General features: G+C 39.4%; 11 protein-coding genes and 1 long non-coding RNA gene across 28 annotated transcripts; 7 read left to right on the top strand and 5 right to left on the bottom strand.

Moving 5' to 3' along the window:
* Positions 1-10,466: 10,466 nt before the first annotated feature.
* On the bottom strand, positions 10,467-26,289 carry LOC103457732 (triadin). 5 transcript variants are annotated; one of them, XM_081602401.1, is made up of 7 exons: positions 25,673-26,289; positions 19,047-19,256; positions 16,632-16,673; positions 12,813-12,836; positions 12,472-12,519; positions 11,230-11,361; positions 10,467-10,644 (listed from the first exon to the last, which is right to left on the bottom strand). In XM_081602401.1, the coding sequence occupies exons 2-7, from the start codon at positions 19,231-19,233 to the stop codon at positions 10,622-10,624; spliced, it is 456 nt and encodes a 151-aa protein (XP_081458527.1). In that variant the 5' UTR covers positions 19,234-19,256; positions 25,673-26,289; the 3' UTR covers positions 10,467-10,621. The 5 variants fall into 5 exon arrangements, with proteins under 5 accessions (XP_081458527.1, XP_017157544.1, XP_081458528.1 ...); XM_017302055.2 differs by having other exon boundaries at positions 11,200-11,361; positions 25,673-26,236; XM_081602402.1 differs by lacking the exon at positions 16,632-16,673 and having other exon boundaries at positions 11,200-11,361; positions 25,673-26,242.
* Positions 26,290-37,533: 11,244 nt separating this feature from the next.
* On the top strand, positions 37,534-132,366 carry nkain2 (sodium/potassium transporting ATPase interacting 2). Of its 2 annotated transcripts, none has more exons than XM_008398094.3 (8): positions 37,534-38,945; positions 40,710-40,998; positions 82,117-82,254; positions 82,832-82,912; positions 99,776-99,976; positions 114,927-114,987; positions 122,570-122,651; positions 127,268-132,366. In XM_008398094.3, the coding sequence occupies exons 2-8, from the start codon at positions 40,945-40,947 to the stop codon at positions 127,275-127,277; spliced, it is 627 nt and encodes a 208-aa protein (XP_008396316.1). In that variant the 5' UTR covers positions 37,534-38,945; positions 40,710-40,944; the 3' UTR covers positions 127,278-132,366. The 2 variants fall into 2 exon arrangements, with proteins under 2 accessions (XP_008396316.1, XP_081458590.1); XM_081602464.1 differs by lacking the exon at positions 37,534-38,945 and adding an exon at positions 39,233-40,452.
* On the top strand, positions 64,255-68,737 carry LOC145549757 (uncharacterized). The gene is made up of 2 exons (XR_014085605.1): positions 64,255-66,954; positions 67,342-68,737. It is a non-coding gene; the product is annotated as an uncharacterized LOC145549757 (long non-coding RNA).
* A 2,586-nt stretch (positions 132,367-134,952) lies between the features above and the next one.
* Positions 134,953-153,835, top strand: rnf217 (ring finger protein 217). The gene is made up of 7 exons (XM_008398091.3): positions 134,953-136,071; positions 143,972-144,193; positions 144,973-145,137; positions 145,498-145,595; positions 145,684-145,787; positions 147,544-147,615; positions 149,421-153,835. Exons 1-7 carry the CDS (start codon positions 135,064-135,066, stop codon positions 149,507-149,509), a joined length of 1,758 nt encoding a protein of 585 aa, XP_008396313.2. The 5' UTR covers positions 134,953-135,063; the 3' UTR covers positions 149,510-153,835.
* A 1,551-nt stretch (positions 153,836-155,386) lies between these two features.
* Positions 155,387-170,063, top strand: tpd52l1 (tpd52 like 1). 9 transcript variants are annotated; one of them, XM_081602459.1, is made up of 12 exons: positions 155,387-155,540; positions 157,192-157,290; positions 159,105-159,317; positions 160,655-160,675; positions 162,386-162,504; positions 162,591-162,739; positions 163,840-163,941; positions 165,884-165,916; positions 166,909-166,923; positions 167,377-167,415; positions 167,731-167,791; positions 168,675-170,063. In XM_081602459.1, the coding sequence occupies exons 1-12, from the start codon at positions 155,522-155,524 to the stop codon at positions 168,795-168,797; spliced, it is 993 nt and encodes a 330-aa protein (XP_081458585.1). In that variant the 5' UTR covers positions 155,387-155,521; the 3' UTR covers positions 168,798-170,063. The 9 variants fall into 9 exon arrangements, with proteins under 9 accessions (XP_081458585.1, XP_081458589.1, XP_008396311.1 ...); XM_008398081.3 differs by lacking the exon at positions 165,884-165,916 and having other exon boundaries at positions 155,395-155,540; XM_081602460.1 differs by lacking the exon at positions 157,192-157,290 and having other exon boundaries at positions 155,402-155,540.
* On the bottom strand, positions 169,620-172,616 carry hddc2 (HD domain containing 2). Its single transcript, XM_081602465.1, has 6 exons — positions 172,525-172,616; positions 171,852-171,973; positions 171,625-171,731; positions 171,491-171,555; positions 170,751-170,889; positions 169,620-170,613 (listed from the first exon to the last, which is right to left on the bottom strand). Exons 1-6 carry the CDS (start codon positions 172,597-172,599, stop codon positions 170,498-170,500), a joined length of 624 nt encoding a protein of 207 aa, XP_081458591.1. The 5' UTR covers positions 172,600-172,616; the 3' UTR covers positions 169,620-170,497.
* Positions 172,617-172,897: 281 nt separating this feature from the next.
* On the top strand, positions 172,898-175,811 carry cenpw (centromere protein W). Its single transcript, XM_008398080.3, has 3 exons — positions 172,898-173,112; positions 173,220-173,333; positions 175,020-175,811. Exons 1-3 carry the CDS (start codon positions 173,026-173,028, stop codon positions 175,044-175,046), a joined length of 228 nt encoding a protein of 75 aa, XP_008396302.1. The 5' UTR covers positions 172,898-173,025; the 3' UTR covers positions 175,047-175,811.
* Positions 175,812-179,071: 3,260 nt separating this feature from the next.
* On the top strand, positions 179,072-182,818 carry LOC103457725 (R-spondin-3-like). Its single transcript, XM_008398079.3, has 5 exons — positions 179,072-179,892; positions 180,281-180,472; positions 181,580-181,720; positions 181,802-181,948; positions 182,038-182,818. The coding sequence occupies exons 1-5, from the start codon at positions 179,808-179,810 to the stop codon at positions 182,232-182,234; spliced, it is 762 nt and encodes a 253-aa protein (XP_008396301.1). The 5' UTR covers positions 179,072-179,807; the 3' UTR covers positions 182,235-182,818.
* A 367-nt stretch (positions 182,819-183,185) lies between these two features.
* LOC103457724 (E3 ubiquitin-protein ligase rnf146-like) lies at positions 183,186-187,028 on the top strand. Of its 3 annotated transcripts, none has more exons than XM_008398078.3 (3): positions 183,186-183,413; positions 184,292-184,363; positions 184,442-187,028. In XM_008398078.3, exon 3 carries the CDS (start codon positions 184,443-184,445, stop codon positions 185,529-185,531), a length of 1,089 nt encoding a protein of 362 aa, XP_008396300.1. In that variant the 5' UTR covers positions 183,186-183,413; positions 184,292-184,363; position 184,442; the 3' UTR covers positions 185,532-187,028. The 3 variants fall into 3 exon arrangements, with proteins under 3 accessions (XP_008396300.1, XP_008396299.1, XP_008396298.1); XM_008398077.3 differs by having other exon boundaries at positions 183,187-183,413; positions 184,292-184,344; XM_008398076.3 differs by having other exon boundaries at positions 183,189-183,413; positions 184,292-184,348.
* A 10,976-nt stretch (positions 187,029-198,004) lies between these two features.
* On the bottom strand, positions 198,005-204,217 carry LOC145547564 (uncharacterized). Of its 2 annotated transcripts, XM_081602373.1 has the most exons (6): positions 203,469-204,217; positions 202,316-202,598; positions 200,778-201,047; positions 199,803-199,882; positions 198,826-199,693; positions 198,005-198,747 (listed from the first exon to the last, which is right to left on the bottom strand). In XM_081602373.1, the coding sequence occupies exons 2-6, from the start codon at positions 202,457-202,459 to the stop codon at positions 198,511-198,513; spliced, it is 1,599 nt and encodes a 532-aa protein (XP_081458499.1). In that variant the 5' UTR covers positions 202,460-202,598; positions 203,469-204,217; the 3' UTR covers positions 198,005-198,510. The 2 variants fall into 2 exon arrangements, with proteins under 2 accessions (XP_081458499.1, XP_081458498.1); XM_081602372.1 differs by having other exon boundaries at positions 198,005-199,693; positions 203,469-204,215.
* Positions 204,218-205,561: 1,344 nt separating this feature from the next.
* LOC103457722 (microtubule cross-linking factor 3-like) lies at positions 205,562-212,061 on the bottom strand. The gene is made up of 8 exons (XM_081602371.1): positions 211,003-212,061; positions 209,936-210,160; positions 209,680-209,838; positions 209,314-209,382; positions 208,779-209,048; positions 208,314-208,694; positions 205,995-206,657; positions 205,562-205,894 (listed from the first exon to the last, which is right to left on the bottom strand). Exons 1-8 carry the CDS (start codon positions 211,639-211,641, stop codon positions 205,784-205,786), a joined length of 2,517 nt encoding a protein of 838 aa, XP_081458497.1. The 5' UTR covers positions 211,642-212,061; the 3' UTR covers positions 205,562-205,783.
* Positions 212,062-214,349: 2,288 nt separating this feature from the next.
* Positions 214,350-224,341, bottom strand: LOC103457721 (very long chain fatty acid elongase 4-like). The gene is made up of 7 exons (XM_008398073.3): positions 224,036-224,341; positions 221,657-221,748; positions 220,661-220,848; positions 220,181-220,261; positions 218,180-218,351; positions 217,930-218,057; positions 214,350-216,513 (listed from the first exon to the last, which is right to left on the bottom strand). Exons 2-7 carry the CDS (start codon positions 221,721-221,723, stop codon positions 216,235-216,237), a joined length of 915 nt encoding a protein of 304 aa, XP_008396295.1. The 5' UTR covers positions 221,724-221,748; positions 224,036-224,341; the 3' UTR covers positions 214,350-216,234.
* Between the last annotated feature and the right edge of the window lie 4,978 nt (positions 224,342-229,319).

Genomic DNA, 229,319 nt, shown 5'->3' with positions numbered 1-229,319 from the left:
TCTTTTAGTTTACAGTTTTCTGAATGTTATGTTTATAGGTAACAACTCTTTTGAGCAAAAATATTGCTTTCCCTTTTTCAAACTGCCATCTTTGGCATTTAGGAATGTGCTGGAAATGTCTTTTTTTTTTTCTTCCTTGTTCGCCTCAATAATTTATAGGTGAGACTTAATACACTTTAGAAAACAAACAAACAAAAAAAACGAATCCTCTGAAAATAGTTGTTGGTGGAGTGATAAAAAATAAATAAATAAAAGAAAGTTGAAAGTAACTTTGAAAACTTTCAGAAACTTGAAGGAACTCTCCATCAGGGTCACTTCTAAAGAAACCCTGGCCTTTTTGAGCAGATTCAGGACCTTCTCAGTGCTGGAGTTTGAGCTGGGGAACGTAAAGAGCACAACGCTACATTGATCGTTATGATGAAATCTATTTAAAGGAGGATTTAATAAGGAGGATGTGGGAAAACCTGCATGACTGTGGGTGTTATTTATAGTCCGTTTTGTTGTTGTTTTTATCCGGAGAACTGCATCCAAATTTCGCCGCATGATGTCTCATTGTTGCAACGTCAGTAAAGAGTCCTAAACTTGACTTCAGCATAAGACACCCGCTGGTCCTCCAGGAAAATTCATGAGATGTGTTCAACCTTACAAGCGCTTTGTGAACAAGCACTGAAAGTTCAGCTTCCATTACGCTGACAGAGATTTGTGTTGTTGCCTCTGACCTTCATCGTAGAAACCTCCTTCATATACTAACTGTAGTAGTCGGTGACAGGGTACAGCGTGCTCACATAGAAAAGCCAGCAGGGTGCAGTACTGTACAGCGCTACCTGCTGTTCCTCTGGTGTCAGTCTCACAAAGTCATCTGCGTATGGTTTTCTCTCTCAAAGTTTCTAAAAACTCCAATAATTATGACTATAAACAGTTAAAAGTCAAAATAACAGAGACCAATTCAATGAAGACGTGCACATAGATAGTCGCTGGTGTGTTCAGTTTATCTCTGATTCCAGCCCTTTTGCAACTCTGCAACCCAAACAGGCTTTATTTCTCATTTTGCATCCTTGCACAGAGCAGGAAAAATAAAGAGCAACAAAGAGCGAAAAGCATCAGTAGATTTTTTTCTTTTTTTCCTCTCCTCCCCCATTGACTTCCAAGTCACTCAGCACAAACGAGATCCTCTAGCAGGCCTGACAGCCGACAGTGAAACTTCTCTCCTGTGTCAGACTTTCTGCAGGAGGTGGGGCTGAGACGGCTCCTTCCAGCTCCGCTCGGATTCCCTCAAGGAGCCTTTGAAGGAAGAATAAAGCAAGGTTTTGCGCATATCTGACTGTAGCTGAACACTGCAGTGACATTCAAAGGCTCCCACTACACCAGCTTAACATCAGCTGTTGTTTCTTTGATTTAGATCTTCCTCCAGTGTCTTCAGTTTCACGCAACTTTTTGAAGAAAGAGAGAAAAAACACATCAGAAGGAGGGATTAAACTGCAGTCCAGTCTTTTGTGGAAGTAGTGGCCAATTCTGCCCAGAAGATGGTAATCTGGCACCAGCAGTTGGCCTCTTTTGATTTAAAGAAATAAAATAAAATAAAAAAAATCTGGGAACTTCACAGAAAGTAATACGAGCCTATTTGGCTCCTGGCCACTTTTAGGTGATGCAAAGTCCACAGTCCCTTCAGAAGATCTTAGAAGGAGCCAAAAGCTGATCCAAGGTGACATCTCAGTCTTACCCGCTGCTCTTATTCACAACTAACAAGGTGATATCAAAGATACTCCTCTGAAATGAGTAAGGGAAGATTTATTTCACAGATGGAATCATGATCTGGGTTTCACTCAAAGTGAAACAATGAAGGCAATCGCAACTTAAACTCTTGATTTTTATTTTTTTTTTCAAATGAAGCAGGAGATGGATGGACAGATTGAGCGTTTGCCGTAATGTAAGCATCTTAATTTGACTTCTGACCTTTGGTAGTTAGATGTAGATCATAACTAAAATAATGGGGTCATGGGTAAAAGGGGATGAAATGAGCTTACTCTATGAGGTAAGTGAGCTCAGCCATTGACATGAAGTAAGAAACTGTTTCATCCAATAAAGGAGTACAGCAACAGCATCCTCCTATGTGAAGAACCTTGATTAATATGAGTTACAACAACAATAATTTTTTAACCTTGGGATCAATAAACTATGTTTATAATTGAATTTAGCGTCATTGTACATCTTGTTTTGTATTGCAGACTTCATTTATCTGTGTTTTTGTCATTTTTTATTCCTTTGTTGCAATTTTATCTGTAATGTCTTTTCATATCTTTGCTTAACACCCTTTAAAAAAATAGCTTTCCAAAAAACAAAACAAAACCAAAAATAATAGTCTTGTAGGAGGTTAGAACTGCCCTTTGGAAATCATATACTTGTAAAAGTCATGAAGGATTATGTGGTTAATACACCATGGCTCCTACACCAGATTAGATGCTGGAACATTTCCTCATCTCGCTCGCCCTTGGATTTTGGAAAACGACTGGAAGAAAAACATTGTAATTCTGGTGTAACAACAGGAAAAACAGAAGACAGCAAAATGACTAACCTTGAATGTTTTTTTTTTCTGTGTTGCTTTTACTGAAGGAAAAAAAGCAAGAGAAAAACAACAGCTGCAGAAAAAAGCTCTCTTTCTCTCCCTCTCTCTCTCTCTCTCTCTCTCTCTCTCTCTCTCTCTCTCTCTCTCTCTCTCTTTTGTGTGCACACTGGAAAGAGCAGACGATGACCTTTGGGTTTTACCACTGAAAGGATGAATATGGAAAGACAATGTCAAGTGGGAACAGATTCTCATGCACGGCCCATCGGCAGGAATGGAAATGAGATAAGCATGAGATTAACAGTTGGTCTGAAAAAAGAAACCAATGATTCAACTTCTGCGTCGGATAGCTCCTCTCATTGTTATCAGCGATCAAATCTTGTGATTTTCAGAGATTAAAAAGTGAAGCTTTGCAGATGCCAATTTACTTACACACACACACACACACACACACACACACACACACACACACACACACACACACACACACACACACACACACACACACACACACACACACACACACACACACACACACACACACATGCTCACAGCGACAGACGCCCCATTAAAATTATTCATTCATAAATCAAAAGGTTGTGACTGGAATTAATCTCAAGACACGGGTGAGTGTAAGTCACCGGATGCAAATATGACAGCTTTATTAGAAAACTAGATTGCTTAGATTTGTCTGAATTAATGTGACACTTTCTTTGATTAAATACCATTCCTTTCTCTTCACTTACTGTGGACTGGGGCTGAAGGGGGGAAAAGCGAAGAACGCAGAAGAATATGGACATCTCAATCTCAGAATAATTTGCTTATATTGCTTTTGACTGACAACCTAGTGCAACGACGCCACGTTGGCTTTCAATTAGGTTTTCTTTTGTTTATGGAGCATCTGAACCAAACAGCTACATTTGATTCATATCATGTGCAATGACACAAAATCTCCCCCGCAGGGTCACTACAGAGCATCCACCTTTCTGGACGCAGCATCGATTGGAGTATCGATCAGTCTGCTGAAGGATTGGCTGGAAATAAGTACACGCAGCAATTTTGTCAATCAATTAATTGCTTTAACTGAACTGCATTCCAGCAATTCAAAGACAGGTGATACTAATGATTGTTTCGAGGAGCTCCTGATACGCTGAGGCGCTTTCTGTCAGGAAAGCAACGTCGTGCGGATGTTTGGCTTAGAGTGACCTATGACACAACTTTGGAGTTGTTCGGTTTGGTGTTTGCTTGGTAAGATAAATGTGGCAGGTTCGGGTTGGTGACAGTTCAGACAGGCCGATGCTGTGGGTTTCTAGCAGCGTTAGGATTGGATTAAAAACAACCCAAACACATCATCCTTGTGGATCCAGCGGTGATACCGTGAGACACGCTGGGTGGAGTAAGAGGAGGAGGACAGTTCTAAATGCGAGTGTTTCGGAAACTGAGCCAGGAGGGACATTGCCGCAGCCCAGGCAGGATGACTAAAGCATGAAAGGAGGGTTGGGCAGATTCCCTGGAGAGAGATGGGAAGAGGGGGCTGGCATAGTGAAGGTGTAGCAGCAAAAGCTGCTGCAGCACTTCCACGAACTGATGGCTGAGTTCATGGGATGCAAGAAGCAGGCAGAGAGAACACGAAGACGATCACTGACACATTTCGTTTTCCACAATGTAGCCGTGAGATGTCGCTCCACGGGACGAATGAGCTGTCTTTAAGTGGAAATCCAGCACTGAAACGATGAACAAAACACATTCGAGTCAAAATATCTCAACCTCGTTTTCATTTAGCTCGTCACGAAGAAGTTAAAAGCGATCAGAACCGCACAAGTTCTTATGCAAAACCGTAAGAAAGAAAATACTACGACGATTCCAAAAATAATATTGTTTTCTCTCTTTTAAATGCTGTTTGAGCTCCAGCTGGTGCTTCGCTCTCATGTGGGATTGGGCTTTGCAGCTTTTCTGTGTTCATCAGTGTGTGTTTGTGTCCATTCCTTCACTGCTGTGCTCACAGCAGGAGCCAAGCTTCTTAAGGGAAGCACACAACATCAAGCGGAGGCAAGATTTGTGTGTAAATGTAAGTCGCAGGGCTTGCGCGAGTCAGGGTTTGAGTGTGTGTTTGTGTTTATGCTTGCGTGCGCGCGTGTGTGTGTGCTGAATGTGCCGGGGTGTATCTAGGGGCGTCATTGTGCCGTGTTTTCCATGTGGGCCTTGGTGCGTGGTAGACATGGGAGTGGGATCCCTTTGATCGTGACAGCTGCATGGAGAAACAGATTACCTTTCACTGCTGCAGTGACAGAAAGCCACACTCTGTTTGACAAACCTCACCAGCAAATTTAATATCCTGCTCGTTTCCTCTGACAAACACTGTCATACAGGGAGCTGGATGAGGAGTCAGATGAAATATCCCTGTAAATAATCTGACAATAGGTGTCCTTCAATAAAAGAAAACTGGGAGGGGGGGACTAAGATTTGATGCACTCTTTTAAAATTAGCATTTTTTTTTTGCTTAATATCACGAGCCAACTCCATTTTTTAAAAATGAGCAGCATCAGTCATTGACTAAACTCATACCTGTTGCTGATGTACAGTCTGTGACTTTAGGTTAGCAACCTACATGGACCACTACGGCTAGTTTTTCAGTCCTCTGCCTACCCATATGGGCACAGAGCAGCAAATAAATCATCTGAACGGCTAGTTATTAAACTTTACGTTGTAAACACATTTAATATGCCAGTAACAACATTTGGTTCACACCCCAAAATACATTTTTAGACAAATAATCCGAATGGGAAAAAACCCAAAAAAAACATGAGTACACATGCTAGCATTAGCCTAACCTAGCTAAGCACAAAAACAGGTATTGTAGGAGCAAAACTTATCCTTTTATAGAAGTTGTTTGGGTCTTGTCAGCTTTAATTTTAAAGAAAGGATGTACAAATTATGAAGCCACGAATGTTTTACCTGTTGGATTTTCAAGTGTATGCTTTAATTGTAATGACATATTTTGAATTTAGACACACAGTGGCCCAGTTGGTAGCACTGTTGACCCAGCCAGAAGGTGATGTGTTTGAGTCCTAGCCTGGGGTCTTTCTGCATGGAGCTTACATGCCTATTGAAACCTAAATGATAGAAAAACAAGTTAAATAAGTTCCTTAAAAAGTCACATATCATCTAACTCAAAGGATTTAGCACATCTGCGTTTGTTTACTTAAACTAATCCAGGTGGCATAAATAGTCATTCCTGCTGCTCATTTAATGTATTTAAGTTTTTAAACTAAAGCATCTCTTAAAGGAGCTGCACAAAGAATAATAGATCCACTTACTTGAAAACTAGACTTAATGGGTTGTTTCTCAACCTGAATGAGGCCATAACCAATTCCAATAATGAGGGATTCAGTAACCTAATCAGGAATTTGCACAGGTTTTCCACTGAAACGGAGCTGATGTGTGTGGGTTGAAAATCAGATCAAATGATGACTTTTCTGCTTTATGTTCGATTTAAGCGTAAAGCCTTTATTCTGTCTCTGATGTGATGTAGCTTTTCCAAACAAAGGTTCCACAGTTCAACACCCACATCAAAAGAAACTATACTCTCCTCCCGAACTCTCACCATTCTCAGTCCTGTCTTCGTCTTTTTTCTTTTTCTTTTTTTCCCCCCCTTTCCTTAACATCGCCAGGATCAAACAGATTTGCAGAACAAAGTGGCGGATAGTTTCCCTTCCTCCAAATAAGGTCGGAGAGGCAGCCTCACATTGTGTTTATTTGATCTGTCAAATTACCAATCACAGCAGCCTAAACCTTACAGGAGTGAGCTTTTGAAAAGGGAAGAGGACAAATTGAGCTCTTCAGAGTGAATTTGGCAGTGGAGGGTGGGAGCAGTGAGAGCAGAAAAATAAATAAATTCTGCCAAAAGAAGTGCTCAGATATTGCTTCCTTTATTGATGTCTGCATTGTTCGGAAAAGACAGTAATTTAATTGAAGTTAACTACAGGTTTTATACCAACAATTAGCACAGCTCTAATTATTAAATAAAACTACATTAGCCCTTTTGATCCCATTTAGCTGAAATAACTTCTTGTAACTCTCTACCAATTTTCTGACATCATTCCGAGGAAAGTTTGTCCCAGTCCTGTCTTTGAGCCGTGAGAAGCTTTTGGAGGTCTGTTCAAATCTGGGCACGGCTCTTTCCGTTTCCGTTTTGTAATGGCATTTTAAAGCTTTTTGAAGACTTCTTTCTGCTTGCAACAGTCTGCTTTCAGAGTGAACTTGCATAGACAGACCTTGGCCTGGTAAGGACTGTTTTGAAAGTCCTCCGCTCTTTTATTATTCTCCATGCAGGAAAAAAAAAAGCTGATTTCAAACTCTTTCGAGATCTTCTAAAATCCCTCACAAACCTCCTTGATGTGAAACTCTGTGTGTCGTTTTAAATATGGAGAGGTTTCCTTGTTTACTTCTCACCTAAACTTGTATCTTTAAAATAATTTTGTTCTCTCCTTTGGTTTTTGTTATTTATAATATTCAAATATTAACAGATGAGCAGAGAAAAAGAGAATGAATCCAGTATGAGAGAAGAGAGCCTCTCTGTCTGGTGTCTGTCAGAGGCAGACTGATGCAGGGACATTATCCCAGGTGGAAACAGGATAAGCTGACCAGAAATACAGAGCAGGCAGTAGCAGGGGCAGCTGGAGCAAGGGCGGTAGAGGACGAGTAGGGTATGACGAGAATCACAAGAACAACCTCAAGTTGTAACCAGCTAAAAAAAATGACAAAGAAACAAACACAAAAAATAATCGTTAAAGAGATAAAAACATAATATGTGTACTCCTAAACCTGCAGATATATTGACAATTTAGAATTGACATTTTGAGTGCACACAACAAATTTTCCAAATCGCAATCATGGCAAATGGTTGTCTACAGATCGCCGCTTTCGCGATGTGATAATTTGCACTTGAACTTTTGCATTTGAGCCCGTCTTTAGCAGTGAACGTGAAGCTCAATGTCGTGCGACATTTTTAATAAAGCTCTGGTAAAACAGTTACTCCAAGACCTGTTGGGTGAGAGCTGTGATTAGAAGTGAAAACTGAGAACTTCTGGCGATAAATGCTGCCAACCGGGGAATAATGAGTCATTATCACTTCATTTCTCATCAAGGTTTTTTCTTCCAAAACGTGTGAAAATAAGTTGCCTCTGAAACCCAACGAAGGTACAGGAAGTTCAGGGTCATGCCTCATACCTGGCACAGATGGGTGTGTGTCACATCCGCCATGTCATAAGTGTGTGTGTGTATGTGTGTGTGTGGTTTCGTCCTGGTGTGGCTCAGTTTTGTATAATGCTCCCAGCCCGAGGGCTGATGTTGCCAGGTTGTGTAAATAAATTAAAGCAACAAATTACGTTTAAAAGCTTCTCCCTCAGGCCAGGAAAAACTAAGATCCATTATTCATAGCTTTTACTGCCGGGAATCCAAACCAGGTGTGTGTGTGTGTGTGTGTGTGTGTGTGTGTGTGTGTGTCGGTGTGTGTCAGTACTTTTTTGTCAATTATTTAGAGATTAACCGCCTTTACCTCATCACATTATCTCGCTGATGAGATTAACTGTCATCTACATTTTGATGGCAGCGATGAAACTACAACAGGGGCTGTTGGACCTCTTTTTCCATCTTGACACTTGTAATGTTGGCGTTTCCATGGGCATCAGTTTCAGGTAAACAGACTCCTATATGTATACATATATGTATATTAGTGTGGTTTGAAGTGCCACGTTTGATTTGAACTAATGAAAAACGTGAGATTTTGTTCAAAATTACACATTAGGATTTCTTTAAAAGTTCAATGGTTTGACTTTTCTACTTTTCGTAACTAACTTAACTCTTACTTCCGTTGCAGGTCTTAATAATTTCAGGCTATGGCATTAAACCATGGGTGGAATGAAGCAATAAACAACATTAATACATAAAAAAAAAATCAAGAGTTGGATGCCTGCATTTCAATTCTATGTGGGGTTTTTCTTCTGGCCTATACTTTGCGGGGCGGGAATGTATATACGACCCCTTCACAAATATTGTCCGTCAGCATAAACAAGCTTCTGTCATGATTCTAGCTGGATATATGACCTGTCTTCTTGGTGGAGCTCCTTTAAAGCGGTTGTTTTATTGGCACAGACCCAGCTCTTAAGCATGGTTCATAAATTTTCAAGTGTTGTAGTTGAGGCTTTGGGGAGGTCGTCCCAGTAGTTTAACATTAGCCTCCTTTATCCATTCTAAAACCAATTTTTATATGCGATTGGGGTCATTGTGCGATTGAAACACTATTGAATAAATTTCCAGCCTCGACTAAAAAGAAGATTGATTAGAAGTGCAATAAAACACAAAGTTTTACATATTTAACCTAAATACTTGATAGAAAAAAAAACATAATCACAATGAAAAGAGGAAAATTAACCTAAGATTACAGTGCAAACTGTTGATCATGGTAGTAGAGGCATCATAATGATGGTACCTTTGCATTAATATCTCAAAGATCCTTTGACTCACCTCGGATCCACTGCTAGCAGGTTGAAACATGAGCCCAGTTTGGTGTAAAACAGAACAATGACTCCAATCATTCATCAAAACTGGCTGTGGGAAGCTCAGTGCTGCCAACATTAAGCTGCATCCTGGCCTCAACCAGGCCAGGAAACAATCAATTTAAATGATCTCTTTCCATTTCTGGTAAGAAGAGTGATAAAATATCCTATCAGAAGTTTGTTGATGGCTGCACAAACAACAAAGTTTCTCTGCAATCTGCTAAAGGACATTTATGCAAATGTCAGCGTTAATAATTAATTTAAAATTTATTTTTAAAAAAAAGTCACAATGGATTAAAACTTGCACACTCAGTTTCTGAAAACATTTTAAGACGACCTTCATAACAAGGGCAAGACACGTTGCTACTTTATAATTGGGAGGAAAAAAAGGTTTACAACTCCTAAAATACAAAAACAAAATAAGAAAGATGGAATGGGCAAAAGTGACTAATTAGAAAAGAAATAAAACTCTACACATGACAAGTGACAGAAAAATTAATTAGGGTGAAACCATCAGGCACAGTGTACCACAAAGACGCAATAAAAAATTAAACAGGAATAAAGTGGCATTTTTAACCTTCAGTGCTTTTTGACTTCATATTTTTGTATTTACAGAGCGCTCCGTGCCATTTTCCTAGCATTTTTATGTTTCTGAGTCTGCAGGGATCCGCTGTGAAGGACTGGCTCCTTTCCATGCAGGCTTCCTCCTGTTACTGTTTCTTTCTTCTTTTTTTTTCTGTTGCCTCATAATTTGACTAAAGTTGACATGGGAACAGTTTAGCCATAGGTCACATTCTCCTCAAACCACCTGCTGCGAGGATAAATGGAAAGTCTGGAGAGTGAAAGGGAAGAAGGGTGAGGGAGGAAAATATAGGTTACTGTTTGTTAATGCCACGGTGGCTAACAGCATGCTTCTGTATTTCTACAACAAAAAGCCCTGAAGGGCCGTAAATTATGTCCAAGTGTTTAAGTAGCAACACAAAAACTTTGCAACTGCAGTTTCAAGAGAATATATTTTTGTTGACAAGTTAAGACTTAGGAATTTGGTTTTTAGCTACATAAACGTGACTTGAATCTAATTAAGAAGCTCTTGTACTGTTCAAAACACTTATTTATTCTGTGTATATTTGCAAATGGAGATGGCGTGGACTAAAAGTAAAAAAAAAAAAATTAAACTGTCTAAACTTAGCAAAAGCCATTTTGAATAAATTACAAACCAGTTTGCCACGAACCTTACTGTAAAAAGAACAAACTCTTCTATATCTTCATTTTTTTTTAGCAAGAATGCTGAACCAAAACTACTACTAACATCGTGCTAGTCTCTTCCAGAAAAGAAATCGAAGACAACATTTTAAAGTAATATTCTTTTAATGATCAGATGACAGCTAAGGATAGACAGAGAATACAATTTATGATGCAATGATGTGTATGATTCTCCTCCGCCTCCTTCCAGTTCCTCCCCTTTTCTGGACGCTTATCGTTGCTCAGTCCCACCTCCTCTCCCTCAGAGTTCTTCTGAACCGAAAGCTGCAAAACAGTGAGAGAAAAACCATAAATAATGCATGTAATGAAATCCGTCCAGCGGTTTTAATTTTCACAAATATTGTTCTTTAAATGCAAATAAATAAAAGAATAAATAAATAAATACAACTAGGAATAGCTCAAAAGCTGAATGCATAAATTGACTATTACTCATGTTCTTTTTTTCTGTTTTGCTCGTTGGCCTTGAACATATCCACCTTTAAATAAAATTTTTCTTCTGCCTGTTATAATTAACCAGTAATTCTGCTACATGCAAGCAGTTAATTACTATAATTTTTTTTTGAAGAATTAAACCTGATAGTTTAATGTTAATCTTGAATCAGAATGTTTACAGAGTATTTTCTCTGTGTCATAATGAGCTATAACCTTTAAATTTATCTTCATTCCAACTCCAGACATGTAATTATGAGGGTGAAAATGTATGAGCATAATAAATTATCAGATGGGATGATAAAAAACAGACTATTAATTATTAGTAAATCTTATTGTTATTATAATTTTTTTTTTGGTGGTGAATTAGTGTGAGGGATGTTTTCTTACGTGTGAAGGTTTCATTAAGCTGATGAATACCTTCCTCTTCCTCATCAGGAGCTACCAAACTCGCTGCAAAGGACCATATCATCTCCAGCCAATCGTCGCTCTCCTGAGGCGTGATGTCACCGTGAACTCCAGCAGGGCTTGGCTTTAGTGAACGAAGCGCAGCTGAAATAAAATACAATTTAAGAGAAAGGGGTTGGATAATTTTGAATGACTGAAGGTGAACTTTGACCTTTAGCTAATTGTACAATGAGGGTACTTTTTTCTGAAGTGGATTTTTTTTAAAAGCCTTTGTGTGAACCTTATGTGTGATTCACATCGACTGGTGCTCATCAGCAACACAAAGTGAGTTTTCTAACAGGCAGCCTTTGCACAGTATGTTAACAATTCTTTTTTTTTTTTTACATCTGCTCATTTTTCCATCACCTCTATTCCTCATTACATTCAGGGACCTTTAAGACTTTTCAAACATCACTAGTTTGCAGCCAACTTTATGTCCAACTTCCTATCACAGTGCTACCAGTACCAATATCCTGTCCTGCGTTTGGATATTTTGTCACTCTTGGAAAAAATTCCCAGTTAAATGTGGGAGGATTTTGCATCTGTACCATCAGTTTTGGCCTTGCGGTGAAGAAGGAAGCACATTTGAGAGGGAAATTCTTCCCTATAGCGAGGCATAAATATAATGGGCCTCCTCTTTGACAGTAAAACACACTTTTTGCATTTGAGCTGCAGTTAGAAAATTTCACAACTTCCTTCAATCTCTAAGCAACCACCCAATTTGGAGTTGTGTGCACTTTGTGCTGCATACTGATTGTGCGTTTCAGGTGCTTTGTGAGACACTCTTTGGTTTCATCCAGTGCAGTGGTAGAGCAGGATGGAATATAAATCCCTTGACGCGCTACAAACCACCGTGCGTGTTGTGAAGTTGTAATCTTCTTGTCATGAGAACAGTCTACTTCTCCTCCTTAAAGTCCTTCTCTCCTTACGTTCTTGACGTATCCCAGCAGAGAACATCCATGTTTAATGTCACAGTGAAGGAAGGAATACTTAAGCATCCTCACAACTTAGTTCATGTTAAATTAAAATAATTTATTTGGATTTTTAAAAATATAATGATATATTCTGTAGACTCAACAATTTTTACGCCACAATGTGACTGGGATCGTGATAATTTTTTAATTTTTTTCAGTCAGATGTGTGAGATTGACTTGTACTCTGTAATGTTACATAAGTCGAGTGTGGCACTAACAAATGAAGCGTGTTTCACCTCACCTCGAGCCCTCAAGCCTCTCTTTGCGATGGCAGGAGGAGGAGGGAGCCCTGAGCGGGAGACACGAGTTAAAGACAATCAAAACAGCGGCCTGGTGTGGAGAGAGAAAGCAAGAAACAAGTAGGCAGAAAAAAGAGAGAGAAAATGTACAGAAACATACAATATGCACACAGCATGTTTTATCAAAATGAAAAATGAAAGTTTTTTTTTTTTTCGAGAGTTGGAAAACAATAAAAAGTCACACAAATCTTTTCAAACACACAATTGCTGATTGCATGCAGAATAATACCACGGCAAGAAAAAGCAACAACACACATGCCAAAAATAACGTAAAGCGTTTTACCTGGTCTTCTGTCTCTGACATTGTCTGTACAGATATAAGGCAATCTCTCACTGACATTTTCCATTACAGTTCAACAAGCAACCAAAAAAGAAAATCCAACCACAAAATGATTGGTACACATGATGAATGATGACACAGTCTTGTCTCATTTTAGTCTTCTGACATACTATGCTGCTTTGAACAAATATTTTATTGAAAAAAAACTGTCAATCAGAAAAACAATCGGTCTGTATAAAGGATAAAGGAAACCTATTAAACATTGGTGTAATCTGTCTTTTATTCTGAGCATGCAAGATTCTCTACTACTGTCAGAATCAGAAAACAAGATTAGAAAATGTGTTCAATAATTAGTATTTCACCAGTTTCAATCAAGAATTAGCATTTATAGGCAAATTGAACGTGCACAGCAAGAGATAAGCAAATGTCATGGGGAAAATGCTTCAAAAAACATAATTCAGGTTACATTTATGGTGTTGACTAAAGGTTTTAAATGTGTCACTCCAAATGATTTTAGAGTTGTTTTTTTTTAGATGTATCCAGATGACAGTAATTATATGATTTTCAGTTTTATTGGTTTAGGCTGGTCAGGAAATTTTTTTTTTTTTTTTCGAATCAGCAAGCACGATAAGCACCACCAAGTGGACACAAAGCAATCTAAGAAGCCACCTGAACAGAAACATGTTCATTAAGACTCTGAGAGAGTGAGAGAAAGCAAGACTTCAATCGGGGGGAAAAAAGCAGCGTATATGTCCAAATCCATGAGCCACCTGGACCTAGAAATACACAGTTTTCACTACAGCAAAAGAAAAAGGACAAATATTGATGCATTTTTACAGGGAGACTGTAATGTTCTCCCTCAGAGATAAATCAAACAGAAAATTTCTTCTCAATTTCTTTTTTCAGACAAACTTTGGATGGCATCAAACAAGGTAATATATATATTTATATTGTACTTATATTTTCTTAAAGAGTAATCTGAATCAGCTCTCATCAGTTGGTCAAAGTTTTTGAAAGGCCTTCTGTACTGCACTTGGTGCATTTTGTAATATTTCCAAATGCAACTGTGAGAATATGAATTGTTACCTGCGTTAATTTAAGAGGCTGCATAGCGTGTGGCTGTCAGCACAATTTCTCCAGAGCAACAGGTGTTCCTCGTTTAAATCTTCCCATGCAGAGTACTCTTCTCCTCATAACACCAGAATTTGATTGGCTCAATTTAATGTTTTCCTGTGTGTAACCAGTAGAAATGTTACGCCTAATGTATTTTCTAGGCTTGCTCCCTGGTAATGATAATATTAATAAAAAACAAAATCCAATTTGTGGTATGTGGAAGGTAAATCCTTTCAATAATTACAGTCAAAAGCATTATTTTTACGTGTGAAAATAAATTGTTGCATTATTTAAGGATGAAATGTTTCCTGCAGAAAATTACAGTTGTCATTAGTAACCATGGCTGGGTCCTAAAATGCTATAATCCGTAAGTTAAAGGCACGAATATTTTCCCACTTGGTGCTGATATGTAAAAATAACCGTTTTTAAGCCGCTGACAGCTTAAAAAGCTGTAATCATGTAGCATTTCTGCAGTGCAGTTCTTTTCCATCTTTCTCTCAGGGACTGGTGAATTGGCAGATTCATCACTTGTGTCTGCGTGTTGTGATAAGTGTCGCCTCCAAAGTGCTAAATGCATTGTTTTAATTATCTCCGTGGATCTCTTTAATTTTCCCTGTGGCAGATGGAAGTTGCTTTCTGCCTGTTTCTCTCTCGGTGTGGGGGAGCTGCAAAGGCTAATGGAGCCTCATAAACAACTGATTAATGCTCTAACATTTCTTTGATTGGCACTCAACCCACAGGCAGAAAGTCCTAAAGTGGACAGACTTTCCGTTTGATAATTACCTTTTCTATGATATCATTTGATCTCCGTTGCTTCCTTAAAGCGTGGGCACTTTCCTCTATTATCTTTTGAAATCTATTTCATTTCGCTTTGAAGTCGATTTCCTCTGCGTTTTTTTCTCTCTCTTTTATTCTTCCTGCTCTGCGAAACCTCTTTCAGATTTTTGAAGTTTGCCAAGAATCTTGAGATCAGTGAAGTATCAACAAAAGAAAAGAAAAATTCTACATTTTGCTCCGGCAGCTAAAAACTGCAAGCAAACCAGAAGACAATGGAAATAAATGAAAACAACTGGTTCAAAAAAGGCATACGATATTAATTACGACATAATTCAGTCTGTCCGTTTCCTCTAAATTACTTTCTTTTTGACGTAGTTTGTCAGTTTGTGTTTTTATCTTCTCCATCTGCTGCTTTTATGCTCAAATACATTTTATTAATCTCTTTATTATTTATTTATCTTATTTTTTTGCATTAATCGGGACCAGCTATTGACACCTTTACCCACGCCTGAAGGTTTCAGATAAGGATTAAGGTTCGGTATAAGCAGATTTACGTTCATGCCTCATTTTGCATGAGGCTCCAACAATTTTTCTGCAATTCATTCATTCATCTTAGCTTTCGTATGAAGACGTCTCTCTATGTTGTCATATGTGCCCAATGATGTTTTTACTGCCATGTTTTTTGTGTTTTTATTTTGCAAACAGGGGGCTGCACAGTGGCGCAGTTGGTAGAGCTGTTGCCCTGCAGTAAGAAGGTTCTGGGTTCGATTCCCAGCCCCAGTCTTTCTGCATGGAGTTTGCATGTTCTTCCTGTGTGTGCATGTGTTTTCTCCAGGTACTCCAGGTACTCCAGTTTCCTCCCACAGTCCAAAAAACATGACTGTCAGGTTAACTGGCTTATCCAAATTCCCCCTAGGTGTGAGTGTGTGTGCATGGTTGTTTGTCCTGTGTGTCTCTGTGTTGCCCTGCTGGCAACCTGTCCAGGGTGACCCCGCCCCTCGCCCGGAACATTAGCTGGAGAGGCACCAGCAACCCTCCCGACCTCACCAAGGGACAAGGGTGTAAAGAAAATGGGTGGATGGATTTTGCAAACAGAGGCCAGGTTATTGTAAAAGTATCACAGCACTTGCAAATATTTGCCTCAAAAATAAAGGACAGGAAACAACACTGCTTATTTGACCTAAAATGTTAATGAGCAAGGCACTGTGACAAATGATAACTTGATTATACAATTAATATTTTTTTAAAAAGTGCTCTATAAATAAACTTTACTTACTTATGCTATTATAAAAAACATATTCAATATACTTTATGGAACTGTAGCGTATCTATTTTTTTCCCATCTGCTTCAGAAAATTGATCAGTCAGCATCTTTAATCAATAACATAAGCAAATCAGGGACATGCCCGGCACTGTCTATAGTTGACTTTACTAGACCTTTGTGTTATTATTATTTTTTTACTTTTAAAGCTAGTCTTCTAACTTTAGAGTTTATAGAAAAACAGAGGAACTCCTCCTCCTCTCAAGGATGTAATCCAGGGTAAATAAATACTTCACACTGAGCTTGGAAAACGTTTAAGTTGAAACATGTTCGTAAGATGTAGTATCCAACTATTCAAATGAATTTTAGGTCCTTTTTTTACAAATATTTTGCTGATTTCATCTACATTTCTGCAATGCACGATTTTCAGAGGGTTTGTGGTTGACAAACCCTCTGAAAGGAGGAAGTTAAGGCAAAGTAACATAAAACATCTCACAGTGTAAAAAAAAAAAAGTCTCCAACTTACCGTGAATCAGAGCTGTTTTTTTTTTTTTTTTACAGTGCAGAAGGAGATCACTGCATCCGACTTTTAAACTTTTGCATCCATGCACGCATGCGGCACTCTGCGGGCAGTTAGTGCAGTCAAAACTGTGGCTTAGTTGTTGGTTTACCAGGTGATAAACACACGGGGTCGTCACAGTATGACGTGTAGTCTTGGTGTGATGGGATGGCATGAGGATGAGGAGGGAGTGATTGGGTGGAGGGTCGAAGAAAGAGGAAAGTGAAGACAAGAGTTAAAGATGGGTTTGTTGAATGTGCGGGACAGGAGCATCCTTCCACTGAAGGATTGTCCAGGTACATGAACAGGTGCAGTGGTGGGACGGAGAAATCTATGCAGCAGAAGATTCGCCGCATCCTTACTAGAATCGAGGGGATTCTAGTAAGGATGCTCTTTAAATACTATATGCAGCAATTTTTTTTCTTTTTGGGGCGGAGGGAAGAAAAAAACCATAGATTGTTGTTGCCATAGGAACATAGATCAGCTAGATAACTTCGCAAAGCTTATTAATATTTTGCAAATACTTGGGAGATAGACTGCAGGGAACATCGTGGAGATAAAAACACAGACAGAACACTTTGTATCATTAATGTGTTTTTTTTTTTTTTTTTTACAAATGAAAAGGGAAAACTAAAGTGCGCCGTGATTACTGATAAAACGTAGTATGGCTATATGGTGGTAAAGTGCAATAAAGGAGTGCGGCCGTGTATTTTTCAAAACGTTAATGTTATCGTGTTTCTAATTAAAACAGCCTCATTGTGTATCATCTTCTGATGTTTAGCACCCCTGAGGCATTATAAATATAGCCAGAAGGATCCACTGACTGTGTAAAAATAGCCACACTGTGGGTTTTCACATAAATTCATATGCACAATTTTTTGGTGAAAAATTGTCTGGACTGAATAAGAAATTTCTCATCATGAATAGCAAACTACAGTTAAGTGACATAAAGCAAAAAAAATATAAAAATAAATTACTGACCTATCTACATATAAGTGCCTTTGAGCATGATCTTAAAGTGGTGCTTAAAGTGTCTTTTTAACAATTTAAAGTCCTTTATAAACTTATTAACCTCTTCAACTTGTTCACATTATGGAAGCTCACAATCACAGACACCATTATATGGATTTTATGTCATGGCCAAACGCAAAAGTTGCACACAATTATGAAATGGAAGGCAAATTCAGAGCCCTGTAGTGAATTATTTCTAGATCGGATTCATGCTACACCTATACAGCCAAAACATTTTGAGGTTATCTCTCTGCGAGCTTTGCACATCTAGAGACCGAGGAGTTTTGCCCATTTTTAATTTGTTAAATAGTTCAAACCTATTCGGTTTCATTAGAGAGCGTCTGTAAAGATTCTTTTTCAAATATTGCTGCAGAAATCTGAGACATCTTCACTAAAACTCTGACCTGCCATTTTTCTCCAATGTAAAAATATATATATATTATTTTCCTTCCCGTCACAACTACGGACTGCTTTGTCTTGGTCAATCACATAAAAATCCAACAAAATGTGCAATTATGGAAAAGGGCGGTTTATTTATTTGATTTTTTACTCGTCAGTGGAGCCTCATCATGGAGCCAATGGGCGGACGATCTCATAAGAAAAGAGGACGTAAAAAGAAGAGATGCTAATTGTTACATTCGCTTCAATCTTTCACCAACATAGCTGCAAGCTCGATGAAATTCATTTACCCATTATCTCCTGGCAATGAAGTAATTAAAGCGTGATCACAGAAAACCAAATGTGATCACTCGGTACAATTAAGTTGTAAAATGAAGACAAGATAAAAAAAATAAAAAAAACACTCCTAGTTTCTGCACCAGAAAATTGTGTCGACTGTGTTATTAAACAAATCGCATTACTTTAAGCTCTTTGCCCTAATCGTAAAGTGTGGTTATGGTTTTAAAACACGTCTTAGCAGCGGGTGGTACCCTTTGAATCACTTCTACAAGTGTGTGTGAGTCAGCTTTTTAAAAGGGGTGGGGTGTGGAAAGAGCTACTGCGCTGCTGTGTTAATTGCAAAAAAGAAGAAGCTAATTAAAGCTAACGTGGAGCTGAAGGTGTGAGTGAGAGGGGGGAAAAAAACCCTGGGAAAAAAGGGTCATTTTCAAAGTATCTCCTTGAAATGAGGGGGGAGGGCACGCCTTTCATTCTGCTGCTTTAACCAGCTACAGGTGAAGCAGTGCGGACGTTACAGTTGATGAGTTTAATAAAAATAGGAGGGTGAAAATGACGACGGTCGCGACAGCACGTCCACTTTTGAAGTCGTCTTCAAAAATGTCTCACGGGTTTATCGGTGAAGAATGAATGTATGACTGCAATGCAAAAAAGATAATAAAAAAAAAAATACATCGAGGGTGAGAAGATGAAAGTTGTCATTAGGCCCAAAAAAAAGAAAAATCTTAAAACCACATTATAATCCCATTTAGATGGCATTATAACAATTATTAAAAAAAGAATTGGAACATAAAGCTTCTCGTATGAGATTCCTGGGTGTTTGAAAATAGGTAATTGTTACCTGCTAGGGTCTTATAGTCAAGCAGATCGAACAGCACGATGGCCACACCGGACCATGTGAGGACCAGGGCCACAACCAGCAGCCAGGCCATGGGCGAACTGAAGGTTAAAACAACGTCGTCCAAAAACGTCCTCTGATTGGACCGGGACGGCGGGCCAGCCTCTCCACCGCTGGTCTGACCGCTCATCGTTGAAGGAAGTTGGAGACAAACTGAGGACAACCCCCCCCACAAAAAAGTCATTTTACACAAAGTCATAATGTTTATATACAGCTGAAACCAGATATTAAGGCGATGATGTCAGCAACACCTGAGTTAAATTAGGAATCAAAGGTCCTTTAGTTTGATGATCACCCAAAACGATCAGAAAAAAAAAAACATATTTTGGTATTGCTGAATCATAAGCAGACTGTATCATGTAGCGCTGGAGTCGTCCCACACAATAAATTCACGTCGGCGAAGCCAAAACTGTGCAACTTCAGTCTGTGCAAACTGAAATATATGATTAACAAGCCAACGTGCAGGAGGTGTTTATTCACGCAGATGATGGTGACTCATTACAATATGTTCGGTTTATCCACGCAAGTGCGCGCGATATGAGGAGGCACAATGAATCAGAGTGAGGAAAAAATAATGAGAGAGGAGACAGATTACATCAACAGCGCGAGATGAATTACTTCTCCAAAGAAACTTCTCATCATCCTGCGGCAGAGGGGACGGGCTCTGATAACACGATTTACGTGCAGCAAGTGTCGAGCTGCTTCACTTCATTTGTTTTTCTGTTTCCTTGTTTGACTCCCATAGTGTACATCCGTCGTTACAAGGAGATAATTACTTTTTTGTCACACGCGCGAGGGCTTCTGTCTGGAGGTCCAGCTGAAGTGTCCATTATACCTGTCTCATTTTGGAGAATCAGGAGACGATTCTGTGTGAGCGGAGAAAACGTTCCTGAGGATAGACGTACATTAACGGAAAGTTCAAGCCAATTTATGCCTGCAGTCTGAGTCTGACTGGGCAAATGAGTCAAATTAGCATATTCTGTAGCTTCCACCTTTGATTGCAAAGAAAAGATTAGCTTAGCTGCTCTTACTACGATGAGTTCACGCACAAGAAAGATGATAAAAACACTGTTCTGGTGACATCTAGCAGAAAATTCTCTATGTAATACATAATTATTGAGAGATAATAGCCAGTGATGCATTTCCTAAATTTCCCCCTCAATAAGGGTTTTCTCTTCTCTATTCTTTTTCAAGAGCCGCTCAATAATAAGCACATTACACAAGAAAAAAAAATGAAAAAAATAATAATAATAATAAAAAAAAATTAAAAAAAAATTGAAATATTTTTTTCTTTTCTGCTGACCAAAGTTAACATATACTATATATATATACATCTCAGTAAAATGTCAGTAAATATATATATATAAATATATAAATATATATATATATATATATATATATATATATATATATATATATATATATATATATATATATATATATTAAAAATTCCCTTCTCACCCTCCGCGGGTGGTCTGTTTCATCCTCTGAGCTCGGGTCCTCTACCAGAGGCCTGGGAGCTTGAGGGTTCTGCGCAGTATCTTGGCTGTGCCTAGAACTGCACATTTCTGGACTGAGATGTCTGATGTTGTTCCTGGGATCTGTTTGAGCCACTGCTCCAGTTTGGGGGTGACTGCCCCGAGGGCCCCGATGACCACAGGCACCACTGTGGTCTTCACCTTCCAGGTCTTTTCCAGTTCCTCCCTGAGGCCCTGGTATTTCTCCAATTTCTCATGCTCCTTTTTCCTGATGTTGTAGTCACTTGGTATTGCTACATCCACCACAACGGCTTTCCTCTGTTCTTTATCCACCACCACAATGTCCGGTTGGTTCGCCATTACGATCTTGTCTGTCTGGATCTGGAAGTCCCACAGGATCTTAGCTCGGTCTTTCTCCACCACTTTTGGGGGTATTCCCCACTTTGATCTCGGGGCTTCCAGTCCATATTCTGCACAGATGTTCCTGTACACTATGCCCGCCACTTGGTTATGTCGTTCCATGTAAGCTTTCCCTGCCAGCATCTTGCACCCTGCTGTTATGTGCTGGACTGTCTCAGGGGCCTCCTTGCACAACCTACACCTTGGGTCTTGTCTGGTGTGGTAGATCTGAGCCTCTATTGCTCTGGTGTTTAGGGCCTGTTCCTGGGCGGTCAGGATGAGTGCCTCTGTGCTGTCCTTGAGTCCAGCTTTCTCCAGCCATTGGTAGGTTTTCCTGACATCAGCCACTTCAGTTATTTGTCGGTGGTACATCCCATGTAGGGGCTTGTCCTCCCATGATGATACTTCCAGCACCTTGTCTTCTGTTCCCCATTGCCTGAGACATTCGCTGAGCACATCGTCCGTTGAGGCTTTGTCCTTGATGTATTTATGGATCTTGGATGTTTCATCCTGGACAGTGGCTCTCACACTCACTAGTCCTCTGCCTCCTTCCTTACGGCTTGTGTACAGTCTCAGTGTGCTGGATTTGGGGTGGAATCCTCCATGCATGGTTAGTAGCTTCCTAGTCTTAACATCCGTGGCCTTCATCTCTTCCATTGGCCAGCTAATTATTCAGCAGGGTATCTGATTAGGCATAGCTGTTTATGGCACGGATCTTGTTCTTGCCATTGAGCTGGCTTCTCAGAACTTGCCTTATTCATTGGAGGTATTTGGCTGTGGCTCCTTTCCTTGTGACCTCATTGAGGTTGCCATTTGCTTGTGGTATTCCCAGGTACTTGTAGCTGTGCTCTAGGTCCGCTATTGTTCCTTCTGGGAGTGAGACCCCTTCTGTGTGGGCGACCTTCCCTCTCTTTGTAACCATCCGACCACACTTCTCTAGTCCGAATGACATCCCAATGTCAGTGCTGTATATATATATATATATATATGTTAACTTTGGTCAGCAGAAAAGAAAAAAATATTTCAATTTTTTTTTTCTTTCCCTTCCCCCTGGGCATTATTTCTGCGATGTGGTCGACTCTAATGATTACCTCTTGGAAACTCTTTAGTTTTTACTGACATTTGGTGAACTTTTCTTTTAGAAATCATGTTTGGGTGGGAAGTTTAGTTGGGGTTTTCTGTTTTTCTTTTCACATCTTTTTTTTCCCCCTCTGTTTTGTGGCCAAACAGGGAGCTCAGAAATAGAAATTTAGTTTTTTTATTCAGATAGGACTTGATTTCGTTTTCAAGCCAGAAGGAGTTCTTTCCTTTGTTGTTTTGGCCTTGGGGATCTTGACGTTTTCTTCTTTATTTGCATTTCCCTTCTGTTTGTAAAGCTTCGAGCCAGTACTAAAATAAATAACTGAGATGCTAAGTTGAGTTTTTTTTTTTTTAAGTTATTGGCTTCACTTATGTTACCCTGGACTCTATCTATAGGTTGTAAGTTAAATGGGGGCTCATTTGAGGTATTTTTGTTGAACAAGGCAAGATTGAGTTTTGGGTTTGTTTCATTATCTTTAATGAAAACTGTGCTGGATAAGTAGCTGCTAACAGATTGTGACTTGCTTTCTGAAGCATTTTGATCCGGTCTGACTTTATTCCTCAGGAATGAAATTCTGCTGTATAGGAATCACCATAGATCAGACAAAGAGGATGCAGCAGCTGAAAGGGGATTCAACCTTATAGATCTGTGCCAGAATGACTCTAAAGTTCAACAAAACACGATCCGCACCCAGGTGACTGCAGAGGCTGGAGCAAATCCTTGATAGTATTGAGGTTTTTATTTGATTGGTTTCCTCACCTGTCTTTGCCTCATAAACATTTTTTATTCTACAGTTACTCCCTTAATTAGTTATGCCATTCTTGGATCATGTTCACTGCTTGAAATCAGACTTATACATTTCATGGATACATTTATAGTTACAGCCTACTTCCATGCCCTTTTTTGCCAAAGTATCTCACTCGTGGCTCACTGGTTCTCCCACAGTCATACAGAACACAAGTTAAATACCACTAAAGATCAAATGTCAACACACACACACACACACACACACACACACACAAGAAAAAAAGGATGAAAGCACAAACACTTGTATTTTCAGCTCATTAGCAATTCTTAGCAACACTCTGCCACGTATATTAATGTTCTGTGCGATAAAGGAAGCTGTTTGGTTGAGCGCGCTATTCTAAGTGATTTGGTTTTGTAGCAGAGTCTGGCCAGTAGTTTTAAGATATATCTGTTGCTAACAATGTGGAGAACTGATGTGCTTTGATTTTGCGGTTGACCTTTCCATTGCTCCATTCATTTAACGAACTGCTAAATCAATTTAGCGTAGCTTCACTCCCACACGCTGATGTACATTTCTGCATGCGTCTGAACGAAGAGGGCCAAACACTGGTGTGTAAAAAAACCCCAAAAAAACACTGAGATGAGAAAGATATTGCTGAAAGTAACTGTGGATGTGATCAAAAGATCTCCATCGATCAAAGGAAGCGCTGACCCGTTGAGCATTATTACCAATGATTGAAGTGTCATCAACGTGTCTCGCAGCAGACTGGACACAATGCTGCATTGTGCGAGTCTCCTCGCGCGCGATGTATCATTTTTTTTCCCTTTTCGGATCAAAATCCATGCCAAAGTCTGCAGCTATTTTCTCTTTCAAATGCGTCTGTCCTCTTCGCAAATGACCCGGCCCACCTGTTGTTTCTGCTACATGCTGGGCTGATCTTCACACACGCTCATGGACACCAACTGTTGTTGCCTTGCTCGCGCCACGGGAAGGAACAGAATTAGAACAATGTGGGTGCAGTCTAGTTTCTGGCATTTGAGGGCAAATGAAAGGCAAGAGAAACTCTTGACAATGCGACTGACTGGGCAACGTGAGAGTGTGTAGAGCAAAATCCACACACTATCTGTTCCTCTTTTAAAGAAGTAAAAAAAAAAGTGTCTTGGAATAATAAACTTGTTGTTCGCCGTTGCAGCTTAGTCACCTAAAAATGCAAAACAAATTATAATTTGAGTGAATTTATTCATTATTCATACATTCAGTAATTATTTTGTTGTTCCTCTACAAAATCACCTGTGCTGGCATCCCTAACAATCCTTACAAAACAGGTGCAAGTGAGGTTATTTTACTTTTTTTTTCCTTTTAGAAGGACCTCTGATTTTCTCAGAGTACATGATTGTGATGACTGCTAAATAAATCTATTCCATTTAAAGATCAGATTTTTTTTTAATCTGTAGTTTTTTTTAGTTCTGAAGGAGAACAGGGGAATCATTATCATCTTTGCACAGAACCTGTGTGCAATGATCACTACAGCCTGCTAACACAGCCTTTTCTCCTGTGACACATAAAGCCGTTAAAGGAAGAGTGCACATATACTCCTAACATTGTACAGCAGATGCAGTCAATATTCACAAATAATTAAAGATGCCGTTTTGAAACTACATTTTAAAATCACTTAATGTTGCAGGGAGATAAGTTAAAAAGGAAAAGAAGACAATAAAAAAACAGTTGATTAATGATTTAACATCAAAGTAGGATATTTATATGAAAAACTGTAATTTCCAGCCTGGATTTCACAGTCCCCTGTGAATACCAAGACACTTCCAAGAGATCTCAAGTTGCTTAAAGGAAAGAGGAGGAAATGTGCTACATAGATATCTACTGTTTGAAGTTCTTTAGAAATACGAAATACTTTGAACTCCTCAAGCTGTAGAAATAGAACATGTTGTTTCCATTTTTTTTTTATGGGGTCATGAGCTAAAAGAGTTGGAAAGCACTGGCTGTGAAGAAGCAAAACAGAATAAAAGCTGAATATGGTCCGGTATTGAATTATAGAAATGGGTGAAATTTATCAGAGACTGTCATCACCTCAGTGAAAAAGAAGACTGACAGAAAAATCCAGCGATAAAAGGATCCGAAATGTGAGTCAGCGCCCGTCTGACTTGAAATTTCATCTCAGAGAAGTCAGTGCATTTTAATCTATCTTCCTTTCTACTGTCACCAGTACACAAAACGCCAAACTCTGGCTTTGAACGTTTTTTTTCACGATGTGTATTTATCAAAATCAAAATAGCAGTAAATGAAATAGGGGAAGGTAGAGGCAGAGGACTGAACAATCCAAATGGAGCAGATAAAAAACAAATAAGCTTGGTAATCAGGTCAAGAGTCATACACAAGTTAGTGTTAGCTAACTCCAGGTCTGTTAGCTTTTCTTCACTACTAAATTAAATATTAGTATGTATTCAAATTATCCTAATCTAATATTGTAAACATAAAAACAGAAGAAATGTTTGAGTGGGCAAACACTTGTTTAAAGCATTATAGTAGTGTAAATAAATACATTTTTTATGAAATTAAAAGAAACTACATCTATTTCATTATGATTTTAATATAAAATACTTAATGACAAGTGATAGATGAGAAAAGTGTAGAAGTATTTTTGTGGTCATATTCTTGAAGCCCTGAGAAAAGGTCAAACTTGACTCATAACACTTTGTGAAAACAATAACATTCGGATTTTCCTTCATGCATACTTTAAAACAAAATTATTGCACAGAATAACTTAGAATGGCATCAAGCTTCACACATATCAATGTGATTACAGCAAATATCAGGCAGGGCCTAAATCATTTTATAAGTATCTTACCTTTTGAGTTTGACGAACGTTCGCAGACAACTTTTGGTCCTCGGAAATCCCGGAAAAGGCTGCGTTGCCAGGGAAACCAGCATGTAACTCCTTCCTAAAATCCCTTTTCTGTCTCACTTGATTGAAAGAAAGGCAACGTTCAAATCCGGCAGCAATGAGCCCGCAACAGTTGTGCTGAGCTGGATCACAGCAGGTCTAATAATACACCGAAAAGGCCCCTCAGCAGGAGGAAATGAAAGATCCCTTAAAATAATGTTGCTTTACTCCCCCCGTTGTGGTGCGCATCTCTTGACTCTTGCGGCTTATATCCAAGAAATCAAGTCAACGGTTCAGAAATTTAATGGAATCCCGAGGACAGGCAGAAGTTTGGGACGAGTAGAAAGGAGCAGAAAGAGGGAGATGAACCCTCTGAGAGGCACCCCGCCCCTCTGAGGGTCCAAAATAGAGGTAGAGAGAAAACGAGACAGGAGAGGAGCAGGGCTGATAAGGAAAACAGTCTAGTTTATTAGCTTCAAATCCTATTAAAGCAATTAGTTTACATCTTGAATTCATTTATTTTATTCATGTAACTGCATGTTTTACATAATTTAGCAACATCACTCTTTTAACTGTCTTTTGACCTCCAAAGTAACAAATTGATTAGTTGTCTCTTCCTGCTCTCTGGGTTGTTATGATCTAAACGGTGGCGATACTTTACTCTATGCTGCTCTGACTACAACAAAGTACTTTAAGCCATGAAATATCTCCTATGTTTTATCCAGGGAAGGTCTCTTAAAAACTCAGGCTGGTCAAGCAGAGGTCAAATTTGAGGACTAAATAAGTGAATAAATATTCTGCCAAGCCCCGCGTGAGTTTCTAAGCCTTGTCGGAAGCTGTTTCCGAGGCCCATTTGAAATTACGCTGTGTGTGTGTCCATGTGTGAGAGCTGTGGGAGGGAGTAACCTGACCCCCAGCCTTGCCCTGGGAGCCCGCACTGCCGAGGCTATAATTAGAGACGCAGACAGCAGCTGGTGTTAACATTGGGCTGCACTGCTTTAGATGTAGGGCGCATGGAGGCACAGGAACGCTTGCCAGCACCGAACCAACACAACCCGTGTTTGCTCTGAGATGAAACCGCACACACCTTTAAAAGACGGAGAGGGACGCCGCGCAGAAAATTCTGCTTAGATGATTGGCTGAACTTTGAACTGCAGAGAACCAAGAACAGGTTTAAGCTAGAAAACATGCAAAAAAGTTACTGTGTATCATAAAAAGAGACATTTTATTATTTGTTTTTCTGTGTGTTTTTTTTGCATTACAGAACATGACAGAGAAATATGAATAAGACTGTCATGACACTTTCATAAATATGACATAACACTTGTCATGAACATGAATAAGCCTTCATGAATATTCATGACTTGTCATAAAGCGTCATTTGGTAAATTATGACACTTTTAATACAAAGTTGACATTATTCAAAATGTCTTTATGACAACTTGACATTAACCAAGAAATCATTACTCTTTAAACTTTACCTTTAATAACATAAAGTCACCTAATTTTTGAAGTACAATCAGAATCAGTAATACTTTTATAACAAATTTATATCAGTAATTGGCATACATGTATCTACTTCTTGCTTGTTGCTCCTTGGTCAGTGTTCATAGTTGAGCGTCAGGGCATTGGCTCAATTGCTATGTTTAATGGTGCAGACGGTGGTTTCTGACATGAGCAACATGGGTAAACACCCAGTGCGTTACCTTTTTAGGGATGGCACGAGACCACTACAGATCGTAGCACAGAGATGGAAGCAAAGCAGAACAAAGAGTTTGTTCAATTTAACATTGGTTAAATTTATGAAGTATTTAATATCTATGTGTTCTTATGGAAATATGGATCTTTCAGATCAATTTGAGAAATTTTATCATATTTCACATTTTATCATATCATGTAGAGCACGGCGCTGGTCTTGGTCTTGACTCGGTCTCGGACCCTAAAAGTCTTGGTCTTGTCTCGGTCTCGATACACTCTGGTCTTGGTCTGTCTTGGTCTCGGGTTAGGTGGTCTTGACCACAACACTGGTACTTTCTAAACAACTATAATCACATAAAAGGAGCAGGTACAGTATACGCAGATAATTTAAGACTGCTGCTTTTTCTCCGTATGAATCAGGATTTTGAAGAGATCTGACATGAAACTCCTAGGTGTTTATTTATATATACAGTATATATTTTTTCAGTCAGTCCAGACAATCGCATTCAAATACGACAGATGATCCAGTTTCAAAGGAGAGAGTTTTATCGCTTCTCCGTGCCTGGTGCAGGTCAGAAGACCGATGTTTTATTCAGCCACTTCTCTGCACCTCGGCTGGTAAGCAAGGACAATTTCACACCTCAGGCACCTACAAGATGCAGCTGGATATGATGTGACCGAGAAGTTGCTACAGCGCCTCCAGGTGAACTTTCGATGCTCGTGTTTGGAAATTCAGACCTTTTGATGTTTGCCAGACAGGCAGATAATCCATCTTGTTCTACATAAATGATGTGTGGATGACGCCCCGAGGACGATGAGACTTTGGATTTGACTTCGCAGGGCGGATAGTGTGCACACTTTTTAAGACATGGAGGCAGCCTCCAGATTTCTGGGTTCAAAAAAAAAAAAAACAGAAAGAAAATAACGAGACAAATATAACCGAGTAGAGGAAGAAGGAAGAACATGTGAACATATCATCATGATAACCTTTTTTGTTAAAGAAGAAGAAAAAATCTATTTTTTTTAAATTGTCTATTCCTCATAATGATACATAAAACTGCTAGAAGGGGTTTTAAACTTTATTCAGACTCTGAAAGGCAACAAATCAGAGTGCCGTAACCTTTGAGTGAACTTTCTACAATTCTTTCCATTTCTAACAAACTCGTGCCTCAGGCTTTTTGGACTGCTGAATGGCCAAATTCAGGGCAAAAATGAGCGTGTTTGTGTTTAAAGAAATCAGATATTTTGCTTTGCTTACATGTCTGGAGCTTCAAAGTTACCTTTAAAGGTCAAAATAAAGCAGGACTCTACGGAACATCAGCACAGGACTCAACAAAAGTGTCAAATCTGAATGTTGCCTTTACATTAAAAATGTTTCTAAAGCGGCCTAGAAAGTGAAAATGTTAGACTTGAAAGTGGAAACATCTAAAGAAAATGTGAATATCACGAAAAAGCTCGGAATGTTTCGTCGCCCACATCGGAAAGTGAAACTTATTATATACAGCCGACACACACAGTTATTGTAATTTTGATGATTGTTGCTTACATATATTTTAAAAAAAGCCCACAATTTAATGTCTCAGAGTCTACAAATTGCTTTATCTGACATGAAAGTACTTACAGGATTAAAATGCTTGTATCTTCACCGCACAGCGCGTTAAGAGGTCTTAACCCAAAAAGCACATGGTGAACATGAGGGTGTTATTGGAGCAGATGTGAGGAACACTGAAGTCATTCATCATGTGTCTGGTTCTCCATAACTCTCTCTGCTCCCTCATTACTGCCTGACTTCTTCACCCTCCGACTTTCTTTCCTTTCTGGTCTTCGTTTCCCTCCACACTTTCTTCAGCTGCTAACTTTCTGTTCTCCCTTCACCTTTTGGTCCCTTCCGCCTTCGCCTTTCTATTTGTGTTTTGTTCTTTTCTTAAAAAAAAAAAAAAAACTTGTTCTCTTTACTTGTGTAATCCTTTACTGATTACTTTCATCTCTCTGCATACTTTGCTCATCTGTCTTTGTCACTATTTATCTACACTTTGCCTTGCCAGTCCAGTCTTCTCACTCTCCGGGAAAGAAAACACACACGCCCAACACTTCTTATTAAATTAGTAATAATGTCACCATGCTTCCTCCCAGGAGGCTACTGTTATTGACTTCATTATGCAAATGCAAACCAGCCCAAAGCTATACCACTGATGGGGAAGGACACACATACACAAACTGTTTGTAGGGCAAGTGAGCTGGCCAGGAATAATTTCTTGCTGCTTTTGATAATTATGTCAACCAGTGAAGTTGATGCGTGTATTAACATGAAAATCTGCTAAGCCCAGAAAGTCCTGCGGCTTGTGTTGTCTCTCTTTTCATGCGGCATTGAGTCAGAATAGAATGGAATCAAAGAGAGAAGTCAATAAAACCACTTAATTGTGTTTATATATCAAATGTGACATTGATATAATAAAATAGCATCAGTTGTCATTCTTTAATGTGAAGATTAAAGCCATAAGTTTACATACACTGAATCAAAAGACTTTCTCTCAAAGTTCTCTTGTCTTAGGTCAGTTAGAATCAACAAAATTATTTATATTTGCAAAATCCCACAACTAGAACAAGATTAAGAGATTCATAGGTTAAGCCGAGACTTGATCGTTTTCAACAGTGAAACGTGTCCTGCACCGACATCAGCTGAAATGCTGCTCAGAGATGAGGAAGCCGTTACTTCAAAAGAAAAATTAAATGAAAATAAATAAATAAAACAAAAACAGATTACAGCTTTCAAATACACACATGAAGAAAGATCTTCATTTTTTGGAAATAAATCCACTGATCTGATGGCTGTAATGACCTTTATAGCCAAGAAAAAACAAATACTTGTACCATCTTAATTGTGAAGTATGGGGCTGGCAGCTTCATCACAGGCTGTTCTCAGTCGGCACGCTTCATATAATAGATGCCATCATAAGGAAAGAACACAATGTGGCAAAATATCAGCCATTAAACCTTGTGTACAAACGAGTCTTCAAAATGACCCCAACGCATACGGCTTGACTAGCTACGAATTGGCTCGGACAACAAAGTCGGTGTTTTGCTGTGACCAACACAAAGTTCTCATTTTCATTCTATGACGAAGTTGTGGGCAGATTTGAAAAGGTGGCGCGTGAACAAGACGGCCCAAAAAATCTGACTCATTCTATTCTGTTCTGAGTTTTTGATCCACTGCGGAGTCACATTTTTGAGCCGTGTAAGGCCGTTGGTCGCTGCCATTACTAAAATACCCAGGGATTTTCTAACACCCCAGGGGGATTAAAAAATAAATAAAAATAAAAAAAATCAACGGATGTAAAAGCCAAAATGGACGTGTCCAACAAGCACCGGTTTTGCCAGAGAGCTTCCACGTCTTTTATAGTTTGGCCAGGAAGTTGAAACTCTCTCATCTCTGAGCGGGATCAGACAGACACGCAGCTCTGGCACCGGCTGCAAAGAGTTGAGCCACTAAATGCTGTGCTTTGACACAAATTCACAGACCTTCAAACATCCCCGCGGTGCGTACAATACATGCACAGGCCTGAGTATGCGAGCACACAGTTTCTGCCACGCTATTGGCAGTGGCAAGGAGGACAGATGGACAGACAGCAGAGAGCGGAGACAAGACGGAAATTAAGGTCACAGTAGAGTAATTAGAGTTTGACGTCTGACTTTATATGGCGTTTATGTAGACCGACTGAATAACATTCAGGAGATGTCGTGTTCTTGAGCTTTATCTGTGTAGATATGATATATTTATATTGTAAAATAACATATTGTTAAAAAAGTATATGTAGTTTGGAGTAAGTGTTCTTGAGTCAAATAGTTTATTCAACTAATGTATTGCAGCTCAAGGAAGACTAGAAGTTATTTCTGTACTAAAACACCTCAGAATTCATTAAAAAAAAAACAAAAGGTCAAAGGAATTAAATATATTTTTGGCAGAATTTCTTATAAAGTATTAAAGCTGGAATGAACTAAAACTGAAACTCAGCCGGATCTTTCACTTAATTAAAAAGGTATATTTCTTTGATTTTGAGTAGGGGCTGTGCAGAGTTTTAAAAATGATTTTATTTAAATCTACTCATCAGCAAGCAAAACTGTTTGGGGAGATCCAGTGTTGTCTAGATTGTGTGGAAAAACAGCAACAAATAAAGAAAACAGTCTTTCTCTGTAAAAATGCTTAGCATAGTCACAGCAAGATGCATATTATTGTCAAAATTTGGAATAATTTTAGTTTAAGCCGTACACACAGAAGACAAAGATGATGATGTTTTGTGATTAATGCTCACATTTTCTAACATCTGGAAATGTTATTCCTAAATGTTTGCTGAAATCCTGAAATTTTCATGAAAGGCATTTTTTTTATTATTATTTTGAGACAATTCGAAAATGTCTTCTGAGCATTACAGCGTGATATAGATATGTTTTACTGTTTTATTGTTCAAAAATCATTAAAAAAGTCATAAAATGTTTAAATCAATATGAAGGACTAATCTGTTTCCTTTGAGCAATCGTCATCAAGTACATTATAAGAAAAAAAAGGAAATATATGAAATATGTAAATGACTGTTATAGACTTAAGGAGACCAAAAATATAAAATATAATACTGTAGGTATACTGCTATAGAGGCTGTTTCCTCAAAATATTTACATTCCACTAAATAATAATGATTAATCATGTTTTTTGCCTGGTCAACTGGTGCGTGCTAACTTTGAATTTTACTAGTTGGATGTTTGGTACACACTGCTTGACAACCAGGTAAAGACCCAGTGGTATCACAGGAGAAAACATGCCATCAACACCCCTGTTACTAAATGTATTTATTACTTTCAGTGTTCAAAGATTTGATCCTGATTTAAATCTCTGCCTATCCGAAGTTTTCCTACTTTTCACATTTTATTAAAAAAACATAAAATGAAACATCCCAGGCACAAAGCTAATGTTTTACCTCCAGGCTGTCTCCTCAAAGAGCATTAAAAATGAAGAGCTGTACTCCAAAGAAACCAATCAATATCCTCTTGTCTACATTTTTGTTTCACGTTATTTTTTGTGTCTTGTTTCATCTCTCTCAATCTGTTAGCTTTTGGGCTGTAGTTTCACAGAACTTCTTCCATAAATCTATTTTCAGTGGCTTTAAAAAGAAAAGTCTGTCGAACAGTGTACTCTTCAAGTAACATCTTGTCTTTTGATTACACTTCTCCCCTTTCTTCGCGCTACGACCTCATATAAAAACTGTCGACAATGAGGTTCTGTTGGAAGGTCATTTGAGGTTAATATCGCTCTGTATCACTACAGTACATAAAAACTGTCAAATGAATTGCTTATTTGTTGAATGCTTCATTGTGTTTTTATTTTATTGTTTCAGTGGCCATGAACGGATTACTGCCACAACTGCACTCAAGACCACTGGAGGCAAATTTCTGCAGTGACAACTGCTGCCTCTGTTTGAAACAAATGAGTCTTGGTTTTTAACACACCCTGCTTTGGTTGTCATAAAAGGCGCTATGTTACCTGTAAGTGTTGGCACATGAGTATTTTAAAGGAAGATACAATATGTTTACCACAGCAATTGAGGCTAGAACGCACAAATCAGGGTTAAGAAAGGATTAACTGATTTCAGCTGTCTGCATTTCTGTTGTAAATACTATCCCCAGCCGATATAAAAGCACATAATAGAGAAGATCATGTCTAAATACAACCTTATTGAATTCAGGCGGAAAGTTCCAGAGTCTTCAGGAATCAACTTACACTTTTATAGATTTAGGGACAGTTTAGTTGTTCGGCATTACGGTGCTTTATATAACAGAAACTGATTCAAAATTCGGAGACGAGGTTTCCATGCGGACATTTTGGTTAAGTTCTAAAGTAGAGATATGATCATCTAAGTAAAGTGGATGTAAATGGCATCATTGGAAGAAAATGGGCTTTTAGAGCCAAATGCGTTCAACAGAAAGCGATCTGGGAGTGGATTTAATAAGGTGACATATAAAGCTCCCTGTGATTTTCATTATACTTTTTGTTTAAGATGAAAATGACAAGCGCACTGAGTTGCATTCAGCTCGGGTGAGCCACTGCAGCAATATCCAGGCCTAATAGCACTTAAAGTTCTGCCTACAGGCACGCACACACACGCGCACGCACACACACGACTGAGTGAGTGCTGCTGTGCAAGCCCTTGAACATCGACGCTTTTTAGGCCAGCCTGTTACGAAGGCGAAAGGCTTCCTCAGACAGGGCGCACAAATAAAACCGAATTAGCGTGTGAATCATGGAATAAATGACTGCGCCCACAAAGCAGAGGTAAAAGATAGACACGGACTGACACTAACACACACAGCCTGTCTTTGTTGTGCTGCACACAGTACACTTTCTGAAAACCAGTCTGCTTTTAAAGGATGAGGTTTGGGACTTTGTCCAGTGCCGTTTTGTCAGGTTATGTCGTCCTTGTCAGAGGTGGACAAAATATCAGAATTATCCTCTTGCAGGACTAAAGTTTTCCTTACTACTATGCAATTCAACATGGCAGAGATGTAAAAATAACCCCTAAGACTCCGGAGGGGGAATAAAGTAACAGCCGTTCACCTCTCAGTTTTTCTTACAACATTTACTGAAAGCACAGTCGGTTGTAATAAAATTACAGGGACACCTGCAGTGCTGTAATTAATTACCTGACTAATGATCGTAGTTGCAAAGAGACCTTGGCTGTTAGGAGAAAATAACATAATTCTTAAAGGGAAATAAATGCTGGTGTTAGAGAAACCCTGTCAATTCTCTAGCTTCTTTTGGAATTTAATAACGCATAATTCATTATTCCGCTATTTGATATAACTTCATCTCATCATCTTTACACCTGCAGTGGCAAAGATGTTCAGAATTTTCTGAGCTTTCAGATTTCAAGGATTGAAACTTCATCAAACAAATTCCAAAACCATTGCCACGTTTCCTGATTGTCATTCAACCAGCAACACCTTTTCATCCAGCTACTACTTCCTGTTGTCTTGCAGGTCAGGTAGGAACCACGCAGATCCCTCAGATTATCAGAGACCTGGAGGTTTAGTATTATCTAACCGGCAGCGTTTGGTTTCTTTGTTTTCTTACAAATGAGGTGCAGAAACATTTGGCTTTTTCCCCATAACATTCACAGATAAATAATTGTACCTATGAACTGTCTCTTCATGTTTCTACAGTTTACATGTATAGGTGCAGCCAGTGCCAAGCCACTGTCAAGAACAAATTCCCCACCATCTTGAGAACTGGGAGTGTTTCTGAACAAAGAGAATGATGCTGAGTAAGGCGAAAGCTGTTTTCTTGCTAGACAAGCACATCAAGAGATTAGAGGCTATCTTTTAACGTGTTGCTGAGTCTGGACCTCTGTGAGCCCCTCCTAAATATTAGAGCAGAAATGTATTCGTCAGATTAAGCTCCCTAACAACAACAGCACATTGAGCCCCTCCCACCTTGAGAGGGATTTCCGCATTCTGACTTTGCTATGCGAACAAGAAAATTAGATAGAAAGCTTTTGCTAACAATTCCTGCTTTTGCTTTTACTCGATCTTTTTCAGGGTTGTCGCACTTGAGCTAGTTGTTTTTGCTCTGTACTGTTCACACTTTACTCCTGCTTGTTGATGAGATCTCTCTTTGTTGGAGCAAACTTAAATAGTTGAATATTTTTGATTTACATTGAGTGGAGTTTGTTGTTGTTGTTTTTTGTATAACTGCTTAGGTGCAATGTAACCATAGATGGCATCAGCTTGAATTTATGCCTATCTGTACAATATTTGACTGAAACGTTAAAATTGGTTTGGGAATGAATAAAGTGACCTAATTCTAAGATTCTGGAATCGACCCGACCTGAGCTTAATTCAAAATGCATGACCTAACCCCAGTCTGTGCCAGAAAACTATTTAGTTCAAATAAGATCCAATATTTCTTATCAGAGGTCTAATGTCAGTCAATATAATATCCGATATATTATTGACGATTCCAAATGTGTGTAGTTCCTCTGCTACTTATCTATCTTAATGATATTGTGAGTTGATGTATTTACAGTTTTGACAATTTGTGTGCCCAGTGCTTGATTTTTGTTGCATGTAAATAAACTCAGTTGCATTGAACTGAATTTATGCCAAATTCATTTTGTATTTTCATCTTTTTAATGCCGTCTGCGACTTTAATCTGATGTTAAATTAAAATAAAATATGCTTTTGTTCTCGTGCAATTCCCTGCTTGCGACCCTCACGAGCTTCACTCCCTCTACGTTCCCCTTTATTGTGAACTTTTTTTTCCCCTCTTTATTTCATACTCTCTCTCCTCTGGTTTCATCTGTGCTCTGTGCCTTTTGGATTCAATCCGTTCATTTTAATTTTATCCATTTCAGTTGTCATCATGAAAGGACAAAAGTAATAAGTTTCCAGCTGCCTAGTCACTGAAAAGGACACACTTTGACATATTTCAAAGGATCTACATACAGATTATTTTTAGACAAGCAAATGTGAGGGAATGGAAGGGGGTCTGTGTTTTTCTTGAGTGTGTACGCGTGGGCTGAGAGGCTGACAGGAGCAGCAATCCTCTGACATCTGGCTCAGAGAGATAAAGTTATGAACACATACTATCTAGGTATCTCTGGGATGCTGTTTTCTATCTTTCCCTGTGTTTTTCATTTTGCTGTTTCTTTCCGGCTCTTTCTATTACATTTTATCGGTGTCAAACTCCAACGTGTATTTGCTGATGACAAGAATGGCGGATATGTTGGCGACGGCGCAGACTTTCAAGCAGATGGTAATCTGAAAATGACAAGATAATTTAGATCCTATTCGGTGTTTATTGGCCAAATGTGTAGAGTCTAACACAGACATATCTGCGCTTTTTTTTTTCCTTTTCCATTTTACGTCGCACAAAATATGTACTGGATCCTATCACTAAATGTTCCCGTTCAAGCTGTTTTATTGATTTTTTTTTTCCTTATTATAGAAATACAAATCAATATTTGTGTATATGTCAATGTTAGTTGGTTCTGTTAATTCTGAAAATGTGACAAACAAAATAATTAACTTTTTTCCCCCCGCCCCTTAATCCTAAAAGAAGCAGAACAAATAAACATTATTGCCGTTTGGATGAAACTATAGGCCGTAATAGATTGATGCATTTCCAAACTATAATCATAATAAAAAGATTCTGCATTAATTATTCATTTGGGTTGTTCCTTTTTCACATGGATGATTATAAAACAAATAACCCTGAATGATTTTTAAAACCAGAATTGGATGTATTAGTTTCTTTAATCCACATAGGGTCAAAAATATGCATACAGGCTCAAATGTTTGACTCGTAGCAGTTTGCCACAAATACACAAGGCAAAACGGACCCCTAGCATGACGCTACCACTGCCATGCTCAACATGCTGAACATTCCTTCTGTCATAGTGACCTACAGTAGCAAAATCATTGACTTGTCTGACATTAAAACATTTTGTCCTTGTGGCATTTGAATAGTCAGTTTAGCTAACTCACATTTAACACATTTAAAGTTGGCTTGAGCTTGCAGGCTCCTGGTTTGTTTCATTTTTTGAGGAAATAGTTTTTGGTCAAGTGGTTGACAGAACAGATTGTTGATACAATAACCCAAAATAGGGGTTGGCAATGTGGCCAAATATATATATATATATATATATATATATATATATATATATATATATATATATATATATATATATATATTGATACGGCAAGGAATTGAGCTTTTGGAACTGAGTTGATGAAAAGATAGACCAATAAAATCAGATCTGAAACCAAAAGAACATACGTAAAAGTCCCAAATCGATATTAAACTTTTGCCAACATTGGATGTATGTATGACCACTGTAAATTTATTTTAAAAAATATATCTGTGATAATTATTAAAGATAGATGGAAAAAAACCCAACATTTTTTAAATATGATTACATCCATTTGGAATTTATGTTTACTCTAAAATCAACCAGTAATTATGATCTTCAGAGCACCTACTTCATGTTGTGGCATTATCTTCGGGAGGCACAACCCCAATTAGCCTGGTCAGTGACCTTAATAAAGAGTAGATGATGATGTGTGGCAGGGAAATAAAATTGAACAAGTGAAATTGCTGAGCAACGGAGAGGAAGACGGCGAAACAGAAAAGGGGGGGAAGAGCAGGGAATAGCTGAAAGAAGGCTGACAATGTATATATATACATAAAAAAAAAGAAGTTTAGAGGGAAACGTGGATTTGATGGATTGATGACTAAGTAAGACGATAAATAGAAGAAGAGGCTGAAGGATGAATGGGTGGATGCCTCGACACATGGCCCCAGGGAATCAGTCATTATACATGCAACTGTCACTCAAGATTAGAGGCATAATTAAACTCCTGTCGCACGGCGTGGGGCTCCGGAGTGTGCTGCGCGTGAACGTGTATTTGTTTGCGCACGCATCCATCCTTATACCTGGGAGTTGTTTTTCCGTGTGCGTGCGTGAGCGTGTGTGTGTGTGTGTGTGTGTGTGTGTGTGTGTGTGTGTGTGCATGCGTGGGAGGAACACACTGTGACAGAGATTGATGGTGAGGGGAAAGCAGGCCATTATGTTGTGTAGCTAAAGCACTGATACCCTCTCCACCTCAGTGTCTGTTTAAACTACTGGCCATATTATAGGCGTGGCACAATTGACCCCTGAAGCGCGCAGACTTTCACTGACTCCTCTACTTTTAAATTGGAAACAAAGTGGTCGATTTTATATGAATCTGGGCTTAATCCATAACTGGAGTGCCTGCTGCAGAAAAACACAGGACTGTAGAGTGAAATTAGGTGTCATTTACAGACGAGACACTCTAAAACGCTAGGCCAAGACAATTTCTAATTTAGAGGCAATCCTGGGCAAATTTTTGACAAGCCAAAAAACTGTTCTTTATAGCTTTAATAGTGAAGCCTTGAGGTTTTTTTTCTTTTCTTTTAACATTGTTGGATAAATGTAAAATGGGGATGGATACGCAGTCTTTACAGTTCAAAGAGGACCCTCTCCAGTCCCCAGTGAATCAGGGAGGCGACACACTTGATTCACCAGTTTATCATCAAGGTTCAGAGGGCCGTGCTCAGCAGCAGCTGCAAACCGAGCAAAAGAAGCATCTTTGCCCTGTCAATGTTTGTGTTTTGGAGAGTAAAAGAAGCCCACTGCTCCCCCGCAGAGCCGAGCATCAGCCTCAGCAAGTCAGCCAGCAGCAGCTACAACAGGGGAGAACCTCTTTAGGTTGCCCTTCAAAGTAAAAGCTTCACTTATTGGCTGTGGCACACGAGGAGGAAGAAAGGCGTCACCCTATTAGCTGAAGTTACCTACGTCAATTAAACAAGGGTAAAATTAGCATCGACAGCTACCAGGCAGCATTTGTCTGCTCGTTTGTTTTTCCACATCTTGAAGAAGGCGGCAGAAACCACCTGAACGTCAGGAAATAGCTCAAACCTCAATTTGAACAAATATAAATTAGTACTGACTCTGTCTCTGAGGTTACGAAGGTGAGTTTTTAGTTTCTAATTAATGTGGGTTGAACAAATTGCGGCTAATGACGCTCAAGGTTTTTTTTGTTGGTGTTTTTTTTGTGTGTTTGTAATTTTGGAGGTTAACACACACAGTACATAAACCACATTTTGACCTTAATGTGAAAACTTTGGGTACTACAGTGTTTTGTTTTTGCAATTCGATTAATAACTGTACTCATTTTCATCTGTTTTCATTTTCATCTGTACTCATTTTAAAATTCATCTGTCGACATTTACCTTGCAGATTATTTAAATATGTATATTTTAAAGCAACTCGTGCTGCATTATATTGACTAAAAACTCGGAGTAGCTTTAGGACTTTCAGGTCAGCCATCCAGCAGATTCTTCCAAGGTGGATGTTGAAATGTCCTACTTCAGGTAAATCGCACAAAATACGCACCACTATTAAAGACAACCCCTTCAAGAAAAAAAAACTGAACCACGTCAAAGCAGCGAAAGGACAAGTTACTCGTTCTAATGTCTGGAAAAAAAAAAAGAAAAGAAAAAAAAGAATAATAACGCTGTCACATTCTGCACCTTTATTTTGTAAATCCGCACCAGAACAGCAGCATGGAGGCGTGCGGTTTGACTTGACAGATGGCAGGCGGGAGACGCTCCTCACGGCTGTCTCTCTCGGTCCGTTGGTCCATCCCGGTTCCCATTGTCTCCCCCTCCCCAGTTCTTCAAGACAAATCCTGAGACAAGAAACTGAACCCGGACGTCATTTGGCTCGAATCCGCTTTTGCGCGTCACGTCTGGAGACTTACTTTCGACCTGGAATTTAACAACGCGAAATTCTGCGCGTAATTCGGACACCAGTGTGTTTTTTTTCTTGTTGTTGCTTTTGTGTTTATTATTGTGGAAGTGTTTTTTTATTTTTATCAGAAAGAAGAAGGCTGGGGATAATCGGATGACGGTTCTCACCAAGAGAGAGAGAGAGAGAGAGAGAGAGAGAGAGAAAGCTGGTTGTGGACCTGAAGGGGAGATGATCCTAAGGAAGGGGACTCATTAGACAGAGGAGCCACAGAAAACATCTTCCAGGAGGCTGACATATATCAGGAGACCCTATCAACGCTTCCACGCTATACTGTCTGTCTGGATAAAGTCAGGACATTTAGTGGGAAAACTCGTGTGGAAAGAAGACAGCAGTGTTTAGGAGAGGATGTTGCCGCTACGTGCCCGTCCCCTGAGATAAGAAGAGGAGAGGAGCCCGTCTGTGCGTTGGGGAGGATTTTAAAAAAAAAGAAAAAAAAGACAGATGCATGCCTGAACCACTTTCACTTGTTTCCTCCACCTGGAAACATATTACCCTTACCAAAGCAGGCAATCGGGGCTTTTAATCGGATTATTGAGCGAAAGATCTGAGAGATCAGTGGGAATATATCCAGCCAGTTCCACCATCTGTCTGGTGCTGTCCAGGATTGTGCCAATTCAGCAGGGATAACGATGAGATGAGCCCTGAACGGATTACCAGTCCAACTAGGTGAAGTCTGGAGGAGCCGAATGGACACAGCTGGAACATTTTCTCGTCAATGCAGTGGAGTTTTCATTTAGTTTACAATAGGAGAAGACCTGTTTGATTTTTCTCTCCACCTCCCCTGCTAAAGATGCTCATTGCCTGCCTCTTATTCAAGATAAATATTAACTTGTTGTCTTGAATTGTGCTAAACTGTCCTGAAGGGCCTCTTTCCACACTTGATCCCTGACCTGTGTGTTTTTTTTTTGTTTTTTTTTTTAAAGGAGACCACTTATCAGGTTTTCATCTGGATGAAGTAGTCAGCCCTGATTGCTGTGAGCACCAGGGAGCACAGGGGCTGCGCTTTTCTCTCCGAGGCCCCCAGGCAGTGCCTCCACCCGGGGCTGCCAGTCAGCCAGACAGCCCCTCGCTGGAGGGGCGGGTGGAGGTGAAGGAGAGACTTTGGGAATTATCTAGAGTTTCTGGACCTCTGCATAGAAGAAGGAGGAGGAGGGGATCATGGGGTGTTGCAGCGGCAGGTGCACCTTGGCCTTCATCTGTGGCATGCAGCTGGTAAGTGCCGAGATTACCATTGATCCTGTAACGGAGATGATCGATCAGGAGGGAGAAAAGCGTTTTTTTTTTTTTTTTTTCTTTTATATCTTGAAAGAGCTTGACAAACAATCTGTCATGGGGAATAAGTGGCAGGAGGATCCTAGATGTGGCGGGGAAGTGGGTGCATGGATTAATCAAAGGTTACAAATTCAGAAGGTAACAGGAGTGTAAAAGGTCACAATATAGGAGGTGAAATATGCTTTGCTGAGTTGCGAATGGGGGCCCGGGGAGGGAAAGGGGGACAGGAGTGAAGCAGGAAAATATCCAACGCAAAGCATCACCAGCTGCTTATCTGCTCCTTGGTGTACCGCTCTTTCTCCTTTCACCATCTGGGTCGTCTGGAAGTGGTACCAGGGTGGGATGAAGGGGCAGGGCTGTTTGCATGCATCCCCACCCGAAAACTCTGGAAATGATAACAAAGAGCTCCTTCGTGGTTTGGCAGGGACCTGCTGCTGTAATGCAGAGCACTTCATCAGTTTATGGGATCTTTCTCCTTTTTCTTGACAAATAAGATCAGATACAGAGACATGGCTGTAAAAATATTTAACTTGAGTGAATTTTTTTCATTTAAGGAAAATAATCCAGTGTTTATCAATAAGTTTATTTTTTTTACAAGTTTCCTTTAAAATAAAGGTTTATTTGAAGCTCCAATTAGTATAACTTTTTTTTTTTTGTTCCACCGGAGTATAAATCTGACACGGCACAGCAGCCTGTTTGTTTAAGCCATTGGTCACCGGACTGGGCAAGGATCCCTATTTATCTAGTCAACACGTGCAGCAAAGTAGGACGGTGATGGCAGGAAACAAGGACAAAAACCATGAGAACAGCAGCCAAGTTTGGCATCTGGGGGAAAACCAAGTCTAAATAACAACCATTTGACACTAACCAGGTGCACCAGATGCCAACTGGTTGTTTGTGAGTGATAGCAGAACAAAGCTTTTCCTCCATCATTACAACCTTAAACGTGTGGAGTTTGCTGAATCTTACTGGGACTTTCACTGGATGTGTGGGGCTTTGGTTGAATGTGACTAAGATTAAGACAAAGATTGTTAGATTTGAATCTCTTGTAAGGTTTGGTTAACTATAAACAGAAGAGCCTCATGCCCTGTAAAGTAGTGTTGCTGAATTGTTATGCTGTCGGTCTCCTTCAAATACCAAAACCTTATTGGAGTGCGTGACGTCAGGGAGTCTTCGAAACATCAGGAGATTTGAAATGAAAATGTGTAGTGGTTTGTGGCAAAAGTAAAACAGAAAATGGAAAAAGGTGATAATGGTACATGTAGCCAAATCAACAAAGACATACTTAATCTGACACAAAATCAACCTTTTCAATGGCCGCCACATTCCCCAGAGCTAAATCCCATAGAACAGAGAGGAGCCAGTTCTCAGGATGATCGATGGAGATTCTGCAAAGAGGAATGTTTAAGAATACATCTCCCTCTTCAGAAGATGTCCTGCTGGCAAAATTATTGACAATAGGTTTGCCAAATTGTATCACTGATTTTGTTAAAAATTCTTCTGCAATAAACTGTGACTTTATTTTTTTTCATTGCACATCTTTACGACAATAAACGTGAACCTGCGTCTAAAAATTCAGTTGCTTTTCGATTTAAGAAAGACACACACTCCCTTCTGCTCCGTGTCGGCTCGCCCTGCCTGCCAGTCTCAGAAAGCAACCTGCCAATCATCCAGCGTCGCCTCCCCGTTAAAGTTTGGAGCGGACCCACTTTCGGCCTGACCTCGGTTATAAAACGCGATCTTGCAAACAGTTTCATGTCGAACTTTGACCACAGGTCTGTCGTTGGGTCTCTGCAGGTGGGTCAGCAAACTGCTGCGTTTCGCACGTCTCCAGTTTGAACCGATGAACCGTGAAGTCAGACCCAGGCTCCTCATGGGAAGGGTTAGATCTCACTAAGTGGACGCCCGGGACAGATGAGCTAATAGAGCGATAGTGTTTGCAGCAGCATTCGGATGGGTGCTTTAACTGAAGCGCCTGCTGTTTGTGCATTCATTCATTCATTCACCCATTCCCTTTCTTTCCTTAAACCACTGCTGGAGGGATGCAGAAGTGGGAGCGTGCTAAATATGTTGTAGCACAAGTGGTGCTGGAAGCAGAGATTGCCCCACTTCGGGCCTATAAATAGTGTTATCAATTATTATTATTAGATGGCTCGGTTTCTAACGGATCTGAAATCAGCTCAGAGGCTCTCATGGAAAATCTTGAAAGTGATCACTAACTCTAACGCGGCCTCTAAATACCAGTGGAGCTCAAATCCATCACTATCATTAAACAACAGACTTGGAGAAAATGCAGTAGTGCTCAGTCAAGTGCACTCCCTCGCCTGAGAGCACGTCTCGAACAGGAAAACATCCGTGACAATGTTAAAAAAAAAAAATCTCTGTAAAATGTGTTTTAAGAGTGCGAGTTTCTTCTTTAAAATGGATAGCTTGTCCTGCTATTGTACAACAGATGCTAGTCGTTTCACATTCCTAAATAACAACCTAAGTATTTCTGAGTGTGAGTATTTTGAAAATGTGTTGCTTTTTTGTTTTGCCAAGGTTATGGCAGAAAGCAAGTATCTCTACAGTGCATTGTGTGTCTCTGTGTGTGTGTGTGTGTTTTTTTTCCACAGTTTCTTTCAAATAACATCTGAAAAGTGGGATGTGTTATGCATTTGAATCGAGCTCTCCTGAGTAAATAATTTGCAGAAGCACCTTTAGCTGCAAATACAGCTGCAATCCTTTGGAGTGTGTCTCCACTGTAAAATATCTTGTTTTTTTTGTATGTAAAATAACTCAACCTGAGTCAGAGTGGATGGAGAGCATCTGTGAGCAGCGATTTTCAAATTGTATAGCATACTACCAATTGAAATTAGGCTTGGACATTGACTAGGCCATTCTAGTCCCTTGGTTTTCAGGGCTTGCCGTCTGCCATGTTTTAGATGTGTCACATCTCCAGCACATTTGAGTCAAAGGAAGGTTTTGAAGAGCATGCAACAGTTTCATTCCTTTTCAAGTGTTTCTTTTATTGGTAAAAAATAAAAGCTATTTTAAGTATGGACTAGCTGTAGCTGTTTTCAGTTGGAGAGATTCTATAAGTGCCATCTTGCCCACTGTAAGAAAGATACTGGAACATCACCTAATTTACTCTAAGCGTTTATGTGCATGACCCATATTGTGAGAAAAGACACAACGCTGGGCACATTGTGACTTGAAAGACCACGACACAGCTGTGTCAGGGAACTTGTTTACATCAGAATGCTAATGATATCGCCTCATGCGGCGCACATACATGAAACACACCACTGTGCTGTAAATGGGGGTGCAGCGTGTTTCCATCGGGGATATAATGGCAGCGCTCGCGCGTGTGCGTCCGTGCTTGTGAATGAGATTCTGTCACAGAGATAGTCATTGTGTCTAATGCAGTGGAACTAATGCTGTGCCACAGTCAACAACATGTTTTGCTCTGTTAACTGTTGTAATAGCTAAGCCGGCTGATACAACCGCTAGCTGAGCTCGAGGTCCAACGCTGCTGTATGTTTACAGCCAGGTGCGCGGTTAGCGTCGTCGCGGCTTTCCGCGGCTCCTCTTCAACACGTTTGTCCAAAAACCACAGTCCACTCTGTCCTTTGTCGAGAGCCACTGTGCTTTCAGTGGGTGAGGGACTTCTGAATAGGTGACCCAGCTGAGGAAAACAGAACAGTTCTGGTCAGAGTGTCTGAAGTAGTAGAACTGATGACCTATATAGCTAAACAGCACTTTTTCAACCCACCTCATTACCCAGGTTAATTGCTAAGACGCCATGTCACTACAGCTGAACAGGGATCAATGATCTGCGTTTGGGCATACATCTTCATGTGCAAGACGTTTGTAGTCTAACCAGCTGTCTTTCTGCTTGGTTCAGATTTATATGCAGTAAGCTTATCAATTATTTCTAACATTACGAAGGGATTTAATAGAGTTGCAGTTTGCTTTTCTGCAACATGCAACTGTTAAGTCTTAATAATTGGTTGAAAAACCTACAGAAACATACTTTGTCTTTATTTGTCTCAACATTTGCATTTGAAACACTGTAAGCATCTAAAACTAGAGCCTGGAATCATAACAGGTGTCATCAATTACTCTGTTAAAGTTATTTTCAGTTACACTTTAGTAAATAGTTTGAGGTAAACCTTTTGTCCTACACTATTATTGCCACTTTTGTAGCAATGGAGTTGCAACATTTTTTATTTTATGTCCTTTATTTATTTATTTATTTATTTATTTTTTGCCCTTCATTGTGTAACTTTTGTTACCCGCCCTCAAATACACATGAACTACTGAATGCATTTAAATAAAACTGCTGATATTCTGTCTTGGCATGATACCAAAATTATTAGTCTCTCACTTGAACACCCCTTGTATGATGCTCTGGAACACCTTTAGTTGCAGTTTTCTAACCGTGAATAAGCCCCGTCTCTTTCCTTGTACTGGATTCATCGACGGTGGCTCTTGCCAATTATAGAGTGACTCATTCACACATGTGGAAATCGTCAATCATTTCTAATTGTGGATACCAACTTGTACATGATCCCCTGTGAGTCACTTTATTTGACTGTCAGGTGTTTATTTTGTACCAATATTAAAACCAATGGAAACACGGCTCATGTAATGAAAAATCAACCTTTTAATCCACCATCAGAGCAAACGGCTAATAATGTGTTGGCCTCACCGAATGGTCTTTGGTCTGCTGCCATCGCCTGACAGGTTGTCATTCTGCAAGGTGACTGCATTGGTTTGTTTGATCCGGTTAACCGTGGCTGTCTGAGATTTTAGTTTCATTCATTTCAGTCACAAGGTGAGAGCTCTCCAAAAGGAAAAAAATATACTGTCAGAAAAGGATTGCAAAGAGTGTAATTTAATAACGACAATAATAAAACAATTCTCTAAAACACCCCAGTTTGGACGAGGAATCCAACCAGAGGACTGCCAATCAAACAATAATTATTGTTCAAGGTCTGTTTGCAAGAATCATAAAACCCTGAGGTCAATATTTTTAGTGTTGTATCTTATATTAGCAGCTTTTGCTTATTTTTGTAATTAAAAAGAAAGAACTTAATTTAAAAGTTTTTCCCAGGTAACTGTTGCTGCTGTCACTTTTGCCAGCGCACACAAAAATATGGGCTGCGTGTAGATATTGACAGAGACACAAATGACAAAATGTATGTCATTCTGGTTCTGAAGCTGAGAAGATAGTAAGGCGGACAGCAAAGCTGACTTGAAGATAAAACCTTGTTCTGTGGAGGTAAATGAAAGAATCTGTACCATTGATCCTAAATCCACTAAGTTTTGAATCTGCTTCACATAAAAGTTTGAAACAGCAAAGCGAATCGTCCAAAGGCTTCAAATCAAACCTCTAACTTCTATCTGTACAGTATTTCATATCTTGGATTTTTTTTGTTCCCTGAAGACAGTTTCCAGTATCGAACAATGTCCTCCTACCTAGTAAGAAAAGATAAGGGAAAACTCGCTGCTCCCGCAGGCAAAAGCATGTTCATTTTTTAACTTTGTTGCAAATCCTTGGACCTTTGATCAAGAAGTTGCACCCAGGAATTGTTTTGTTCAATTCAAAGTTAAACATTGTAAAAACCCAACAAACAGAGCATAAAAATATACCACGAGGACAACTTTGGGGGAAAAAAAATCAACTGTCGGTAAAGGAGATCTGTTAAAAATAAATTGCGATTTAAAAACTATTGGCTTAGGTTCCTTAAGTTCAAAATTTGAGTTTAGCCGATTCGAGTGAAACCATGTTGCATATTATTGGATTGAACAGAAAGTAAGTTCTCCTTCTGCACAACTCGCATCTCTGTCATATAAGCTGGTAGCAGTACACTGATGGTAATATTACAAAGGGCCCACCAATCCCTGTACTGATGGGGTCCATTTGTCTACTTGGCAACAGCAGAGAATGGATTCTGATTGGATGCTTTCAAATGAAGGTGGAAATTCCAGCACTTACCGAAAAGCCTGTTTCAGTTGCATCATTCCTTTAGAAACTAAGTATATTTTACTTTTAAAAAGTCGTATTTTTGTAATATTCTATTTCTTTTTGGTTAAATGAAGAAAAAAATCTTTATCGGGTCTAAATTCTACTCTAATAATAAAGGAACGAGACACATGTGAGCCCTTTAAGTGCTCGTACATTAATGCTGTCAAGAACAAAACCACAGAGTTATAAAACTGTGTAATCCGATAATTAACCCAAACCGTCCAGTGGCCAAACCAAAACCAAAGACAAAATCATAAAGATTAATGGAACTGAACAGAACGAACAGACTGTAGCAGATCAGATGGTGTTTACACCGACACCTTTCCTCTCTCTCACACACACACACACACACACACACACACGCAAGCAGAGACATTCCTCAGCACTGGTGACTCACCGTCTGTGTCCGTGGTGGAGGTCCTCTTGGCTATATCGGTCCACATCTCCCACCAGCAGCTGTCACAAAAGCGATGACTCAATTGTCCAGCGGCTCAGCAGGGGGGAGTAATAATGTCATCAGACGTCTCACGGGTGCATAACGTTGACACAGCTATAATTGTGCTGCGTGCGTGCATGCGTGTTAATGAAATGGTGTAAATAAAACGAAATTACAAGCTTGTAGCTCCGTGTCTGGAGCATTTATAGTGGTATGATAAATTATAATGCAGTGTCAAAAGAGACAATTAATGTTCAGCATACAAAACTATGTATGTCACATGCTTGTTTGAGACAGTCATACCCGAATTTGCCCGATAATTAATTTTTACGTATGTGCATAATGTACAGCGTGATTATTGGACACGGGAAACTTAAATCCAGACGCGCAGAGTGGGCCACAGGCTATCTCAGTCGCAGTGTTTGTCTGTCAGTGGAAGTACATTCCTGTGACATTTCCACCACTGAGGGACATAATGAATAATTTACATCTTGGAAGTGACATGAATGCAGAAATGGCATCTCTCTGGCAGTGCTGATTGTAGAAACAGTGACTGTGCAAGTCCTTCTAGAACCCAGAAATTGATCTAACGAAAGAGAAAACAGAGAAAAATTATTTCTCCCTTTTTGTCTTTTTAAACAATACAGGGAAACATCATTTTGCATCAGTTAGGAAAGGAAATAAGACTTCCCGCTGAATTTGCTTTATTACCTCAGAAGTGATTTGGTACAAATTGACAGTTTAACTTTGTTATTGCAGCTTTTTACAAAAGGTCCCTCCACCCGGCCGAATTCGAACTCTACTCCCAGATAATTTGTTTTTATCGGAGATACTCGGTCGCCTGTTATTTTGCAATCAGCATTCCTCTTGTGCTGTTCACATTATAAAGCGTATCCACTTTAAGTGTGCTTGAGTCAAAAGCAAACGCGGCCCCCATCTCTGTGGAGACTAGCATAATCTTTACTCTTCCCTCCTCATTGCAGCAATGTAAGGAGATAAAGAGGCTTTCCTATCTTTTATGTACGACACCGCATTCAACAAGGCCCCCGCACAATCTCAGCTCTGACTCTATAGATTTCCTGTCGCGTTCTCCTTTTCACAGCTCTAATTTGTCAGCCTCTCTCCCCCCAGGTCTCAATCTCTTTATACGTGCCCACCTTTCATGCCGACGCCTTCCTGGCCGTTTTTATGTCTTTATTTATCTCCACCTCATCTACTTTTCTTCACGAGGAATGCAGCCGCCGCTCCTCGACCAGTGACTTGACTGGCGGCTCGTTCAAATGTGCTCGAAAAGAGTCTGTGCACAAAACAAGTTTCCTCTTGCCGGTGCTGATGAGGTGCATGTAGCTGGAGCGCCAGAGCGCAAACCTTTTAGATCCCTGACAGCTCCATTCCTATTCTCAAGGTTGCTGCTTCTGACAAAGGAATGTCGCGCTTTCCTGGCTTCCAGTCGTCAACAAAGAACCAGATTCCTGCTTTTATTTAAAATAGGACGCTTTTTTTTTTTGTTTATTCCTGAGTTTTAGGTTTTCCTCTTCCTCACTGGAAAACGTACGTAACCAATGAGAGTTTAGCTCTAAACTGTGCGGTGATATATTAGTATATGTTAAAATTTTGTACATGTATAGAATATCCAAGGAAAATATAAGCAAGTATTTCTGTCTTTCTTACGCCTCTTATAGTTATCTCACACCAGCAACACAGAAAGTGCTCAATAGTATGTTACACACATGCTGCCTGCTTGGCTAAAATAGGCTTTGACCCCCTGTGTTGAGTTTGGACCAACACATATGGCACAGATGGATAATGACGGCACAAAAAGCCTGGGCTGAATGGGTCATATGAAAAGAGGTCTGAGTCATCTGCATCATATTGCAGCATTTCAACATTCAAAGTGCACCCGAGTACTTGGTTTATGTAGTAATTTAAAGCTTTTCAAGCCTTAATGGAGCCTGTCTATACATTGCATTCTTAGCAACCGCATGCAAGGCTCTGAGAGACCGCTATTAGAGTCTTATATTTGTTTTTTTTACCTGTTTTGTAGCTAGCAAGTGACCATTTCCAACATGATTTAGTATTTCTTCCCCCCCCACGTTCATTATCATTTGTCTAAAGGTTTTATTTAGACATGTCACGACTCCTGCAAGCTTTCGTTGCTCAGCTCGTTTGCAGGTTTTTCAGAATACAGAGACGAACACAAAAGGTTTCAACTAGCCTGCCTCATTCGTCATTACAACGCAGAGGTAATGTTGTTGCTGCACTAATTATTCCCACAGATTTACATCTGCAGTGGCTAATCTCTCCCCAGATGGTAACTCTTCTATTGACTGTCAGCTTCTCTGAGATATTTCAGGGCACAGTGCACGGCCACCGTCAGCTCAGACAATGCATCACCTCTGCTCCAGCTATCGGATACTTTTAATTACTTAGCTGGAACATCTGCTTCCCATACTTAAAAAAAAAAATGCTTGCAGTCAATGAAACTAATTCTCCTTTTCTTAGTTGGCAGTATTGATTTTGCTCTGTTGTGCTTCTTGCACCCACATGTGCCTATTTATTTTATAGTTGCATACTTCACACAAATCAATGGCTAAATTGACAGTTTTATATATCTGGAGCATTGGTGGACAAGCTCTACACTGCAACTTAGTCGAAACTGGTTAGTATCAGTAAAGATCTCTGCAATTGTAAAGTTTCTTGATGATCTCAAAAGACCCAATATATCTTTCTGCCCTATACCATATGGGGTTACTTTAGATGGATTTCCCTACTGTGCTGCACAATAACTGACCCGTGTGATTGTTAAATATGACTCGCTTATTGATCCCCAAACAGCTAGTTAAGTTCTCAATTTCAATTAGTTCAAAAAACCTGCTGTTGGAACAAAATGCAGTCAGATATAATATTTCTACCTTTATTTCTACCATCTGAAGACTAACCGTGTTCTAAAAATGACCTCTCTCATGATCCGTCCTTGGAGGCCTTGTGGCTGTATGCACTCATAACCATGTTATCATCGGAGCGCCGAGACGCCGTCTCGGCTTGTTGTATCATATTTAGATTCATTAATCACTGTGACAACGACAGAATGTTACACCAAGCAATGCTCGTGTTCCAGTGGCATTTATTGATTTTCAGGCACGTCTTCTTTCTGAAAAGTCTTAAAAGAACTTTTAATTGCATCTCTGTGCATTATAACAATCAGAAGCTAACAGATGAACCGAAGAATATTTTATTATGAGATGGATCAAATGTGATGCTCATGTAAATGAATGGAATATCGTGGTTTGTTTTATTTGCACTCAGACTTGGTTTGCCTGGTCATTTCTGTCTGCTTTTGGTTAGATTGACAGAGAAATCAGCAGCCTTATTAAGGACATACTAAACGGCAGCATTATGCGAAATTAGCACACTGCAACGTGCTAAGTTTAACAAGGAGCGAACTCGGTTGATTTATCCAGTTAATATTGGAACTTAGCATCCAAATAATTGGAAGGACTACGAGCAGCTGATAAGAATGCCAATTTTGTTGCTGGTATGCAAGTATTTAAGTCTTTTCATTTTAACGTTTCTATTTAGATGTGATTCAGAGGAACCAACAGGAAAACTAGAGTCCACAGACTGAAACGAGACCATCCCATTTTCTGTTTCCGTACAGTGAGCAACAACTTTGAGTAGAGGCTGATTGATGGTGTTTTTTATTGCCCACTTCTGATGCTGATGTTTAAAGACTCATGCAGCTAATAGTTGATGTTCCAAGAAGACTTTTTTTTTTTTTTTTACATCCACCTTCATTTGGCCACTTTTTAGCAAAGACACGTGTGCAGTTCAATCATCTTTATCGCAGCTCATTCAACTGAACCGCCAACACTTTGAAACCAGAAAGTTTTATTTATTTATTTTTCATTTAACAGATTAACTGACAGATCTTGACTTATGTAGACTGCAAAAAAGGGTCCCCATTCAATTTGTAAGAGTGTAGCTCAATCAAAGACATTTGTTCTGTTGAGATGGATTATTATATGAAAGATCTGACTTTGTGTTTATCTTGATGCAGATTTTATTACAAAGTGAATGAACACCCTTGAGCTATGTTGCTTCTAAAGGACTTGCACCAGCTACTGTGCAGAGCTTCACTTTTCCTTTTTTTTTTTGTTGGGGAGGCATACATATAAAATACCCCCTTCCATACGTTTTAAAAATAACATGTTACTCTCAGGGGACACGGTTGCAACTCTTGTAAATTCATATAAAGCCTTCCAGAAATGTTATAAATGTATGATTATGTATCAGAGCTGGCACTGTCATTTCAGAGCCGCCTGTAAAACCGTGGAAGAGTGGAGTCGGTAGAAAGGAAAACCTTTTTGTTCCACACTGAAAAGCTGACTCAATCTATATTCTTCTGCAGCTCAATGAAGGCTTTAAATGTGATCCCTTACTACACAGTTGAATTGTTTGTTTTATAGAGTCGGTGATCCTGACATGCATATTGTCAAATCACTTTCACAGCATAGACTATTGTCGTGCTTGTAGAGCAATCCATTATGTCATTTTATGAATGTAAATGATTCTATGACTTTGAGGACATATTTTCAGGCAGTTATCTGCTTAAAAAAAGAGTGCATCTTCACTCTTTACACATTTTAGATTTAAGATATAGTCTCCCATGACTTGTTTCGATAATGACAAATCGAAACAAGTTTTTAGCCATTTTTGCAAAATAGTTGAAAATGTCAGCATTTAACTTACCAGATATTTTAGTAAAAAATCCCTTTGCTATGACGCTTAAAAATTTGTTCATTTGCGTCTGATTTCCACTTATCCCGAAGAACCTTCTGCACCTCGATTGAAGCCAGCCTGTTGTAAATTTATGATTTAGAATGGATTAAGCTTATCTATACAGCTTCTCACTTTAAGCAGAGCATATCAGAGAAGATACTATGCAATGAATTCAAAAGAGATGCCTGTAGGCCTTTGAGGCCGGATTGTGTGTCAAAGGGAAAGATGCAAAAAAAAAAAAAAAAGATTTCACAGCACTGAGGATCCCCAAAATCACTGTGGTTTCGTTTGTATGGAAACAGAAAGAGTTGGACTCTCCCTAGACTACTCTGAATAATCATGGGTAACGAGCCTGGTCACAAAGGTGACCAAGAACCTAACGGGGCTTTAGGGAAACTATCCATGAGGTCACCCATGGCAACTGCCTTCCAGCAATTAGACCTTTATGATAGTGTCTGGTCTGACATGGCATCTTGCTTAAATTTTGCCAAGACAGAAGGTTATCAGAGAATGAGAAATGACATACTGTGAACTGATGGGAGAAAAAAAAAAATAGAACTTTTTGTTCCTAAATCCAAGCATCATTGCCTGGCTAACAGGAGTGAGCTGGAGAGAATGTGCAAAAAGGAATGGGAGGAAAAGTTAAAACTTTCTGGATCCAGTGTAACCTCAAATTGTGAAGTGAGTTTTTTAAATTCATTATTTATTTCCTAAATTACTTTGTCAAATACAAAAATTAATGACAAAAAATAGCATTTTCTGAGGTTGTACAGTCATATTCGATGCATTGTAATATGCATTCCAATGAGGCTCATTAGTCAGACTAAAAGTAACCTTTTGAAGGCAGGTGTTTTCATTAAGCCCCACATTTCTGAATGAAAACGTTTTGAATTGGTCTGATGAAATATTCTAATCTGAACTGTTGTGTTTTCATCAGCTGTTGGCGTAAAATTGTACCTAAGAAATACGGGCTTGGAAATATCCGTATGCGTGTATTCATCTACAGTTAACTTCTAAAATGACCTTCAGAAATAAATGTCTCGATAAAACGCATGTGCATTGAGCATGACTGGCTTTCTGTATTTGTTTTATGTAAAGTGATTTACTGAGCTGAAATTAAACACATCTGACTGATTAAAGGAATTCATTTTTCACCTTCCATTTGAAAAAACAAGCCGCTTTAACCGAGGTTGTAAATGAATAGTTCTAATGAATCCTTATCACCCTTCAAATCCTGTTAAAAAGATTAAAACCTCATGCAGAAAATGTTTTTTGTTGGTCCAGAAATTACTATTCTAAAATAAAAAAAAATATTAAAATGATGATTAGAAGCATGCAAACAGAAGCATTTTTGCAAACATCTCTTGACAGATTCAGAGCAAAACACTACATCTCCATCTCAGTGTTAAAAGCTGAGGAGTACCAAATAATTAAGAGTGTGAATCCTGTTCTTATTTTTATACTTCAAACGTACTGGATGGAGTAGCTAGTGCATGATACAGTGGGCGGTAGTGTAAAAACGGCCAAATGCCTACAGCGTACATGTAAAACCTGACAAAATTGATTTTAGAATTTGTAAATGTGTTTTTCAGAGATTTAATCATATATCCAGTTCATTAAATAGGACTATGTCAGGTGTCTGGGCTCACAACAATCAGACGAGATGTTACGTCTACAAAAAACTAACACTAACAATGTCCTCTGTGTTTTTACAAATAGAACAAAGCTTTCATAAATTTCAAAGTGTGTTTTAAAGAATCCACAGTATGTTCATTGTGAAATTATCCAGATCAGGTACGGATCAAATGCAGTCCAGTCTAATTAAAAGCCAAAATTGGCATTTTGTTTTGCACCAACAGGAAACTCCAATAGCAGATGGTGTTTCTTTAGAACTGGTCAGTCATGGTACTTCACCTATAAGTCCTTCGTTTCTTGTGGCAGTTTCTTTTTTTCACCCAAAACTCTGAAATCAAAATCACTTTTAGGGCCAAATCAATGTTTTTATATCTGAGTGAAGTTTTTATTATGATGCATTCGATTTGTCTCGGAAGCTGAAGCTTAGAAATGAGGTCACACCAAAGTTGAGCCTGTTCTAGTTTACGTCTGAAAGCCAGTGGGATTTGATTGTTGTTATATCCTGAGGAACGTAGCGCAGAATTTGTTTCCGTTTATGCACATGGAAGAAAGTGAGTTGTTGCTCCTTGTGTCAATGATTTAATGAGATGCGAAATGTGAAAATAAAAAAAGTTAATGAGATTAATATCAGAAGATTGTTATACCCATCTTAATTTTTTTGCTTCCAGGCTTTACTCATCCTGTTGTTGTTAACTGCTTGTTCCGGGTAATAGTCTTTACTCATGGATACCAAATTGAAATACACCTGCACCAAATAAATGATCTTGATCCAATTTAGCAAAACAGAAAAGGGTGCATAATCCGGTGATTTGTGCTGAATGCTTTTTATGGTCTTTTCTCTTTGCTGCCACTTAGCAGACGTTCTCCGGCGTCTTTCACACAATCTTTCAATTCTACTTTCGGTGAATTAATCATATTTAACTTCTTTTTTATGTTCTATCAACTAAATGATTTGCCTTTACTGACTTTTAGCTATTTGTAGAGTTTTCTGTATCCTTTTTTAGGTATTGTTTATTTCCACTTTTTCAATCTTGGTTTATGTTTTTCTACTTTTACCAGATGCTTTTTTTAACTTGACCTGGATTATTATTTACTCATATGTGACTGTTAATTTTTTCAAAGACACTGACATTTTTTTTTCTTTTTTTACAATATAGTGCGATTATTTATTAACACCAACATCACAGATGGTTTCATAGCTACACATCATATCTGCTAATTAGAAGTTTCAATGCAAATTTCCCTAATTTGCAAGTTGGCAGTGACCACCCCATTTCATAATATCTGTTCTTAAATTGCAGAACAATGTATGATTGTTTTTTTTGTTTGTTTGTTTTTCTGAAACACAAGGGATTGTATGGAAAACATTGAGAAGCATCACAGTTAAGAAAACGGTTAAATGGTCGGTCTGACGTACTGTGACTTTAAATCAATCAGCATTCAATCACAGAAAGTGGCACTTCGACCCCTTCACTCTGTGAATGCTCTTAATCAGCAGAACTCCGATTGTCTCTACGAGGTTCTAAAGACATCTCGTGTGGTCCATAAAAAGGCAGTAAACTTCCCTTTCAGAGCATGACAGTTCTTAGACTGCTTTCAGCATCCACAACACTTCACTGGTTACATGACGGCTGATTATTGTGGTGTCTGAAAATCTGGGTCATGAGTGCCGTGTGGAGGAGTTGGATAGTCACAGTAGTTTATTTATGAAAATGGTCCATGCACATTTGCATTGTTTGGTCATCAGAGAACTTAAAATAGCAGTGACCACACTCGGTTCATTTTAAGATGCTGAGGAGGAAAACAAAAAGTAAAAAAAAAAAAATAAAATGTTGGGAAGAACATGTTATCTCAAGGCACTTTAAAAAAAAACAGTCTAATTGAATCCTAGATCCTTTCCTATTTCACCTAGTTGTAAAATAATAAATTGTCAAATTGGTTAAAAAAATTCTTTCTAAACCCAATATATTGCATCGAGCCAATAACTTTGCAGCAAATCCTCATACATGCATGTAGTGACAGTGGAAAGAAAAACTCCCCTTTAACAGGAAGAAACCTCCTGCAGAAACTGACTCGGTGTGAATGGCCGTCTGCCACGACCAACGGGGAGTTCGAGAGACGGAGCTCGTACACAAAAAAGCAAAAGAAGCACTCATCCAGGAATATTTCTGTCTTTCTACGTTGGAGAAAAGTAGAAAGTTGGCGGCAGTAGCAGCTCCTTTATCGGCTTCATCTAGGAGAGAAACACTAAAACAGATGGGCTCTGAGCCATTTTTCAAGAGTACCGTATAGGACAAAAGAGCACAGCAAAAGCTCAGTCGATAGCTTTGTCTACAGAAGAAGTGGTTATACAGCGTGTATAAATATCTTACAATTGTCACATGGCTCATAAAAAAAAACTGCTTTGATCGTCACAGAGTGGTCAGCTCAGATTACTCAGTGAAATCTGATATAAAATTACTGTGCAATGCATATATTTAGAGACGTCACTGATGGAAAATGTTGAAGGTGCTACTCCCTGACAGCGGAGGTTAAGAATCCTCCCAGACTGAGTGTTGTGATACGACAGCCAACAGGCTGCAGAACCAACCTGTGCATCATGATCATGACCAGCTTCACAGTCAGGTGAGGTTGTACATGGTAAATGACCTGCACATGTGCAGTACTTTATCAAGTCCACAGGACCCCACAGTGCTTCACACTACATTCAGTCATTCACACAGATTCACCGCCCCGGGGCGGTTTGGTTTTCTAGATTCAGAGACTTGGAAGCAGTTCTAACCTTGTGTGAAGAGGACATGATCAATAGTCCGATTGTTCAAAAAAAAGATTCCTTGGCAGAAAGAATCTGTGTTTTCAGCGGATTCAGATTTTTAAGTCACCTTTTTTTTTTTTTTTTTTTTTATTTAAACTTGCTGGATTTTACAGTGCATCAACGCAGACCGATTTGGCGACAAGCAAATTGAAACGACAACATGATGCAGAGGTCATGTGCTGAATTTGAGTGCACGATAGCAGAGGCGCGTAGAGCCGCAGAGATCCGTATCAACGGTGCTGGAAGCTGACCTTGTGTGTGACCACCACAGACAGATGAGCTGGGATTCTGTTTGGTCAAACGCTGCCTCAGTATTTATTTACACACAGGCAGGGAGCTTGTTTTTTTTTTATTTTTATTTTATTTCCTGCTGCTTTAGTTTATTACACTTCAAACTTTGTTGCTGACTTTTTCTTTACTTTTTTTTTTTATTAAGTCCCTTCTGAAGGTGAGAGTTACGCTATTTCTCTCTAAGAATTTATATCCTTTTACATCAAATTACTCTTCAAATCATAAAGGGCAAAAAAAAAAAAGAAAAAATAGAGCCTTGAGTTTAATTACACTTAATTATGAGAGATCAATGTGACGAGTGTGAGACACACACCTTCTGTTTCGGGGTAAAACCGAATTGTTCTCCGAACAGTGCTGCTGTTTTGCTGAGCTTAATACATTTTGCGAGACACTTGTTCAGCAAAGAGGAGTTTAGAGTTATCAGGACTGTATATGCAGCCTAGAAAACAAGATGAATGAGTCACTGGGTTTCCAGGTGGGAGTAGTAATATCGTTTTGTTTTGAGAATTTTTCTTGATGCGTGCTGCAGAATTAAATTCTATTTCCACCACCAGCGACAAACCGCATCTCATCTTATCTTGGCGGCAAACATCATCTAATGCTGTCTGAAAGGTTTTTCTTACAGGCTTACCGCGTGTAATGCTATAAACTTGTACATTTCTGCTGTGTCCCTTTTCATTCTGTTCACAGTCTTTCTTTCTTATGCTGCCCTCCTGTATGTTTTACTCATGTAGTAAATTCCCCCCACCCCCCTTCATCTTTCATTGTTTTCCTCAAGGCCATTCCTTCTTCTGTTGTTCCTTATTCTCCCTTTCACTGTTCTGCAAAGTCTCTCTGGGGACACTCGAGTTGCTCAGGGAGTTGTGGAAACAATGTCTGTGTCTGCATCCTGTAGGGACAGCCTTTTGTGTAGTTGTCAGCTCGTGTATCTGTGTGTGTGTGTGTGTGTGTGTGTGTGTGCACTTGTGTGTTTCCATGCACGGACAACGGAGGTTGTGGAGCGTGATAAGTCGTGCCCCAGAAGCTCTTCGACTGGGAAAAGATGCCAAGGGATTGAGCCTTATAAGAAGGGATTGTTGGATGAAGCAGCATTAATGTGTGGGTGTGGATCAATACTGACATTTGAATGAATGGATGAATGAATGGGTGAATGAATGAAGGAGATGGGCTGGGGCCATGTGATTTAGCAAGTCGAGGACAATAATAAAGAGGAATGAAGTGATGATGGATAGAAAGTGAAGATACAGAGTACAGTTGAGACCAGATATTGACGAAGATTCCTCACTTTGTGTCTGTAACTAAGCCTTTCCTGATATTGGTTCTCAATGGCTGCCAAATGCCAGAATCATGACAGAGAATGTCTTCAAGCTCAAAGGTCTGTATATACATTTTCTTAACATTTGCCTTTTTAAACTATATGACTCGGCTATCCCTCCAATGATGGACTTTTGGCCCGTTCCTCCTGTCAAAGCTGCCAGTTTTGTGGGACACCTTCCTCATGTGGACCTTTCAGCTTTACGTCTGGATCTGCTTCTCGCTAATTTTTCGGTGCACTTTGAATGACAACATATAATGCCATTAAACACTACTTCAAAAGTCTTCATTTTCAGGTCAAACCGCATGCATTCCAGCAATACATTATTGAAATTTGTTATATTTAGGATTAAGAAAATTGGATGTTTATTCTACATTCCTCTGTGTCTTCATGTACGCTCACAAAAGGACTTGTTGACGGTGCAATCTTTTTTTTAAATCTAATTTTCTTAGTCAGTTTGTACCTTGCTTAGCACAAGTCTGGGTTCTGCAGAACCATTTACCACAAAGGACTGAGCCTCAGCGTTGGTAAAATGTAAAAATACTGTGGAGATTGGTCTCCTTACACGCTGTTCCTCACACCGAGGAGATTATCATGCGACTCTGTGGCGGAAAGTTTTGCTGAAACCGACTGCTTCAGCTTTGTCACTCGAACTTCGACATATGGCGCTGTGAGAAACACGCTGGGCACATCATCTGTTGCTTTTGGAAGGACTGTCCACTTCTCTCTGTGAATATTATTTTTTATTCTTCTTCTTAACAGCTACTGCTCACAGAGCCACAGACAGATTTGATGGGATGGCTTTACAAGTTGGCACAGTACAACATTTCCGTGGTTACGTGCAGTTGTTAGGGGAGTCGGTGCAACCTTAACATTTAAAAAGGTTAGTCTCGATGTTCAGAGTCTGAAAGTCGAGGTTTGGTTCGATAATGAGATGGAAGAATTCAGGAATGTATCCTTGCCGTAAACAGTTTTTCTGCTTTGTTGTGAAGCTCCCTAAATAATTACCTCCCTCTGTTTCAAAGTAAAATGCTTGCAAAGTTTTACACTGTAAAGCTGGCACCTTCATCTGGGTCGTCTTCAACATGTCTCTGTTCTCTTTGCCTGCTGTAAAGAAACACAATGCGGTTCCATTTACTTGCAATCACAGGAAATAACCCTGTTTTTAAGTTACTAGATCAAATAATAATTGATGGATCAGCAGACAAAGTAAATCAGTGTGCAAAAAAGTCTAGCGGCACTCTTCACTCCTTTATGTTTTGCTTTGTTTCTGATTTTCAGTGGATTTGTTGTAGCTCTTTTGAAGGAATACGTTGTTCAACCGCCAAGTTATAAATCTCTCAAGCACAAAAAAGGTCTCAAAGACGAGGATTATTCAGTGAAGGGTCATCACTCGTCCTTATTCTACTTTAGCGATGCAGAAATGCTTTGACTTGGTGCATCACCATCACTGGTAAAATACAGGAACAGTGCGTGTAAAAACGGAAAGAAAATAAATAGATGAGTGGTCAATTGTTAAACCGTAAGAGGTATTAGTGTTTCGCGTTCTGATTTGTTTTGACAGGTGCAGAAAAGAAAACGCAGGTGGATTAAGTGTGCTTTACTCAAGACTTCATCAGCGGCCCCATCTTATACAACTAAAACAACACAGTTTGGTGGATAACAAGGAACTGGTCACCTCAGGCAACTGAAAGCCATGGGGAAATGTACCCCCAGAGAAATATCATATCATTTAGATACAGTGAGAAAACGGATTTCACATAGGAAAATGAAATCATGCGTCTTCGTTGCTTTACTTTCAGCCTGGTGTAAGTTTAAAGATTCCCTCTGACTTAAAATTTTAGCTTGACAAAAACTGTAAGCTGTGAAAAAGTGGTCTCCAGAGAGAAAAGTTCTAGTCTCCAGTGAGTGGAGGGTTTCTGCATTCATAGGATTCAGACTAATCACAGGAATACATGTTGGTCTGTCTCAAATTTAGAAACAAATGTCTCAATCGCTAGCAATAGAAATACTGTTTTCCACAGTGAACGTTTTGGGAGCAAATTGCTAGACATGGGCTGGTATCCAAATTAAAGACCCACCATGGTGTTTAAAAAGTCACCATCTCACCATTTCTGCACTTTAAACCCTTTTCATGAAATCCGAGAGAGAGAAAGAGAGAGAGAGAGAGGGCAGGGCTCTTTTTCTCTCGCATGTAAACAAAGCACTTCCCTTCTCCCATCTGTTGCCGCATGCTGTCAGTAGATACTTCTTTTCACAAGTTAAACCTTGACTTAAATGCTTTTTGACAAACTCTGTGTGATTTCTGAAAGGACAGAGGCAGCAAGGAGGGCTTGAAGTCAACCTGCTGTTGTTGCCGCCTCTGAGCCGGCCGAGTGGGGTTGTAGCGGCCTTGCGATGATTGACTTATGAAAGGTTAAGCCGGCTTCTGCAGATCCAGGTTTTGATGAAGCAATGACAAAAGGTCTGAGAGAACAGCTGGCTGCAGGACTTGAGGCTTAAAACACAATGCCGCGCGGTGCGGTGAGTCTTTTGATGCTCGTCGAGTCGTGCCTTTGGCGCATTGTTTGGGTTGTGCTGAAGTGCAGGGATGACTGGGCAGATCGCTGGACTCCAAGCTTTGTGAGTTGACCTAAATTTAGGTAAAACAACAATAGATGGATTTTTTTTTTTCCCCCCACGTCACATACCTACTATATCTAACTTTTCAGAAATGGAGATTTCTGACAAATGTTAGAGTTGAATTAATGCGAAGCTGTTCATAAATAAAGCCAGATTTGTTACGTATATTAGTGATTTGATGTTTGTAGTTGTATCACATTAATTTAAAAGGAATTGGATTTTAAGCTTTATATTCAGAACATCTACAGCTAACATCAATTAAATTTCAGTCAATAATTTTTTTACTCTGACCATCAGCACACTTGCATGTGTTCTTATGAATTTGTACTATTCCCACCCCGCCCTGAAACTTAACATACTTTCAAAACTTCATAACTTCCAAGTTAGTGAGTGAACAGAACATTATCAGCTAATAGTTAAATTAATAATGCATAGCGCCCTAAGAGCTTGATATTTTTGTTGGTTACTATTGTTAATTCTTAACTGATCTGCTGAATGTGTTTCTGGCAATTAATTTAAAAATGAGAGCTGAGTCCACCTCCAAGATGACATCAGACAGGACTAGAAATCAATTTTCTCTTCATTCTCATCTCCTTCCAAGAAAAAGTAGTGGTTTGGCTACCAATGAAGGTTTTTTTTTTAATTAAAAGAAAAAGCTATTGCATCTCATGTGATTTGCTTTCTGGAAAAGTATGGTTGAGAAGAAGTTGATGTTTTTAGTTCTAATTAAACTTTAGTGCATTTATAAGATTGGCGTGGTTCCATGCATAATGCAGTGACTTCCCAAACAAACACTGGCTCTTTATTCTCACAGGTTTTCGTATCATTCAGAGTTTTGCTTGAAATAAAGATATTTATCATTTCTGCAATGTCTAGGAGGATAATTAAAATGAGAGTGCAGCTGTATTTTGGAAAAAAAACAAAAAAAACAACAACACATCTTTGCTCATTTCTGTGTCTGATACTTTACCAAATCTCACTCTTTCCGCTTACATAACAGATTTTTTTTTTTTTTCTTGTACTTCATATAGTTAGTTCGAGATGTTTCTGGGCCAGGAAGCGCTCAGAAACTTCAAACCCTCAGCACGTCTGGTGATGTCTTGACCTAGTTGGTGCGTCAGAAACTTGTCACAATTATGCCAAAATTATTCTCCGGTGGGATTATTAAAAAAATAAGATTAATAAAAGATCTCGACTGTTTCTAAAATGCGCTGAGACAAACAGCAGTTGATGTTTAAAGGTTTAGAGCACAAGCTTGATTTGGCCTCAGTCAATTACCACTATTCATGTTATCCACTAGCATCTCTTTCATTAACAAATGTACAATGTTTCTATGATTGCAACTGAGCTTTTACAGATTAAATGATCATAATAATCTCTTATGCTGTTGTTATTGTAATTAACGCGATGGGGACATGCGATTGAGATTAAATCTCCTAAAAGTCCTTCAACTTCCTTTAAAAAAAAGGATTTAAAAAAAAGGATAAAAAGGGGTTTCGGTCGTTTCCACTGCTTCCGTTTTAATGAGTACATTTATTTCCTTCTTTAAAACTAAAGATCAAGCGCATCGTTTTACAACCCCGATAACAGTCAGACCCCGCTTTCTGGTCGCATGAAAAGGCTTTCTTATCTGCAGTGGGTCACATTTCCACTCCTGCCTGCCAAGCTCTTCTGTCACCGCTCCAACAGCAGTCGTTATTTTGATCTATAAATATATCACTTGGCTTTGTTCTTTGAGAGACACAAATGACAAAAAAAATAAATATATATATATAAAAATTGTCATGCAAGACACACATTCATATTCATGCGCGCACACGCTTGCAGATGCGGGTTTGGTGTTGTCGTCTGCACGAGTCCTGAGAATCCTCTTCACCTCACATGGCCCCCAGAAGACGCCAGTAGAGGAGAATTTTGTTTCACTTTTGAATCCCTTTAAGGTACGGAGAAGGTATTGAGTGATGCATGAGAGCCAAAAAGAGCTTGGTATTACACTTTCATCCTTACCTGTAATCATTTTCCCTCCACTGCTCATCCCTCTCTCATGCCCTCCTTTCGTCCCTTTCCTCCGCTGCCCCTCTCCCGCTCAGCATGAATTGATTTAGTCCTATTACCTTACACACCTGCCATCTGCTTTGGCTCCACATCCATCTCCCTTTCACATAGATACATATATTTACCAAGTAATGCTTTTTTATTTTATGTTTTTTTCCAGCTCTCACTGTCACACGCAAATACAGCAGATGCCGTAATCGGATCCAGCGATCTCCTGTATCGTTGAACGTGGCAGCTAAAGAGAAAAGGATACAGGCTCAGCTTACAGCAAAGCTTTGTATCAGCATATCACACTACAGATCAGTCTTATGGAAACAGAAACCCAGTTTGGGCTTCAGCATGAAGATGGTAGACGTGGAGAGAACGCCGTATGCTGTTTTTGTAAAATTTCAAACAAGTTTAGTGGATCACGTGGGCACAACTTGACTGATTGTTCTGCTTCGCCACCCGACTAACGTGTATTTGGGATTTTAACTGTGAAAGAATTGATTTATTCTTTTACCAGTGCATCTTTTGATTTGTAATATGAGGATCCCGGTTTTGCTTTTTAAGCGTAATTCAGCACTGCAGGTTCACAATCGATGATATCAGTAATATATCTGGTTACTTGGATGGATTCTACCTGCACTCAAATCGCTCTTAGAGAGAGAGGTGGAAACTTTGTGTAAAGAAAAGAGGCAAGAAAATTCAGATCAATCATAATCGATATTTCAATAATGGCATCACGGTTACATATTTTTCTGATTATTGTGCAATCCTAGGTAAAAACAGCATGTGTTGCATAAGCAGAACACTGTAACTTTCAAGGTATTTACAAACCCATAATCTATTTATGGGACAGTTTTCTAAAAAAAAAAAAGATTTTATTTATTCTCGCGTACATGAATTTAATATTATATTTCTATGCTCCAACATCAATGGGTAGCCAAGAAACGGTGTGAAAGAGGCAGTTTGCATGTATTACTGAGTAACTTAGTAATAGAGAATCACTGTTTCTTAACAGCTACGGTTAAATCCTGCTGTGAAATACTCTACACTATTGTACTTTTTTGTTAACGTGGAGTACAGATTTATATTATAGCTTCATATTATATATTTATAAATTTAATTATAAAATCCAAATTTATGTGTCCATCTAATTTTGACATAAGTAGTCACCCAAAAACATGTTATTCATTTTAAGAAAAATAAAGATTTTCTGATTTTCTTAAAAGCTTCGCACAAAAAAAAAAAAACTTCAAATTTTATTTTTTAAAAGAAATATTCACAGAGATTTTGAATCAATTTTTGATCACTGGAAAAGAATGTTGCTTCATTACAAGTAAATAAAAGATAATCTTGTTTTACCAATTAAAGAAAGTATTTAAATAAGTACAGATAATGTGATATCTGTGAGGACTAGTCTGTCCACTTTTAGCTGAAATAACGTCATTTAGTCTCAGCCTGATAAAAAGTTCGCTCCACTTCTCACCTGTTTTGATTCCCTGGATGTACAGGCCGCAACAAGTCGGCCCACTTTGAGAACAACTGTTCCTGGTCTATGTCATGCCCGACACGTCCTACTGTTATTTCAGCGCTCCCGTATGGGTGCGCTGAGGCAGCGGTTTTACTGAGGATCACCAAAAAACTGAACTCATGATACCCCGAAAAAAAAAGAAAAGGAAAAAAAATCCGACATAATCACTCACAAAGCCTGATGAAAGCTAACCAATATCATTTGGCAATCTGTGGGCCTTTTGCCGGCCTTTGGTGAGATTGATTGATATAAGGGGAGACGATGTGTCATGCCGACACTGTCAGCTGTCCAATCCCCAGAAAGGATTTTATGATTGATGGCGGGCAGTCAGCACTGAGAGCTCTCACACCTCTGCACTGCACTCTCAGCACTCACTGTGATTACATCTGAGTGTGTGTAGACGGCGCGCCACTGTAGCGATGTGTGTGTGTGTGTGTCTCCACGTGTTGGGCTGATTGCACTGGCAAGCGTCTGGCTGCTTATATCAACTTGTGCCGCACGTGTGAAGGTGATGATGCACACTGGCCGTGCGTGATTTTGTGAATCGGTGTGTTTTTGTGCATGTTGCTGTGGAGACCTGAGTGCTACTAGTGATAATGTGTGACTAAAGAAGGAGGGATGACAGTGAAGGACAAGATGGGATGTGGAGAGGAAAAGGGGGGGAAATGCACACAGGCCTGGGTTGAAGGAAGGAAGGAAAGCAGGAAAAATGGATAGATAATCTTAACTGGAAAGAAAGAGGAAGGGATGGATGAAGATGCAAAGAAGAGGAGAGGAGTATGGAAGCAATGTTAAAGCGGTGTCGAAAATTGATGCAATAGAAAGGTGGGATGCATGCAGAAGTGTGGCAGAAAGGCTCCTATATATCCCCACATGGGCCTGGGATTTTTTTAAAATAAAGTGCTTTGTGTCATTTTGTGGTGTTATGTTCAGCTTAACCGATTTATATTCATGTCCTCAAAGCAAAGCATGAGGCAATAGACTCAGTTTGCATGAGCACCCAGAAAACGTTACAATGCGTTTTAGAAATCGCCCCCATTTTTCAAAGCTGAAGTCCCTACCTACGTAAAACATTTCACATCGCTGCAGGCTGCTAGCTTACAGTATGCTGCGATACTCTAAGTTTATTAGAAGGGACCAATCCAACAAAATGATCTAGTGGGAATGTAAAGTGATTCGGCTCTTTGCTCCTTACACAAAGCATTCATTTTACCAGTTAAATTCAACAGCAGTTTAATGTAATGAACATCCCGTTCTTTTATCTGAGTGACACTGCAACGGTGAGCTCTGATGGCAAAGTGGAAGCAACAACTTTTGTAGGGGGAATTAGTTAAACATAAAGGTCCCTTCAATATTTATCAGTGACATGAGGGACTATGTCATTTAAATGAAGATAATTTATAAAATTAACCCACACTCTTACTGATATCGGCCCAAGTTTTTATAGTGGTGCATCCCTACTGAGGGCTGGTCCAAATTTATTTTAAGTGCATTTGCTAAGTAGAGAAAAAAATATTTCATGTGTTGTTTTAGTAAATCATTGTTACGAATGTTGTGGCTCCAATAATACTTGCTGTAAAATAAATGCAACTGAAACAATTTTTTTTTATCACACACATTACTTTTTAGTTTGCCTGCTGTATAAAAATCTGAAAGAACCTCAACTATTTCCTTTGCCAGTAATCAAAATGGGAAAGACAAGAGAACATATCATTCAACTATCATTCAGATGTGTGTTGATCTTTATCATTCGAAACGTTTCTTTGTCCACAGAATCTTTGTCAGAGAATACAGGACTTTTAACAAAAAGATGAATTTCTTTTTGGGCTCTTTGTAACTGAGAAACATTTCCTACCTGTGAAAGCAGTTTGCCAATGAAGTCGCAGCATTAAATCAGCTGTGGAAATACAGATTTTTTGAACTAATTGAACAAGATACCACACCGGTGGCGCTTTCATTTGGCCTTGAGGTCACTTGAAATGAACTGAGATGAAATCCCATCTGCCATATTCTCCGTGGTAACGGAGGAGAGGGACTGCACAGCTTCAGAGCTGCACAGAGTTCAAAGCCGCAGCCTGGGTGACAACACGGGGCTGCGTCAGTGCTCATGGGACGGACAGCTTCTTCTTACATCTGTGAAGGTAGCATTAATGACCAACTGTAGTGCAGGTCTGTCACGCAACTCGTATAATTACTCGACCAAATTTTTGCAGGTTTCGACTGATATTTTAAAATTTATTGTTGGTTAATGAGCTGCCAGGCTTTAAGGTAAGCACGCCTCCTGACAGTCGCCCTGATCTTTAGCTCCCTCCACAAATTCTTATTCAGAGTCAAGTGGGATCTCTGGCCAGTCCACTCTAAAATATTAAAATGACTTCCAGTCAGAAGAGACATGTAGGTAAAACAAAGACAGACAGAGGTGTTACGGAGTGAAGCTTCTTCAAACAAAACGGAGGCTCGTATGTCTTTTACTGAACCTTTCTGTTCAGTTCTTTATTGAAGAGAGAAAACGGCGACAGCTGATAACGGCAACAGCTGTTCGTAACCAAGACAACCAAAATATCAACAAAGCAAGATAGTGACAAAACAGAACCAGATACTTAAGCATTCTTCAAAATAAAAGACTTCTTCTATTCAAATAAATCATGTCTTGAACTTAAATATATTTCACTTCATCCTTGTAATTATATACAATCATGTTCAATTCAATTAATAATAATCATGTAATCTATGCTTAACATATAATTGTAAATCAGTCACTTATCATACTGAACAACATATAAGTGTAAAAAAGTCACAACAAGAGGTGTGGATAATTTTGGGTTTAATTGTATCATTATGTATGAGCTGAGTCACAAGATTTCTGCAGCAAACTATTCTTATGGTTTGATGTCCTTTTAATGAAATGCCAAAGAAAGTGGTGGACATTTTCTACCTATTTCTTGGCTGCCAAATCAAAAAAAAAAAAAAAAGATAAAAGAAAAAAGTCAATATCGATAAACTGAATACAATGTGTCGTTAACAATATCACAGCTGCAATAATCAACAGCAAATATTTGAGTAATTATTGTGTACTCATTCGAATAAAAGGAATGAAATCATGGATTGCATTTTAAATCTTTGCTAAATGAAGATAAAACTGTGGCATTTGTACTCCAAGAAAGTCTCACACTGACCTATGCCCACCTGGAATATCATCCTTTCTGAACACAGGCTCGTTAAAATGCGGTCTGACTGATAGAAAGCTGAACAGGCTTCTAGATTTAAAACATCGTAAATGGCTTAAATGCAATACGCTTGTGGGCGTTACTGCACAGTAAACACGAACGAGTTTCCACGTCTACATGCGCCCTTTCTGGTCGTACGAACGGGTGGAACGGCTGCGTCTCCTCAGTGATAGCAGTAATATAAAATACAGCCACATTTTCTGCCCCATAACAACCGGCTGGAGGGAGAGAAGTGCCTGGCGTCCATTGATGTAATGAGTACCTGGAGCACAATAAAACATATTTAAATGATGTGACAGTGGCGGCCGTTTGGTTCATTGTTTGCCTGGGAAACTGCAGGTTCTATTCGTGTCTCCCATTGAGGCTGGGAGACGAGAGTTAATTTAGGTTTGGCCTCGACGCGCACACAAGACATCACACGTGTGTAATTGTCTTCTGAGTTAAGGAGGAAGCTGAAACACTTTGGTGTTAAACCAATTGACAAAAAAGTCGCTGATGATTTTTTTACAACTGGAGCCAGCTCGAAATTTAGATCAACAGCTTTCCAAAGGTGATCCTTTTTTTTTTACCCTCAAAACCCAACACACACTTTGTAGGCTGGTCACGTGAAGACACACATGCAACACAGCACAACCACTAATGATGTGGTTGATTTCATTCGCCTCCCTTGTGGTTATTCCGAGAGAGGGAGAGGCCAGTATCTACTTACCAATCGGTGTGTGCGCGAATTTAATGTTCCCCAGCCCGCTGGGCGTCCATCTGCGGGTTTATCTGGTGTCATTCCTACCTCTTCCTCCCAGCACACGTGCACACACTCAAAATTACAAAAAAAAAAAAACACTCTCGAATCACGCTGTGTGCGGTGCCATTACTGTGCTCAGGCACACACACACACACACACACACACACACACACACACACACACACACACACACACACACACACACGCACACACACACACACACACACACACAAGCCAGGCCAATGCACTCATCAGCAAGCATGCAGACCGGAGTGCACATACATGCACTTGCGTAGAAAACAAGAACCCACGACTACAATGGAGGTACTTCCTAATTCTTCCTATTTATCATGCAGAAACCAAGCCACTCGCACACAAGCCTACACAGTCGCCAGCGCACATTTTATTCTCATAAAAGCACTGCCTGCATAGATCGGCCATTAAGATATAAGAGCGTATGAATGGAAACCCATTGGTGGGCTTCTAATTCATTTACGGATTGACTGAGGAGAGTTGCTGGGTTTGTGTGGCTGCCTCGAATAGTGACACAGAAACCGATTACGAGAAGGAGGGGATGATGGAGGTGTGGGGAGGAGGGAGGTGGAGAGGGGAAAATATGGGTAAGAGAGAGAGATAATAGGAAAGGGGGAACATTGTAGATGGGGAGAGCAGTTAAGAAAGAGAAGAAGATGAAAGAGGGATAGGTAGAAGCGAATGAGCTTCTACAAAGAGTACAGGTTTTTATTTTTCTTGGTGGAGGGGAGAGAAAAAAAAAGAATGAGAAGATAAAGGGAGAGCCACTGGAAGGGATGAAAGATAAGGAAGGGGAGAAAAGGCAATAAGCAAAGGAAGCCAAAGCCATTAAAAAGCCAGGAGAGGGAGAAGCACAAATTGCATAACTCCTGACATATGTTGGAAATCACTGCACCTTTACTGAGATTCACCGTTTCAGAATCTATGAACAACCTTTAAATAAGATATCCTTATAGAAATCTGAAGATCCAGTCATTTTTTTCCTACAGTTGCCTTTTCCTATTTGTCCTTTTTTATCAAGACCACTCAGAGCTAAGGACAAGTAAGCAGGTACAACTAAGAGCTTCCTGTTGTTAAAGTTTTCCTATATCAATGTCAGTTCGTTCTGGATTTGGGTGTGTCGGGCTGAAAAAAGACTTCCTCAGTTATTGGACAGAAACTGTAAACTTTCCTTGCCTGTTATTGGTGATCATCGGGGCAAAAACAAGAAAGGATGAAACATTTCTACTGTCTGACTGACAGGAATGTATCGAAAACCCCCGGATTCCCAACTCAATAGTTAGTCTGCGGCATTTCAGCGCAAAGATAAGATCACAGCAAAAGAGTTTGAGGAGGCGGCGGGAAACAAAAGAAACCGAAGACGAGCGAGGAAAAGGGGGAGTTGATGTGTACGATATTAATGATAATCAGTTGATCAATCACTGCAAATGACGATAAAGAGCTTCTGGTGCAACCTGCAATTATTCCTAATGATACTATTCATCCCAGTATCAGCACACACCGAGGAGCCACACACACGTTCCTGTTGGAGGCAGGATAATCATATCTGATTGATAGTCTGAGAAAGACGATGTCCTCCAGCTGTGTCTGTGTGTCTGTTTCCATGTTGTCTGTCTTTGTTTGTGCTTAACCCGCTATATTGAGAACATAAATAAGACTATAAAAAAATACAACCTTCATTTGGTTTTAGGGATATTAATGATGATATGTAATTAACCTGGAGAGATAGTCATGAGAGAATAGCTTTGAGCAGAAATCCTGCTAATCCTACTGACTAAATTTCAACCAAAAAAACCAAAATATAATAATATTATTATTACTACTGCTGATAAAAAAATAAAAAATAAATAAAATAGTGAATGGTAAAAGAACTGACCTTGTAGTGTTTTTCTGGTCATACTGACCACTCAAAGTGGTGTGGATGCTAATGGCTATTATAATGTTTTATCACATTATTATAAACTTGACACATTTGTCGGTTGCCATCATATAGCCAAAATAAAATATGTTCTTCCTCTTCTCTGTCCATTTTTGACAGGTAAAATGTGTATCTTCTCAAAATTGTATTATTTTCCTCTGGACATGTGACATTAAAAACTAAACCACAATTAAAACAAAAGAGCAAAGTGTGAAGAAATAACTTTAAGGCCAACAGTTTTCAGTCATTGCTAATGTCATTCTAGTTGTGTATTAAATATCTAACAACTTTCTATGATGGATAAAGCTCTTACTTATCTTGTTGAAGATTTTATCCACATGTTAAAGGAAGCAAGGGTATTGATGCCCTCAACCCAGTTAATTACCAGCAGTAAGGATAATATTTTTATTAGCCTAATTAATGTATGATTTCATTAATAAACAGATGAGATAAAATGAAACATTCTCCATTGCTGCCCCTACTCAGAATGGGGAGTGTTTTCAAGAGCTTATCTAAGCTTATCTAAGCCAACTTAATATTTATTTTTATAATACGTCTATTGCATTCTCAGAAGAGAGAAGGTTTTGACAGCCTAATTTACTAAAAAGTGTCACTGTATTAATACCTAACACTAATAAGAGGGTGTTATTCTAGGAGAGAGGGGAAAAGAAAGAGACAGAGTTTCACAACAACCCAAAATGTCACAAGCACCAGAAAGACATGAACGCATCTTGTCACTTCTCTCACATCCTTCAGGCAAGAGAGGAAGCAAGAATGTAAACAATATATGATTGTAGATAAATCATCTCGAGGCTGTCAGAGCCAAGATTTGTAAAATGCAAGGTTTCTATATATATATATATATAAAAACTCACATTGAAAGTTTAATTCATTTATCACCATGAAGTTCAGCATGGATTTTTTTCTTAAAACCATGAATTTCCAAATTGGCAAAGAAAAAAAAAATCATCCAAGAGGAACGAAGGTATTTTGATGTTCCTTGGTCAGAGCTTTTGTTTTTTCTGGCTCTGCAGGTTAGAGTGAAAGTTTTACTGCTTATCAAATCGTCACTTGTCAAAAAGTGTGGGATACCTTGATTCCATTAACTGCCTCCACACTAAACATAATGTTATGTGATTCTTACATTGCAATCTACAATGTAAATTAGACCTCACCCCATAATAGGCAGAAGTAGTTTTTTTTTTTATACATATAGTTTTTGGACAGAGTGAGAGTAACATCCTAGTGACAGAAAAACAAAGGGAGCATTTTCAGAAATAAATGGAGACAGAGGGGTGGACAGTAAGAGACACAGAGGGGAGGAATGCTCCAAATACCAGACTGATTACCCGGTGTTTCTGACATTTAAATGCCACGTTTACATAAAGAAATGTTTCCTAGGAATATTAATCATTCTGCTTAATTTGCAAGGAAATGTGAGGCGCATCCACGCTGCTGCCAGCAGTGAGGAGCTGAAGAATTGAGGAAAAAAAATGAACTTTTTAAAAATTAAATGTAAAGTTAAATATGAAGTTAAAACACACTGTATATAAAGACACATAAGTTCTGTTTATCCTCACTCTTTGAGATAAAATCAGACAAATTTGATGTTTTATGTCCGACTGGATTATCGATTCTTTATTTCTAATTGCCTAACCCCAGAATAATCAGTAAGTAACTTTAAAAATAAGATTACTGTGTCTTTAAAACGACTTAGGAAAGCCCCTATGATGTTTTCATGTCGTTTTATGCTCTTATAGAGAATCTAACAACGTTTGAGTTAAATGGAGGCAAACCGGTGGACGTATTTGAAACAGACACACAATTTCCTTGCGTGACATCCTGGAAAATCAAAGACAAGATATCTGGAAGCGAACCGTGGCCCTCTACGAGTTCGATTCTCGGGTCCAATTACCAGATGCCTAAAGGTGTGAGACTCATCTGGAGGCAGCGCGACTGAACCACAGAAAAAGCAAAAAAAAAAAACATCTTGTCAAAATGTTGGCTGAAGCTGGAAAGGGATAGTTATTATCCACTGTGAAATGAGTCTTGTGCCAATTGAGCAGGAAGGCTGCTCAGAGAGGAAGATGCTTTCACCACAAAGTGCCATAAAAAGGCAGAGTCTGAAAATGCACTCGCGGTCAAACATCTCGAGTTCTGGAGACACGTCCCGACTGATGAAACTGAACGTAGCTGCATAAAGACCGCTGCTACATTTGGAGGGGGGCAGGGGGGAATGTAGAAGTTTGCAAGCCAGAGAGAAAACACCATCTCAACTTTTGAAGTGTTGGTGTTGTCAGCATCTTTATGTGAAGGCGTTTTGCTACGGGGTTCCTCCTGCTGAAAAAACACAAAAAAACCCCACCTGATGTAACCTGACCCAGTTACATCAGCTCTTCACGGATCAACGGGCCAAAATTCCACCAACCGACTGTCAAACGCTTGTTAAAGGACGACCAAACCGTTTCACCCAAATCATACAACTGAAAGGGGTAATTCCACCAAATATGTGAAATCTGCAATGCTTTCTCTTTCATCATTCTGCCATTTTGGAAACAATACATGGCAAGTCAGAGACTTTTCATCAGACTCAAGGTTATTTCAGCCTGATTGTTATCCTTTAAGTAAATTGTGCGAAAAGGAACAGCCCGTTGAGTTAATAGGTAAAAAAAAAATCATTCCATCTACCTTGAAACGTCTTCGCCATACTGCTGGGGCATGGCAGGCTCTCAACATCTGCCGGTGTGTTTTGTTTACCTCTTGCTCAAAAGGTGAGCCGGAGCCCGAGTGCGTTGCAGAGCCGGAGTGCTTCGTCCCGCATTGTTTCAAGTCGAGAATAAAAATGGCAAAAAAAAAAACAGACACCGAGACAAGTGCAGCACAAAGGGAATAATTTTGGTGGTCGAAGTGAATATTTTTCAAAGATAAGATTTCCACTCAGACGTCTTGTGAGATCCAAACCGCTGTCACTTTTTTTTTTTTCGGTTTTGGGATTATTATAGTAAATTAGGTGAGAAAATGGATTTCGCTTTAGGGCCAGCCGGTTCCTCATCACGTTTCTCAGTAGACCGTCTGGGGATGTAGAGTAAAGATGAGTGACCGTAATGGCAGCCCGGCAGTGCTTTCTCTTCAGCGCTTCTTTTATTAAGATACTGCCATCTTGATCCATCTCGGTCGGTTGTTTCACATGACACATCAGGGTGCTTGCAGAGTGGCGCTAACTGGCAAACACCGCCTCCATCCTCTCTGTCCATCTGCTGACTGCTTTGGCAGCCAGATTTATGAGACCTGACATTGTGACAGGCCAACAAAAGTGCGGACCCGAGGAATCGAATGACGGCGATACGAGCTGTGACTGATGCAGTGCCACTGTTTTTAATATAATCTGCGAAGCACTCGTGTGGAGTGGTCATCTTTCACAGGGATGATGAAATTGTGTTTTATATTTTATTCATGTTGACCGTATTCTGTGAAAAAAATTCTAGAGGAGATGTTTTATGTCTGAGTTTTGCTGGTGCGTGAGTTCAAGGATCGGTCAGGGAAAGTGTAACCTAAGTGCACGCAGAAATGCTTATTTTTCTTAAATGCCTTGGATTTGATGTAAAACCTAAAAGAAAGTAATCATCTGTAGCGATGATAAAAAAAGCATTCATTCACTGAGGCACTCGACTTGAAACCGTTGAGTTTCAGGTTTTATATCAAAACCTTGGACTTCTGATGAAAGGTTGAGTCTTGATAGCTCGTCCCTAAGGTCATCAGGCTCTAAAGAGAAATATTCTCTGTAGCCCAGTTCTTCTATATTCCCTATGGAAGAACTGAAAACATGTTAAGACTGTGACAAACAATACCATACAGCAACAGGAAAAGGTGGAAAATTCCCACGAAATAAAACAAAGGGCGCACACGCACCATCCCTGCTTGGTCTGCAGATATTTTCAAAAATGGAGAAAATGAAACGATTCTGAAATGGCGTAGCGGACAAGAACAAGCTTTTTTTTTTTATCCCCCAATATATCTTTATGTTAATTTAGAGAAACCTGTAAGATTCACAAAAAGTTGAATCAACTGTATTAAGTATTTACTCCAAAAGTGGAAACTATAAATATCATCTACCAGTAAAGTTCTTTACAAGTGTAGGGAGTATTGGTTTAGTGCTGTTTTTTAATATGGAAACAAAATAAGAGGACATTGCACCAAATAGTAGAAGAAAAAAAAAAGAAGCGATTTGGGAGAAACGGTGATTATCTTCTGCACCATTAAATACAACGATCAAGGGAACACACTCACGGTAAAGAGCACTGAACACCAACCATGTTAGGAGCAACAAGCAAGAAGAAACAGCGCACCGTGCCTGTCCTCGTCTTTATATTTCTGACTTTCTTTTCCATCTCTATGTTGTTTCGTTAACATAACAACTATGTCTTGTTATTTACATTAAATACCTGTAAGCTTGCAAAGATATTTGATCGTTTAGGCTGACCACAACGTTTTAGTGATTGCAAATTAAGCTGGTTACATTCGGGCGTAAACTTGGGGAAACTTACCTTATAGAGTTCAACCTCTAGCTGAGCTCTGGGTCATTATCTTCCCAAGTGTTTTTAATTTTGCCGTTTTGTTTGCGGTCGGTAAAGTTTTCGAGCTTCCAAGTCCACAAGTGGCTTTGCTGTAAAGGCAACTCGAAAAGAGAATTTCAGGTGAAACTTTTATGCATAAACGACTCAGGAAATTATGCCCATTACAGATACGATTGAACAGTTCTGATGACAGTGAGTGGGCCTGAATGGGGGAAATTGGATATTTAATGGAGAGATTTTCACCTGCGATGGAGCGTCGGCGCTTGCATTTTGTCTCCCTCTTTCACTCCACCGCTGGTCACTTCATCCCGCGCATTCTCCCCCTCTTCTCATTTCTTTTCATCTGGTCGCTCTTGCTTTGCTCATCCCGTCTTCCCGCCCCCCTCCAGTCCCTGCTGTCCTAGCTGTTTTCTCTGGGAGTAGCCTAAGTAGCCACAAATGCTCCCTAATAGCCTCCAATGGAGATGAATTGATCCCTGTGTGGAAAAAAGATCAATGGGGGATTGCTTTTGCTGCACACAGCGCCGTAATGTGCACGCTGGCAGACTTAATTAAGTTAACAATAAACTTTATTAGCAGGATAAAAGTTGATGATAACAGAGGCAGAGATAAATATAGGTTCAGTGAGAAATGACAGGGAGGTGAGAAGAGCGTTCACTTCTGTGGGATTCTTCTTGGCGTGTGTGTGTTGATAGTCGCGATTCTTCCTGCGTGACTCATGAAAGCAATTTTGGACATTTTTGAGCTCCTTCTGGCCGCGCTGAGCTCCACTTTCGATATCACCTCTCCTCTTCCGCCACTTTTCGCCAGCCTCTCCTCTCCTCTCCAGCCTCTCCTCTCCAGCTATCTCATCCATTCGAGCTGATCTTTGCCTGCCTCGTTCCTCCACCCCGTGTCCCTCGCTCCCTCTCTCCGCTGTCCTGTAATGGGTTGAGGAGGAGAATTTGATCAGCAGTTTGCAAAAGGTCACGCAAGCAGGCGAGAAGTCTCAGACAAAGAGCCGAGGGAACGAGCGCGAGCCGAGGTGAGGCGCGAAGGATGCAGGAGGAGAGAGAGAGAGAGCACGAGAAGGACGGCGCTTTTACAAAAAATATTCACACCTACTGCTGACATTTTTAATATCTTGTCACATTACGGTCACAGTCGGATCCTGTTTGAAAGACCAACAGAAAATGATATAAACAAAATACTCCATTACTTTATATTTTATTGTCCTATTGTTGAGTCTTTTGCAGCCTCTAAAAGATCTTTAACTGGAAACGGTCCTGTATAGCTCCCAAAGCGTCCCCACAGCATGACGCTGCTGCCACCGTGTTTCAATACACGGTTAGCAAAACTGCAAATATGAGTTTTCATTCCCAGATTTCATTCTTGGTTGGATTTCAGTTCTCCTATATTCTTACTATGTACATTTGATGGACTGAATAGTGCTTCCTAGATGCTTGGTCTATATATTTTATTTTTTATAACCCAACCCTGCTTTATCCTTGCATCATTTTCCATCCACTACACAGTTTTTCTTCTTCTCTCTTCTTGTTTATCTGCCACCAAAAAACACTGAATTCAGATTTACTTTTCTTTTTATGTTACAAAATGTAAAAAAAAAAATACAATAACACAAAAAAACCATAGCTGTAGCAAAAGTTTTGCTAGACGGGTAGGAGAGAACTGCAGAGAGGAGAGAAGAGAAGGAGAGATGGAATATTGGCAGCGGAGACGGTGGAAGTGGTAGCGAAGGAGGGGCGAGTCTGTGCAGTAATGGAGGGAAAATGGGAGGAGGCAGATGAGGTAATTTACTGTTTTATGACACAACATATCTGGTAACAGATGAACGCATATTAAATATGTAGGAGAGCAGAGTAAGAAGAGTGGGGGCTGATGATATGATTTGGAAAAGAGGACGGGGAGGAAATGAACAAGTGGAGAATAAGAAAAAAAAAAAAAAAACCCCGAGTGGCCAGGTGAAGAAGGAGCTGTGGCAGAGGACAACATGTGACGATTCATTTCGTTCACTTTACCCATTCCGTCTCATCATCCTTCCCGGCGACAGCCGCATCTTAATCACCCCCTGATCTCCTCATGCCCTCTCATCAGAGCTCCCAGCCTTTCTCTCACCCTGTCTTATTTCCATCTCTTTTCCTACTTAGGATAAAAGACACTTTCATCCCTCTGCAGGTACTCATAATAGTCACAGAGAGACTAAACTGTCTGGAGCAATAATAACTTTCTTATCATTCTATCATTCATAATCAAACAGAGCAAAATCTTTCCCAAAAGCAGCGGCGGCGCCTTCCCTCCCCGCCTCCGCTGCCCCCTTCATCAGACGCTAATCTATTCAGAGGCTGTTTGAGCATCGCTCTCTCTGTAACAGCAGCTACATATGTGGTCTATTTGTGGCCAAGGAGAAGAATTAGGTAACTAAATATAACATGCAAACCTCCAGCCTGGTTTTTCTATTTTTTATTTGTATTTTTAGATGAAGGCACCACAGTGGTGCTGCTGTTTGACCCTCTCGTCTAAAACAAAACGGAGATTCAGACCGACTCATGGGCGTTTTGAAGTTCGGTTTGTAGAATTTTTATTTTTTATTTTTTTTATTTAGATGAAGCTGTTTCTGTTGAACAGTTATGATTACCAGGGCAGCTTGGCATTAATATTCCCATCTATATGCAGCGCACAAACCAGTGTTTCAAGGCGAGGAGAATGAAGCTACAGCCGAGCTAGCCGTCACATTTTAGCCATGTGGTGAAAATAAACCAAAGCACATTGTTTCTTATTTCGAAATATTTTGAAGCAGTCCTTTTTAAAAATGATCTGCATAACCAAGTGCGCATTACTCAAGCCAACCAAACGGTATGAAGGTTAGCAGGTTGACCGAAGGCGGCATACCAAGTCCTTCGCTGCTTTCTCAGCCATGCTCAAGCTAAGCAACGATACACCGACTGAAACTCCCAAAGGCATCGAAAGTATTTACAGTGAAATTCAGCCATCTTTCTAAATCTTTTTGCCATGAACACGCGACGTCCACCGGTGGATTTCCGGTTGCAGCACAGGACGAGCTTAATGTAGCTTTGCTCCGAGCGACAGCGGCAAAATGAACATCTCTCTCTCTCTGCAGCTTCAAAGCGTGTCGCAGCAGATCCCGCAGGACCGTGCGAGGCAGCTTGAAGCGCCACCTGTACACCGCGCAGTCTTTCATCAGCCGCATGTATGGCAGAAAACCTACCATATCTGCTAATGTATCTGCTGCTACCGAATAGACGTCTCATTATATCCCTCCCTTCCCACTCCCCCGTTTCCTCTTGGATTTAATGTTACAGGGAAACCGAGGCGATTTCACACTTTATTCAAAGCTTTTCAGTCGTTTGATAGGTGCAAAGGATGCCGACTTAAGGGGGCCTGTAAGCATGCTTTCTTTCTTTCTTTTTTTTTGTCTGTCAGAACTGAGAGGCCGGATAACAAAGAACGACAAACCGAGGCGGCTGATGTTGGTTGTTTTTGCAGCTGAGCCATGTAATGAGAATTTCACGTGAAAAGATGAGTGCGACTCAAAGGAGCAGATGGTTGGGTTATTGCTCTTGTATGTTCCCATATTAGTCCAAGTTAAAGCAATCTGCGGCGGGGAACGTTTAGTTTTTGTCATGACTGATCCATCACCTTAACATCTTCTTTATCCCCCCACTCTTGCATTTTGTGTAGCTCAGAGTTATTTCGGGGCAGAGCCAGTAAGTAAATGCATCCCCAGCTGGAGCGAAGACTGTTTATGTTATTGGTGATGAAAGAAAGGGGGGGGGGCCCCCCAGGGGCCTCTGTAATGGGCTGGGAAGCCTTTGACTTTTTTTCTAATGGCCTCCGTTTCTGTGTGTGTCCACGCTTTGCGAGAGGCACACAGTTGCAGCACTTTATAATTGTCAATAGGAGGACACACTTCCACATAATACAATGAAGCAAGCACACAAAGAAGCTGAGAAAGAGAGCCTGCGCATAAAGGCTGGTCGCACAAAGAGGCACAATGTCTCTCATTCGTCTTCTCTTTTCTAGCTTTTTCCCTCCTTGCTCACACACACACACACATGCACGCGCACGCACGTCGTGCACTCTGTGGTGCCAGCTGGGCCCAGTGTGTCCAGTAACAGCAGGTGCTGTCAAGTGCAAGCACAACAGACCTCCCATGACATAGAAAAACACACACGCACACACACACCCACAGGAGTGGATGCACATATGTCACCGCACCAAACGGAATAATTCATCCACCTTCTTCCTCTTCTAATTCTTACATTCGCTGCCTCGTAATTAAAACTCATATCTGTTTGGTTTTGTATCGCTCTGTATTCAGACACAAAGTGTGTGTGTTTGTGTTTTCCATTTGGCTGCAGTGTTACCATATGGCCTCACATTAGGGCTCTCTAGACTCATTCGTGCAGAAAGTTGTGTGCCAAGAGAATAGAGATAACTCAGAATAACATTATCTCTCTATTTTTTTTTTTAAGTTAAAGTTTGTTTTGTATTTTCTTCGCTTGCGTCTTTCTTGTTTCTTTGTGTCGCCACCTCACTAACGCCCTCTCCATGTCTCTGCGAGTTCATAAATTTGCAGCGCTGCATCGACTTCATTAACCATCTCAGCATGAGGCTCCAGTGACTGAAGGATAATAATCCCAAACAAACACACACACGCACTCGCGCACACACAAACACTGTACTGACTCCACACTGTGCGCTTGAAAGCGATGTATGTACAACTGATTACAATTTACTTCATTACAATAAAGCAATTGGGATTCAAGGTATATTCTGATTAACATCTCCCCTCTTCTTGAGGGAGTTCGTTATACTGGTTCACACGTATTTGAAGTTTAGTGTGAAACTAGGCCTACAACCAACCCCCTGGGGCAAAATTACATTAAATAGAGCTTTTGGTTTAAACTATGTAAAAAAAATAGGTTGAAATGTGACACGTAGAATATGTCATCAAAAAGATGTCTATGTATGTCTAAATTTAATGAAATCATGGTAAATGTTTCACCATCATTTGCACTGACACTCATTTAAAAAAAAAATAAAAAAATGTGTGCTATTTTTTATACAGTGTTCTGTACTGTTTATAACTGTTGATCAATAAAGGCTATATCCATTTCTATTTGTATCGGATAAATTTGGATTTTTATGATCTGAAAAAGTGAGACTAACATAATTCAATTGTCATATATATATATTTATTCAGCAATAACATTACAGGAAAAGAAATGTAATTCTTTTTTATTTAAGTAGCAATGCCAACCCTTTGATGAAACACTTTTCATTTCAGTTTCAGCATTATTTCTGATAAATGCACCCTTAACTTGAATAATAGTGAATGTTATTACCTGAAATAAAGTCAAGCGTTCCCAATAAAATCATTCTGACATTTCAAATGGTTGAAAATGTCAGAATATTATTCATTTAAAGAAAATGATCTCTGATTGTAGAAATGTATCGGTTTGGTGAAGAGGACAAACGAAATCCCCTGCATATTTTCTACGGCACTGTAAAGACGGTCATCAATAATCTGAGGAGATATTGTCAGCATTACAGAAAGCAAAGGTGTCTTAAAAATGGATAAAAAAGACAAAACAGAAACTGGTTGATGTGGCTGTGAAATGTCCAACCTTGAAATATAGTGAAGCGTCCTGGCCCGAGATTTCTTTCCTTCAAACTGAAGCAGGATGTTTGTCTCTTAATGAAATTATGAGACAAACAAAATATCAGTTGGTTTTGATCTGAAACTTCCAGGTGTCTGCTAGAAAACTGAAAGAGAGAGCTTCTTTTGCTTGACATGAACTAAGCCATTAAAATCACAAAGCGTCTGACTTTGATGTGTTTTATCAGTTTGTGGAGCAGTGAGAAGCTGAACAGCAGTGAGGCTTTAATGCCTTTAAATATTCTGTCTTAACCAAAAGAGGCAACGTTTGTACGTTTCTGAACTCACCTGAAAATCTCCTTATAGTTTTAAGTCAGAGCGTATGTCTGTGTGTGTATGCCTGTGATAAAATGTTGGCCTAATGGTCTTCGTGATTTTGTAAGTGCGTTGAAAATCAGCTGTACAGTAACAGTGGAGAAAGTCGTGCTTGATTTAATTAAGTCTTGTTTCCAAGGAGCTCGCAGTTCTTCTCATTATTTTAAGTGGTCTTGTACCAGACTGTTTTCAGAGAAAATGTATTTTATTTGTATTTTGTTTAGACTTATCTCTGACCTATGAATCATTCAAGCATGAGAATGCTTCAAAGTTGAAGGCATGGGTAGTTTAAATCCAACCGTGAGCATAAAATCTGTGGCAATTTTGGTCTTTTTGTGGTTTATTTGAGCTGCTCTTCTTCCTGAGTTTAGCCAGCCCGTTTTGATGTCAAATGGACTGACTTCAGTCAGTCAAACTGATTATTAAAATAAAAAATTTTGGGTCACAATTTTTGAATTTATTCTGGATTATTTCAAATCAACTGCACTTTGGTGTTTTATGATAATTTTAAGCTGGGAAAAAATGTCCAAAGCAATCCTTGGACCTCCCTAACATATGACATTTATGAATTATTATATTTTATGTTGGTTATGTTAGTGAAATGTCGTTAAAAATGACAGAAACTTTGAAAAGAGGTGTGCAAAAGAATGGAATTTTTTTTTTTTAACGACCCTTCTCTCTACTTATAGAGGGAAGGTGCTAGCTACTCAGAGTGCTAGCTCCTGAGTAGCTAGCACCCAGGAGCTAGCTACTCAGACGCTTTGCTTCGTTCTTACCACTTTGACCATTGACCATGTTCATTTATCCCGTTCTTTTGACCAACTATATTTGAGATTTTGAAACTATAAGCTTTAAGAAACTTTAAAATGAAACACAGTTGAGCAGTGCCATGCCTAAGAGCGAGACCCCACTTCCTTTTAACTTCAGTGATGATTCAGTTTCTGTTCTTTGACTCACACCTTCACATTTCATGTACAGTAAATCAGTGTGGTATCGTTTCATGCTGACGCCCACTTAATGTCGGTAGTTTTCTTGTGGAGACGACCCACGGCTCTCAGGTTGCTTTAACAATCTCCCGTGTCCCTCCCGCAGGTCAGCGTGTTGGAGCGCCAGGTGATCGATTTCCTGGGCTACCAATGGGCTCCCATCCTGACCAACTTCCTACACATCATCGTCGTAATCCTGGGCCTGTTCGGCACCATTCAGTTCAGGCCCAAATATGTCACCGGAGTAAGTTTTGCACACTCAACAAAAAACCCACACGCAGTCAGCTATATCATGAATTCATCAAAAGCTTGTTGTGCAGTGATACTGGTCCCTGCTTTAAGAATTATGGTTCTGAGTGATGCTGAAGTCACAGTTTAATGGTAGGATCTTTTTATCCCAGAGGACCTCAATCTAGAAACGGCTCCCCTACTTTACTCTTACAGACGACGCTTAGCGAGATGACTCAGACGATGAAAGCTGTATAAATCCTTTCTTCTCTTACTTCCTTCCTATAAATCTCTTTTTTTTTTAATGCGCAGAAACTCACCATCCATTCTCTCGTCCTGTCGGATTTGATTCAGGAGATTGGTTGCGCTCTCCGCTGTTGTTTTTCTTTGTCTGCATTTTAATAACATCAAAAGCAAAGCCTCCCTCTGTCTTATTTTTTTTCCCCTTCTTCTTCCTCCTCCATCTCACTTGCTCCACAAGCAAGCAAGACGTGACCATGTTTTCCTTTTAATTCAACCAAACCGCTTGTCGGATCTTCTTTTCCGTGCCTGACTCCTCTCTCCTCCGTGTGTCTCACTCTCTGTGTGCGCAGTATGCAGCCTGGCTCGTCATCTGGATGACCTGGAATGTTTTCATCATTTGTTTTTACCTGGAGGTTGGAGATCTGTCCAGAGTAAGCAAACATTTTTTTTTTTTCATTCTTTCTTGTCAAAGTATTTCTGTTGCACATGTCTGGAATAAGAACAACTCTCACCAAGTTGCGGAGTTTCGACATTGTTATTTGAGAAATTTCTGAGGTTAAATCCAAGACATCCTGACTAAAGAGCAGAGTTCAAACTATTCAATAAATTCCTATTAAAGGGAAAAGCCCAGCAGTGCATTGATCCCTTTAAGAAGAGTTGTTCCTCACCCTCGTATGTCTTGCTCCTCTCCGCTGCAGCTGTTATCCAGAAAGCAGTAAACACTTTCCAGAGACAATCTGTTCAAACGTGGGCAATCACCTGAACAACCCTGCTGTCACCAATGCCAAATTACTCAGCCGGTCTTGGTACGCTGCTAAAATTATGCATAATATGGCCCTTTGTGAGAGTAATTTTTTTTCCACATTTGCATTACCTGGTCCAGTGTTTTTCAACCTTTTTTGAGCCAAGCTACATTGTTTTAATTGAAAAAATCACGAGGCACACCACCAACCAAAAATGTAAACAAAGATACTCTGTAGCCGCCTATATTACATATATAGTCATTCTTATCAAAGTGTCTTGAATAGGAATCAAATAAACACAAAAAATTATTTTTATCATATGTTACATTTCTTATTTCAAATTGCACTTAACATGTCCACTTCAAAAATACACCTGAACAGTGTCACAACACTGTCGTGTTGTGACACGACAGTGTCACAACACGAGACACTGTTTAAGAACAAGAACATTGTTCTTAAACAATGTTTAAGAACAATGTTCTTAAACATTGTTTTAATGTTTAAGAACATTAAAACAATGTTCTTGTTTTAATGTAAAATGCTCTGTACCTACTGCCATCTAGTGATAATAAAATTACATGATTACGCTGCTAGTCACTACTACAGCAGAGACACTCAAAGATGGCATTATTTGCAGATAATTAATTCGTTTTCAAAAAATCTTTTATGACCAATTACCGTATTTTCCGGACTATGAGCGCACCATACTATCAACTGTACCTTCAAATTTTTTGAACTTGCATATATCAGCCGCACCGGGCTACAGGCCGCTGGTATCTCTGCCGCTCTCGGTTTCCCATAAGGACCCAGCAGAGGGCAGCAGAGAGCTGCGTCCTAATAACTGCTGGATATATTAAGGACGCATTTTTCCGTCTCCAAATCCGGTTTTGTTCACGCCGAGTTTACGTGCAGCGGCTCTATTTCCCTCATGTACTGCCAGATCGATACTCCTCAACTTAGAAGCTGCATCATATGAGTTTGAAAACATTTCTCCTTCGGGCCTGCTGCTAGCATGTTGACTTCCAATGATTCACTTCCTGCTAAAGAGCCCCCACAGAAAAGTTGCATGTTCAAAGTGTAGGAAAAAAGTAGCAGCTCATAGTCCGGAAAATACGGTAGGTGAAATTGGATAATTTCCACGGCACACTTGACGATCACTCACGGTACACTAGTGTGCCGCGGCACAGTGGTTGAGAAACACTGACCTGGTCAACTAGTGGCAAAAACAAGTGAAACTGATTTTTTTTTTAAGATACTCCAAGGTTGAAACGCAGTTGAACACAGACAACACAAACACAGCCGAGCAATGAAGTTCTGCGGGATTTCACAGAACACCCATTCAGGACTCAGTCTTATTGTTTTCGGCACATATTTGCCACTTATTAGATCAGTAAATGCCATATTCTATCACCTTACTTCTAACACCTTGAGCAATTACAGTGCTTACCAGTAGTGGCAAATGTAGTGATGTGCTGCTCTGTAGGTGCATTTTATGAGCTAACAGATATGATTGGGTTCATTATAATGTTTGCTATGGAACAGAATTGCCAGACCATAAGGCTTTTTTTTTTTTTTTTTTTTTACCAATTGGCTCAAAATGATCCCTGATGATCTTTGAGAATAAAATCTGCCTTTTCTAGAGAGTTCTTGTTTTCCACGAGTTTTATTGTTGCTAAATATCTTCTGTATCTGCGAGAGCAGCAGGCACCAGCGCAAGTAAATATCAAAATGTTTCCATTATCCTTCAGTGTAGCAGCAGCAATAGCTCTCACGAAAGATCATTTCTAAATAATTAAGCTCCCGTGTTGAATAAAGATGACAGTGGCGTCCTTGAAAGGGAAAAGTCATTTGATTTTGGCTGGAAACCATCGCTAGCTCTTTATCCATGCTTTCCTTTAGATTAGACACATTTATTCATCCAGCTGTTAGATATGTTAATTTACACCTTGAATCACCTTCTATGGCCTTTGAATGATAACTGATCCCAAAGGGGTTTGCCCAATTAGAACAAATAAATCTTTCTTTAACTTTAAGCATATTAGTTTTAAAAAAATCTGTTTTAGTGATAAAACTAATAATTTAAATAATCTTTTTTTAACCATAATAACAGAGAAATAATTCAAATTAGCTTTTTCCAATCTTCTCGTCAGCCTTCCATTACTGTTTATATTGACATTAGAGGTGATGTCACACTGTGTGAGAGTTTAGTCACTGTAAAACAGGGATATATGATCAGTTTTTTTTTTTTATTATTTAAAATGATCATATAGTTGACATATTCTTTAGTGTTTATATTGGCATTTAGTGTGGTAAAGTAAGTTTCTGTGTGTTTTTTCTAGAAAATGTAGATCAGTACCTTAAATTTCAGACAATAAAGCCAGCCTTCAAATGATCTGATTTTTCACAGTTCAAAAGTCTGGGTCAGGATAAACGGCAGAGTGGTTTCCAAATGAAATGTTTTCGGGGGGGTTTTTTTGTTGCATAGATTATTTGTATTTCAACACCTCGCTTATTCTAAAAATAACTTTCCCATCAGTAACCAAAGAGTGCTGCTCGATGCTCCCTCTTAAATATAGCGATTCAGTAAACAGACAAATATCCATTTTGTTTAGTTTTTGACCTCCTGGTCTACAAATTTACAAGAGGATTTTTCATTGCCTCCCTACTGAATCAAGATTTTTAGAAAATGATCTACACAGACATCAGCATCATTTAATAAATGAATGACTGTTAGATTTATGGGAATACCTTGGAAATATTTAGGAACGTTAGACATCCGAACTAAGCAGGTACTTTAAGCAACGAAGTAAATTATTCCAAAACAACCGACAAAGATTTATTTGATTTACAGAACTGTCTGCTGAATTCTTCACATGAAGTGGATGAATTATAGCCACATAAAACATGATTTGCGGAAATGTTTTCAGATTGAACACCAAACAGAGTCATGGAAGTAAGGATTTTTCTGTAACCACGTTTTATGTTGTAGACAGATGAAGATGAACACCAAAACCCATCAATCAGTCTGGATTTAGATGAAATCTTTCTGTATGAAAACAGTAAAGAGTGATGCCATTTTCTACCACTATTGTTAAGAGAATAAGTTATTACTGCTACATCCGAGGATGCTCTTAGTTTTCCCACACTGGCGTCTTCATTGGCTAACAATAACAAAAAAATCAGCAGTCGTTTGTGTTTTCGTTGAACACACCGAGTCTAGTACAGCTGGTAAAAATCGGATCATTTTTTTGGGGATTTTCTGACACGTAAATCTCAAAAGGGGATGTTGTTTCTTTTTATCATCACTATACGTGTTTATTTTAACTGAAGTTTAATCAACTTTGACAGTTGATTAAAGCAATCAGTACCTCCATAAAGAGTCAAAATCAGTGGATGAGTGTGTTGATTATGTTTGATTGCGCTGCGCTGGGAAAAAAAAAAAAACAAAAAGCAAAGATTTTCCCACCATAATTTTCAGTGATTTACTTCATTCTGCTCAACCCTTCTGTAACATGTTTCTTGTTGGTTTGTTAAATCGCATCAAATTACATTTCCCAAACACACATCATTCTTATTCTTCGTCTTACTGCTCTCCCCCATCTTTCCAATTATAACTACAATTTGTCGGGACTTGAGTAAATGCTGCAGTTGATTTTATTTTTTATCAGCTCTTGCTCCCTTAGGTGCCTACCCCTGGGTTGATAGACTCACTCCCCTCTTTGACATTCATGCACACACACACACACACACACACACACACACACACACACACACACACACACACACACACGCACACACGCACACACACACACACACACACACACACACACACACACACACACACACACACACACACACACACACACACACACACACACACACACACACTGTGAGCCTTGTTCAGTTTTGTTGCCATCCAGACAGTACCTAAAAGTTTTACAGTGAGCCACACACCCTCTGCCTGTGTTTCATTGATCTCAAGTTTTAATGACATTTAGACCTTTACTCTCCTCATCGCCCAGCAGTTGTAAAAAAAAAAAAAAAAACTCACTTTGTTTTTTTGTTTTGTTTTTTTCTTCTAATCATATCAGTCGTAAGAGCCCGTTTAGATGTCTCAAACGTGAGATGGAAACAATGTAGCTCTTTCATTCTGGTGTTAAATTACGAAAGTCATTTGAAATGGTTTTGTCTCCCTTGACCAGAATCAAAACGTGTGGATTTTATTAACAGCAGAGCACCCCTTTTAATTACCAACACATTTATCAATTATCTTCTGACCAATTAGAGTCAAGCACGCCCAGATCAGACGCCAAGCGGCTTTTTTTTTTTTTATGACCGGAGTTGTTTCTGTTCGCCTCGCTCAAGGATTCGACAACCTTGACCCAGTTAGTGTTGGAAAAGGGGGCCACAAAGTCCCAACCCCCCCCCCCTTTACTTCGACTGGTTCGACCAGCGTGCAGCGTGAGACGCACAGATCAGCTCCAGATGCTGGGTTTGTTTACTGATCTGAGTGCTGATATTGCACCGACATACACATTAAAACACATTTGTCTGCGGTGTGATTATTTTTTTATCACTATAGAAAACTCACACTATGGCAGAATGTGCTTCTGAACTTTACACCGCTGCTGTTGGAAGATGATGTTGTGGTTTATTAGATTAGAGATGGACATATTTTGGATACTGGAAACGAATGAAAGTTCCTGTACAAAAGAAACTTTTATTTATTTTTGCATTTAACAATTAAACTTGGAAACTTTGGGCAAACTTTGGGATATTTTGGGCAAATATTTAATAAAGAATAAAGACTGTGGATTCCAATTTCCAGATATATTTGAATGTCCAGCTTTCATACAGATCAATAAGGAAAAAGCTTAATAAAAAAACCCAATAAAAACCTCCCCAATAGTGAAATAAAGATACGACAGCCTCGTGGGGGAGTGCAGGACGGACTGGTGCAATTTCACAAAACAGATTGCATCACGGGGAAATAACATTATGTGGAAAAATAAACATCTTAAATAATCAGCCAGGAAGTTAAAGCTTGGGGGCAAATGAATCTTCCAAAAAAGCAATGACTCTGAGCATGGACCTAAAATAGTTGCATTTTGGCTCAGGGATAATAAAAACGATGTTTGGGAGAATCACAAAGCCCAGACCTTAACCTAATAGAGAATTTCCCAGCAGAGTTGAATAGATGTGAGCGATTGAGGCAGCCTACAAAGCAGACTCAGTTACAGCAGTTCTGACAGGAGAAATGGGTCAAAACTCCAGCAAGCTATTTTGGAAAGCTCGTGAAAGGAAATCCAAAACGTTTTTGACTTAAATCATGTGGTTCAAAGGCAACCAGATACGGATTAAATGCATAAAAAGAATAGCTGAGTCGGATTTTACGTCAGACTTGGAGAAGGGAAGGTTATGCCTTTTTTTTTTAATCGTATGTAAACTTCTGGCCTTAGCTGCGGAGTACATCTCATTTATTCCTCATAAACGCAATTCAGTGTCAAAGTGATGTGACTTTTTCTCAGTCTTTTCTCAATTTATGCATATTGCACTAACTTGTCAGTATTCAGCAGGTGAACGCTGGGATGTAAATGAAATCTCTATCAGCCTTGCTCTCTTTTCTTTCCTCTTTTCTTCTCCGTTTCTCTCCCCTCCCCTCCTGTGCGTCGCTCTCTTCATCTCGACGTAATTCATTCCTTCCCTCCCTCTACTCAACCTATAATCAAGTCTTTTTCATGTTGCTGCGCTAAGTGCCATGTCAGTCTGTCGCATACACCTCTTCATCTCTCACCCGCTCCCGCTCCACTTCCTTCCTTTTGCCGAGTCGTGACAGTCAGGAGACCCCGCTCCCTGTCATGACGGCACCGCCGTACATGATCAGCAGCAGCAGCTGATGATGATGCAGGTTTTTTGCGTGATGGCCAGCAGATAAATCAACTTGATTGCCTTATTCACTCGGGCCGATCGTTTTGGATCGCAGCGTTGTAATGAAAGTGACGTCCTCCATTTTTTATTTCGTTCCAAAGATCTGTAATCTGTTTATGAAACGAATCGAGGCTGCTTTGATTTTTGCCATTTCATCAGTGACTCTTGGATTAGTGATGTTGCTTTGATGCTATTTTCAGAGCAAACGCCCTGCTTTCTTTCTTTCTTTTTTTTTTCTCTCTCTCTCTCTTTTCCATGAATAGACCTGATACCCAGACTAGGTTTCCAAGCTCCAGCAGCCATACTTTTATCAGAGCAATAATCAGCCTGTTTGCAAGCGGAGAGAACGCCTCAAGCCCCAGATTCAAATCCTTAAAAACATTTATCCGTGTTGTGTTACAGAAAATATTGCAGGTAAATATAGGAAGCAGTTTAATTCTAATTCATGATGACACTTGTGCCTGCTGTGTGTTTCTTTCTTTTTCTTTTTTTTTTTCTTCCCCTGACAGACTGGTGTCTCATCAGTGAACCTCAAACATCCTCTCTGTTTTGTTGCATAACAACAAAGCCAAAGCGTATTCATGAAATCTGTCAGACACTTCTGACATTTTCTCTGGAAATGGAAGCAAAAGGTAGAGGAACAGAAATATGATCATTGTGACGGGGGGGAAAAAAAATATAGCGAAGTGGGGTTTGAGGAGAGCGGATTGTTTCTCTTCTGGATGAGTCATCGACATTTTCTTCGAGGGAAGACTTTCATGAATTCAGAATTATTCAGGATTGAGGATTGACTCTTGATGTTAATAAAGTTCAAAGTCCAGTTCAACTTAGTTTGGCTGCGATGCAGTCAACAAAATGTTGTATAAACTTGATTGTCTGAAGAAGTCGCTGTAAAAAAACAGAATATGACAGGATATTAATATTGAAATGGTTTTAAAAGGAGGAGCAAACTAATCCAGTAGAAAGCAGATATTCACATACACTTAAAATGTCTTTGCACTTTTTCTTGTAACCTTACTTTAATGGCATATTGCCTTGTCTTTCCCATTTTGAGGAGCGGCTAAGAGACATTATCCTCTGGTGTGACGTCATAGTTATGCTCAAAGAAAATAAAATTAATGCAAAGTGTTTTAAATAGCAAGACATGTAACATCTTTACAGGAATTAGTACCATTATTTGATATTTTGTGATTTTTAAAGAAAAAATGTTAAGGAGGGTTTTTGTTTTTTTTTGTTTTTTTAAAAGTGCTTAAATTAAAGGTAAAAATTTAACCTAAATTTTTCACAAAATTTAGTGAGATTGCAAATTTTTTTGCAATCTGCAAATTTTTTCACTTTAAATTTGCAGATTGTTGTGAATTTAAATTCATGTGATTACAGTGGAGTTTTCCTTTTTTCACTCGGAGGCATCCCTCATTATTATTAAAACCCATAGTGAAGGTCATATATTCTTTTTTTGAAATCTATGAAGTGCCAAACCAAAAGCGAAAACCCATTTCCTGCCCTCAATAGTCTTTCAACAAAGAGCACATTTATTAATATTCTGGCCATTTTGATCCAGAAATAGTCATAATAGTCACTATATTCCTGGTCACTATTATGACCAGGAAATAGTGACACTCTGCGACTCAGTTGCGTTTTTTAGACTCCTAAAAAATTTTTTTATCTGCACTAAGATGGATATTTGAAATTGGTTTTGGTCTATATTTTGACTTAATTTCTTGATAAACAACTTAATGTGACTAGATTTAATGTTAGTTCATTTTCTAACCAGCTGTATTTTGTTGGCGCTTCCAATCTAACGTGGATATCCACCTTCCATGGGGCCCCATGGAGCCCCAGAGGCGAGATAAGGTGTGTGTCCCCCTCCTCTGTCTTGACGGTAATTTGAGTTTAAGCCCAGGATTTACACCACATATCAGTCTGTCACACTCCCATCCTCCCTGTCACTCGCAACCGCACTATCTAATATAGCAGCAATGCCACAAAATTAATCTTGAAAAAGATTTCTGTTGTGGCATGCCTGACAGGTTTGGAGAGGAGCCAGTGGATGTAGAGCTACTGTCAATGGAGCTTGGCAACACACACACACACACACACACACGCCTTCACGTATGCAACACATACTGTATACGCGCTCACTGTCAGACAGCTAACTGTCACGAGTCCAGTGTGTCACATTAAAGATGTAGCCACCCTCTGGGCGTCAGATGGCACCCGGGTACAGACGCATGGACACATACACGCAGACACCAGCTCAGCTGTCAGTCATCCACTGTCGAGGTGGGAGGTTTGTCCCATATGATTTTTTTTTTTTTTTTTTTTTTAGCACAAAAAGTGTGAATATGTAAAGTGTGTGCATGCATGTGTTTTTTGTTTATTTTTTTCTTGTCATGAAGCTGTTATTTATTGCACAAATTGCATGAAAAGCGAGCGTACTTGGGTCGATATGTCAAAGTCTCAAAATGACGTTGGACTTCCACATCCGCGCGAGTAATAACAGTCGGATAAAGAGGAGAACAGTGACAAGAAAGCAAAGATATGAAAGGTAAATAAAAAAAAAACCCCAAAAAAACAATGAAGATAAGGTGTCTATAACAAGAGTGGCATCAGTGGCAGCTGGAGTGTCAGAAAGATTTAGACAGGCGAAGGTGTGATAAGAGTTATTGAAGACGATTTGTTTTGGAAGAGAAGCTGCATAAAAATGAGGAAGAGATGGGAATTTGGGACAACAATGAGTCGAAACTAAAAGTTTGCTCAAGAAAAAAACAAAAGTCAAGAGAGGTGTCTTCATCCGTCACGTCAAAGGAAAGACGAATCAAAAGTACCTTTCATATCGGTTTCATATCAACTTCAATGCCTGTTGTCGGCTTCTTACTGCTGAAGTTTTAAGACTCCATACGATCAACCTAGTCTTTCTATCCTGGGAGAAAGTAAAAATAAAAAAAAAGATAGCCGGGACCAGTCTGAATGCTAATAGCTACTTACTTTACCCCAACTCCCCCGCCCCCCCCGAGACACCCGGTATTCATTCAGCACTGCCGATTGAGACGATGAATGAGAGGATCCCACACATTTAATCACAGGCGTTCTAGTTAAAACATCCACCCCGATTCACTGAGTTAATCCATCAGCCCTGACCGTGTTTGATCAATGGATGCATTTGCGGAAATCATGGCATGAAATTGCCTTGTCCCCCCCCCCATCAACACCTCTCTAGTGGGACCTTTTTCTAGCTAATTTCTAGCTAATTTTTATCATTTGAGCACTGAGCTCTTGTTACTGGCAATTCCATTTGGTTTGTTTTTTGCTGTGATGTGAGAGAACAAGAGGGTTGAACACAGATTGCCTGTGAAAAATATCTTGGTATGCTGTAACTAAAAAAGTTAATTTCACTAGGAGTAAAACACAGAGACCCAGCTCCTGAACAGTGGACCCTCGCTAACATCCCCTCTCTGCAAAACACTTTGAACTTTGCGCAGTATAATCAGGCAAAAATCCTTTCTCCTGGCAACTGCCGATCTACAGACTCTTCTGCTGGATTGCCAGACAGAGAGGAGCGATATGACTCGTCTCTTCAGAAGAGAATGTCTTCAACTTATACTCTTTTTGCACTATTATGAGACAATATGAAGGCTACGTGAAGTATGGAGAGCTACCGACACTGCAGAGAGTGGGAGACCTTTGCACCTCAGCATTCACCAAAACCACGCAGTCATTTTATGATTCCTACCACTTCGTGGCTGAGTTTCTGTCATTCCCAATCCGAAGAGCATGATGGCCTGAAATACAATATCGTAAGGCAACACCTGTAAAAATAGGTTATGATATTTCAAAAAGGTTGTACAAAATGTGTCCACATGGCTGGAAATGACAGTGAATGAAAACTAGAAATGGTAGTTAATTTTACTCAGGAACTATTGGTTTATTATTTTTTATAGTTTTTTTACGTTTTGACAAATTTTCAGCCTTGACTATATGCCTTACATAAATGTTTTAATTCACGAGACGAAACTCACGCCTCAAGTAAAGTGGATAAAGTTATGTTTTAGCAAGATATCGAGGAAGTGAGCTTAGTTAGTTATGCACAGCAGCATATTTCCAGGACCAGTGATTCGATTATCCACTTCCATATTGCAATTTGGAAGTTAATTTCACTATCGTGTTCAAAACTAGTAAATCGCTATCTATAGTCCAGATCGGAGCACTAAATCGGATTACTGAATGAGCCGTTTACTCTGGCTATGGTATAAGATGGTGAAGTTTAAAAGCATTAACCTCTAGCCTATTTCTTTGAAGCTGGAAAATGACTCCGTAAACTCGTTTCGGTTTGTTTTCAACATTCAGCTTGAAATTCAACCCTTAGTTGAGAAATTCCAACTCCCTCCATAGCAAAAATTTTTTTTTACATTTTATTATTCTTTATGTCCCTCCTGGTGAACTTTTTAACTAAAACCGCCTCTCTTTGAGGAACAAAGATATCTTGTCTAGTGCTGTGAATCTTAAGTTCTGACCAACATTTGAATCGTTTGATAAAAGACTTTCTTTGTTCTTTGTAAAGAACTCCAAGAAATAAAACCTTCTTCTTCACACCTTCTTGGAGTAAATCAGATATCCATGTGAAGCCACTGGCAGTCTTGTGATTTGTAATTCACACATGACAAAAAAATAAGAAAAATAAAAACATCGATCAGAGAAATGTCAACGTGTTCTCAGACACAACAAGCAGAGACATTAGATTTTTTTTTAAAGGATTCAGATTTATTGCATAACCCACTTTGTAGCACCAGAAAATCGTATTTTAATTGGTTAAATGTCATTGGAGGGATTACAAGCAACTTCTTTCCACAACCTCTGCCCTTCATAAAAATTGGATGTCTCCGGAGTGCTTTAATTGTTCCACCATTTGAAAGATTGACGACGTTAGAACGGCTGCGTCGGAGCGTTTTATTAGAAATGGCAATGGGTTTGGTATGGGTAAGGTCAGGGTTAAGACCTCATCGTTATGTACCCTCCAGCAAATTTGCAGAGACGGAACCCGCAAACAATTCCCCAACACCTTCATCCCCCCCAACCGACCTGATACGAGCGAAGTGCTTCGAGCGTTACGGGTTAAGACCTCATCTAACACCCATGGGAAATTATCGAAAACCAATGTAGTGAGATGCGCCGTGACTGATTGTGCTGGTGTGAAATAACACAGACACAAACACGTGGGAAGAGACAGCGGAGAGAAAGAATATGAAGGAAAAAACAGACAATGCGGGAGATAAAGATACAGGTTTAAAAAAAAGAAATGGACTCGGGAGAAAGTAAGGGAAATGTTGGAATCGACAGAGTTTTTATCAATTCAAATGGACTTTATTTTTTAATACCTACCACAGAGTGCAAAACCTGAAGTTATTCTATCTATTAGATAAGCTAACCTGGGCAGTGGGCATGTCAGTGTAGGTTGGATGGACATGTCTCGCTCTGGTCGCAGTTGCTCCAATACTCTTTGGATTTTTGGATGATGGATGAACAGTGCTTTATGAGATATTTAAAGCATTTTATTAAGTTTTATCTCGTCTTTATGCTATAAAATTCTCCACAACTTCATCACCCATCTGTCTGCTAAGGTCCTTGTTCTTCATGATGCTGTTTGTTCATTAATATTCTCTAATAAACATTTGAGGTCTTCACAGAATAACTGGATTTATACTGAGAATAAATGAAATGACTTCTGGCAAATGATTATGGTGCATTGTATTTAGGGGTGTTGAAGTAAAGTTCACAAAATGTATATGCAATTAACTGTAAATAAATAAATAAAAAATTAATAAATAAATAAAAGGTCTTTAATTTACGCTAAAATAGCAGAAGCCATAAAAAAAACTTTTTTTTACAGTGTACACTATAACACAATGCTTAAATTATGTGTAATTTTTCATCCACTTCACAACTGTGCACCTCTTAGTGTTGTTTATTTTAACCCAAATAAAACACATTAAACGTTGCAAGACGCAAAAAAAAGTTAGAGTCCAAGGCAGTGTCAAAATCCAAAAGTTGTTGTTCAGAACATGCGAAATAAGTACAACAAAAACTCCTTTACTGAAGTACAAATAAGCAACAAGTTGCTAGAAGAAAAGTCAGTCCCAAATTTGTCTTATTTTGAAACACATCCTGTGAGTAGGAAAAGGAAATAGGAGCTCAAGTTGTTAAAGATCATAAAACCGTATCTGGATGTGTGCCAGTGTCACTAGTGTTTAGCACAGTTTTTCCGGCTGGAACGCACACGGAGAAAATTAGATTTTCCTCTATTTTCAATTTGTTTATACGGTAATTGTTTGACCCCACGCTCCGGGGTTTCAGGCGTGATTAAAATGCTGCCACTTCTCCCCTTGTTGACTATCAGACAATCAGATGATAGACCGTTCTGAAAGGTCTTTTTTCACCTCTACTCTTCTACCTCCTGGGAGTGGAAGACAAAGGAAAATACGGAGGTGGGAAATTGAGGGGAAATTGAGAGAACGCGGTAGACGGGGAGGGAGAAGGCCGGAGGCATGAAGAGAGGGAGAGGTGAGGAGGAAGGCAGAGTGAAAACAGATGTGGCTCATTGAAGCGGCTCTAGCCCACAGTCAGAGACAAAGACCTGAGAGCATGAGTGCATGATCCTCCACTGGCACACGGGAAATTATAGATGGTGTGTGTTACGGAGAGTGTGAGGGGAAAGAAGAAGGATAGATTATTTTACAGTAATTAGAGATGGTGTTTACTAATTTTTTTTTCTTTTCCTATAGCCGAATCCCAAACAGTTTATAAATTACCAAACAAATTCATCTCAAGATGTTTTTAGAGCTATGACTTCATCCGCCTTTGTATTACAAATTCAAACAAATACGATCAATACATCTCTGCCAGGGCTCAGCTGCTTTTTAATTTGTTTGTTTCCCACCGTTGGTGAAGGAGTTATATTGCTGTTGTCTGCCGCGTCTCAATATCTCCAGGGTTTCATATTTGTGAGGTATAAGATTAATTTGTAATATATTGTAAATATCAAATTTCCGCCTGTTCTGCTTTGATCTTGGCGTCGGTGATGCAAAGACACACTAAAAATGACTGAGTTGGAGACAGCATCTTATAATTGCATTGGACGGGGGGTGTTAAATATGAGGAAAGTACACCTTCTTCCAGTTTTGTATAACAGCACAAACACACAACAGATGCAAAACCAATATTATTAATTTGCTAGAAAACAAAGTCGTAATGAAGAACAATGTTTTTAATGCTAAGTAAACCTTTGCTGCCTCTATATATATACTCTTAGGATATGGTAACAGTTTTAACATGCATGTTAAAGCATACAAGCATATATTTTACTGTTGTCTTTATCTAATAAATAATGATGGTTTTTTTTACGTACTTTGATATTAACTATTAAACATTATAAAAACAAGACCAGAACATTTTTATTATGTTCATGTATGCAAAACCTAGACTTGAATTAGGATACCTGTTCCTCTTGAGTGTACCTTTGGAAACACAAATATTTTTACTTTTGGACTGGTACCTTACAGCCTCAGCAATGCAAACATACGTATAACCAAACAAGCTAGCTCGTGTTAATTTGGAGATGCTAGAAGCTGTTTTTTGAATATTGAGCAGTAAAGGAAGGAGAGCTAACCTAGTTAGCATAATTATGATTTACTGTGCAAACACAAAGCTGTGTAGTGAAACATTTTCACCAAGTCATCCCTAAACAACGTTTTAAAAACTGGCCTTTTTAAAAAAAACTAGAGCTTTATGCTAGCAAGCAGCTACCTCTCCCATTTGGGTTCTGCTTTCAGCCAAATGTAGCTTTTATCCAATTCTTATTTTTCAAAACCCTGTTTTGCTATGTGATTTTTATTCATCAAAAAATTTTATATTTCTGAGCAGGCTGAAATGTTCCTAAAATAATTGTTCTTATGAAGCTCTTTTTTTTTGTCCTAGTGGGCCACAGGTGGTTTTGGACAAATAAATGCTGAACAGTTTGACCACGTTGTGGCACTTTTCTTCTTCTGTTCACATTTTCTTTACACTCACAAATAAAGAGTGTACAGCAGAATTAGCAGCACTGAATCCCGACTGATCTTAATGACATTTTGCCAAATTCAGCTTTTAACTGTGGAATACATTTGTTTGCCGGGGTGTGTGTGTGTGTGTGTGTGTATGTGCGGTTTTTAAATAGCCTCATTAGGTAAGCACTGATGGATAATACCTTAGTGAAATAATTACTACCCCTTTCCTGGCCCCTTTTAACGGAGAGTAAAAGAGAGTGAGCACAGAGAAAGAGGGAAGGAAGGGACATGAGAGAGGGAAAGGAATAGAAAGAGAAAGGGGGGGGAAAGCTATGAAGAAGCCAGTGACAGACAGAGGAAGAGTGATGGCAAAGAAGGAGCAGGGGAGAAATTTGCAGAGACTTTATTCATTAAAAAGAGGAGCACAACAAGGGAAGATGGCATTAATCAGAGCTCTGTGCTAATGAGGCATTTACTCATTATACAGAAATAGAGAGAGGCTTAGGAAGAAAAAGACAAGAGAGGGAAGGGGAGACTGCAATGCAAATTAATAGAAAGCAAACAGGGGTGAAAACAGGGAGGCTGTTGCAGAAAGGTGAAAGAGTCAAGTGTGTTTGAGGTGAAGCCCGAAACAGATCTGAAGAGTGAAGCAATGCTCTCCGAAAGTAATCGGGAGCCGCCACTGCCTAAATTCACTTTCAAAGGTTTAAAGCTTGAATGAGTAATTTAAATAGAGTGACAGCATACGAGCATGACAGTAAAAATTACAACTTCCCCGCGTTTATGGGAGAGTGGCTGCAGGCTATAGTTTTATCACGAATGGCACAATTTCTAGGAACAAAAAAGCAATTTCATTTTGATGGCAAAACACAAGGAATTATGGCTTTCATAATGGTTTTTATGTCATTTTTTTTCTCTTTCAGCATGACTTTAGAGAACAGAGAGGCCTTTCAGTCAGTTAATAGCTGATTGAACATGTTTGATGTCTGTTTCTACCATTGGCATGCAATAACCTGGAATAATCCTTCTTTGGTAACTTAGTTGTTATTTTTGCTTTATTTGACACTCTTAGCTAATTGATTGAGTTTCTTTAAGACGATTCCAAATAAAAAGATCGAATGGGAACCTGATCGTACAATTTGATTTGTAACTTCAGAAGAACTCCCTGTGCTGTAATAAAATATTACAAAACATTATTATAAGAAAATTCACATGATGAGCAAATGCACATATTATGTCCATCTGTAACCTTCAGAGCTGCATAAAAAATGGTAGCTTGACTAAAATTCTACATATTTCATGTAAAAAACATTTTGTTATTCTTTCATAAGTCGGTAACACTTTATTTGCAGGGGGTGAATAAGACTGACATAACACCTGTCATAAACATGACATAACACCTGTCATGAACATGAATAAGCCTTCATGAATATTTATGACTGTTGTCATAAAGCGTCATTTGGTAAATTATGACACTTTTAATACAAAGTTGACATTATTCAAAATGTCTTTGTTATGACAACTTGATATTAACCAAGAAATCATTACTGATATAAATTTGTTCTAAAAGTACTACGGATTGCACTTTAAAAATTAGGTAACTTTATGTTATTAAAGGTAAAGTTTAAACAGTTTGTAAGATTGTAAGATCTGCTGGATAACCACAGGCTTGTGTGCAAGACGGTTCTTTTCCTCTGCAGTGACTAAAACCACTAACTGATCCCAGTAACTACATGTAAACAGTGAAACTAAACGATTGTAATTGATCAAGTTGAAAATGTTTGCACGTGTGCAACAAGTGGCCAGGTGTGTACTGTAACAGCCCAAAAATGATGGATTGAGATTGCTCCATCGTTGTTTTAAAATCTGATCAAAGATGGATGATATATGTGATCCTTGCTGTGAAGGCAGCAACAGGTTGGGCAGGGGCAACAGTGTGTTAGTCTTTACTACATTCTGTGTTTGCCTTGAAACCAAAAATCTATTTTGATACCAAATTATGTTTTTAATTGTGAAGAGATTTCCGTATTGGTCTAACTGATTGATTTGCTCTAGTATTTTTGTTGTCACCGTGCAGAAGCTGCTACACCAACCATAATGTGCCGCTTCATCCCCACGGTTTTCAGTTTTCTGCATAAACCTTCCTGTGCCTCAAACCAAGAGCAGTTGCCTTTCAGTTGCTGACCCTTACGTGACACCAGAAACAGAAAACCTCTCTTCTCTCTCTGACTGAAAGCCTGGAAAACAGCCTTTAATAATCTCCAAACCAATCTCTACTCTGCTTTTCTTTCTCTCTCTCTTTCTCTCTAACCTCCTACCATCATTCTTCCCTTTTTCCCCGACCTAATGTACGTGGCGGTGCATGATTCAAATCTAATCTCAGTTATCCTTCATCATTAGAATTATAAATTCCACATCTATTTTTAGTAACCCCCACAATCCAGTTTGATTAAGCCACGGTTGAAGCTTGCTCTGACTTTCAGCCTGCTCTGTCCTCTCTCTCAGGATGTAATTCAACTCACCTTCTTTCTGTCTGTCTCTGACCGTCTGCCTGTCTGTCTGTCTTTTTGTCTGCCTGCCCCAGGAGTCTGACCTTGTCCTGACGTTCAACCTGTCCATGCATCGTTCCTGGTGGATGGAGAACGGCCCCGGGTGCAGGGTGACACCGATCACCCCTCCTCCCTCCTGGGCACCGGAGGACCACCGATATATATCTATATCTGACTGTCTTATGAACTTTGAGTTCATAGAAGTGGCTCATTCCTCACTGCAGATACTCCTGGCTGTGAGTATTTGTCTTAAATAAGTGTTCTCTTGAGTCTTTTTTGTTTTGGTTTTTATTTTTGGCAAAGGTCTTAAAACCCACAGAAAAAGGAAGTGTTTGCAGCACTGTATTCTGTAATTACAGTTTGCAGCAGCTCTCAAGGACTTTGCATCTTTTTGCTTGTAACATCAACTTCGCTTTCTGAATTTTACAAACAAAAACTGGTAATTAGATCATGGGGATATCTTCGCCAAAGTCTGGGAGAGCTGTTTTAACACCAATACGTAAAGAGCAGCTGGGTAGAATAGCCTTGACCTTCCTTTTTGGCCATCCAGGGAAGGAATAATTGTTGTGAAGAGAACTTTTTGTAGAAATCCAAAACGATTTTATTGAACGGCTTGATACATTGAATTTCTCATTTTCTAAAGCATTACTGATTACTTTGATCATTTTCGAGATGCTGATAGAAATTGAGAGGGAAACAGTTTGTTGATGCATGATTTGCTACTGCACTCATCATCATTGTCGCCTTCCAATTCTGGACAGGTTTTTAGTGCATTCCTATTTTTGCATTTTTGAACTTTTGAATGGTTTTATGAATGAGCTGTTTGCAGATCGGACCGATAAAATACACACTAAATAATTTTGTGAGCAGTTGCCTTTAGGTGAATGTTGAGTTGATGTGTTTGTGTTACTCTGTACAGTATTTCAAAATTCCTTAAATTACACAGCAGCAAATCAAGTCTCTTTTCTGTTAATAGAAAGTCTCACTTTACCTCAGTTCTCTATGTTTAACTCTGCAGATTTATTTTTACATATTTGGCTCAAAGTCAGTCATTCCCTGTTTTCTTCCGCATTTCTTATCTGTTCCCTAACGAAAAGAGAAACCGGGAGTAGAAATGACGCAGACCTGACACTTTTTATCTTTGTTTCCTACGTCGCCCAGCTCTTTTTTTTTATTTTTTTTAGCTGAATCCTCGCATGCAATAAACAAGCGGGTGTTTTTATTCGGTCTGTATCCATCAATGACGCTTACAGAATGAGTGAAAGTCTTTTCTCTCTCTTCTTTTTTTCCCCCTTTTTCTTTCTGGATCTTTGTCCCTTATGCACCGCTGTTCCCTCTCATCATGTGCTTACTGTGTCTCTCCGTAAATCGATAGTGGTACTTATATTGTGGCTGAGTGCCAGGCTACCAAACAGCTTTACTACTGTCTCACAGTAATTGGTGTGTTGAAACACTGTCATGCTCCCTGAGCACAAACTCAGCAGTCTGACGGGTTCACTGGCTGACTGGCTGCCTGGTTTAAGGCCCATCACTAAGTGAGCGGTTAGTGTTTTATTGGGCTGCACAATGAACTCTAAGACTAGTTGTCTCCATGCTGACTTGTCAGGTGCCTGATTTCCAGATAACTGACGGGGAGAAAAATTAATAAGTGGGTGTCAGTAGGAATACTTTAGACTTCAAGAAAACTGAGTTCATGCGGATAGAATTACTAAAAAAAGAAATCTAATGAAGATATTTGTGGATAGTCTGTATCGGGGGGAGAGATACCCACTGAGGCACAGCAGCTGTCAAGATCTTTTCCAGAGCATGATTTTGTTTGGGTTGGTGGTCTTCTGGGCATGATGTGATGGAGTAGTTTGCCTGTCTGACTGGCTCACTGATGGTCTGATTGTCCATGTAGCTCATGATCTACTCTGCCACTACTTCAGCTCCGTAAGGTGTTCTGTGCTTCTACAAGTGACACAGACATTTTTCTCAAGAACTGACAAGAGCCTCCATATTTGGCTTGTCTCATAGATTTTGGTAAGCATGTGTACTTACTTGTAGCAATGCTGTACAGATGCATCTAATGGAATGTTAACAATTTCCCAATAAATTGCATGAAGTGCTACTAGAAAGTTTAGTGGAGGGAAAAACTGTGGTAGAAAATATTTCACAAGCAACCAGACCAAGGCTGTGGTGTCCAGAGTGTTGTAAAGTTGTCCTTACTTTTAAAAGGCTTCTGTACTAGAGATGGCAGCAATCAGAGTCATGTCAGCTACAGGTGTGTGTTTTATTCCAAGTCCAAGGTCTAAGCACCGGTCTTCAAGGAAACTGTAGGTCACTTCATGCTGTCCTCTGCTGACAATGAAGACACCTGACTCCAGCTCACACTGCCAAAAAACTAACATTACCTCATTTAATATCCCAATTAAAAGAGGTTTGTGTCTATGTACGAGATAGTGTTTAGTTTCTTTCGGTATTGCTTTGCTGGCTTGGTCAGCAAACTTGCTTTACCTAATCCTCCCCACCCCCCACCGCAAAAAAACAAAAAACTGTGGAATATTGTCAAGAGGAAGATGACTTAGTCACAAACCTGACTTACGTTAATTTTCTGTTTTTTACTAATCAGTGCGAAAATTTGCTAAAAATAAACATCTGAAATACAACACTGTGTAATGAAACCATTTATTATGAATTTTACTTTTTGAATTGAAGCAGTCAAAATAATTACTTATAAATGATTTTCTAATTTGAGCTGTTTCTCTATACCTGGTTAATTAAAAAAAAATATATATATATATATATATATATATATATATATATATATATATATATATCTTACTGTAAAAGTGTGGGCAGGATATTTTTTCTTCTATGTTCTGATGTTCACTTGTGCTGAACACAAGTCCTTTTGGGCCATTGCTGCTAACACACCAGGGACATCTTTAATCACCACATTTTTTTTCAAGCTGTGTTTTACCTGCTAATGGAACAGGCAAGTTGATAATTAAATTAGAAAAAAAAAGACAAATATCTAAGTAGAGGCTTTCTACAGGCGCAGTGGTGTTGTAATTGCAGTGATTAACCAAAGTGGAGGAACTAATCAGTGAAATCACCTACTGTTGTTTGTGTTGTTGAAGAAAACCTGCAGACAGTCAGGCCTTTGTTGCACACGACTAAATAACCTTGTCTAGAAATGATTACAAGTGCTCACAGTGGAGATGATCATTGGCTGGTTTGAGTGATTAATTTTTCTGAAAATAAGGTGCAAGTCGCAGTCGTTCAGGTTGAACTTTGTACACTGCAAAACATGTTTTAAATACAGCTTAACCTGCCCAAAGTAGCAACACACATCATATTTGTAAAAAAAAAAAATTCAAATATTAACAACAAATAGGCAAATAGATTTTGATAATCATTGAGAAACCAGATCAAGTCCCCAAAATTTTCCCTTCTCAATTATTTTTATAGGGCGAATTGTATCTTCATTTGAAGCTGGACCAGTGATTGGAATATGCTAACTTTGGAAAAGTAAAGCAAACTTCATAAAATACCTATTTCCTTTTTAAATTTTACTTTTAGAAAACAAAAAGACACTTAACTTATTCATTTGAGTGTCTCCTTTTCCTCACTATTAACATAATGGTGCAACAAGCAGCGCTCATCAAACAGCACGTTTAGAGCATACAGCACAAGTATTGCATTGACCAGCTTCATTTTAGCTAAACATCTCTGCAACGCATTAGCGTCATCTGATTTACAAATGAATCTAGCAGCACAAAACCATGGGAGACGTGGAGACGTGGAGCTCAAGATGTTTTGTACCAACTGTGTTAGTTAGTACTAGGCTTTGTGACATTTTGTATCCACTTTGAAAACCAACGTTTCTACCCAATCTACTGTAGTTTACTTATGTGGTAATGTAAGACCGTCAAATTGCATCTACCACTAGGAGTTTGCTCAGTTATCTTGGTTAAAATCTGTTATACCGTCTAAAAGTCTGCTCTCTTTTAAAAAATAATTATCTTCATAATTTATAAAAACACCTAACCAACAGGAGATATAAAGAGATGCTCTATAGTAAATTACATGGCCATGAAATATTAGCCCAATGTTCTACAAAACGTAGGTAGCTTGCTGTAAAAGGGCAAAGTGTTGGTAAGATAGAAAGGTTGGGTTTACCTGACCTAACCTCATAAATATCACGGTAAAGTTGGCACACAGACTCACTATCAATGCTTCATCATCACACAATCAAACCACAAACCTGACTTACCCTTTGAAACGTTGATCGATATGGCGCTGTCACTAGCTCCTCCGCCAGAAATCACAGGAGATTTTCTCAGTCCTGGCTGAAAGTGTTTTATGAAAGAAGCTCAAATCATTCACCTCCTTCTTTGCTTATTATCACCTTTAGCTAGCTCTTGTGCCAGTGAACTGGAAAGGAATGGGCCACCTCTGATTATATGCGTCTTCTATGACATTTTTACTAGATTGGCTCCGATACATCGTTCCGTCTGCACATGCCTTTCTTCATACATCTTTGCTTAATATATTGAGCATTGAAGATTTATACAAGCATTTTTTTTAAACTCTCACTGTTTTGCAAACCCACAGAGAAAAATTACAACGTGAAAATGTAATCTCTTTTTTATGATTGCTCATAATATTTTATGCCAATTCACAGAAAGTAGCTAATGGTTTTCTTAGTATAAGAGAGGGGGGGAAATTATATTTTGTATTGGCAATGATGATGAAATGTGTTGTTTTGCTCATTCTTCAAAAAGAGTAAGCATTAGTATGTGTAAGTGTTTCCTTTTCATTTCAACAAACCCAACTGAATGTCACCAAAGCCAGGAAATAATACAGTGTTAATGCCAAGCTGCATTCAGTCCAGACTGCTTATCATTCAATTATCGGGGAAGAGAAAGGAAAGAGGAACCACAACGCTAAAGAATTGAATGCCAGTCGAGCAAAGCAAATGTCGTGCTCTGCAGGTTTAATTCTGTTTTCGCTGAATAAGTTAAACCCTTCATTCCTTTTGTTTGTTTGTAGGTTGTACCGAAACTCCTGAATCGTTTAAACAAAGATCAGAAAGAGAAGCAAAGCTGTTCCATGCAAGTTTAAAGTCACCAGATGAAAACCCAACACCCTCCGAGGACACCGGCTATCCTCCGGTTTACTTGGCGTCGCTGCAAACCGTGGATAGTTTTTGCACAAGCATCAAAGTGTACAAACACGTTTAGATGAAAGCGATTAGATGTAATCACTGATTGAGGCATTACGGGGGATGCGTCGGTGCAGCTCTCGGAGGCAAAATATTTTCATCACGAGTAATTTATCAGGGAGCAAGGAGGTGGGGAGGCGAGGGGGACGTTTGGGGGGGAACTCAGGCGAAGTGTTAGTTTGTGTTAGTTGGAGTTATCATCAACACATAAGCAGATTTAATTCAGTGGATGTGGCACCTCCATCACAGCACAATTTATCTGCTGGAGGAGAGCACAGCTGTAATGGACTTTATCGCTGCAGATGAATGCATTTTCCATCACAGATTAATGTTTCCACCACAAGGCAAGATTACAACAATCACCCACAACATTAAAAACCTTGACAGGTGAGGCAAATTCTATTGATTATTTCATTATAGTCCTGTGTGTCAAGAAAGGGGGGGATATATTAGGCGGCTCTCGAATCTAAGATCTTTCTGATCTTTGTTTAAACGATTCAGGAGTTTCTGTACAACCTACAAACAAACAAAAGGATGGCTGGGTTACAACACCGCACGTTTTGTGTTTTGTATGCACTGATTACTAAATGGTGGTTTAAGCAGAGACGGACAACGAATTAGTGGTGGTCCATGGATAGCTGAGCCTCACTGATGAGTTTAGGGATTGAAGGCAGGACGTTCTGGCCTAATCCCACAGAAGACTCACCGGTCTGTTGCAGAAACAGCAACTAAATGACAAAAAAAAAATAAAAAAAAAATCAAACATGTATAATTGTAAACCACAAATCCCTTAACTCACAGGATTTAGGCCTTTGGAAGTCTATTAAAGAACCAGTCATTGATTTAATGACCCCGGCAGGTTTTTAGATCAAGATTAATTCAGTCGGACTAACAAGATTTAATAGTTTAAACTGCATTATGTGACGGAGCCAAAATAAAACAACCTTTGGAATCATGCCTACCTAAAACAAAAAAGCACTACAAAATATGAATACTGATATAGCATATATAACAGTGGCGAGAGACTGCATATTGCTATACACAGAAAACAGAAAACACTATATGTGTCAACAGTCAGATCATCCAGGTAATCTTAGATGTTGTTTGTGAGCATAAAGTTCTGCAAGTGCAAAAATGTGTTTGCACCTACAGTTTCATCATGTGTCCTTCTCATCGTAACACAACTGCTGTGGTACCTGGTCACGGTGCTCTATATGGAAATAAAAGCAGCACAATAATTAGTTGAAGGAGGAACTAAAATTTTCTCGAATGGTGAGTTGTGTACAATTACTTTGATCTCACATCCAACCACAGCATGTGCTTGATGTGATTTTTTGTTTTGTTTTGTTAGGACCAAACTACTGATTGATTTTAATCAACTAAGTGCAGACTTACTTTTTGGTTTGATAACCAGTGTCCTTAAAAATACATTTTCAAAATTATGGTATTTTAACTCAGTGATACTCTCACCTTTAAAACATGGATTGTTTATGAGTGAAATAGAACAAAAGTAAAAATCATGCTTGTTGACACAGCTGAAAGAGAGTAACTATGCTGGTCAAAACTGAAGAGGAAACCTTAATATTTCCAGCTCCTGGATTTCACAAGAGACATTGTTTAACGATCACCAGACCAGTGTTAATGTTGTAATTCTTTATTAAGTAAAACTTTGAAGAAAATCATCACCTTCACTGCAGCTCTCTTACCAGAAAATGGATGGATGGATGTTGAATGATGTGGGACAAAAAACAGGAAGTTAAACTGTATCGCTTTGTCATGTTGGGAAATGCTGGTTATGACCAGTGTGCTAATTGATTTTTTTTTTTGTTCTTATTATGGTGTAATAAAATGCTGTACAGTCAGCTTTCCTGTGCTGCAGCTGTTTTGGCGAAATGCTGCTTCACCTTCATCATCTCTGCTGGAGGACAAACCGTGCCACTGGATGAGTGGCCTGCAGATGCCCTCCTCTGGCATCTGTCCCTGCTTTCTAAAGGTCTCATCCCATGATGCTTACGCTGAAAGTTTTCCAGGCTGTGGCTATGCAGAACACACACTGTAGATTCTCCTCCCCTACTGAACACCAGCTGTTTGACATTCGTCTAAATACTCCCCTTGCTGCTTTCAAAACTTCCAGGTGCTCTCAGTGTCTTTGCCAAGTGAGCATTTGGGACTTGATTATTGTTGGAGAGAGAATGATGATTCAGTCATATTTTTTATCCAGTTTAATGGGATCTCTTTGCCAGCATTGCTCACTAAAGATGTAGAGTAGCCCTTGTCCTTAATGGGATTTCCTCTGCAAGACGACAGAAATCCACATACAGCTGACTTATCCAGGCAGAGACTGCACCATGTTTTACTTTGGTTTGTGTGACAATGCTCACCTTGAGGAGTAAACGAATACGTGTTTTCTTGGTGTAAGAAGTAAATGGCATAAATGTTGATTCTAACAATTCATTGGAGAGAATCAAACTGCTGTATGCCAAACATCTAGTCTAAATACAAAAAAGTGTCTTGTCTTCTTCTTATTCGATGAGTGCAAAGGAAGATGAGACGCATTACTTGCCACTAGGAGTGAGCACTGATAATCGATTGCCGATCTTTAAAAAGCCTGACCTACCGATTCCGATTCTGGCTGACACCCATATTTTCATCTGAATTGTTGCTAAATATAGCAGGAAAGTCAATGAGTTGGTAACAGTGGGGTGACTATTGTCAACTGCAAATGTGCAGACATGACCTGGTGTGCCGGTCTGTCAGTCAAAGTTCTCTCATAGGAGAGCAGAAGAGGACAGTGGTTGATTTTTAGACCTTTACTGAGGTAGATGATATCGGGGGATAATATCGGCTTCTCATGTAAATATCGGCTGATCGCTGATCTCCAAACATTAATAAAATTGGCGCACCCCTGCTCTCCACTTCCATTAGTATATTGAAAAAACATCCAAAGACCTCAGCTCCGCTGTAAAGTCGTCTACACTTAACTTTAAAAAGGTGGGTAGGTGTGAAAGTGTTTGTTAGAGCATCAAACAGATGGCTACATTTAACTAAAATTAGCTGTAATAATCGTGCAGCACGGACTTCAGAGTCACCTTGGATCTGTTTTGTTGTGAGGGCACAGCCTGCACTACTCTAAAAAGAAAGTACTCCAGCTGTCTGTTCTAAGACGATCTGACCTTTGCAAGATTCTAAAATTATTTGAATCCCACGAGATTACAAAATCACACGCCGCGGTTTTCACTATGCACCATGTACGCTGCAAAACTCTAGATGCATGCACAACAGAGTAAGCCTTAAAATGTCAAAATTTTTATTTGATATTTACGTGACAGATCAAATCCTGGAAAGTTTAAAAATGTATATCTATTTTTGTATCCTTTTTTAATGCTCAGCTGAGAATGTTTGAATGTTTTTTTTATTAGCTGGCCAAAGGGAATCATTAACATTGCCATTTTTTTTGCAAAATAGCCAAACGAGTGAAAAACCGTACAAATCAACCTTTGCGATCAGTAACACTTTTAGTAGACATTTGTTCTGATCCTGCACCTAAGTGTATGCTGCTTAATGAGGCATTTATCAAAGCATATTAGTGTTCAAAACGATAAGATTTTATTCATTTGCAAAGTTGTCCTTCTTTCATCCAATATTTGAAAATGTGTCATTTTGCAATACATGAAAAAGGTCTTTACCGTGTAGATTTGAACAAAATATGACATTGTGAAGAGATTTCATCATCTCGGACAGAAAAATGAAATCATATTGGTCGTGTAAAAATGCTTTGTGAAAAGGAGTCGGTAGCAGAAATAATTCCAAAGAGACACAGCTTGCTCTTTTTTTTTTTTTAGCTTAAAAGCCACATGAAAGACTTGAAACGAAGCAAACCTTGAACATTTTAAATTCACAAGCTCACAAGGTGAGTGATTCAGTTTCATTTTTAGAAATTATAGGTTCATGTCTTGTTAAAAAAAAAAACTCCATGTTGCTTACCAGTCCAAAAAAAAAAAGAACTAGAACTTGCATTACAAAGTACACTGCTGGAGGACAATACGAAGATTCTTGCATAGTCAAAATATGTCACCTTTATAATATACTTTTCATGTCCAGTGCACTTTTAAGCTTATAAGCCATTTATGATCAGCTTGTGATCAAGTAGTGTGGTGCAGTATAGCTTATGTGTGATTAGCAAAAGGGATGATGATAGAGATGAAGAGGCTGACAGAAATATATCCATAGTACAGACCACCTAAAGGTACTGTGGCGCTTCTTTTCACATTCCTGAGAATTGAAATTTTCACAACTTCCTAACTCAGGACTCCCCTCTAGCAGGCATAGCGCCACACAGCCATGCCAATTAGCACACTGAAGCTATGAGGGCAGTGACGCTTGAGTGGACTTATTTCTGTGCGAGCACAAATGGACCTTCATCCTCCAAAGTGATATCGGATTACCTGTTGTCTGCTGGAGGTAAAAAATATACACCAATCATAACAGACAAACCCCCACAGCTGTTTCTCCAGCTCCATCCTCACCTAAAAGTTAGGCAACCCGCACTGTTTTGAGATTAGCCACAGTTTGTAGTGACTGTTTTTAATTATATCGGTTTAGTTCATGCTGCACCAGCAGGTATTAATGCTATCTATTGTTTCACAGTCATGGGGTGAAGTGGGGGGGCTCCAAATGTGGATGACACACCAGAGTTACAACGCTGAGCTGTCACAGTTGTTGCCGTTTTAATCACAAAGACATATTCACAGGCAGATCCACACAAAAAGAAATAGGCACATGCCCCATCTTCAGTAGAGACAGCCTTTGCTTTTTGACATCAGTATTTTAAGCCATTATCAGGTCATGGTTGAAACACTCCAGGCCAATAAAACCACTTTTTAAAAATGTTTTTTATTAATCTTTTCTGACAAGCAGGGAGGAACTAAAGATAGTCTTGTTATATCTTTCCAGGTAAGAGCTTTGCCATGTCTCATTTCATTCCGTTTAATCTGTGCACTTAATTACCTTTAATGCAGACTAATCTGGTATTAATGCCAAATGGAAACCATAAAATAAATTTACTAAGAAGCTTTGGATGAACTTATTAAGGCTGAGCTTGATAACATGGCTGTAAATAACTGTGTGTATTACAGTCACAAATTGCGGAGACCTTGCGGGACTGGACGGTTTAAGCCCGTTTTGCTGTCATTATCCTTGCAAACATTGGTTCAGAACGTTCTGCTCAACTCGAACTCTGAACGAGGAACAATTTTTTTTTTTTTTTTACAGCCAAGCGAAGACAGACATAGAAGAGCATGTATTACAGGTTTTTATTCCTTAGGCTTTTATTACCTTATGCTGAGGCTGTGAGATTTGCTGACTTCCTGTTGAATTACTCACTACATTTAACATGTTTACCATGGCAACAGGCATCTGCTCTACTGTGCGTTTCAGAGAGACTAAAACATTTTTTTTTTTTTAAAGTACTCCATCTGGGATTTTTTTTTCTCCACTTTCCGTATAGAATCAGTCTTTGCTGTGTTGCAAAATATGAGCTGAAGTGGACGAGCTCAACAAGATTTTGCTTGTCAGGCCGATCAGTGCGAGGATCCTGTCAGAGCTAAGGCTGAAGTGGAGATATTCCCATTTCTCACCCGTCACGCTGAACAGCCGTGGGTTCGTATTCAGTAAGTAGAGTTCAGAAACTAAGTAAAAAAAAGAAAAAGAAACGAACAGCAGGTTGCTTGAATTCAAACCCATGTTTGAAGAACTGTTGCTTTGACGAAAAACTCAAATGTATCATCCTAGATACACCTTACAAATGTTTTCTTTTACACTACAATAGCAAACTTGGATTTAATTTATTGCGTTTACGAGGCACCAGTAGTGCATATTTGGGGCGTGGAAGAAATATCCTATCAATATATAAAAAGATATAAAACAATATCCCAAGCTTTGTTCAATCCATTGTTAAAAAAAACAAAGTAGTTCAATCCGCAAATCTACCGAGGCCTAAACTGTAAGAAGAGCGTTCCTCAGTTAAGCAGCGAAGAGACCCATGGTAGCTCTGGAGGAGCTGCACGGATCCACGGCTCAGGTGTGAGAGTTTGTCGACTGAACAACTTGAAATTTTCAAAACCATGTGTGATTTTCCTTTCGCTCCACAATAATGAGCCACTTTCGCAGTTGATCTATGACAACGAAATCTAATAAAGTTTGTTGTTGAAACATACAAACAAATTCAACGGGTTTGAAAACTCTTATAAGGTTCTGCTCAGACAAAAGGTCAGTGCCTGCTTAACTAGGGAAATCATACATCTGAGAGAATAAAGACGTAATTTATTTAGCTGCAGAGTTGGATAATAACAGAAACCTTGTTGAATTATATATTTCATTCGTCTTAAAATCACTTTATATTATAGTCTGTAACTTATTAAAGTCAAAGTGCTGACAGCTTCATTTTTTAAAGTAGAGGGAGTCAAATGATTAGGATGTGACAAATTGTGTCAGTTTCAGTATAATCACTTTATAAAGATAAGCTCAGTAAAAGAAAATATGATAGCAGTTTAAATGAACTGATTTATATCTGTTCATATAAAATTTCATATCACAATAATTGATTCATTAATTAGTTCTTCCAGCTAACTTTTTTTTTTATCAAAAGGACTTTTCTTCAACATGGTTTGCGTTGACATGGTTTGCGTTGACATGATACTGAATGTTTTCAGAGTCAAATGAATGCAGTTTCTGTAGAAGCGAATACAAATCATTTAAATTTATGTGAAGTTAATATAAATATTTTGAGTTGAAATGTAAGGATGGAGAAAGACTTTAAGGCTCCAGAGGTTAAAAACTTCTTTTTTTTTTACAAAGGGACAGATGCTGCAAAAGAAAAAGCAACTTTTTTTATCATTTTTATGCCCTACAAGATGTTACACCGTTGATTTATTTAAACTTTTGCATTGTGACATATCTAAGAGAAGAAAAGTAGCCTGTGAATCTCTGCTGCCAATCTCGGATGTGGCTCTGCTGTTGTATCTGCAACTACATCTTTTATAGTAACTTTTTATTAGTGCTACACATCAGATCTTCTACTCAGAGCAGCATTCACTCCGAGGTGTTAGTGGGTGTTCGCCGCAGGGTCTCCGCTGTGTTTCATCTAAGTTCATCTTTATTGGACTATTTCACAATCAGTTGTTTCACAGGGAGAATCAGGTTCTTTGAGTTGAATCCAGTATGTTCTTGTCCACAAAACATAACTTTGTCTTGCTTAAGGATGAAATATCTGTTCACAGACAGGACTTCTTGCTTGAGAGTCAGATGAGCTGACCAAAGATCTCCCTTCTTTCTACCGGCACACCTCCCTTTCAAATTGACAGTGGGGCATTTCAACTGGAAAATCAGGACTGGGTCGCTCCGGTGTTGGTGGACATTCACTCCGAATGAATTGGAGCGTGGCAGTGAGTTTGTCTGTACATGATATTCAATGGAGAGCAATCAGGCTGTGCACACATTTACAAAGTGTTTTGTTAACGGATGTCCATTTGCAAACAGCAGGAGCTGATTGAACAAAAATGCCTTGTTGGGTGCTGTGGTGGTGCAGGGATTAAGCACAACCCACATAAGGAGGCCTTAGTCCTTGCAGGGATTCGAACCATTGCAGGTTCGAATCCCGGCCTGGTGACCTTTGTCGCATGTCTTCCCTCTCTCTCATTACTTACTTTCCAAATAAAGGCCACTAGAGCCAAATAAAACAAATGACTTGTTGATGCCAGAGAAGAATTGGCTTCAAGAATTGCTTCAAGAAGATAGCAAAACATTAGTTGCTAAAATAATGTCATGTTATAGCAAAAGTATGCAGAATGCCATCTTTCAACTAACGTGTCAAATCTTGAAAAATACCTTACTGATGTCAATGTAAAATGTTTGATAGTTTTACTGATTTGCTATACATCAGGTTTTTGATGTATTTCACACACAGTTATGCATACACAGTTTCAAAATCCTTTTAAAACCATCGCAGCCTTTTTGACGTACAAAACTCACATAAAATCTACAATTCCCGGCCCAGCGGCATTGAGAAGATAAGCCATGCATACCACAACCCCGCATGAATATTGCCACATCTCAGCCGTCACATTAGATTTTTTTTCTGCCTTTTGTGGTGAGATAGAATCAGATTTATTGTAAACAGGATATTATGTTTACATGTAGCAGCAACCCTTGAGTTTGTGGGATATTAACAGGATATTGATGTGCACAGTAAATGTGCTCTTCCGAGGCCTAACGACGGCTCTGTGTCACACGGGTGGGCCCGACTCCACTTCTGTTCGGTCACGCTAACGAAACTGCACCCCAAAGTCATTTTCAGAGGCAATGAGCCTGCAGAAACCCGAGCAGGCTCCAGATCTACTCTAACTCCAAGTGCCTCCCCAAACTCTTTATGGTCTCTTAAACAACATTCTGACTTTGTAATGGTAAAAGTCTCCTTTAGATGGATGCTAATAAAAAAAAAGAAATGATTTCTGGGGGATCGGCAGCCTATAGAAAAGGCTGCATGTGGGGCTGATGTCATTTTAATCTTTCAAATTATGAATGTCACCCAGCACCATTGACAGCTGAGATGTTGCAGCCAGGAAAGGTTATCTGTGTCTTCTATCTGTGGTCATATCTGCTATGTAAAGGCCATTGTTTTGTTTTTTTTCTCTGACATTGATCTGTTGTGTTGATGATGTTGTCTCAAACAGACTGGAGAATGATGAGAAAAAGAGAAAAGTTGGAAGGATTTAATGGTAACAAAAGCGGAAGAAGAAAGGAGGAAGTGCTGTATGAGAAACTTGAGTGGGAGGAGTGGGAAGGGGGCTTTGGGAGCTGAACATTATTTATACTAAATGAGGTCAAGACCTTGAGATATACACTGAATCCCAAATGCAGTTTCCCCGCAATCACCGTCTTTGCCGAGTGTTTGTCTGCGCGCGTGAGGATGTGCTGGCATCAGTCCACGTAGTCGATAGAAAACCTGCCGGGTCAATGTTATTTTCCCCCCATTACTTAAAGGCTGATTTGAGCATTAGAGCCTCTTTATTCCAGGTAATAATACCTCAAACAAACCCAGATGTGCACCTCTGTCACCACATGCCCTCATCCTCCTCTCCCCACCCACATTTTTTTCTCCTTTCTGCTCCTTTAAAAAAAATAAAGTCCAAGGGTAACAAGGTCGCTAAAACGCCGACCTTACAGTGACTGCGCCTTCCTATATCTTTGCCTCAGTTGGCCACTTGCTATCTGTTACCTTGGAAACAGACAACCAATGAGAAAGCCGATCGGAGAGGTAAGGTGCTCTCACCAATTTGGACCACTGCATCACTTTCTAAATACCACTTACAAGCAGAGCACATTATTACTGTTCCCTCGTTTTGGTAACAGCAGAACAAAGTCTGCGGTTTCTCATCACATAGCACCTATGCAGCACCTGTTCTTTGTTGGGTTTTTTTTAGTTAGTTTGTGATAAAGTGCGAGGTGAGGACATCTGTTGGTGGAAGGTTTTCCTAATAATATTAGGAAGAAATACAGAGCTCTAAACCTCAACTGAGAAACACCAGTTTAATTTCCGTTTTTGTCAGTTTCTTCATTAAACATATGCAGCATCTGCATGCAAATGTAGATGAGACTATTTCTTTTAAGTTTCAAAATTGAAGATGCATATTAAAAGACTTTTTGCATATAGCCTCGCCATTAAAATCAAGGCTAACCGTGTGGTTGTTTTTGAAGATGTTGTTCAGTGTGTGTGTGCATATGAGAGAGGAGATTCAAGTGCTCTATTTTGGAGCTGTTCTGCTCCACTTACACCAGCACCTGTTTGCCCTGTCTGTTCCAACTATTGCATTTCTCTAAACATACTGCCTTTTTTTCCCCCACTGTCTCTGTGTTATGTAAAGAATAATCTTCATTGTTTTGCACTTGTTTTGTTTTCTTGCTTCTGTCTTCGTCTGCAGTTGGCGGGGTTTATCTACGCCTGTTATGTGGTCAAGCTTATTTCTGAAGAAGAAGATAGTTGTAAGTACCAAACACACACTCTCATATGCATGCAAATAATTTAAAAAAAGAGCAAAATGAAGTGGCTTGGTGCTGTCCCGTTTCCATCCTAACAGCAAATTGACTAATGGTTAGTAAAATCAGAACCAGTTTGCTTTGGTAGACCCTGGCAGAGGAAAACCACCCTTGACAACACAGCTCCTTGGGTCTTTGCAGCAATCAATCACCTGACTGTGTTGAAGTGGTGATTCACAGAGGAGTAAAAAAAGTGACTTGTGAGTGAGAAATAAACAGAAGTGCTTCCACACAAAGAGATAGAAGCACAGGGAATGATAATTCAGCTAATGATGGCATATTTCCAATTAGCTTGCTCACCTGAATGGATTTTTTGTCATGTATATTACATAAATTACATCAGAGAGGCAGCCACTAAAAGCAGGAAAACATTGCACACTATCAGCTATCATGAAGGCATTTTAAAACTATAATATCATAACATAATGAAGAGCCGTTAGTCATTCTTTTGTTACCAAAACAGTCCTGACCCCAACTTGCCTGTGTCAATCAAAACAATGCATTAGGTTTAAGAAGGAAACCTCCAATTAGCTTCGTTTTACTCAGCTAGCTTAGAAGAGCTAGCTGAGAAATGTTACTTGCTGACGATGCAGCAAGCTGAAATTTAAGCTGACAGAAGTTGCTTTCTTTTAGCTACAACTGCAAATTGGACTCAAACGTGTTGATAATAGCAAAAACAAATATGTGGACATAAACTAGCTACCATCCTGATTAGCTAAACTAAGCTTTGTTCAACTGGCGTACATGTTTTATGTGGTAATCGTAGTTGTGTATGTGACTTGGCTCCAATCTAATCACACGTAATTAACTGAATAGTTTTAACCAAGGCAATTCACAAAATATGCATTGAAGGGTGTTGTGAATGGAGAAATCCCTAACATCTTTTGCTGGTCCAGATATATAGTCAGCTTGATAATGGAGATATTTAAAGTGAACTCGCAGAGTTGATTGAGAAAAGCTTCTGACTTTTTGATGGTGTTAAACCTTTAAGTGGTGACATAAAGTTTTTATTTACTCATCTTTGTGGAGTAAGTGCTGATTTTACTGTACAATAGCCGGAGAAAGATTGCCCTTTTAGAATAGCTTGTAACGAGACCGCTTTCCCCTCGTTTTAGTCTGCTGCTGGGCGCAGAATATTCAAGGGAAAAGAAAAGCTCAATTTACACCTTTAAATAAGTGCATCTGAGTTTTTGCCACTAAACTTGGTAAGCATTTGATTTTCATAAGAGGTGTCAATGTAGCATGTTTTCTTTCAATTTGCAAAACTGAAAACAACAAAGCTGCTCTGTGTGCCTTTTGCCACCCTGTCAAATAATTTTTGTTTTATTTTTCTGTTGAAGACAAAATGAAATGTGCTTCGGGTCACTTTAACACAACTTCACTTGTTGTTTCTACGCACAGAATAGCGCTCAAATTAAACTACTAATGCTCAGAAATTGACAAGCATTGTTGTTTTGAAAGTATTCCTGTAGTTGGAATCATTTATGTGAGTATTAATTTCACACCAACTCACTAAAGTAATTTGTGGAGCCAAACACTTAAACTTAGACACAGTAATTCTCCTTTATTGAAGCCTAAAGCAAAGCCCCCTCGCCCACTTTATTGCCAAGGTGTCCAACTCTCATACTTTTACTGTGAAACCCATGTTACCTCACCACACACTTAAATCTCACGGCAGATAAAAGTAGATAATTCACTTTTTACTACAAATGGAGCAAAATCTGCGAGGAAAAAAACTACAAAACTACAAGGTGGAAAAAGCTTTGTTTCTAATTTGGTGTGAGGTAATATTCATGTTTTGTTTATATATATATATATATATAGCAAACAGCGAGCAGCGTCCCTGATGTGGAAAAGCACAGGGCATTTTACACAGATGGTACAACTACAGTAACTGCATTAGTGGCTCATAACTATTAATTTTCCCTGACTCGTAAAAAGGGTAGGTCACCATCAAACAGCAAATTACACTGTTGTTTCTCTTCCGCACACAGGTGACCTCCTTTTCTATGGTTTTACTGAAGGATCCAAAACATTTGTCTTAAGACTTGTTTTCTGATCATTTTGGTCTAAAAAGCCTCAAATAATTAGATTTTATTGTTGTGTTCAGTTAATGCTGGAGGCAGCAAGTTCTATTCTTTTCCTCCTCACCTCACCATCTCATTATCATCCATTCATTTATCCAGATTCATCCCTACTTAACAACCGACCCATCCGTCCATCGATCCACTCATCCATCCAGCTGGAACATTGAACGTTCATTCCAAATCATCAGGTGACCAATGGGCTAGGGGGAAAAAAATAAAGGAAGATGGTGGCATCCAACAAAACCTACTCAGTTCCTACGCAGTTGCACCATGTAAAGTTTACATCCTTCATCCTAATAAACATAAATATAACATGCATTGCTCCAAATATTTCACAGAATGCGCCTTATTTCTTCAACTGCAGACCAATGCCAACATCACTTTTAAATAAGCCGTCATTCATTGCAAGATGAAGGAACAGTGTGACAGGTGCGTGCAAGAAAAATAAAGCTAGTTTGTTGAATGCCAAAAAGTTAGCCATCATGTCAGTAAATACACACACAGTTGAACCAATTCTTACGTCTGAGTGTTTTCTGCCCTTAAAAGGATAGAACATAAAAACCTTTTTAAATGTCAGCTCTTGCTTCAACTGTCTCATTATGAGTGTAAATCTGAATTTTGGCAGACCTGCTGTGCTTACAGACAGCTGCTCAGCTCTGACCACACACTCTTTGGAGAGGTTTAGCAAGTGGCTATGTGTGGCAAAGTAAGAGCTTTAAGTGGTTTTACATCTGAACTATTACCCTTCTTTCCCGTCCAAACATCCTCCCCTCATTGGTCATTCTCTCATAACAAAAGCGGACAGCAGGAACGGATGCACTTTGGGCTTTTGTAACGTCAAGTGGAACTTTTACGCAGAGGATAATTGTTTTAGAAAAACACAGAGAAAGTGAGCAGGCACGGAGCGTGGAGGACGGAGTGATCTTCTTAGATGTTCAAAACCAGCATTACCCCAAGCAGTAATAAGATAAAATAGATGTGAAAACACTCGCCAATCTATTCAAATCTTTTTATTTTTATCTGTGCATCAGTACAGCAAATCCAATCTATGAGAGTGCAGGAAGGACACTGGCCTCCAGTTAGTATTTGAAGTCAGCAAAAATATATATTTAAAGGTGTAATAAGAGATTGAAAACGACTCAATGTTACGCGTCAGTTCTGTGATTTTTCTGTTTAAAATGCAGTATGCGTGTGTGCATTAACATTAATGAGCCCATTAACCCGAGACCATCGTTTCCTTTATTCAGTTAAAGTTGGTGGTGCTGCTCCTCCACTAGATCAATACCCAGCCATGTCTTATTCAACACCGGGCCAAAGATGCTGTTTGCCAACGCATAAATATTGATAGGTAATGCATGCAGATGGGATGAGTGGAAATGGATTTCTGAAGTGAGGAGAGCAGAGAGGTTTTTTTTCTGGTTTTCCTCCATGCTTAAAGCTGATTGGGGCCTGAGATTGACAGTGTGAAATTGTTTCCGTCCCTTTAAAGGGAAAATAAAAACTGAAGGTCAGCGCAGAAAGGCTCTTTATGCACCCGGAGCTTCTTAATGAGGTCCCAGCAATATTTCACACTGTCACATTGTTAAAGTTAGAAAAACAGTTGTAATTTATCACTGTTCTCATCCCATTTTATTAGGGAGTAATTGAATTTCAGTGAGTTTTGAGATAAGGTTTTCTTTTTTTTTTGTTTGTTTTTTTTCCAACATTGCATTTTAACAAGCTCGTGGATGGCAACAAACCAAAAAAGCCACATTAGCTTTTGCCTCCATGTCTAAATAATTAATGTCTAACAGTTGTCTGTGTTTGGCCTTTCCTCAGTTGTTGTGTTTTGCCCTGTGGCTATTGGTCCCGTGAATTTCTGTTCATTTTCCATCCCCATAGAGAGTCTGTTGGAGCTCAAAAAGCAGCCTTAGATAGGACAGAGCTTGAGGGATGTGTTTTGTTTTAATTTGAGCATTTCACTGCTTGCCGTTGCGGAACAATGCTGCTTAAAATGTGCATTTATTTAAATCGGAAGAAGTTTGAAATGATTATCAGCTGCATTTTCGTTACTGAATTTTTTTTGTTGTTGAAGTTTTTGTTGTTGTCCATCCATCTGTCTATCCATCCATCTCTCCTTCCTTCCTGTTTACATCCAACAAATTGGGTTCATATTAAATTGTTGGGTTCATATTAAAGAGGTCTTCAAGCCATTTTATCCCCACTTGGTTGAAAATGATTGTTATTAATTGACATAGTTCAATAAGCACATTATATACTCATTCATTTGCATTTATTTGAGATCTTTGGCTTTGTAACATCTCATATATGGGAACTTAAAGTTTAGATTGTCTTCATGTTTTGACTTTCTTTTGTTTTTTATTTTACCCTGAATTGCAGCAATGACCACATTTAGAGCATCAAGTACTTCTTTAACTGCTCAACATCAACACACTGAAATAAATTGTAGTTAAAGACTAATTAGAATTAACAAGTGTCAAAACCATTATATGCTTGTAATACACAGATAAAACTCTCCAGAATGATTAGGATTTCCATGGTAATCTCCTTGTTGCTGAGCCTGAAGTCTTTCACGGCTTGTGGAATGCGGCGGGTGAAAAATCGTCCTGATAACGCAGCGTGGAAGAATAAACTCTAATCAGCGGGCTTTGTGGGTAAATGTGCCTTGGGTGAAGAAGTTAATACTCACTAAGGACCGATGAAGGTTTTAAATTGCTGAGAAAGCTAATTACTCTGATAATTATTGTATGTGTATATATATATATATATGTCTGCTTGAGGCTTTGTGCAGGTAGAAGTGTGCACTACTTTTCATTGCAGTCGGTCTTATCACTCTCAAACCAGCGCAGACAGATTTCTATCAAACAGTGGTAAACAAAGCCGCACAGGTAATTAGGGTTATATTCAGGAGATCGGTCTGTGAGAACAGAGTAAAATAGGACATTTTTGGTGTTAAGCAAACATTGAAAAATTTAATTAGGACGGCTATTTTATTTTTTATTTTTTTTAAATGGGAATCTTAATCTTTCTGCCGCTCCCATCCAATTTTCTCCGATTGTGGAGAGAATGGGACAGCCCAGACCCGTCTGAATAGCTTATCTGAGGCTTAAATTGAGTCTTAAAAGATTGACAGGCAGCACACTGACAGGTTTAGAGGCTCCATTTCCTCTAATGTTTGGAGGACGAAATTCTGTGGAGACAATTTGACTGCAGCATGAATCAGCAGGAAAGTCTTACTCTCTACACCCAGGCTTCCCAAAAGAGGGGTCCAGTCATTTGACGGGACAATCACAATTGGTTTGAGCCTTCGAAATGGAAGTACGAAACCACCGCTGAGTAACTGTCATCTGATTATTGCTGCAGTGAAGCATGAAATGTCTACAATTCTTAAGAAGGTGGAAAATGTCGATACATTTTAACAAGTAATTTAATAGTTTTAATGAGATAACATGCTTAAAGAGTCAGATGTTTACACACAACACCACTTATTTAACTGCCTCTTAGCAAGTCGGACCACAACCACATGTTTTGTTGCCAACAGCAGTCTTGTCACATGATTCTGGCCATTCTCTATATCAAAATAGTTTATGAAATGGGTTTCCTGCCATGAGCCCAGATTTTGAACATGCATTACAATGTTTTATGGGGTTTGTGCATGTTGGCTTAATGTTACCCTAATGTAATTTTATCCTTCTTTTCACTATAAAGCTTAATTTCCTGAGTGTATTGAATTTTTCCAAGCGGGTAGCTGAAAATGTTAAAACAAGTAATAGGGCTTGTACTTGGTGAGTTAAAAGACATTCTTGAGTCAATCAGAACCCCGTGCTAAAAGGATTTTGGTAAATGTATGTTTTATTTGAGCCTGAATGTATAATTTTTCTGGGCACTAGTTGCTTCTCTACCAACAGAAAGGTTGTTTTTCTTCTCACATTTTTTTTTGAAGCACCAAGAAATGCTTCTCATATTGAACACATCATTTTTGTTACTTTTATCTTTCATATCTGATGTCCAAAAGGCATGTGGAGATAGTTAAGTCCAACAATATTCATACCCCTGACAAATTAGGTTTCATGTAGTGTTTTAATTTTACCAAAAGGTTTCTTCTGGCTAGACGTAATATGAGTACTTTGGAGTGTGCTTGAATCCTATAGAGCATCAAAAATGTTTTTTTAGGTAACGTCTTTTGGCTCTTCCAACTCAAATTAGCCATCAATATAACTTAAAAAAAAAGACTGGAAACATCCAGAAAGCTTAAGAGGAATCATGACAAAGGAATCATTGTTGTAATACCACAAAAAGATTATTGGGAATTGCATTAATAGTTTTCAGCATGTCATTTTTTGAAATAAAGAAAAAAAGCAAAGCATTTTTCAAAGTGTTTTCTATTGAGAAACGTCTGTCTCACCTCTTATCAAAACACACTTCCAACAGTATGACTAGGTTGTAATCAAACCTAGGCTGTTTCCATGGAGTGACTCCTAGCTCGACAATGCTAACGCTACTGTCTTGCACAGCGGGCTTCACAGACGTTGCTGGAGGCGCTTTAGAAGAGCTCCTTTTCAGATAACAACTCTCAGCTAAAGCAACGGAAAATCCTGAATGCTTGAAGTCATTCTTAATCCCATCCTGACGTGCAACATTAGAAAATCATTTATTCTATTAAACTGGGACAGTAGCATTTATTAATTTAGAGCAACATCTGAATCTGATACAGTCGATGCCTTCAAACGATTATATTCAGCATAACATTCTGTAACACATGCCTTCAAACGCTGCCATTCAGAGCTTTTTTTCTGTAATAAAATCACCTCTCCGTGCGTGGTGCTTGCTGCAGTTCTTCATTTTGAGGCTTACATTTCAGTTTTATTGAAGACTTATGAAAAAAAAATAAAAATTATGCCTACTTTTTATCTCCACAGTGACATGCAAATCCACATTGTACTTGATGTTACGAAACCTCGCTGAATAAATGAGAAAGTGTCCCGCTGATCAAGACAAGAAAGTACTCTTTTATGAGCTCTACAACATCAAAGAAAAGGGAAAAAAAGGAAACACTTTCTCTTTTCAAAAGTCCGTGCTCTCCGCTTCAGACTGAGGAGAGCACCCACCTGCTGGCAGCTTCTCAGCTCAGGAGTCTGTGGAGTTATTCTAGATAATTTAGAAGTTAAGTGCACTCCCTGGGCATAAATATATTGCTGCATAATTCTCACTCTCCCTCTTAAAAATGGAATTTGATTTGCATCAAAGTGTTTTCGTACAGACGGAGCCAAATTTTCTCTAGAAGGCATTTAAAAGACTTAGCGGTTCGAGTGCGAGATGTACCAACAACTCCTCGGTAGGTGCGTGAGGTCGAAAGAAATAATTCGTTCATGGCAGGAGGTTAACAAAAGTCAACCAGCAAAATAGGCGCTAATTACGATTGTGTGTTTGCTTCTGTGTAGTTGATTTTATAGGAGGATTCGACTCCTATGGTTACCAGGGACCCCAGAAGACCTCCCACCTCCAGCTACAGCCTATGTACATGTGAGTATAGTTGGATTTGTGCATGTTCGCCTGCATTTTATGTCGTATTTGGCTTTTTGAAATGTTGCATCCAGTCAGATGGGGTGGGGTGGGGGGCGTAAAATACCGTGCGCCGGTCAGCTACATCGATAAAACCAACTGGTAAAGTGTATAACATTGATTTTCTTGTTTCAGTGCAAAGTTCTACTGTAAAACCTTGAGTGTTGGCATTCATTTGGATGTTATTTCGATAAATACCACACGCACAAGGGCTACTTCAGAAGAAAGCATATGGCCGTAGCAACAGCACCACATAATAGCGGCCAGCCACTGCAGAACAATGCGCTCAGTCGTATCGCTGGGAGTGCATAGAAACAAGAAAAGCCTCTAAACTCTACAGAATTTAATCCGTGAAGCTGCGGTATGTACTGGAAACAACGCTAATCAGTGCAGGCTCCACATGTAGTAATCCAAAAACAAAAGCAGTAGACATTATAGACATAGATATTATTATAGACTTTTAAATACTAGCTCAAACATTTTTTTTTCATCACAAATACCTTGAAATGTACCCAGAATATGTAATTACTTCATCCCTCTTGAGTTTTTATAAGTTGTATGATGTTACAGCCACAACATTAATGTGCATTTTTATTAAGACTTTTTTTATGTGTTAATTCAACACAACAACTTTTAATTAATAACGGTTAAATAAAAGGAAAGAATAGCAGATTTTCAAAAATTTTTTGTAAAAGTTTGAAAAGGGTGCTGATAATTTCACTCACAGCTGCGATTCTTTGGAGGTTATCTCTTCACCAGCTTTTCCCATCTAGAGACTCAATTTTTGCTCTTTTTTTTTTTTTTTGCAAAATAGCTCACACTCACTAAGACTGGATGGAGAAGAACTGTGACTGTTAATTGTCAAATCGTGCCCCAGTATGTATTTTGACAGGGCGATTCACATAAATGTGTTTTTATCTAAATCATTCCATTGTAGCTCTGCCTGTGCATTTTTGGTCTTTGCCCTGTGGGAAAGTAAACCTCGATCCAGTTTCAAGCCCTTTTCAGCATCTAACATTTTTTTAAGATTGCTTTGCATGTAGCTGCGTCTATCTTTCTATAAACTCTAGTCAGATTCCCTCTCCCATGGCATGATGCAGCCATCACCAAGATTTACAGATGACGTTCAGTGTTGCCTGAGAAGGTTTCATTTTGCTCTTATCTGACCAGAATACGTTCTGATAAATCTGCTGTTACATCCAACAGTTATGTCAATTAGATTCTCACAAAAAAAAATTTAAATCATGCATAAATGTTCATCCGTTTTGCAATGATGTGCTTTTGTTGTTGTCCTGACACAGAAGATTGAAGTTGATGTTTTAAGGACCAGTACTATAAGGGTTGTATGCATTAGAAATCTATCTTATTTCCATAAAAAGACATAGAAATGTTCCCAGATTTTACTTTCTATATTAGTCAGCTGTGTTCAGGGTTCAGCTTTCGTTTATATTTTTTGTATACACAAGCCACTGTGCATAATATGGTGTGAACACATTGAGTTTTGAAGGGTAGCATTTACCAGACCTTGGTCAGTTCTTTCATCATTGCTCTCAGTCTCTTTAAATAAAGGTAATTCTGTAAAGGAGGGTTATCGTCTAGCTATGAAGCAGATTTTGATCCACTAGAATCTTTTCTAGTCTATTTAAAATTTTAATTGTAGCTTCCTGTTTTTCTTGAGGTGCTTCGGCCATTTGCTGGACAGAGTGCCAGTAAGTTGTCTGAGAAATGCATCTAGGTGCAGACTGGCACATCGGCGGCATCAACCTCAAAAGCCTAACTCTGCCCTGCGGGAAGCACTGAGCCACACAGATAAAGCTACTGTAACATACCAAACAACGAGATGAGATAATAGTGACTTGGCTCATGTGCACCAGACAGATTATCAATACCAGTTTGTATTAGACAAGGACCGACGCAAATCAGAGGGAGATGCAGAGGCGTGGAGATGGAAGAACGGTGGACGAAGCAAAAGAGAGGAAGAGAATGAGAGAAACGAAGTGATGGATGACACGCAGGACTAAACAAAGAAGAAAGCAATAAAGGACTATTCTGTAGTTTTATATGTCCCCAGTGGAAGCCATAACCCAGATCATAAATCACCAGGCCTCTAAATAATGCCTGGAAACACAAACACACCTCAGCTGTAGTGCAAATACAAATATCTATGCACAAAGCAGCGTGCGCAGACACACTCATCACTGTGCACACAGACATCCAGACACAGTATTTGTGCTGATAGACAGTTTTGCTCATAAACATGTTAATCCACGCAGACGAACCCTGAAATGCACACTCTCGTCCACAAACATCATCAATATGCTATCATTGTTCTCCAGCCGTCCTCCCCTCTGTTTGGTGTTTATTGGCTCTGGCCGGAGGGAGTAATAAAATAGCATCAGCCATCCCGTCCTAAAGGAATCTCTCTGTGCTATGGATATATACAGACACACTGCCATGACACATGAAGCTAATAAGATAGCCGTCAGCATCTCTAAAGTGCCAGAAACATCTTTTTATTCAAATCTCCAGCATTACTTGCTTGTTAACCATTGTAAGATGAGAGGAGGAAATAACACATGACACCTGCAGTTGCACCTATAAATAATTGAATCCCCTCTGCAATTTAGGTTTGCACATCAGGTCTGGTCTCAGACACTCCTGGATGCAAACAATCAAGGGCTTCATCTGGAGAAGGTGTTCTTGGAATAGAACACACAAGACCTGGCCTGGTTTCATTGCACGTTAGAAATATGGCCAAAAAGTTCAAAGAGGACGTCACTGACTTGCACAAGCAAGGATAATTCTGAAAAGAGACAGCAAAGGCCCCGGCAGATACAGCTGGAGCATTGTTTGCGACTTTAAAGTTGAAGGAACGGAGGTTGTAACACCTAAGCATGGCAGAAAGAGGAAACTTCCTGAATCCTGAGATAACAGGTGGTCTGAGACCCTTTTCTGATGACCTTCAGCAAAATGTAGACAAGGTGCATACCAATCGCTTGACTTGGACTTTAAGTCATATACTGCTGCTGATCCCAAAGCATAAAAAATGCAGCTCCAATTTGCTCACAGCTTTATACATTAGCCAAAGTGTTTTGGGGGATTTTGTCCTATGGATCAGTCAATCAAAACTGGAACTTTTAGGACCCGTGGATCAGAGTTGAGCACTGAACAGAAGCACGGTGGTTGCTAAGTGAGCTTCAATGGCTGCTCTGCTTCTTCTGGCACAATAAATCCTGGGCGAAAATGTCATGCCTACTGTGAGGACGCTGAAGCTTGGGTGCCATTGCTTCAAAACAGGACAGCGAACACAAGGATAAGTCCTCTGCGGCTAGGCTGGGAAGATACTAAAATCTCCATTATAGCTGCCTGACTTGAACTCTACAAAAATTAATTGCCTGGGGGGGGGAATTGAACAGAAGGGCAGTCACATGCAAACCCAAGAAAACTAACACTCTGGAGTCTTTTGTCCATAAGGTGCAGGCCAGGAAATGCCTCCAGAAGGTGGTGTCAGGCTTTGACTCACATTTGCAGCCATACCAGCTAAAGACTTCTCTATGAAATACTGAGCATACTTGTCATGACAGCAGCAATGATTAATAATATAACATGTTTTAATTTGAAGCAAGCGGTTCCAATATCGGTTTGTCCAAGGAGACTAATTGTGATTGGATCTAAGTTATTGTCACTGAATGTCGACAAATGCTTACAAAACATCAAACTGTGAGCAAAACAACATGTTGGGTAATAAGGCTCATATAACAGATGTTCAACGTGGCTCAACAGAGAACCTGCTACAACATGGCCATCCACCTGAACTCATAGGAGTTTAAAGAAGGCAATTAGCGCATTAGTCAGAACCAACCAGGAAGCCCATAACTCTGGAAGAGCTGCCGAGATCCACAGCTCAGGTGGTGCTGAGAGAAAAGTGTGAAGAGGAAAGAACTCCAAATGAAACTTTCATTTTAAGTTCGCTTAAAGATGGGACACAAACTGAACTTATTATGTGCAAAGCGCTACGTGTGGTGCAACTCTAATATTCCACTATCAGCAGAGACAGGAAAGCAGAACAGTGGTACATTTATTATTTTGACAATCACAAAAGTGTGAGCTGCTATCTGTTTCTACGAAATGCACCAAATGGATTCTTCTCTCATGTACAGTATGTTTAATTTTTAAAGGAGAACCGCTCGAGAAAGCCAGCACACCCACAAGAGTGTTAAGACGTCTCTGGAGTGTTATTATCTCGCACGGAACACATGGGACAAGTGCTTCTGATGTTCTCTTCAAGCAACATTACGCCGTTAAGCTTATTTGTCAGAGCAATTACTTACTCAAGGATAATATTGAGCAAAATGAGTTGTGCAGTATTTCATCATAAACCCATTAGCCCGCTATCTTTTCAGTTTTGCCGAATATTTCTGCTTTACAGGCTTCAAAGTTCTCATTGTTTGATAACATCTTAAGTACGCCGACGTATATTTTCAGTGAGTGAATTTATGCTGTAAATTTGCAACATGGCTGTCAAATCTGATTTTGTTGTTCTCCTCTCTTTTTGTTTTTTTTTTTTTTTTTTGAAGGTCAAAATAAACCCAGACGCCACTCCAGAGGAGCTGCCTTACCAACTATCCCTGCTTAGAGCCCTGTGTTTACCACTCCAACTCTCTTCTAACAAACAGAGACAGACGTACAGGCAGAGGATAGATCACAGTCTCCATTTCTTACTCCAAATACCCTGAAAAGCTCAATCAGATGGGATCCTCTGGCTCCAGTTGTCTACTGATGGAGTCCCTGATGAAATACTGGCATCATGTGGCTAAAAGTGGTAACTGCAACACTTGTGAGCCACACTTACTTCATATTTTTGGAGCCCTGTCAGGAGCCTGTTATTATTTGCCTCTGTTCTTTTTTTTGTTTGTTTGTTTTGTTTCTTTGTTTCTTTTTTTTTTCTTTCTTTGCAAATGAATATCAGTGTTGTAAGGGGGTGAAATAAGGTTGGCTTTTCCTCAGGCCTTCTGGAAGAATCTAAAATCCTGCTGACAAATCTCAGAACTGAGCCCAGTACCTTCAAGATACAGAAAATGTTCTGGCTCAATACTCCTTGAGTTGTTTCACGCAGATACGCCTGACCAAAGACTTAAAAAAAAAAAAAAAAACACTTCTAAAATCTAACCGAGCTTTTTCTGCTCTTGGTGCCTGACAGTTTACTTACCGGACTTCCTACCAGGAACCTGCAAAGGCGACTACCGATGGAGGAATGTCAGACATCGCTTTTCTAAAACCCTACCTTTCCTGCTGCATTCGGACTGCAAAAAGTCGTCATTGACTGCAAAAAGTGAAACCGCGAAGGAAGCCCAGACTCGCTTTTTACCTGTGTTTTATGAATGTTAACTAACGGTGTGACGTGACGACTTACGGGCTCGCAGCTCACACATGCATGTGGACAAGATGAGCACGCATGCACACTTACACAGGTCCTTCTTACTAATGTGAATCTTAACAATGTTTACAAAAGTCATGCTGTCTACTCGACAGAGTGTGGACAGAAATGGTCAGAGGTGACCCAGTTCCTCACCTTTAAGCTGCAGCGTTTCGAGACGACCCGGGCTCGTCTTGCCGCCCTGTCTAAATATTTTGTCTTCCACTCAAGACAGACGCAAAGAGGTCGACAGAAAGAGCAACGCTCCTCCTACCCCTCCTGTCTACAGACCCTTGAAAACGTAATAATTTGAGTTTTTTTCACGTTAAAAGCATAAACTTCAACATGTTTTGATGTGATAGACAGAGACAAAGTAGGACATTGGTGGTAAAATGAAGGAAAAAAAGGCATGTTTTTCAAAATATTTTACATAGAAAAATCTCAATCGTTTTGTATGCTTTTGTATACAACGCCTTTTTATTCAATACCCCCAAATAATAAGTATAACAGGGAGTCTCTTAAGAGTTTCCCTACCCTCTCCTCCCCAGATACGTCGTATAACAGGGGGCAACAAACAGGGAGTCTCTCTAATACCGTTTCAATGAGAATACCAAAGTCTGGTGGGGCTCAGAAAGTGTTTGGAAACCAATGGGGGGAACCAGGAGAAAATGTCTGGGAACCACTGCGTTAGCCGAAGCTAATATGGAATAGCATATTCATGTAGTGGTCCAGTGAAAGTCCAGATGTAAATCCAATTGAAAAATCTTTGACCATCTCCATCCAGTCTGACTGAGCTGGAGCTTCTTAGCAAATACACGTGAAAATACAAATCCATAGCACACCCTCATGACTTATTTTCTTTAAAACTTTGAAAACGGCATGTCTTTTTCCTTCAGTGTTACAGCTGTGCTCTGTGTTGGTCTATCACATAAAATCACAACATAATATATTGAAATTTGTAACTGAAAAATGTTCACTTTTTCACCATATTATCAGGTGAAAATTTGCTTCTTTTTTTTTTTTTTGCAAGTTTTATCAACTGGCAAACATGAATTGTTCAAATCAGCTGAAATTAACACTTGCACACATCCCCAACAGGAAAGACAATCGCAGCCATTTGAGTCTCGACGTGAACTGAAGCTTTAGGAACACATGGACAACATCAAAAAATCAAACAATTTGGTTTGTTTTATGTTGATTTATTTCAAATGCCTGATTTGACAACCGATGAAATCATGACAAGCGGAGGCTGAACGCTGAACGAATCCCGCCTACTATATTTAGCCTCTTTTAAACAGGCAGGAGGCTTAGCAAGCCCCTTCTGTCACCTCGCACCTCAACATTTTTTTTTCAAGATGAATGTGCCAACTCAATCCCGCTCATGAGCCACAGACTGGGACCAAAAAAACAGGTTGAGGCTTACTTACTTTTTTTGATTTCCTCTTACGAAAAAGTGAAGATGTTGTGAGAGAAGAAAACCCAGACATACAACAGTTGTTTTTTTTTCTTCTCTTCTACCTTTGTTGGGAAACACAACTAAAGTCTTACACGTTTTTGATTAACTGGACCAAAAGTTTGAGGCCTTTTGCTGAAGACGCCCTCCTCTCAACGTACAGAAGGACTGCTACCCTGGTTTAATCTGCAGTTCTCTTCAGCAGTTTACCTGTTTTGTAACAAAACTTTGTGGTTTACGTTCAGAGTCGCTCCGCCTGCCTGGAGGACAGAGACGCCGGGTTTTTTTTTTTTTTTTGTGTTTGCATGAGGTGTTTCCAAACTGTTGCATATTTAATCTCATGCCTCGTGTGATTCACTGGCTTCATAAAAACAAGTAAAAAACAAACAAAAAAATAATAATAGGGGGAGCTATTTGGATTGCTGGGTGCTCCTCAGCTTTCTTCGAAGGGTCCTCAATGTGAACTTTGTGTGTTTTTTTTTTTTTGTTGTTGTTTTTTTTGTTTGCTGTTTTCTATAAATAAGAGTTTGCAGAGTTTAGGAGAACGTAGGCAACCACAATGTACAATGATGAAATGTAACTTTGATCTTCTAGACGTTTTTTTAATTAACATGTGGCTGTGTGTACTGTTTTTTCTAGTTGGCTATTACTGTATGATGTTGTGTATAAGTGGGGAAAAAAACTAGGTTTTATTTCTTCTAACTGTACAGAGTATATGAAATGAGAGAGTTTGAGAAAAATAGACTGAAAAAAACTTAGCTGGACTAAAGTCTAATGTCAGGGGTGGAAATTAATTTCTAGTACATTGCTAAGGCTGCAAAATTAGTTGTCACTTCAATGTTCTCAAGATATTTCTTTTAACTAAAACTGACTTGTGGTGAAATGTTTTTGCTCCAAGATTCAAATTGGATAAGTATTATTTGGACCAAAAAAAAAAGCAATTAATTTATTTGCCTCTGAAGAAGGTACTTAATTTAAACTCAGCTGACACTGTAACAAGCAACAATCTCCGCATTTTAACAGGAAACAACCCTTCAACAAGTCAGAAAGGTGCATAAAAAGGTGTGAGTGTTTGTGTGAGTGTGCGCGGGTGCGCGTGTGTGTGTTTGCTCTTTGTTTTCAGAGTTATGGTGAACTGTACAACCCTTAACCCAGACCCAGTAAAACCCATCTGGACCAGACCACAGCGAAGCAGCAATTTAAACTGAAGGCAGAGCTCCCTGCAGGCCACTGACCAGTAGCTGGACGAGTAATTGAAGACTTTGTGTAGATCTGAATCTTCACTACCATAAAAAGACTAACAGTACCTTTTAAATTTATTGACCCATAAAAGATGTGTAAAAAGCCATGAAGCAACTAGATATCTTTTATTGCAGTAAATAAATTCCCATTTTGACTAGAGTAAATTTATTCAGAGGGAAAAAATGTCCCTCTTAAGACATACGCTTTTTTTGTTTGGTTTTTTTTTTTAACAAAATCATTGTCACCACTGTTAGTGGCATCCATAAAGGTAAGCAAAAGATGCGGAAAAAACTCCTTTCTGTTGTTTTCAGTTTATCAAATAAAGCTATTATCCAATAAAAATAGCACAAAAAAAACAGTTTTTAAAGGATGATATTGTGGATTAAAGGAAAAAGCTTAATAAACCAACCTGGTACTATGTGAAATAGTAATACTGCCTACTTACTGTAATCCTAACTGACCACTTTGTTTTATTACGTCTGGTGAACTTTCACTTACTCGATTACTGAATGAGCTGTAGAATCAGGACATTAAGTAGAACTTATCTGATAATGTGAAGCAGGCAAAAAAAGCCTCATTGGTGACCAAACTTTGACTTAAAGAAATCCAAGACAGGTGAGAAACAGTCATTTACATCTACCAGTCTGCAAAAGTTTGCAAAGTCCCACTAAAAATACCTTGATAGCAAAGCAACGACTCATCCAAAATGTCACAACAACAAAAAAAAAAAAAAACCCAGAGTAAAATTTAAAGAACTTTAAGACTTACTTGTCTCAACAATAAGACAAAGACACTGGGCAAAAATTTTATCCATGGGAGAGTTTCAATATAACTGCTGGCCAAAAAAAAGCACTAAGACCTTACATTAGTCATAGAACATCTTAATGATCCCCAAGACTTTGGGATAAATATTCTTTAGACTGAAGAGGCTAAAATACTTTCTTTTTAACATGTGCTTCCTTCTGGTGTAAAACTATCAAAGCATTTCAAGAAAAAAAATATTTCAAAGAATAGTCAGACAAACTGACGCGATTTAAATAAGGCAGATGTTTGGTTTTAAGTCAAAAAGGCTACTAATTTGCACATATCTACAATAATAAAAAAAATAATAGGGGGCATGTTTAAAACAACAGAAATATAGACCTGGTAGGCAAAGCCCACGTTCATGTTGCTGCAATAAAAACTGAGGGTGGCAAAAAAACAAAATCTCCATTCCTCACTATGGGGACATCCAGGATTTATTTTTTCCAATATGAATTTATTTACCAGTGGTGCCCATAAATTAGGAGGGTGCTGCAAAGCCTTATCAATAAACATTTATTCAAGCTATTGCGAAGTTCTGATGGAAATCCCATTTATTTCCACAAACTTTCTCAAGAGTGCAGCTCAAATATTTGCTTTAGCTTTACTGATTTAGTGAATATTTTGGTTCTGGGTTGATTTGTTACAGTTTGCCACAGACTATAACCATGTGTGTTATTAGCTCCTGTTTTTATGCTGGTTTTCCCACAGGTGACTGTACATAAACTAGACAGCTGGGATTAAAGTAGAGTGTGGAGAATGAAGGTGTGCTGTGTCCTCTCATCTCTGTTGTCACCTCTGATGGCTTGCAACCTTTATTTTGCATGATGTTACTTTTTCAGTGCTGTGGAGTTCACTGCACAAAACAAAAAAAAAAAAACCTGAAGCAAAAGACGACGACCAAACTTCGTAGATCATTCATGGAATGATCTACGAAATTTCCGCTGTTCTGGCAGTAGAACGTAGCGAAACATGCTCCTCTACTCTTCAAGGGTCATTTAGAATAAGATTAATTAAGTAAAACTCTAACATTCAATTTTATGCTGCGTTTAGTCATCCTCCAGTTTTATGTGGAATGAGAAAAAAAAATTAATTGGGGATTTTCATAAGTAGTATACTGCTTTTTACACTTAACGTTATCGAATGCCTGTTCTAAAAATCCAATCAGAACAACTAAGGCCGTTGACGGCAACAAAACATTCTTGCAGAGCTACCAGCCCAAATCGAGAGGATGCTGCCAAAAACAGCAGTCCAAAAATGTGTCCATTCAATACACTTTCATTCCAATATTTGTCACTGGAATGAGATAAGAGCGTTTTGAGTTAGGGTAGGAGTTTTAGAGTAAAAATGATGCAATAGCAAGCAACGGCCAGCATCAAGCTAGACTGGTTCAAACAATAGTCCCTTGCTCATCTTTACAGCACCCTGTGTTCTTGCAGCTGAAATATTTTTCAAACTGTCGTTTGCCACTATAAATTTGATTTCTGCTGGCAGGTGTCATCTGCCAAGTCGAGGTATCTCTTTTAACCCTCCTGCACACTTCTCATTAGTGATGACAAACAGGCAACAGCAAGGTTTTCTCTCTCAAAGCTACTGAAAGATCTTGTACGGAACAAAAAGACATGCAATACAGGAAGTATACACTGTAATGTAAAAAGAAACACATATGCCAAATGTGCTAACCTTATTTTCTTTATATTTATCCAAAGTGACTTCCAAGGGAGGATCAACAACGCAGTTCATAACAAAAGCTAGCAATAAGTTAGCTGCACATCCCTGCTAGAGTCGGCAGCGATGTGCAGTGTATAGGAGCAACCACTGCTAATGTCGCTTTCAAAATAAGGTCTATCAATTTTTCAAAGCATCCTATTTAGCATAAACATAATCTCTTTCATCCAGATTTTGACTCTCGGTAGGTGCAGGGGATAATAAGGTGAGTGATTTCAAGAGAAAGTGACAGTGAACCATGAGTTTAAATGCCGTACACGTAAAGCAAAATCCGCCTGCTCAAGAATATTTAGTTGGCACAGAGTTGAGGAGGAGTAACTGATCTTTTCTTGTCAATAACAGCCATGGACAGTCAAGGTCATCCTGATAAGGAGCCCTATTGTCTCAAGTCAGAAATGTAAACACTGGAGGGTCCCAAGACAAGGTAATCACTGACGATGTGGCATTCACTTTTTATATAACTACATGAGAAACACTTTTAAATTTAAACTGACTTTGTGTGATGTCAGTGTATCTTGATCAAGCTTGATATTATATTCACAGTTTCATAAGAACTTGTTTTTTTTTATTAAAACACAGCTGATTAATCTTTTAAAATGGTTAACAGTTTATAAAAAAATAATAATTAAACTTTGGAAAAGTAAAGAGCTGAGGGAACCCTGTAGCATTTTTTAGTAGAGAAGCACCACTGAAAAATATGACACACTACAGTTATGCATGCAAAGTAACAACATCACTTATTGTCACGTTGTGCTGTGCAAATGCCTCACAAGGTGGTCAGGCAATCATCAAGTTTAGAGAAAAGAAAAAAGAGATAACACCAGTGCAAAAAAAGTTATTTACTCTGTCCTTATAACACACACCACATTTTACACCCTTCATCCCAATCAATGTGCAATTTGGGGGGAATATTGTACCTGACAGGAATTGAATTTCTGCAAAATGTGTTTCTCTCAATGTGTGACTCAAAAAAATGTCTTTAGATTTTCCAGTATGTGGCAAGCAAGACAAGTAACAGTCCAGAGCACTCCAATAAATTAATCTTAATAAAACTAAACACAAACAGTATAAGAATAGGATTAAACGGACATAAACACTTCACTTCAGACAAATAAGAGCAATTTTTAAAATCTTACATAAAAACCAGGCTAAGTAAAATAAATTGTACAGTAATAAGAAACCAAAGGTTAAGATACTTCAAAGAGAAATGGTGAAGTAGACTTTTTTTTTCTGTTTTAAAACTTGTATCTACATTTAGCATAGGTCTAACTTCTTCAATTCAATGGTGACATTTTTGCTCTCACTCCTTAAATGAAATGTGTCCTGGAAAGGAAATAAACAAGGAAGGAGGATAGGAAGGAAGAAATGAGAGAGGGCAGAAGAGATTATTTGAGGCAAAAAAAACAAAACAAAACAATGAAGAACACAGTTTTAAAATACTAAGGTCAGCTTTTGTACTTTTCCAGGTAACACTGTATCTTCCAGGTATTGTGGAACGCTTTTACCGAAACTCATTTTTTTCCTGATCTGATTCAGCTTTACAGTCGACTCTTGGTTGCAGCATCTCCTTTCGCCACTAGGTTTCCCATCGGCCTATCAACGCTCTCCTCGGTGCTTACGACAAAATCGGGAAGCAGCGAGCTGCTCGCTTTGTTTTGTTTTGGTAGTAGGAGTTGGAGGACCAGAGGAAGGCCGACAGACAGAGGTCCTCGTGGGGCAGACCTGCTCGCTAAATGGGGAGAGCTAAATCGGGGATGGAAGATGACGAACCGATAGCTGACGCCTGCGAGATGCCGAGCTTTATAAGCAATTTCGAAGAGGGAAGGGGGAAATTGTCCCGCAACCAGCCGACAGGAACTTCCATCACGGACGGTGAAGTTGAGATGCCAGTCGGGGGCCTGAACCGATCTGTCATCCGTTCAAACTCCCGGTTGTCCCTCGACGGAGGCGACGGGAGGACGTGGAAGAGGAGAGGCGAGGGAGAGAGGGATGCGGAGGGCAACAACAACAACAACTGCAACAGCGGAGGAGTCGGAGCAGCAGGAAGGAGGAGGAGGGCGAGCGCTGTGGAGGTTCTGAGGAGGAATTTCGGTGATACCAAGTCGCCCTCTCGCTGCTTTAGTGCAAAAAGTCGGATGCAGAGCGGGGTGGAACATGGAGCCGGGGGAGAAAGTGGTAATAACGACTGTAAGGACGTGGATGGAGCAGAATGTGGTGAGTGTCCAAAGTCGGACGTAGAGACGGGAGGAGCCGGTGGTAAAAACGAGCTGCCTTCAAACGAGTTGACGACTTCAGATGTTACAGGAGTTAAATATTTAAAGGTCAAAGATAAGTGGCACCCTAAAACTGAAGACGACAACAACACTGTGACTTTAAGTGAGTCGTTTAGTGCCAAAGAGCACGTGTACTGTACGGTATACTGCATTGCCAACGACACTCAAAGGACAGATGCTGAAATCACGGACCGCTACGACGACGCTGTCACATCTGACGAAACAGAAACAGACTTGGAGACTGTAAAGGTGGGGGACCAGGACACCGAACCGGTGCTGTACACGCTGGATGACCTGGTGGACCCGTTCGGGAACATATCCCACCGCCTGGAAGGGGTGCAGGCCGGTGCGGAGAGTCGGATAGAGGAGTGCCGGGTGTGCCTGGAGGAGAAACCCATCGCATCCCTGCCGTGCTGCGGGAAGGCCTTGTGTTGTGAGGAGTGTCTGAAAATCTACGTCAGCTCCCTGGTTGGTGGTCTAGCAGTGGCGTTTCTTTCTTGAGCCCATTATTCTGCACCCCGTCATACAGGTCCAGCTCAGTAAATTAAAATGTAATCAGAAACTTAACTCATTTCTCACGGTCAAGTCAAAGAGTACAAGTCATTTGTTGTTCTCAGGATGACTTATTAATAGGTCAGTGATTCTTGAGAACAGGGACAAAATGGTTTTTTAATTTTCCTACATTTTAAAAATCATTTCTCAACCTTATGTATGCAACTATGACAAATAATGTTTTGGAAATGTAAAGATGCTAAGCTGCAGGCTCCCAGTTGCAACATTTTTATTTTTTATTTTTTAATTACATTTTTAATCGACCTGACCCAGAACTTTATCAAAACCTGACAAAAATAAATGTATTATTTTTAAAATACCCTATTAGTGATATTTTTACTCATTTTTACAGACAAATGCTTCTCAAGAAACAAAAGAAATATTATTTAAAACAAAAAACAAAAAGTTCATCTGACGGAGTTGACGCAGAACTGAAAGTGGTGACAAACTCGTGAGTAAAAAGAAATACTTGATACATGTGAAGTAATGCAATTTATGTAAAATACATTACAATGAATTAATTGCACATTTAAGTCAGATTTGTCAACAATTTCACTGAAAGAGTCGCAAATACTCTGATGGAGTTGACGAAATGCCAAACTACCTAAATATGATTTATATGATATGATGTCAGGTCCATTAAATCTTTACATTATACCAAAATTAAGCTTTTATTTCACAAAATTTCATCAAAGTTTTGTAAATTGTCAGTTATGGTGTTGACACATCATGGTTGTGACAAACATCTTAGGAATAAAACAGAAGAAAAAACTAAAGAATAACATAAGCTAACCAGAGCTAACTAGCCCTCTTAGCAAAGGAAGAGAGGGGAAGTGGTCATGGGGTCCTCAGAAGTTCTGGTGCCCCCCAATAATGCCTGTACATTATTTTTATGTCTGACGGTGTTGACAAACATTAGGGACAAATTTCAATGGAGTTGGAAAATATATAAAAAGGATTTTAATTCAATTTACTGATACTTTTAGAATTATTTATATGAATACTTATACTTAATTGTCATAATATATTATCCTAGTATTCCTTTAATTGTTTTAAACTATTATAATGTATTGAGTTCTGCTCCTGGACCAGGGCTTTTACAGACACCATCCACCTGCTACTATGTTTAAAATAAAAAATATTCCAGGAAAATATACATTGTTGTGCTCACATGACCCAATTTAGTTTAGTCAGATATTTGAACAAAAATTTATTTTGTGTATATTTTATTCAAATTTTGTGCTTTATCCATAGGATCTGTTTTGTCCCTATTCTCAAGAATCACTGAGGTACGACTTTATTGTCCACCAAGGTGGAAATTTTCCTTCCGCTCTCCAACCGTAAAATGAAAAACATTCATATAATCACAGAATCATCTATTTGTACATAGAATAAAACACTTTCCTTAAGGAATTTTTTGATGTTTTGAAAACAAAACATTAATTTTCTTAAATAACATAGAATATTACACAAGACCACTGAAATAGGATATTTAATACAGAAATAGACAATAATTCAATAATGAGAAGGACTGTTATCTAGCAAATAGTCACTGACACACTCCACAAGGATATAAAGCAGAAAAAGATGCCTTTTCACAGTGCTGTATATCCTAGCATATTCATAGAAAGTAGAGTGGAAGGAAAAAGTGTGGTTGGAAATGTGTACAGGTATCACAGATATTGTGATGCAAACCCATTCATGATTGTTTTTTGGAGAGTCACAAGTTGTGAACTGCAGCTGGAGTTAGTGTTTTTTTTTTTTTCTTCTTTTTTTAGAGCCTCTACACAAAGATGTATTCTGGATATGTGCTACTACCACCTTGGGGTAAATGCACCCCTGAACAAGTTATACAGTCAAAGGTTTTGCCTTGGGTATGGAGAGAAAGTACTGGACTGTTACTTAGTGGCCCAAAGTTTTCTTTTCAGATGAAAGCAAATTTTGCATTCCATTTTTAAATTAAGGTCATGGAGTCAGGAGGAACAGCGGAGAGTCACAGAATCTGACATTTTGTTGCATCTTAGTTGCGCCACAGGCTTATCATCTCCATGCTGTGCTGATACAGCAGGTCCTGCACAAGGAGTATGTTTCTTGTGTTTTACTTTTTTTTTTTTTTCAGAAGGCTGCTATTTTTGTTTTTAAAATACCCATTTAGACAAGTGGTCTTATGTAATATTGGAATTTTCTGAGAAAAAGTATTTGGGATTTTCAAAAGCTGTAAAACAGAAACGTCAAAATTTAAACTCTTGAAATACATCAATTTGTGGAAAAACTAATTAAAAATTAATCTCAATATGAGTTTCCCTCTGGATTTTATTATCGCAACAATAATTTAATGATATTAGCAGTTTTTGTAACTGCGCCTGTCTACGAGTATTTATGTGTCTGTACAATTACACAATATTGAATTCATGAGAATAAGATAAGCTCATATTTTTTTTAATCAACTTTAGAGATATACATTATTTTCTTATTTTTTAAGAATAGTCAGAATGCATTCATTTTACTTTTGACAGTATTTTCAGACAGTGTTTCTAGAGTCCATAATCATTGTAGAATAATTCTGTAATACAGAGCAGCAGGCCTGACTTATCGATGTAACTTCAGGTTCTGTTCTAGACTTCGGATACTTCACTTTCTACAGACACAGTGGGAATTTATGCAGGAAACCGAATCTGCTCTGGGGCAGGCCAGGTTTCCAGATTAGAGGTCAAGAGCATTAAGCACATCTCTCAACCAATCAATACGCTGAGAGCAGTGAAAGGTGAAAGAGATGATAATGCAAAAGCAAAATTTTCCTCTTTGTTCTCAGAGAGTTATTGGGTCTATAAGCAGAGCTCATAACCATGTAGGCAAAACGGAGACCAGTTCCTCTGAAGTTTGGTGCTGTTAGAAGCTGAAGATCAAGAAGTAAAACCAAGGACTTTATACTGTTAAAATTCCTATTTCTGAAAATATCTGTATCTAAATTTAAAAGTAGAACGTGTCATACTCTTCAAATGATGGTCTTTGTACATTTGTATTAAAATCACAAATCACCTATAACACCTTTTATGTGACACTGCAGAAACTGAACTTAGACATTCATCATATCCCCACCAACTCAAACGAATCATTTTTACCTTTAAACATTATTGCACAAATATCACAGTGGCACCTGCAGTGTGTAAAGTAAACAAAAAAAAAAATACATGCAAATACAAGACATTAGACACATTCATGCTTGGATCATTTGACTGCAATATTATAATGTTTTTATTATGTGTATATGTTAGCTTTTCGTGTTGATTACTTCCTCCGTGCTTCGTCCTTTCTTTGCCAGCTGCTCCTGTTTTCCAAGCACACATCCCTGTTAGCATAGACAGCTAGCTTGGCGATACGTCTGAAAACACAATTTTCAATGTTAGGGTTAGTTAGGGTGGATCTTTTAAGGAAAACCTGAACATGTTGAACCTGCGACGTCGAATAGGAACTATGTTTGATCTATTTTTGAATCTAGCCTCAATTTACGATTATATCTACGATTATATCTATGCCAATAAAGCATTGAAGAAGATTGGTTTTGCTAAGTAGATCTTAAATTGTGTTCTGATGTGAGTAGAACAATGCTGTCCCAACTTATTTAAAAATAGTAAAGTATCCCTTAAATTAGCGCCAAATTGAAGTCTTATTAACAGAGCAACGCACTGGTTGAGCCGTATCGTCCATACCCATATTGGTGTCGCGATGGATTCTGATGGCGTTTGAGCATCTGCTCCTGGATAGGTAGAGAAAAGGAGGGTTGCTGTCACCTATCTCTTAGATACAGTCACTGCTGAGAAATATCCAGCAGCTGGTTGATGAGTCTTGGAGCACGTTCTTCTTTGTCACGCTTTCATACGCCATATTTAGCATCCCAGAGGCATTTGGGTCCGGCCTCCAGTTCTGGGAAATTCACCAGAAGCTGACCCCACATGTTTAAAATACTTAATGGAATATCTAGATTAAGAGGTCGACCTAAGCTGTTCGGCATTAACTCACAAGCAGAGGACCATGTTATGAAATGCTAACTAGAAAGTTAGAAGTCAGCACCTGAAGGTCTCTTTGTCTTGTGACAAATACATAGTTTGTGAATCTAGGTCAAGGCACCAGAAGAAGCTCAAACCGTTTATATAACAGCCGACTTTGGAAACTGTGGAGGGTGTTCAGATCCTGGTTCCAAATGGTTCGCTTTTCTTCTGAAGTACATCATCTGACGCCGTTAACACTTTAACAAAGCGACAGATGAGGGCCCATCCTCTTCTGGAATACTTCCTAAAGACACGTCTTCTTTGTTGATGCCTGGAATATTTTTGTTGGCACACTAGCAGGGTGTTGCAGTCGGAACCATTTTTACAGTGATTTAGTGTGATAAATTGAGCATATTAATAACCGATGGGTGAAAATCCACTTCCTTTAATAAGCATTGTGCAGCAGAATAACAATCTGCTCTTACTTTACACCTCTCTGGCTGGATTATTTTTATTCTTTAAGCCTCCCCTCTGTCATGAGATGGTATCTTCTAAACACTTTCCCTGGTCCAATAAACATTTATGCAGCTTCTCACATCACTCAGGCCGCACGGAAGTTGCAACCGTTGCTCTAATCTGCTTTAATCTGTTTATGTAAAACTGTTTAATCAGTCATTTGAAGTAGATTTTTGTCTGCTGTTGTGCTACTTTGATAACAGGTTTTGAATAATAGTACAGTCACAGCCAAAGGTGCGCCATCTGATAAGCAAGCCAAACATGAAAATGGTCATGACAAAACTTGCCTGGAGGCGGTGTTCTTATTCCGGTGAATGGACTGCAGGCTGATTTTAGCACACAGGCCTGGTGTCGAGCGCATAGAGTAAGCGTTATGTCAGAGAGGGTTGGTGGAGACGGGGTCATGCTTGTTTGGCTCCAAAACCATGTTTCAACAGTGATTAAAATTGCAAAATACTTGCTATTTTTTTAGCCTCTTCGTACCGGTGGAATATTTTTAGAGAATACATATTATTCAGTAATATCCTACCACAGAACAGATTCCTCATTATCAGTGGTTATATCAAGCAAAGATGAAGTCAAATGGAGAGAAAGAGAAAAAAAAAACTATGTGAAAAAATTTGTACCTACTGTCACAACCAGACCCAATTGATCAGATGAATTTTCCATCAACAATTAATCAAATGCAGAAGCTTTAGCAGTTTGCTGCTTTGGAGCATACGCTGTATGGTAACACAGTTTCAAAATGGAAAGACGTCTGAATTAACATAAGAGAAGCAATTTTTTACTAACCATTAAAATCAATCAGTTGCATCATTCCCAAGGAAATTGTAGTTTATTATTCTGGGGTTAGATAGATTATTAACTACAGGAAAGCACTTAAGATAGCCGTCAGTCTTTTAAAAGCAGACATTCCATTAAATTCATACCAAAGCCCAAATAAAGTGGGGGAAAAAAAGCCACTGAAAGGGACATTAAATGTTAAAGTTTATCACAGTGCAATAACAAAGACTGGAGAATACATTCTTGTTTAAGATGAGATAACACTGGCCTTGTCCAAAGAAACCTTTTTCCTAGTGCAGGCACTTGGGTTCAAAATCCATAACCATTAACTACATTCACATTTAGAACCAAGATTTGCACATAATATAAAGTTTTTACCTGTTTTTAGCAACTATGAACTCAACTGTATAATATGCTAAACAAACCTCCCAACAGAAGTGTTGCAATGACCCAGTCAAAGTCAAGACCTCACTGTTACAGAAATGCCGTGCTGGAACTAAAGGGAAACTAGTCATAAAACAGATATTTGTGAAACTCGATAAACCAAATAAGTTTGGGACAAAATTCCTCCTTAATGGGGGTGAGCTGATGAAGTCATGCAGAAAAACAGCAGCTTGAAACTGTGACTGCTAAAGGTTAACGTAAGACCTGCTGAGTTCTAGGAGGAAATCGATTTCCACTCGCAGCTGTTTTGTTTTGAGCTTTGTCTTTGTTCAATACATAACCCTAATGAGGAATATGTTGTGTAAGGTTGGGGTTGGATTTAGCTAAAAATAACTCCTCTCCATTCTTGTGTGAAACGAGAGAGGCTACGAGAGTGGTCACCGTGGGTTAAATGCCAATTTTATTTAACATTTGATTGTGCGGAGCCCTGTTGGAAGTCGCACAATAAAATAAATGCCTTTCCAGGAATCAAAATCTATTTCAGGAGGTCAAACCGGATCTTATCGATATTTCTGGTTGCAGCATATTATGTTGACCTAGTTTGTTTCACACCGTTGATGCAAAATACTTAGCACCCGTTATCTGAGGCTGAACACATTCGGCCTCGTATCATGCTGTCCACACAATAATGAGGCGCGTGTTTGTGAGAAGAAACCCGTCGAACCAGTCCCACCAGGCAGTGCCCTGTTGTATTTGAAAACAAATGACCCGGCTTTCAGGCCTGCAAGGATAGAGGTTCATAGTCGGTAAAGGGTGCTTATTATCTGCATGAGCTTGCAAGTATGTGTGTGTGTGTGTGTGTGTGTGCGTGTGCGTGTGCGTGCGTGCGTGTGTGTGTGTACTTATGCACAGGTTCCAAAGCAAACATTTGGCATGGCTCCATAAAAGGGTGCAGATATTTTCCGAGAACCACAGTCTCCAGGGGGCTTGATGGACAAAGTGTAAGAAGCCAGGCAGGTTGATAGAAAAGAATATCATTCACAAAAGAAAGAATGGACATAGGAATGATTAGATCCTCTAAGATGGCTAAAAGGCAGCAGGGCAGTCAGTGATAAAGGACTGATGAAGACCTGATTCCCCTACTTTTGATCTTCACTGTTGGGTTATAGGGTAAGATTACTGTGTCTTGCTAATAATATGAGGTTTGGTAAGTAGATTTGCAGTGCTACCATGCTTTTTCAATTTTTGGAAGATGGGATGTCAGGATAGTCTAAGATTTTTGTTTGAGATATTGATCTGGTGTTTTATTGATTCTAATGATGCCATTTGTCCACCAGTGTTCTGTAAGGGTGCATTCACACCAGTCCTGTTTAGTTCGCTTTAATCAAACTCTAGGTTGATTGCCTAGAAAATCTATTTTGTTTAAGGATGTGTTAATGCGCAATCAAACTCTAATTTGGACCCCCCAAAAAAACAAAAGAAAAACTCTGGTCTGACTACAAACCTAGATTAAAGTGAACTCTGTTGCTGTTATAATGCGCGTTTGAATGCCAAGCGGGTGAAGACCACTCCAGAAACAGGAAGTGGACTATGGCAAAGGGCATTCTGAGTAAAAACAACCAAAACAAACATGAGTCTAACCCTGTTTTCAGTTTTAGATCTAGATTTTTTGGGGCGGTCTCAATACAAAAGTGCACAAGTATGGGGAAATTATGCCTCAAACTCCACTTGGTGCTGATCATGAAAACATTTTTTTTAAAAGTGAAAAAGTTCAAGTGGTATGAATAGTTTTCCATGCCTGTGTCTGTCTGACTATAATATTTATCAACTCTGGTGCATTAAATTATTAACAATATTCCAATAGATTTTGTAGTAAAGCACACTAAAAACATCAAACTTCTCACATTTGTGTGTTTTTGTCTTCCACGCTGTTTCATTCACCGTGCCACTTATCTACTTTGCACTCCTTCCATTCTTGGGTAAATTATTCACTAGGTTTTGTGAATTTCTTCAGCATGTAGAAGCTTCCTAGTCAGACAACCCCACAGTGGCCAAACCCTCACACTCATACACTGATGAACAGCTGATGCAGCAGAAAAAAACATAGACGTGTTTCTTCTCATTGAAATTCTTATTTATTTCAGGTGAAGGAGGGCAATGTTGTCATCAACTGTCCAATCACGGAGTGTACCGGCACCCTGGAGGAGGGATTAATAATTTCCCACTTGAGCAGGGAAGGGGTGGTAAAGTACCGCTACTTTTTGCAGCTGAGTCAGCTGGACTCGAGCACAAAGCCCTGTCCCCAGTGCAGCCACTTCACCTCTCTGAAGGAAAGCAGCACAAACCGCAACGACCACAAGTACAAGGTAAGATTGCACGCTCGGATTGACTGTTTAGTAGAGAAAAAAAACAAGCAAGACGGTATGGCTGCGTTCAGGGACCTGTGCGGCAGGCTTTTGTCGTTTGTCATTTCTAACAGTCACCAGGAAATGACTCCGGTGGATCTGATTGTGTTTCTGTCCACATCAGGCATTAACATACATTGACAGGTCTGCTTTTCCGGTCTAATTGCCAGTTAGCTTGCATTTCCACCTGCCTCCAGTGGCCACTTGTTGTCACTTGTGTGCTGCATGTGAACAACAAACAGGAGATCAATGCATCATTCTAATATATTAGCAAGCAAGGTGGCAAAACCCAGAAATCTCTTTCTTGAGGATGCTAAAACGTTCTATGGACGAGGTGATGCGTAGTTGGGGAGTTTCAGATCTGCAATGTGATCTCCACCCAGTGGGACTTGACTATCCGGATTAGCTCCTTTGAATCACCTCCATTAACTAATGCAGAATGCAGAGGAGCAGCAACTCCCATGTGACGACTTCATCTCTACGCCCAAGACCAAATACCCTACAGGGAAAGTTAATTCTTTCTGCTTGTGTCCGGCCATTTAATGATCAATATATCAACACGAAAAGTGAGGCCTGGGGTGTCGAAGAATGAAAGAAACTATAAGTACCCACCTCTAGGTAGATCATAATTATAATGTGCTTGGTTGTTTTCAATGAATTCTCTTCTGTTCTCGTAATCCCTTTCAGTACAACCATTGGTCTCTTTAAAATTGTGTCATCCTCCTGCTTTCCTGCCGTAGATCCAGTGCATCAGCTGCCAGTTTGTGTGGTGTTTTAAATGCCACGCGCCCTGGCACGATGGAATCAAGTGTCGCGAATACATCCAAGGAGACAAGCTGCTGCGAACCTGGGCGAGCGTCATCGAGCACGGGCAGAGGAACGCCCAGAAGTGTCCACGGTGCAAGGTAGTAGCTCAGAGCAGTGTTTTGGGTTGTAGATCTTGTGGTGATTTTGCATTGTGGGCCGGGTTTGCTGCGTCGGTCGGGAAGTTGATTGATGAAAGACGGGAGCGATATAGAAAACTGAATCATTAAAGGTTTGGAAGCATGAAAACTGGGAAGGGATGATGGATGAACAGCTGGTGGGAGGGAGCACATGTGGAACAGATGAGTAACGATGCACACGTGGTACTCCGTAGTCGAAAATCGGATTCTGCTGCATTAGAGTTATTGTATTATCTGTACAGCATCTTGTCTCTCTTGATTCAAATTTGGTTTACTAGGCTTTTTTTTATTTATTATTCTTTATTCGTCTCTTCTCTTTAGATCCACATCCAGCGAACAGAGGGCTGCGATCACATGGCCTGTTCCCAGTGTGGCACTAACTTCTGTTACCGCTGTGGAGAGCGTTACCGAAGCCTCAGGTTCCATTCTCTCTGCCGCTTTTCACTCTGGCTGCTCCCTTTGTCCTTTATCCCCTTTCTGAGTCCATCTTTCACGATCTTGCGACAGATTCTTCGGGGACCACAATTCCAACCTCAGTGTGTTTGGCTGCAAGTATCGTTTCTTCCCTGACAGGCCCCACGTCAGGCGGCTACTTAGAGGCTCTGTCTTTGGTGAGTATTTATTCTGCTATTTTAAACTCTTCGTTGCCCTTGTCAACTACAGCTGCACAACTAGTTTATTGATTTTTTTTCTGAGGTCATGCACCATAATAAACCCACTCCTCTTTACCCAGTCAAATCAGGAAAGGGCTATAATCATAAAAAAAAATTGCTCAGAGTTCCAGCCCCTATATTTACATAGACAAAACAAAGGGACACATAGCACTTTTTTTTAATTCATGTTTAAGTTTTTTTTACATTTAATCTTTTTCTGGTGTTTCATAGAATTGCATTTTTAAACTGTATAATAAGTGATACTTTTTAGTAATGGCTCCACAAGTTTCTCACAACAGTTTGCAGGAATTTTGTCTCATTCCTTGTGACAGAATTAGAGTAACTGAGTCATGTTAGGAAGCTCCCTTGAATTGAATTATATCTATTTTGGTACAAACAGGTGTTACATTTTAACAAATACCATACACTTTACCACTAAGTGAAAAGTTAGCTACACTAACCGTAAAAGGTGATTCATAAACATCATCTCGGCTTACTCTGAAGTGCTACACCAACTTGATGTTTACCAGAAGCTAACGCTACGCGCTAAATTCAACTATATTGATGCTCACCATGTGACAGCATACTTCACCCTCAACAGGGTCAAATTGTTACTGCACACCCACCTGTGTGGTTTGCACTTTAGGAAGTGATTATTTAGAACTGATGTTTTGCTCATTGTTTTAGTTCTGTAGTTGAATATTGCTAACATTAACTTTGTTGCTGCTTTTGCGTAATTGACCTCCGTAGGGCATCGGATGAAAAGGTTAAACCAACAGTGGGGGAAAAAAAAAACTTTTAAAAGTAACAGACCCATAATTATTTTTACTTCTTTGATTAAAGTTAAATGTTTCTCCTGAGCTCAACATCAGCAAGCAGATAAACAAACTGTTGAATTAGCATGTCTTTGCTTAAGTTGATCAAGGCCGATTCTAATCACCAGTCCTGCAATCTGTTCGTTCTTACTGCCTATAATTTGCAGAAAATATAGAACCTTATGTTGTATATTCTTTAAAAGATCTAAAATACACAAACTTATGTCCGACAATCTTGCAACATAGTAGATAGGATAAAACGTGTCTGTAACAATATTCTTTAAATAAAGTCAAAGTTTTAGCAGCATAGAGTACATTTATCTTACTTTAATGGTTTGTTCGCCCAGAGACATTTTTTCATACTTAACACAACTTTTTCTTAATCTATTAGATTTAGCACAATAGTTATAAGTATGCAAATGTATATCAAATATATCAGATCAGAACTTTGCCAATATTGATTTAAAAATCACTTTAAACCTTGAATCATTTTACTTGCTTTTTGTGGCTTGTCTTGCCGGTTTTTAATGAAAACAATGTGACATTTCGCTTTAAAGTTCTCAGATAAAACTTGCGTTCCTCACTCCACCACCCGCATAGCGTTCTGTCCTGAACCAGAGAAAATCTCGCATGATTATGTCTTGGTTATCATAATTAACAGTTATCAGATCTTTGAAGCAGTGAGACGTGGAGAAGCAGGAATCCTGACACGATTTCCTTGACACTCGCCATAAAAAAAAAAAGCACAGTTATCTCAGCGGGTGGCCGCCAGTTTTACCCCACAGCAGGAGTCATTTGCACATTGCCGCTCTGATTTTGGATTTAATGAGAAGGCAGAGCCGACGATCGTTGGCTGTTGCAGTAACCGTTCTTCCTTTCTCCTTCTTCTCTCTTTGCAGCTGCTAAGTCGCTGTTAGCTCCGCTGGTGTTCGTGCTGATGATAGTAGTCGGAGCTCTCGCTCTGGTGATAGGTAAACGCAGCTGCACACATGAACACACATGCACCGGCCAAACACTTCCTCGCTAAATGCCTCATGTGAATAAGAGAAGCAGAACGCTTTCAAACCGCAACTGGCCTCTGATGATGATGATGATGATTTCCTTGGGTTGCATTTACATCATCGTCGTCAGCGGTGACGCTGACTCATTCGTCGGGGTGCACTGGGAGCCATCGGTGCTTCAGCTGAACTGTAATTAGTGTTAATCTTTTTACTCTGTTGGTAAATCTGACAGATGATCTTCTGAATACTAATGTGCTTTGATGGAAGATTTATATTTGCTTTAATCCAATCAGCTTTGCGCTGCTGGCTTTCTACTTCTCAGCTCAATTAATTTTTCATGAGCATGATTGTGGAATAATCAAATTAAATCCTTATAATTTCATATTCATGTCGTTAAAAAAATGTGTATCTTCATTTTCATATATTTGGTGCAGCTAGGAAAGTATTTGCCCCAATTATATCACACAGAAAATTAATACATAAGCAGTCCTAAAAATTATGATTTGATTTATTATAAACATCTTTTAACTATGCTAAGCTATCCAAACCAACCTGGTGTTGTGAGGTCACTTAAAAGAACCTGCCTGACAACATGAAAATCTCAAAAAGCAACATATCATGGCACACCAGAATTCAAGAGCAGATTCCCAGTCAGTCAGGCAAGGGCGACAAAATTGTTCCCGAGGTTTTGAAACTCGAAAGTAGATCCATTATCCACAAATGGAGAAGATGTGAAACGTCGATAAACCGTCCCAAGAGCAGCCAGCCTGCAAAAATGACTCCCAGAGCGCATCGATAACTCGCCCAGGTGGTCATAAAAGAACCCAGAGCAACACCTGACCTCACTTTCCTCAGCTTAGGTCAGTGTTCATGATCCAGCAGTAAGAAAGAGCGATGGGACAAAGTGGCTTAAATTTGCTGGAAACATGTAGATCACCCCCAAGACTTGAGGAAATATTTCTCGTCAACTCATATGACAAAAGTGCATCCTGTTAAATACTAAACTAAAACAGCATTTCAGAACGCGAAAATCAAACAGAAAGTCGAACATGGAGGTGGCAGTGTGACGGTGTGGAGCGCTGCACCATAAAATCCAGGAGATTGTCCAGCCATTAGTTTGTGACCCAAATCTCAAACCCCCCTCAGGTTATGCAGCCGTTTTCGTTTTTTTTTTTTTTTTTTCTTAAGTAAAAAGATCATTGAAAAACTAACTTTTGCATTTCATCAGTTTGATGCTAAAAACAGAAGAAATCTTGGTAACACTTTATTTGAAGGGGTGAGCATAAGACTGACATGATACTGTCAAAAACATGACATAACATCTATCATGAACATAAAGGAGTCTTTATGAATGCTTATGACTGTTGTCACGAAGTGTCATTCGGTAAATAATGACACTTTTAATGCAAAGTTGCTCTAAAAGTTGCATTGAAAGTCCATTAGAAGTGCCAACTTTGCATTAAATTATCATTATTTACAAAATCATGCAAAGTTGGCACTTTTAATGGACTTTTAATGCAACTTTTAGATCAACTTTGCATTAAAAGTGTCATTACTCACTGAATGACACTTCATGACAACTGTCATAGACATTCATAAAGGCTCCTTTATGTTCATGACAGATGTTATGACATGTTTTTGACAGTGTCATGCCAGTCTTATGCTCACCCCTTCAAATAAAGTGTTATCCAAATCTTTTAGAAGGCAAATGCTTTTTCACACCACTGCATATCTCTACTGATTGGAAAATGCCAATTCTCTCGCGTTCTCCGTAGGTTTGTTTGTGTTCCCCGTCTACTACTTTTGTAAAAAGAGGAAGAAGGAGCAGGAGCAGCAAACCCGAGGCTCCGGGCGCTGGATCTAGCCCCCTCCTTTTCGAGGAAAAGGCCGACACCCACATCTCCTCAGGGACGGACGCGCCAGCTTGAGACACGAGAAAACTCAGAGGAAGGATCAGACTTCACAAAACAAACACGGGCTGCTGGAGTGGCACTTTCTTGGAGCGGAGCGAGCCCTTGACAATTGCACACCAACACATGGAGTTTATTTATATTGCATGAGACCGCTGTTGAAGTATGAAGGCTGGATGTCGAAGCAGAAGAGCAACCCAAATCTATTTGGACTGAATTTTGAGGCAACAAGAGCACTGTCGCATAGTAAAAGAAAAGAATTGTGGTCAGGTTATAGCACACGCTCTCCACGTTTGTTTTTATTATTATTATTATTATTATTATAACACAATCCAAATCGAAAAATGAAGCTTTTATGATTGAAGGAAGCTCAGGGAGTGCTGGATAAACAAACTTTCCATACACACTACGTGGGGATAAATGCCATAATTAATTCTTGGCTTTGAAAATGCATTTGTACAGTTCTCAGGTTGTCAAGCAGCCCAACTACTGGCTTAATTCTGGCCCTTTTTTTTTTCATATCAGAAAAAGGTTTTATAATCAGATGAGGCAGAGACTGAGCTTGTCCGGTCTTAATTATAAGAAGTGTCTTTGGAGGATTCAGGACGAGGCTTTTAAACCTCTGGACTGGTAAAGGAACAATTCACAATCATTATTAAAGGCCTACAATTAAATATTTCATGCAGGACAGCGACGATTGTATGTAAGCGTCTGACAAGAGCCGTCGGAGAGCAGCAGAGACGGGACAGACAAATTATCCTCAACGCGTTTTGCTAATCTAGTCAGGAACGAAAAGTTTTCACTGCGATTTCAGTCTCACACGGAGGAAGGTGCTGTGAAAAGAAGTCTAGTGATACATGAGATAAATTTGGATCCTAGCTTCTCGCGGGTGTGTGCGCCCAGTTCTAGAAATTGAGGTTGAGTCCTAATGAAAAAAGCGGCAACCCCTTCCACCTGGTTTGTGCCCCGTCTGTCTTTCCATCCCTGCTTTTGGCTCTGATACCAGACGTCATCCCCGCTCCGCCTGCTTTCCGTGTCATCAAAAAACAACTACAGAAAAAAAAAAAGGTGGCTGTGCCAAAGCAAAATGCTGAATGTGGTGCAACATTACAATTGATCTGGTCCCTGCGTTGTTTTGTTATCTTTTCGGGTTTAGCGTGTTTTGTACTGTTGCTCTCCCACTGTTGCATTCATGCTGTCTGAAACTTTTTCACATTTTCTCATGTTACTAAACGTTAAGGAGAGGAAAAATGATAGATGGTTATAGTTTAACACAAGTGTGGCATGCATTTAAAGTCTACTTTGTCAGGCTGTGGTACAACAGATTGTCTTCAGTCAGAGGCTTCTTCAGATCTGCTGTAACACAGACTGCTTCAAGAGATCCTTCCTGCCCACAGCCATCATCATCTGCAGTAAATGTCTGGAGAAACATAAATAATATGAGTCACAACATTCATTTTCCCATTGAAATTAATTATTTTATTAATATTAATTGACACTGTATTTTACTTATTGGTATCAGGCTCAATGGGCTAAAGGCAAATGTCTGCCACCTTTTTCAGATTTTCTTTTATACATTGTTGTTTTCTTAACTCAAACTCGGCTACCGGATGCTTGCTGCGGGTCTATCCCATGAAATCAAAAATAAAATAGCTTGACAAAATGTGAAAAAGTTCAATGGTTCTGTAGTTGTACCTCCTGGGGAGACGAATTTAAAGGTCGAAATGTCAGTTTATTGCAGATGGAAAAGTGCAGAGAATGATAAAAAACAAAGATACTGTCCTTTCTATTTATCTTGTGCAGCCTGGTTTAGTGCTTTATCAATGAGTTCAACAGGGTTCTGTGTAAAGTTATTATTTCTAAGATAGTCAGGTTTCATAGTGTGTGAGATGTGATCCAGAAGGACTTGGTTCTTTTTGTGAACCTGAAATATTTTTTTTAACTTTAAAGGAAGAATGTAAGAAGGAAGAATCGATTTCAAAAGGGTTAAAAGGTCAGCTGACAGTCTCTTATCGCAGGCTTCTCTCTGAATTTTAAGGAAGTTTTAATAAAAAAAAAAAAGAAAAGAAAGGCTAACCATCTTTATGCTCCTGAGCCTTAGGTTTCTATGAACAACAAAATTAGAGTCATTCACGCAAATCCTTTTAACGATCTGCTTTTGTTTCCTGGCTCTCTCGCGTGGAATTCACTAAAGAAAGCTGAAAATTGATGGCCAAGTTGTGTCGCTGCTCCTGTAAATCTGTGTCGCGGCACTGAATCTACACTCGAGAAGGATTAATGACATCAATTTAAGTAGAAAAGGCAGGATTTATCCTTGTGTTCGTCAAACATTTGTCCGTAAAAAAAATAAATAAAAAAATTTGTTGAGCTTTATCCCAGGGGACATGACACGTTTTCTACATCTGGGGGTGTTAAGAAGTGTCAAATAAAGTTACACTGTAATAACAAGAGTTCACAACATACACTCTTCATTATATCCCTGCACGGTGCTTTCTGTAGTTTTCAGTAGTCCTAGATAGGTTTGGGTTGAATCCTCTCTCAGGGAGTTTGTTTTGTGTTCACTGGACCCAGATCCCAACCCGGACATTAGCTGTGCCAAAGAAATTGCTGAACAGCGCCGTGGACTCTGAATGCTTCCTGGTACGCTTGCCAGCTGCTGCCGCTCTAAACATATTGGATTCCGGGAAGCAAAGTGCACTGCGGCTTCAAAAGGAGATCAGAGTTGTGTTTTAGCGTTGCCAACGCTCACTCTCTCTCCCAGCCTGACTCAGCTGGATTGTGAACTCTTTGTTGGGGGTCAGAGGGATGAAATCCACGATTGAAAAGCAGAATAATCAAAACAGGCACATGTGTTCGCGAGACAGAAATTGGAAACCGTACGACCCTCGTTCCCATGTATCTCAATAATAATCGTACTGCTCCACTTAGTTCTGCACTGTCATGTTTAACAGCTGCTTTTTAAAGGTGTTATTTATAAATGAACGTGTGCATCTAAAACTGTCCCCCAAACGTTATTGTAATTTTCTAGATTCTTTTTGCAGAGTCAATGACATTGTTTTTTTTTTGTTGTGTTTTTTTCAGTGCCATTCTACCAGGAGGTTGTCCTTTACAGCGCCTTACAAAAATTCCCATACCAAATTTTTACAATGCATTTTACTGGGAATTCATGTGAAGACGTCTTCATAAAATATTAAATAAAATACACAAAGGTATAGAGGAAAAAAAAGTTTGAGAGGTATGAAAACGTTTGCAAAACACCATGTTTTGGACTTTCCCCACCTCTGAAATTCTAATTGTGCTAACTTAGCGCGTGGCCAGAAAGTTAACTGTTAAAATCGACGTGAAATTTGAGGAACAAAAACCTGCTTCCTTGGATAATATTTTTCTATGTGATTGATATTGTATTTTATGATAAAGTTTTTCCCTTGTTTTTGTCGTAGCTGATACAAATGAATCGGGTTATGGCATGGCAGGGCTGTGGTAGCTGCCTGCTGAGATGTATGTGTATATAATTTCCCAGTAAAGATGCAATGTCTGGCATAAACAGTGCCGTCGTCACGGCTGGAGATCAGATTGTGTTTTAGAGAGTTGCAGAATGTATCACACCCTGGCCTTTTATTTTGTATTTATTATATTAAGCCTTCATCCTCAACGAATTAATACAGTCATGCATGAAAAGATGCTAAAACATTTCTGTGAAACGCATTTGGAATCTTGTAGCTGACTGCTCAGCAAACAAAGGCAATAAGTTTAGCTGTGACGTCCTAAAACCACAATCCGGGGTGTAGCCTACATCCAAAACCTGCCTGTAAATTTGCACGTTTAACAGTCACTTTATTTTGGCTCATGTTTTCCTAACTTGCACTTTGAGCCCTGCCTCAAACATTAGATGGTCTGTGAAGGAGGAAGTGTTGCAGAAATACCTGCTGGCTTTCAAGCATCAGTTAATTAAATGTCTGCATATTCGAGCTGCAGGACCTTAGAAGAAAATGTTGTTGACTGCTAAACCGGTGAAGGTGGATTGATCAGTAATCTCAGGATGGGATTTCACCTCTTGGACATGCAAATCTGTTGGAACAATAGCAGTGTGTTTATATGTACATGTCACTGTTTTTTCCAGGTATCTCTTTACAAAGACATGTTAAAGATAACCCCCCCCTCCCCCAAAATGCTGCCACTGTCAAAGATTATCTGCTGATATTACTGTTGCTATCTTAGCAAAGGCACAAACACTCTTTTATCAAAGAATCTGAAGGACAATAAACAAAATGCCAAATGTGGCTGTGGGCTTTTTTTTTCTCTTTTTTTCGCCTTGATTTACAAGACTTTAATATCTCTCCGGTCACAGTTGTGGTTGCATTTTTACGCCAGTAGGGGTCATAATTGTACTTTTTCTTTTTTTTACTGAGCACTGCAATGACCGTTAGTTTGAAAATGCAAAAACAATGTATATTTTTAATTAAGATAGAGGATTACTTGCATGTAATTGAGAAAGAAGGAAGTAAATTTGTAAATCTTTTAAAATAAGCAAATTGAGTTTGTAGACTAGTTAGACGTTGGATTCTTTATCGATGCTTTTCAGTCTTTGTACAGCAACTGTTTTAGTTGTTGATGTGATGTGGCGCAGACTTTTCATTGCCAAAAATGTTTACATAAATGGTCAAGGTAAAAAGTAGCGTAAATGGAAAACGTGGAGTTTTCCACACACAAAAATAAGTGCTATACAAGAGGAAGCCATGTTACTGAATGGTTATGTTATAATGTTTTTTCCAGTCTATTCTTGAGTTGAACTCTCCTGTATGGCAGTTTCTTGTAGTATATAATCTAAGTAGGCTCTTTGTTTTTTTAGGTAATAACAGCAGGAAATAACCTTATTAGCATGTATCCATGGCTTGTTTGAGGGAAGAAATAAGTTGTCTAAAAATGTCTGCCTTTTAGACTTTAGCTCCAAATAGCCACAAGAACCTTTTTTTACCATTCCTATTTAGCTATGTTGATATCCCAAATTCAATTCTTCCTAAGAGGAAGAAAATATTTAGGTTTTGGTGAATCATAAATGTAAAGGAATTTATTTTTACTGGAGTTAACTGAATTTAGAGCTAGTTTTTGTTATGGATAATTTGGTGTAGCACTGTGAATAAGATTAGAATAATCAAATTTTTTAGGAAGAATAATGTTTGAGATATTGAACATTTTGGTTTATATATTGAAACAAATCTATTCTTAGAATGTAAAAGACATATTGATTACAAACAGTGATCAATATGGTTTATTGTATCTCAATAATTTCTACTATATAACTTTATGATCTTCATACATGTAAACAAATGTATTTTATTGCACTTATATATTCTTAAGTTCCCAACATAAAGTAAGTTTACAGTTGTTCAAAAATAGACAACTCAGTTTATGAATCTTCAAATATTCTCTATTTTTGCTACAGTGATTTATTTCTAAGAACAAGTAAACTATATTCTATTTGGATGGTGGCATTTTTTCCAATAAAGAAATATCAGATTTTCCCTGTATTTTATGACATCTGTGATATCAAACATAGCACAGTGGAAAACTCCAAGTTAGACATCACAGTCCCCCACCTGACAAAATATTTATATTTTTGTTAGAGGGTTTGCAAGTGCATCATCCTCCCCTTTGTTTCTTGATGTGCCAATGAAAAGCCCATTCTCGTTGGCCTCCAATCTCCGTTACATAAATTAAGGTTTGAGAGTGAGCAGCAAGTGTTGGAATAGTTCTCAGTCTTCGACATCTGCCTTGAAGAGCTTCTGTATGCATTGTATGATAAGCTGCCTTGCCATACTTGCAGCCTATTGGCTGATGATCAAAGCTCCGCCTGTGAGCTTTCTCGGCGCGTGACACTTCGGCGGTACTGTACTGATCTTAGAAGCGGTGCTGCGCGTGCTGTTTGTTTCTGAAGGTTACGTGGAAAGTTCACCTGAGCGTCGCTGATGGAAACCAGACAACAAGGTGAGTCGGGGTCACCCACCGCAGGTCACGGCACTTTTCTCATGTTTTTGGCAGCCATTGCTGTATTTAAAGCCTTACTGTTGTTAACTCTGCACCTAGTAATCAACTCAGCAAGTAGAAGGTTTTCTTCTCTAGAAAAGGGAAGAAATCCTACTCCCCCCCCCTCCCCCGTCTGAAAAAATACAGTAAACAAAGTGCTTTGAAAAAGAGCAAGGCATTAATACCACATGTGGTTAAATGCAAATGAAATAAGGAAAATTTCCCTTGCTTACCTTATAGCTCTTTAAGTGTTAATTTAATATGTTGTGAGTGTGTTATTTTTGTTGGTGTTTGACTGGATTAAGAAGCATGGACACGGCCGTGAAGCTTTAGAGGTCCACAAGAACAAAGTTGGACTTTGTGTGAGCTCCATCAGGCTTATAGTGGATTTTATTTCCTGGCTGAGGGGGATCTCTGGTTTTCCATCTGTTTTTGCTTTTTTTTTTTTTTTATCACTAGTTGCTTTCCTGGAAGTCCACTTCCTCCGAACTTCCACTGCAAAAAAAAAAAACAAAAAAAGATTCTGTATTACTGTTTTGTGAATTGTGTAAAAATGGCTTCAGTGGACAGAAGTCCTCTTAACTGATAAAGTGGGATAAAGCTGCGTTTATTCGGGTAGGTAATTACATTCCTTTGCATTCCAAGACTAAATGAGTGGCTGCTTCTGCTAGCAAGAAACCAAAGAAGGCCCTAAAATTTGAGCCAGATGGAAAAAAAAAGACTTTCATTTTTTTAAGGATGAGTTGTTTGTATAGTTGAAATATGAAAATTTCCCAACTTTCTTCTAAAGTTGTCTAATCATCTTAGTTGCTGTTGATTAAAGTTGGGGATTGAGCCCTGGTTAGTTTTAGGAGCCTGAGATGCTGTGTACAGCTCTTCCAGTGTTACCTGACCTCCGTTTAGCTTTAATTGATTTTTCTTCGGCCTTATGACCATCCCCCGGCCTCTGATTTAGTGTTGCCCCATGACCATCGAGCTAAATGGGAGTCTTGTGACCAAAGACATTTCATCTCAACACGAAGCAAAGGGAGAGACACTTGAAGTAGGAAGAGTCAAGAAGGCGGTAAATATCCTTCCACGACTAATGATTGGATTTTGAGGGTGAAACAATCAGTCTTTTGAATTTATGTTCTCATTTTAAATTTTATTAATTATCATTTCGGTTTACAAAAATGCATATAAAATGAAATGGCAGCCCTTTTCCTCGGTTTTAGTGCAATTTGCAGACTCCACTTCCCTAAAAATCACTTTACACATCTGCTGGTCAAATGTGGAAGTAGAAGGAGCTGATTGTGAGTGAAACTGGCTTTTTGCTGGCATATTTCCTCCTGTAGTGTGTTGTAATGAGGTTTTATCTATAACTAGAGGTCATTCATTCAATAGCCCACCATTGTTTCCTGACTTCAGGAAGTTCAAATTTTAGAAATCAGGCGTATCCTGTTTGAAAAATGTTCAGTAAGTGGCAATCTGTGTCACTCAGAGTGAAACGTCTCGCAAGATGCAGATAACCTGGAGTGAAGAATGGATGCAAGAAGGAAACAGCATAACTATGTGTTTGTGTGTGAATAAATAACTTGTTTTTTATCCAATCTGCTGCCTTGCTCTGCTGCAGAGTTGTACTCTAGTGTTCTGAGTGAAGCAGTGGTGGACTGGGCCAGCATGGGCCCTGGAGAGGAATGGGTTAACTCAGCCACACATGAAGGAGAGCTGGGTAAGGCTCAACTCTCTGAGTGATAAAAGAAAATCCACACTGAATCACTGCAAAACAAAAAAGTCCCAAAGTCCAGCCAATCCATACACTGGGGTCAGTGAAGCAGCACTTTCTGCTGCTGTGTGATGCAGTGTTGATTTAACTAAAACTCGAGAGAATAACGGAGTGTGAACCGAGTGGAAAACGATTAACACAACGGGAGGCAATGATGGATGTAAAAAAAAACGAGTTATTAATCACAATGCTTCTATTTTTCTTCAGTTTGTTAAAACAGTCAGTTGTCCATAAATTTGCCTAATCTGAGAAACAAATGTTTTGTTTTTGAGAGTATGAATGGAAAAAAAATTACCGTAAATTTATGTCAAACTGAGTTAAAAGTCAAGATGCACCAGTGAGTCCACCAATTTTCTCTTGATCATTTCTGACCAGTGATCAGCAGGTCCAATTCTAAAAGATTTTTTTTTAATTATTATTATTAATCCCCTATCGTTTTGCTCTGGACACCAGTTGACCAACATAATGTACGTTTCTGAACGAGCATACTTTTATTCTTTTTTGCATTGCAATGTTTTGAAACTTTTACTTAAATCTGTGAAAGTCTGAACCAAACGGCCGGGTAAATCTTAACCAGTGCATTCCGACTTTGCTCTTTAAAATATCACAACTTTGCTTATCGGCATAAACATTGGTGTCAGCCGATGTTAGTCATTTTTTTGCGTATCGATATCTGATGAGTAAAACTTAATATTAACCAGTGTTTATTTCCATATTGTTGCTGTTTGTGTTTCTGGAGGGGGATGGTCATGTGTGATGAAGCGCAGGATTGTGAAGAGTTTGAATTGAAAAGTCAGCAATGTGGACATTTTTTCATATTGTTGAAAGGGTAAGCAAAAAGTTCATATCGGTACATCCCTAGTTAAAATGCTGAACCTCTAAAACAGCTTTTTTTTTTTTTTTTGCAATATTGACAAAAAAACCAATACAGATACCAAAGGTCACAAACTGTCTCAGCATTTAGATTGGAATAATCCATTCCTTGTTTGGCAAAAACCAAGAATTTTACAGTTTAAAACTGTCCACAAACAGCAAAAGCTATGTCCTTAATCCATAAAAAAAATTATTATGTTGTGTTTCTGTGGAATCTACGGATAACAAGAATATAGCAATGACACCAAATGGATATTTTATAGGAAAGCTTAAGTACCCCAGATTAAGAATCGAGGCTCTAAACACACTCACAGTGACTCCACCGCCGTACAGTACGCTTCATTATGTGTTTCTGACAACCTCTGACGTCCTGGTCCGTCTGAACACAAGAGGTAGCAGTGTGCGCAGAGTGCCATGTTTCTCCTGGGGGGAAAGAAGTGCACCAGGTGAAACTAGTGAAATTTACTCAACAAGCTGCTACCTTATGTGGTGGACCAGGAACTTTAGAGGTGTGTAATGACAGCGTCAGTCTGTCTGCAGTGAAGAAAATAAAACAATTTAATTAAATGAATGTGAGCATAAGAGAACATCTTGTATCTTAGTTATTTTTATTTTATTACCATGAAAAAAATGGAACTTGCAGCTTACAGTTTGCAATTTGTGCATCTGACACACATCCAGAAGTTGGAGAAAATGAGATTGTGGGATTTTCTTTCTACTCCAGAGAGACCTGATGATTCATATTTTGAGTCTCTCCTACAACGTGGCAAAACGTGTCTTCACAACTCAGTTGATTCCTTCATTTATTTTGTTGGTTAAGTTACAAAGAATCCGTCTTGGCCTTGATGTAACAGACTCTAAATGCGCTCACCTGTCACTTTGCTCAGGTTTGGATACGTTTTACCACTCTGGTGGTGAGGAATCCAGTCGGAAGAGCTCACACGGGGAGGACTTGGTCCCGTTGGTCCAAAATGGGGAAAACCTGACCGACTGGGGTCACACCACATCCCATTTGGAGGATCAGTGGTTGCGCACATCAGGGTGTCAGTCTGACAGCTGGGCCATGTCCACCACTTGGGACATGCAGCTAGACAGCACAGGTGAAAAGGGACATAGACTAGAACGTAGAGAGTAGATGACCCTTCACTTCGGTTGAACCCTGTTGTACATGTTTTTATTTTAGTTGGGGTTATGGGAGAGAAGGAAGGCTATTATTTCAAGACTTTATTTTAATCTGAATTATGATGGCGTATTATTAGCAGAAGATATTTAAGTCGATGGGCTTTCTGTTCATGTGTTTTTAAGAAATGAGTTTCCCAAATGCAAATCTTTGAAACTTATAATATCAAGGATCCAGTTAAAAGCATCTGTGTTACCATCTCAACAAATGTGAAATGTGCTGTTTTCTTGGCTCATTTGTTATATTGCATGAATTAGCATACAAAATATTGAATTCAGATGTTGCATCAATATTTAGTTTAGCTTGGTTATAAACTGGTTTAGAGATGACAGATTTCTCCAAAAACCTGACTCATCATACTGCAACTGAAAGCCACAGCTTTGTGCTGGCCATGCAAGCTAAATGCTAGCCAAGCTTTTTCTAATGAGCTTTTTTCTGACAATTTGCGTATGCATGTGCAATTGTTTTCGCTTCCATGACTCACACTGACCAGTAACTTCATCTCTGAACTTCAACCATTCAAAGAAATGTTGCATCACCAGCGTTCACCACTACCATTTTGTCCCTGCCGCATTCTGTTTCACACCCAAAAGCAAACCATTTCTTACCATTGTTCCTTGCAGTGAGATAATAGTTAGACGATAGAACAAAAATTACAATCATGTTTTGGCCTCAGATGAGGAACACAATTCTACACGGTTGGCACAAAACAACCAAAATTGCAAACTGATGAAATGACAAATCGTGAAATGTCCGACACTTGCTGGCAGATGCAAGACATAAACAATATAATTTCATTTTCGGTTAGTATTTGCTGTTAGTGTCGGAGTTATTGGCTGTTGGCCTCGTGCGAAAACATCTTATACATTTTTGGAGCTCCGTAACAAGCAAAACGTTATACTGGTACTTCCTCTCCTTGCCCCGGATTTTGCTTTTAAAACATCTTTTCATGCCAATCTAAACTGGAACAAATCCTAAATGCACTCAGACATGAAAAGCCTTGGTGCTGCAGGGGTTTAAAAGTCTCATTGTCCTCCTGCTGTGTAGCGTTGGCTGAAGTAGCTCCGTGATGTAGAAATGCTGCTTTTGTTGAAGTGAGCCGCTGCATGCTGCGCTTGAGTTAACTGGTTTCAGTTGCCTGTGTTTGTGCATTATCTACCTGAAGTGCTGCAGTGCCCCTTTTAAGGGATAAATAAATACATCAGCCTCTACTGACCCCATGTCTACTCACATGTTTTATAATGCACCCTTGTGAAGAGAGAGGACACCTCACTGCAGGTACAGTAAACTCCTTTCGTCTTGTTAAAATGGTCTAAAACTGCTTTAGGGCCACAACACACACCTTGAGGCTTCGGTCTGCATGTACCTGTCTTCCTTGTTTTGTGTTTACACAGCCAGGCTGTTGTTCCTTAATACGTTTTATTATCTGTTTATGTTGGGCATGAGTTGATGTCTGGTTTCAGTGCATGAGTTAGTTTTAAAAAGGCGTACTACCCTTTAACCTTTTAAATTGCCCTATTTGAAATCCTTTTGATGAGATATGAGATGTAACGGATAGTTTTCTCCTCTGTGTAAAGTAGATTACTCCTTTTGCTTCTGTAGTCTGTCAGTCAGCTGCCACTCATCACTCTTTTGAATGTAGCTGTGGTCTAAAACAAACCTGGGCAGTTAACTTGGAGAACTGCCCAGTTTTTATTCCAGCAAAATAGATATTTTAATGTTGACTAGATACCAGGATTATTAGCAGAACAGGGCTAAAACAAACTGACTCAGATCATGTGGAAAGGTTTACTGACAAGGTGACTGCCGGTGGATTTTAGTGCTATTGATTACACAAATAAAAATATAAAAAACATAGCCATAAACTAAATAATGTACCAACTCTCTGATCTCCATTTTGCATGATTACTACAAATACAGTCAAGTGAAAAAATTTAAATGTTTAATTAAATATTCAGTTTTTTAAGAAGTTACCACATATTGATGCCTAACCTAATTTTTTGTTAATACACAAGATATTAATAGAATATTCCTTGTTGTAGTGTCCGAATAAGTCAGTTTTGGACCCATGTATCTAGATGACATTATTCTGATAGTCTCGGTCCTTGTCTAGATCCTCGGGTAATCTTTAGTCTTGATGCCTTTTGGCTTTTCTTAGAGAGTGAATGTTTTTCCTTGTAAGCGTTACATGAAATTAAACCGGTGCAGGTTCTTTCTCATATCTCTTGCCTGAACAGCCAAACTTGGGAGTGATGACAGTTTTTACCATTCTCTAATTGTCTGGGAAGAAAAAAAGTCTTTTGAGACTTCTTTAAATCTCTTTTTAGACTCAAAAGTCACTGCTGCCTTTTGTCGACAGTCAGGAGCGGGCCGAACTTAATATCTGAGGAGAGCCTGAAATCCATTCATTCCTGAGTAAATTGCCAGCATCTGGTCAGTGTAGGTTTTTGTGTGGGATGTCAGACTGTAGTGTTGGCTAGCAGAGAGTTAAGGCAAGATAATCCACATTAGCCAAGGCAGATTAAAACCCTGCAGGCTACAGCCGCAGATTACATAATGGTCAGAGATTCAGCCAGACATGGAGACAAGACAGTTAGACATTTGGAGGCAGACACTGTTAGGCAGAGGACAGCACATAATTTACACATAGAAGAAAAGGAAGGCATGTAAAGTAGGAAAATAAGCAGAGCACGGGGACTTCCTTTGTGCTTTGGCTGTGTGATGACACTGAGCACAGCTCTGGTATTATCTACACTGAATTGAAATGCAGCTAAATGTAAAAACTGGAAGTCATAAAAGTTGGAAGTAACTCGTGTTCCTCTAGAAACAAAAAGGAACAGATTTGTGAGGTTGTTTGGCGTTATCTGACTCCAGAGCCAGAAATCTAAGTGCATTCACAGTTCTCAAAGCAGCAGATTTATTCGAGATTTACTACATCCATGCGTCAAGTTCCCAAAGATCTCCATGAATGTCTTGCTTCTCAAACAGGTTTTCTAGACTCTCAGCCTCTGAGGGAGGCTGATGAGGATTTGGCATCAGAAGTCAGCCTGAACAACTCCAACATGACCGAGGAGGAGAGAGAAGAGATTCTGCAGGAGCTGACTAAAGTACGCACACGGACACATAAGCAGATCATCAAACCCAATTGACAAAATAAATAAACAACAAAACTATCTGTTTTGTGCGTGGCCAGCTGGAAGAAGAGATCAGCACACTGAAGCAGGTCTTGTTGTCCAAGGAGAAGCAGCACGCGGAGCTCAAACAGAAGCTGGGCATCACTCCTCTCGGCGAGTTCAGGAACAACTTCAGCAGAGGCTGGCACGACATGCAGAGCTCCACGGCGTAAGTTAACCAGTCCGTGTGAGACGTTGGTGTCAGGCCAGCGCATGGCAGATTGTTTGCTGTCAGCATGAACGTGCTCCGTAAGCGCTCAAAGTTAAAACGGACAGAAATAATGGGTGGTTTATATCCTGACGGCCTGCAGGGACTCCCAGTTCACACAGAGTCTGTTTGCAAAACATTGATTTTAAAATGAGAAAATTTTAAATTGCTAAAAGCGCAATCCTTGTCTGGTCGCTGCACAGCGTGTGCGTGCGCTGGTTGTTATCTCCTCCGTCTGAAACAGACATCATTAAACTGATTTTAAAAACTCTGCTGGAGGCTGCAGTTGATCTCAGAACACAGTTAACAGGATGTACTCTGTAGCAGGCACACTAATCCATGAAATGTGTCAGTTTTCTACAACAAAGCACTGAATTCTTGTTTTTTTTTTTGTTTTTTTTTTTTGGAAATGTTCCCAATTCGTGAAGAATTCCAGTACAAATATACAGAAAACTGTGGGTACTGTACATCAAGCCCCAGAAAGAAAAACAAGTAATTTACCATATTTGAATCGTTCTGTGTACTGATAAACAATTGAACGTCCCAAGTTGGGTGGTAGAGCAGAGCTTCAATCCAAACACCAAGAGACGGTATAGAACAAGAGACTGCAGTCTCTGAAGGCTGCTTCTCTTATCCAGTTACACTTTACTCTGAAGATCACTTTACACACACAGCCTCTGCCTCATCTATAATGCATCGGTGTGGCCACAGGAGGATGAGGTCTCCACATCGGAAAACGCAGACATTCGACTGCCTAAATTTGCCATATTTGATCCAGATGTTAATGCAAATCCAAATACCAAGGTAGTGTTGAGATGAAAACAGGAATTCTTATAAAATAATTTACAATTGAAGTCAAAATGAACATAGACCTAATTGTTAGATCTACTTTGAGATTGCTAAATTAAAGTTGTTGTTTTTTCCCTCGTATATGGCTTGTGTTGTGTTTGTGTGTATGACAGTGACATATTTCTATGGGTGTGTGTGTGGGGGGGGGGATTTGAACAAACAGAAAAGGACCTCATTGTCAGATACAGTCCATGTCATTGTGTGTTTGTCAGATACAAGAAGACATCAGAGACGCTGTCCACCGCAGGACAGAAAACCTCAGCTGCCTTCAGTAACTTCGGGAGCGCCATCACCAGGAAGTTCGGAGACATGAGGTAAACAAAATATGTTGCCGCATTTAACGTTGTTTTCTTAATACTAGCCAGTGATTTCTACATTGCCTTAACAATCCCAAAGTGTGTATTTTCAGAGCTCTGAGCCCTGTCAGTAGAAAACAAGGTAAATAGGATGCTGACTTCAGTGATGACCTTAGTTTAACATTAATCAAACTGGAAAAGAGGAAATGCCTTGGCTTATTGAATTGGATTTTTCTTAGAACTTGCAGAGCACACTGGAAAACATTTTCTCATCATAACGAAGCTCATGTGCTTTCTGTTTACTGCAGGCATCTCGGCTGTAATATGCTTGATTTAACTGCCAGTGTTACTAATTCCTCGTAAATTTCTAATTATTAGATTTTATGAGGGTCTCTTATAAAATCTAATATGAGAGTTTGGCTGCTTTTGCTATCATTTTGAATCAGTGGGATGAACATGTCTCTATGCATGAGAGACAACTTGGCAAACGTCTACTGTAAATTGGATCTCAGGGATGTTGCTGGGCTACTTCCTGTTTATGTCAAACACACATTTTTGAAAAACTGGGCAAAATCTGAAGTAAAAGCTTAAACGATCCTCAAGAAGCCTGGAGGAAAAAAAATTGTCAAGATTATAAGAATACCAAGCTGATTGGAAGTAAAATATAAATCAATTATAGGGGTTTAATACCTTTGCATAAGATTGTAGTTTCTTGACAAGATGGTATTTTCTGTCTGTGTTATTTTTCTATTTTAAAAAAAGTGAAGCTCTCCTTGATGTTTTAGGTTGGGCTAGCGTTGTGTAGCGGCTTAGCTTATTTTGTTCTTAGTTTATCCTAGCTGAGTTTACTTTAACTTAGTATATGTTGGTTTAATTCAGGATTGGTTAGTTAATCTCATATAAATTTCGTTTAGTTTATGTTATATTAGCTTTGTATATTCCAGATTACTTTTAGCTAAAATTAGCTTTTTCTAGCCTTGGATTTTTTTTTTTCTGTTTATCTTAGATTATTTTTGATAAATTCAGTTTTTATTGGCTTTTGTCTTACCCTAGTTAAGCTGAAGTTAGGTTAGTTTATACTTTTCTGTGACTCGGCTACAAGTGGAGGAAGTCCTTCCTTTATGGATTAATAATAGTAAAATATGCAAACTACATGAACAAAATGCACCACAGAATTTGGTTCCTCCAGCACAACATATAGAACATCTTGTGTATTGAAAGCTGTTGATTGTTGCTTCATAAATGTCAACAGGAGACAAAAACCTTTAAGACTGCAGACATTCATCTATAGGCCTACTAAAAAATTTTATTATTTTAGATTGCATCAATGACATCCATAAGGTACTTCCCAGATGTCCCGACCAAGCTGTAGTTTCAATTAACAGTACATCCTCAACATTCAAGAATCACTCAGAGGAACAGTCAGGCAAACATACAGCCGCCATCAGTTTATCCACTAATCTGCATAACTAACCCAGTTTGACCTGTTTTACCCAAACGCCATCTGACGCATGGTGCTTTATCTGCCGTCACCATCTCTGCACCCCAGAGACCAGAGTCGTAACTCTTGCTCTGAACAATTCAGGGAAGCGTGTGATTATGTAAGCCAACATTAAGCTGCTTTCTGAGGGAGCTGAAAGGCTCATGGCAAAGCCTGTCTCCTTCAGTCACACTCTTGTCTTCTCTTGTTTCCAGCAGGCTGAGTTGTTTGGCTCCAAATTCTTGGTGTAAAAAAAACTAGACATGATACGTGTCTGCGTAGAGTTGTCTGAAACAAATGAAGCAAAAGTGCTAGGAAAGAAGCGTAATCACACACTCGGTGCTTTGTTGAAACTATTTGGATAAATGACAAAACAATATTCTGTTTGGTAGTTCTTGTTACCTGACAAAGAGGGAAATGATTTTTAGGACATGGGTTTTCTGAAGGCAACTACTTGTGTCAATTCTTCCTGTATTGCAGCATGGCCGGTTTAGAGTTACTATTTCCGCACAGGTAGATTTCCACCGTTTGAATAAAATCTATTTGCTGTGGGTGTTTCACATGTATTGGAGTGCGTCAAAACCTCTGAACTTTTGTTCTTCCTTGTACGTGTATGTATCTCTCTTTTTAACAATCTGTATGTGTTTTTACACACAGATTGTTTTTTCTTCTTTGAGCATAAAGATGTTTGTCAGAAAAAAAACTGAAAAATTCTTCTGCTGTCTCCTGCCTCGACTGGTTTTACCTAAATATGCAGAATCCCTCAAATTTCTTAGCCAGAAGAATAAGCGCTACAGTTGTTAGTGTAGCCTTTTAGCTAGCAGAGCAGCCCTTGGTCTTCTGCTATGATATCTCAAAGGGGGGAATAATGCATCGTGCAAGATATTTGACCGTTCATCTATGAAAAATTCTCTCCTCTTTTCTTCAGGTCTCCACAGTCTTGTTGACTGTAGCTGTGAAGGTTTTATTTTGATTCCTTTACTAAACTTCTGAGTGGTGGCAAGATAAACTTTGGGCCTGTGTGTCAGGTTAGGGTGTGTTAATTAAAAGTTCAAAGACATTAGATCAGGTTTAAAGTGAAAAAGAATTAGTGTGCCAGTCGGTGTGCGGTGCAGTGTTTAAACAAAGAGTGAAAATAAGGATTAAATGAATGATGGTGGGGGGGGGGGGAATTTAATGTTTTGATTAATTTCTCCTTTTTAAATAACTTCTAACTTTTTCTTCTTGCTGTGTGGTGGGAGTTGTCTTCAAAAACCATCCTCATCGTTTTAATGTCCGTTTTGCATGTGACTAAATATTTCTCTCACTTGCTTCCCTTTGCATTTATTATTGCATTGTTCTGTTTATTTCCTCTTTCTCTTGTTTTTTGAAATGGCTTTGCATTTCTGCCATCGCCATTTTAAATGGGTGAATTCAAAACCTCATGATTGTGATGGAAGAAGCGTCTAGTCTGAAGGTTGTAAAAGCATCTAAATTGTTCTCTGTTCCCCTTCATGCTTTCGAAGATCCAACTCAATAGGGTAAGAATCCCTCAGCCGGTTATGTCACATTAGTTGCTTCTTTCTAAGACTTCTTAACTCGGTATATCTCAGTCAGATCAGCAGTTAACACCAGCTGGATGGCACCGGTGAGCTTAGAAATCGCTGCTATCACGCCCGGCAGCGGAACTACGTCAGCTGTTGTGTTCAGCAACGATTCAGAGAAAAACTAAATAAACTTAAATCTGGTTGGACTTATGATGGACTTCTTTAATTAAACAATATTGCACAGTCAAGATGAGAAGTGAAATCCTCATTTTTTTTCTTAAAGACTCTCGCAGCAACATAAGAACGTTCCTGTTGGCAAAGATTTTTAGCGTCTAAGCTAAGGAGAAGCTGTGGGACGAACGCTGCACATGCAAACTGTTGATGTTGCTTCTGTGTGTGATCTGAGCTAATCATTGACTCCTCTCTCGCCACGCTCTCTGGGGACAGATACTCTGTCAGGCACTCTGTGAGCATGCCTACCATGAGGTAAAAAACTGTGTGTTTCTGTGTGGGAAATGCTTTTTTATTTATTATTTTAATTTTGGCCTTTTAAAGCAGCTTGAAATACCTGAAATGTTTTCACATGTTCCCACCCTCCCTTATCAGTTTCCATCCCTGCTTCCTCCTACTTTAGGTTTATACAAAGTTGATTAAATTTGTTTAGCTCTTCCTCTTCTAAGTAAATAATAATGTCCCAATTGAATCTGTGAATTCAAACGGGTATATTTCTTAGAATATACTACAGAAACCCCATCATTTTCTAAAATTACGAACACGTTTTTAATGTGTTTTGTCCAACAGAAACTCACCCAGTTTCAGATCCTTTGAAGAGAAAGTTGAAAATACAGTTTCCACCATTAAGGTAAGCTGTATATGCATTTTTTTTAAAGGTAGAGTATTAAAACTGTGGTATTTTTTTTTTGTCATATTTAAGATAGTTGTTCCACTAGAATACAACTTGAGGGAACAGTAAACCTGCCATAGGTCGGATAATAGCATTTAAATAATTAGTAGAACATGTTTTTTCTTATTCAGCATAAAGAATTATTTTTCTTATTACATTTTTTTCTTTGAAAGCATAATTAAAGCATTCTGTAATTAAAGACTTACATGTTTCTAAAACAAATCAAGCACTTTCATCCATCATCTGATAAAGGATGGACCACTTCTTTGTGCTCCTATTGTTGCCTACTCTCATTTGATATTTAGTCATTTTTAGCTCTTTCTGGTGTTGCACTTGTTTTGAAGCGATTGCTTCCTGACTGCGGTCATGAACAGGTCATTCCCCATGTCGCTCTAACACAGTATGTGAGTCTCTGTGAGTCTGTGTGGCTGAAAAGCTTCCTCTTCCACATGCTACAGAGGAACGGTGAAATGGAGCGAGCTAAACACTGTAATCTGTGTGTAATTACTATCATGCAGTGCGACAGTGAGAGCACCGATTATTTATACACGCTGTGGCGTCCTCTGGTTGAACTTTTGTGACTAGCTTGTGTTTTGGGAATGACTTGCTTCTGCAAGCTGCAGGGTAAAAGAACTAGATGCATGTAGTAATGATGCTAATCTACTAATTTAGGTTTTAAGCTCTAGTTGTAATGCTGGTGATAAAGAAGTTGAGTTCATTCCAGTCCACAGTACAAAAGCTTGATAGTGGTATTTTTGACGGCTTAAAATCCTTATAAACTGTCCTTCTAATTCCATATGCTTCTGTTTTTGTCTTTTCTGTCGTCTCCCCTCGACATCAGACTAAAGTTGGAGCCACTGGCACCGGAGGCAGCTTCGAGGAAGTCCTCTCGTCTGCAGCCAACGCCAGCTCTCAGGAAACGCCCACCAACAACCTGACGGACATCCCCGAGAAACCCTGTTAGGGCTCCGGACCGCCGTCTTGCTGTGTCACAGCACATTGTTGTGGATCTACTAGAATTTCTGACCAAAGCGGAAAGTGGTGTTTTTGATTTGCAGACAAATCTCGTGTAAATCTTGTGACTCCAGCGAAACTCCTGGCAACGCCACGTTATTTAGGCTTGGCTAAAACACCTTTGTTTTTAATTTGGATAATCAAGGTGGTTGATTTTTAAAGGCATTTGAAATCTCATGAGGTAAACGAACTTTGAACATTGATCATAGTCCACTTTTCAGCTCTTGCTGTGGGAAAGATTGCTCTAAAATTGATCAGAGGATCAATCTGACACTAGTAAAACGGCTCCATCCATCTTCAGTCTGCTGCACTATAAGTAATTCTTCACGTTTTGCTTGAACAGTTTTATCCACTAAAACAGGGTGAAGCTTTCAGTCACAGATGATGTTACACTACCAAACCTACAGAAGGTTAAGAACTAAAATGTCTTGCATGTTAGTGTCCCATTCACTTTGTTACATGTTAAGTAAACACCAATAAAACATCTGTGTATGTGTGTCGTGTGCATTAAAAGTATACGACTACGATTTCTCAAAAAACCAAACAGATTTACTAAACAGTGACTGTTAAGCACGCCGTATTTTTTTCTTTTCTTTTTTGATTGAATCTGTGTGGGCTCTGTAACTTGGCCATGAAAATAACTTTATTACTTCATAGATTTCAGATTAATTTCTTTCATATGGCTCTAGAGGGCGCCAGAGTTCCAACTTTTTATCTTTTTTTTTATAAAACTCATCCGGATTCCGGTATTAAAAGAGTCATTTGTCGAGTCTTGAGGTAATATTTTGTTTTAATGGAAAATACAAAGGATACAGTTTGCGTTTATGCAATAAATACAGCCATATAAGACTCCATAATCACATGTCAATATAAACGGTTAACAGTTATCAACCCAAAGAAAACGTAAAGCGAGCGACGCTGAATGTACAAGCCTGATTTAACTTGGCAAATATGAAATTAATGCAAAATTTACTGCAATATCCTGAAGCATGTAAAAAAAAAAAAAAACTAATTCACAAACTCATTTTGTATGCGTTTCTGTTCCTCCCAGGCATATTCTGCATGAAAACTCCATATTATGGAAGAAACCGTTGGTGTTATGACAGTTACTACTTTTTTTTATAGATAACTTTTGTGATGTTGGATTTACCTGATATGTATAATGTTAAAGTGTTTAAAGCTCATCAATAAACCTGGTTGATGTAGGAAACTTTCAGTTGGAAAGTCCTGTTTTTTTAATATATGAAAAGAGATCACAGTGCAGTAAAACTTCCACTTTTATATTCTGCCGACTATTATTACCGGTTACAATAAGCTGAACAAAATCCTGTCTGTCCAGTAAATTACTGCACATATTTGACCATATTAGACAGCAGCAGTCTCTATGGTGGCACCATTTTGCAGGTGACTCATTTGTAGAAAAAGAAATCATAATCTTGATTTTGATTTGTGGTAAATCCACATCTGTTGGGGAAAAAAACAAAACAAAAGTGTTATTATCTGATCTGAACAGATGAAGCAGGATTTCGCCTCCTCTGATTGGCTCTTCTTGCACATGCAGGCTTCTCTCCTTCCTGGTTTCTTCATCCATCAGCAGAAATTGGGTTTTTTTCCCCCTCCTTTTTTGCAGTCAGGACATTTGTGACATTGTTAGTGTTGAGGTTCTGGGCCGTCAGTCGGTGATTCCTTCAGCTCCTTGGTGCTCCTTCCTCTTTGTTCGTTTAGGGAGCTGACCAGCTGGAGGACATCTGGGTGGTGGAAGCGACCTTCAGTGGTAGAAATGGGAAAAAGTCTAAAATCAGACTGCTTTAAAAGTATTGCACGCTAATTCCTTGGTGCGAAGTAAACGCTGTCAAACACCCAGAAGGAAAGGGAGAACGTTTCGCCGGGCCTGGACTCCTACCTGCGGTGGAGTCAAAGAACTCCTGCAGCCTTCCTGGCGTTCCCTCCAGCTCTTCGTACTCGTGAGCCTGCATGATCATCTCCAGGAGGTCAAACTGTTTCACCAGCCTGGCCTCTGGACTGCTCTGGGATTCGTACTCCTGTTCCACACACACAAAAAAAATCCCATTACAGATTTCTTATTATTTTTAGTCCCAATTAAATGTTTCAGATATGGTTTGACGAAAACAAATACTGAATGTGGTTTTCAAATGACATTTTCATTTATGTAGGGGGTGAAGCATATTCATACCAACTTCAAGTGTTTGAAAAAGTAAATACTCAGCAAGTGTTTGGTATAAATGGCTTGTAAATGACTTTAAAATCCTGACCAAACTAAGAAGTGTGAACTGATTTCTTGAGTCTACAGGACTCAAAGAGGTTTGGTGACTAAAATTGAACCAGACGAAAAAGTAAATTAAGAGTGAAACAGTAATTGAACAAGATTGGTTTGGATCTTTTTTTTTTCCCCCTATAAAATTTGAAATCATCTTCAGAAAACTGCATTCTAAATTTACTCAAGTTTTGGCAGATTTTAAAATCTGTTTGATCATGTAAAACATCTAAAAGTGATTAAATAGCAAAACAGAAGAAATCTGTAACAAGCAAACAGTGTTTTCACAGCACTTAAATGTAGTTACAGTACAAAGGAAAGGTCAAGGATACGCAAACCTTACAAAGCCTCATCCAAAGTCAACATACCTCCCACAGAGCATAAATCTCCTGTTTCAGACAGTCCGGCAGCAGACTGGACAGATGCCTCATTGCTTCCTGAGTGAACGATGATAAAGTTTGTTAAAACGTATTTAAAAATATGCCATTAGTGCGGTTTTCACTTGCCTCCTCTCTCCTGTGTTTCTCTGCTTTACTGACGTTGTCTGACGGTGCAATGTCTCCCACAATGCACTCTGCCATATCATGGGCAAGTGCGAGTTTTATGCACCTGAGTGTGGAAATGAGACGCGTAGGCAGGTAGAGGTGATTCTCCCATTTAGTGATGCGATCATTTCTCCCCTAAAGGTGATCAAAAATTCCACAAAGATCGTTTGTGTCCGCAACTCACCTGTCCCTGTCTACTGTGGGGTCAGTGATGGTCAGAGACATCATCGCCATCCTGTACATGTGGTCCGACACGCTCTCAGGATTCTTCACATTGTTGTACACCCAGCCGGTCCGTGGGACCCTCTGTACACAACATTCACGAGTAATAAAAACTTTAAAAATTTAGACTTAAATACACACAGCATTGCAAAAAATACAAAAAAAAAAATAATAATAATATATATCTTATATATCTCCTTGAACTTGTCTATATTTGTCACAGTACAACCAAATTAGTATTTTAAGAATTTAAATAAGTATTTATGTGATGGATCAACACGATGCAGAACAGAATTGTGAAACGGAAGAAAATTAATAAATGTTTTTGCTTCTACAATATAAATCTGAAAAGTGGAATTCATTTATTTACTAAACACGAGCTTTAATAAAATTAATAATTAATTTTAAGTTAACTGATCCGATCTAAATTGGAAATGTATTAAGTCAGGACATCAGTACAGCACTTTAGTTTGACTAAAACAGAAACGCTGTGTTGTACGTTTAGTCTACTCTCTTAAGCTTTAGCAATAACGTGGACTGTTTAGATGCCTGACTTCAGCAGCAGACCAGCGTTTCATACGCGCTTTCAGTTAGCTAATTGCAGATAGAATATAAAATCACCACATAAGTCTTACTTTTAGCTGTCCAATAAGTTTCATAAATTGCAGCATGTTACTCATACCGGCTGATTTCTCACTGTGGGCTGCCATCTTTTATCTGCTTACCCGGATGTAGAAGACCAGATTGACTCATGTAGTACCTGGAAACAGCCGCGAGGTGGCAGCATTAATCTGATTAATCAAAGGGAAAATAGTTATGCTTTTTCTTCTTCATCTTTGCCTCCGGACTTATTTTAATTTTATATATATGTATATATACATATATATAAGCATGATGTGTTTGTTTTAAAAATTAAGCTTTTTTTTTTTAAAACACCCAATGTGTAATATAATAATTTTCATTGCGTTGGTCGAAATAACTGTTCAAAAACGGTAGGAGGCGCGGCCACATTGAAAGACACACAAGCGACTAAAAAGCACGAAGAACTAATTGCGCCGGAAGTCAGAGAAGCGGGAGATTGGAAAACGTAAACAGAGTAAACAACCTTGTGAATTGCAGCCGGAGCATTCACAAAAATGCTGAAAAAGCCGCCGAAGCTAAAAAGCACCATGAGGTCTAAAGCCAGGGGGAACGTGAACATCACAGCGGACTCGGAGGCGTTGGTAGGCGGATAGACCCTGCTCGCTGATAGTGTTTTCGTTTGTTAATGCTAGATAACTGCTAAGTGCTTGCTACTTAAACAGTTGCTTTGTTTTCCATCTCCACTCAGATTGAACTACTTACACTACTGTTCTTCAGCAGCCTGGCTGAAGAGGCGAAGGCCAAGGCGTTTGAGGAGAAATCTGCAACAATCAGAGCTCACCATGTCAAAGCAGTGACTAAGGTCGGCGCCTTTAGCTTACCTCTTAAAACTAGGATTACATGAAGGCCATTTGGGTTCATTTAGATTTTTATGGCTGTAGGATTGCCCAGAAACAACAAGTACTTAGTAAGTGATCTTGCTCCCTTTCCAAAGACGCTTTAAACCCTGAGCATTGGGCAGTTTTTCAACAGTATTGTGTGTTTTCCTCTACAAAAACATGCTAAATAAGTGTGAAAGTTATTGAAGTTTTGTGTTTACTAGATATTACGGACGCATCTCAATTAATGAATCATAGCGTGAATAATGTATTAAAAGAGAGAAGCACTTAACAGATTAAATTCACAATGGTTATTTTTTTAAAAAGTAGCATTTTAAAATGTAACTTGAGAATTTGGACTCATTGCTTCTTGGCTGAGGCTGTTTTGGCATGAATTACTGCTTCAACACGGCATGGACCTGATCAGCCTGTACCTCTGCTGACGGTTTAAGGAAGTCCAGGTTTTCTTCTTCCTCTTCATAATTTTCAATAGACTCTCTAATATGTCGGGTGGTTTAGGCACTTTTTCAGAGTGGGCAGCTCCCAAGTCCTGTTTGCAACTTTTACAGCCCTATTTAGGTCTATGTCTGGTTGTTGCTGAAGCAAAGATTCCTGCCACATTTGCCCTTTGACCCTTTTTAAGCTTTTGAGTGAGCCTTGCTTCAAAATCTGTCAAAAGTGTTTAGAGTTGTTTTTCTTAGCTACACTTTTTCCTTCCATAAACATGCTAGGATACAGCACTCAATTAACCGACACCTTCTGTAGCAGTACCATAATATTTCAGCATTTTTGTCGTTCTCGTGTAATTTTTGAATTTCTGAGAACATTCTTCGTCGTCATCTCTTCACAGCATTTTTATTTATTATATCAGGATGGGCAGCATGAACGAAAAATTCTGTCATAATATTTTCCAGTATTTAGTCAGAAGAAAAAAAGCCCAATTTCATTATACTTTAGTTTTACTTCAACTCGTCGTTGCATACAGTTTGGGGCCTCACAAACACAAAATATTTCTGTTTAAATAACAATAAATCAAATAAAAACAAATGCCCTAATTTACTACACCAGTTACAGCGATCCTGCAGGCTTATAACTCAACCGTACACAGTAATAACACCTGTTATATCGACTGGAGACCACCACCAAGTCAGGATCTGGTAGCTCTTGCTGGAATGTGATGCTGAAAATGTTCCAACTACTAAGGTGGTATGATTTGTTTAGACTAAATATAAATCAGAGCCTAATGTCTGTAAACCAGTCAGGCGCCCTTTTATTGAAATCTGACATTTTTAATGATCAGCAGGACAAAATAAACCCCCATATGCTTATATTTTTCTGTTTATGACCTTTTTTTACTCGTTTGTAACCACCAACGAGGAACGCGTTCTGTGTTAAAACTTTAGTAATGATTACATAAAGGTTAGAAAGATATGCTTTAATGCATATGTAAATTATAATTTTGTAGTTCTTTAAATGGTCGATATTTGCTTAATTCGGTTACTGAACTGAAACAATGTTTACAGTTTGGCTTGCATTACTGTCCTCAGACTGAAAATCTAATGTTTTCACATAAATGCTTAAACTGTACCTCAAATGCAGTTTTTAAAAAGATCACTAAACACGTATTTCGTGTTCTGACATTTACCTGATTCTTTTCATTGTTTTTGTAGAAAGTGCTAAAAAAGGCAAGAGGATGAAGAAGACGAGGAGTATCGTGAAGAACTTCTTCATAAAAGTCTTTTCATGCTTTTATTTTATTTTTTTAAATCTCTCTTGCTAAAATGTTCTTTATTTCCCTATTTACTCTGTCTTCGTGTGGGTTTTCTGCTTTTTAACTTGTATTCTGGCTCTCAGTTGAGTTTTCTTTCCTCTCTCTCCGTCTCACAGCTATAATCCAGACGATTCCAGAATAATTTCATAATATCTGAGCTTATTTATGACATGAAACAGGCTTGTGTTTAGGGGCTTCTTCACAGCGCGTTAGTGCTCGACATCCGCTCGGCTCTCGTCTCGCTCTCCCGCTCATCCGTCATGGTTTCTGTCTTCAGCTGCACGCTTCACGGCCCCCTTCGAATTCCTCGCTTCGTCACGGCACACAGAATATCTGCACCATCAGATGATATCCTGCTAATTCCTTATCACCACTGATCAGATGCCATTCACAAAAGGAAAGGTCAAAGTAAAGACAAATCTTTTCAGTGTTGCTTGTTATATGAAATAGCAGTTTTTTTTAATTATTATTATTATAATTTTTTATTTATGGGTCATTTTGCAAACGCACCAAGTTCTGTTAAAGTGATTGTGTCAAACATTCCCGTGTTCATGTTTTGTAGGACCCATTTCAGCTGTGATCTGAGATGTTATATGATACATCAACACAGAATAGTGCTTTATTTTGTGAAGTGGAAAGAAAATTCTGAATGTTTTTGTTTTATTTTCAATAAATAATCTGTAAAGTCTGATCTATATTTATGTTCACCTTTAATTGCAGATTTACACATTTAGAGACGGGAGATGTTTTTTGTTTTGTCCTTTCCTCTTTGCAAAATATCTCAAGCTCAGTCACAGTGGATGGAGAGCAAATCTTGATGCAGTTTCTCAAGTTTAGTTTAGAAATGGACTTTGACTAGGCCATTATTGCACATAAATACGCTTTAATTCTATTGTAGCTCCGGCTGGATGTTTAGGGTTGTTGTCCTGCTGGAAGGTGAACTCCCGTCCCACGTTCAGTCAAATTCAAAAATACTTTATTTACCTTAACGAGAAATGAAATGCCTTCACTCAAATCATCCAAGAGTCTCTATGGATGGTAGCGCTGCTGGTTGTAAGGGTCTCCTCTCCAGTAGCAGTCAGCCTCATAAAAATTTCGAAGAGGCCTCTGACTGAAGACTTGCTCATGACTGGCAACAGCTCAATGTCTGGGCAGTAGAGAAGGTAACTCAAGGATGCACTGCTGATCCGCCTCATTTGCTTTTGCTGCTCTTTAAATCTCTGTCTGGCCGTACGGTTAGAAACCCGGGTAGAGAGACGTTGGCTTCCAGAATATGATCCTTGCCGATGATGATTGATGGAAGAGATGGTTTTCTCTGCTGTTTTCATCTCCGCCGGTGTTGGGACTCATAGTTCAGATATCATTTGAGCTTCGGAGATGCTGATCAGCTGCTACCAGTTGCACATCCAGTTACATATTCTGTAACTATCCGTCTTTTCATCCTGTCTGACCATTTTCACTGCTGCTGTTAAGAAGAAAAGCGTCCACATGATCCTCTACCACTTTGTTTCCCTTGACGGTATGATCACGCAGATGAGCACCGCTAGTTTTCTGACACACAGGGCAAATGTTGGTCTCAAACTGAATGCTCCACTCTAATTGATGTTCTTGCAAAACCTGTCAGTTTAGGTGGACAGCCATGTATGGTTGGTGTCTGGTGTTTCATTTTCAGAGAGGGCTGAATACAAGTATATGGAAAACCTTTCAGATTTCAGAAAAACAATGCCTGCAGATAATTTTCCTTCAAATTCACAATTGTGCATCACTTTAGTTAGGGAGTATAAGGTGTATGAATACTTCTTCGAGGACCGCTATAATGGAGTAGAACACAATCTGACTGCCTCTCCACTCTCCTCTTCCTGTCACTTATTCGGGCCTCGGCAAAGACATTCCTTGCCCTTATGTTGTTTTTTTTTCTTTTTCTTTTTCATTCCAGAATCCGATCTGGCACCCCTGGGAGCATTGCCTTCTCATGTTTGTCTCCCTGCTCAGATTTGGGGAGGTGTTACTCGGTCGCCCGAGCCCTCCACATGTCTCTCAGGAGCAGATCTGACTTACTGCTCACTCAGTGATTCACATATTTTTATACCGGGAGCCTCAGATAACACATCTGCACATGTTTTCAAAACCCAAATGTAACTGTTTTGACTTCTTTTACTTTGACGTGTGTTGGCTGCAAGGTAATTTGTTAAAAAAAAAAAAAAAAAAAAAAGTTGGTTTTCAGAGTCTCTAGTTCAACATATGTGCTTCACAAAGATGGTCAATATATCTATGCAGTTTTGCTCCCTGCTGGTTGATGGATGATGTTTCTCTGCAGCAGCTGGCTGGACATCCAGCGGCTCCTCTCACGTGTCATTTTATTGTAATCTATTCATGCTTTGCTTTCGCCACCTAGAAAAAAAAACACTCTAATGGTCTTTCATTATATATGTGTTTGTTCTTGTGTATTAAAGTTGAAGCCAAGCTGAAATGACGCCTTGTCCAGCTCCTCTCTTTAGATTCCTTCTCTTAAATCATTTTTTCCAACATGAATCCTCTCCGGAATGAAGTCCCTCTGCAAATCTCTGGCTGTTTCCTCCTGTGACATTTTTCCAGACAGACTCAGAAGTAAAAAACTTCACGTTTCTTAACAAGGAACACATGCTTTGTCCGCTTTGCTTAAACTCTATTGCATGAAATCGATCTAGGAGCGAACGGACGAGGGATTACGGGGGGAAAAAGTACGCTTTTATCTCCAACATTTGGCCTCGGAGCCAGAAGATGATGGGATGTGAATTGACAGGGTCTGAGAAGATTGCGGGAGAAATGTGAAATAAGTGGGAAAAGGCATTCCCAGACCTCTTTATGGATGTGAGTAACTGTTTTGAGAATGTAGAACATCCCAGAGTTCCCAAAACAACTGATAATACACACCGGGAAGGCAAACAAAAACTTTGACTGTCCTCCAGCTTTCCCCCCCGTCTTTTTAGCAAAGATCCTCTATGACTCTTGCACATCTCTAAATTTGCTTTCTCATTGAGAGGTAGTCAAATCATCCAGCGAAGTTTTGGTTCTCATTTTCCGAACCAGTCTCTTAATGGAAAACACACAGCTGATGGCTGCTGGTAGCCTTGAACAGAAAAGGTACGGGCGCATATTTCTTCTATATGTGGTTTCAGTCGGCTTGGTCGTGACAGGCGGAGGAAAAAGTGAGTTTTAAATGAAAGGAAACACAAAGTTGTTTTTATGAACTCGTCTCTGGTTCCCTCCAAAACTCACCAGCAGCTTTAGATGGACTTTATTTTCTAATTCAGTTTTTTTTTTTAAAGCACACCAGTCCATACAGTGAAAGAAAAAAAAAGTGTATTATTGTATAAGGTAAATATTTTGTACTCAAACATCCGCAATTGTATACAACATGCAGAGAAAGATGATATTCACAATTTTAAAAGAGACATCCTGGTGTTCTGATGCTGATGCATTTCCATCTGTTTTTGCAGACACACTAATCAACTGATAAATCATTACTTCATTTTTACTGTAACGATGCTGCATGGCTGCATAACACATGCTGTAAATGCTACATGATGCAATCAGTAATCAGTGTCGCAATATCTTCATAAAAGTTGAATGAATGACAACTAGTTGATGTTGTGAGTGTAAACTGCTGGTGAAATGTGAACATGTATGAGTTCATCTTTAATCTGCGTGAGCTGCAGTTAAAACCGGTTCTTATGAGGGGTGACCTTTCACCTCTGATCAATCTGAACTCAGACTGAGTTCGTTCATTTCATTTCTTTCTGTCTGCATGGAGATACTGCCACATAAATTGCCCATTTTGAAAAGAGATGCTGAAGTTTTTGTAATGTTCACGTATCCTTGGCAAAGACACATGTCGCGAGGTCAGTTTCGCTTAAAAGCAAAAATTGTAGTTTGGGACAGACATGCAGGAAGCGGGTTTTCCTGCAGCCACGTGGGCTGCGACAAGCAACCGTGCAGCAGCACCGAGAAATTTCTAGAAACCTTCTGCAGCACGTGTGCAGAGTCGTCAAAGCTTAGTGCTTCGGGTTTTATGAGCATCTACTTTACTTCTATAAACAAGAATTTTTTTTTTTTTCTTTTTCGTTTTTATTTTTCTACACTTGCCATAGATGCCTTCATCTGATTCTTGGTCCCAGCAACCAAGATCACTTACAATCGAAGACAGGGAGTGAGGAGGTGGGGGAAAAAAAACAAAATAAACGAAACTAAAAAGGGACTCTACCTTCAGTAAGAGCTGGGGGAAAGTTCCCCTCTGTGCACTGATCCAGAGCAACAGACGCCGTAGATGTGACAATGGATTAGAAGGAGGGATGAGGAAAAACGGAAAGGAGGGTGGGAGTGTGAACATGTGCAGGAAGAAAAAAAAAAAAAAAGAGCTTACCCAAACCTTGCATTTTTGTTGGAGGCTTGACTATCTTGTGATGGCTCCTCTTCCCCTGTCCGCTTTCCCCACGCCGTCCTGCCAGCTCGCGTAAACTCATGGAACGCACGCCGGACTTTTTCTCGGAGAAAACATTTCTACACTTCACCGCTGCAGTTTTTGCATGGACCCAACTGAAGGAATGCCATGGAGCCCTACAACGACTCATTCAAAAACGTCCCTGCTAGATTTCGGGTGTGACGTGACGCCTCTCTGCATGACTGGGTGAACTTAAGGAGAAGGAAAATGCAAATACCGGCGTTAATCTGGATGCTGCAGATCCTGAGCGCTGCAAGAGGCCCGGACGGCACAAGCGTTCTGAGATTTAAACGTGAGTCTTGGTGTTTGCGTCGACTCTGCAAAAGCAACTGCGAGTCGCTGTGAACTCTCCTGCGAGGGGACAAAGCGGACAAGAAGGGGGGTACATATGGAGACGATAAGCGTGGACTGTTAAGCTTTCAGGGAAGGATGTGGTCATAGATTTCCATCTGATTTACTCGCATGCAGGGCAAGAGAATTTATAGCTGAGATCAGAACTCATAAAAGCAAGTAGCCTGGAATATTTGCAAAACAGGGTCTGTTGAACGGAGTGTGTAATCTGAACCTTAATAGTAGTATTTTTGTTTATTTTCATTTTTTTTCCAGTCCAGCTCCTTCCAACAACTCTCATGCGTGCAGGATGAATTTTAATTCCGTGTTTACCTCTGAACCTGTGACAGGTAGTGATCCGGCGGGCAGCGGCTGTCAGGTAGGATGTGCGACATGCTCTCCGCTGAACGGCTGTCTGTCCTGTAAGCCTCGCTTCTTCTTCCACCTGGAGCTGGACGGCATCCAGCAGAGGGGGACGTGCATGTCCTCCTGTCCCCGAGGTCACTACGGCATGCGCTCTCCCCACATCAGCACTTGCATCAGTAGGTACCCAAAATAAGGAAAATTAGAGACCCTAGATTTACTCAAAGGTTTACAAAATAATGCATATATATAGTGTTCTGCAAACGTGCCGTTTATTTATTTATTTTTAGTTTGTTACATTACAATTGCAAGCTTTTTTTTTGTTACATTTTGATTTTATGTGAAAGAGCAATGTAACTGAGGAGCATAATTGTTAAGCGGAAAGGAAATGAGACATTTTGCATGGCTAAATCTGAAAAGTGTGGCATGCTTTTACAGCGGCAATCATTTGGGGCATATCTCTATTATCTGTAGGGTAGGGTTATTGCTAGTAACTAAAACCTTTGCCTGTTTATCTTTGTGTAATAGTTGGAGCTCGGTCAGAGTGCCTGAAGAGCCTCTGTAAACATTAATGTGCAACCGTTACAACAGATTCACAATTGGATTTGGGTCTGAACTTTAACTAGACTGTTTTAACTTTTTTTTTCTTAAATCTAAAGCCTTTTATTACATGTTTAATGTTTAGGTTTGTTGTCCTGCTGAAAGTTTAGCCTTCACCTCAGTCTCACTGGCAACATCCATACACAATTTGCAAACTAAAACAAAAGTCTGGTGCTCAAACGATGGTTTTCTGGTGATTTGTTGGGGCTTCAATGTCACTTAGTTAATTCTGCATTCATCCAATACTTTTTTGTGTCAATTTATGGCAAAACTCTGAGCATGTTACCTAAAATTGGTGTATTTTGTTGGCCTTCTGGCACAGATTGTTTTATCAATTCCACAGAACCTTAAATATGATATTAACTAAGTCCATTTGCTAGGAATTATTCCTTAGACTCCAATCCTTCTCTTTTAGGCGATCATTCAGTTTTGAAGCAGCCCCACACGACCATGTTTAACAAAGTCTTGTTAATTGTATCGGTAGAGGTTTGTGCTCTTCAAACATCTGAGGAAATTCAACAAAATAACAAAAACATCCAACTTTATTTTCAAAATGCATTGTTTTCTTGTCCAATATTCGGTACTGTTCGTGCACATGTGGGTCCACCAGCACCAGCGGCAGTATTTCTGGTGATGACAATGTGGTTGCTCTGCACTGACCAAGGTTCATTCCTATTGGCCTGCAGAGTGCAAGGTGGATTGCGCCTCCTGCTTCAGCGAAAACTTCTGCACCCGCTGTCATCCCGGCCACTTTCTGTACCGGGGGAAATGTGAGAGCAGCTGTCCGAACGGGCTGGCCGCAAACGCTGCACTGCGAGAATGCACAGGTACGACGCTCCTTCGCGGCACATGGAAACGGCTGAAACCGGGGTCTACGCAGCGTGATAAATTGCGTCTGTCTTTGTCAGAGTGCCCTGAAGGTTGTGAGCTGTGTGTGGGGAGGAACAATTGTACGAGGTGCAGAGCGGACATGTACCTCCTCCACGGTCAGTGCAACCACACGTGTCCCAAAGGCTTTGAGCCTGATGTCCAGCTCATGCAGTGCATGCCCCAAGGTGAGAGACGCTGTCCTTACCTTGCTTTTTTATCTCTCTCTCTCCGATGAGTGTGTTACGGTTTCTGATTGCCCCTCTGTCTCTTGAAGTTCATTGCGAAGTTGGAGAATGGACGAGTTGGGGTCAGTGCGTTCGGAAGCAGAACACGACGGTCCACAGGCGGGGAGAGGAAACACGCACACGACAAATCCTGCATTTCCCAAGCACCTCCGGTGACCCCTGCCCTCACGTTTCAGAGATCAGGAAATGTGCAACAAAAAAGAAGCAGAAAAGCAGGTCGGAATGAGCTGAGGAAATCACTTGTAAATTATTAAACATTCAAAGTCTTGTATTGCTCCCTTACACTTTTGGGGATTTGGTAATATTTCTGAAAAATAAATGATTTTCTCTAGGAGTCCACAAGAAGTTAAAAGAATCTGTTGGTCCATTTAGGATGGGGTTTTTTTTCTAATTAATTCATTTCATTTCATATTTAACTGCTACCATTTCAACATTCTACTTTGTTGTATGTTTTTACTCAAAGCAACTGCAACTTTAATCCCTTTCTCATGAATGATTCAAACAAATAATGTAGATATTGTGAAACAACAGTGTGAGGAATAAATCTGATCTTTGCACGTGAATGTTACTCAAATATGTTTACAATCTGTAATTTGTAACCCTTGTTTTTTTTTTAATAATGTAAAATGTGATCACATTTCTGTCTGTTGGAAAAGAGATGCTCTTCTTTATGTTGTTTTTTTTTCATCTAGAGTTGTTTGATCCTGAGAGGGTATAGTTCTGCCATTGTACATATAGTAAACCCGTGCGGACAATTTTGTTATTTGTATTGCTATTAAAATTTGCTTATAAAGTTATAAACACATGGAATGTTTTCCCAGAAATGTTTGTCCAGTCAGCTAGCTGGTTGTCACTTTTCTCTGGACACAGAGCTTTTTAAAATATAGGGACAGTCACATGAATTATTGTCTATATGTCCACATGTAGAATGCCCTACAGGTCATAAGCTACAGTAATAGAATAAAAAGGATTTGTATGGCAAAAAGAATATATTTCAAACAGAAAGACTTAATCTTTACGCAAAGACATGACACATTTAAACAAACTTTAATTCTTCCTTTTGAACACTAATGCCTAAAATATAGTGTCAAATGAACCTACATTAACTTAACACAGGGGAACATTATTTAATTAAATAAAAAGAAGAGAAAAATTTGCTCAAACCTAGGACCTAAGTGCGCAGCTGCAGTAGTGGGTGTCAATATCTGTGCGTTAGCGCCCCCTCTGGACACTAAAGACAGCTCAGGACTTGGGAGGGCCGCCGCCGCACCTCAAGCTCTATCAGTGCTAAAACACTGTATTTGGTTGTCCTATCTTTATAAACAGTGAAAAAAATGACTGGGGGTTTATAAAAATCTCCATCTGGACATCAGGTGAAGACGTTGTAGGAGTCTCCTGTTTTCAGGTAAGCTAGCTAAAAGCTAACCCCTAGCCTACAGGCTAACATAACAATATTCTACTGGAGGTGAAAAGATAATAGTTTGGGAAATGTTTTAACTCAGCTGATCGTCTGGCAGTTACATTACTCCCTATTAGATAGGAAAAACATCCGAGGTCGCGACAGGACAATAGAAACTTTATTTTGTTAGCAATTTAACAGTTTGCTAACGTTAGCTTAGCTGGAATGGCTTAGTTACCACTTAAACAGCGTTTTGTAGCTTCATGTATTAGAATTTATATTGTTTATGACAAAATACATTCTTTTGAAAACGGATAAAAATGTTTGCTACTAGAGAATATTTTCATTTAAATCTGTTTTTTAGTAATTCCAAGATGTTAATGTGGGTTGTGTATGTATTGGGCGTTACCAGAAACAAACACCTGTTTCCCCATGACAGCAGAGCTGTCAGCGTTACAAACAAGATAAAAATCACTAGGTTCAATAAGTTTAAAACGGGTGACATTTATACAAAATACCCAGTTTTTTGCTTATGTTATAAATTCTACAAGTTTTTGATTAAACATTCGAAAGTGACAAAAAAAAATGCAGAAGTCTGAAAGTGGTTAACAGTTTTGCACCGGTAAGAAGTTACCATAATCAATTATCTAGGAAACTAAATCTGTTCATTTTCATTTGACTGTCTCAGATTAAAACCCCAAGATTGATACTTTATGTTTTTGGAGTCACTGATCATCAAACTGCAGCTGAAGTAAAATCAGTAAAAAAAAAAAGGACGTTTCAAGACTATTGTTGTCTGCATAATGTGTACAATTTGATGTGCTCAAGAAAACTGTCCAGTGTGAGATTTTCACCCTGTGCGCTGGCTTTTTGTTGTGTTTCAGGGCGAGGAGGAGGGGGCATTGCAACAAGAGACCCCAGCTACAAGAGACGCATAGCAAGTATTTACCAAACCAGTTAAGCTGTTCACTTCAGTGCAGAAAGGAACAAACTTCCCACCAGGTTTACCATGACGGTTCTGTTTCTCTCCGCAGCATGGCCGGGTGTGGAGAAGTGAACCTGTCTGTGAACACCCCAGCTCCCTCCAAGCTTGAAGACGACTCTTGCAGCTCCACCACCACCACCGCTGCTACTGCTGTACCACCGGAGTGCGCCATTTGCCTGCAGAGCTGCGTCCACCCTGTCCGTCTCCCCTGCTGCCATGTCTTCTGTTTTCTGTGCGTGAAAGGCGCCTCCTGGCACAGCAAGCGCTGTGCTCTCTGCCGGCAGGAAATCCCAGAGGACTTCCTGGAGCGCCCGGTCCTGCTCTCCCTCGAGGAACTGAAAGCCGCGGCCGCTGGTCTGAACCGCGGCGGGAGCGAGTCGCGCGGAGACTACACCTGGTACTACGAAGGGCGCAACGGTTGGTGGCAGTACGACGAGCGCACCAGCCGAGAGCTGGAGGAGGCCTTCGTGAAGGGGAGGAAGAGCACCGAGATGCTGATTGCAGGGTTCCTTTACGTGGCGGACCTGGAGAATATGGTGCAGTATCGGCGGAACGAGCACGGCCGCCGGCGCAAGATGAAGAGGGACGTAGTTGATATCCCTAAGAAGGGCGTGGCAGGATTGAGGCTGGACTCCGAGCCTGTCTCCGTCCCCGCTTTACCAGCGGCGGTCTCTGCTACAGCAGAGCGCGTGAGCTCAGCTGACGGCTCTGACTCCACAGGTCAGCCCCAGCCTTCATCCTTTGGGATTTTGGTTCCCCTTCCTCCTATCAGACCTCAAACGCTCCTCGGACGTCATCTCGGCAGCCCTCTGTCTCCGTCTCCGTCGCCTCTGGAACAGTCTTTCTCTCAGCTGCTAATCAGCCAGCCGGAGGGCGAAGAGCTGGAAGGAGACGGCGAGCTGCAGACGTACGAGTCTGCGTCGGGGAGCAGCGAGAGTGAAGAGGAGGAGGAGGAGGAGGAGGAGGAAGACGGTGAGAGGAGAGGAGAGTCTGAGGAGCGACGAAGACGCACACAGAGGCCGCTAAGGGAGAACCAGCCAACCAGAGTTCCTCCAAGAGGCATGCCGTCCAGCTCCGGCTCCGGCCTCAGCCTCCGCTCGCGCAGTCCTGATGGACAGTGCACAGTCACAGAAGTATAGCCCGGCGCAGGGGTCTCCACTTCATAAGACTCATATCAGCTCAGCAAAAAATAATGTCTCAAGACGCAATTCATCTCAAAGTTCCGATTAAAAGGAGAAATACCGCTGCTTTATTGTGATAATGTGCCAAATATGATTTTTATGTCTGCCTATTTTTTACGTTGAAATAATTAGTGGGTTAAATTTAGCCTGTCTGCTGAAGCTTCACAACAATAAAAATAATTTGCAGCAGGTAGATAAAATTAGAAGAAACATATAAAAGGACACATACCATGTGTTTAAAGCCTTTTCCATTACAAAAACATAAGCGGCAAGAAAAGGGCTGTTTTCTTAACAGATATAAAACAATCTGGTTTTATTACAGGTTGGACGCTTCAACAGTTCCTGGACAGATGCTGGAACTCTGATGTATCCAAGCCCAGTTCTGTACTGGTGGAAGCAAAAATACATGGTTTAATTCCTTTAGTATTGAATCTTCAGGCCGCTTAAATAGTTGGATGCATTAAATCTATTCAATCTTCTCTTCATTCAGCCTCTTGCCTCGTTGTGTCCTTCCTTTTTTCCGTCTCTCTTTCCTCTTCTGTCTGTTTGCCCCTCCAGACTACATTTTCTTTCTTCCTTTATATCTTCCCTTACTTTATTGTAAGTGTTAAATAATCCACTAATAACTCACAGGAGTTCCAGCATATATTTATGATCTGTGGAGCGCCCCCCTGTGGCTGTATTCTTGGCTCATGTAGAGACACTTCTCGTTTTGAGTTTCATTTTAAGGGAAAAACTTTTTTTTTTTTTTTTGTATTTCTTTTTCTGCCAAACACAAAACGTATTTTCAAGTCAAACCATAACTTTCCCAAATCTTTTCAGCGGAGTGATTTTTTTATTTTTTCTTTGGCTGATACTTAATAATTTTTTTTGTTTTCAATTTCTGGGTGATGAAGTGAAAATGAAGCTAAAATGTAGCAACTTGCATAAGCACTGCGAATGGTTAACAGCTTTTTTCCCCCCCTTCACGTTGCACTTATTTTTCAGTTTGAAATGTAGGTACGCAGGATGTGATCTGCTGAAACTGAAACAGGAGGTTATATAAACGTTACGTGTGTGTGAGAGCAGAGGGAGGCTGTATTCCCTCTATTTTAGTGTCTTGTTTTAATTATGGACTGTTGGTGCCGTTGTGAACAGCGCTGGGTGCTGAAAAGCTACTGGCAGATCCACTGGAAAGTTTTTGTTTCTATGTGCAGGAGCACACATTTGGGTTTCTATTTTTGACTGAGCACTCCTAACAGAGCCACTATCAAAGTAGCTGCACTGACATGTTCTTGGATGAGTTCGGCCTGTTTACGCTCTCGCTCTGGTTCTTTCCCTTTACCTCCTGCTGGTTTTGGTCGTTTTTTCTCAGTTGGACTCTTTTTGTGTGTGTGTGTGTGACTACCTTTTTTTGTGTTGTGTTTCTCTAATGATGTGTTGTGAAGCTATTAAAGTGTTAATGACTTAAAATCACATTCTGCTGAATGACTTTTTTTAAAACAAAGTTTCAACAATTAAGCATTCATTTAAAAACTAGGGTTGCAAAACAAAATCTGAATCGCCAGCTCAGGCTTTTTTAAGATTGGTGATTGGCCAGAAAACTGCCATCAGTGCACCCCTCATAACTAATACATGCTGTATATAAAAGAAAATAAAAAATCTGACTTGTGATATTAAATTACACCAAACATGTCCTGTTTATGTCAGGTTCTATTACAAACATGTTTGCTAAATTCCAGAAAGATTTTCTAAAATCATTGGTTAAAACAAATTAACCATGAGATTATGGGTTACTACATTACACATCTTAATGTACAATTCAACATGAAATGAAAATATTAGTCTCTTAGCTCATTTATTGTTTGCTTTGCCACTATCTTTGTGGTGATGTTTGGTAAATGTGACTGGCCAGAACAAAGCCACAAACAAGTCTACTTGGGCATGAGTAGATTCTGAAAGTGTGGAGTCTAAGCTTTCTAATGATGTCAAACACATGGAAATAAAAAAAAAAGTTCTTTACTACCAAGCATTGTGCGCATTAATAACAGGGCTATTTGTGATGTAAAAGCACAATTTAAAAAGTAGACTTGAATTGCTTTAACAAACAAAAATTCTTTTCTGCACCATTAAATATAAAAATAATTAACCCATTTCTATCGATGCTATTTATCTATTGTGTTTAATTATTTAATTTGATCATTTTAAATAAAAATAACAATAGCTGCTGATGTGCAAGCAGAGCATCATTCATTACCAAGCAAAGTCTTATAAACAAAGAGCAGTTCTCACTAACTGAGACGGGTCCTACCACTCACCGCATAGAGCCATTCAAAGGAATCCAATCATTAATGAACTGACACATCAACACTCAGCAGCTATGATTTTGCGTCCTCTGTTCAATATACCTGGACTTGTCGTCCTTCCACCGGTATCTGCCGCTTTTCTTCCGAGTGACCCGGTTATAAGCCAGTTTTTCATCATTATTTTGAACACAATCCATTGGTAAGCTAACTGGCGTTGCAATTTGAGCTAACGTCACGGCAAATAAACGGTCGTTTATATGCAGTATCTCGCGGACCACTAGAGGGTTCCCGCGGACCACCAGTGTTCTGGGGACCACAGTTTGAGAAAGGCTGTTTTATAGGTTCAATTTCCAGATGTCTGAAGGTGCCACGTTCATCTGTTAAAACAATTGTACGCTAATATAAAACAACATGGCAATTTTCAGCCATCATACTGGTTCAGAAGAATCTCTGGGTTCTTTGTCCCAGAGATTAACATGTTTTAAGAAATAATCAGCAAAATAATCCAAGGCTCTTTTTGATGTAATCAAGTTGATCAAATAAATAGGATATCTCTCAGTTATCCTTTTTTTTGTAGAGCAAAACTGCCGTGTAGGCATACCTGAAATGTAAAAAAAAAAGTAGAAAAAAAGCAGTGGTTTTATCAAGAAAATAAAAAGCATGCTTATGCACAAGTGGATCTTCTAAATGGTAAGATTATGCACTAATTAGTTCTGAAGTGGTTACACAAAAGTCAATGTTTTGGCGGTACTTTGACAAAGTCCATCTAAATCTTCCAGATTTAATGTAACAGACCTGACCAGTCGTTTGACATCCTCTCCACAGACTGTAAACAATTCCATCTACAAACTGGACTCAGTTACACCAGGAGGAATGGGCCGAAATTTCATCAAACCATCGAAAGAAGTTTGTTGAAGTGTAACAAAATGGTGGCCCATTTTGTGTTGAAAGACACTGTTCATTAATAAATGTATATATCAGAAGAAAGTCATAAAAACTTCTAAAAGTATATTTCTTCTTATTATTATTTTCTTTTGCTTTTATCAAATAATTTTGGTAATCCCGTCTATTTATTCTGGTTCATATCTCGAGTAGCTTAAACTTGTTGTTTTGCTAGGTGCTCTGATTTTTGTCCACCAGGCGGAGCTGTTGCACAAAATAACCTTATTTTAATAGCTTTAATCCAAAACTTCTCAACAAGCTCCAGAAAACCAGAGAGAGCAGCATATATGTAGGCTACAATTCAGTCTAATCGAAATCACATATGCTTGCTTTCATGTGCTACAAATGTATTGTACAGACTTAAAAATGTTCACAAAGCGATATAATAGAAAAGTCACAGTTGTCCACTTATATTCACATTATGTGATCAGAGAACTTCATGCCCAACGTTTTAAGCAAAGCATCGAAAACTTCATAGCAGTGATAATTGGATAGGATTGGTGAATTAACATGCTACTCCTAAAGCTCCTAAGCTGCAGCTCTCGCCAAGAGAGGGAAACCCCAGGCTGTTTGTCTGCTGTTGGAATGTGAGTTGAATTAGAATCATGACTGAATGGGACAGATTTTGGCCAGTGTCTCGCCTGAGTTTCCAAAGACTGTCTGTGTGTTGCACAAAAAGTAACCATAGTAACCAGATGTTTGCAGTTTGTAAAAGACACTTTTTCCACATATATAGCCATCTGATTTTGTTTTTCATGTTCTTTTTTTTTTCATCACAGGTCCAAAATGAAGACTGATGAGCTGCATGCAGATTTCAGAATGGAAAATATGGAAAGATGAATGCAGCCATAGATGCAAAGAAGTCTCCAGTAACTTGGAAGACCATCACTTAGTCAAGAGAAACAGTCAGTCCAGATGTGGCTCCAGGGAACATTTGTCTGTTTTTTCCATCATTAAATCTGCAAAACTGCTGTGTACCAAATAGCTCATTGCAAAACAAGGTAATGTTTCTCTATAATATAAAGCAGAGTGAACAATCATAAAAAAAAAAAAAATGAATAAAAACTAACAGTTAAAACATGCAGTCTTATGAAAAAGTATTTTCCCTTAGAGATTTCTTTGGTTTAATTCACTGAATGTTTTTCTTAGGATGTTTGAGGTCATTGTACAACATCTCAGTTGGATTTAAGTCCAGTGTTTTGACTAGTCCACTCCAAAACCTGTCTTCTTTTAAACCATTTAGAGGAGGAATCACTTGTGTGCTTCAGATCCTGCTTCATCATCCACATGTGCTTGAGCTTTGGGCCGTAAAGTCTGGACCTTATTCAGGATTCTATGCTAGATAGCAAAATTCATGGTTTCATTATGTGTGGAAGAATACTCCAAATCACTACCACCATGTTACTGTTCAGATTGGTGTTCTTTTCACTGAAATGCTTTATCTTCTGAATTAGGATCCACATCCAGACAGGTCCACTTTTGTCATATTAGCTCTCAAAGTATTTCCGTATAATATCCCAAGATTTTAGGGTATCAAGATGGGTTTTTTTGTTGTTTTTTTATGTGAGATGGGCCTTTGAATTTTCTTTTTGTCAGCAGTGGTTTTGACCTTAAAACTCTCAATTACCAGTCACTCGCTCATATTGTTGAATCTTGAGCTAGCTAGCTTAAGATGTGTCCTGTTGTTTAGTCCCTTGATCTGGCTAGCTAGATAGCTAGGTAGCGCTAGTTAGCTAGACAGTTAGATACTAGATAGTTAGCTAGATAACCATCTAGGTAATTAGAAAGCTACTTAGGTAGATAGTTCTAGTTAACTTTAGAGTTACTTAGTTAGCTCTATCTATCTAGCTGGGAGGGAAGAAGGAAGGGTGTATGATCAAAAGATATTTAACAATCGGATGGATGAAGGCAGAGGTACGAGCAAAAAGAACAACATGCTGCACGAAAGTCGCAGACACCCTGACTTCACGTTTTACAACTGACAGGCCCCTTGGTCTGGGCATGCTGTACATGATACGGCCAGACAGACAGAGAGGAGACTATACTACTATATGTTTTCAGACACATAGCTGCACGTTAAATATGTGCACCATATTATGGCTGAAGACCTCCTGCTGTCCACTCCTTCACACGCCTGGAAACACACACCCTGTCTCCAGCACCTCCACAAATAGTCCCTTCATATGCATCTTTCATCACCCTGAGGCTCATAACTGAGCTTTGTTAATGTGGGGGTTATTTATGACCATTTTTATTGTCGAACAACATGGACTGGCCATGTCTGCTGACATATATAAAGCTTTTTTTTTTTCATTTTCTAAATTCAAGCTCATTTTGTTTATTCAAGACACTCATGTTCAAATATTTCTATTGCATTTTCTTGCAGCTTTGCATATTTTAGATTTTATTCATTGTACAGTATTTCTAGCCATAAACCTTTAGATTCGCAGACAGGGTAGCTCACCGCTGCAGGAGCCAGCAATGACTTCACTCCTACTGTAACTCTCATCGACCTCACACCATTAGAGCCTATCAAGTGACATGTCTTCCTAATCCTGGGGCTACTGAACCATTTATATCAGCAACATATCACATTATTACTATGATGACACCTAAAATCATAAAGTCCAGGGTAAGTCTTATGTCTAAATACAGCAGAATATAATGACGCAATTTATGAGTTCTCCACCTACAAGCTTGATGTGTGAGGAAAGTGAAACAAAAGATCCAAAAAGTAGGTGCAGTTTGGTGCATGCACCAAACAAAAATATCCACCACAGCTCTTGATTACAATTGTTAAATATCACGACTTTTAATAAATATTGCAATTAGGCATTTATCAATATCGGATATACTGCCACATAAAAGCCAGCTTCTATCTTGGAAGATGAGTTAATCATGACGTTATGCTCTCTTTAGCTGACCTAAATGTTTGTTTTACATCACCAGCATGCACTGCTGTGCACTGCACTTAAATAGTTGTAGTGAATGAGGCGTGGCTGAAAGATGGCCTCTATGAGCTTGCTGATGCCATGCAGTTATGTTATGCTCGCCTGATCATGATGGGGAACTTTATTCCTGCTCCTGACCTCAGTTTACATGTAGGAGAAGTTTAATGCTGTGGAAAGTAAGTAACACAATATTAATATAACACAAATAACACATTTTACCCTCTCATAACTACATAATGGATTGCAACAGACCAGATAATTGGTTTGTTGCGATTATAGTCTTCTCTGTTACACATCTGAACCCTGGCGAACAACAACTATTGGAGTTATTATTATTATTATTCTGTCACGCCTGCAAAAAATTCAAATAAAAATGTATTGGACGGAAGCCTGTAAATGTTTTTCAGGCTGCACCTCAAGCAAAATGCTTCCTTCTGTGTCCACAAGGATTGTGGACATTTCGGTCCGGACCTATTTCATGAGTCTTTTTTTTTTTTAATTAAATTATTTTTATTCTGTGTTTCAGTTGAACCACTTTTCAAAAACACTGTCTGATTTTCATTGGTTAATTTTCCACAAATTTATATTTAATATTACTTTAGCCATTTTCAAGGTTTTCAGTGACCATTGTGGGTTTTTCCATCATTCACGGAGGGATACCAACATGTCCATATGTTTAATTATATGAAAGCATGATCAACATTGGAAAGTCCAGCCATTCTTCAGTGGAGAGAGGAGATGGGTCCTGTATCACAGAATGTGTTATGGCCAAAAAATAGTTTGTGCTGACTCTGAAAAGCCACGAGGAAGGAGCCATTACTTCAAAAGTCAGATTATGACAGAGGCACTCAGGGACATGCACCTTCACTTTGAAGACGGGTCTTCTTGTTTTGTGAAATTAAAGTGTTTTGAAATAGCAAGCAACTTTATATTTGAAGAAAAAAATGAGAACATTTTGTCTTAGTTCTGAATTATGGGGTGTCGTCATCATTTGGACGGTCATTTTGGATGAAAAGCTTCAGAACAATCACTTTTTAGGACTTACAACTGAGTTCTAACTGGCTTAAGTGTTTCAAAATATTATTTACTGATGCAATCGTCATCTAAACAGAAAACCCTTTTCTACATGTCCGCTTTGCTTCCTACACTGGTGTGGAAAATCTTCTTTTCAGCAATTGTTTTCTTCTTCCAACTCTTAAGGTCGGATTTGTGAAATGAACGCATTAAGTGGCATCTCTCCTTTTCTAATTAGTCCTCTGCATGACCTGCTTGTAAGTTTAGGTGGAGCATGGTAGATCTGTAGATATGCCTTACACATGTATTCTTCCATTTCCAGATAAATGAGTACCTTGAGCACTGTAAATTATCTTAACAGTCCTTAGCAGCATTGCTGCGTCCTCTTTAAAGCATGCGTTTATGCACTGAGGAAAACAAGGTCACATGAATGGGCCTCGAGCCAGATGAGGGCCAATGTAGTTGCTCCCAGCTGACCAGTCCACTGAAGCCAATTTGAAATTTGTCATTCGTCACAAGATAAATAGATCCCTATAGTCACCTCTGCCAAGCAACACCGGCTAATCCCACGATAGCGCCGCTCTTGTTTTGAAAGGCGACTCTGGTGGGTTGCCTTTCAGAGATGGGGAAATTTAGACCCTCTTTCTATTTTAATAATGAGCTCCGGAATCCTCTGTGCTTTTGACTCCTTCTCTCCGTACTTAATGTCTCTGCCTCTTGCTCTGCTGCTCTCGCCATGTGCCACTTGAGATGGCCGAGTCAACGGACGGATACCGACGCACTGACAGTTTGGACAGTTGGACGAAGACAGAGGGAGACAAACTGTGACTAACTGTTCCCAATCCAAAGGGACGATTTGTACCTTATAGAATAAATGGGTGTGAGATGGAGTGTGGAGTGGTGGGATTCGATTCTACACGCGGGGTCATGAAAAGTTGACCTGTAGGTTTATAATTCAAGCAATCAAGACTCTTGGCTCATGAACACGTACAGAAGGTATTCTGGAAGTGCAGAGTATTTAGGAAGTACATTAACATGATCAGTCAATCTTTTCTAGCATAATTATTTTTCATGTCTTTAAAATACTCTCAGTCAAATAAAAGAGGAATACAGTAAACTCTGATCTTGCAATTTGATTCAAAAAGAAAATACAACGAGGAGAGTGTTGTGGTTTGCGTAGCCCGTGAATGAGAAAGCCCGGTGCAGTGGGATGATAGACGCATACCGTGGCACGAAGTAAACTGACTTATGCAAACATCTCTTGTTGGTAATGGAAAACATTAGGAAACATTATGAAATATAAAAAGAGCAAGTCTTGTAAAGGGAGGTTGTAAAACAGCTCCGTTTCAGGTCGTCTGGGCCTCTTAATGCTCAGCTGCCTCAGTGAGCAGGGTGGTCCTGTCACCCCTCTATCCACATTTTTCTGAGACATGCACATAAGAAGCGCTTTACTGTCTATTTTGAGTCTGTTGCGGCGGCAACTGACACATGCTGAGGATTTTATCGTAGACTCCATCCAGTCTATTGCTCCTGTGAGACAGTGATGTCTGACATCAGGAGAGCGATGGATGGGGGATGAGGGAAGGAATATGAGGCTCCAGAGAACAACTAAAGCAGAGTCAGTTTATTTTCATGCTTCGCAATAATATCCTTTGAGCACAAAGTCACAAAGTTCTGGCTGCATATAGATATAGATTTGATTTGTAGCAGGTGCAAGTGTTTTGATGTATTGATTTCCAAATATCCTGTCCTGTCTAGATATCTCTAAAACATTACAGCATCCTGCACACTTGTTGACAGTCCCATTAAAGATGTGTTCTTCCACCAATAATGATCCATTTAGTTAGTTTTGACGTTACATGTGTATTCAATTGGTGTATTTTACTTGCCACTATCCCCAATTCCTTCCAGCTTAGTGGTTCTTCACACCTGATTGAAATGACTGCATTACCTCATGATGCTAATGCCCCACTTATTTAAGTCAGATGTGTGGCAGGGAATCCCTTAAACATGCAGCGGCCACTGCTTCTGGCCTGTTCCTTTACTCTCCACTTGCAGCCTGACACTAATCAAACACTTGCTCCATGTTTAGTAATCACCTCCCCAGCCTGAATGCTTCTCAGTTCAGTCGACTCCTTGCCAGATCCATCTGCCAAATTCTGTGGTCTGTGTTGCCCTCTCTGGTTCAGTTGCTCACTTGTGTCCTGTAAATTTAAAAACACAGTTTTTCTCAAACCTGCCTGCCTCTTGTTTGTGTTTGGGGCCTCCACAATCTTCACCATTCCACATGGTTTGCATTTATGATAATAGGTGGTGGGTTTTTTTTGAGTGTGGTCACTGTTGTCTCTACCAGTTTGATGTGTGACAAAGACACCTTGGCCTGTGTGTCATGTCATAGCCACACCTCAAGGAATTTGGATGCCTTAGACTATCAGATAATTGATCAACTGTGGTAAAAATTAAAGTAGGACATTTTAGTAATTATGAGAACTTAAAAACCTTAGTGTGGGATTTCGATCTGCCGGATTGTCTCGAACCACATTCATGTACCGGCTCGCAAATAATACAAATGATTGAATGTCACACACACTGCTGCTATAGGCATCCAACACTTCTTTACGGGATGCATAAAATGCTGAAAAATTTGATTTTTTTTTCGCCCCCCCACCATTCAATAAACTTCCTCGAATATCTGTTTTGTCTAAAGTCTTCAGTAAGATCATACTGCAGTAAAAGTGGAATTTATTTTTTATCTTTTTTTTTACACCTCTTTAACGATGGTGCCAACAACTGAAGTCAGTGGCATCAATACTTTACAGTGGAACTTCTGTAATGTGTTTGAAAATGGTCTAACTTCACCAGTGTATCAAGTAATATACCAAATAGATTTATAGTTATCTACCCTCCCCAGTAGAGAGGGGAGGGTAGATTTAAAGGCTGAGTATCGATCCCATTGGTTCAAATGTTCATAGGACACATAACCCAAGAGGGTGTTCTCAAATGTCTGTGCTGATCCCAGGAAGGCAGCACATTGACACGTAGTTATGATGCACAGCAACTCATTGAAAAGGGCAGATCAGCACAGTTACTTCAACCAAAGCCATAAGATGAGCTGAACCAAATAATATTTAGGAAGCGGTATAGTGTGTCTGGACTGATAATTGAGAGCACATGCAAGCACAAACATGTAAAAACCAGACATTTTACTTGATTTAATGCAGTTTTTATTTCTTCCTGGGTCTCATGCCTCTTCCTTGGAGTGGATGTGTTGTCTTGGCCTGCTGACGTCAAAGAAGCCATGGCTACGGTTCAGCTGTCCTCTCTTGTTGTGTCGCCCTTCTTCTTCCCTCTGCCATCCGAGCTCTTATGAATAGCCTGCGAAGCAGAGGGACACGCTGTGCCAAGCTCTGCCATCCGGTGTCAGCCTGACCGGATTGTCTCGGACCAGGGAATCAAAGAGAAGAGCAGTAGCTTGAGAAGAGGACAAAGAAGGGGGTGAATAAATGCATATCATTCAGAATTTCCCCAGTTATTGATTTGTTTCACAGTTCGTTTTATGCAGGCAGGGGGTCCGGACTAATGAGGAGTCCTGGCAGGACATCTCATTAAAATACTAGCGCATGAATTAGGTGCCAAACTGTAAGGAAGGGAGTCATAAACACACACATTAAATCTAGAATGAGAGAAGACTCCACAGATAGAAAGCAAGTTCTATGTTGACACTTGTGACAGAATAAATAAAACTTTTACAGCCCAAATTAAAGTAAAACAAAACAAAAAAAATCCTTAAGAGTCTCTGAAATCTGAAAATAGTTATTTGAACTCAAAAATGTAATTTTTCTTTTTTCATTGGCGCAGAAAAATAATGATATCAGAGATAAAGGAAACATGGCTAAAGAGACAGAGGGGAATTCGGGGGGGGCGGGGGGGCTGGGAGGGGCAACAAAACTCCTCCCCTTCTTTATTTATACCCCCCAAGACAGCAGGCTAAGATTTCTGGCACCAAAACACACGTCACGCTTGCTATTTTGGTCTGAGGTGCTGCATAGCACCAAGAGGTTGGGTGACAGGACTGAGGCATTATGGGGCCAAGGGACTGTTCATCCTCACACAAAGCATTTAAATTACTTTTCACAGTTGAACTACCTCTGTCGCGGTTGAAAATGTGCACCAGACCATGCACACATGTGCATTTGTGTATCTGAAGTGGTCGCTCTGTGTGTACAGTAGCAAATAACGGGACAGTTTGTTCCCCATGTGTGCAGATGTGGGAACTCGAGAGCGTGTGAAAGCGCGATGCCTCGCCCTGCGGAGAGCAGGAGGTGTCAGGGAGGCCAGAGGTTGTCGAAGCGGTCTTATGAGGCGTGAAACACAGAGCAGGAAAAGTGATCTCTGTCCTCGCAGCACACTGGATACCCCGATAACGACGGGAAGCATAACTGTTGCTGAATAATGACTCTACGGTGTTGGCGTACTCTGAAGTTTACTCATTGTGACAAATGGTTTTGGAGAATAATCGCTTTAAAAATGCGTTGCTGGATGTCAGCCCTTGAACTGCGCTATATTTTACTTATTTTAATTCAGTTTAATCAGATAATTTTGTCCTTTCATAACATATAGAAGTGAAAAAGTGTGATTAGGGTGAAAGAGTGTTAACACATAAAAATACCAATACCAAACGCTGGAAGGATGTTGTGCGGACAATGATTGAAGGGGGGAAAAAAATATTGAAATTTCAAGTTTTCCATAGAAAATTAGCTCCCAAAAGTAGGCTGAAATTGTGTGTTTGGCTGAGATCATCTGGCTACAATGTAAGGTTTTATCATAATTAGGTCATTGTAAGACATTGATAACACACAAAGCAGCAAATCAGCAACAAGCTAGCTGTTTGAAAGAAAATGGCAGGACATTAAGAGAGCACCACATAAAATGTTTTGCAAACTTGTCTAACATTAGGTAATGTGGAGAAGACAGAGGGTAAAATAAAGATGTGCTTCTTCCTTTAGAATTTAAAGATTTCTATTCTTTTTATAGTAAAGCTTTTTATTTGGATTAATTTCCAAATAAGACAAAACATTTGAAAGCTAAATAAAAAATATAAAAACATCAAAATACTTATACACCACAACGTCTGAGCATCTGGCCTGCTGGTAGTTGATATGCACAGCATGAACATGCAATAAACCATCGAGGCTGCAAACATGAATGACACAAGGCAATTCAAAACACGGGATCAGCATTTACTTTAAGCACAGTCATATTTATTACCAAGAAAAATACATGAAAGGCATATTAAAATCAATTGTCACAGCTATTATTTGAACATCTGCAATACTTTTCATCATACAGTCCAACAACACTTTTCAGCAGTCTGCAGATCGCGTCTTTGTCCCAACTGGATCTCCCTCTGGTAGCAAGACGGCAATTGATTCGACGTATCAACGCGCGCGCCCTCGAACTGGGGCTGCATGCTAATCCTTCACATAGAAAAACGCTTTCATTTTTATACAAAAAAGTTAAATATCTGGGAACAACAAAAGCAAAATTGATGAAATGTTGGTAAAAGTTAGGCACAGAAGAAGTTTAAAGCTGCAGCATCACCGGTGAATATGGACGTTATGTTTAGAACACATCAGGAGACAGTTTCCCGTTTCACTTTAGCACTCATAGAACAGGAGGCCCTTATTATTTACAAAGATGTTGTTGTACATGGTGACAGGGACAGATGTCATTAGGTGGAAAATGTCACATAATGATAGTTTCTGTCTGAAGGGAGTAGGAAATGGGAGGCCGATGCTTGAGGCCAGGACTAGGGGTGCGAGTAAGAGGGCTGGGGGGCCTGTAGATTGGCCCTGACGGGGCACTGATTCTGGCAGTAGGCGTACGGTTGGCCCATCTGGAAGGAGGTCGCTGGTTGGCGGGGCGTGCGGGGCGGGAAAAACTCCTCTTGGGTCTTGCTGGAGACATCTCTGCAGGATTTATCTGGTGGGAAACATATGGCTCTCGGTTACTCAGAGATCCGTTGCTGGCAGAGCTGAAGACATGTGAAGGAGAACCAACCTGCTGTGGCTCTTGTCTGTAAGCCGCGTATGTCGTTCTGGGACTGGAGCTGTACTCATGCTGGATTTCCAGCATGTCCAGCAGTTCAATAAGTCCTTCGACCCTCAAATAGCCAGAGTCATGTACATCCTGCCTCCTTGGAATCTTGTGAGCTCCAGGAGAAGGACTCGTTGTCCTATAGTCTGTTTTGGGCTCCAGTTGCTGCTTTCTTGCTCTCCCTCTCTCCCTGTCTGCCCCACTGTTTGCCCGGGGCCGGACCTTCGGGCTCCCTGGTACCTGAGATCTCCCCAGGACCTGTTGGGTAGCAGACTGAGAGCCTTTAGCACTACTGCAGCCTTCTCTCTGATCCTTGAAGTGATGCCGAGCAGAGTCTAATAATGAACCCCGGTCTTGGCTGGGCTCTGTCTCTGCTGTCAGCACATCAGAATTTGCTTGGCATTTCTGGTTAGGCACGCGCATTGGCGCCTTGCTGGCTCCTCCGGTGGCTCCCAGAGCTCTGCGCTGACAGCAAGGAGTGGGACACTTTGCCTCTAGGGACGGTCCCTGATGGGTCACCACCCCGGATTCGGTGAGTGTCTTGCCCTCGTTCTCTTGAAGCATGGCTCCGAACTTCCTAAGAACTGAGGGGCTGCTGCATTTTCTGTCTCCCAGGATTCCTGGAGTGAATGACTTTTTGTCCAACAAGGGAGACTCGGCTGTCAGGACTGGGAACTGGGAACGTGCTGATGCAGCAGAAGCATCTCTTTGTCCAACAGGGGGCTTCGCACCAGTGTTTTCCTCTCTGTGGGGGGAACCCCTCATGTGAGACACTCGGTTCTTTATGTTTTCAGTTTCCTCAAAAGTGCTCAAATATTGGTCTGGTCCAACCCTGGATTCACAGTAGATAAAAGATCAAACAAAAAGGAACTTTAAAAAAAAAGCTAAATCTAAGCTTGATTCTTCTGTTCACTTAAAATGTCAGTGAAAGAAGCTTCTACCTGTGATTTCCGGATCGTCTTCTGGCCTCATCCTGGAATGCAGAGATGTCCTGGTTCACCTTAACTGTGTCACTGAAGTGCTGAAAGAGATTACAAAGTCATTTTAATGTCTGTTCATGGTGTCTTTACCAAATCTCGAGCAGCTCTGGCATCATTCAGCTATGAACAGCTAAAATATTTTGATCTTTAAAGACATATATAGAAATGGGCTCTTTACTAGAATTGACCAATGACTGCCCATCCAGAGAGAGCGACAGGAGAGCAACCCAGGCATCTTGAGGTGCTTTCAGGCTAAGAGGAACTTGTGTTTCCTCCAGGCTGTTTTAGGCACAGAAAACCTCCAAAGGCAGATGAGCAATGACTAGCCGGTAGGACAATCCAAATCGGACATTTCTTTGATTAGTAGGTGCACCGCGCAAAAACATTCTTTGGTGTGGAAGTTGTTACTCAAAGAAGAGGAAGATTACTACTTTCAGTATGAGTGATGTGTTGAAGCAAAAAGATGTGAGAAGTTATTGAGGAATAAACTGTTTTTTGAAATCTTTTACAACTTTTTAAGATTCATCTAGACTGCAAGAGAGAGCAAGATGTGATCATCACATCGAACAAACACTTGTATTATTTTAGTTCCTAAACCCAAATCAAAATCTCCTAAAACTGGTCAGAGCAGAAAATCTTCACAAAAAAACAGGGATGGAAAATTGATCATTAAATTCTGACTGGAGAATTTCTACTGATGTCCAGCGGGAACAGAGAGTCTACCATTTCACCCTTATTACCCACTACTCAGTCATGTGTCTACAAAGTGCACTGGGCTACATGAGAAACTAAACTTCGCCGTGTAAGCACTGTTCAGGGAACTGAAATCAATACATTCCTGTCAGAACCACAGCTCCGGCTCACAGGACGTCCCACCTATCTTGTTTCTGCTGATGCCAGCAGAACGAGGCACGAGGGGTCAAGGAATCTACTCACCACGTGGCGAGCTCTGTTGTTCTTCCGGCTCGTTTTATTCCCCTTCTCCAGATAGTCCTGCAGCAAGTCTCCAATCTCTGAGACCCCGTTGGAGCGGCAGCAACCGTAGCTGTGCCCGTCATGACCTCTGACGCAATTCCCGCCGCGGGAACCAGGCGCAAACAGGACATTGCCATGTTGCCTGAGCTCACATTCAGATGGGTCGCCATTTTTCTGGCTGTCACCAGTGATGTCGCTGGCTCCTCTGCGGGCCTGAACTTCGTTGTACAGCTTGAAAACAACAAAAAAAAGGAAGAGGAGATCATGAAGCCCTCGCTACTGTTTCTACATTGATTTGACCTATTTTCCGCTATAACTAACAGATATTATGCAAAATCTGCCCAACCTATATTTGTAATCAACATGTGCTTTTCCACTTTGAAGAAGCATCTGTCTGATACCTCCCTCAGGATCCACTTTCAGGCTATGTGTATAAGTGACAGAGAGGCTGAATGTGTCCCCCAGGTCTGTCAGCACAACCCAGTTTAATTAGCTTGTTAACATTTGTCTGTACTGCTGCTCCAACGAGGTCACGGGGTCGAGTCAGTCTGTGCGCTGCCAACTGTTTAATGCGGCGCGTACACACACTTTGCACCAATTACCGCTCCCTGGGGAGACAATCGGGAAGTACCTCTAGTACAGAGGGGTAATATTAAGCTACGCTTGTTTATTGTCTTCCTGTAAAATTTCAGATCTGTTTTCGTGCAGGTGAGTTCAGGGGGCTGAGAAGGTTGATGTAAATAGCATAAAGATTGCTGTGTTTATGAAGGCAGGTTATCTTTTTTCCGTTTTTACAGTATGGTCATTTTAATGAAATACCAGAGAAAATTTTGTTATGGTCAGAATTTTCACTGCCTGAAAGAGGCAATGAGTCTCAATGCTGCCCCTCCCCCACTTAGTGCTGCACACTGCCAGTCAGCTGTTTGAAAGGAGAACGCTTCCTTTTATTTCCAAACAAAGAAGAAAAACAAAAACATCGGTTGTTCAGAAACATTTTGTGAACTAAAATAAACAGACAGTCATGGTACTGGAACCAAACAAGCGCCACCTACCTTTCTTATCAAGGTTACACCGCTTGATTAATTAACGCGCGTAAAAGTTCGATTTTTGGTCCAAAAAGCTCCTGACAATCTTTGCTTACTTTTGTTTATTCCACATTTTTGCTTAACTATGTTCAAAATCCAAATAACAGTGAATACAAATTACAGATAGCATCATTTAACTGTCATAATTGGTCAATAAATACAGATAGATTATTTTTGTGGAAGTACTATCACAATGATGTTCTGGTTTTACTCAGGGTTATCATACCACAAGAATCTCATATTGGCCAAAATCTACCTGTGACACTAGTATTTTATATTCTCAGTCTGCATTTTTTTTTTTTTTTTTTTTAAGTAAATCGCAACATGCCAATTGAGATTACCAGGAGCCCATTTGGATTATGTGTAAACTGATTTTCCACTCTGACACTGGATGTGTTTCCCATCAATTCTTACCTCTTCTATTTTCCTCTGGATGTCCTGCAGCTGATCCTCCCACTCCTGCATCTCGGAGTCAAAGTTGTCGGCAGTGTCGGGCCTCTCCTGCCCCCATCCCCGGCCGCCGCATTCCAGCCCCAGCTCCAGATCGATGGCTGCCATGACGCAGGCCGTTCGATAACCCTGAGGCTCTGTTGAATAGCTGCTTCCGCCCCTCCTTCTTCTGCTTCGCTCTCTTCCGTTAAGAGGTCGCAGCTGGGGTGGCAGTTAGGTAACCGATGGGACTGATGACCTGAAATCACTAAAAAGGACAAACGCATGAAAGAAAATTAGATTTGTCTACAAGATAAAGCAAAAAAATCTAGGTCGCGTGTTTATTTTTAACAGTAGTATTTAAGGAAGATCGAGACTTTGTTTCAACAGTTTGACTATTTATTCTGTTTCAACACTCAGAGGACAAATATTCACAGCCCCACAGATTCGGCATTCTCCTTCAAATCCACTGTACCACTGCAGCACGTGTGCGGACAAGTGTTACAAGACGGATCTTTATCAAGTATTTGACCTCCAGCCTCCCTTTTCAACGCTCACTTCATTCAGGAATCAGAACACTCCGACTACGCAACGAGATGCTCGGGACATGACCGAGATGTTAAAGGTCGATTCTGGGTTTCAAAGTTAGACATTCAAATATCTTCCTATACATTTTCTAGAATATTCGACTTTAAGCTTCCTAATTAAAACCACCAATATCTGAAAAGTTTGTTTTTTTTATCTTAGCAGTATAAAAGAAATTAGGAGGGAAGGGTTTTCGTTGTTGTTGCCATAATTCAGAATGACAAGCATCCCTGTGGAAAGTGCCTGAATGTACCAGCCATTTCCGTCCCACCTGTGATGTAAGAGTGGAGATATTAATAATCCTGTAACTATGCATAGTAAGGTGACTCAATGTCCTGTGGACAGAGGCAATCTATGCCTGGACCAGGGAAGTTTATTAAAAAAAATCAAGTACATGGCTTATAACCTAGCATAAATATGTGAAACTGGTTAAAATCCTGTTTCTTTCCTCTTTTTTCCAAGTTCAGACTATAATAGTTATAAAGTACATGTTTAACATCTCCAGAAGTGAAGACACCTGCCTTTTAGTCTCAATGAACCCAGCAGCTCTTACCTTAACTCTACACAGAAACGCTCCCTGACTTGCAGTAAATATTCCCTCCGCTCTGATCCCTGTCCTCTCCAGCACTTTCACTCCCCACGTTGCAGAGCTGTAAAGTCCCCTCTCTCCGTGTCGCTGCCCTTCTCTTATGCCCCGCTCTGTTACGTAAGGCGCAGCAACACTCGATTTAAAGGGTCCCCTTCCTCAGAGTTAAGACCCAAGCTTTGAGCTAAAGGGTAAACATTTTCTGTTCCAGCTGGGGTCCCCGGGCTTTATACCGCCAGCCCAGCGTGCGCCAATCGGAGTCGGGATCAAATGTCATAATGTCAAATTTATTCCAGCATTCGAAGTCTCATTGGGACGACTGTCGTCACCAGCATCCCGGCTATAATTACCAGGGCACACAGAGAGAGGGAAAGTGTTTACATAGCTATTTCAGCTGCCACTGCTGTCTCGGCCAATGGGCTCCTCTGTTGCTACTCCACTTATAGGAGACCTGGGCAGATTTCGTCTTGTGACCTGACCGTGCTGCAAATCATTTTTCCAAAGGAAGCCAAATGGGTGTGGGTGACACAGTGAGTAATAATGTGTCACAGTCAATAATATCTTTATTGAACACAGTCACGGAAAGGAGACTGTCGGGTGGATGCGTGGCATGGTTGGCATATTTTAAGGTCATCCTTTGAATTCTTCAAACTTCAGATGTGATTTGTTGTTCTTTAGCACTTAGGCTTAATTAGTTCCTAGAGCATATAGGAAAATAAAAATGAAACATCACATGTTTTTTTGTTTTAGATACAAAAAAAATCACAACTTTTACCTGTAGCTTCAGTGCCTTCCAAATTAAAAATAAAAGTATATATATATTTATATATATATATATACCCCTTTAACATTTGTCAAGCTGCAACAACAAATTTCAAATAATTTTAACGGATTTTATGTTGCAGATTTTGTATTAATAATCACCAACATTTAACATAGTGCCCTTAAATGAAAAAAGAAGTTTACTATAAGACGTTCTGACCAAAATTCAACTTTATTCCCCAAGTAAAGTTTAAATGCCAAATTCTACATATTGAGGACAATTAATACCAAAACCATCCTGGCCAATGACTCTAAAAATACACCCAAAGCTACAATGTGACGGTTTAGGTCAACCCAAATATGTGCTAGAATGGTTAGGATCCAAGTGAGAATTTGTGCAAAGACTTCACAGATGCTCATCAACTAAATGAGACCAAATGGGGCTAATTACAAAATGCACACAGTTTTCAAATTTTTATTTAAAAAACAACAACAAAAACATGTATAATTGTCTTTAAGCTTCACATATTGTCATGAGCTTTGTTTTGACAACATGTGGAAAATGTCAGCGTATGAGTACTTTGCATGTATTTATGAAGACTACAACATCACTGACAACCGCAGCACCAAATCAGAGTTCTGTTGGCAACTTTAGCATCGCCTAACAAAAACAGCCCACGTTTCAACTATCAGTCGTCCCACTAGTGTAAACGCCCTTGGATCCTCACCCCACCTGTTCTCTAATATGATAAATCATCATTTGCCTTGGCGAAAGAACAGACACACTTTGTCGTTACTTTACCTTCAGGAAACGACGGCAGGATGTTAGGACAAGGTTTCTGGAAAATAAAGAGAATTTTGCATTCACAGCATGTTAAAGATAAAAAACAGATTTTTAATCATGTCAAGTCACGTCTTTTGTTTCGGAAGATTATAATTAGACAAAGATATCTTCAGTAACCACAAAATGCAGCTTTCTAAGGTGATACTAAATGAATAAAACTATTCAAACTAACTGCATTTTAAAAGGCAATTACATCTTAAAACTAATAATTTATAGTGCTAGTTAGTTCACAGGTGCTAAATAATATAATTGGAAATTACTTTTGTGTTTACAAACCAGCTTACATTTGTCAGATATTAAGATTTAAGTGTAAAAAAATCAACAAAAGCAGAAGAAATCCCAATCATTCCTTAAGGCACGTGCCAGTCAGACAGTAACCATGACAACTATGAATGTCCCAGGATGAATTCATTAGAAAATAAAAAAAAAACACATAAGCACTCACCTTCTGTAGTGAAGGACACTGATAGTGATCTGTTATGATATAAGAGACTCCAGTAGATGAAGCCAGTAAATGAGCGGAAAGGGCGGGTGCTGGGCTTTTTCTGTGCTTTAGATTACCATGGCAACAAATGAGGAGGGTTTTTTTTTTTGAAGGGGAGCGGAGGGGTGGAAGAAAAATTAAATCAACATAGCAAACACAAACAGGGATGATTTGAACATAGGATGGCTTATATCACAGAACAAAGAACAGAGTAAACAGGAAGACTAGTTTAAAGATAGTGGCATAAGAGAGGGATGAGAATAAGACGAGTATAAGGATGAGCAAAATGATTGGTTGGAACATCTGAGGAAAAACATAACAGGTGAGAAAAGAGAAGAAAAGTCAGTACTCTCTTTAGGACTTCTGAATAGCCGTCATGAAGCTGAAAGACCTTAACTCTCACCGACAGCGGCTCCTCTGCCTCTCTGTCCTCGAGCCTCGGCACCTCCAGTCTGTCAATGAAAGCTTGCAGTTCTTTTCGGAAGGCCTTCATCTGGGCGTTAATGCGATAAAGTAGTTCATGTTCCCTGATCCTGCTCCCGTCGTCCTCTCCGCCCTCCTCCCCCGCCCTCCCGAACATCAAATCTCCATTCGAAACGTACACCCTCGCCTCGGAGATGATGGTGGCCGTGTCGGCGATGAGCCTGTCGATGGTGCGCACCAGCCTCTCCGCTTCCACGCGGATGTCAATCAACTGTTGCCTGTCGCGGAGGTTACAGCGGCTGCCGGGGAGGAAGCGAGCCAAGGCAGAGGAGGCGGAGCCCTCCGGACCCGGCGGGGTGTAGAGACCCCTTGTAGGCGTCATGCATCGGCTGCTGCCGTTGTTGTTTCTCACCTCGTCCGAGTCGCTTTCCCCGCCCACGGGGCCCTCCCGTTTGCGATGAGGAGGGAGCAAGCGGGACGAGGTGGAGTCCTCGTCGCTCTCGCGACGGCCGCTCGCCGCCCCGCCCGCGTCGCTTTCTGCATCGCTGTCTCGTGGGCTGGGCCGCAGGGAGAGATGGGAGGCCAGGTCGTAGCGTTGCATGTTAGAGAGGAGAACACGGTTCTCATACTGAAGCTGCATTACCTGAAGGAGAAGGGAGGGGCAGCAGTGAGACGGGAACTTGTTGTGGTTGATTATGCCTTTCGCAAACAAAATTACACAGATCATGAAATCAGTTAGGATTCATTTTTATCCAACTTTATGTAGGAAATTACCAAATTATCCTGAGTTATTTTCTTAACAATTAGTGCTGATTTGTGTTTGGTGTAGATCTTATAGAAAATAACACAGCCAGATATGTTTGTAGAGCAAATCTGTCACTGACACTGCATGGCAACCCAACCCACTCTAAAGAGCCCTGAGTAGACAAGGCAACACACACACACACACACACACTACATCACACTTAACAAAGGCTGTCCTCCAGAAGGTTTCCAGAGGGTGTGTTGGTGGGGGCAAATTATAATCTTGAGGAGACACTCTTAAACCAAAAGTCATGACAGAATTTCAAGAATGTATTTTTAATAGTTATCATATGTTGAAATGAAGGCAGCGCTAGGAGACAGAGCCTGATTGTTGTGGGGCAAAAAGAGGTCCCAATTGCAAGTAAGTGAATAAATAATATATTTGTGGGCTTTTCTGTCTTTCTGTTATTTCAGTCAATCGGTGGTAATAAATTGTTGACCTTAAGTATAAAAGAAGGTGAAGCCATCCTGAGCTGTGCCAAAGCAAACTCACAGTGATGCATGAAAGTACAATAGCACTCTGTCCTGCTTATAACGCCTGCTAAATGCGTACGCAGTCTGTTTCTTTAAACAAAACAGGACTTACCTGATGTGAAAAATATGAAGGCTTTTATTTTGTAGGGTGTGATGCTCTTATTTTGACAGTCCAAAGTTATTGTCAGTTTAGGAGCATCAAGTTTTTATGAGTTTCATTTGTCATTTATCACCAATGACACAAAAAAATACATTTTCACTGTTCTCCAAAATTCAGCAACTGCACAATCCTTGTTAGGTAGTATAAGATAAGTAGTGTTTCAAAAGAGCTTATGTGTTATTTACAATAATATCACTTGTTATAAATTTGGTGTTCAGAGAATAGCGTTTTTTTCTGGTAACACACTGCCACGAAGTACAACTCAGATTTTTAGTTTAGTGTTGAATGTCTGTTTTATAATACATGTACCACCAATGACAAAAAAAGAAAAAACACATTTTCACTTTCCTGCCAAATTCACCACCAGCACAATTCTTGCTACGTAGTATAAGATAAATAGTATTTCATAACAGCAGAAGAAATGGAGGAAGTCAATGTAAGACAACACGTTAGTGATGTCCTACATGCCACTAGCAGCATTTAGGCTAACATTAGCATTTTGGCTAATTCTCGCTTATACACTATTTTTAATACAGTGAATGCAGTAAGTCCATGTTACTCAACATACTTGTGACGCTCCACATGTTATTGAGTACATTGTACCTTACTTTAGCATTGATGCTAATTTTTAGCATCAGAAGGCTATGTTTCAACCGACGGGCACACTTTGGCAGGTCCCGTTTAAATTTCTTCAGAAATGTTCTAGTTTTGCTTCCTTCAACTTTGCATGTTGGCCAATCACACAACATCTCATTACCCTACTCTATAGTTTGTGGTTGTAATGTGACTTAATAAATGTAAAATGTTAAAAGTTATTATCTTATTATTAGTACAGAAAACATAGATATTAAAATTTCAGACCTTGCCACTGAGATCATTGATCTGCAGTCTTGCAGCTTTCAGCTCCTCTTGCAGATTTTCTGATTTGGCTCCATCGGGCGTTGCACCTCCTGAACCCCCTCCACCGTGCCTGGCTCCTCCCTCATGGGTCCCGGCCTTGAAGCGCAATTTGTTCAGCTCTGCTGTTACCCTCTTGTTCTGCTCCTCAACATCAGCCAGGTTTCTCCTCAGGAGCTCGGCCTCGTCCTCCACCAGCTGCAGCTGCTGTCGGAGCTCGGTCAGATCGTCGCCCAGACCTCGTCCCACGCCCGACCCACCCGTCGCTTCGCGCCCAGAGCTCCCGGCACCCTCCCCCTCACCGCGGAGGTCATCCAGCTCAGCTCTCAGACCTCGGTTCTCAACCTGGTTGGAAAGACGGAGACCAACTTGAAAAGATTCCAGAAATTTCCCCTCAAAAAAGCTTCTCACTGCATTGTCTGGTCTTACCTCCAACTCTACTATCTTCCTCCCCAGGATGTTGGCCTCCTCCTCCACCAACCGAAGCCGCAGCTTCAGCTCTGACTCGCGGGTGGTGGGTGGACCCCCAGCCTCCCCTTTTGGATGGGTACTGTCCAGTTCTCCGTAGAAGGAGCGATACTTCTGCAGCTCTTGCTCCAGGCGGTCCTTTTCCTTGTCGATCTTGGCCGCCTTCTTCCTCATAAGCACGGCTTCCTCTTTGATGAAAGCTAGCTGGCACTTCAGGTCGTTGTTCTCCTCCTGAGAGACGAAAAAAGAAAATCAGTCTCTGCAAAAATCCGCAAAGACTCAAAGACTTAAGATTAAAGTGAAGATTCTGAGCCGCAGCTCGTCAGCCAAGAGATTGGGTCAGGAAGATGTTTAACTTTCACTAAGTCTCTGCAATTGCTTGAGCGCTCCTGTCTACATAACCAATGACAGAGTTGAGCGTAGAGAAATGATTGGTTCAAAACATGGAGATACTTTGACATGAATAGAATTCCAGCTGTTAATGAGAGCTTCTGACCTCAGTCGGAGTCTGTGTTGGCTTCTTGTCAGCCTTCTGGACGTCTTTGCTTCCCCTTCGCTTCTGAGACTAAGAGAGAGACGGGACAAAGGACAGTTTAGGCCTTCATGCTTTTGTTCCGACAGCATACGAAGAGGTACAGTGCCAACTCAAAGTAGTTTACAAATAAATGTTTTCAAATAAAAAAATCATAAAAGCCATTGAACCACATTTTGAAGCATTTACAGCTGCCAGTCCTTTAGAGGTATGCCTCTATACCGGCTTTCCAGATGTGGAGACATCAATTTTTTTTTTTTGCTCAATTTTCTTTACGAGATAGCTTAAGCTCAGTCTGCATTTAGTCTTTGCTGCCATCCATGTCCTCACCTCTTTGGTTTTGTCTAGTTCATTCTGTAGAGCCTGTTTGGTCACCTCCACCTCTATGAGCTTCTGTCTCAGTTTTTCATTCTCGTCTTCTGTCTTTGTCCGTTTCTCCTCCACCTTCTCCAGCTCGTGGTGCAGCCGCACCGACACGTCCTTCGCCACCTGCAACAGAATTAGCAGCAGGACTAGTAACTCCGACAAATGCTTTGCCACGACAGCGTCAGAGGAGGATTGATGGGTTTTGATCGTCGGCTTCCACCTTCAGGTCCTGCTCTAGGCTCCTCAGCAGCTCTTCATCAATCTCTCCCGTCTGGGCGTAGCGCAGCCTCTTCCTCTCGGCCTTGCGCAGTCGATACTGCAGGATCCGGCAGTTTTTATTGGCCCGCTCTAACTCACGCCTCATTTCCTGCAGCTGGCATGTGTCTTCCTCATAGAAGGTGTCTCGCATCTCGTCCATCTCGGCCCTCATCTCCTCGATCTCACACTGGCAAGAATCACACAGATGAGCAGATGGGTCATTAAAATGGAAGAGCATGCTTCGCTCACTGGAAAGCTTACTTTAAATAACCTTTTAAACGATCTCTTTCTTTTTCATTCATGAACTTTTATTTGCAACTATACTTTAATTTCTTCTTTTTTTTATCCCTGACTGTTAGTACTATTAATAATACTATTAGTAGAATGTATTTATTAAGCATTTTTATTTAAAGTTTATAGATTTTCCTGAATTTGTTGTGATATGCTCTTTACTCACCAGAAATTTGGCACCAATATGCTTCCACTTTGATTCATAGTTTATAGTTTTTTTTCTTATGCATGACGTTTTTGTGGTGCTTTAAACCACAAAACACACACACACACACACACACACACACACACACACACACACACACACACACACACACACACACACACACACACACACACACACACAAAACACTGTAGTGAAAATAAAATGTTTTAGAGCCAAATAATTTAAACTCCCAGTTTGTAATTTCTTTAACAGATGTAAAGATTTTTCCAACATCTTTTACTATATTTAATATATTAAGTCCTGGATTGTGGCTATCCGATTAGTTCATTCTAAAGACAAAACATTATTGATCCAGGTGAATCAATATCAGTACAAGCTAATGAATAACACGTTTTCCCCTCCGTATGGACTGTAGCGCTTAGCCTTCTCCTCCGAAGAATAATCAACAGGCTAAATGATTGATTGCCCATCTTTCAATAACAACGCCACAATACATACTATTTTACTCTGTTTTTTTTTTCTTCATATTTTATAACTGTTAACAAAGAATCATCCAGTGATTAAGTGTAAACCTTGAGATCATCATTTTCCTCCAGCAGCCTCTCTATCTCCTCTTCCAGGGCCTGGTCCTGCTGTGTCACGGACGCCTCCTCCGTCTCCCCCGCAGCCGGATCCGGCTCTCCCTGCGCGGCCTCCACCCCAGCAGCGCCCTCCGTTTTGGTCTGCATCTTCACGCTTCTCCTTTTCAGTCTCCTGTGCGGGTGAAAGTGAATCGGCTCAGCCTGAAAGCATCCTTCTCTCCGCCAGCCCGAGTCGAGGCCCGCTCCGCAGCCCCCGGCGGCGCCGCCTCTCGTGTCCCGCTGCCCGCTTTCCTGTTTTCTCCTCAGAGGAGAGGATTTGTTGGGCAGGATTTGTTGGTCGGCGCGGAGATGGAAGCGGGGTGTGCCTGTGGCAGAGCGGCAACCCGGTGGTGCTGGTGAATCTACTCTGGCAGCATCCGCCCTGTTCGGCGTGAGATCAGCCTCAGCACCAACTGGCTGGACAGCTGCTCTGCCGAGCCTCTCGGGCTCCCCCTCTCGGCCGTCCGCGGATCTGGTTTTCCCCGCCTCGGTGTCTCTGCCTCTTTCCGCCCTCAGACAGGACCTGGACCTGTTCTGATGTTTGGCAGCACGCTTGCTCGCTCTCCATCTTGAGCTCCGCTCCGTCCCCATGAGCTTTTACCAGCTGTTAATGTTGTGGAAGGACCTGCAGCGCCACTGGCGGCTGGCATAATTTGCGCTACTACTTAAATCAATTCCACACATCCCCCAAATGTATTATATAAACAATCAAAAATACATTAAATTGCTATACATAATGTAGAAAGTAGAAATGTTAACGTTTAATGAATAAAGTATCAACTTGCATAAAGACGCCACTAGATGACGCTTTTCTCCAGTAGTGTCCAAATGCATCTATCGTAAAATATAAAAACAAAAATGTCTACAGCAAAGGTTTCCACCAAAAATTGACTTTCCAGATAGAACATAAACTCCACAACCACACAAAAGAAGTTTGGTTGCTCGCCTTTTCCTGTTTCCTGGACTTTCGGATCACCGCAGAACCAAACTGGTCACCACCAGGCACCACAATGGAACCATGGCTATGACGTCAGAGTGGACGTCAAACCAGGAAGCAACTTCAACACCCAAATTCAAAAATACTTTATTAATCCCAAAGGGTAATGAAATAACACAATCACTAATAACATTTCGTACTTTACAGCTATGTTGTTTCCTAAATGTCCAGGGTTGTTCATGTAGATTTTTTTAAGAACACAAATTAGACAGGTGAAAAAGCCTGTACATCATGTAGTTGGTCATTGCATTCACTCTAAGCATCAGAAAAAAAAAGAAAAGAAAAACGTACAGCACTTTGCAAAAAATATTCACGTAAACGTTTAGTTTTTGTCATTACACCTACACGTTTATTGTGTTCATGGGAATTTCATATGTAAGTCGAACAACTGCTGTTAGGTGGAAATAAATGTTTTTCAATCAATCAATTTGTATTTTGCCCCATCTGATATGAAGAACCAAAACTGGCCCTCCATGACAGGATATCTTTAGCCTGATCAGTAATATTGTGATGGTTGAGGGATTCTTAACGGTATGTTCCAGATTAAGTTGACAAAGAAAAGATTTTAAAGTAAAAAAATGTTATAGCCACATTACTGGGAAGTCTACAGACTAGACAGTTGTTCAGCAGAGAGTCGCGGGGACCCTACAATATTAATCTGTGAAATAAATCAGTTACTTACTTGTTTGGCTTTTTTAATTGAGATTTATATATATATATATATATATATATATATATATATATATATATATATATATATATATATATATATATATATAAACTTTTTAAATGACATGAAAATTCACTGAGATAGACTGACAAATATCATCTCGAGAAGTTACATTTTTTTTTATCATTTTTTATTTACCCCCACTGCATCCAGAGATAATTATTGTCCAGCAGAGGTCGCTCTCCACACTTCAGTGCAGCGACACCGAGGGTAAGCTGTTCCACAGACCTAGAGCCAGTAAAACGCTGACTGTTTCCACTCCCTTAGTCTCTCTTAGTCATTTAATTGCTAATGAGATGAGTGAGAAGCCGGTCAGGTTTGTAAGGATTTAAACTCTGCTAAATGACCCTTCACCCTGTTTCATGGTCTGCAGACTATCAGCAATTTCATGCAACTCTAAGCCCCAACAAACCCGTTGACACACACACACACACACACACACACACACACACACACACACACACACACACACACACACACACACACACACACACACGCACGTATACACAAAACTACAACAATGAAGTACAGACAAATTTAGCAACATGTAAATAGTTTTTCTAAGCTACCTCTGCTGCCTCAAGTTGTATTTGAATACAGCTTGTTTTATTAACAACTGCTGAATCCGCTCCATAAGTCTGTGTGCCTTTCCAGTAACGTGCAAACAGTTTTGTTCATTCCTGTTGCAGCATGGAGGGGGAGCAGGTAATAGTGCCCTGTGCTAAAAGCCTTGACCCGGCCTCTGCAATCCTCTTAGTCCTTGGCTTAGATCCCTCTATGTCCCTGAGGAGGACAAATGTGTTCCCTCGCGCTGAACTCATCCAGAATATCTGTCACATCTTTACCTCTAATAGTCCTTTTTACCCCTACTTTTATGCCAGGAGGCAGAGGGGGGTGGTTCACAAAGAAGTTGTCCTTCAAAGGGAGGAATAATGGGCTGAGTAAAGAAACTAGAGGAATAAAGCAAAGCATGCATAGGATAGGAATGATAAAATGTACAAAAAGTAGTTTTGTAAAAAAACAAGAACAAAACAAAACTACATTTTGTAACTGTCTACTTGTTTTGAAGTATTCTTTAAAATCATCCTTTTTTAAAGCATTTATTTTGAAGAAAAAGCATTAACGTGTACGTAGAAATTGCAACTAGATGTAAATTTCACAGGAACACTCCCGCTTTTCTCCTTTAGCAATTGCTAACTGCTGAAAGATTAGCGATAGGTTGTCTTGACAGTGACCTGCTTCCTTGGATAGCTGGTGGAGTGACGTGGAAATAAGCTCTTTTGGAGCTAAAGCCAATTTGCTTTCAAAGATTAGGGCAGATCTGTCTGAACAGGTTGCAGGTGCAGCCTCTCTCTCACACAGAGACCTTCTCGGAGATCTTTCCAACTCGGAGATCCAGAGAAAATGGAAAGGCAAAACGAGGAAGAAAAATAGGGGAAAAGTGCGAGTAAGGATGGTAAGGATTCAGCTCTGCATTAGGTATGGCATCAGGCTCATCTGTATTAAGAAGTGTCATCAAAACAGTCATTTCCAACTGATCCACATGCACTAACACAAGAACGCAAGAATCTATGCAGTGCTGACAGTTTCTTTATTTCATTTAATTGTGCAGCCAGGAAGCAGTCACCTTTCTTTAGACAAGACAATAAAATTACCTGTTGATTTCTTAAAAAAAAAAAAAAAAAAAAAAAGCTTTTCCTTTAGGATGAATTTCCCTGCGGTCCTAAGTGGCAGTCAGACAATATCCTTGAAACTCATCTATGACGCACAGTAAAAGGAAATAATGTGTGAAGACCCATAAAAAAAAAGATGTATATTTTTTTACAGGGTCATCAACTTTTTTCTAAAAATCCAAACAACTCTAAGGTTTTATCCCAAGTCTTTCAAATCAGCTTTTTTTTTTCTTTTTTTTTTTTTTATCTCCGAACAAAAAGGTAGTAGGATATAATTTTGTAAATGCAGCACAGTCTTAATTTTTGCCAAGAACTGCACCGTCCACAACCAGTTGGACTGGAAGATGCTGTAGATGACTGCAAAGAAGTAACAATGCCTTGCAAACGTATTTGTACACTTTGAACTTTTTTTTTTTTTTTACAGTATCAAGTTACAAATTCCAATATACTTTATAGGGACTGTACGTGAGACACCAACATAAAGCGGAGCAAATTGTAAAAGTAGAAGGAAAAAGATACATGTTTTTAAATTTTTTAAGGGGAGCATAAGTAAAAAAAAAACACAGCCAAGAGACCTCAAAGTAACTCAGAAGGAACAACAAAGATCCACAGCTCAGTGGAATAATCTGCTGACAGAAAACTATTAGCTTTGCACTCATAAGTCATAATCTGCAGTTTTCCACAAGTCATGTAAGGTAAATAGCTAACATGAGAAACAGGAGGTTTAATGCCATAAAACTTAAGTTGAGCTGTTTGACCCGAATGCAAAAAAAAAAACAACAAAAAAAACAACAACATGTGAGTGAAAGAAAACGCATCATCACATCATGGTGAAACATGGTGGTGGCAGTCTCATGGTACGTGTGCTTCTTTTCAGCAGAGACAGGAAAACTGATCAGAGTTGATAAGAAATAAATCCTGCCAAAGTCTGCAAAAGACTTGAGACTGGGCCATTTTTTTCGCCAGTTTTACAGAAACACACCAAAAACGTGCAGCTGTGTGAAAGATTGTTTACAGTGTATGTACAAATGAATGTCAAGAAATTATTCTTTTCTTTTTGTAGCCTGAAAAAAATGCTACTTGGTGTTTATCTGCCACATAAAATCCCAGTAAAGATTATTGAAATTTGTGGCTAAACAAAATAATCAAGGGGTAGTAACACTTTTGCAAGGCAATATAAATAAAGCAGATGGCAAACATAAGGATTTTGTAAATTTCTTTGATAACCATATCTAAATCAACTGCATCTGTAAACATAATGTGACCCACCCACACCCCCTGCTCCCCCTCCAAAAAAGATTTAAATAACAAAAAAAAATATTTTGGTAACACTTAAAATTAATCAAAAAGTTTTTAGAGCACTAGCAAATAAATTAGCACATTAACTATTTAAGCTCTTAGATAAAGCAGTATTAGAATCCAAAGTACAAAATTGGAGGTGAATTTTGGTTGTAAATGCTGAGCAGGTGTGCATTTTCTGGGACATTTTGGTCCTAACAGGGTCCAAAACACAGTTGGACAGACGAGCGTGGAGCCTATGTGGTCAGCATTTTGCTTTTCTTCATTAAAAACTGTTTTGCAGACAACCAACACAACTGTCTTCCATCTAAAACCAGAAGCTTTTACAGACTTGCCCATAAACACACACCCGACACCCGCTGTTCTCCTCAAGTTGGTCCCGAATCACGTCAATCTACATTATCTGCAGGAATGACTGTCTCCCCTCCCTTCCCTCCTTCTCCATCCACATTTAGATTGTTACCAGGCACGCGCCTCTTTCTTCTTCACTCCCTTTTCGCTCTTCCCTTCTTTTGCCTCTTCCCATTTTCCTCCACTTCTTCCAAGTTGCTGTGGCCGTTAGTCACAGCCGATGTGCCGTTGGCCACTGGCTTGCCGCCTCTGTGCGAAGAAGGTTTGCGTCTGTAGGCGTGGTAGTAGAAGTTGGCGAAAAGGATGATGAAGGTGACGGCATAGCCAATCAGGGCCCACTGCATCCAGCAGGGGAATGGGCAGCCAGTGTAGAGCGAATAACCGGCGTGGCCGATGGTTACATGAAACTGGATCTGTTAAACATGGAAAGTATCTAGATTTAGGAAAATACATTCAATTAAAAAACACTTTAAACTCATCGCTGCGGTTCATTCAGGCTGCAAAAGACGAGAGAGAGCAAAACTTTCAGCTGAAAAGAGGAACAGGAAATTGTTCTGGTTTTGTTTTTCCTTTTGAGCTTTCAATTATTTGGAAATGAAGGCAGCTTTATAGGAAGCTCAGATTTAAGAAATTGCTGAGGAATACACAGAGTTTCTATTTTAGCTATGCTAGCTGTGCTAACAAAGCTGATAAATGCACAGTCAACTCTGGACTATTTGTTTCCACTGTGATTACAAATACTTTAAAGTTTATTTTGTGAAACCTTTGAATACATCCACCTAGAAATGTTTTTTTTCTGATACATATTTTTAAATTCTTCATCTTTATGATAAGTTACAAAAGACACATCTTCTGAGTGTGTGCTGGGTGATACAAGAAGGGGCTCACCCAGGGTGCGAAAGATGCAAGAAACAACTAATGTCTGTATCAGAAGGTCAAAGGTTCACAAACACCAAACATTGGGAAATTGGACATAAAACTCAGGTAAATCTGTCCTGATGTTACGCCATAAATACGAGAACAACAAACAATGCTCTAGAACTTGAAAAATATGCTTTATTTTTGTGTGAAACTTATTAAAATGTGGTGCTTTTTTACTTAATTTTATGCAGCAAAACTATAACTCAGGTTGAGATCCACAAAAGGAGTTCAAATGCTTTTAAATTGTTTTATTCACACAATCAGTGATGATTAATAAAAACTATTCTCGTGACCCATCATCTATCAAAATAGTACAACTATATTAGGACGTTTCGAATAATCTTGCATTTTTAGGTAATCTTTTAAGGAACACGTTATCAAGTTTGTTATGCTATTTTTCTCTTCTTTGCTTTGGACTGGCTGATCAACACGGACAGAATATCACTTGAATGCCAACAAAAATTAAATATTTAGCATCTGATAACACCAAAGTAATTAGAAGTGCAAAATGTAACAAAAAATGGCAGATTGCATTGCCTTTTCCTGTGGTTTATATCCTCCTAATGATAAGGGACAGTCATCTTTTAGGCATAATATTGTGATTATTAAAGATTATGTATGAAGCCCTTTCCTTAGATAAACAATATATAACTATTATATGTAAATGTTATTTTAACCTAATATCAGATTTATTCATTCGCAGTTATTAACTGAGTTCCTACGTAAAAGAGAGACATCAACCTCCCAAAATTATCACATGCTGTTCATATACATGTCAACAGCTTTATAACTATAACAGCATGAATCTAAATCTAAACAGTAAAAAGAGCGAGATGGTGTTTTAAGAGGAGTTTAACAGTGAGATTTTTTTGTTGTGTGTAAGGTGCATCCTTAAATGTGTTACTCACCATCTGAATTATGGTGAGGTATTTCTTCCACCAGAGATACTTCTGTATATGAGGTCCCAAGGCAGCCAGGCCATAGTAACCGTACATGAGGACGTGGATGGAAGAGTTGATGGTTGCACCGAAAAATGCTGCAGACAGGGTCAAGATTTGCTCAGACGTAATTTTGTCCAGGTTGTTAATAAACCTCCAGCAAGTACAAAAGATCGGTTCAGTCTGAACTGAAGAACAAATCACACATGCTTTTACTCACACTGTCCACCAGGGACCCACTTGATACCGATCCACCAGAGGATGAACATGGTACAGTGGTGGTAGACGTGGAGGAAGCTGACTTGGTTAAACTTCTTCCTCAGTATAAAAAACACCGTGTCCAGGAACTCCACCCCTTTGGAGATGTAATACCACCAAAGAGCAGATGCTATCTGGAGACATAAAGGAGGCAAGAGTGCATTTGTGGTGGCAGTGGTCAAACATCTGCACGGTAGCACAACGTTTAGGTAATGCAGGTTATTTAGACATTTAGGACGACAGTTGGAGAATCTGACCCAGATTGATGGGTTAGATAAAATACTACAAGAAACACCATCATTTTTGACACCCTGCCATTTTGACTCATATGAAAGCCTGACTGGACCTCATGGAAACAACTATTAGAGATTTCATAAAAGATTATAAAATATTCAAATGATGCTGTGACGTAATGTTAATATCAGTGGGATGTAATTCCCAATAGAAAACAGTTTTGCTCACTTAAGGTAACTTTAGCTGTGTTTAACTTTCACAATTTGGACTTTAACTGGTGTTAAAGTCAATAAAGACAGCCTATAAATTATGCAGAGATAAATATATTTGTTAGCAAAATTTAGCTGGTCACGAAAAGTCTACTTAGACTTGCTCAGGTTGTTGTCTTTGTTCTTTGAATCACATAATTTCCATGCTGAGTTCACTAAACGTTAAGTCTTTAATTTGACCCTACATAGTTGTTCAGTGATCCAGATAATAGCCTGTTCTTTTCAACTCACCTTTAGTTAACCTTCATATTAGACATGAACTTCTTTGATTTATTTTTGAATTAAAAAGGCATGTCTGGATTGATGCTGTTTCACCAAAGATTAGTAACCCAGACCAATCAGGGTAATTAGCAAAATCACCTAAAAGTTTTAATTCAGCTGCTTTTACAGAACTTTATTAAGAAAGAAACAATTTGGACTGCTTAAGGTTGGGTTTGGGAACTTGCACAGTAAAAATCTCACCAACAGAAACCATCTATCTGAGTGAACCCAACAGCTTGTCAGACTGGTTTCGCTTTAAATTTGTGCAAAATTAACCTAAGTTTTACCCATTATTTTTGAATCAATTCGTTTATTTTTCTGTTATTTTACAAAATTGCATTCACAGAACAACATCAATTAGGAAGTGAGAACCACCTCTGTCTTCAGTTTAAATAACCACCAGTGATGCAGCAGCGTTGAAAGTTTGTGAAATAGTCTTTCTATGAAGATTTAAAAGATGAAGTTGTTCCAAAATAGCATAAGAATGCTTTTTCAACTGGTCCCACTGACAAGTCAGCTCAACTTCCCTGTGATAATTAATTTTACCACATCAAGCTGGTTCAAACCTCTGTCTCAAAAAAATAATATGTTGACTACTGACATCTACTCTGCACAATCCCAGTTTCAAAAAATACAAACAATACTTTAGGCTAAAACACAAACAAGAAAAAAAATTGTCATAGAGGTCATTTTATTTGTATTTTTCTTAATAACAAAGCATATTCTTATATAAATCAATCTCCATCTATGCTCTTGTTTAATCCTGTTCTATTATTTGCTGAGTGTTGGACATGCACATGGTTCACAAGGCCATTCTCTAAAAGTCACTATGATAACTCTGACCCCGAGAGTCCCTCCCACTGAGCCAGAGCACAGAGCTGCAAAAGGAGGTGGAGCTGCAGCTTAAAGGTGGTGTGACCAATTACCACACCCTCTTTGTCCTAAAATGCCAGGCTCTCATCATCTCTCTGTCTCTCTCCTGCTCTGATACCCAGCAGAATTAGCGATCTACTTATCGTCAGCAACAGGATTACAGCATCACTCCACCTGTTAGCTGCGGGGAAAGCGCTCGAGGCCGTGCGCACGATTAACAACAGCTTAAACGTCAAAATTTGTTAAACGAATACAATTTTATCCAGACAAGATAGGATGTGTGGGACAGATTAGCTTAGTGAAAGGTGCAAGTGGGGGAAGCTTACCCTGACTTCATTCACATCATTTGAGTAGTTGACAGGCTGACACAGGTAGCTGTATCCAGCGGCTCTTGATGCTAGTAGGAGCTGACAAAAGGGTGCAAAAGGCAACGTCAGATCAGGGCTGGGGAGGGACGGCTAACGCAATGATATAACACTTTGAGATGATTCATCCCAAAAGGGCAGAGCAACAAGCATTTACAGACATTTGTATCAATAAAAATGTTCATTTCAGGAACAATCTTTAAAAACATTTCAACATGTATGTTGTAAATTACTCCAAAGGATCATAAACCTCTAATCAATTCAATCAATTTTGATTGAATTGAACTGTATTTGATCTGAACTTGACTACGTGATATTGGAAAATAAATCAGGCTGAATTTGATGCTAGACTTTTGGAAATAACATTAGCCTGCTTTTCTTGTAAAAAGTATTGATAACCTTTGTAATAAATGGGTGCTAAACAATTAAACTGACACCAACCTCTTTGGCGATATAGAAGTTGAGGACCACCATGCTGAAGTTGTACACTATGAGGGTCTTCCTGAGTGTAAAGGGTTGGCGGTCCTGCATGTACCTAGGCCCCGCCCACAGGAAGATCAAGTACAGGCAGCTGATGGCCAGGGTGGGAGAGGGAGATGACATCATCGGCCAGTTCTCCACCCTCTTGTCTGGGCAAAATGGAGGGTTTCCGTTATTATTGAGTTTCTACAGTTGTTTAATTAGTTTATGCCTAAACAATCAGTTGAAATGTTACTCACACCATGTAAATAACATTTCATTTGAAACACCACAACAATCACCAAGCTAGAGACAGAAGACAACAAATGTTCTCTTGGTCTACAAGGTTACAAAAAACAAAAAAATAAAAAATCTTTCTTTCATTAAGTGCATCAAAACTAAGAATTCCTACTTTTTTTCAGTTCATGAACACATCAACCAGCAAAGTGTGCTTTGAAGCTCTTTTCTGAGTAAAAAAATCTAATAAAAGTCACAATTTGATGGATAAAAGGGAAAGATATTGTTATTGTTGGATTCAAACAAGCATACAAAAGAATATTCAACACATTTTTTCTTCTCTTTTATGTCTTGAGAAATGGGCACCTCCACATCTCAGAGCAGATGATTTTAACGCAAAAGATTCAAAAGTTTACATTGTTTTTTCTCTTTGTCTTAAGAGACCACTTCAATACCTTCTTTGCTGTCTTGGTGAAAGAAACAAGAACTTAAAACGTGTAACTATTATTGCTTATTCTAACTGGATATAGCAGTATAACTAAATTCAAAAATGCAGTTTTGCAAAATGTAGCATACATCCATCCTGTCTATGTCACATCGATGTCGACTCCAAGTCCAAGGCATAGGAAAGCAATGCAACAATGTACTTTTATAAGTTTCAAATTCAAGTAAACAGTTACATGTGCATCATAAGCCACGGTGCTGGTGAGAGTGGACCAGGAATCGGTGAACCCATCTTACCTGCTATAGTAAGGCTCCATTTATAAAACTCTACTGTGTCGTTCACAAGATGTGTTACAACCTCCATGGCTCTACCGTTGCTTGTGATTAAACTGCGGAGACAGAAGACAGCAAAGAGACACAAAAATTAAATTACAGGTCATGCACACCACATCAGTGGGACACAGGGCTACGCCCTACTAGCTTGAGTGGGTACTAGTTTTGCAAACAGCTGCAAGATACAACGCATTGTGATTTTATTGCTCCTTTTAGGGACAGTATGAAATTCTTATCTATGGCAAAACAGACTTTAAATGGATGATTGCATAGAGACCTAAAGGTCAGGTTTACTAACACACACACACACATATATATATATATATATATATATATATATATATATATATATATATATATATATATATATATATATATATATATATATATATATATTTTTTTTTTTTTTATAAGAAACAATCATAGAAATGGAGCTGGTAGCTAATGTCCATCCTCTAGAGCTCATATTATGTTATGAGCTCTAGAATCTCAACATTTTTTATCAAAACTAATCAATTTAAACATGTTAAAATATACTTTTAAGCAAGTTACCTCAACACAGGATTACGTCTCGTAGAAGGGACTCATATGAGTCAAGCAGCAAACATTCAGTTAATTTATTATAGCGTGTTGTGAGCTGATTTCATGTTGAATTTGATTGGTCTGGGAAAGGGCTTACGTCCTAGCTGGGTGAATCTCAATTAAATGAAGGAAAACCTACACAAGCTATCTCTTCTAGTGCTAACTAGCAATTTAAGACGACCAAGAATTCTTTGCATGACACACATGCTAGCTCAAAGAAGCCCTAAAGAAGCATGTTCACAATTAGAGGCTGTACAGTATGTGTAACACTGGAGATATAACACATAAAAGACACAAGTGACAAATGATTTTCTGATAGAGATCCTGGTTTTAAACTAGACAAATAAGATTTTCTTTATTAAGTCTCAAAACATACATCACTAACCTTTATCAGATTTGAAAAAGGTGCACTCGAGGACATGCTACACCTATTTTTGCATGTTGGTTGCTGCTGTATAAATGGGGAATGCTGAAACTTCGACACATAAAGGTAATGAATTTGGATTCAAAACGATCAGATTTTTCAGCGTTTCACCAGCCTGATTTGGCCTTTCAGAGCAAATCAAAGGAAAATGGTTGATTCCTATCTCTGACTGATTAATTGGGTAGTTTACCTTATTTTTCACTACGTCTCACAGCCCCACATTGAATACTGAATTTGGGGCTGCTCTGTGACCTCTGGTTTCCCCAGTCTGTGTTTGGACTGCAGGAGACATCTTTATTTTAAGAGTAAAGTGGAAAATCTAATCTCCATTTACAAAGAGAAGGCACTGACTTACTTGGCTGTTCTAAACCATGACATTTATGCAGAATATGTAAAGCACACATATTCAAATATGGAGGCTGGAAAAAAGCTTTTAGCTGAGTTTTGGTGACCCACCCACAGACTCATATTCTGTTAAGGACCCTGTACAAGCTGTGGCCAACTCTGGATGTCTGTCTCACTGAGACTAATTAGGGTGCCTTACATAACAAACAGCTCTTATCCGCCACAGAGTTGAGAGCTTTTGTCTTTATATTAATCTATTATTAATCCAATGAGTCAGATCAGCTGTCCTTTAAATAATTAATGGCCAAGTATACAGTAACTACTTTACCAATGTGAGTGTTCAGGAAAAGAGCTGAGTACTTCAGTCCAGTGTTGCACATAGGTGAGGGGATTAAATAATCTGCAGGGATGGACAATCTTTGAGGGATTTTGCACGATAACACATCAGGATGTAGTTCGACCAGCAGACAGACACAGAGGCCAGATAAGAGATAGAGGGTGAAGCGTAACAAAAAGACTGGGGCGCATGTGTCAGCAGGTTTCAGCTCTGGCCGCTCAAGAGGCTTAAATTCAATTGATCAACGAGCTTAGATGAGGGCCTAAGAACAAATGCCCAGAGAAACACAGAGTCTGATTGGTGAATATCTAAATGCATGTGCTGGAAAATACAAAAAATAAAACTAGAGTTCCCACATATTCACAGCCAGTCATGGTTTAAAACGGCCTTGCAAGCTAAAGTGGCTTGGTGTATTTTCCTTCATGTTTATAACAGGCGGTTGGCTGAAATGTGTTGAGAGATAAGAGACAAAAAAATAAGAACAGAAATAGCTAAATGCTATAATAGATTTAACTTATTTCCTCTAAATAATTTCAAATTAAAACCTTACACAGATGAGCTCAACAGGTTTGAGAGAGGAAATTAAAAACATACCCAACAACACAGACACACAGTAAACAACGCAAAAAACACATAAACATTAGGAGCTACTTACGTCCTTGATAATTAACAGTGTATAATGACATCCGGTGCAATTTGATGCCCAACCCCGTTCACTTCGCCCCTCTTCTTCTTTCTTCTCCTTCTTCTCTGACCAATATCTAATCAGTTTCTGCGTCGCTACGCTCGCACCTCCACATTGAGCAGCAAATATATTTTGGCAAGAAACTAGACAAGGCAAGTGAAAAAAAAAATATATATATATATAGCCTATATCTACGTCTAAAGAGTGGCGCGATACGCACGAGGTCCGCTCAGCCGCATCATCTTCCTCCAACCTCCTGGACACTGAGGAGACAGATGGAGGCTTCGCGCATGCGGGCTTTGGCTTCTCGCGAGCTGTGACTATGTGAGGCAATTAGCCTATTTTCCTTTGCCTTTCTTAAGTATCCACTGCTCGGGCGTTGCAACAATCTTTCCCGAAAGAAAACTTGCACACTAAAATTCAAATAATCGCCAGAGGAAACAATAAATTCCAACTATGTAAAATTTTGTCTTTTCAAATGTTTTCATGTAGTCCTTATACGTATGTATCATTGTTTAATGAGGTTCTGGTCTAAATTTAGCTTCACGTTGTGTCTCGCGGTTTTCCAGTTTTGATGAAACATTGATAATATATTGATAATTGATAACAGCTATAATAATTTCCAAATGTCTTCGCAGACTATAAACGGCTGTGGAAAAAAGGGTTCACAGCCAACATAAAAAAATCCTGACGAAACAAAAAACTGATAAGATTTTTTTAAATTAATTGAATTGTTTATGAGATGTTTTCTGCAAACTATTTTAAAAAACGCCTATTTTTGTTTGTGCCCACATTACATTTCATTGCAACCATTTCATTGCAACCGAGGCTGTGTTGCAACAATTGCATGTTGTATGAATTATCTAATGATGGTACTTTGGATAAGAGCATTTATTAAATCTATCTAAGGACGTTGTTTTTGAGGTTTGCTGATATATTCTGCCGGGTTTCTGTAGCTCAAAAGTTTATACTAAGTAAGCAGAAGAAACAAAAGAAGCAAATAGTATTGGCAATTTCCTGCTGTTGACTTATTTTTGGGTAGTTTGTCTGTATTTGCTCAATTTTAAGTAATTGTACAATGTGGAAAGATGAAATGTTGAGGCTATTCAAGGAGAACATGCAATATTTTTTATTATTTCGAATTACTACCACTGATGTATCACTTCTACAGAAATTTGCAAGCCCGATTGGCATAATCTCTCTAGTATTCTTCACTACTTTTGCATTTGTAGTGGGCTCTTACATCGCTAAGGACCTGTGGAGAGTGTTGATGTTTTATTAGTGAAACAATGCTGCACATCAAATATCTGATAATATCAATCAAAAGTTTGCAAATTACCCACATTTTTAATGAAGTAATTTTCCTATATTTAGCTTTTACATGTAACAGTAGCCAAAAAGAAAAAAATATATATATCAGTAGTTATCCATACTGAGGATGCATAACTTAAAAATGTTACATCTGACTTTTAGTATCCCTTTGTAACCTTTTGTGTTTGCCTAATTTAGATCATTTCTGGCCTCCAGTTGCTCTCAGATTGTATTCCACAGAGACTGTCATCCTATTTTTAAGTCTTTTCATTTGGTCATGATACTCATCGTTTGGCTGCTTTGTGTGGCAGTCTAATTGTTTAACCCCGTTCAATTTTTTGTACTCACATTTGGCCACTAGATGGTGCTGTTAAGTTAACATTGGGCTTGTATGCGACCAATTATTTTGGTACTTCATCCAAAGTATCTCAGTTGGAGAAGTTTCTTCCAGTCTCATGTTTATTCCACGAGAAGGTGGCATGTTTTCCACTTTATTTAATAAATATGCTCACGTAAAAGTTAGGTTTTATTGTGTTATTAAAGCGTTTCCTCCACAAATCCTGCTCTCCAAAACAAACATACTACGAGTCTTTCCACACCGCAGTAAAATTTTAAAATGTGATTGTTAATATGGCTAATTCTGTTTGCGCTCTGCATATAGGTGCATGAAAGAAGCCTATTTGTAGAGGATAATCTATTCCATATTTGGCTTCATGGTTCATTTCATGCCTGCAATTGCACTGCAGTTTGCTGCTTGCAGTTATTTACTTTTGGAAACAAGAACCTCTCATTTCTAAAATGTACAATCCCAAAGCCTTACTTATCCTCAGATCACTGGAAAAACGGTAGTAATTCTTCCAGTACACCTTCGTTTGAACATTTTTATTTAAACACACTTTTTTTTCCTATTGTTAAGATCCATTTGATCAATTAAAATAAACGCAATAGAAGCCAAAGAACTGAAGAAACTTAAGTCATTTTTGTTTTCTGTTACACAAAGTTCTAAAGCTTCATCCGTTTTTCTTCCTGGAAGTATTTCAGTCTCTCTCTCAAGACCACTGCTTTGCAGGCCACACATGAGTAAATACTGCACCACATATTTTATTTGACTTTATTTGTCTCATGTTTATCCTTAGCTTCCATAAACTTGTACAGACATCACCTTCTCAGTGCAGACTGACTGAGCATAATTGGTTTTACTTAAGTCTGTCAAGCAGAAAATGGGAATTTTGCATTGAATTTTATCAGAATAAATCAAAGACAGGGCATGCAATATTATTCCTTGAATCTTTAAGTTATAAATACAAACTTATTTACTTTTTATTTTTTGCATTTTATGTGAAAGGCTAATGCAAAGTTGTACCTCAAAAGGATGCAAAAAGTTAACATTTTCTACAAATAATGCAAAAAAACTCATACATTTTTACTCACTTTTTACTGAAACCCACAAATAAAGAAATGCCAAACAATGTATAATTCAATGCCATTATCAATGCAGTTGTTCTGTGAAGGATGTCAGAAGCTTGTTAGAGAACATTAGCGAACAAACATCATGATGAAGACCAAGGATCGCCGTCAGGAGGTCAGGGATAAACTGGGAGATCATAAAACAAGCTACGAACATTTCGTCATCTAAAAATGGACACAATATGGCAATAACTAACATGACAGTCCATCTAAAATGATAGGAGAAGGAGAGATTTTATCACAGAAGCAGCCAAGAGGCCCACGGTAACATTGGAGGATCTGCAGAGATTCTGGTCATGTTTTTGACCAACATACTACGTGTAGCTTAAAAATAAATACTGTACATTACACTGGACATACCATACCATGTATAGGATCAGAGTAGCTGGAAGAGAGGTGATACTAAACGATGGTCATCCTGGAATAAAACCACATAGAGGGGGCATAATAATGCTCCACTTTAAGCCTGTCTACCACAACAACAACAACAACACCAACAAAATCCATTGAAATTCAGTTATATTTCTAGACAAAAAAAAGAGAATATTTTTGCAAAGCTCAGTAGTTTCTGATCAGGGTTGGCCCTTATCCACACACCCTTGCATGCAAAACACAGATGTTTATGTTTTTTGCTAAGGTTAGTCTGATCCATAAAGTGGTAAATGAATCTAAAAGAAAGAAAGAAAAAAAAAAAGCCGGACAATCAATATTGAGAAATGACGCATCTCAACCCACATCAAAACAGCCACAGAGGTTGGGCTGGCTGCACATTGTGGGCATCATAAAAACTGCTCAATATTCAACGAACACTAAACACTAAACACTGCCCCACTTAAAATAAAAATGGTTTATAAGATGTCCTCGTTTTCTCAAGATTTACTTATTAGATTAGTGGAATTTTTACATTTGTGTAAACCCTAAGAACTGCTTTATAAATGCAAGAAGGTATTTGATTAATATGAAAACCGTGCTTGCGTGAGAGTGCCCTAAGTTAGTTACATTTCTTGTAAGTTCAAATAAAAGAGAAGATCCAAAAATGCATCCAAAAATTGGCAGAATGTATCTTCAGCTATTCACTATTGCTCGGCTAGAATACTCAAATGTGTCCAATTTTCAACCATTTGGCCAAAACTGTCCCCGTGAGATGAAAAGAAGAAATTAGTTGGAATGTTCAGGAACAATCCATCAAGTAAAGAGACTCAAGATGATCGTAAAATGGAAATTACTGGGAGACAAGTGCCACTATGCAAAATGTAATGAGTTTGACATCAGCACGGACTGAGTGGGTGCCAACCGAGAAACGAGATCTGCTCCATTGACGCCTTTCAGCTTTACTGAAAAGTTCAGCAGCACGCATGAATAAACCAGATGCCTTTTGAAGAAAAGTGTCATGGTCTAACAGCACAACCACGGAGCTTTTGACCTCAGCGACAACAAGAATTTTTCGAGGACTTAAGGTGGGACTTATAACTTTGTGTCAAAATGTTTTTTTGCCCCTTCAACTTTTAGCTAAAAGTTAAAAAGGCTTGTTTCCTTGAAAAACTCAACTCAGCGACATTTCTTTGTTCATCTTTTCTTGTTGGATGAATCTCACCAGCAGTGCAACAGGAGCAGTCTATGACTAGCCAACATGAGAGAATAAGCTCATTTTAACTTTAAATATTTAACTAGCTTCTTAAGTCATGCTTTTAATAATTTACTTAACAGTGATTAGATGGTAAACGAGCTATAAAGACTGCATACTAAAATGTATTTATATATATGAGAAACATTGCACCAAACAATCAATAAATGTCAAACCTGAATCGTGTAAACTTTGAATAATGTCTATTTCTTACTGGCGGCGTCTTTTGGAAGCTTTTAGCTGAAATTCTTTGTCTGAAGAGAGAAGGCTGTGTGAGCACACATCAGCAGGGTTACCTTATAGATTTGGCTGCAAAGATGGAGCAGCCAAATCTATATTGGATGGGTACGCTTGATTCTTTGTAAGGCTCACCCCAGTTGGGAGGAGATAGCAGAAACATTCAAAACTGTCAGAATTGCTGGTTTAACTTGATACGGTGTAACAACTGTCAAGTGGTGGTGGTGGCAGCATTGACCTGAGTGCCAGTGGTAAAGCCCCAGGTTGGCGTGTGCAGAACTTTAGTCAACTGTGTTGTTTTTGAAGTGCTTTATGAATAAATCTGGAATGGAATAAAATAATCAAGACCAATTCTTTGGCTAAACAGCTAGATACTCTAAATATTTACAGAATTGGTGCATCTATTTGAATGGATACTTATATATATATATATATATATATATATATATATATATATATATATATATATATATATATATATATATATATATATGGTAAATGAATCATATATAAATGATTCATATCATTTATATATGATAATGAATCATATATAAATGATTCATTTATATGATTCATATAAATGAATATATATATATATATATATATATATATATA

This window comes from Poecilia reticulata, chromosome 21 (genome assembly GCF_904066995.2).
Source record: "Poecilia reticulata chromosome 21, P_reticulata-male-v2, whole genome shotgun sequence".
Classification (NCBI taxonomy): domain Eukaryota; kingdom Metazoa; phylum Chordata; class Actinopteri; order Cyprinodontiformes; family Poeciliidae; genus Poecilia; species Poecilia reticulata.
Note: the sequence above shows the minus strand (reverse complement) of the source record. Positions and strands in the feature narration are given on the sequence as shown.

What these genes read in the sequence shown, in the direction of transcription:
- LOC103457721 (XM_008398073.3), bottom strand. Translation starts at nt 221,723, where the DNA reads ATGGAGGTTGTAACACATCTTGTGAACGACACAGTAGAGTTTTATAAA. An exon ending in ATGGAGCCTTACTATAGCAG is followed by an intron (nt 220,849 to 221,656) that starts GTAAGATGGGTT and finishes CATTTTGCCCAG; the next exon opens with ACAAGAGGGTGGAGAACTGG. An exon ending in ATGATGTGAATGAAGTCAGG is followed by an intron (nt 218,352 to 220,180) that starts GTAAGCTTCCCC and finishes TTATGTCTCCAG; the next exon opens with ATAGCATCTGCTCTTTGGTG.
- tpd52l1 (XM_081602459.1), top strand. An exon ending in CACACATGAAGGAGAGCTGG is followed by an intron (nt 157,291 to 159,104) that starts GTAAGGCTCAAC and finishes CACTTTGCTCAG; the next exon opens with GTTTGGATACGTTTTACCAC. An exon ending in TTCTGCAGGAGCTGACTAAA is followed by an intron (nt 162,505 to 162,590) that starts GTACGCACACGG and finishes GTGCGTGGCCAG; the next exon opens with CTGGAAGAAGAGATCAGCAC.
- nkain2 (XM_008398094.3), top strand. Translation starts at nt 40,945, where the DNA reads ATGGGGTGTTGCAGCGGCAGGTGCACCTTGGCCTTCATCTGTGGCATG. An exon ending in TCATCTGTGGCATGCAGCTG is followed by an intron (nt 40,999 to 82,116) that starts GTAAGTGCCGAG and finishes TCCCTCCCGCAG; the next exon opens with GTCAGCGTGTTGGAGCGCCA. An exon ending in AGGTTGGAGATCTGTCCAGA is followed by an intron (nt 82,913 to 99,775) that starts GTAAGCAAACAT and finishes TGCCTGCCCCAG; the next exon opens with GAGTCTGACCTTGTCCTGAC.
- rnf217 (XM_008398091.3), top strand. Translation starts at nt 135,064, where the DNA reads ATGGGGAGAGCTAAATCGGGGATGGAAGATGACGAACCGATAGCTGAC. An exon ending in AAATCTACGTCAGCTCCCTG is followed by an intron (nt 136,072 to 143,971) that starts GTTGGTGGTCTA and finishes TATTTATTTCAG; the next exon opens with GTGAAGGAGGGCAATGTTGT. An exon ending in GAGCGTTACCGAAGCCTCAG is followed by an intron (nt 145,596 to 145,683) that starts GTTCCATTCTCT and finishes ATCTTGCGACAG; the next exon opens with ATTCTTCGGGGACCACAATT.
- LOC103457724 (XM_008398078.3), top strand. Translation starts at nt 184,443, where the DNA reads ATGGCCGGGTGTGGAGAAGTGAACCTGTCTGTGAACACCCCAGCTCCC.
- hddc2 (XM_081602465.1), bottom strand. Translation starts at nt 172,599, where the DNA reads ATGGCAGCCCACAGTGAGAAATCAGCCGGTATGAGTAACATGCTGCAA. An exon ending in AGATTTATGCTCTGTGGGAG is followed by an intron (nt 170,890 to 171,490) that starts GTATGTTGACTT and finishes TGTGTGGAACAG; the next exon opens with GAGTACGAATCCCAGAGCAG. An exon ending in GTTCTTTGACTCCACCGCAG is followed by an intron (nt 170,614 to 170,750) that starts GTAGGAGTCCAG and finishes CTACCACTGAAG; the next exon opens with GTCGCTTCCACCACCCAGAT.
- LOC103457722 (XM_081602371.1), bottom strand. Translation starts at nt 211,641, where the DNA reads ATGGGGACGGAGCGGAGCTCAAGATGGAGAGCGAGCAAGCGTGCTGCC. An exon ending in GCCTAGAGCAGGACCTGAAG is followed by an intron (nt 209,839 to 209,935) that starts GTGGAAGCCGAC and finishes ATTCTGTTGCAG; the next exon opens with GTGGCGAAGGACGTGTCGGT. An exon ending in GGAAGATAGTAGAGTTGGAG is followed by an intron (nt 208,695 to 208,778) that starts GTAAGACCAGAC and finishes CTTTCCAACCAG; the next exon opens with GTTGAGAACCGAGGTCTGAG.
- LOC103457725 (XM_008398079.3), top strand. Translation starts at nt 179,808, where the DNA reads ATGCAAATACCGGCGTTAATCTGGATGCTGCAGATCCTGAGCGCTGCA. An exon ending in AAGCGTTCTGAGATTTAAAC is followed by an intron (nt 179,893 to 180,280) that starts GTGAGTCTTGGT and finishes AACCTGTGACAG; the next exon opens with GTAGTGATCCGGCGGGCAGC. An exon ending in CCACATCAGCACTTGCATCA is followed by an intron (nt 180,473 to 181,579) that starts GTAGGTACCCAA and finishes ATTGGCCTGCAG; the next exon opens with AGTGCAAGGTGGATTGCGCC.
- LOC103457732 (XM_017302055.2), bottom strand. Translation starts at nt 19,233, where the DNA reads ATGAGCGGTCAGACCAGCGGTGGAGAGGCTGGCCCGCCGTCCCGGTCC. An exon ending in TGACTATAAGACCCTAGCAG is followed by an intron (nt 16,674 to 19,046) that starts GTAACAATTACC and finishes CATCACACCAAG; the next exon opens with ACTACACGTCATACTGTGAC. An exon ending in GCTTAATGAAACCTTCACAC is followed by an intron (nt 10,645 to 11,199) that starts GTAAGAAAACAT and finishes ACTGTTTTGCAG; the next exon opens with CTTTCGGTTCAGAAGAACTC.
- cenpw (XM_008398080.3), top strand. Translation starts at nt 173,026, where the DNA reads ATGCTGAAAAAGCCGCCGAAGCTAAAAAGCACCATGAGGTCTAAAGCC. An exon ending in CAGCGGACTCGGAGGCGTTG is followed by an intron (nt 173,113 to 173,219) that starts GTAGGCGGATAG and finishes ATCTCCACTCAG; the next exon opens with ATTGAACTACTTACACTACT. An exon ending in ATGTCAAAGCAGTGACTAAG is followed by an intron (nt 173,334 to 175,019) that starts GTCGGCGCCTTT and finishes TTGTTTTTGTAG; the next exon opens with AAAGTGCTAAAAAAGGCAAG.
- LOC145547564 (XM_081602372.1), bottom strand. Translation starts at nt 202,459, where the DNA reads ATGGCAGCCATCGATCTGGAGCTGGGGCTGGAATGCGGCGGCCGGGGA. An exon ending in TCCAGAGGAAAATAGAAGAG is followed by an intron (nt 201,048 to 202,315) that starts GTAAGAATTGAT and finishes GTTGTTTTCAAG; the next exon opens with CTGTACAACGAAGTTCAGGC. An exon ending in AGACGATCCGGAAATCACAG is followed by an intron (nt 199,694 to 199,802) that starts GTAGAAGCTTCT and finishes CTGTGAATCCAG; the next exon opens with GGTTGGACCAGACCAATATT.